Source organism: Chlamydotis macqueenii, chromosome 8, assembly GCF_036417535.1.
Source record: "Chlamydotis macqueenii isolate bChlMac1 chromosome 8, bChlMac1.mat, whole genome shotgun sequence".
NCBI lineage: Eukaryota > Metazoa > Chordata > Aves > Otidiformes > Otididae > Chlamydotis > Chlamydotis macqueenii.
In genome coordinates this window covers 5,708,158-5,995,826 of record NC_141563.1, presented here as the reverse complement: position 1 = coordinate 5,995,826, position 287,669 = coordinate 5,708,158, and the positions used below count along the sequence as shown (strand labels likewise).

Genomic DNA, 287,669 nt, shown 5'->3' with positions numbered 1-287,669 from the left:
CAAGAAGCTATGCAGAGAAAGACTGAGGAAACTCAACTTCTACATTTGAAAACCCACAAATTTACTACAAATGTATTAAATCTGAAGGCAATAAAAAGCAGAGTTTAAGGTAAATACCAAAAAAAAACTTCAGAGATTCTTCTAGACATCAAAAGTGTCAAATAACAACCTAACTAATCATGCTTCTATTGCTATTAATAACTAATGTCCAATTATTAAATGTTTGGGGTTTTTTTTGTTCTGCTAAGCACCGTAACATTTACTAAATAGTTAGGCTTTAATTTGCCCGATGCAAATCTCCACCTTCTCTACAGAAATCAAAACCTTGAGAGTCATAACGAGAAAAATTTCAAACCAAATATTTTGATTGCACAAAGTATTTTAAGAGCTCCAATTTGAGACTGTGTTGCTTCTATGTTATGTTAACTCAGTCTGTGTTAATTTGGGCTATATCTACCTGTTTCAAAGACCTTTTTTTTCCTTCCGCTTCAGAAAAATGCTAAAAGGAACTACCAAATTAAAAAGAAAAATCTGTGTGATGACTGAAAGGTCTAGAACATTGGATCCGCGAATTAACACTAAATACACTTTGCATATTCAGAAACCCTTTGTGAAATATTAGTTATTCCTTTAGACATTTTCCCTGCACTGAAGAAATTGTCAAAAATAGCTTTGGTACAAACGACCTGCACTTAGCAACCCTGAGAGCTGTGAACGCATCCTGCAATGCAACCTGGTTTTAACTCTTATTTCACGGTTTACCTGAAACAGCCATAAAAGGATGAGGTGCTTCTGAAAAAGCTTCCATCTAAAAACATGGAAACCTGCCCTGTGTTTCAATTACACCTATTTTTATTAGAATCAATGAAATATAAAAATCTTAAATAAAGTGCAAACCAGCATTGCTTTTCCACTATAAAGAGAACATTTTTAAGGTTGGAAGGAAATGGGAGATGCTGGCACCATCAGAACTTCACCAGTTAGTAAGCAGAATACGTGCACATCACTTACCCTCAACTGCAGCTACCACCTTGTGCTGACACATGGAGCTTCACATGTTCTATGCCCAACAATTCCATGTGTTTGACTCCCTTGGGCATTCCTGGAAAGCCAGCAGGGAACTTCTTATTTATGCAAATCCTTTTAATGTAGCTAAGTCTTCATGAGTAGCTTGGAAAGTCTGCCCTATAATACACTGACATCAACGAGCACAGTAATAGTTGATTCACAGGCAGCTTGAAGGAAATGAGAAAGAGAAAATATATAAACGATACTTTGCCAATTGTGGAGTAATAATAGTAATTAATAATAGTAAACATAGGTTTATTTCTCGGGAAAACTCATTTTCCATCCATTCTCTTCAGTTTTAAGATGTTTACTTTTAAAAGCTCAGGACTAAATGAGTCTATGATTTATTTTTAACACTCTCACACAATATTTCCAGTAGATGAGTTCTTGGTATATGATGATGATCAAGTGCTTCATTTCAGATGCTTTGTGTCAGACACTTTTTCCATTTCCTTTAAAAAGTAAGCATGATGGTGTTTGATAAACATTCAAGCTGTTGCTTGAATTCAAACCAACAGAATTCATTTCCAGCAAAAGGTTGCCCAGGTTGCCATGGTGGATGCCCCATCCCTGGAAACATTCCAGGCCAGGTTGGATGGGGCTCTGAGTTACCGGATCTGGTTGGAGATCCTCGCAGGGGGGGGTTGGACTGGATGGGCTTTAAAGGTCCCTTCCCACCCAAACTGTTCTGTGATCCTATGAAATGCCACCTACCCTTCACAAGGCTGTTGTTTGGGATGAGGAAATCAGAAAAATAGGAAGAGGCTTTTCTAAACACAGCCCATCTCTTCCAGAGATGCAGGAGTACTCTTGCAAAAGGGAGGAATGGCACGAAGCAGGCAGAGACCTTGTCTTACGCAGCTGCTAAAAGTGAGCAGCCAAAAGAATAGTAGAACAATTGCATATACTTTCTCCTGTTTTCTGCAAACGTGCTTCCTCTGTCTGTCAGATGTTCAAGGCCACTTCACATTTAGAGAAAAAAATTGATGCATGATCCAGGGCCAGCGGCTCTTCTGCAATGGGACTGCTACTGCCCAGGGGGACTTGGGAATATCGTTGGGACACAGGACCGGCAACGCAGATCGAAAGCTCTCAGGAACACATCTCGGAGGTGGCACATCATCAGAAGAAATGGCTGTAGCTTTAGCTCCTGCTAAGCGTACCTGACTGTAGTTAATTCCATTACATTCCTGGTGGCAATAAAGCTACTGAACTTTATCCAGCGTTGCCGGTCAACAAAATTCTAGAGATTTATCTGTTAAGACCAAAAAATAATTCCATGACTTTGTTTCTTGTAAGTAAATTGCTAGGCTGCCCTCCAACAGCAAAATTAAGATAAAACCACCATCTTGTTTCCATTAAGCAACATTAAACCCTCCTACTTCCTCCCCTTTTAGCAAAACCAGAATGCCTCATGCTGATAGATCTCATGGCTGAAAATGAGAGCAGAGCAGCTGGGCAAAAGAATGAGGTGAGAAACGGATTCCCTTCTCCCAGGTCCCTTGCACAAGCCCATACACGGCCGTGATCCCAGCCCCTCCCAGTTTCTATAAATAAGAAAGAAGAATATATGTCTGTTAATGCCTCGTATAAAGCAAATGTCATCCAATCAATCGATGCTTTTATCAATGGACAATCCCACCAGCTACAGAAATGTCAACATTTCTACATGGTACGACTGTTTTACTTACAAACTCTTTCTTATACTAACTACCAAATCTACTTTGCTCAAAATAGTTAAGACCTTGGGTCAAGGAGACAGTGGCATTAGCACTCCACAGAAAATGTGCTTCTCTACACTAAAATAGCCACTTAAGCAAGAATGTGGAAATGATTTATCTCACAATGTTTGAAGTTGGATCTTCACCTCAGCTATGTCATGACTGCACAATCAGTCAGAGGGAGACCGTTACACTCTCATACAAAGAAAAGGAGATTCAACTCTTCACTAGGAGTATCTAACAAGTAATATTACCTTTCAGAAAATAAGAGAAAGCATAAATATTCTAGCAGAAACATTCACATTTATAACAATGGAGTTAGAGACCTTCAGTGTTCCACTCCCCAAATATAAATCTGTGCTTAAGAATAGAAAGGTAATGCAATTTCACTGGAAGCTTTCATTTAAATAAAGCTGTATTTGTAACCCTAAATATTGCAGTGTCATATATTAGCGTAAGATAATCAGAAAAATAGCAAACTGAAAACTTAAATTGAAGCTTATCTATAGAGTCTTGTAAACGAAATTGCGTCTAAATAAAACTCAACCATTTGTACTCTTCAAGAATTAGAAAGTTCACGTTTCTCAGGCTTATACACATTGTCTCGGCAAGAACACCAGAACTGGACGGATTAATTGAGGAATTAGGGACTTTTAGCCAAAAAGTCTGTTAATTTTCCTTCTCTTGACCTGTCCTGAGCACGTGCTTAAAAACAGTGAAACTCAAGTGGTCTTGAGTTGTCCAGTATTTCAAGGTTTCCTTCATTATTCAGAAAAGTAGCAGCACAGTAATTAAGATCGCACGACCATAGCCATATTCCTAACCTGTACGTACAAAAGCCTGGGTACCACACATTCTGCACTTGAACGGCAGTATTTTTGAGAACTCACAGTATTCTTTATTTTAAGAATATAAATATTTAAATAGAGGTCTATACATTATAAATGAGGGTGGCACAGGATTTCTTCTTGTCAGAAGTGAAAAATCTCTGCATACATCAAGCAGCGATACTCAACTTTCAAAAGGTCAACTGCAAATGAAAAACCGAAAAAACATGTTGATGATCAATAAAAGTCAAGTTTGTCACAGGAAAACACTAGCCCTGTCCTATTAGCGCTGCCACGCGCACCTGTGCTAGGTTAAGCAGTTGGTAAGCCACAACGAGTGGGATAAAGAATGTGATTTGCAGGAAAAATGAGCCTTCTTTTTCCTCTAGTGACAGATTGAAAAGTCCATACGTGATTGTACGTGAAGCACTGCTTTAGCTCACGATAAAATTTTAAATCAAACTAAAATATAGCATCCTTCCTGTGCTCAATCTGCAATATGAGAAGGTTATTAAACAGGTAACTCCTCAACTTTTGGCTTAACTCGAAATAACAGTTTGTGGACGTTTAATTAAAATGGTTTTACAAACACATTTTAAACACAATTGACATCATCATCATCTTTATTCAGTGAGAAAAGACTGAGCAAGCATTTAATTCATTATCTGGGCAGATGCAGCTACACTTCTCAAAATTAGTGTTCCCTGCAGTCTGAGAGTGGTTCATCTACGCAATACTACCAGTTTAACACGCAAATCTAAAGCAGTTGCTGGCTGCAGGTACTACTAGAAGGGGAAGAAAAAAGAAAAATATTTTGGTGGAGCAACAGAACCAGCAGGTCACGTCCTTCTGGGATTTCCATACACGTAACCACACAACTTGCTTATACTGCAGCTCATTCGATTAAACAGCCTTCAAAAGCAGTAGACGTCTGATGGATTACTGCTTTATAACTGGATAATTTGCAGCACTAGCTCGTCTATAGAAACATGGAACTTGCAACATCAGATAAACAAGCTATTGTATCAGGCCACAAAACTTGCCCGAGGCTATGCAATTCCTGATGCTTCAATGGGAGTTGTAAAAAGTCCAGTCCATCTTCATTGCCTTTAATATTATTTCAACTGATACACTCCACATAATGAACAGCGTATGGTTTGCCTTCTAAAACGTCACCCTAACGCCTTTCAAGATCTCGTTGTCAGTAGCTTGTGATCGCAAAGCTGATCGCTCAGGCTGACGTCTTCATCAACCACATCTGACACCGTCAGGTGCTTTCTGTGCACGCATGAGCATGAAAATAAACACATACAGTGTTTATTCAGAAAGCCCTGCTTTCTGAGAAGACCGCTTAATGAAAAATACATTGCCTTAATCATGGGGAAAAAAAAAAAAAAAAAAAAAGAAAAAATATAAGCTTTTCTTTTGGAAATCTCTGGTACACCCAAAGACAACTGAGTTTCAATAGGAATGCATGCTTTGTGTCAGAAGTACACTGCTGCTTATTTTCAAGAAAATCTATCCAAATTCATCCACGTAATATAAATTTCTGAAAAGCTGTCGTTGGCCCTATTGTGCTAGAATACGTGCCTCCCGCCCTGCCAAGAGGGGTAAACACGAACGATCCACGTGAAGGCCAGTTACAACAGCTCTGTATTACGGCAGCAGTTAAGATATCCAGCAACTATGAATCCTCTGCATCTCATGCAGAAGAAATAAAGTATATACACAGAAAAAAAGGAAATAGCACGTAGGGACACGGAGTCTGGTGAAACTGGAACAGGAGAGAACAGAACATGGAGCTGGATGCAGAAACCGATCAGGCACGGAAGGCAGAAACAGAAATAGTAAGATTAGGACAGAAGAAGAGTGCACATAAAAGATGATGGAATTAGCAAAGCAAGAGCCAAGAGAGAAGGGAGGCAAAGACTTGTAGAGCAGGGAGATCCAAAGGAGACAACTGTGGTATTTGCTTTCTGAGTTAAGAGCCGCACTGAGAGAAGCAGGACTGGAACAAGGCAGAAGGAACAAGGGTCAAGTCTGAGATAACGAGTCTGTCTGCTGTTACTGCTTCCTGGTCCACAATAAGGAGCAAAATCACCAAGCACATCACTCTTAAGATATCAGCATCCAGCCCTGAAAACAACTAGCAAACATGTCTTCTCCACTGGTCCTGCTACACAGAGGGTGACAACCAGCTACTACCAGCACGTACTCCACTAGCTCAAATGACGATTGTCCTTGTCTCCCCCGGCCTTCAGACCTGCTGCTGGACTCGAAGAACATCAGTAGAAAGTCCACCTTGTGACATTCTGCCTGCTTTCTCAGTTTGCTATCTTCAAAACAAAACCAAGACACACCTTTGTCCTCAGGCTAGTTGTTAAATATTTTCTGACAAACTCCCTAAATTCAGTAATTATGGACTGGCATACATGAATAAAGGGCTGGCTTTCCATGTTATTAGAGCAAAAAGTTTGATAAAAATCAACAATCAGGGCGTTCAGCAATAATATGGCTTTGCATCTCAAAGAGGATCGTATGCTCCAACACTTCAGTGGAACTTTAGTCCAGCGCCTGCCCTTTTACAAAAATACTACATTCTTCTATTGCAACACTGAAATTTTTATTGCATTTATATTACGTATACTTGACAAACTAAGTACACAGAAAGTATGCACTGGATTGGGTTTAAAAGCATGAAAAATATATCTGTAAGCATAAACCAGCAAAGACTTACTGTTTATAGAAGCCAGAAAAATTGAAGATGGAAATACTGAGTTAGTCCAAACAACACCCACTGATAAAACCCAAGGCCTGTGATGAAATCAAGTCTAACAATCAAAAGCAGCGTAGAAATTAAAGGCCTATTGCTTGTATGCCAGAAAAATGCTGACCTACGTTAGAAGCCATTACTTTAAACTAGTCCTACAATAGGTGTCCGAAAAGCGTGAAACTTCCCATTATCATTGATAACTCTGAACACTGCATGGAAACCCAGGATTTAGCGTTACTGCCCTGATCCCGAGAAACAGCCAGACCAGACCCACTGAAGAAGACCCAAATTACATCGCTATAATATCCTGCTTTCATTAAGCCTTGAAAAACATCTGGAATACAAAATTTATGTTCCTGCTGTCATCCATTCACTACACATACACTTTAATCCCCATCCTTTTTAATCTTTTTTTTTTTTTGCTTTCTGTTTAAAAAAAAAATAAATAAAAATCTGGCTCAACCACTCAACCAGTCAAGACAATCTTTTGCAAGACCCGAGCCCGTGACCAGAACAACAGCTAACAGCAATGCCTGAAACAGCCTAACGCTGTTACAACTTATCACCGGACTGATAAGATAATGCTCCGTGCCTGCCTTTCTCCGGCAGAAAGATTTCCAGTTAAAGTCGGAACCAAAACCAGAAGCTGCATTCTCCCCCGCTTTGCTTTTTTCTTTCCTCTGGCATGAGCTCTGAAGAAGTGCAGCTCCAAGCCAAGCCACTTAAGCTAATTTTGGGGGAGAAGAGGAAAAAAGCAATTACCATCTCCCAAATCATATAAATGAGTGTCAGTTAGGTGTTTCCTTACGGTAACATTCTACAGTTAACAACGAAGGAAAGAAGGAAAGTTAGGAAAATATAAAGAAGCAAACAGGATTTTATTTCAAAATGCTTTCACTATCCTTTCTCCCTAATGTTTCATAAAAGACTAAGGAAGACTTGTCATGGAAAATGCCTGCAAGTTAAAGCAGGCTCAGGTGTCCAAGGTAGACATCTGAAACAACATTTAACTGCTTAACAGTGCGTAGCGACAGAATTCCCAACAACATCTTGAATTCTCTCTCCCGTTTGTTCCATTAAACACCGCACTCCCAGACACCCCCGTCGTACCACCTCCTACAGACAAATACCATCTCCTCAGCGTAAAATCGCTTTGGCACAGACCGACGACCAAACAAAACTATGGAGAATCACAGAACCGGTGATGTCGGAAAGGACCTCCTGAGGTCATCTTGTCCGAATCACTTGCCCAAGTCAGGTCAGCTAGAGCAGGCTGTCCAGGACCACGTCTGCCTGGGCTTCAAACATCTCCACAGACAGAGACTCCACAACCTCTCTGGCAACTTATTCCTGCATTTGACAACCCTCTCAGTAAAAAAAAGTGTTTTCTTGCACTCAGATGGAATTTCACGTTTTAATTGGTTTTAATTGCTGCCCATTGCCTCTTGTCCTCTCAGCAGGCACCACCACAAAGGGTCTCGCTCCCTCATCTTCATTCTTTCCCATGAGGTATTTGTACACAGCCCGCTTCTTCCGCCTGCCAAACGCTAGGCATGGCAGCTTGCAGGTTTGGTTTCATATCAGCGCGTTAAGGTAAAAACAGTAGAAATCACTAGTTTACCATAACTTTCCCAGCACGTGCAGGAACTGCACAGCACTTGATCTTCACCAAGAATGTATCTCACTCCTTGGCACACTTTTTCCCTTGGAAAAAATTGTTTCCACTTTCCATCTCCCAGAGAATTTGACATGAAATTGCAAGAATAAAAGGCTCTGGTATCAAATTAGTCAGGTCCTAGTTTATAAAGTAAGCTTTATGGGTAAGTTTTCCTGTTTGTGAAGAAAAAAAAAAAAAACTAAGTCTTTCTAACCAACTACTAATGTACAGTTCCACATATCTTTTGATCTTCACGTATTAAAGCCACTTCTCATTGTCCACTAGATCTGTTCATACAGTATTAGCATATTGTTTCCCTGGAATATATTTTAAAGACTTGTAATATTATCTGGTCATTGCTGTTTCACTCTTTTATCTTACATAGCGCTGAAATAACATGCACATACTCTAAACTTAGCTTTTTTTTTTTTTTTTTTTTGTTTTTTTTTTTTTAAAGAGCCACCCTTTTGATGAAGCATGTTCTCACAGAAGCACACTCCCAATCGAGGTACCTGATTCAGGTGCTCAGGCTGTGGCCTTATGGGAGTAGCATCCACCACCATCGAGGAAAAAACCTGCTCTTCAAAAGAACATGTAGTCAGGTCCTTGGCTAAAAAAAAAAAAAATAAAAGAAAACAAGGTCCAATAACCTATTTTTACTCCTTACAGGATAAAAACAATCTATCACTATCTGATCATAGAGACCCAGTTCTAGAGATATGACTTCTTACAGAAAAAGACGTATCTCCATTCATTACCTTCACTGCACACTTTAGAGTTTGCTCTGCCACGCAGGTCTCTCTACAAGAGACAGCACAATTCAGACCGACATTGCCGCAACCTTGAGAAAGTCCTAAACTAGCAGGTAGTGCCATTATTTAGGAATGACAGATGATTCTCTATGGTTAAATAAAATTGCTGAGCACTGCAGTTCAAAACCCTCTGCTGAAGTTGGATGGAGCAACAGGGTCTCCCCGTTAGGAAACAGCCACAACATTTACCTGCTTTCTGCAAAGCGCTTTGCTTTTTTAGTACAGGCCACCAAGAAATTTGAGCCTTCCCGTATTTCAACACAGTGTGGTACAAGCCTACACATATACATAAAAGTAAGTGAAAAATTAATTACATGAAGATTTGTGATTTTTCCAGACTCAAAATTATAAGGAGCAACTGATAATTCTGAATGTCTCCCTGCTGTGTATCCAAAAACCAAACCAGACTATTACAGAGTATCTTAAGAAGGCAGAAGGCCTTTTACCAGTCATATGGCCCCCCACTTTCCTTCTTTTCCCACCCCCTTGCCACACATCATTCCTGTAACAATATCCATATTGAGAAAGAGCTCCATGTTATTTCTAGATTTCGCAAACTGACCATTTACAATACGTTTTCTAATCTTTTGATTTTGTTCACTGGTGGGAGAAGAGGGATCCTCTCTTTCATTTGTGTCCTTTCTGGCGGAGGAATAATAATATAAAAAAAAAGAACAGCTCTTTGAGACGCTTGTGTCAGCTTCATTGTCAAGACAAAGGTCACTGCATTCCTATTCATGATGACCTACAACTGTACCCATTTAAAGACTTCATTAAGCTATATAAGAGGGACCTCTTTCTCAGAGGTTTTAATTTAGCTTCATTGTGAGAAGAACAAAACATGCAAGCATCAGAATACAGTGTTAAAAATAGTAAAAACTGATGATTTTAGCTAGCCGCAGTCTTAGTCCATTCGCCATCCGCTCTTAAGATGACGTGTGAAGCATGATTTCCAGAAACCACGCAAAACAAAATATGAAACTAATTTTACTCTCAAATGCCTCTCTAAACTCCAAAATAAATAAGGAATGAAATTTAGTGTACCTACACAAAAATGATTGCAATGTCTCAAAAAATCCAAGTTCCATGATGAGTAACCAGTTTAACCCTCATCTCCCCGGACTAATATTAAATGACTATTATAGAAGTAAACCTGGAAAGAAGTTCTAATTAAGTATGCTCAGGAAATAAATCTTTTAAATCACCTACACATTTCAAACAGCCTTATCTCAACACCAAGATCACTAAGTGTACATCTTTAGGCTGCACTGTGTGACACCTCCGAATTGCTGACCAGAGCCCAGCTGCAAAGGGAAGGCCACATTCTCTCAACCGAGACTGAGTGATTGCCTACTGACCCTTAAGACGTGATGGGGCCGTGAGCTTCTACGAGTAAATGCGTTATCACCAACCTGACCAAATTCCAAGCAGATAGCTAACACAATATAAATGCCTTCTTCAGCTGCATAAGCTAGTCCTTATTAGTCTCATTCTCCAGTATTATCAAGCAATTTCTAAGATATTTTTCATTCTAGAAATCCATTTTAACAGATAAGAAGATCCATAGGCATATTTTACCCACTGTAATTTAAAGCACCTCAGAAAAAAAATGCAAGATGTTTTATTACACATCTATATAGTCCCCATTACAGGAAAGCAAATTAAAGTGATTCTAAACCTCGTCACTCATGGAGTTGCATATGGATTGCTTTGTAAATTCTACTCTTCAAAATAGGTCTCCGTCTGGTTTTATTCCCACTCATCTCAGAATGTAAAAAAATTCCCACATGCGAGACTTTTTTCCCCTCTGGAAAAAAAAGATCCCGAATCTTTGAGCAGACTGAACCATCCTTACCATCATCAACACAACTTCTAGCCGTATGCCAGCTCCCGCACACATCACGTCCCAGCCAAGACTCTGACCTCTTATCCTTAACCTTCAGGAGAAAGCAAACTGAAATCTCTTTTGCCAACGGCACAGAGTAAGAGTTGCTCCTGAACAAGAACACAGGAATATTCTGAACAGCAATGACCTAGCTCTAGATAAAGCGGGTTTTAGCATCGAAGGTGACGCGTGTGCTACTGCGGAATATCCGATGCTTGCTGCAGATCCTGCGTAATAACCATTACACGCCTCGTTAGTTCACAGAATGTCTTGGTATTGGTAGCACTAAACAAAAGACTATTTAAAACACATTTTAGGGTAAGATAGAGTATATTAAAACAATAAAAGAAATATATAAAGCCTATACCCCTCCATGTTGACGCTCCAGTCGTATGTGTCATCCCACCACCTCTCCGTGATGCCAACGAGGTCGTAGCCCTGCTCATGTGCACGCATCTCCAGCTGCATCCAGTTGGCATCACGGAGACGTGGTGGGAGGACACATACGACTGGAGCGTCAACATGGAGGGGTATAGGCTTTTTAGGAAGGACAGGAAGGGGAGACGAGGAGGGGGTGTCGCTCTCTACATCAGCAACCGGCTGGAGTGTGTGGAGCTCTGCCTGGGGATGGAGGAGGAGCTGACAGAGAACTCATGGGTCAAGATTAAAGGACAGGGAACATTACGGTGGGCGTCTGTTACAGGCCGCCTGGCCAGGAAGACAGAGCAGACGAAGCGCTCTATAGGCAGATAGGAGCAGCCTCACGGTCACAGGCCCTGGTCCTCATGGGGGACTTCAACCACCCTGACATCTGTTGGACAGACAACATGGCACAGGCAGTCCAGGAGGTTCCTGGAATGCGTGGACGACAACTTCCTCCTGCAGGCGCTAGAGGAGCCGACAAAGAGGGGTGCCGTGCTCGACCTTGTGCTCACCAACAGGGAGGGGCTGGTGGGGGATGTGAAACTGAAGGACAGCCTTGGCTGCAGCGACCATGGCATGGTGGAGTTCAAGATCCATGGGGCAGCAAGGAAACTACATGGCAAGCTCTCTGCCCTAGACTTCAGCAAGGCGGACTTCGACCTCTTCAGGGACCTGATGGGCCAAGTGCCATGGGAGGCAGCACTGGAGGGAAGAGGGGCCCAGGAAAGTTGGTCTATATTCAAGGAGCACCTCCTCCAAGCTCAGCAGAGGTGCATCCCGATGAAAAACAAGTCGGGCAAAAAGGCCAGGAGGCCAGCGTGGATGAGCAAGGAGCTCCTGGACCAACTGAAAGTGAAAAAGGAAGCCTACAGAGGATGGAAACGGAGACAGGTAGCCTGGGAGGTCTACAAAGAGGCTGTGCGAGTGGCCAGGGATAAGGTAAGGAAGGCCAAAGCCCTGGCAGAACTGAATCTGGCCAGGGATATAAAATGCAACAAGAAGAGCTTCTATAGGTACGTAGGGGACAAAAGAAAGTCCAGGGAAAATGTGGTCCCCTCCGGAAGGGAACTGGTGTCCTGGTTACCCAGGACATGGAGAAGGCTGAGGTACTCAATGACTTTTTTGCCTCAGTCTTCGCTGACAAGAGCTCTTGTCCCACCACCCAAGCTGTAGAAGGTGCAAGCAGGGACTGCAAGGATGGAGAACCGCCCCATTGTACTCGAAGAGCAGGTTTGGGATCATCTGAGGAACTTTAAGGTGCACAAGTCCATGGGACCTGATGAGATCCATCCGCGGGTCCTGAGGGAACTGGCGGATGAAGTTGCCAAGCCACTGGCTATCGTATTTGAGAAGTTGTGGCGGTCTGGTGAGGTCCCCAATGACTGGAAGAGAGGGAACATAACCCCAATTTTTAAAAAGGGGAATAAGGAGGACCCAGGTAACTACAGGCCGGTCAGCCTCACCTCTGTGCCTGGCAAGGTCATGGAGCAGATTCTCCTGGAAACCATGCTAAGGCACATGGAGAGCAAGGAGGTGGTTGGTGACAGCCAGCATGGCTTCACCAAGGGCAGATCGTGCCTGACCAATTTGGTGGCCTTCTATGACGGGGTGACGGCATCGGTGGACAAGGGTCGAGCAACTGATATCATCTACCTGGACTTGTGCAAAGCTTTTGACACTGTCCCGCATGATATCCTTCTCTCTAAACTAGAGACATGGGTTTGATGGATGGACCACTCGGTGGATAAGGAGTTGGCTGGATGGCCGCACTCAGAGAGTGGTGGTCAACGGCTCAATGTCCATGTGGAGACCGGTCACGAGTGGTGCCCCTCAGGGGTCCGTGCTGGGCCCGGCCCTGTTCAACATCTTTGTCGGCAACATGGACAGTGGGACAGAGTGCACCCTCAGCAAGTTCACCGATGACACCAAGTTGTGTGGTGCCGTTGACACGCTGGAAGGGAGGGATGCCATCCAGAGGGACCTTGACAGGCTGGAGAGGTGGGCCCGTGCCAACCTCATGAAGTTCAACCAGGCCAAGTCCTGCACCTGGGTCACGGGAATCCCAGGCACAAATCCAGGCTGGGCGGGGAATGGATGGAGAGCAGCCCTGAGGAGAAGGACTTGGGAGTGCTCGTGGACGAGAAGCTCAACATGAGCAGGCAATGCGCCCTTGCGGCCCAGAAGGCCAACCGCATCCTGGGCTGCATCAAGAGCAGCGTGGCCAGCAAGTCAAGGGAGGGGATTCTCCCCCTCTGCTCTGCCCTGGTGAGACCCCACCTGGAGTACTGTGTCCAGTTCTGGAGCCCCCAACACAAGAAGGACATGGACCAGTTGGAGAAGGTCCAGAGGAGGCCACAAAGATGATCAGAGGGCTGGAGCACCTCTCCTATGAGGCCAGGCTGAGAGAGCTGGGGCTGTTCAGCCTGCAGAAGAGGAGGCTCCGGGGAGACCTGATAGCGGTCTTCCAGTACCTCAAGGGGGCCTACAAGAAAGATGGGGAAAGGCTGTTTAGTAGGGCCTGTTGCGATAGGATGAGGGGTAATGGTTTTAAAATAGAGGGGGGTAGATTTAGATTAGAAATTAGGAAAAAATTTTTTACGATGTGAGTTATAGAACACTGGAACAGGTTGCCCAGAATGGTGGTGGAAGCCCCATCCCTGGAAACGTTCCAGGCCAGGCTGGATGAGGCTCTGAGCAACCTGATCTGGTTGGGGATGTCCCTGCTCCTTGCAGGGGGGTTGGACTAGATGACCTTTGAAGGTCCCTTCCAACCCTAACCATTCTATGATTCTATGATTCTATGCCCTTAATTAGTTCTTATTTCTTTCTTAATTTGGAGTCTGGAGAGATAATATTTTATCAAATTTCGGACCAAGTCTCCAAGTACACAGCATCATACCGTTACTTAGGACAGCCTTGGGTTTAAAATTACCAAATCCACTGGGAAACTTAATAAAAATGAAATACTGAAAAGTATCAATATGAAAATATAGTAATATGCTATGTACAAAAATTGGTTGCAGATACCAGATTTACAGTCAAGACAAGAAAAGGGAAAAGACAACCTAGTGACTGAGGCTCCCGAATGCCACCCCAGAGAACTAAATTGCCCCGTGACTCAGCCCCACAGCTTCTACTTGATTCTGTTCCACATTTACTGAGCTGGTAACTATTCCTCCATCTCTCTCCACACAGTCAGTTTGAAACAGCAGGGCTCTGATACCAAAGAACTCAACTTCAATCATTGTCAACGAGATGAAATTCCAGTATCTATCTCTCCAGGCCACAGGTATCAAAATGAAACTGGGCATCCAAAAGTAAATTTTTTTAAATTTTTTTAGCATCAGTATCTATAAAACGCCTAAGACTAGAATATCAGTATAAGGCTATGAAAAAATAAATTTATTTTCTTTTGTAATGTAGCCAGACATTACTGTCTGTGAGAAAGGAAACAATGCCGAAATAAATCTGGGTTTTAACTGCAAGTGAAAAAGGGAACACAAGAAACACGTTTTGAACAACACGGACAAGCAAGTGTTATCATAGCTGTTCATTTGATAAAGAGGGTATAGACATGCTGTGTTCCAAATGCTGCGCAAAATATCATACCTTATTCTCTTAAGCGTTTGTACAAAAAAAAATTGCACAAAAATCACCTTAGAAGAATATTAAAAGTGAAGACTCTACAGTTTATATAAGAAGCCAGAAAACAAATTCCAGTCTGAAAATATGCAACATATGCCCCCGTACAGGACGCATTAGAAGAAATTGCCACTTGGACCAACATCCCAAACAATTGTCACGGTCCGATCCGTTATCCTGGAAGGGTCAGCCTTAGAGATACAGCCACCAGCCTTGCAAATCTCTGAATGCAAAGGCACTTTCAAAACTCTTGATTATTACCAGGGTTGCAAGAACAGTGATTCCACGAGGGACACCCATCAACCTAGTCTAGCTTGGGGGGGATGATTCTGATTTGTTTTGAAAGAAACATGAGATGAAAAGGCCACTGGAACAAGAAAGTTTTCTTCCTTAATCTTATTTTAGGAAATACGGGAGCAATTTTTGCAGAAGTTTCCCAGAGAAAGATAGCGTGTGGAGAGTGAGACAGACAAAGCCTGGAAAATTCCAGCCCAAATGGTTAAAGCTGGTAGTCAGGAGGGGCTGAAGAGCGACTCTTCCATTTTAAAGTGACCCGACTCCCTTCGACACATACAGTAAAAAACAGTGAGGTAGGAAGTGACGCATTCTCACACATACCTTCTCAGGTATAACAAACATTTCCACATCACAACTGCAATTTCACATGGACAACTCTGATTTCTAGTCGGTGAGGAAAAAAAAAAAATCAGAAGCATCATTCAGACAAATATACCGCTATTATGCGTATAACATTGGGGGACAGGGAGGAGACCAAACAACTGAAACAACAGAAAACCACTAATGGAATACACTGAATTATTTCAATATCTTCTCAAGGTCTCCATGAGGCAACAGGCAGCTTTTCTTCATCAGTAGTCCATAAACCTGAAATTGTCATCTCCCTTCACACCATCGTATTTTCACATTTTTTGAATCCCCCTTTCATTTCTTACTCTAAAATTTCACCCACTACCCACAAGTCTGCATCCAATTTAAATAATTCAGGAAGTACTACAAATTTTAGCTAGCTCTTCTACATCACCTGCAGGCAGGTCAGACACACGCTCTTAGTGGTCTGGGGCACACAGACGCGTTCACAGTTCAGGGCACCGTAACGCACTTGTTCCAAAACAAAACCACGTTACGTGAGCTGCTGTAAGAAGAAGCAGAACAGTTTATGTACAATTCTCTACCGTCAAGTATATCAATTCTTCTTTACACTCCTGATAGTGGTAGGAAACTGGTTATCATTTCCTTCCCTTTAAAAACAACAGCAACAAAAAACTAAACAAGGAACTAAAATGGAAAAAAAAAAAAAAAAAGTCACAATTTCATCTTGCTTTCCTTTTTCCCGCTCCCACTGCCACATCCCTAAATAAAGCTGTAGTCTATGGGGGTTACTACTACTTACTATGTAGTTCTTTAATTTCTAGTAGGCAAAGCCATACCCCAATTTCTACACATTTTACCATACCTGTAACCTTCATTATTTAAAGAAAAATAAATTTTAATTCCACGTTCAATTAGGAAAAGATCTAGTTTTGTTCTATTTAGAAACATTTTTGAATGACTAAGCTGTGGAAAGAGGGTACAAAATTCCAGTAATTTCCTCCTTAGGTCTTCTGAACTTATTCCTAGCAACGTTCTGAATATCAAACCTTGTGCATATTTCATATTTCCTTTGGAAAGCTTTCATCCTTATTTGCTTCTCGGCACGCCAACGATTTTTCTCTTGTCCACATCATTAATTCCATTCCCTTGATTCAAATTGCAGTCTTCTGCTCTTGAACACTCTACTTTTCAACCATTTTGCGACTCCCAGCACTGATACTCATATTCACATGCAAAGCTGAAGAAAAATATAGATTAAGGAAGCTCACAAACTATCTTCAGATTACCCAAAACGCTTTTAAGTATTTTGCTACAATACTATTTTTACCAGGCTTTCCTTATAAAGTAGAAGTTAGAGCGGGGTTGGGGAAGGGGGAACAAAACCAAACCCAGATAGAGGACTTTCTAAAATCTTTACTTTGAACAAAATTGTATCATATATGTGTCATTCTGGATTTCCAGCAATTACAAAATGTCTTTGAAGTTAACAATATGCAATTCATATTTTTAACCAAAATCATATATAAAAAGACAGATTTAAAAACAGGAGGTTGTACAAACATTTTAACTTAAGGAAATTTGTTAATTTTTTGACTTGGAATCTAAAGCAGAGCCCTGATTTCTAAAATAGTGCATTCAGATTCTGAACCAAAAAGGAACTGAAGGAAAAAAAAAACAGGCTGAAAACGTGCCAGTAAGTTATATTATTCCTTCTCAAAATTTAATCTCATAACATTTCCTGAATAGGTTCTTAAAAATACGACTGGATAATAGAAGTAATATCTTTCTGATTTTGTGAATAATGGGTTTTATTAGCATTAAGTTAAAGCAAACAGCCAGAACAATACATATGCAACCTCTACTACACACAATATAAAGAATGTAAATTATAACCTCTGTAAAACAAAAGAAAAGGTACTGAAAAAGCCAACCTAGTGGTTACGTTAAGAAAATCAGCTCCAGACCAGGTGAAACCAGGACAGGACTATTCCATCCCTGATAACAGGCCGGGTTCTGTGTTTAGAGAACAGTTGTTGTTTGCTTATCTGAACTGAAACAGGGAGAAACACATAATCAAGTATAAAGAAAAAGTTAATGGAGTTACATGGGTTCTATGAGAACAAACTCTAGATTAGTAAGGGGAAAAAAAAAAAAAAGTTCACCTAGTAAGAGAGATTACAAGCGGGCTCAGGTTTCCATTTTTAGTGGTGAGGGAAAACGGGAGAAATTACCCAGGATTTCTGTAACAAGTCATTTAATAATACACCACTTTCATAACAGAAGTGTTTTACACTTGCACAATGTTAATAACTTTATTATACATGGAAGCCTGTAATAGGCTGATTACACAATAAGACTGCAAACAACCACTGGTACTTTCCCCGACACCAGAAAAGTACGTTAAGACTGAAACATCACCAAGAGTACATAAAAAACCATCAGCATAAACATCACCAAAAATTACATTAAAAAACTAATCCAAAAATACATTTGCAAAAAGTGGTTTAGAGCAGTGCCACTGCCTTTCAGCAGCTTTGAATGGCCACCAGTATTTCTAGCAGGTTTCCGTGGCTCCACAGGCATTAATCAGGGTTCACATATAATAAATAATGTACCACAAAATATACATAAAGTAAGGCAATAATTCCAAAGAAAAGTTCTGTTGATATTAACAAGCCACTCAAGTTCTACTTTTGTAGTTGATGTCATCACCAGAAGCCTTTGATGGAATTGCAGCCTTCGGCCCTAAGAGCCTGCAGCGACGACCTGCTGCAAACCCCTGTACGGGTAAAGGGCTCCAGTGACACCACTGGTACGCCGCTGGGGACAGGGGTCCGCGTTAGCCAATCCTGATGCAGGACAGGGGCCTTCGTATGTACAATTGGGAGTATATTATTTCTCATCGTACATGGAAACCTTGACGCGGTTCTAAAAAGTGGGGGTGTTCATCGTTCATCGCCTGATGTCATAAGACATCAGAAAGTACATAACAAGATACGCACTTTCTGGAATGTAAATCTCTTAAAATGCTAGCTATTCAGCTGGGGCGAGAGAGTGAGTAGGGAAGAAGAGGAAGAAAAGGAGTAAATTAAGGGGGAGGGGAAGAAAAAAAAAACCAGGATCAGGCCGGGAGGAACTGGGAGCACAAGAAAAGAGAGGGAACCTTCTACACTAAATGCATGTGGAAAAGGGGAAGAGCAAGAGACCAACTTTTTTTTGAACCATGTATAATAAATAATGTATCCCAAAAGCCTATCTGGATTACGACTGTAGTTTCAAGTCAGGATTCTAAGGACATGAACCAGACGTGCGCGTTTTGTTCTCATGGTTTGTGTCAACAGAATCTCTTTACGGAATTACAGTCTTACAGAGGAGTTCCGGGGACATCATGGTTTATATTAAAGCTACCATTCCGGGCTCTTCCTACAGACCCAAGAACATTTGCTCCACCTGCCTGGAATGAACATCACCTGGAAGAACGGGAGTACTTTAAAAACAACAAGTTTTAGGTAGCAAAATTCTTTCAGATCAGCCCAGACGTAAGAGAGAGCAATGTGAAATGTCACAGATCCCTTCCTCAAAAAGCAGAGATATATTTGTCACTATCTGTAAATTGGAAGTTCCAACACACTAGCGGTGCATAGAATTTCCATGCTTTGTTACACTTTCCTGAGAGTAAAGTAATTAGAATAAACCTTAGTCCTAGGAACAAAGTTAATTTTTTTGCATTTTAAACGTTTGGGCTATTCCCTGACAATCTATATCATGTAAATTTGATTGCTAAACATCGTCACTTGAACAAAACCACTATTTTAAACTATTGACTTCTGATTAAAAACCATAATAAGCAGATCTAAAAAAAACCAACCAAAATCACTCTAACAAAATAAACTAAATATGAAAAGTTGCATTGAAAGGGCATGTTACATTATTCTTAAAAGGACCGTGTAGAAACATTCCAATGGCAGTGTTGTCAAAGTAAAACAAAATGAGATTAAGAAGACCCCATAGCCCAGTCACAGTTGGGACCTTACCTGTAACTCTGGCTGGTTGGGGTTTTTACTCGTGTACTACATGGCTCACTTACATCAGACATCATATTTGTATACCCTGAGAAATCTGACACCGAAGTCCTTACTCTATGGTCCACTTCTCCATTAGAGTTACTGATAAAAGTCATTGGCACCCTGCTGCCCGACTTAAACTGAGAACCAAACGCTTGTGCAAAGTTCTCGATCTGGTAGGTTGCTCTAGGCTCTATGTCCTTCTGAGGATCTATCTGGCTAGTTAACTCCTGAGATGGGATCTGAAAGCTCGTTGAGGATTCTAAGTTTTTCTGTTCCTTCTGGCCAGTCAGTTTCTGAGATGTCGACTGGTAGTTAGACGAAGTCTCTAAGTTTTTCTGCGGATCAATGAGATCATCCAGCTCTTGAGAGGGAGTCAACTGTTGATGCGTAGCCTCCAAAGCAGACAAATAAAAGCCTGGCTGAGATCCAAGCAACATCCCAAACGGAGGTTTTGGCAACGCAGTTGGCAATACTGAGGTAACGGATTGGCTGAAGCCACACTCGAGTGGAGACGTAGTGTATATCTGTTTGTCTTGAAACAGAGTGTGGTTATGGAGAGTTGAAGATAAGCTAACAAACTGGAAACTGGGTCCAAAAGCAAAACCAGTGCTATTGGTTGTTCTTTCAAAGGCTTGTTGGAGGTATTTGGAGTATTCTTGCAACATGCTTGCCTTATCATTTGAAACTGTCTGAGAGTTAGGGCTCAAGTTTTCTTCCTGCACCATCTCCGAATGCTCTCCTGAGGTGTGCAAGTCCACGCGCTGCTCAGTTATACTGAAAGGATCCTCCTTCTGGCCTTCTGATTTGTGAGAGTACTGGTCCAAAAGGCTCTGTAGAACTTCATCAGGAATACCAGACTTGTCGTGGCAAGACTTTATTTCACTATTTAAAGATGCTGAATCGATAAGAGATAATGGAGCTTCGTTATCCATAACGTTAACACCTGCAGACTGGATGACGGACTGCTGGGAAGTCATGTGTCCGACATTAATTGAAAAGGCACTGTTACTGCTTGCAGTTTGTAGGTATCTTCTTTTCTTTGAAAACTGCATGGCATCATCGTAATTGCTACTTATTTGACCTGGTTTACCACCCGTACTTTGGAGAAGGCCAATGGTTTCTACACCAGTATTGGCTACTAGGCCTAGAGAGCCACTCTGTTTCCCAGACAGTGGTTTTTGCCCCAGAATATCTGGCAGCGGCGATACAAAATTAAGGTAGTTTTTGTCTGCCTGTTTCCTGCTTGCTTTTTTCAAGATCAATTTTGGCACCTTCTTCTGAAGTTCGTCTACGCCCGTGCCAACTAGACCACCACTGGAAGACACAATAGGAATATCAACTGCATAATTTGGCATGGCCACATTACTCGCAACTTGAGAGTCAGTTACTTTGCCGCTACACTTACTTCCTTTGTTTTCAGTGGGTATACTTTTTGTTTTACTTTTTCTCCTTGAGGAACTTGTATTTCCCTGAGACAACGCAGCCAAGCTACCCATGGGATTTGAAGATCCGGGCTCCATTCCACCCCCTGCTTTACCTATGGCTTCACCACACGTTCTTCTGTGCTTCAACAGTCTATCAGTCCTTGAAAAATACTGCTGACAAGTGTCACATTTGTATGGCTTTTCTCCGCTATGTGTCCTCTTGTGTCTCTCCATGTGGTACTTCTGGATGAACTTCATGCTACACTGGTCGCAACCAAAAGGCTTCTCCCTGCTGTGGATCTTCTCATGTCTCTGCAGCAAGTACTTCTGGATAAAGCCCATGCTGCACTGGCTGCACTGGAAAGGCCTCTCCCCGGTGTGAATGAGCACATGCCTGCGCAAGTGGTAGGAGCTCCTGAAGGCAGCGCTGCAGTGTTCGCAGACGTGAGGTTTCTGACTGGGGGACGCAATGGCACCTTCCGCGTCTCCCACCAGGGGGGGTTTGGATGAAGCGCTCGGCTTCCGCTTGGCTTTGATTCCCTGAGTTTCTGGCTTTGGCCTCTTTGCCTTCTTGACCTGGGCATCGTGCTTTGGCTCACCCGAGCTCCCAGGGGCGCCCTCGCCTCTGCCACTCAGTAACAGGTCTCGGTGGGGGTGCTGGTGCAGGTGGTGAAGAAGGCTGAGGTCCTGAATCACGCTCTGGCCGGGTCCTTCCCCGCTGCCGCTCCCCAGGCCGGGGGGCCTCTCCTCCCCGGCTCCCCCGAAGAGCCCCCCGTAGTGGTGATGGTGCTGCGGCTGCCGCTCCTCCTCCTCCTGCTCGCTGGGCTTCTCCTGCTTGATGCTCACCAGGGACTGCAGAAAGCCCCAGGGGCTCCTCTGCGAGGAGGAGGAGGCAGCGGAGGGGAAAGCCCCCGCCGGCTCCTTCTTGAAAGTCATGTCCTGAGGGGGAGGAGGCGCCGGGGGCTCGGCCGCCGCCGTGGAGGAAGCGGCGGCGGCCGGAGGTAACACGCAGGGCGGGGGGTGCTGGGGCGGCGGGGGGGGCGCGGCCGCCCGGGTGAAGCTGGTGACCGGGGGCAGGCGGTGGTTGAACATGACCATGCCGGGGGGGAAGGTGGGCTCCATGGCCGCCGCCCTCTTGTTGCTACCGCCGCCGCCGAGGAAGCCGCTGCCGAGTTTCATCCCCCGGGGAAGGCGGCGCGGGCCGGAGAGGAGGCGCGGCCCAGAGGGGGGCTGCGGGACCCGCCGCCCGCCCGGACACCGCTGGCTGCCTCGCTGGCGGGGCGCCCGCTTCAGCGCCCGGCTCCCGCGGTGACCCGGCAGCCACCGCCCGGGCGCATCGCTGCTGCTGCCGCTGCTGCCGCCGCCGCTGCCGCCGCCGCCACCCCCACCCGCGCCGACGGGCGGCCCCCGGCCCGGGCTGCACTTACGGCTCCCGCCGCCGCCGCCAGTTAAAAATAACGCCGCGTCCGCTCCACAATGGAATTAGCAGCCCCTGCGCCCCCGACACTGCACATGCGCGCCGCGCGGCACGCTGGGTACGGCCCGGACGGACGGACGGGCAGCCGGCGCCGGGGCAGCGCGCAGGCGCGACGGGGCCTGCTTCCCCCCCCCGCCCGGGTCCGCCGCGCTCGCGGGGGGGTCGGGGGGGCCATCTTGGGCCGCCGGGACCGGGAGCCTGCGGCCGCGCTCCCGGCGGGAGGAGAGAGCGGGCCTCGCCGCCGCCTTCCTGAGCACGCAGAGGAAGCCACCTGCTTCCCCTGCCGTCGGAGAGCGTGGCGGTTTCCACGCGTGGCGCTGACCCCGCCCGCTAACGGGACCGGCGGGCGCCGCCCGCTCCCCGCTGCGGGGAGGCCGTGGTTCGCAGCCCGCCGTGGGCCGGCGTGGCTGCCCCACCGCCCTGGGCTCCGGCCACCTAAACCTGGCCCTGTCCCGCTTGGCAGCAGTGTTACCACTCTTACTGAAACACGCGGTTTCGCTGCTGAAATTTAACGTTTTTAACAAAGTCGGGTCGTGGTGTACCTGTTGCTGCTTTTAGCTCAAAACAGCGACATTAGTTGCATGTAACACCGCTGAGGTAATTAAGCTACTCTGAGAAGTGGGATTCCGCCCATTAAAAAAAAAAAAAGAATATTTAAGAATATTTTAATGTGACCTACCAAGGGTGCGTATTTCACACGTAGCGCCGGCGCGCGTCTCCTCAGATAGCCTCACCGCGGCCAAGCTGGGGAGTCCGTTGGCATGACTCGGCCTCTTCCCAGCCGAAAACACAGGACCGGCACCTCAGCTGGCGTGCCTGGCCCCCAGCGTGGCGTCCTCCGCCTGCGGCTGTGAGCCCCAGGTACAGCACTCTTTGGCCCACTGTTAGAACAAAACGCACGCTGCCAACGATGCTCGTTGGTTTAGTTGCGCTTCCAGAAATAATTCGTCCTTCTAAGGGAAACGAGATTTAAGTTTCAGTATTTTGGAATAGCTTTTTTTTTGGCGAAAGCGATCGGCAGGCCCGTTTCGCTGTTTTTCTAATAGGCTATGCCCACTTGGATGCTGATAAGAATAGAATTCTGGTTCATTTCTAACTCTTGACCTTGAAAGCCTTTTGTCTTTCTATAGGGTTTTACTACTGAATTCCAAATTCTTCCAAAATGTAAACTGCAGAGGTACCTTAGCTTAAAAACCTGAAATCGAAGGTATTAACGCTAATTCTGATCATTAACATAACTGAAAAAATGGAAGAAGGTGGATAATTATTATTTTTATGCTTTATCTGTCAGAAATATTGACAGTTCAACCTGTAAAGATCAAGTACTTGCCATAGGCCTAACTGGTATGAAGCCTTGGGACAGATTTTAAAATCTTAAAAATGTCTTATTGATGTCAAAAATGGAATTTGATGCAATTTCTATACCCGAGAAAATTCTGAAGTCAAGTAAGTAGAACTTGCTCCTTTTACAATTTAAATCCTTTCCTTTAAATAGCGTGTAAACTGACAGTTCATTTAAAAATGTAAATTAAATTATGAAAGTTGAGGACTGTCGGGTTTAGCTAAGCGTTAAAAGAAAGACCAGGAATTCAAAAAAACTTAAAAGCAGCAGTAAAATATTAGTCAATGCCTATGAGAAATGAGTCTGTCCCTTCATTCAGGGCGTCTGTGTTTAATGGTAAGCTGGGATGCATATAAGCTAGTCCAAGCATGAAGGGCAGTAGGACACTCGTATGGAAAGCCAACTTTGTCCCTCAGTTATCAAGATAAGAAACCTGTCATTTCTCTCATTCACTCTGTCAGCCTTGAGATACTCCAAGCAGACTTACCTCTGTGTTGTACACCCCATATATCAGGAAGATGAAGAGACCCTGTAAAATAAAATGGAGGGAAAAAGCTGTTAACTCTAATCATTTCAGCACTAGAAATACCTGAAATAAACTTTCCTGGGAACAGACAAAAGAAGACACACTTCATCAAGGTCAATTTATTTTTCTATTTTTCAACATTATGAGCTGTACCTTGAGCGTTTATTTGATAACGTGAGAGTGAATCCCTACAATTTTTGTGGTATTCAACTGTTTGGCAATGAAAAGCTTAGCACCAAAGGATCCAAAACATTAATTAGAAAAATTAATTTTCTATTTGAATGGCCTTCTGAACAATACTGCAAAATATTTTTTTTTAAAAAAAAGTGAAAACAAAAAGATGTTAAAAACAACTGAGAAGGAGCAAACATCTCTGCTTCTGATTTTTTTTCTTTAACTGAAAGTAGGGAAACATATATTCCTAAATTGTACACTAAAAATATATTCCTGCATATATATCAACAAATGTATACACTTAATTATATTAGAAATTTAAACTGGAAGAAAGCAAGAGATGTATGAGGACAGAAAAAAGAAATAATGCCAATAAGCAATTAGTATACGTGATTTATCGAAGTTCTTTCAACAGCCTGCTTCAGATTGGATTGTTATTAAACAGAACAAGCTAAAAACAAACAAAACGCTCACTTCAGTGAGCTTCTCCCAACATTTTTCACCCTATTGAAGGATGTGTTTCCAGGATCTGAGTTAATGGTGCAACATGTTACTGATCCTTGCAATCTGCAGGCAGAATCCTGAAAAATACGGGCAAATTACTGGGAAGAAGAACAGAATAGCAAATGGAGATAAAATGTAAAAGATAACGTTTCCTAAAAAAATGGTTCTGTAACTCAGATTCACTACATGCTTATAACCAATTTTTAAATTTATTTGTCAAGCGACCTTATGCTGTAATATTAATATTTAAACCAGTCACTTGAATATATCAAGAAAAAAAAATTCACCTTGGGACAGAAAATATTTTCTGAAAAGAAATTACATTTGTGTAACAAAGAAATTACAACTTTTTGATCCAACATGCAAATGACATGGAGAGAGCTGGATTCATTCTGGATTTGCTCAACAGCAAAATCGCTGTGTTGCTCTGCAGGGAGCAGTAAGAGATACATTCACGTGTAATATTTTCATGGATTACCCAATGCCAGTGCAAAACCCTTGGGAGGGAGAGTGAGTTTGCTTCGTTTCTTTTGCTTAGTTTAAAAAAAAAAACAACAAATCCAATAGTTCCTTTCAGTTATTTACAGATTACATCAGTGACCTCAACAATAATTAACAAGATTCAAATAATTGCTACATTTTTGAGTGTGCCTTTGTATGAAATATACCAAATTATATCATGCTGCTTGTTTGTAAGCAGAACAACCAGAATCCAGAAGCTTAGCAACTCAGATAAGTGAATTACTCACGTGCAAAATTATTTGTAGAATAAAATCCCAGTTATCTCTTTAAATATAGTTAGTGGACCATCCTGAGTCCTTTCACAGCATCATCTGAAATCTGCATTTAGACTGTGAAAAAAAAAAAAAAAAAGGGAAAAAAAAAGATCAGAAACTTCACTGAAATAAAATTAGTTTTATCTGAAATAAAAGTAAATCTGGAAGTTACAGGAAGTAAGATGAGCACATCGTAATTGCATTGGACATAGGCAACTGGCAGCTGATTAGTCTAATTATTCAACATAGAGCAATATAAGCGGCATCACAGGTAGTTTGTAACTGGGTGTTCTGCAAAAAATCGTTGTGAGCAGAGTCCCTCAGCACAAAGCTTTTAAAGAATCGTTAAATTTTTGATAGTACTGAAAGCTGTCAGTGACAGCTTTTAATGTTAATGTTAACAATAAAAAAGTAAATAGCGTAAAAATACATGAATAATTTAAGTATTTTTATTTATGAATCTGATCAGGGCCTGCTTTATACATATACATATATAAAAAAAAAACAAACGAGGGGGTGTAAAGCAAATCCTTTTATTTCTTCCTGTCTTCGTTTCAGGTTCCCAGGATTTTAGGAATTTCCCTCCCAGGCAAGAGGCTGGAATGGGTAGATGCCGTAGTAAGAAGCAGAGAATAATCAGCTGTTTTTAACACCAAAGGAGAAGAAAAATTCCTTTCTCAGGCTGCTCCCAGAAAAGTGAGTAAAATCACACACGGCTTGTTATTCAGGGACAGTCCAAACAATAGCGTTTGCTACGATATTAAGACAAAAACAATATACATTTAAAGTCTTCCAACACACTAGAATGCTTTCTTTTTAACCTAGAAATGCACAAAGAATGTTTTTAATTGTTTCTCAGTCTGTTATGAAATCTATGACTCTCATACAATCACAGGCAGACAAGCTAGTAAGCTACTTAGGTTTGGATATACAGTAATCTTGCAGAAAATTCAGAAACAAAGATTCCAGATCTTAAATTGGCATGCCGAGTTTTTGCTTTTCTGGAGCTTGATATCAGATCATTTAAATATGGAACTGTTAGAGATACGAAGTGCTGTGGACATTCTTTTCTTAATTCTTCTTGTAGACTTCTGGGAGTTTTTTTGTCTTGTTTTGTTTTGTCATTGTGGTGGTGGGGTTTTTCCTGTAACATCAATCAATTGTGCTAATAGAATCAACCCAACAAGGATTTTACTTGCACCTATGAACACCCAGAGGAACTGTAACGACGTTTTGCTAAGTAGCATAATAAACACAGAATAGAGCCATCTCTGCCCTGAAAAGATTCAAGGTTTCTGGACACATGTAGAGAAAAGAGAACATAGAACCACACTTGTCATTTCTCAAGCCGCGTGGAAAAGTAGGACGTGTTCTCAGTAGGCGTCAACTGGAAGTTAAAAGCCTTCGGCTGAGCTGGAATCCTGCCTTTTGGAGACCAGAACTGCTGCGTGCTTACAGTTCTATTTGTCACTCTGTGCTGGGGAGTAAATGGATTGCTCAGCTTTTGAATTCGGCAAGTCTTAACAGTCCGTGCTATCTTGAATAAATCAGTCTATGGACAGTTCTAATCTTCAGCAAGTTTGTCAGGGTCTCTTCCAGTTTGGGTGGTACCGCTGAAAGCTGACTCTCTTATCAGAAGTTCATTCTGCTTTAGGGCAACAAAAACCTGCAGGCAGTTCTTTTATCAGAAGTTTCTTTCCCTGATGTTAACATTTGTCTCTCAATCTGTTACTAGTTGACGTTTCCTAAAAGCTTCCTTTTATAGACAGCGTATTTCATTCCAGATTAAACAATAACCTGCAGTAATGTTTTGGTGTGGTGGAGAATGTCACACTGATACTTTTAATATTTCAGATTTCATCACTTTTTCAACATACGCATTTTCAAGTACGTGGAATTACTTCATCCTTCTCCTGTTAATTTTTAAGCCTTTAGTCTTCATTTGTTTGATGTAGCTAAGAAGGATTTTTAAGAACTCTCAACTACTAAAATCCATACTGGAGTACTTCAAGAGGTCAATTAAATAAAATCATATTAGCAAAATATGCATGTAAACACTATACAGAAGAATTGTAGAAGAATTAAAATCAATGAAATAGAGTCTTAGTAAACTAATACCTAATAGAACAGTTCAGTAGTTTAAAGAATGCCTCCAGTGTGAACTTTAAAATTTCCATCATTGAAAAGTGTGTTGCACGAAATTTTCTGCTGTGTGGGAGAGAGAAGGATAGTAGATGAAATGCAGCAATACTGAACTAATTCCGCGTATTTTTTCGTAAATTAAAAAATAACTGTATTGCAGCAATGGAAACTACAAATTGCAAATAGAAGTCATTTTACTCACACAAGCAATCTTCAAGACCAGGAATTTCTTCCTAAATTTCTAAAAGAATTTTAAATTGTCTTGGCAAGGATAGATTAAGGGCTTACTGCTTGTTTTAAATGCAGACCAAGTGCTAAAATCTGTAAACCTCAGGAAGCTTTTGTCATACAACATCAGGGTTAATGCAAAGGATACCAAATTCCAAAAATACAGGATTTTTTTTTTTTTTTTTAGGAAAAGAGGAGAAATGTTTACTTCAACGGTATAACAAGTTTGACAGTACTGTTGTGAAATTTCAAAGTCACTGTCCCACAAGCAACTACTTCAGCTCTTGCAGTTATCACTTCAATCAGTACTGGCAGATTTGGCAAACAGGAGGAGACAACATGACTTTGATTCAGATTTTCTGCCTAAAAAAAACCTGGAAGTTAAAAAAAAAAAAAGAAAAAAAAAAAGAAAAGAACAAGCAGAAATTCTGTAATGCTACCAAATTAGGAGATCCTCCTAAATCCCCACTGCATGATTCCACCACTGTAAAAAAAAAAAAAGGTCTTTCTGTACAACATTGTACTTGGAATACTTGCTGCAGGGAAAGAAGTGCAAACTTCATTCTACCCACTTATTTTTACCAGCTTGTAACTTCTTCCAACTGCCCTCTATTCCTTGTGCTTGTCCTCAGTGCAGGGATGGCTTTCTCTGTTATTAAACCATGCTTTCTCATTTTGTAAAGATTTCTCCAAGTAATTTTACTGAGCAAGGCAACATACAGGGAAATGGATTATATTTCACCCAAAGAATCCATCCATGCTCTTTAACACAGTCACATCTCTTTAAAACCTTTTGTATTGAAAAAATTCTGCATTACATTCTCATTCTGCTCCATCCAAAACAAGTTAACACACATACAAATAAGCACAAAATCTGTTTGTAACATGTTATGTGGTGCAAAAAAAATGTTGATTCACGCCACATTGAGCTAAATTTTGTATTCCTTACATTTAGTAGCCTCTCACAACATAGTTAGCCAAGTAGGTCTAGACCATTCACAGGCATTATAATACTGTTAAATGTGAGTAGAGGGGAGAAAAATCTGTCTCAAGAAATGAAACGTTTAGAATTACAGTGGTGATTCTACTCCAAGAATCATTGCGAGATCGCTATAAGAAAGCTAGAATACAGTCGAAGTGTAATCCTGGTATTATTGCCAGGTACGAGTTTACATTTGCAAGTGTTCCTCCTCCTTGTATACACAAACAGGTATGGCAAAACATCCCAAGGCTGTAACACATGGTGGAAGCTGCTGTGTGTTGCCCTCATTTTTGCTATATAGTAATTTAAAGCCTAAGGTTACAGCTTCTCTGACTCTGACCCCAGAAAAACTTCAGTGAACTATACTGAATGCAGTATACGCTTCTCTAAATTTCTTTTCTTGGGTGCCTTAGAAATGATAGGCAGAGTCCTGTAAACCTACAGCCAACAGCTAAAAAACAGCTCGGTGTTGCCCACTCAGTCCAACAGGATCTTTTCCACGGGTTTGAAAGCATTTAGAGCAGCCGCTGAGACTCTGTCATAAGCATTCTTATTTTATGATAACAAAAACCGTACAATAATAATGACTCTTGATTAATGATGAAGTGTGTTGGATTTTTTTTTAAAGCTGTATCTCTAGGCAGAATCTGTATAGCTTAAAATATTCCTTTAAGATCTCAAGATACACGTATACGTTCACACATTCTAGATGGAGTTTTATTCATCCTAGATTTCATTACTAGCTTAAAAAAAAAACCTCATAAAAACTTTCTGTCTGAATTCTCTCCAGTCAGATGAATTCATGATAGACACTGTTTCACATAGAGCCTTATGATGTGACTCAACAGTTTTGCCACATCCTCTCCCTCATTTTTTCAGGTCAGATCAATTCTTTTTGGATTAGATGTGGAGATCCACTGTAGAAGAAACACGGTATTTGAAGCCTCATCCCAAATACATCTTTTCCTGTTGCTTTAGGTTCCTGATGCTGCCCTCCTCTATTTGCAGAAGCCTTTTGGGGCTTTCAGATGGGAGTTTCGCCTGAGTACAGAGAAGGCTCTTAGAATCACAGAACTGTTCGGGTTGGAAGGGACCGTTAAAGGCCACCCAGTCCAACCCCCCTGCCAGGAGCAGGGACATCTCCAACCAGATCAGGTTGCTCACAGCCCCGGCCAACCTGGCCTGGAATGTTTCCAGGGATGGGGCATCCACCGCCTCTCTGGGCAACCTGGGACACTGCACCACCACCCTCAGTGTAAAAAATATTTTCTTAATACCTAATCTAAATCTCCCTCACTCTATTTTAAAACTGTTACCCCTCGTCCTGTCACACCAGGCCCTGCTGAAGAGTCTCTCTCCGTCTTTCCTGTAGCCCCCTTTAGGTACCTTTAGGTAGTTGGCACTCAACAGGACAGTTATTGGTACAAACTCCTTCTTGAATTATTGGAAAATGGGATAAAAACAAGACAGCCCAAAGCGTTGTCTGTAGTTCCTCCAGTGCTAGGTCAGTGAATCCTCTCTTGAATAATACTCACCTTTTCACATTAGAGAGAGATCCCTGTATCTGTGGCCTTTCAGATATTACTGTCGCCCTGTTGTTGATGCAAGAATGCCTTAAAAACAAATATAAAACATGTTCGTAAAAAATCCCCTTATCAGAAATTACTTGAATGCTACCTCTTAGCAGATACCACACATTTCTGTTGGTTCGGAATTCTGATGAGAGGTAATAATCACTCAGGTCTAGATTTGCAGAGATCTTCAGACATCTCAGTTGTACGGATTTCAAAATACGCCTCAAAATGAGTTAGATACTCTATTATAGTCAAAACCATGTATTAACTTCCAGATACTGTGGTTGGGAGCTACTACCCAGAGTGAGCTGCTACCCAGAAATAGGGTTGTGGATTTTGGTTTCCCCTGCCTGTTTTTCTGTCTTTTAATCCTTGCTTGCAAAGTGGAGTCTGGTTTTCATAAAAATATGAAAAAAAAAAGTTACAAATATTAGTTTTGTAACTTCCAATTTCTGTTTTCAAAAGGATAATAATTCATATTAAAAAAGGAAAAAGACAGATGTTTCCAAACCAAAGATCCAGGTATCAAATATACACTACATTGTTCTGAGAGGGAAACTTAGAAATTTATTTTAGGCCTAAAAATGTTCGTGTGAATCAAATTCTCTTGATTCTTCCGTAGCAAATGTGTTCAGTTTACAATTTGAGTTCTTTTATGAGCCAGCCCTGCCACACGATTGTAAAAGCCACGATAGGTTCCAATTGCTTGTGCATAATCAACCTATATCTCAACTGTTTAGATTTGTACTGTATCCTGGGTTCCAAATAGGCCTTTAAAATTTTGCTTTCAATCGTGTGTTGTTGCACTTAGAGTAAAAACTGCTGTGTTTACGTGCTTTGAAGGACTCTTTGTAGTTTTCCTGCATACTACACAATGAAGCCTTAAACTGCTCTGTGGATGATGGCAGTTGACCTTTACAAAAACTTTGAGAAACACTAACTGTAAAACAGTATCTCAGGTATAATTAATAAAAAGAACTTTCAGCACTTTACCTTAAAAAAAAAAAAACTGTAGGGCTATATAAATAATTTATTTTTCAATCACTGTCTGAAAATAGGCACTGAAATTAATTGCTACTTCAGGATTGACTGAAAATGCATATATTCTCAGCTTTCACAGCAAGAGAAATGAAAATATTTAATTGGAGGGGTAAGAAACATTTAAATTTCATTTGGCTTCTTTTTGGAGTTTTAAAAGACTTCACAACAGTATATTTTAACGTGGTGGATTTTAAAAGGATAAGCACATTAAAACAAGTTATTTGCACCTAAAAACAACCCACAGTTTCAGGATTCTTTCTGAGAAAACCAGTCTGAAAATTTGCTGCAAGTTCAAGCATAATTTCTGTTGAACTGTGTTTTCAGTTCCGCCCGGCACTAAATAATTCATAATCCAGTTAAGCAAATTTAAGATGGCAAGGGGAAAAAAAAAGAGTAAGGTCTGTTTCCACATTAGTTTGCAAATGAGACAAAGTGCTCTTAGCAATATATTTTATGAAAAGCAGTTGTTTAAGTTTTATTTTCCAAAGAATCATCTCCCTTTCCTTTGCATCACCTCTCTCAGTTCTTACTGACCATCTATAACTATCATGGGGTGCTTCATGCCAGCCTTGCCACTCTTCTCGTAGCGTCGTCCTCCTGAACATGACACACCAGCAGAAGAGCTGAAGAGTGTGAAGTAGGAGACCATATCAGGCTGCTCAGACAGGTGTGATAAAAATAGATTAGAACAGATGGGCTAAATGCCAGAAAGTTAGTCCCAAGCCTGGCCAGCAGAATAATTCTTAAAAGATCACTGTGAAAACAAACAGTGATTCTACAGCTTTCGAGATTCAATGTAGGCTACAAATAGGATATCTGCACAAGGAAGGTATTAATTGAATGCATGTGGTATTAAATCCTCCTGTCAAAACAGAGGGCAGTGTCTGCAGTTCAGTCCGTTGTTAATCTAACCAGAAAACACCCTGAAAAGGTACAACAACACTTAGAATATCACCTCTAAAAACTAATTTGGCTCCGTGCTGTGCGATTTAAATCAGATCTTTGCTGACCACTCAAGGAAGCGCTGAAAGTGGCTGTAGTCAGGGAGCCGTTGAAAAGCAAAAAGGAAGATAGAGACAGAAATTAATATGGTTTTCTAATAGTGTCTTCCTTTTCCAATATGCTTTTTTTTATGTTTTACCAATAATTCTATGTTTAAAGATTCAGTAGCCATTTTCATTTGGCTGTGCGTGGCACTGCTGTCGATTTACTTGAGCCAACTGCAAGGGCAGACCATAGTCATTCGGGTTCCTTCTGAAAAACCGTTACATCAGAGGGTCAAGAAATATGTAAGTAAACTCAAGAGTTTACTGTGACCTGAAAGATTTGTACAAAAATTTTTGGGGAAAACAATGGTCATGGGGTCTTCTAATACCTTTTACATCATATTTAGTACTTGGAAGTGCCCGGTTAGTCTGGAGAACCCGCAGACATAAACAATGCAGTTCTGAATGGAAGAGGACATTTCATATTCTAATCTATCTAATAGCAAAGCAGGTTTTTTCATATAACTCCTCCAAATATTTTATAGTTTTCTTCTAGGAAGTATTTTTCACTATGAAAGGGCAGATTGTGTGGAATTTTAATTAAAGCAGACATAGCGTAAGAGCAATAAGCCATGCCAGGCGTGCATTGCTAAACTTACTGGCAAGCCTTTTGAGGGATCGAAGGCGCTTGGTCTTCAGCCTGTTTCTTTGCAGGACATGCACCAATAGCCTACAAGCATGCATCCTGTGGCAGTCTAATGTTGGTTACTAGTCATTCCCCTACCACTAGAGATTACTGAAAAACAAACAAAGGCTTTGTTTGCAATTAAAAGACCACAGTGTCTTTAGGGTCTTGGGAGAACCACAGTTTTCAGTCCAAAGAGGCAATGCTTTCGGAGCTCCAATCGGCACTTCATTTTGCGAACACAAGCAACTTCAGGTGCGGTACTGTGATTCTGTGCTAAAAGCTGTTCCTAAACACAGAGCTGGGAGAAGTCGATCCTACAGCACATCTGAAAAAGGACAATAAAGAAAAATGTATAGAAATCATTCTTACCCCCAAAAATATGGTGAGATTTCAGTGCCTCGAGAGCACCGGATGGACTCTGCTACATTTACCAGTTACATTTACTTTCTCCGTTTACAAAGCGGAGTAATCCTAACAAAAAGGTGGCTGAAATTAAGAGGGCGTAATTCTGAGTCTGGATAAACTCACTCATCACGATGTGCAAATTCCTATACGCAGCGTGTTTTGCCCGAATCTTCTTTGCATTTTTGAAAACGTTCTCCAACGTTGCTTGCAATGGATTGGCGCGTTACCGCGCACACGTATGCACAATCTGGAACGCTAATTGTATTCATGACATGCAACATTTTCGTTGGCTGATGGACCGAAACCAAGAACCCTGCCTTACATGATTACTCCATTAAAAAATAATTTGATGTTTCGCTCATTACAGAACACGTGTAAGAGCTGCAGCGCATCCGTTCTGGAACCTCAGGGTTCCTGTAGAATCCGGCGTGATTTCTTTATGATTTGGTGATGATTGACTGTCAGTTACTAATAAATGGTAAATAAAAAAGTAACCGGTGATATTAAAGTACTACATTAGCTACATTGCGATTAAATTACAGTAACACCGCCAGCTATAAACCTTTATAGAATCTCCTCAGCCATGCAGTAATTCTCCTAACTATACTATTATGTAGAGCACAAATATTTCTTTGTAAGTCCGAAGCAATACATCAGGGAAGCATTTACTGCTAAAGCTAGATTGAGAGTAAATGCATCTTGGCTTGCTATGAATAAAGCTCTAGCTTCTCATTACTTTATGACAAGACACAGAAATTCACTTTACTTTTCATTTAAGCTTTTCTGCTCCAGTTTATAGATGTATGCCTTCACGCTTTTATTCCCTTCTCGCTTCAGCCGTACGTAATAAATGATTATAAATTTTCACATTTGACCACCTCTCTGCTAGTCTCATGCTTAATGCACAAAGTTAGGAAGCTGCAGGTAAAAATTTCACAAACACTTTTATTTATGATGTTGTCCTTGGTAACGGAAATTTCAATGTACTGAAATGAAAAGTATGATTAAAGGGATACGACGTCCTGACAAGGATAGTAGAGGGCAGCCTTCTATTTCCCACTGAAAATATATAATACTTTTTTGACATCAATTTCATAGAGAATAGACATGGGCTAGTCATGAAAAAAAAGACACAAACATGTTTCTAACTTCAGTGGTGTTGTGCTGTCTTAAATGAAACTTACTCCAGAAATATTTTGTCCAAGTTACGTGGCTTTCACGTTAAAGTCAGGCACATAGCTAATTTTGTAGAAACAAGGTATTGTGCAGTTAAAAAAAAAAACCGACAAAACACCTTAGTGAGGATTTTCTGCAAAATTTTTAAAAATAAACCACACTTCTCCTCCTGTTGAGAGAGAGATATTATTTTCTTGTTTCCTCTTGTCATTTTCCCTATCATTTTACCACTACAGCAGGATTTGTTGCTTGGAGCTCTTGTCTGGTTTTGATTCTAAACTCATTTTAGCTAACTCCTATTGCCTGTGCATCTGAAAAGTTGTGACATGCTTGAAACATTTTAGAAGTAGTACCCCTAGAATGACTGGTTTATTTTAATTACCCTCATTTTGTCTTTTCTTAAAAAAAAATTGAAATAAATGTTTAAAAATTCCATACAGCATTAAGAGTTTTGAGACGGTTTATGGGTAAATGGAGGAACTGAAATAACATTAAGGTTACCTTACTGAAATTTAAATGTTTAGATTATATGAAAAAATGAATTCATCTGAAATCTCAAAAGTGAATTCCATCTTCTTGAGCAATTTTTTAAATAAATCACTTCAGTTTAGTATCTCACTCTCAGAAGTGACACATATCTTTGACAGGTGATATTACCAATTAAAATAACTTTATAACTTTAAAATAATTTCTAAAAAGGAAAAAAAAACCCACCAAACATCTGCTACTTTACCATCCAGACAAATATTCTATCCAGGTTCCAATAGCACAGATACAAATATGGAATATCCCTTTGAAATGTCATGTTTATGAGAATAATAATTGAAGTACCACATTCCAGCGAATTAAATTAAATTATGTTTAAATCTATTAAAAAGATTCAAGAAAATAAAGCTTCTACATTTAGGCTTTTAAGTAAAAACACACAACATGTAGAGGAATTGGGTGATGACCGAACTGTTCTTCTAATCCCGTGAATTTCAGAGGCAACTGCTTCAGCAGGGCAACTACCAAGTTACACCTTTTCTTAACAGTACTAACGCTTGAAAGAAAAAAATCCAGAATATCATATTGATATTTAAAAGTTATGCTTATTAAATTCTTGAGGCATTGTTTCCCAAACAAGGGCTGAGGATTTATTATTAGTTATTTTTACAAGTGGAGAAACAGTTTGTCCTGTGGCAGATGCCCAGTCGTTACGCGGTGAAGCCCAAAACCTCGTGGACGTACGCTGGGAACGTTTTTCCATCTGGACTCGTAACAGCATCATACCTTTCTCACTACAAGGAGCTGCAAATGTTTCGTGACAGATTCCATTTGTTGGCTAGCTATCACAGAACCCTGAAAAATACATCACATCTTCTGTCAGTTATTAAAAAACCACACAAATTATAATGAAAACAAAATTACCGGCAATTATCATTTGCATGTCTGTCTTAATCCATTTCAGATTTACTGTTACTCTGGGGTTTTACACGTTGGTTTGGGGTTTTTTTTGTCCTACCTTAGCCCACAATTACAAGCTACCTTGGTCATTTAAATTATTCCTTTTGAAATCATTGCCATTATAGTACCAGCAATCTACATTGCTGAGCATTCTGCGTAGTGTTCCTAGCGAAGCGCACCCTATTCTAAACATATTTTAATATTTGCAGTTTGAAATCTGACAAAAACCCCCTTAGAGCAGACATGTGGGATCAATTATGAGAAATAAAGCGTACAGGTTAGAAGCACCGCAGCAGAGCTCACACTTTCTTTTTAACTTGCTAATGTCTCTGACCCCTCTGTGCAAAAGCACTTTAATCAACATTTATATATTACTCTTTTTTTTGCCCTTAGCATTTAACAGGCTGTAAAAAATGTTTAGCAATCAATTATACGCATCAAGTTGATACGCTGCAGGACTGCGGGTCGTTTAAGCTCGCAGCTACGTCTGAAAGTTTGGAAAAGCCACATAGGGAGCAAACTGGCTTTTCTCTTTCCAGCTTGCAAGCAAAAGGACAGCTTAATGAAACCCAGCAGAGAGCAGCTCCTCAGCTCTCTGAGGCTCGTGGTAAAAGCACTGACAACTGTTCTTTTGGGGCTCAAGAGCATTTGCTTCACGTCCTCAAGCTTCGGCTGTGCGCGCATACAGCGCCAATAAGGAACATCACAATCAGGTGATCCTATTAGATAAATGTGATTGCGGTGGCAGGGCCTAATCCAGTGCTGGAACAATAACCGAAACCCGGACCCGGCTCTGATGGCTGGTATGAGATATGGGTCAGTGAGCATAAGTGCTCTCTTTGTAATCATAAAAAGAGAGATAATGCATAGGATGCTAAACTATTGCTGTGCCTCCCCTTCATCGTACGGGGAAATTGATGGTCCGTATTCTGCAGAAGGATAGGGAGAGGATGGGGCTGATTAGGAGTCGGGGGTTTACTCTGACTGTGCGTCTTCTAAAGAAATGTCTCTCCTCTCTTACCACTATTTTCAGAAGAATCAGAGCAATAAATGTAGATTCCCCACTCTTCAACCAAGGTATTGCTTTTAGGGGAGGGAGGTCTGCTTCGTGACTTTATGAACCAAAACCACCGCCCAGCCCGTTCGGAGGCCTTAGGCAGCCCAGCGTGGTTCCTCAGACAGCTCTGCCTGCTCCTGGGCTTCATACCCAGGCCAGTGTTTTGGCTTTTGGAGAATCTCCAGGATGTCACGTTCCTTGCAGACACTCTTTGGTAGTCGCTTGCTAAGCTAATGGGAAGAATTGGAGCTTTCTCTGCCACTGTTTCTGACAGAGAGCAGAAAACCTTATTTTACAAGGGTTTTACTTTTACTAATATTAATCTCACAGCATCTAAGCCAGTCACACCCTCTGTTCCGCACCTTTTCAGTTGCTCGTTGTGCTCAAATAAAAAACACAAACAGACAAACAAACGACCATTTCACCGACGAGTTTCTTTTTTCACCAACATCCTTATTTTTAGGTAAGTGCTTACTCGTAGGACAAGTCAACAGTTAAATGGGAAATGTCATTTAGAGTCTTCAAGAACAGGATAACCAGAATTCTTCCAGAACCGTCTATAAAGTGAGGTGTATAGCACATGTACAGGACACGATATACACCTTAAGTACATCCCACGTATTCGCAAATGTTCAGACACCTCCGATTCCACCTAACAGACATTTTGGAATTGAAAAGATCCAAGGAAATCTAGACAGGTGGTAGCTCTGTCCAAAAGTCTTTCACTAAGTAAGGAACTTGTGTAGTTGTACGAGTTAAATGCTAAAATATATTTTAGTTTGGAAGAAAGACTCCAAGAGTGTTGTTTCTTGCCATGGTTTTTGGTGGTTCTTCACCTGAATTGGGCATTTCTCTGAATTATTACAGATGCGCTGATCTGACTTCAACCTGAAGTTACGGAGGTTTTATAAGACTGCAATAAAGCTCTCTTTGCATTAACCAGCCAAGCACATAAACATTTTAATGAAGTGTTTTTACATGGTTCGTTGGGTAGCTCCTCATCTCCTACAACACAAATCACTTCTCCGCCACGCTCAGCCCTCTCACACAGGCCTTTCTTCTCAGTGCACAAAATGCAAATTGAATTCAGCGAATACTCCGTTCTAGTCCGTCCGCCTCCCGGTAGTGAAAACGTTTCAGCTGCTGTGTCCCATACAGAAACTCTCCAGCAATGGCAAGGAATGACATAGAAGGTGTAGAAAAGCACCCGTCACCGTTCTCACCACACCAACTGTTAGGGAGCGCTATGAAATAAACCTCTCGGAGCTACCGCATTGCACCGAACTGCGTCAGACAATGAACGACAGTGTTGCCATGAAGTGCCGGGGGAGCTAAATTGTCATTAATCATAGAACAGAGCACTTCCCAAACAGGTATTTATTTTATATTGACCTAAAGGTGGAAATAAATTATTGAAGTCCACGTCGGTGTAGACCAGATCTCTGTGGAATAATTAAATGACATTAATGACAAGCGTTTGGGTGTATTCTAGTCAACCTTTACAAAGCAACGTGAAAAGCATAAAATATTTATTGTTATGTTTTCAGATAGACTTTACGACGCATTGTGTATTTTTGAGATTAAAGATGAGTTCTAACACATGATTTAATAATGAATGCAAATTATAAATGAATATTTAACAAACCATCTCACGTTTTATGTCTTAACATATCCTTTGCCATTACCATGGCTGAATGAGAAATGGCTCTGTGATGTATTGTCCCGCTGCCCAGGGCCCTGGTGCTTTCACCTTGGTGCGGCCTTTAAAATAAATTAATTTGTTCACGTTTAAGAGCTCTGTGTAAGAGTTGACATCAAACGTTTATAAGTCTGTTTATGATTGAACGAGCCGTGCGCTAATCAGATAACATTTATTTTTAAAATAATTTATTTAGCCAATTGTTCCATGAAAAAAAAAAAGATTTGGGAATGTTTATTTCCAATTTGAGTTTAGGATTAAGTGGTACTAATGGTACCATAAAGATGTTATATAGTGTTAATATAACCTGAGTATTAAAAACATAATGAATTTGCTATTTATGAACCATTAAGTTTTACCTCAACCCTAGAACAAACTTCCTGTCGTTACAGACCTATTAATAACTTTTCTGTCTTTTTTTTTTCTTCTCTTTATCCTTATTATCTTGTTTGCCTTCCTCTGCGTGGTCACAGAGTGATATTTTTGTATTTGTAGGATGAATTAGAGTATGTTTGTAAAAGCAACATTTTCTTTCATTCTGGACAATATTGTTTAGTATTTTGTTTGCTGAAGTGACAGTACAGACTATTACCGCAGAAAGACAAAGAATATTTTGGTTTACTTTCCATTATTGGTTTTGAATGGTGTATCCATCCCTATTAAATTTATTTTGATGTTGCGGGTAAAAAAAAATTCAAAGAAATACGGGCTTCTCAGCTTCATAGTTTTGTTCATTTTAAGGGCCTAATTCAGATTTCCTGTTAAGAGAATGCACTACACACAGCTTAAACCAGACCACAGCCATTACACTGGGTGGGACTTTCACTGAATTGTCTGCAAAAGTTTTAGTGACTGAAATCGTAAATCTAATGTCTGCAGATCACTGTCGCAATTTAATCGGCTAGGAATCAGACGTACTGACAGCAAGTTCTAACAAGGATTCAGCTCTTAGTGTTCTATATTTACGTAAGATTCTAAATATTTGAAAATTAATAAAAAAGGAGAAAAAAAAATTCTGATGAGAATTTTCCACTACTAGCCTTTTTCATTTCTACATTGCTGATGACCCAAATAAGGTGTTTAACATCAGATATTTGAGGACAAATAGCACAAAAAAAATCAGGAATGGGAAGAGGAGGACAGGCCAGGCAGGATGAGATTCAAAAGAACACTATGGCTTAAAGGACAGTGAGAAACAATGACATTATTACCCTTAGGCGAGGAAGAAATTGAAAATAATGAATTTGTTACCTGGCAAGAGAATTCTTGCCATAGCGATCCGTGCTCTGGTCTCCTGGTGTCTGCCTTGTCTCTCCGGAGCGCACTGTCGCATAGAGGTTTGGGGTGTGCTTGGTTTCCGATTGTTTATATCTTTTCTCACATTTCCGAAGCATCCCTACCTCTTCCCGTCATCATCTTGCAGTCATCTCCCCCTACTCGTTTTTGCCATTATTTTCTTCACATTTCAATCTCCAGTGCTGTCTTTCTAATTGCTGTTCTCGTGCGTTCACTTCAAACTACGTCTGGCATAAGCTGTGCTACCTCGCAGGACTGATCTCATGATCAGGTTGGGGATCACTCCTGTTTAGGTTCCATCTCAATTCAGAAACGTTTGGCATCTGCTGCTTCCTGTACCACGGGGAAAGCTGCTGCCGTCACCAATTCTCCTTCACTTCACGCCTCGTGAAAGAGATCTAAGAGCATCCAGTACTTCGCCATGGACTGAAAATACAGTTGCTGTTGAATAGATTTGGAGAAATTTGATTTGATTTTATTTTAAATCATGAAAATTGTTCCAGAGTGCCTAATAAGTCAGTTCAGACTTCACGATTATTGGCATGAGGAAGCAGAAGCACGCGGATCCTGCTAGGATCGAGTTCTGGCTGGCCACTGAGCTGCTGTATTTCCACGTCCTTGCTCATACCAAATTTTGGGATTATGTGCTGGCTGGTCCTGGCCTAACCATAACTTCAGTAAAGACAAAAATAAAAGGTGAGAAAGGCAGTTGTGTGAGGGTTATTCGGTGTTCACCCTTGTTTTCAATTAAAAAAGCGACCGTTCTCACACATGGCTGGCTGACAGACTAGTTTCCCTCAGTAAAACAACGTTTCAGTTTCCACGGTATGATTCGTGACCCAGGATGCTTTAGTTCCTAAACCCAGAAGATAGCAATCCTATTTCCCTTTCCCACGTTGTTTTCCTCCCATGCTGAAGCCCAGACTCCCCTCAAACACGCTACACCAGTAACCCCACTTTCCATTTATTGACTGGACGGTTAATACAGCTAAAGCAAAGCATCGTACTTCAGAAAGGAAGAATTTAAAACGCCAAGCAGCACAGCAGACTACAATGTGAGAATTAAAGAAGTTAGGTTTAACTGTCCATCTTCTCCAAGTATTAGTGTGTTATATCAAGCCTGATGATTAAATTTTTTTTTTTTTTTGGTCATCTTAGCTTTACTCTGAGGACAACAATCTCCTTAATTTCACAGAAAGATTTCCAGAGGAGACGCAAGGATTTGCCTGCACTGCCACTGTCTTGTCTCAAAATTCTCAGAAAGAAACCACCCCCCGCTGAATATCCTCATGTTCGTTCTGGGCCTTCTTCAGTGCCCGCTAAAGCCAACCAAAGCGATCTCATAGACTTTGATCACTTTTTACTTGAGCCTCAAAGGCGGCCAACAGCCACAAATCTGAGAAGCAGTTTGGTAGATTCTTCTCTCTCGCTCAACTTGCTTGAGCTCTCTCGAAAAGCGCATGGTAGGTACAGCCAAATCTGCTGGACAAGAAGTGTTAAAATGTTACGCTGAAGCCAAGATCATGAACATTGCTTCGCCTGCGACAACGTAAGATTTGAGTCCAGGTTCACACAAACTGGCAGTATTAATATTACATTCGTGTTACGTCCATTCTGCCACATGTGTCTGGTTATAATCTCTGCTTTGGAAAATCAGCAGTTACATTATGGCCAGAGAGCAGGAAAGAAGGAAAATTCAGTAAGAAAGTATTATTTAAACTAATAAGTAATCAAAGAGCTGTTTCAGAAAGCAGCAATGCTTTCAGCATCGCCACCTGAAAACTTCGGAATGAAGAAAACAAAACCAATTCCCGGCTGAAGAACAGACAAAGGAGATCACCCTCCCGCAGGAGCGCGGCATGATAAGTAGCCGCAGGGAGAATCGCTGCGATCAGTCAGGAAGGCAGGAGAGTTATTAGCTTAGCCCTGAACCTCCTACTTAATGTGGGGCCAGTGGTGATAGTTAACAGAGCCTGGCTGAGGTGACAAGCTTTGGACCTGCTTGAGGAAATCCAATTGAGAAGCAGCCATGAGGAACAAGCAGCTCGAAACAGATGTTCCAGCGACCAGGATGTGCACACATTTAACCTGAATATGTAGGAAAAATATTATTTTCTATAGAAAGTGATTTCATCTCCTTCTGCAGCTCCGGTACTGTCAGATCTCATTATCCACAGCTAAAGTGCTTCCTTCACGTTTTGGAATAGATCTTAAACCCAAGCAGAAGTGTTCGAGCAATGGCTACCGAATGAAGAGTTCAAGGCACTAGATCGATAGTCTGGAGATAATTTTGGTATTCCAGCAAAACAAGGCTAAATTCGTGCGAATACAAGAAGTTAAATTTCAACAGAGTTAAAATAATTACTAAAACCCATTTAACCCAGCACGAACCGTCAGGAAAGCTAGCTTGCTTTCAGTTGTTGATTCATATTTACCAACTAATGTTCATTACATGTACTTCTGTCAATAAATACCTGGGCCACTGCCAAAATGGGACAGGAGGGGGTTTGTCAAAAGGAGCTCATTACACTCACAGGCCGTTGTGCCAAATACAAGCAGCAAAATGTCGACGTTTTAAGCCAGTGGTTTGTGCATCTCTGGGCTCCATAGCACAGGGAGGAGAGCACCAGTGTGCTACGGGACGCTACTGTCACCTGTACAATGTATACCCTGGTGTGCATTTTCCTTTGCAGTTCTGGAAATCTCGTTGACATTCATGAAAACTGCGTATGCACCTCAGGAGAAGAAAACGCCCCGCTATGTTGATTTTTACAAGAAATTTGCTGTTCTCAAGACAACATCTGCCTGTTCCAGATTTCAAACACATCCCATTTTAGGGTCGTACAACATCCCTAAATAGTTACTGCTACATTTGTTTATGGTTCTACATTAAAAAGTAAAAGAAATAAAATATGTATCAGAGAAATGAATTGCATCGACTCCCATTGCAAAAGCCTGTCTCAGGGCACACGAGGATCGGCGAAATATCTTCACAACCAACATTTTCTTCTGGGCCTTTCTGAACTTCAAAGCCTGTATAGCTTCAGGGGGTAGGAGTAAATTAAACTCCTCTTTCAACCACCTGATTTCATGTATTGAAAACAAGTTAAAGTGATGTGAGTGTCTATTCTTTTTTGCTGCCATTTCCAAAGCAAATAATCTCAGTAATTTCCAAGATAATAATAAAATAATAATAAAATAAGAAGTCCCTGGCTAAATATTTTTTTTCTTCACTTCTGATTAATAAATTACTCAGATATTTAACTCAAAAACAAAAACCAAGGATGTTTTCAGGTGCCTTTCTCCATTTACATAATACTATAGGAGCAAAAAAAGGAGATTAGTACATAAAATTTAAGACTTTACTACCTAACCAAAAAGGTGTCAACTTAGAACGATATATAAACTCCATGGGGAGGTACGAAATCTTTCTTCATCCTTAATTCTTCTGAGCTCTAAATTCTCAAAAATCAGATGTTAACCACAGTGGTTTTTCCGGATTGTAAGCACTTTGGGTTGACAGGAGGACACAGAAATTTTTGTTAAATACAGCTTCGTAGTACGGTGTTATGAACTCTAAGCAAAGTTTTTTCAAAATATACCTTCAACTTGTTTTCAGTAACAATAATTTTGGGAACATCTACAGAAAAATTTTCTTCATAACGTAGCTTCTACTTGAGAGGAACTCAGTGGTCAAAAGGCCACTCTCCTTGTTTATACTGAAATATTTCATTTCAGCCTCTTGAAGAAGCTACAAGCTTCTCCCAGCTGAACAATAGTACAACTTCCTTCAAATAAAAAAATATTTTTTTTTAAAATTACATATTAAAACCTGTACTGAATATCTGCTCCACTTGCATGTAGTATGCAGTTCAGCTTATGCTCTTCTCTTGTTCCTGCCATCGTTCCCTGGAAAATGTTATCCCTGTGAGCAAGGGTTTGGTTCATCGGTCCGTTTTAGACATGTAAATGCCTAGGTCCCAAATGTCAAGAAAAAAACCATCACGTTTTAAAGCAAAGTGTAAAAAAAAAAAAAAAAAAAAAAAAAAATCAGACAGTCAAAATAAAATCCAATCTGTAAAAATGCATGTGCCACTCTTCAAAGCCAGGTATCGTTTTCCTTACCCCTATTGTAATGTTTCCTCACAGTTCAAGTAACAGGAAGCATTGCATGGTAGATCGACCAAAATAAAGCCAGGATCTGACAGCAAAGATGTCCAATACTGAGTTTCTTGGAAAGTCCAACTGTTAAAATAACAATCCAGAAGATTCAAGGACAATGAAGAACAGCATGCCTGCAGGAAATCTCGACAGACGTTGGGGTTTCACACAGAAGCAGACTGTTGTACACTATGACTTGCAGGGTTCACTCCTACTTTTCTTTATTGAATGCTAAACAAATGCTCTGAAATATTTAAAATAAAGCGTTCAACAGAACATAAAAGCATGTGTATCACCATCCTCAACAAGGATGTGCTGCGAGGACCTCCAAGAGCAACTGGTTAGGAAAAAGCACCAGAAATTAATGTTTTCTAATTGAAATCAAGTTTTCTTTTAGCAGGATAATCTGTGAAAACTTAATAACTTTCATATGGTACTTCGTGTAAAATTCTTTACACTGGTGAAAACGGGAGGATGTCATTATTCATATTCTATACTTGAAGCTGAAAGACAATGCATTCAGGTAAGACATGTTGAGATGTCTACCCTGGATTTTGCTGGCACAGGGGATCGGGGTGCGGATAAATAAAATCAAGCTATACAAGCATCATCATGCAAGGGAGTGATGTGGTTAGCACGCCATCGTTTTAAGCTGCCGTGTCACCTCAAACGTCTGTCTGTAGTTAGGTCTGCAGGAGGCACTTCTGGGCACCCCACGGACAAGGCTACAGTTCACACACATCGGATCGCACCGACATGCTTCAGTTGTTCTGCAGCCTCCTTCTCCTGAACTGCAGTGATATGTCTCACATCACAGATCAGCGCGTGTGTTACTGGCATTAGTAACACAACCAGCTCTTCTCAACTGGCTCTCAGCTCCAGCCTGTACAACAGTTCAATTCCCTGTTTTGAACAAAGGTCCCATGTGAACTCCTCCCATCAGCCTGGAATCCATACCAGTACATTATGTCAAAACTGGAGTAAAAAAAAAAACGAGCCCATTCTTGATGCCTGCCTTCATAGATCCGGAATTGAGATAAAGCAGGTGGTTAATGGCGTGTAGTACACAAAACAAGACATGGCCGGAATATCCAGGGACTCTTCGGAACAAAGATCCACTTTCTGGTTTTGTGGACAACTCATGACTGGACATCTTAATTACTGCTTCAACCGCAATCAGAACCAGTGAGTCTGACATTATCACCCCACACCTCTAAGGATCTTTTTGCCTACGAAGGTAACTTGTTTCAGGAGTTGTTTTTTTGCAGGCCTGGCACGCTAGAGAGAAGGGACAAAGTTCAACATGTAGCTCAAATTTATACATAAAACAGTGTCTGGATATAACCTCCAGGTGCCCAAGTATTGTCCCCATTAACAGGTGGAGAAGCAAAGAGAATCACCAAACACCGTTCCTCCACAAAAGGACCCCGACTTGCCTGGGACCACTCAGGTACTTATGAATGCGTAGAGCTGGTTTTCCTGTGTCCTGGTGGTTTTCCTGTGTCCCAGCAACTGGTTTTACACAGCTGTCAGATAACTTGCAAGTTACTTCCACAAAGTTTCTTCTGTAACTGAAGAGGCTGGGAATAGAACAGACATGTCGGTATCTGTCAGACTGTGCTCCCTATGGCATCTCCGTGGTTTTGTGGTTCTGTATGAGGCACTAGACTTGGACCGCAAATATACTTTTTCCTCACAGTTCCCTGAAAAGTTATTTCATAGCCCTCCATCATTTCTTCTTTGGATGTAGCTTATCTGCCTTCTAAATTTCAGACAGCCTTTCTCAAATTTCTATCTCAGCACTTCTAGCAGAAGCGTCACTAAGAAACAGATGATTAGGGTCTGCCAAGTAATCAACACCCGTATGAAATCCTAGGTGCCTCCAGCAGGATCTGAACAATGCGCTGTCACGACAGACGCCGAAGGGTGTCACGCAGTGCTTTGGTTGTTGGTAAGGCCGATACGCAGCTTGTGCAGGATACCAGCATCATCGTCAAGGCAGCAGGCAAAGTTCTGAAAGAATCTGTTCTGGGGAAGGTGAAAGGTAAAAAACTTCTTTTTTTTTAATTTACTTCTTTGGTGGTCGTAGAGGGGGATATTTAAAAATAAAATAAAATAAAAAAACCTCACAGAACAACCACTTTCATTATAAGGGTGTAGGCTAACACACCCTCAGAGACTGAGGCCGTTCCACCTCACCATGATGGACTTCACACAAGCTAATCTTACTTGGCGCTGAGAAATGTCACAGCGTAGGGTGAAAAACCGCACAAAACCCCCACTACACCAGTGCCATCGTCTCGGCTGCCCCTAACACAGATAACTGGAGTCAGTGTACAAGGAGAAAACAAACGTCAGCTCTAAACGTCCCTGCCGGTGTGTGCTTCCGGCAGACTTCTACTGGCGTTTGTTGTGCAGTCAGGCTAAGATGCCTCTGTTTTCAGCTCCACTCAAAATATAATCTCCTGATCTAATCTTGTTTATTACCAGTGTGAACATTTTTGGCCCTAAAAGGTATCCTAGCAACATTACTGACCCAAACACTAATTCTGAAAAAGGTGCTCTGTGTCACTTCACCGATGCAGATTCCTTTTTACCCCGAGTGCTCACACTGAAAATCCTCCTGAAAGCTCAGGGAGGGTCCCACGCGCAGAACCTCCTTCCCTCAAATGAGAAAGGCACGGTCCGAGGTCCAAGATCAAGGCAGCAGAGTAGCAAAAAAAACCAAACACACCCAAAAAAAACCCTAAACAAGTAAAGCCTTTCTTAACTTGGTGATCTGTCGCTGTGACATCGTTTGCCAACACCTGTTCCGAGGAGCATTGCATTAGCTAGAAACAGCAGAGATTTCAAAACCAAAATATTTTCTATCTGCAGTTGAGATGCAGATGCATGTCTCTCGCACATGACTGGTGTGTTTAAAGTACCGAGTTGATTGGCACATGCTTTTGCTTAATGACGGTAATTACAAAGAATAACAGCTCCAGCCCACATCTGTTCAGCGTCACCATCGCGCTGCGCTGTGCCGATCGCACGGAGGGCTGTCAGGAACGCCAGCTTCGCCCCGAATCACACATAAGCACATCTGTGAGACAAGAAACAGGTTAATAAGCATCAACATTTTTCTGTAAACGCTTGTTGAGGAGAACAAAACTGCTAGCGCTGGAGGAAACGATACAGCAGCGGATGGTGTCTCTGTCGAGCTTCAAATAAGGAATCCTGGGAAGGACAAGCGTGGGGTCTGGATCCCCAAAGAACAAGTTCCCCTCTAGCAGATCAAGATGTGGAAAACTCAACCACCACGCTTCACGTGAACAATATTTCACCTCATTTGCTCTTCCCTTTCGATCGGTTCTGACTTACCATCTTCGTTTTACGTAGCACTAGCTAGCATGCAAAGAGACGTTTTAAATTGTATTCAAATATCTAAATACTGCACAAGAAAGCAAGCCTAATTCGAAGTTGAGTAAGCACAGGTACGACTTTCTAGGTGTTATTTGTCCCCTGTTTTAATAGTGCTTTCAGTATGGCTAATATTTTTCTTAAATTACATAACATTCAAATGAAAATTGAAGCTAAAACCACTAAACGAAGAAAACTGAAAATACATGTGTTATAAACGCGATGAACTTTTTACCACGGCGTAATTGTAGGTGCCTTTATTCAAAGCTGGTTAAGATTCAGGGTCATGTTTGTTCTGTAGCAAGGGAGCAGGGAATTGCAGGCAGGCAGAGAAGTCGTTAATGTAACATGACTTTGTTTGCCTTCGTGTGACAGGAGACATTACAAGATGTAGCTGACATGCTATATAATTGTAGAATAAATAAACAGCACGATTTGAAAACAAAAAGGGTTCTTAGATGTGTTCCTCTCAGTAATATATAATTAAAAGTTGAAAAAGATTATTTTTTTTTTAATCTTTTTAAGAAGTACTTTTCCACTAATATGACTTAGTTGGCTCTCGATAATCAACGCAGGAACTGTACGTGCACATATAAAATAAACTTAAGAAATTTTCCTTTTAGTTGTATTGATTTCCCAAAATTGTCTAAACCTAAACTTGTTCAGACTGCCACAGCAGGTCAGCTGTGCGCTCTCTTAGTGGGTGGGTTAGACAGCCTGCAGATCTAGCCAGAGCTGAGACCTGTGCGCGTCATTTGCTTTTCAGTTTAGCCTGGGTTCGCTCTAATTTTTATTTTAATATTTATTGATAATGCTGGTAGAGCTGCCTCGGGCATTTAAAGCACACAGGCAAGCCAGCAGTGATTTACATCGCAACCCCAAGATTTCACCAAAGGACTATTATAGAGGCTTTTCACTACAGAAGTATTCTGTAGTAGATATATGTAACTATATAAATATTATAGTCTACAAAATGTCCAGAAATAGTAGTACGGTTATTTTCATGCTCTAGCCTCATTCAGTTTCCAATAAAAGGAACAAAATCTTTTTGCAACACACAGGAGAGAGCTTACAGAACATTCTCACATCCTGCAGACTGCTGCATTACCAGGCAATCCTCCTCACATCCGTGAGGTCGCGTACAAAGTTGGGATGCAGCCCCTGTTTTGTATAAAATCCATGTCTGTGTTTTTCTGTTAAAAAAAAAAAAAAAACAAAAAAAACAAACCACGATTCCTGCCAAGCTACCTAGCAACATCCGTGATCAAGCCAAAGATCACAATTCCTAATAAAGAAACCAGGGAAATATTTTCAAAACATATTGAGAACTTGTAAAATTCGCGTTTATAAATGTCTGTAAAAACTCTATGAACATCACAGCAAAAACAGCAGCCACCAGGATTTGAAACGCATCGCGAGCCAGGGCGGAAAGTTCTCGAGCAGGGCGTGCACCTGCCCATCAGAAGCCTTGTTGAACCCTCTCTTTGGCGCAGAGCCCCGCGTGCTTCCTGCAGCAGGAGGAGAGGATTCTCCAACCTAACCTTCTTCATCCCAGCAAACAAATTTTCTCAGGAACAGCTGCTTCTGCGGGATCTTGGCATAGGAGTGAAAGCTCTGCAGAAATTCTGCGGGGAAGGAGGCACTTCACAGGCTGCCGGGGAAGGCGACAGGGCTGGAAGAAGAGTGAAGAGGCCCAGCTGTGACAGCTGGAAGCGGGATGAGCTGCCACTGATCTGTTTCTATGCTTATCACAACACCCATTAATCAATTCCAATCACAGCAGGCCCACCAACGAAACTCTACTCCACCTCTCTTAAACGACTGCTCAGCCTTGTAATCCTCCTGAAAAATTGTTCGTCTGAAAAAATGTCAGAGGGACTGTGTTATTTACCTTTTTAAAGTCTATTACATTTGCATTTTTTTAAAAATCAAGCAACAGCTAAAATATCCATGGGCCTTTCTTCCCAAAAGTGTTCAAAATTTCACATACTTGATTTTTTTTGTGTGTGATTTTAAATGAAAAGAAAGCATTTCCCTTCTGCTTTCGCTCGGTTGTGCCATAATTGCTAATTTTAGTGAAGTTAAGGTCAACAGTAGACTGACAGGTCTGTATCTTCAAGGGCCGAAGGGACACCACTGCCCACTGTTTGTATCCCTCACCAGCTCACCAGGATGGGCAAATTCTGCGGGTTTTGTAGGAGCAGTCTGATTTGTTCAGCACATAATTTGCAGTAATATTAGTTCACTAGAAAAGTGAGGCAGTTCCGTAATTTGTTTGCTTGTTCAGTAATTTTTCTAGTCATTAACACGTTTTACAGTTCCTGCTTTTGTTGACCCCGGGTCTGTCCGCGCCAAAACTGTCGTAGTTGCAGCGTCAGAGAATATAACATCAAGTAATGAAAAGCAGAACAAAGAAAAATATTTCTGCCTATCGCAAGTTCCACAAGACAACGAAGGATAACATAGGAACACCTTTCCATAGGTTTTAGAAGGCAAATCTGAGTGGGAGCTGGGAACAAGGGGTGGAGATACCCAAATTCCCAGCCCCCAGCATGCTCTGGTCCGTGGAATTCATTCTGGTGTTGACAGCCCAGCAGCTTTCAGCTCAACGAAGTATCAAAGGGAGCACTTCAGCAGAAGCCTGGCTGCTGAAAGCTGCCACTTGGAAGGATGAAGCGCACTTTGGCGATCTCTTTGCGATGTGTGTTTAAAGCTTGGAAGGAGGTTTTTGGAATTACCAAAGAGATTCTGAGGCTGGAGCCCCTTTGCTGTCTGGTGGTACCCTGGCAGGTTTTGGCAAGCCTCTCGGTGTAGTTCAGCACTTTAACACCTTCCTTCTGCAGCTGTCATGTCGTTGAGGAACTGCATTCAGCCTTTTTACAAGAAGCGCTGTGTTCAGTCGCGGTACGGGTTTACAGGAGCCAGATGCCTGTTGTGACATCGGCGACATTTCACTGATTACCAGAGAATGGCACAGGTATTTTCCAAAGACCATATTGGAAACGCTTGCAGTTTCTAGGGCTTCAGAACATGCATGTTTGCCGAGAGCTGCTATTATTTACACAGCATCAACAGTTTTCTGGTTGATATACAGGCAAAAGGGAGAGCCTTGCATAATTACTGTACTACAGCACAGAACATCGGACAGCAAAATTTATACTCGCCATTCAAGGAGGCGGTGGCCCACAGTTACCACCAGCAAGTAATGGGCTCAACTTTTGAATTCTTCCTTCATTTAATATGATGGTGTCAACCAGCAAAGCGTCAAGAGAGGTCTTTCAACGCTAAATGCTGTATGCTGTTCATGTAATACGTATTATCATGTAATATCACTTGTAATGTCATAAAATACGCTTTTATGTGTGTTATTAAATGTATTTTGACAAATAGATGACTATGCTGATAGCGTTGCAGAAGGGACACAATAAACAGGCCGGGAAAATTCTGAATTTAGAACCAAATAATGTAAGTGATGTGGTATTTGTAACTACTTTTCTAAGCCCATGAAAAACTCGGTAAGCACGACACAACTGCAGTTCGTTTTAATGCACATTACATTCCTACCTTTTGTCACCTTCATCATACTGGAGATTTAAGGATTTTTTTTTCTTTCTTTCTTCCTTAACCTCCCATCGAGACAGATACAACTCACTCTTCTTCTAGGTGGCATTTCTAGGAACAATAGCAGAATGCAGAAGTGTTACCTGTATAATATAAGGGAATTTTGGTTCTCAGGCCCTGCCATAATTCCCACATTAATTTTTTCCCCGCTTGTTTTCAGCTCTGAACTCTTTGGGACAGATGTCATTTGAAAAATGCCTACCAGTAGTGAGCAGTTATACAATTTAAGTAATAACAAATATATTTACCTCAGAAAATTCCTTGTGCAGCCTCTGCAGCAGCAAACTAAAAAAGCTTCACCCTCTTCAAACGACTTTTACAATCTGATTTTGCATTTACGCTAAAATAGAAGTGTCTGTGTATTTCTCATGTCAAAATAAAGGGGAAAAAATTGCTTCCAGCAGACAAAGCACAGGCTAGGAAACTACAGGCAGTGTCAGCCTCGAGGGCTGCATCTCGTGAAGATGGAACGTACCACCGTGCTCTGAATCCTGACAGTTGGATGTACGGAAGTCGTAGAAAACGGGTCAGAGCTGCACACGCGTAAGAATGTGCTTACTCTGTATTTATAAAGAAAACATACTAGCACGGAAACCCATTGCAGACCAGGTTTGGAAGAATCTAACAGGAGTGTAACAGCTCAGTCACAAGCTGCTATTCGACAAGAATATGCCTTTTGCTGACCCCTTTTGATCCCAAAACGAGGACCGATAAGCTGTTAGAAGAAACGCACGCAGCTCCCGATTTACGCAAACAAATACTCAAGTGTTACAGCCAGAAAAAGTCACTGCAAAAATAATCACATCCAACACAAAAGCCGACTTGGGGCATCCAGAATTCTGTTTTAATTCGATAGCAAGGGAAGGTTTGCACTTACATCCTTTTGTGACTGCACAGCCCAGGCAGAAAGGGGAGAAGGAGCCGGTGCGCCGCGCTGCCTACCGAGCTGTGAAGTTGCTGCTGCAGACACCCGGCAGCTCACCCCTGCCTCACAGAAGACCCAGGAAATGAAGACGTTTCGTGACGGGGGGTCTGCTAAGCGGTAGCCACCCTAACGCTGCGTAACTGTCAAAACCATCAGCATCCTGCTAAAGGTATGGCTGCCACCTTCTAACAGCGAGGCAAGGCAGAGATGTTTCAGTCACGTTGTGCCTTTAGCCTCAAAGAAACTGCCCAGTTTAAGTTAACGTAAACGTACCAGCCACAAGAACCTATTCTGAGGTTTAACTTCTTGTATGCAGTGTTCAGTATTTCCAAAATCATAGAATCACGGAATGGTTTGGGTTGGAAGGGCCCTCCAGAGGTCATCCAGTCCAACCCCCCTGCCAGGAGCAGGGACATCTTTGACTAGGTTTCAATACTGTGTACAAAACAGGTTTTTAGATACTAGGAACAACAAATTATTTTAAGGATTCCATGTTTAGAATTTTGTGTTTCTCCAAAAACTCCAGGTACCTGAGAGATGAGGAGAAAAGCCAGCTAGGCTGTTTTGCACCTCTGTGCATTTCTGAGGAACAGGTCAGCGACGTCTTTACGTCTCCGTGCGGAGAAGGCTGGTGAATGCCCTCTGACGGCACAGCGTCGCTTGGTTAAAGCGCGTAGCACGGGACAATCCTTGTTCTCTGGAGATCACAGCCAACGCGGCGATGCCAGGGCAACGTTACAGCTGTACCCATGCAAAGTGTGCGCTAAGTTAAGAGGTAGACTTTTCTAACAGCTTACATAGGCTGTTCCATACAGGTTAAAAAAAAACGAGAAATGGTTTCTGACCTTTGCAAAGCACTAGATGAGAAACACTCTAGATTTTCATGCGGTTCCAGCCCCAGCAGATCGTTTTATGATGACTCAATAGCGTCAGAAGTTGGAGAGGTCGAGCCGCAGCTGTTAGGATCCAAGTATGTTGGTACTCTGCGAAGATAAACCCTCTCTTTGAATTGTGTCTAATCGAGAACTGTACCTACTTCTGGCTTTGCAAAAACAGAACAAGAAAAAAAAACAAACAAAAAAGCAACCCTCAACTTTGAGTGCAAGATTTGATATAAACATCAGGAGATACAACCAACACTGATCTTACTCATCTGTCTGCAAAACGTGTAAGATTTCATATTGCTCATCAGGTGAAAAGGGGATTTTTAAAAAACTTTAAATTTTTTTTTAGCATTGCTTTCATTTCACATCTGCTCATAAGTTTTGTTAACCTCTTTCTTCCATTGCAATGCCACTAAAACACAGACAAAACCATCCTGGAGGAACCCCATGCTCCCAAGACACAGTTAATAAAATATTTTTAATAGTTCTTAAACCTGCGGTCTGAGTGTTTGCAAGCACAATAATTGACAGGTTGGATTGCTTCACGCCCAGTTTTATGCTTTTATTGGAGGGGTGTGATTGTGAGTAAATGCAGATTGCTTATTAAACAAGGAATCTCTCACAATTTTTTTTCCTTTCCCTCCCTCACTACCTGATTTACAACCTCACTTTCACAAGAAACGTAGCCAAGGCTGGAGAGCGACAAGTATAGTTTATCTCCGATCTTCGTAGAGGTTTGGACATAGCTTGAAATTATGATGGAAGGCACACTGACAAACACTGGGGGTTATTTTAAACGGGGAACAAAAAAAAAGTTATTACTAAATAAATAATTCTTCAGTATTGAGCATCTCTAAAGACGTTAAGAGGTTTTCCTAATAACACCTCTGTCATATCCACTGCAGATACAAACCGTAATAAACCCCAGCTCCGCCATCAGAACACGTTTACAACAGCTTCAGGGTTGTTACAGGGTTAACCTGTTAAACCCCAAAAGATCGTACGCCATTTCTTACCTACCGCTTACAACAGGAAATGTCAGAATTCAGAATTTTGTCCTCAACCCACTGCGCGACCTGCGGGAGGGACAAGGAGCAACGAGGAGCCATCCAGCAAAACACGGGTTTATTGGTCAGCTTTTTGGTGATGAGAAGTGGCTGAAGAATGAAGTTAACCTGGCACAAGATTCCCTTCACTGGGCCATCACCTCTCCTAGCTTTGCGCTTTCGAATATTAAATCTGAGCTAATAAAATTATGGTTTTCTGTGTTATCAAGGTGAACATCACAGGAAAAGTTACTCCGTGCAAGCGATTATATAGTTAGGCCCGGTATTTTAGAAACAGAGTTGTGATATTGATAAAAACTGTTATGGAACTATGTTTTGCACAGGCAAAATTACATTTTTTTAATAGTAACTTTAACACACTGAAAATGCTAAACTAATAATGGGGAAAATAAGTCTGGGATCGTACCTATTTTTGTATGTAATAACAGCTATCGTAATCGTTACAGCTATGCTGCAGCTGTCATATAATTACCCAAGGGTATAACAAAAGAGTTATCCTGTGAACTACACAAACCTGCAAACACCAAATTTTCCTGTGGAAACCAGGGTTTTCCACCACCAGGCACGAGCGTTGAGTTTGGGGTGCTGGGGGCGCGCTGAGGGGATGCTGCCATCTCGTGGGTGCAGCGTGGAATAAAATCGCCACATCAAATATCCATCTTCTTGACACTCTTTTCAGGAAACACGTGGTATAGCCAGTAGAACTTTTCAAAAAGAAAAGAAAAAAAAATAATCTAAAACTACAAAAGTCTACAGATCTTTGTTACCATCCATCCTTTTCCGAGAGTGCTGTTCAGGGACTGCGCCGGCAAGCGTCGGAATTAAAACAGCCGGGAGAATGGGGAAAGAAGTGTTAACATGTGACACATTGTTTTGGATAGAGAATCGTGGAATCGGCCCTGGCAGTGGGAGATTTTATTTAATTTTGCAACAGAACTGAGCAGGAAAGCATCCCGGCATCTCCTGAAACTCGTGCTGGGGTGTGGCAGCACACCAACACGGGAGGACCTGGCAAGGGCTGTTGGTGCCGGAGCATTTTAGGGGTCCACGGTCAAACAGAAGCCATGTGGAGAGCCACACACAGAAGCAGAAACAGAACTGAAAGAATTTCTTAATAAGGGGAGAGGGGAGAGACAAAATAGAAGAGCAACAAACTGAGTCCTGTTGATCAACTTTGCTCCCTACTGTTGAGGATGAGGCTCAGGAGCTCACAAACATCGTTTTGTTCCACGCTTACCCTTGTGACTTCGTCAGGTCCCCTGTGGTCAAGCACCTGTTCAAAAAGCGTTTAGGACACCTACTTTCAGCATACTCTAGAATTAAACTACAGGACAATTTACTTTTGAAGCAAAGTATCTGACATTAAATACCATTTAATTTAGACATTTCAACTTCACGTTTTATCATTTCACCTTAGTTTGCTTGTCTCCCTGTATACATGACCGTAACTGGATAGTAAATGGTACAAACTACCAGGAGAGAATTTCAGATGCAACTGGGTGCTTAGAACGTTGATTTACATGTTGTTTACCTCTCCTGTGCATGTTGGTCATCATCTTCGATAGCTGATGCTTCGTGCAAACCATACTTCGTTGCCATTATGCATTCAATTTTTAAGCAGTAAGATTTTCATTTTACACTTACAGAAAATGCAATAGTGCGTTTTAAAGTTCCCAGAACCAGGGATGAGGGGGAAACGGACAATCAAGTGAAAATCGAAAGCAGTAGACTTTAATAGAAAACTGGGAAAGCGTTCCTGTGAATGAACACACACGTTCAAAGTGGAAAGTCAAAAGATTCTCTAAAAACTCAGTATCGAGGACTGAGAAATCCTTAGGCGGCAGCCAAACTCCCTGACACAACTGGCTGATACAACGGCGTAACAACGCCATCGCCACAGCGGAGGTGTACGGAACATCAGCTATCCTGCTTCCTTTTCAGGAGCTCAGAGTAGACAAAATTACTCTTCGGCTTTTGGGAGATAAGTTTTACTTCATATCTATGGCTGATTCTTGCACCATTACTATTTTGGAAACAGGCCTTCTGTGCTTATACGTCGATACGCGTATCGAGCTAGCTACACGTGTACCTTCGCGGTCGAGCGCAAGGTTTTGAAGAACCGTCGGTGTGTAACAGCGCTGCTCATTTTTCCATGTCTCTCTCTATCAATACCATCGCTTGCACATTAGGGGGAGAGGCAGAAATGGGTTACTGCAATGTAATTTTCTACCATAAATAATTAACACACATATCTTAACATAATTCAGTGAAAGAGGGGTTTATACTAACATACAGTGCAAATAGTTCGGCAGGCTGTGAGAGCAAAACCAGCACTGTACCAGTTAAAATGAACTCAAACTTGTAGTTTGACATTTATTTAAATCACTACAAACAACACTTGAATAAATCCAGACTTTGAAACATTTTAAGTAATTTAAAGCAAAGTAGTCATGGTTAATTTATTTGAAGATTTTTTGCCTCTGTGCTATACATGCCCTTCTGAGGAAAACATGAACTATTCAGACAGTGACATATACCGGGGTCAGTGAAGTAGTTGTTACACAACAGCCAGTTGTGTAACGATTAATCAAGTAATGCTTGCAATGGGCTTAAGGAATCTGCATGAAAGACATTGAGTAGAGTTTAACTCCATATGAATATGGGGGTGCTGTTTTGGTTTGGTTTTTTTTTTTTTAATTACAGATGACTACCATGAGTTTTTTCTGACACTTTCCTTCTTTTCCCTTAACTGTTCACACATCCTCCCAATTACAATTTACTTGGACTTACTTGAGTTAACGGAGATGTTCAAAATTAACTCAGATTGAAAGGCACTTGAAATAACATTTTTTGTGTTGTCTGTGGTGCTCGCCAATGACAAAATGGTAGCTCAGGAAACCTCTTTTTCAGTTTTGTCCTGTTTTCACTGCAACAATTAAATTACACGAGTGTTGATTAGATTATATACGCCATCTCCTGTTCTAGAAACCAATACTATCATGAACACAAACATGATGACAACAAGAATAAACCAAAAAAACAGGGCAGGAAAAAAATTCAAGAGTAATCAAATCTTGTCACATATACTGATTTCAAGTCCTAAAATGAATAGAAAACAAAGAAAATATGGCAATTTAAAAAAAAATATATAAACATAAAATATCAGGACTTCAAAAAAAGCAAACAGCCCTTCCTTTGGAAAATGCATAAACAATCTCAGATCCTACTGAAAGCTAGGGGAGAGAATTAAAATGCTGTCCTAAAATGATAAAAAACAAAACCAAAAATCCTACTTTAGCATGAAACCAGAAAAGTTGCAAAAAATACAAAAGCAACAGGACTCCCCTAATCACAGTATGTTAGAGCATACAAAGGTTGAGAAGAAATTTCCCGTCCAAAATTGAGAGCCTGTATCTGCAGAGGTGAATGGGGTGTAATCTCCTCTCCTGCCTGCAGGTGCCATTGCTGGATCAAATTAAATCTCAACTGCAGCCTCTTGGTTTTCTTCATCTAGCGTATTCTCAGGAGCCAGCCAGTGCTAAAAGTTTACTTATCCTGAGCTTCTAATCCTGGTGCGCGTTCTTTAAAAAGCAAAGCTGGAATGCGCTTTTTCTACCAGTGCATTCACCTAGAACATGTCCCGGTAACGATGGGCTAACCTTGTTTGACGGCTTCTCAAGGCGGCCAGTGTTGGTATTCTCAAGATACACTTCTTCCCAGGACTGATCTCTTTACCTGAAATAAAGATGTTTCTTTCTCCTGGTTAGGGATAAAAACGAACAGTTTGGTGCCTAATCACAGTTGACTCCCATGGCTTTACCAATTTCCACAACAAAGAGCAATTAACTTTTTTTTTACCCCCCCAGTAGTTTACCTCATGTGTTAATGCTGGATGATGTTAAAATGTGTAATTTTATTTTTCTACTATTAAACAAATAAAACTAGGGGCTGAGTTGTAAAAAGCAGTAAAGCAGCTGATCAATACTCTCAGAATTATCATGGTTTTTTATTAATGTAGTACTATTTTTCAAATAAAGTATTGAACTGAAGAAATATCTATTTCTCATTAACTTCTTTAAGGGACCTCCAGAAGACGTCAGCCAGAGAGGCAGCGTGGGTGCTGGGGGGATAGCGCAGCAGCCTCACAGGCAAGCTGACACAAGCCCCTGCTTCGGAGGCAGCAGCTCATGGTTGTTGCTCCAGCCTTGAGTGATTTCTATGTGTGGGGGCAAGAGAAGTGTGAAGGAATAAGTGAATGTACGGTGTGAACAGTTATCTGCTGGAAGCAAACATCTTGGTTCCATTAACAGCAGTTAATTAATAAAAGGTGTTTTAATAAATACCAGTTGTGATTCCACTCCCATCTCAATTCCCCCACCAGAAAACTGACACCACCAGTATTTATTTCTGCGCAAGGAATTAACTGTGTGACATACTATACTTAATTGCACTGGTTTGGTGTCTGCTGCAGTTGTGGTTTAGAAGAAGCTCCAAAGGAAGTATCACCACTCTGCCAGAAGCTATCCAGGCTGGGACTTCACAGAAGTAGGTTTTACGAACATCTTACTCTAAAATGTGAATATAATATTAACAGTATGAATAAGAGAGACTGATTAGACATGGCTAGTTAGTGAGGGGGAGGCAAGGGGGAGAAACAACTAAACAAAAAACAACCACCGAGGAGCAGGAAGCTATTGGCAACATTTTCACTCATCCTGCCAAAGCTAAATTTGGTATGGTTAAGGATGCCCACCTGAGACCTCAGGTGAAACTCCATCAGAAACCCAGTTGTTTGCATGGTCTCTTTCTCCTGAGTTTCAGAAAAGCTAAAAATGGAAAGTCAGTTTGAGCTCCAAGTTTGTGAAGAACTTGTCTTTCAGTTTTAGAAAGGGAAAAAAAAAAAAACAAAACAAAAAGACAAAAAACCAAAAGCAAACATGATTAATCATCTGGGCAGGTGAGAGACCAGCAACACACTTGAATAACTTTGCAATAGGAACTTGACATCACACCGTGGCATTTATTGGGAGAAATTGGAAGGGATGGAGTAGTGTGACATTAATGGGTGTAGATGGGTTCATGAGCATTCAGCCTCTAAGTGTGTGCTAAGTGTCTCGCTAGAAGAAAGAAACTTCGGTAAAGAAGTCTTTTTGTTCTGTTTCTGTAAGCTACAGAAAACACTTCTTACTAATATTTCCAATTTTGACACTGCAATAGTTACAGCAAGGAAGAAGTACTCTCCGTGACAAAGGAAGGCCTCAAAAACAACTCTGTACAGAAGAAAACTGACAAGGAATTTACTCTGAAAAGCTGTAAAAATTGGTGATCGGTTACATGATAGAGTTTCACTCTTTACAATGCTCACGCTTAGATACATGATCCAGAAGAAACAGTTATATTTTTAAAACTTTCAGCCAAAAACAAATAATACATTTACAGAAGCAGAAATATAGCAGTTTTCTCTTCACTTTTAAAGCATTAAAATCGGAACAACTGAATATACTGTGTTAACCCTTGCGCAGACTGTAAACACCTTTGCGGTGGGAAAGCGATTAAGCACCATCACACCTCATGTGAGAAGGAAATTATTAGCTGCAGTAAAAACCGTTGGACATTTTTGATGGCAGGGCTGCACTGCAAGACATTTTTTGACAAAGTATTAAGGGATACTAGTCTTAAGAAATATATGCCGGTTACTGGTTCAGCATAATTACCTTTCCCCGTTTCCTCCAAATCGGAAAAGCAGCACCAATTGTAACTATAGTGTGAAAGTTTTCAAAGGAGAAGGATGATTGTCTCTCTTTACTGTAGTCTTCTCACAGAAAACAGTTCTAAGAGCCTGACATGTTCTTAAAGATCTTCCCTTGAGCACCTTGCCTCAAGATGGTAGCTCTGAATATCTGGCTTGGAAGCTGTGATATATAGGAAGAAACTTTGGGGTTAGCTTATGAATTTCTCAGCGCTGTTGTGAGCAAAATGTGCTAGGTTCAGGCCTCCTGGAACCCAGCATTAAAGAACAAAACTTCAAAATTCATTTTCATCCTTGCTGCTGATTATCACCTTCAGCCAGCAGACTAAAGGTAAGAGGGTAAAGGATGACTACAGTAAAAAGCACAAGAAGTAGCTGATTGGGAAAGTTCTCTACAACCTCATGGAATGACTGACATACTATTTCGGAAGAGGTACGCGTCTAATCTGTAGTACTGAGTAGTACTGGAAGTGATTTGAGCAAGGAAAGGATAATTCACTAGCAACACCACTCAACTTGAACTTCCTTCAGATCGAGATGAAGAGCACCATCACTCATACTTTAAGCCCAGATTTTTCAATGGACTACAAAACCGCTAAAAAAGCATTCACCAAATAAGGTTGTCTAGTGCTTTTACCATCTCTCATAGTTCTCCCCTACAGAAATATATACAAAGTTTTTCCTTTATTAAAAAAAAAATGTTGACATTTAAAAAAAAATGAAAGCCATAAATACACATAAATACACTACTAGATCACAATGCAGCAGAGGTGAAGCAACAATGTTAACAAAAAAATTGGTACCGCCACCATCTACCTTTAAGGGCCTAAGATAGGAATGTCATCTGTCTTAACTGTGTGCAAAGTAAACGTACGTTACAAGTGCCCTTCAAAGGAATTTCCTTCCACTCACACAAGAGTCCTAAGTAAAAGGTGTAAGATGAAGAGATGTGAATGTCCTCCCAAGCGTTTCCTGTGTTTCCTAATTATTCCCCAACAGTTTTCAGCTTCTCTGTTCATATTATCTCCAATAGATTTTATTTTTTTTTAACTTACTGCATTAAATTATTTATTATAGGCTTAGGTAAAAAGAAACTTTTATTAAAACAAAAAGGAGTATATTGTAAAGGCTAACAACAGCCCCTTAAGGAATTCCATTTTTTCTTGTGAAATGTAGGGTACTTATCCTCATACAATCATGTCATTTACTTTCATACCACTTACTGATAATATTAGCAATAATTTTTAGCTTTTTGCGATACGTTGGCATTCCCTCCATGTGAAGGGAAAGAGTCTCCCTGAATTTCTTGATGGCAGCATTTTATACCCACTCTATCCTACCAGGCGAAAGCTCTGCAGGAAATGGAGGGGAAGGCTGGAGTTTGTGTGTGTGTTTTGGAATCCCCTTCTGTTTCCAAGCAAGTTCACCTTCACCTGTTTCAGCCTGTGCTCCTGGAGCCTCAGCAGTTTCATTACAAAGAGTCTGAGATTCCGATGGTGGCTGTCCTTCTTGAAGTTCTAAATTCATAACAAGGGAATCCACCAGCGAGTCCAATTCATCCAAGTTCATGAAAGGCACGGGTATTTTCTGGGTAGGGTTGATCGCCGAAGTAGAAGACAAGGCAAATAAACTGAAATAGTTGTTTAAATATCCAGCTATGACACAAATCTTCTCCGCAGAGCTCCTGAGAGGGCTTGTGTTTCTATAGGACCCTATGAAAAACAAAAGCAAGAAGAGTCAAATGCAGCATTTCGCAAAGAGTTACCAAGTAGCCCTCCCTCCCTCTTGCTTTACAGGTCTCCTGTAGTCCACAGGTTGCTGTCAAGACCAGCAATAACCCAGCTAAATACCTTCTAATGTAGAAGAAACTACTTGACAGACTTCAGCTAAGCACTGCTCCAATTCCAAATATTTTGCAGCGATGTTACTGCTTCTCTTTATTTCCTTATATAGAGATTCTTCTTCTGGTAATTGAGATTCTACTTCTCTCTGTATTAATAAAGAGCAATTTAAAAAGAACCAAACATGTGACAGTATATTAGCTGTTAAACATGCCTATTACAGATTCAGCCAGATCCAGAAAAGGTTTGCCTCTTAGAAAATAGATTAAATCATCTATCCTGGCTTTTAATTCCAAATACCAACAACTGTGGCCATAAACTACTGCTGTAGTTATAACACAATTACGCTAGCGTTACTGAACTAGAGGCTTTCAACTTAGAAAACAGAACAGGTGGTTAGGCTGTTCATCATCAGCACAAAAAGAAGGCAGATAAGATACACAGAATATCTTGATACAAAGAGGTACCTCCAGAAATAATTCAAGTAAAATTAAAATCAAGGAGTTTCAAGTGGAAGCGTAGTAGCCAGAAAAGTTAGCGTTCCAATGACAAGCATGCCACCGCGACGGGAAGCGTTATCGTGCAATTGTAAATATACAGGAGGCAGTTCCAATTCCTCCTCTTTGCTAAATGCATCCTTTAAATTTAAACCCCAGGCTCAAAGCACGCATTTTGTTAAACATTTCTCTTACCTTTCTGCAGTAAGAGACGTTATTTTCAAGGAATCTGGCTAATGCCACCACATTATCCTTTATTTGCTTTTGGATCTACAAAGAAACATTTAACGATATTGTACAGCCAGGTGTGTTAATATTTTAGAGGGATAACAATGTACACCTGCATACTAATGTGAAAAAGACTCAAAAACAGAAGTAATGTTTTCTGCAACATAACATGCAATTTCCAAATAAAATGTTAACTGGTAGAAAACATCATTAACTGTATCTGCAAGGTTTTAAATAGCCTCTTGTTAAGAAAGGATCAAATGAGCAAATTTAAGTATTCACTAAAGAAAGGCTGTCTTGTAATTTTTGTATCGCTCTCATGCTAAGTGACGGGTAAGTTTTTTATTGACCACAGTTCTGCAAATTTCTCAACTCTGAAGAAAAAGAGCAACAATAAAAAACACGAGGCAAAAGACAGGATTGCTCAGACACAGGTAAACCATCGCCTTTGGCCTTCCATGCTGTCTGTACAAAACATATTTATCCAGAGGAGAAGTGGCAGAACAAGCCTATACATCCCAACACTGAAAGGAATCACACACGCTCACCTCACCTCATTTTGTGGATGTTGTTTCACAAGTTCTTTCTGCACCACTCTTGCTTTTTCCTGTACGGTATCAATGAGAAACTCCAGCCCTGAGTTGACTCCATCATAAACAGCAAGTACAAGGTCCTTTTAAAATAAAGGTTCAAACGATTAAAGGAATTGATACGGCCTTGAATTAAAACAGATTTTCCGTAGTGGGCTAGGAATGTAGTTTTGTTTTGAGCAGATTGTTCAGTGCTGGTCTATTCAGTCACGTTATTCTTGGGCTCAGCACTTTAACCTCCTCTTCCTAACTTTCCTTAGATTTCTAGAAATTCTGTGTGGTATTTAATGACAGATTACTGAAATAAGTGTTGAATTTCAGTGAAATAGGTAGACTTGTACAATCTCTGTAGAGATACAATTCTAAAGACACAGTATTTCTTTCTCTTTATAGGTGAAAGTTATACAGATTTGAAGTATGGGGATTTTTTTAAGGAAAAAAAAAACATTCAAGGGTATTAACACATATACATTTCCATCACAGAAGTGAAAAATTAGATAAATTCTGAAAATACTTAATTCAGTTGATCAAATTGTTATATCTAACACTTTGCTTCTGAGCACAATTACTGAAAAACAGATGTGATGTCAACATTAAAATTACTATTTCTAATAAACGTTTTTTCACCTGTAGACTAGTTGCAGGAATGTTGTTCTCTTCAGAAAAGGAAATATCAGCTCTTGTGACTACTGCCAAGTGTCCTACGTATTTCAATGTTTGTTTTACTGTTTGGTTTATTTTGCTCCATGCTTCTGTTACCATCGAGGAGATATCTGAAGAACAGCCCTGAGAAATAAAGGCATATCATTCACTGAAGCTAGAAAGCATCCTGGTCAAAGAGCACAGGCTTTCTGTAACCCAAGAGTTTGTAGCACACAATAGCTCGAGGCATTTTCAGCTTTACATCTGCCTACTTCCAATGCCCTATCTACCACAGGTAAAAGCCCACACCTTGCAACCACAGAGACAAATCGTATTGTTATAGTAACACAGTTTAAAAAATAAAAAAATAAAAAAATAAAAATTACTTGTTTTTATGCTACAGCCTTGTAAAGAGTAATATTTACTCTGAACTAGCACATGGAAGCGCCAGTTTAGCCAGCAGAAACACACCCTTTGCTGTCCATCTTCCTTCAGTCTGTCCATTTGTCATTCCATATGTTGGACATTGAGTGTTTTTAACAAGTCTGTAGTAAATATTGCATTAACATGTAGAACTTCTCTATACAGAGATTAATTATTTAATATACTTTACCTGCAATAGCAACTGTAAATAACCTCCCAAGTTCTTTACTTCCTGTTTTATTTCTTCATCAACTTTTATAGATCCAGGGCATTTTTGGACATTGTTAAGCCAGAGCTTGGTTAGAACCACAAGCTGGTCAAAAGCGGAGATCATTCTGATGCTGTAGGACTGAGCTGCATGATCAAGAGAGAAAACTACAAGAGAAAGAGATCTATCAGAAGCTCTCCTTTGCATATCAAAGTAGGAATGTTAATTCTTCTGCTAGGCAAACATATGAACGTTTGTGCGTCTGAAAGACAAGACACTAGTAATGTTTAAACTGATATGAAAATAAGACTTACAGTTTTCTTGACATTCTTCGTCTTGCTGTTCATAGGCTTTTGAAATGGCAGAAACTCCAGAGAAAATTATAAACAAATTAGTCAGGAGGCTATCTGCTATGCTCTTTCCTCCTTCGTGATTCCGTTCCAGTAAATCTAAAGCTGAACTTATAGATTCTTTGCAAATTCCAGGAAGAAATGATTCAGGAAAGCTTGGGCGTACGCTGGACTTGTTCTGTGAACCTGTATGATGTAAAATGAAAACATCTACGCAAGAAACTCTTTGTAATGACTATTTTATATTCCTTCTTCAGCAATCTTCAACTACTCAATATAGCAAGTCAGAAAAAATGTGTATACAATGCTGTACATAGTTTCTAGATTCAGTTAGTATAAAGTCAAATTCCATAGTGAAATTATTTAACATAAATCCATCTTTTTAAACAATTGAACCTACAGAGAGACTCAAAATAACGAAATCCAGCCTATCTAAAATAATTGACTGCATAAAAGTATTTGGAAGACTGAAGCATTTAGTATTCAGGAAAAAAAACAATTTATAAAACCTGACAAAAAGCTTGGGGGAACCTCAGTAGTTTAATGAACAGCAAAAGTCTCCAAATTATTATATCAGGATTCAGCCTCTGGCAGTTTGTCACATTTACTGTCATCTTTTTCCAGTTTACCCAAATAGTTAATGTTTAGGTAAATTTCTTAAATAAGGGTCATAAGTGCTGGTCAGGAAGCTTTTGCCCTGAAGAGGTATAATCAAAAATACAAAAAAATCCCTACTGTTAACAGTTTGACATTATAAGCTTGAAGATATTATAAACAGGCTATTTTTCATTTTGTTTTCCAACCCACACTTTGTTTTTAATGAAAATTAGAAGTGCATATGTTTTATACATGCAGTAGTTTCAGGTTCTCAGTATGAAACGAAAGGTCTTCTGCCATGTAAGAAGTACCTGGCATATAGGAAGTCTGTATATTCTGAATTGGTTCCAATTTTATCTCAGACAAACATCCAGAAATTCTCTTGTTCTTCATGAAACTTCTACTTCTAGGAGAGGATGACAGGGTGAAAACATGAGAAAACTTTAAAAGAACCACATCATCAAGTAGTGCATGGAATTAAATTTCTTTCACCAGTATGTGGCTGCCGTCAGTTAACTACTGCCAATGCAGCATTCTAGCATTATTCTATCAATAAAACAGTATTTAGACTAAAAATAAAGGAACTGTTTATCCACATTGCATTATCTTGAGATAACTTTTGTTTACTTGGAACGGTCAGGAATGCTTTCCAAAATGTACAGTCGGATAAACAGATCTGCTTTACAGCAGAATAACAGCAGTCGTACGGGCTGCCGCCACTAGCAAAGCTGTAATTAAGGGTCTGGTGGCACTTCCATTATAAGCTACAACTTGCAGAAGTTTGCAGTTCAGTAACAGATATTGTTATGAGGCTAAAACTTCACACACAAGGTCTCAGAGCAGCTGCAATTTACTCCTTAAAAACAATGCTTTCGTGTTACAGAAGTGTGAAGAACACATTTTAAACTACATTTCACTCTGCGCTGATGGTATCTAGATACACAGCTTACAAAGCCTTACACGTGTTTTGACAAAATACACTTCTGGGTTTGGAGGAACTTTTGTTCCTATTTCTTGTCATGAGGAAAAGCTAAGAGAAGGAATGGACAGAAGAAAAGAACTCATCAGCTGGCACAGTGTGTGCGGTAAGGAAGGACGAGAGCCGATGTCCAAGTGCCTATGTAAAATCGTTTGTGTTACTAATTAAATACACGGGTATCTATAACCTTAACCTGCGGGTCCTCTGCCGGTTAATTAGAAGTCCTGTGCTAGAGATAAATGGATCAATTTCTGAGATAGCTTTCTGAAATAATTGGAAGCAGCCTTTAATTACCTCCAGCTAGTTGTCAAAACCCTGCTGGCACTGATCAGACAGGCATAGCACACACGCTACGCCTGACCTCAAACACGGCTGTTTCACCTGCCAAACTGCTGCAGTGAATTTCTGTCAGCAACTTGTTGCCTACCAACACACATTTCAGAAGTGAAGCCAATAAAGCACAGTAAGGTAACGTATTTAATTTAAACTTCACCCCTTCTCACAAATGTATACATAACTCTGTGTTTAATTTCTAAGTGTGATATTATAGTAAGGTCAAAGAAGAATGAATAAATGAAAGACTGCGTCAGTGGCACAGAAGCATGTTCAGGTAATTACACAAATTATTTTTTGCTTTGTTTTAAGCATAGATGAAGGAACTACAAATCAGTGCCCACCTTCTTCTGGAAAGGCAGGAAACTGAGGCATCTGAAAGGTCAGGTTCCCACTCGTCAGCAGGGTCGTAAAATACATCAGCAGCTTTATTGCTGTCGTTACTCTGAGAAAATTAAGAAAACACAGGGGAGGAGGAAGGTTAAACAGAAATAGAGTGACAGTAAAGCATACAACAGGAAGACAACATCATGTTTTTTCTTTTCTTAGGAAATGTATAATCTAGAAGACCACCAACTGCCAGTCAACTTGAGGTGTCAGTGTTTGGAAACAAACTAAACGAGCTGAACATTTCCTGAAGACACCTAGCTACCCAGCGTCTGAAATACAGGAACACCAGTACAAAACTTTGTCCCAGCTCTCCCCACATGCCAGATTTATTAAAAATATAAGCATATAATTTACAGGGTTTTTTTTTATTTTTATATCTGGATTGTGTAACAGTTTTAGCAATAGTTTTCTGTAGGAAATAGAATCCAGTCTCTGATACTGACAAGATCCAGACAGTTTTTAGTAAAAACTATGGCAATATTCTTCTGTCACTGGAAATACTTGCATGTTTCGGAGTAATATCATAAGGAGTGTTTCCTCAGGTTTTTATAGCTTTTCTTTGATGGCTTTTCTTTTCCTTTTTGAATAAAATATTTAAAGATTTTTTCTTTCAGTTATATTTTACAATTTTTTACACTGAGGGTTGTAGAACACTGGCCCAGGTTGCCCAGAGAGGCGATGGATGCACCATCCCTGGAAACATTCCCGGCCACGTTGGCCGGGGCCCCTTGCAAGGGAGATGTCCCTGCTCCTTGCGGGGGGGTTGGACTAGATGACCTTTGAAGGTCCCTTCCAACCCTAACCATTCTATGATTCTGTGATTCTATATACTCATATATGAATAAGTTATTCTTTCAAATAAAACGTAATTTTTAATGAGATGCAATTATTTTGTAAGGTAGGAAAAAATAGCACTCTGAAGTATATATATATTTTGACATATATATATATACACACACACATATATAGACATTGGAATAAACAGATTTTATATGGTCAGGAGAATCACAAGTTCAAGCACAGAACAAATTTAGAAAAGCTATTTTCTTAATCTAAAAGCTGGTCTTAAATATATATTTTTCTTCTGTGTATTAACCAAAAAAAAAACCCAAACTAGTACAGCATAAAATACAACGTCATTACAGTTCTCCTGGATTGGTTTGGGTCCCTCCTACATGTTAATCAGCCCTTCCTCATCTCCAAGAACTTTCCTTCCTGTACCCTTCATTATTTCACTGCAGTCTAAACCAACTCTCAATTCATATGGCATAAACCAAAGAAATAAAAGGCAACGGTCAGCCCTGGAAACTGGAAAATCCCAGAATACTCTATCACCACTAAAAAAAGGCCACCAGATCTGACAGAATTTTAAATATATATATATGTTTAAATATATATATATGTTTTTGGTTGGGTTTTTTTTTTTTTTTTTAGTAGCTCTTAGGCCTCTCGAGTCTTCAGCTTTAAAACAGAATAAAACTGCAATAAAGTGCAATAAAAAACACTGGCTGTTCACAGAGTCAATAAAGATAAACTTATTTCTTACTACATTTCTCTCTTTAGGAGATTAAAAAAAAACCAGCACTCCCAGCAAATAAAAGCTGATACTGTAATCTTATCTGGAACCATTGTCTACCTTTATTTAATTACAAAGATTTTAGCTGATAGTTATAGGTTTTGTGGATACAGAATCAATTGTAGGGCACTGTTCCCACCTCTCCCTTTCTTCTATTTTACATCCTCCTCTTCGATACAAAAGACATTATGATGTGCTCCAAAACAAAAGCACTGCACATCTAGAGAGGTGCAGTACAAAAATACCCAGTTTGCCTGATTAAAAGCAATAGAATTAGAAAAAGGGATTTGTGTGCATCTTAATAGTCTGTTTATTAAAAAAAAAAAGATGAAAAATGCCTTTCAAAAACTCCCACTGAAGAACCTAAAGCACATACAGACAAAAGCCACCAGCTGCAAATTAACTGACCAGAATCAAATAAAAATAGATAGAATGTAATAATGAAAATTCAAGCAATACCTTTAAAAAGGTCGAGATTTCCTCTGGAACGGATAAAACAATTTAAAGGCCAGAAGAACCACAAAGAGGTCTTTGTTTTACTGCTTCACACTCTGCACACAAAGTGACCTGAATAAAGTCATCGACCTCTACTGTCCTCCCTCTGTTATGGACAAATGTGTGTACACGTGTTTCATAAAAAATAATCATGTGTCTTGGTGTTTAAGATCACAAACAAAAAAATCCCAACATTTTCCTCCTGTATGATTATAAAAATCTTGTCTTGGACAAAAATATTACTCTTAGTAGTAGTTTTTCTTCAGTTGTTACTGACCTTATGGAGTTCTTTCATTGCTGCTAGCTTGCATTCAAATTTCTCCAGGCTCCAGAAAGTTGCTATTCCCAGTTTGGTGTTACGAACCTGCACCTGAACAGAAGACACTGTTCCTGTTCTATCATCAATTTTTTCGTGCCTATGAATTTGAGACAGTTTAAAAAGAAAAAGAAAGACACAACTCATTATTTATATTTCAAAAATAAACAAGGTCCTTGTAGATAGGATTCTACAGAGAATAAAAATCTGATCACAACCACAGAAATTGCTTGAGACATGTATCTCAAAATACACATTAGTGTAGCCATTAGAATTATCTTTATGCAAAGGAAAAAAGGAATCCTTGCATTCAAAGACAGAAGTAGATACTAGCATACAACTTCCTGGCTCTGAAGAAACTTGCGACCAAATATATGCTGCAGAATTCTACTGGCAGAGTTCTTGTCAAAGGATGTGAAAAGACAACATCTGAAAAACACAGCGATACTTACACCTACTAGAAAGTCCTAGCTTTCCTACATTTACCGTATAATTTTTCTGAAATGCTAGAGTTTCCTCTGCGCTAATGTATCTCAGCTCTCACTAAGAACGCCTGACCAGTACAGAGGTCCACCTCTAGGACACTCTTCATCTACAACTCACAAGTTAGTTTGGAAAAATTATTCATTGTGTTCAATTTAACAAAACCATGAACAGAAAAACAAACAGTGCAATGCATATCCAGGATCCTCCTCCCAATTTATATATATATATTATATGTACCCCCCTTACAATTAACTCGCTCAGATACTCACCTGTGGAAAACGGTGTTTTTCCCTAATTCATTACTGATGGTGTTGGCCTCTTTGATCATCACAGATAGCTTCAGAGAATTCCAGTTAAGTGGAACTAATAAAGAACATAGCACATAATGATTATAAGTGGATCGAACAATGTGATGCAACAATTTCAGGGTTTAAAAAGGAAAAAAAGAAACCCCAACTAAAAAAAAAACCTGAATAGAATTTACCCAACAACATTTTTGTGAATTCCCAATACATTGGGAAAAAATGATCCTCCCAGCCAAGATAATCCTTCACAAAAGCTCAGGTAAAGGGTATTTCAGAAATAGAGGCCTAACACCAGACACTACATAGACTAATTGAGATAGGAAACTAAACAGAAACCATTATCTTACTCCAGTTTTCCCAATGAGTTAACACCTAACCAGTTCAGCCAAACAGGGAAAGAACTTAGAATCATTGAATAGTTTGGGTTGAGGACCTTAAAGATCATCTGTTCCAACATCCCTGCCCTGGGCAAGGACATCTCCAACCAGATCAGGTTGCTCAGAGCCCCGGCCAACCTGGCCTGGAATGTTTCCAGGGATGGGCCATCCATAGCTTCTCTGGGCAACCTGGGCCAGTGCCTCACCACTCTCACAGTGAAGAATTTCTTCCTTATATAAAGTCTAAATCTACCTCCTTCTATTTTAAAACCATGTCCCCTTGTCCTGTCACACCAGGCCCTGCTGAAGAGTCTCTCCCCACCTTTCCTGCAGCCCCCTTTAGGCACTGGGAGGCCGCTCTAAGGTCTCCCTGGAGCCTCCTCTTCTCCAGGCTGAACAGCCCCAGCTCTCTCAGCCTGGCCTCACAGGAGAGGTGCTCCAGCCCTCTCATCATCCTCGTGGCCTCCTCTGGACTCGCTCCAATAAGTCCACGTCCTTCTTGTGCTGGGGGCTCCAGAGCTGAATGCAGTACTCCAGGTGGGGTCCCACCAGAGCAGAACATGAGAGAGGTCCACACCGCTTTGGCTGGATAAATGGCAAATTCCACTCCTTTTAGCATTCTGGATTGGCTAAACAAAGTACCTTTCCCTCCAAACCATTCTTTGGCATCTCCTAAAAACTCACAGCAGTGGGCACCCACAGCTGCCACGTCACAAATCTTCTCGGCTCAGTTTTATGTCTTGTTTGGCATAGAAACGCTCTGTATTAATGAACAGTTGGCATCCTCATGTTCAGAGTGCACGGGGACGCACCAGAGCGCTTAGGCAGTTGGAAACTGTAGTGCTGGCAAGATAATAGCACTTAACGTCAGTAAATACAGACTACATGTATACCCAGCTAACCACCATGAGCATGATTAAACAAGCTCTTCTTGCTCAGGATCATTAGAGAAGTGCTAGAGGAAGAGAAAAAGCTTCTCCATCCACACCCACTAAATCCAAGACCACCGAGCAAAAGAGAAGTCAGCGTTGCCCTTGCAACATCATATATGTACGTACTCATCGTAGTTTTATTCCCACTTCCACGATTCTTCTGAAGCATGTGTATTTCTTCAGCAATCTTCTGCTTCTCAGCCTCCAGAGCTTCAAGTATCTTTGCATGACGAATAGTGTGATCTTCTAGAGCCTGAGGGAAAGAAAAAAAAAAAAACAAACTCAAATGCTCTTTATTTAAGCAAAATTTTTGGTTGCTCTCATTTTATGGACTCTCAGTTGTATTGGGCATCTGTCATATCGATACGAAACCCTTAATCTTCAAAGTCTGACAGTTTTCTGGTTTTGCTTAGATATTGACATGCTAAGGAAAAAAAAATGGAATTAAAAAAAAAAAAAACCAACTTCCAAAAAAATTAAGTCCAATTTCTTGCAGCAGTCAGCTATATACGAGCACCAGCCAAAAACCAGTAATTGCTTACATTAATGCTTGGAGTAATAAATTTTGGCACAGGCAATAGTCACTAAAGTTTGGTACATGAACAAAATAGTCCACATTATATAAGAAATAAAGTCAGCATTAGTTTACCCCCAAATTTAATACCGTATCATATTCAGAGTGCAAACAAAACGTGTTCTTTTCCGTAAGATCATAAAGAAGAAATAAAACTTCAAAAACATTTAACTTACAATGATTTATTTAAAAAAAAAATTTAAAAAGGCAGCAGAAAAACCAAAACCAGCCACAGTTTATCACCTTTTTTTTTTTTTTTTTTAAGTTACCTGCTTGGTAGCTAAGGTCTCCATTTCCAAGCGTTTCTTATTGAAGTGTAGTTCTAGCTCAAGACTTTGCTTTGCCTTCTCTAGCTCCTGTATTTTAGTTGCAGCTTTTTGGTTATTCAGCTCTTGGATTTGGTTCTTACGAGACTCTTCTCTCTAACACAAAAAAGATGAGAGGAGGCATATCACATCTACAGCATTTCTGACCCATCCCTTAGGCAGATATTAAGATCTATTTTCACTTCAATACCTTTAAAACATGCAGCCCCTGTGGGATAATCAGCCCAGTGTCAGCAATGGAAGGTTATATCTCAGTTCACAAACCTTACATTATCCCTTGTATAGCACATTTAAGAAATAAGATACTCCATTATTATTGTTGTTTTGATGTACTATTTTATGTAGTCTTAAATATACTGTAAAAGTATTTAAAAGACTAACAACAAAGCAGCATGTAAGCTTGGAAGAAAAAAAAAGCAGCCATATTAACTAAAATACTGTGCTAATTTAAAAGTCTCACAGAATAAGTCAGATTTTGTGGGGTCTTTTCTTAACGTACAAGTTACAACCTCATCAAATTCACACTGGATTAGCATTTTAGTTCCTGGCTTATTCTGTAAACTAAAATCCGCAGAGTAGTTCTGAAGGAGATACTAACACAAGAAGTTATAAAGTAGGTAAGGCTGATTTTTTTAAAAAAAAAAAGAAGAAAAATGAAGCTTAGTCCTTAAGACACTGTTACAATATAAAAGACAAAATAAACCAAAACCAAACCACTGAAAACCAAAACAACAAACAAACAAATAGAAAACCCATACTACAGCTTCCACTTTATTTTATTGGTATGTTTTATGTAATGATGCAATAGCAACTTACCACCTCTGCTTCCAGTGATTTTATTTTGCTTTCATAAGCTTCTTTTTGTGAGGTCAGTTCTTGCTGAACCATCTCTTTCGCAATTTGGACACTCTGCATCATTTCTTCCTTCGCTTTGAGTCGCGCCTCTTCAATTTCCGATTCAAGCCTGCAAGTGGAAGTATTTTATTAAGCACCTTTCCCAAAATTAAGAACTGTAATAGAAACTCACTAAATCACATTAAGATGCAGAAAAGTAAAATTTAAGTCAATGAGTCTTGCGGTTTAATAACTCCCAGCAGCAAAGCAAGTACAAATAACACTTTACTGTCTCTCAAATTCTTTAGCATCACAGAAGACCAAGGGTTGACCAACTTTGGGTTCTTCTCATTTTACTACGGCATTTGCGTTTCAGGCTTTAAATCTCTCCAACACATAAAAAAAAAAAAAAATCAATTTCAGACTCATTATGTGCTTGGAGAGAAATGTAGTGGATGAGATACACTAACTTCGAGACCTCTGGAGCTCAGGGTTTCTTTACTAGTGGGCTACATTCTTGACAACTGGACTAGATTGTGGTGATCACCTCTTACAGGTATACACTCATTTCAGCTAAGTCTGGGACTTCCATTTCCATACCTTCTCGTACCGTGAAACAATTAATAATTTTAAGTTTCTTATTTCTTAAACTCATTGCATGGTTGCATTACCAGCTGAATTTATTTTTAGAACAAGAAGATAACAATACTTACTGTGTTCTCTGTGCAATAAGCAGCTCATTCTTTGCAAACTCAAAATCTTTTGGACCATCATGCAAAAACGTAGTCCCACAAGATGGCCTTTTAACTTTCTGAACTTCTACCGGATGATTAAATCTGAAATAATGGTCTCCCCCAAGGATCACTCGATCACCCTATTGGGAAAGGGGGGGGGAAGTTTGTTCTTTAACTTTTAGATTTATAAGCAAATTTACAGTGCTTAAAACATAACAGATGGGGCTAGAAATCAAAGAGGAAGAGACAAATATTTATGGTTTCAGAGGCTTCTAAGAAAACCTGTAGTCTGAAGCTGTAATATTAACAAAGCTAAGAAATCCACACATGCACATACTACTCTTACCAAATCATTTACTTACATGATGCAGAACTGTTGGGTCTAAAATGCATTTCCCATTTACATATGTCTTTGCTTCTCTCAGTGGAATAATACTCACTTTGCCAACAGAATTTTTTATAATACTGAAAAAAAGAAACATTTGCGATATCAGGAGCTCATGTTAATTGCAAATGAGGTTTCCTTATAGACTAAAATTCATGCTTTAGATAGTTATTGTTTTTCCAGATGTGGATTAATAATTAATAATAATTAATGAGTGACAACCTATATTTTGGAAGAGAATTGATATTTAAATCTAAGAAGAATCCACTGCCAAAAAAATTACTACGATCGTCTGAGCATTTCTTTGATAACGCTTAATTTCCCAACATACCCACATCTTTCACGTTTGTAGTAATTGATTAGTTAAAGTTTCTTCCAGCATTTTGTCTAGGATCAATTGCATGGAATGTACTTTAAACAGTATTTCTGCAATATGCTCAAGTTGCTCTCTATTTTTAGTTTTAAGAACTTTCACCTTTCCATTGAACTTAATTATCACACACAATTTTGCTACATGAATGAAATAAACCACGAAATTACACTACCTTTGTTAACAGATTTCTAGAGGGAACAGAAGGAAGTTACCTTAGCCATTGAACAGTACAAAAGTTACCCCTAAATACTATTTTCCTGGTTAGAAAACCATATTTTGTCACCGCCGGAAGGAAGAGTGACTCCTAAAGAAAAGGAAGGGTGAAAAGAAGGATTTCCTGCTCTCACTTGAGGTGTAAAAGAACACTACTTACCAATGGTCATCAGCGATCAGCACTCCGGAAAGCTGGATATCATGTTTCGAATTTAGTGTATACCTTCCAACCGTCGTTTCTCCTTCTTTGATCATATACAGCAGCACCTCAGAAAGCTGAGGGTCTTCATTGAGATTGACAAGGTTTGGTAAATTATTGTCCATTTTGAATGCAATTCCTGCTTTCTAGATAAAGGAGAGCTCTGCATAAAAACCAATTTACTTCGTGCATTCAAATAGCTGTATTTTTTTTTTTTTTTTTAAGAAGTCACAGTATTCTGTTAAAAGATTAGCATTTAGGAAACCAAATCTTACAACTACTCTAATTCTTCTGCAAGGCTTGCTAATGTTATATTTTCTGTACTATCTCCCATAGAAAGTGAAGAAAATTTACCTGCAATTCTTTTATATCTTCTAATTTCCTTTTTTCTGCTTGTTCCAATTTTTCTTTCCAGGCCCTTAATACATTAAGGGGAAAACAACATATTAGGAGAAAAATTACAGCACATAAGTTTTACCATTTCTGTTTTAAAGAAAGACATTAACAACCGCCTGACCTTTGCATTTCTGCCATGTCCCTCTCCTGTTGGTGCAATTTTACCCTCAGAGATGTTATTTCCTGCAAATAACGTCTGTATTTTTCAGGATCAGTGTTCAGAGCGCTTTTCTGAGCTGCCTTCAGTTTTTCAATTTCAGCTTTCAATTCTGCATTAGACAAACCAGACACACGGTACACATAAAAATTAAATTAAGACAAAATAAGGTGTAGAGAGTGGAGTTATTTAAAAATGAAACACATATGAAAATGAAAAACCGTCAAAGACTGCAGATGTCGACCTCACCTCTGATGAGCTTGGCATTCACATCTTCGTTTACTTTAGCAATGTTGATAATTGAACAAGCTTGTTTTGCATAGCGGAGAGTGCTGAGGGTTTCTTCTGTGCTGCTGGCAGCTGGGCTCACTGTGGCAATCATAGCCGTTTGTGAATTTCCACCAAGACTTTCCTTTAACAACCTTCATTCGACAGGAGAGTAGAAATCAATCCCTGGCCCCCACATTGAAAGAAAAATTAAACTTCTCCATCTGAACATATTAAATACAAAATACCTAGGGTCTTGTTCCTTATTTGAGACTGATTGTTAGCTACTTAAAGTACAAACCAAGGTTTGTCCTGTCTGTTCTTTACGTGGTGCAACAGGCTTATTTCTTCCCTCCATCGGTCATTTGAGAGAGAGGGAGGGAAGGAGGGGAAATGATGCCTCCTGAATAGAAGAGGAATCCACAATCTGATAAAGTCTTTACTTCTATATAAAAAAATTCTGAAGCGTACGTACCAAGTAAGGACAGATTCCCGGTAAGGAATGAAAGTTTTCTTTCCATTTCGAGATTGTTTAGAGAGTGCAGAAATAACCTTTCCAAGGGTTAACAGTGATTTATTGATACTCACACCCTCCTACACAAAGCAAAAATAAAAATAATTATAATACAGTTGTATTTTCTTATGTGATGTTATTGATTGTACTGTTGATTTAATTGTCCTTATTCAACGCGTGGTACAGCTGTACCATATTAAACATCACCACCGATTAAAAACCAACAATAAGATGCAAGAGTATCCTAGAAGATAGGTGAGGATGCTCTGGAGTTTAGGGATACTCTTTGGAGTCAATCCTTTTCCACAGATTTCCAGTCTTGGTTTACCTTCAGCCTTTCCCCAGTGGTCTGAGCGGTTGAGCAGCATTCACTACCAGCTAGATCAATTAGATTTATGTAACTGGTAAGCCTGCGATCACATTGCTCTTCATCCACAAATTCTACCTGGAAAAGAGGGAGATGTTTGCATTTGAACCAAAACAAAAAGCCTGAGGACAAAGAGAAATCTAACTAGCTGTTCACTTGAAATACATAAAAAATTGACACTTCCATTTACTTTTTTGATGAGGTACCTTCATGTACATCCCTTGAAGGAGTCTAAGTTCAGACTTTTAACCATAGTATCAATTTTTTGCGATTCAATAACTGCATAAGCATAAACTGCAAACCCATCAGATTAGGAAACTGTGGGTTTGGGTCTGAAGTGTGACTATTGCAGCTATCCAATAACCACGGAAATCAGTAAGCTGTTACTGACTTAGACCCGTGAAGATCTGCTAAGTAGTCAGTGGAAAACTCTCAGGACTAGTTCCAATAGAGAAAATAAATGGTGAGAATGGTGAGGGGAAGAAGGAAGACGACGATTAGGAAATCGGGTCAAAAAATTAAACCAATCAAGAAAACAAAAAGAATCAAACCAAGAGGTTATTTGTGAATGGAGAAAATTAACAGTCTATAGACCTCTGAGGAGCTCTACCTATTTCACTTCTGTTTTCAGGCTCATCTCACTAAGCCAGCTTTTGTCTCTTACACATCTGTAACTCAGATGAGGAGTTTTTGTCCTTACAGCCTGGAGATGCACGAGTGAGAGGCATCCTGAAGCAAGGAGACATTTACACAGTGAACTGTGTTGAAACTGAGCAGAAACTGCATCTGCTACCATTATCCCAGCTCATCACCTGCAAGAAGTCAGCACAGCTATCCACCTTGCATAGTCTAACCTTCTTCAAAGCCAAGATGTGTCGGCAGCAGTCTGAAATTGAGTCTGGCCTCAAGTTTCAATTCTAGTTACATCTCAAAAAACTCACACTCAAAAGCTTGGAACTACTCCTAGATCTGCTGGTCTAGACATATTTATATTGCTGCTATAAATACATGTAGCACAAAGACAGAAGAATCTACTCAAAGCATGTAAAATAAAACAAGTTTTGCTGTTTAGAAATCCATGTTAAAACGCCCAGTGCTTTGCACGCTCTTCAAGGGTATTCTCACAACAATTTTCTAGGCAGCACACAAGCCAACTTTTCACTACCTGATTTGAACTGACATAAACCACCCAGCAATACCTCAGTTTGCATCATGACGAGGGTGACGACAGAATGAGATCTAGAGCTCTTGTCATTCATTACTGTGGCAGCTGTTGCTCTCTGCTTATTTCCTAGTTCAAGCCAGCTCTGTAAGAGATAAAAGTCCAGATGTGAAACCAAAACCTACTTTAGGTAGTTAACTGAAGATTAAAATGTTTGCAAATAAAGTTATTAACACATATATAACCACGTGAAAAGAGTGATGCTTGCCTGTATGCATCTACTCAGCTCCACTACATAGGACTAGTCTTCATTTTCCTCTTACAAAATCAGCTGAGGTATCACAGACTGCTGGGCAGTCTGTACGGCATTTTCTTCCCACCCACGGAATTTAGTTTTCAGCAGTGACAGACGGAGCAAGTAGAAATATTTGTATTCCCTTTTAGTAACCAAATAACTCTTACCTGGATATCAGAGTAAGAACTGACAACATTCCTAAGGTGGAAGAAAAAGAAAAGTTTGCGTTCAGACTGTTTTCTTGTTAAAGTTTTCCCTGCTGCCTGCATTCTAAATCATTTCGCCAGCTACAAAATACAAATATTGCATGAAAGCTCCAGTTGTCTGGAGACACACTTATTTCACTAGAGCAACACACTAAAGGAAATACATCAAGGCGAGCTAGACACGGGTACGCATTTTTTTTAAAGTATGAGATACTAAGGTCTTGCTTAATTTAATGGTGAGTACACAAGCTTGCACAGAGCCTCAAGATAATAATTAGCACACTCTTCCGGGATTATGCCACACACCTATTGAAATGAGAACAGTTGAGACTTACACTGTCAGGCCTTCCACATATGGTCCCAGCACTGGATGTTCTCTTACACGAAGCTAGTGAGAATAATTTTGAAAGAAAAATTATTAGGACTGCATTATTTAGACCTAGCACTCAGGAATATCTTAAAATTAACAGTAAGTCTATCTACATCCCTAGTATGACATTTATCACCAACAAAACCTAGCATGATTTGTCTAAAACAATATTTTCAGGAAAATATCTACAACTGAATTTTTCCAGCTGCCCAAGAAATCACAACAGACTGCATCATGGCATTGCTCACAGAGCTAAATGCAAGAATAAGTATCTTATATAAGAACATATGTACATTAAAAAAAAAAAAAAAAAAAATCTTTTCTCCAACATAAATCTATTATGTTTCCAAAGTAAATAGCTTAGCTTAAAATCACTGACAAAACTCAGATGAAAGCGCTCCTAATATAAACAAGTCAGTAGAGTCTTTATTTGGCTAACTAGTCCAGATAAGTCCCAAGTTTAGGATAAAGGACTTATACTACATTCAGCTGCTGTTGGAATATCTTCTTTATCATAAATTAATACTCATAGTTCACACACAAGTGGCCAGCGTAGCGTTCAATACGTCAAAGTATAGAAAGCATTTTTTTAAATAAATCAAACAGGATAAATTCCTTCCCTACATCCTCTACTTAACACATATGTTTGTAATTTATGGTTTTACGTGTTCTGACACACAAGCATTAAAAACAAGCTAAACTAGTTTAACTACTGATTCTTAACCAGTTAATCAGATCATAGGGTTTTTTTTTCCCCTCCCTCTTCCAACTTCTTGGGAAACAACTAAATAAAAACAAAACAAAACAAAACAAAAATCAAAAAAGGAGAGATTCTACCAAATCGTTTTGTTTCTATTTCAGCAAGATTTTTTTTTTGCTTAGCATTTCTGAAGTGCCAAGCATTTTGCTTGAAGTCATACAGTGAGGTTTTTTAACTCGAATCTCATTATTCACAACAATCTAAGGTACTTGTAAAACAAAACAATGATCACTTGTCATTTCTGCATTTTTGTTTACAGGATAGATGCCACTACTTTGAGATAATGCATATATTTGTTTCTGTGAACAACTTACTGGTTGTTTCTTCTGTCCGCTTTCAGCTTTAAAGACAAGCAAATCATGAATTTTCTCATTGTATACTTCAAAAAAGCTCATTTCAAGATGATACAAAACCTAATAAAATTAATAATAACAGAGTTATTAATATAGTCCACAAAACATTTTCATCAACTTTTGTTTCAAAAATGAACCTAGATTACCAGATCCTGCTACTCAATGTTAGAAGCACTTGTATTGAAGGGACTTTATAAGACAAATGTTCCTAAACTAGGGATCTGCTACTGCTAAGAATCCAATTTATTGGAATTCCATCCACAGCCATTCCTAGCTGATTGCTATGAAGCTTATAAATAAATAAATAAATAAATAAATGAATATAAAAAAGAAGTAGTCTATACATCTGTCTCAGAAGTTTCAGTTTTGGGTTTTCAGTGCTGAAAGCAGTTTTGTTTGCACCTGCAGTAGTCTCATTCCTTAGGTTAGGAACTGGGCTTCTACAGCAGAACACATACAGCAGAGAAGGAATAACAAACATATCTAGCAGCTCTGCATTTTTTAGAAGTTATGCTCTCTGTCCAAACTCAGTAATAAATGACCTTCTTAGATTTCTCAGTGTGTATCAAATCTACCGTAGGAACAGAATATTATGTGTTCGCTGGTATCAGGATTCAAAGTCAAGAATTCAAGTATAAAGCAACATAGAAATTTGGAATAGTTAAAAATAGAAAAGTTTGCCTGCATAAGCTTAACAGAATGTTAAGGTCTACTGACCTGCGAGTCAGTCCTTACAGATACGGACAAACACAGAGAGAAAAAGAACAGATAGAACAGCCTTTGTCACCAGCATGCTTTGCATCAGATAGCCCTTCTCCAAGAAAGAGTGCAAATATACATTTCTAATCCTTTTCACAATTTTAAGAGACATTCAGCGTTTCTAACCACAATAATCACAAATTATGATTTGTTATTACTCTTTTTTAAAAAAAATGTTATTGTGTCTCCAGTTATGATTCTCTAAATTTATCATTACTACACCAACTAATTGTGGCAGAAACAGAATGTAAGCCTGCATTAAAACACTCTGAAAAGGATTACTGCTTTGTTGTTTTTAAATCCACATACCATAGGTGTAGGACAGGAATTCAAACCAAAATTCAGATCAGATGTGATCAGATGAAACACTGCCACTCCTTCTCAGAAGAGCCATCCCCCCCTTTCATATAGAGTAATGTATGAATAAAGATTCTCAAAACAGAGAATAATGCAAACCATTATTTACAATTAAAAGTTTGAAGTTTTAAAAAAAAAAAAAAAATCCAGGTGGGGGCAGTTGATTTTTTTTTTTTTAATTTCAGCAAAAATACTGAGCTAGAATACTAGAAGTACAGCACTACTAAAGTGTATTTTGCTTTTGTATTTTAAAGATAATTTTTCTTTTTTTAGTTCTATTTTATATGCCTCTACTGGAAGTATGGAACTCACCCGGATTTCTTTTTAGCTTTCCTTACATAAATGTGGTCTTGTCAGACATGCTATATAGAGGAAAGAATCCTAGTCTATTAACATATCAAAAATATCATATCCGTACTTCTTTTTTTGCTTTATTCAGGAAGCAAAACAATGCTTATTTTTACTATTTAGGGAATCCTGTTAATCAGAGCTACTAGCAGAAATAAGATTTGAATCAGCAAAAGAATACAGACATTAATAAACGGATCAGCACCAAGGCATATAATGAAAGAAGTGAACAGGTATCAAAATATGGAAATGCTTCAGTTTCCTGGTAATTCAGTGTAAAGTCAATAGCATAAGCATACTACCTGTTGCTTGTCCGTTTGTGCTATTCGGCTGAAAAGATCTTCACAAAGTCTTGGAATGATTCCTCGGTCTTCGTCAAATCCCATCATTCTGTAGTTACAAAAAAAAAGGCTAGTTCAGTTTTGTGGCTCAGTAGCTAATTTTGATATTATTTGTATAGCCCTAAAGTTGAAATGCCAACTGCTTCTACGTTACAGAAGTACTAAGCGACAGAAATAAACCTGATCTAATTCGGTGCTTGTTTGAGCAGGGAGTTGGACAGGATGATGTCCAGAGGTCTTTTCCAATTCATCCATCGAGAAATTGGTTGAAAACTTAAGTCAAAAGAAAACCCTACAGCAACTGAAGAGTAAGTTGTACTACAAACAGTGAACCTATAGAAGTTTGGTATAAGCTCCTCTCCACTTCTTGCACAGTTTTTCTCATGTCGTTCTGCCACGACACCAGCACACTGGGCTAATTCACCTACAGTCTGGAGCACAACACAGCTGCCAGAAGTTTGTGGTGTAGATTTGACCTGAGACAACAGTTATTACTGATATTAATTTCAGCCTTGCTGAAAATAAAAAGGGGTGAAGGTAAGCAATTGTTTACCTGAAGGTGGAGGAAAAGAAGAAAAATTACAACAAACCTACAAATAGGATAACAATTACAATATGGACAAACATATTGTAATATGTGCCACCAACATCTGGATTTATTTGTGTATTTATTTTAAGTTCTGACACAGTCAGGACCATAGTTAGAAAGGTCTCTTAAAGGTCTTGTCTGAAAAACATAATATACTTTAGAACATGTCACTTCACACAGTAATAGTAGTGAACAACAGCAGTGGGAGTCTGAGAAGCTCCCAGAACTAATAAAGATTTTTCTTAACCAAAATCTCTGGAAAGAGCTGTTATATTCTTCACAAGATGTAGAAAGAGGTCAGTGTCAGATACATAAAAATGTTCTACAGCTAACTTAGTCTCAATTATTATAAATATTGGGTTTTTTTTTTAATTTTCTTTTAAAATATGCAAACATATTTTAACACAAATCAGTAACTATGACATCTATTTCATATAATTTCTTTTTGGGACTTTACATTGCAAAACAATTGGCTCCTACAGAATTGGAACAGTTATTGTTAAGAACTTACGTGTATGATTTTCCAGAACCGGTCTGCCCATAAGCAAAAAGACAAGTGTTATATCCCTCAAAAGCTCTGTCCAGGAGCGGCACTGCCAAAGTTTTATAAATCATTGCTTGGCTTGCAAAATTAGGATGCTGCTTGTCAAAAGACCAGAAAGAGAAGTCGTAACTGAAGCTGTAAACTTGGTTTGTGGCTGGATTTCGTACAGCTGTCTCTGAACCACTCATGGAGATTACAGGGACTGAGTTTTCATTTTTCTCTCTGAATGGAAGAGGGGGAAAAAAAAATTAAAAAAGCATAGGCTGCATGCTTTAAGTTAGTCATTTCAATCAACTGCCTTATGGAAAACAAACAGTTCAGCAATCATTGTTAAAAAAAAAACATTTGATGAAGACACAAAGTATTCAAGCTCAAAATACTTAAGCTAAAAAGTATGTAAGAAATAGCCCCAAATGCCTATAAAGTGAATTCAACCTTGTAATAAAATCTTCATCTTGATGTTGCATGAAATATCAGCTAATTTCAAAGCATGTATTATATCCTTACTGGGTCAAGGATTAAACAATTAAAAAAAAATACAAAGCAGGAATCAACATAGGCTATCAAAGCTACTCTTAGCATCAGAAATCAGTCTGGGGTACAAACCTGTTACTGAAAGGCCGGACACGCACAGCTACAATCACTTTGCTGTTTTCCACTTCAAAAACCTCTTTCTCAGCGCCATCGCTCTCATCTCGCATTTCTGTGTTCTCTCTGGGTTTTGAGCTTCTCCTCACAGACGGAGAGCTGGAGACGCTGCTTTTCTTCTTGGCTAGAATCTGGAGGCGAGGTGTGCGTTTATTTGAAGTGGACAGAGGTGGCTGATGCTGAGAAGCGCTGCTCTTTGGTGTAAGCTTAAACCCTTCTGTTGAACCTTTTGTTGGTGTCCTTTGTCTTTCCAAACAGTTATGTTTTATAATCAAATGTTGCAACCCTTGCTTTCCAGCTGGCTTGCTCATATCGCCTTTTTCGTTCAGCTGTTCTCCTGATATCCTGCTAATACATTTTGAGGTAACTAACTGTTCTGATTTAGGAACGTCATTTTGAAATTTTGTGTCAGCAGCGCTTGTCCCATATTTTAAACGCGCACAGCTATCATTTTCACACAGACCATCAACAAAGCCAAAGGAATCCTTGCTGTTCAGGTTGCACTGCCACTTCGTACTTGACTGGCCCCCAGCTAACTTTAAGCTTGGTTTGACATCATTGGTATCGTTATTATCAATATTTGGTGGAAGTAAAATCTTGTCACCCTGTGCAGCAGGGTCATTATTTTTTATTCCAGGCACAGTATTCTGATTAATTTTACTCTTCTCTATGGACCCAGTCCTCAGACGCCTCTGCAGAGCAAGTTTTTTCTCCATTTGCGCGTTTTCTGTACCCAGCGTTGTGTTTGTGCGCAACTGCTCACTACTGGACACTGATATTTTGCTCGCTGCAGTTCTCCTCTGAAGCGTTAATCTGCCTTCAGGTTTAAATGCAGTTGCTGTGTCACTCACTTTTTTACAGGCTGAAATCACGTAGGTCCTATTTACTTCCTCAGTCGTACTCTGAGGACATGGAAGTAGACTATCCTTCTCTTCTCCTGACACCTGCGATGCCAGTTGCTGCCCAGACGCTTTGCTGCTGGGGAAGGTTTTCTGTGAAGAAGCCTTCTGCAACGTGGTAGGGCACTGTGCCTCAGAGGGACCTCTCGCAGGGACTCTGTAAATAGGCATTTTGTCCTCCAGCAAGTTAACATTAGGTTTTCAGTAAGTACAACACCTTGACTAAAAGATGATTTCTAGTTGCTTCTTCTTATGGGATCTGGGGAGATAAACCAAAAATTATGATGATGCTCATGTCCACTGAGAGTTATATTTCGGCACATGGGGAGCTGTTCACATCTCCTGCAGTAAATATATGCCCCCAAATATTAATAAAAATTAGTATCCTGTTTCACCTGCAGCACTTAAAAGTCTGTATTTGAATAAGCACTTCTGCCGATAGTAGGCTATTTTATTCCATTTATTGAGCTCTATGATTTATTTCAGAAGGTAAACCAAACGTCATGAAGAAGCACCAGTTGGTACAAGGAATGATCTAACTAGCAACAAAGATCACCCTGACCATTTCTTCCCAATGATCCACCCCGATCCCCAAAGAAAGGGAATTCAAGACCACGCCTCCGTTCACTCAGTGCTCTTAGTGTTTCACAACTAACAGACTCCAATGGAACAACAACATTATTAACATTGAATAGGAAATCTGTGCATATAGAAAGTAGTTTGGTTTTTTGTTTTGGGGTTTTTTTTTAGCATTTTGATATATAAATATATCTCAGGATATGACAGTTCATAAAAATGACTCTGACATTTGGACATTGTTTTAGTTCACTATGTGTAGCAAAACGAAAAGATACCCACCCTAGGGGACAGAAGAAAAACAGTAAAATGCATTCCACATCCTTTCTACATGCGAGTATTTAGAAAGCTGTATATATCCATTCCGTATAGAAAAGTATGCTTTCAGTTTTGTGTATACATCACAGGTATCAGGTTTGACATCACTGCCCACCACAGACTTGCCAGCTGCAATTAATTTGCTATTAAAAGTCAACAAGAAGTTACTTGCCTCAGATCCTTCATTCATCATTAACAAAAGAAGCAGACAGGGGAAAAAAAGGAAAGCAAGACGAGAGCAAGCGATGCAGAAAATTGCTCCAACAGAAGTTTCGTTTAACGCTACGCTTCTGAGTTACAGCTTTTGCAGTACTCCAGAATTTATGCGATTACATCCACTTCTACATCTGTCAGGACTGCACAAAGCTTCCATAACTCAAAAGCTGCGAGGAAATTCCAAACCAGAGCGCATTTACTGCTCAACGCATTTTGATCCAGGGAGCGGCTGACGTTACACGCGCTGTAAAACGCGTTTTGTGTGAAACGCACTCCTAGCAGACTGCCACGCTGCAGACACGCGGCTGCAAGGCGCGAACTGCTTTAGCGTTTTGGGGAAAGCCCATCCCGCACTCACCCCCGCACCCAGACACCCCCAGAGCCAGAGCCCGGGCCCCGGCCCCGGCTCGCCTCCTCACCCGCCGCTCCGCGCGCCGCTCCCGCCCTCTCCCGGCCTCGTTTGAATGCGCCGGGCCCTGCGGGGATTGGCTGTCGCCAGGGCACGCGTCAGAGCGGGGCGGGCCGCCGGCCCCGCCTGCGTAGGGAAGGGCGGGCCCCGGCGCGCGGCCCTGCCTCTCGGGAGCGTTTCCCGCCCTGCAGGGAGGCCCCGCGGCCGGCGGGCCCGCAAGGCCCCGCAAACGGCCCGCACGTCCCCGCGCGGGCCGTTACCGGACCCCCCCCCCCCCCCCCGCCCCAGAAAGGGAGCCGCTCAGCAGGTCAGGGCACGGGCTCCCAGCTCACCGTCAGAGCAAACGGGGTCACGGGAAAGCGGGATGAGAAACCAAAGCGAAGAGCAGGTCGCGGAACCTCCACAAGAAACAAAAATGGTGCCTCGGGGAAGAATGTGTGCGTTTTATAAAAGATCTGGCATTTATAAATGCTGTGCAACCGAGTTAGTATGAAAAAGCTTAAAAAAAAATGCAGAGGGAGACAAAAGACAAAGCATGGGGTAGAGAACAAGTGAAAAACTTGAGGTTTTCCCTGAATCAGATTATGTTAATGTAGCAACAGTACACAGAAAATAGTAGAAATCATAATAAACGCTGTATTTCAGATTATCAGAGTTCATAGTAGGAGTCTGTCATTAACAACTAAACAAATCTGTTATTGTTAAAGAACCCCTGACACCAGTGCTTGCAGCAGAAAAGACCTCTTCTTTCTGTTTCTTGTTGGGGAAAAAAAAAGTAACAATCAGCTACTAAGCTTTTAAAAATCAGTTTGCTACCAAACGAAGTCAATCACATTGCTGTCCTTTGGCCAAAGAGAAGACATATAATACACAGGGCTAACATCTAACTACCTGAGACATCTCGGTCTGCCAAAAAGGGATGATGCAGCACAGCAGCACCAAAGGACTGATGAAACTAATTTCCCAAGCCTCAGCCTAAGAGAAAAAAAAAAAAAAGAAAAAAGGGAAGTTTTGATTATGACCCATCTCAACCTTTGGATGGTAAGTCGTACACTACCTTAACACAGTTTTGGTCTCATTTACTGAAAAAAAAAACGAAACAGCATCTAGTCTCAGAGCATGGCAAGTTATGCTTAAATGAGTAGTAAATAAATAAATATGATCAGTTATACATTAACTACAATGTTTCATTAAATAAGAACACAATTTCTTCTTTAATTTAAGTGGTTATACAGCAAAGTTATACTAATAACCAACTATTTCAGCTATTGCAAAGTGCTTGAGCAGGACTTTTAACTGGTCTGCAGGCAGTAAAGCAGAAACTAAACTTTCAGTACTGCTGACAAACAAAACTTGCATTTACGCTCACAGGAAACCCCCTGAGAGCATACTGAGGATTCGGAGAAACGGTCCCATGGAAGCTTTTGTGTAAACCAGAGGTTTGTTTTCAGAGACTAATCTGTCACTAATTTTTTTTTTTTTTGGGGGGGGGGGGGGGTGCGTAAGGAGAGTGTCCTTTGCAAAGATCTTACCTCAATATAATGACAAAAAAATTACCAGAAGAGTGTTTCACAAGAAGTCCGAAATGATTATGCAGAAATATTAAAACAAAATAAAGAGTATGTTGCAAGCAAACACTACCGGTTTTGAACAGTGGTTACACAGAGTGTTCCTCCTAACCACTACTGTAATTCCAACACACAATAGTCTGTATTTCAAAATAAAGATGAGACTCCTTGAAAAACTGAACATAAAAACTTCTTTTAAAAAGGCAACATATAAGGCATCATAAATCTCTTTATTTTAATCACACTTTAATTATAATTACATAACTACAAATACATCTTTATTACCTCTGAGAATTATTTTTGTCATGTTTTCTAATAATGTCCATGATATTATCTCCTGTTACAAGGCTATTCTGTAATTGTTTCAGTCTCTGTTGTTCCCTTCTCTTCTGGTCATGAAGATAGGGGGAATTAAGCAGCTGCGGGGGAAGAATGGTGCCCGTTGGCTTCACTCTCTTCACGACATCCCAAAAGAGCTTCTTGCTGTTGTTATTGATAAAAGTAATTGCAGTTCCACTGTGACCCAGCCTCCCTGCTCTTCCCACCTGAAAATGCAAAAAACTCATTTTAAGTTATCAATATTAAATGGAAGTCCTCTATATATCCTTAAGGCTTATTTTCCATTAAAAAAAAAAAATCAACTAACCTAAGTGACAAGGCCAAATCTCTCATCCTCTAAGCGCAAAGTTCTAATAAGCTTCCTGAGTTCAGGATATGCGGATCTGAAGCTTTAGCTTAAATGCATGTAAAAATTACCAGAGGTCTGCTACTGATGCCTAGATGTATGACACATGCACAATCCACACGCTATCTTTTTTAAAGCAAGAAATTATCAGCAAAAAAAAAAAAATCAGAGGAGATACTGGAGCAGGAAGAGAGAACGAAAAGAAAGTTCACAAGTGGTTCCCTGACTGTATTACATGGATATCCCACACTGCGGATGAGCTGCAGCAGGAAGAGGGGTATTTGGCCTTTCTTCACCCAGACAGTAAAAACAGGGTAGACTTTGCTTTCTATAGACACAAAATGATACAACAGAGTACAAAACGGGAAGTATAATACTGCAAACATAACTGATAGAAAAATACTCTTCTAGGCTTCAGTAACTTATATAGAAAATACAAGAACAGTGCTCCAGATTTTAGTAATCTGCGTAAGAGACTTATGGAAGAGATATTCAGCACTTTCTTTCTTTCCTATAAAAGCAATATTCTGAAGAGGAAAATAATCTTTACGTTTACATTTAAATTTAAATTTCCATAGGTGGATGTCATATTGGAGTACTCTTTTCAAAGAATGCTTTAACAATTTATTTGTTTACCTGATGTACATATTCATCCATACTTGAAGGCATATCAAAATTTACTACCAGTTTGACATTGACAAGGTCAAGCCCTCGTCCAAGGACGCCAGTACTTACTATAACTTCAAACTTCTCTTGAAGTAATCCCTGCCAAAGGAGGAACAAACAAAAATTAATTTATTTTTTCCTTATTTATATTTTGAACCTCTCCAAGCATTGGCTGGGGTTATACAGTGTAAGAACACACCCAGTGGGATTATTCTGTTGCAGAAGAGAGAATGGCTCCCCTGTATTCTTGATTTAAATACAAATATAATTCACAGAGCTAATTAAAGAGAGATCAAACCCACAATTTTAATTAAAAAGTAATAAATTAAAGTTAAATAGATATTTAAATTCCCATTTCAAAGCAAATAACCTAGGAAATAGTCTCCAGTATATTTATCTGCGTTTAAAATAGCATTATTATCTACAGTTGTGCTTGGTCCCATCTGTCTCTCCTCTCCCCCAGCAATGCTCCAGGTTTTATTTCAGAAAAGCAGTGAATGATGACTTAACTCATTCAAATAAAGCCAGCTTAAAAAAACCACTGGCCATTAAATCTATCAAAACCTCCATAAATTTCAGAGGCACAAACCTGTAATATGTCTGTTCTTTCCACCTGAGACTTTTCAGAATGCATAGCTGCACATTGCAATCCTGTAATCTTATGAACAGCATCGCTCAACAGATCTGCTCCTAGTTTGCAGTCCACAAATACCAACACCGGGGGCTTGAAGAGTTTCTTATCCTGTAAAATTAAACCGTTTATGTAAGAAGGTATTAACAACAGTTTGCTGCTCATCATCAGCGACTTGAGTTCAGTTTCTTCTGCTCATTATCTCTAATATTAACACCACTTTCAGATGAATAAATATTCTTAGACTCCAGATAGGAAAGGAACAAGATACCAGCCATGAAACTATACCAATCTGTACATCATAGACATAACGATTTGTAGACTCAGAACCTGTGTTTATATCAATGCATGCATTTTTCAGAAGTCAGAAGCTTTGTTTTATGTTTTATTAACTGTTACATAATAATTCTGAATGTCTTTAAGTTCTCAGGTTCAGTTAAAGATTCTTTTTTACTTCCTGGATAACCTCAACCCAGGCTCTAAAATCTCCCTCCCCCCCAGGTATTCATTATATATATATATATATAAATAAAGAAAATTCAAGAAAGAACTAAATTAGCTTTCTCACTGGTTTCTTTAATGACTTCTAAAATGAAAAACCACTCCCAGGCCATAAAGCAGGTATGACAGTTTAAGAAAAGTCCTGTTCCTCTACCATTCACAGATAACCAGGACAAATCCTTGGGATACTATACTGGAAATCACAAGAAAATTATCAAAATTACCATTTTTAACCTGGATTGCAGCAAAGGAATCTATTTTGCTGCTGCACAGAATGAGGTGTGAGCGATGGGGGTGGATTAATCCCTGAAATTGCCATTAAAGCTCCTGCATTGCAGAACTACTGAACTAGGCAGTGCAGTCACATGCTTAACCTCACCCTACCTCTTCACTGCATCAGGACCTACAGATTAGAATTAAACAGGAGAACCTGACACAGATGTGTAAAGACATAAATAATTTTACAAGTTGTTCTTCTGAGAAAAATATTACACTTACATTTAGTATTTCAAACAGCTTTTTCTTTTTAGAGGGCTCTTCTACCCACAAGATAATCTGGCGAACATTGGAACATGGCAGATTCTTTTCTCCAATTGTTATTCTTACAAAATCGTGCAGAAGCTGATTTGCTAAGTGTTCAATGCCCACTGGAATCGTGGCTGACACCAATATGGTTTGATGATCGTGAGAGATGTCTTCCAAAATATCCAACACTTGCTGCTGGAAACCCATTTTTAACATGGTATCCACCTAAGTGAAAAATATTAGAGTTGTACCAGGTTCTTCCGTAAACAGCAGAATCCTGAACTTGAACTGACAGAACGTGTACGATTGGCATGTATTAATCCAAATGCAATGATATTTTCAGTCAGAAGAAAAGCTAAGTGAGGAAATTAAAAACAAATGGTTCACACTGGTCTAGCGGTATTACACTGTCAGCTAAGTCTTTTATAGCCAATAGAACATGCATTGTTGAAATATATTGTGTTAAAAAATTAAGTTTTCTCTAAGAAATATATTTTATCTTTATAACGAACACTCAGTATGTTTAATCAGTTAGACTGGCCACTCACACTGGCTCTTCAAAGACCTGTGTATAGGCAATACAGCCCTGGCAACTGAAAACTTACTTCATCCACCACTACAATTTTTATGCTGTGCAGTTGAACAGAACTTTGCTTTAAAATTTCAAGAAGTCTTCCAGGTGTCGCTATTATAACCTAAAAAAAACCAACCAAACAAACAAACAAACCAGGAGTTAGAAATTCCATGAAAGGACAGATGACTGTCCTAGAAAAACTATAAAGTTACAGCACAGAGGTGATTTCACTAATGAGTGAAATTACTTGCGTTCAAATAAGTCTTAAAACTTTTATAGATAATTAATTATGAAGCCCCCAAAGGAAATGGACCTTTTAGAACTCTAATGTAAGTGTCTAAATACATGCAATGTATTAAAAACAAACTAATTTTGCTGTAAAATAGAATTCCTTGTCTAATAAAATGGCGTATTTCAGTCCTTGAAAGCAGAAATATCATGCACAAAACTTTTTAAAAACCAAAAAAGCTATTATATGTTTAATCGTAGGTCAAAGTGTTAAAAAAGAAATAATAATTGTATTACTGTAAAATTTTACAGACGGTGGTGTCACATTGGCCCAGATTGCCCAGAGAGGCGGTGGATGCCCCATCCCTGGAAACATTCCAGGCCAGGTTGGCCGGGGCTCTGAGCAACCTGATCTGGTTGGAGATGTCCCTGCTCCTGGCAGGGGGGTTGGGCTGGGTGGCCTGGAAAGGACCCTTCCCACCCAAGCCATCCTGTGATTGTATAATTATTTTAGTAGTTTAGACTTAGGAAAAACACGTTTTTGTGTGTCCACACATGTCAACAGTAACATTTTTCTTTTCTGTGAATGTCATGAAAACATGACTCCACAGGACCTTTCCATGCTTTAGTCCTTACCTTAACACTTTGCTTGAGCCGGTGAAGCTGTGGTGGCAGTGGTAAACCACCCACCAGAAGAACTGTTCTCATGTTTGGTAAACCAGCCATCAGTTCTTTCGCTTGTCTCTCTATCTGAATTGCTAACTCCCTTGTTGGAGCCAAAATAAGGGCAGATGGAGTGTCTGTCTAGAAAGAGGGGGAGAAATCTGTTGAACACAGAATTGCTTTATTATTTAGATAAAAAGCTTTCAAGATTAAGTCTCCCAATACAAAAATACAGTATATAGCGCAGCAACTGTGGATACAATTAGACTGCTAGTACTCTTTCTATTTGAAGACAGAAGTTAGAAAGATATTGTACCTTTAACAGTGCAGGCCAAGGAAGTCTATCCCTCAATTACTCAACTTTTGAAAACAAAAAAATTAACGCGTGTGGCTGTATGCTGTTAGAATAGCTTCCTGACAATTAAAAAAAGACACAGAAAGCTAGTAGTCATTTATAAAGACTGGGTTTTTTTCTATTGTAGTTATTGCACTGAATCTGCAACAGAAATTCAGAGTAAATTCCACATGAACTCAAAACACGGGATGCTAGTTGAATCTAGAGATCATGAAAAAAAGGTTTCAGAAGTCTTGATGTTACAGGAACAGACTATTTCCCTCTACTGTCTTGCACACCACTAAGTAAAAATAGTAAGTATTAGCCAGAGAAGATGAGCAGTGATAGGAACTTTATACAGCAAAAACTTATGTCTCTGGAATTGAAAAACAAAATTAATAGCCCCTCTGACCCACTATTAGTCAGCCAGGCAGAGATCAATCATTAAAGTGGCACAGTCTTAAACTTATTTTTGTTCTTTATACAAGGATCTTCAACTAAATCATCACCTCACTGATACTTCTGCAACCCAGAAAACAGAAGATTACAGGGTATTAACTCCTCTCAGATTAATATAGATTCCTAACTCCAGTTAACTCATACTACAAAGTAAAATGAATAGAAGGTAAAACAAGGGGGGATTCTTTCAGTAATACTGATCACCTCTTCAGCAAATAGACAAAGCGCTCTCATACACTGGTACTACAATCACTAATTCATTGCACAGTTTTCTGGATGGTATCGGTTTCTGGTCTCCAAATGGACTATTTCCAAGTGCCAAGAGTAGGAGGTCGTTCCTTTCCCGCTGCATCATCAAAGGAACTACATAGTTAAATACTTGTATCAAGAAGGGCTTGTTGAGTTGTTTTCAAGTGGGCAACAGTGTTTAACTTAACACTACAAAATGGTTATTGTAACCATATACCTGTCTTGCAGACCGTAATGATAATCAGACAGAGGAGGTACAGGGGTGTAATACTCTTGTTCTTAAATGCTTCTATGTAATGCTACCATTCTTAAAAATAACGCTATAGTACTTTAAAGATGAAGGGAGTTACTCTTCGAATTATTCATTTGAAAAAAGTTATACACACGCATACATTTGTGTGTATATATATATATATATGTATAAGGCATCTAAACAGTCCAAAACATCAACTAATCAGGTCCAGAATTTTCAAATATATTCTTACGCATCTCTTGTTGAATAAAACCACTAAAGCAAAAAGCAATACTGAACCACACACAAGGTATAGAACACTATTTGCCATTACTTCTCATCATATATTCATGTCCTTATGACGCACAAGTCATCTTAATTGCTTTTTCCCACAGTGTCAGAGGGGAGACTGTGTAACTAGAGATTTCAGAAATTATACTACCCCAAATTCCTGTAGTTATTTGATTTTCAGCTGACCATATTCCCACAGAAATTACTCGGAAATTATGCAAATGCCAAAAAATCTTTTAGCCATCTGATATATGATGATACGGTAACAACTTACTGCAGATGGCCTGGAATTACTTTCACTTTCTATTTTAAGTCACTTAGTAAGTATACCACAGAACGTAGTTACTTATCTTAACAAAGAGAAACTGTATACTAGGTAATACTGACAGATTTGTTTTGTCTCCTGACCAAAGTGAAAAAACATTTAAAGTCATTAAAAACCATCAGCACCTCTCCCCCTCCAAGAACCGATGCTCCATCAATCAAAAGTAAAATAAATCCTTGAATGTCAATAAAAACCACTGCAATTACATTCTCAGTCGGAGTGGGAATCCAAGAGACAAAGTTGCAAACCACTTTCTCCAAACACACAAAGTTTCATTACCTCTTTCAAAACCTTCATAATAACAGGGAGCAGGAAAGCTGCTGTTTTCCCAGAGCCCGTGTCTGCGCTAGCCACAATATCCCTCCCTAAGAGTCCAACAGGAATCATTTGCATTTGGATGGGAGTTGGAACTTCATAGCCACAGTTCTTTAAATTGTGGTTCAAAGTTTCAGGAAAACAACAGTGTTCAAACTCTACAATAGGTCTTGGAACTTGGTGGCCTTGGACCACAATACCTAGCTGCAGCTTAAGGTTCTCAATCTGCTCATCTCGCAAACCTAAAATAAAGGAATGATCTTTGTAAAAATACGGTGCATTAAGCAGGTGAGTTTCTGCTTGAGAGTCTGCTTTTGTGAGTTGATCAGATTTTAGCTTTTTTTCCTTTTCTTGAGACTGTAGAAGGTGTTTGGCTTTACATTCCAAGCTACAAACATCTTCATCTGTTTTATCGCAGATATACTCTCCATAGCGACCACACACGACACACACAGGTTCTCCAGGTTCTGCCCAACGCTGGGATTTGCTGAAGGATTTTATGGGTTCTTCCAAAGAGTGATCATCATCAGTATTTTGGTTGTCCTTTCCCAAAGTTGTATTAGCAACACCAGGATCTCCAGCTACAGGTTCTTTGCATTCTTGTACAACTTCATTCAAACTGCATCTTGAAGCAGAAGTTTCTGTTCCGACTGACTTACAGTCTTCGAACTTGATGGTCTCCTCTAGCAAAGATCCTCCAGAAGACAATTTATTTTTCTTAGCTGTGCAACTTTTGTCCTCATCAGCACTCCTCTTGACTTTAACAGATCTTGGTAAAAACATGCTTCAGTACACTAGAAAGAAAATTATTACAGCTGTTAGAAACTACTACCATTGAGAAAGGTGTATTTTACTATTACTACCAAAAAAAATTAAAGTCTAGGAAATAAATTTACAAATGTAGAAACCAACTCTCAATCCCTGAAAATATGTAGCAACTGCCTTGTTTAAAAATGATCTTGGTCTTAACAATGTCGATGCAATGTAAAGCAATACTTTTAACAGTGGAAGCATGGAACAATACAGATAGATCCACCTACAGTTAATTTTCAATATTAGACATTTGCAGTTGAATAAAAATGTTGATTTTCACTGTCTGGAATTGTATCCCTGAGAGTCAGTCATATTTAAATCCTTGGAGAATTCAGTTGTTTCTAAGATGAGATATAGAAGCAAAACATGCATTCCTCTAAGCTACGAAAAAAAACCCCAAACACGCAACATCATCAATTTTGAAAAGGATGCGAAATTTAGTACCGGACCCACCCAAGACCACTCCTTTTGTTGTCCTTTTCAAAGTCCATCCAAATTTTAAAAGGCTGTAAACTGTGAGATGTTTAGAGTCCAGCTCCGTTCAGGGTGTCAAAGAAAGACCGAAAACCCAGGCGATTAATTTGCCAGGTGTCTCCTGTAACACAAGGAAGCCGAAATAAGTGTCCTTCAATAACCGTAACTTTTATATTCCAAAAATTGCAGCCATTGACTCTGAAAGCGTCAGAGGTTCTCACCAGCCCTTTGGTGTGGTACAATCGGTAACACCGTACACGAAATACCGTAATTTTATTCTGAATTAATCGTGCTGCGTACAGCAGTCTGTCAACTTCATCTTCCTAAAAGTACGCAAAGCCGTCTCTGTGTTTACAGTCAGCTTTCCTTTTCCTGCGGAACTCAAAGCAATCCAGACCAGCGCGACGAAGCATCGGCAGGAAGCCCCCCGGTCAGACGAGCCCTGCTGACCGAAACCCGCCGGCAGACCCCAGCCGCCTGGGCGGGGGTCGCTCCCCCCTCGCTGTTTTTTTACCAGAAGCCAGACCTCACCACTTACAGTTTTCGCACCGAACGAGAACTTCCTACAACAAACCTCTCGACAAAGTCAGTAGGCTTTGAGGGGAGGGGAGCACGCCGTGCTCACGAAGAGCGCCAGGCCGATGAAAAAGGCTGCAGTCCCCCCGGGCTCCTCGGGAGGGCCCCGTCCTGCCGCCACCGCTGACCGCGCTGGGAAGCGGCCCTCTCAGCCCCCGCGGGACTCCCGAACACCACCGCAACCTCTCCCGCCGCCTGCACACGCCGCAGCAGAACAAAAGGGCGCGGGGGTTCCATCCGCCGGCCTCCCCGTGCCCCCGCCCCACGGCTGCGAGGCGGAACCCGGCTCCCACCTTCTCCTCCTCCTCCCTGGCGCAGCGCCCTGGGCCGCGCCGCCTCCCCTCACCTCACAAAATGGCGGCGGCAGAGACAGGGAGCCGGGGGGCGGGGGCCGCCGGCCGCACGGGAAGGCGGAGCCGAGGGCGGGAAGCGAAACCCCCGCAGGCGCCCGCAGCCTTGCGCGGGGAGAGCGGCTCGCCGCTCCCAGGCGTGGCCGGCCCTGCGGGGGAGAGCGCGGCACTGTTCGTATACCGCAAATTGAGTAAGTCAGAATCACAGAAGGGTTTGGGTGGGAAGGGACCGGTAAAGCCCACCCAGTCCAACCCCCCTGCCAGGAGCAGGGACATCTCCAACCGGATCAGGTTGCTCACAGCCCCGGCCAACCTGGCCTGGAATGTTTCCAGGGATGGGGCATCCACCGCCTCTCTGGGCAACCTGGGACACTGCTCCACCACCCTCAGTGTAAAAAAAAAATTTTCCTTATATCCAGTCTGAATCTGCTAGTTAATCTGAAGTTAATTTTATTATTTTCAATAAATTCATCCTACGCCACAATGAGAACACCAAACTTTATCACATTTCACTGGAGGGCAGAAGAGACTTTCGAGCTTAACGCCAGCCTAGGTGTGACCACTGCCCCGGGCAAACCCAGTTCATGGAGAAGAGCCCTAAGGCTTGGATGCATGTCCCCTGAGGCGGCCGATGGTTTTAGCTGCTTGGCCACTGTGCAGGGTGGGCACTGCTACACACTTTCTTGCCAAGGACTCATGTCACCAGAAGGAGGTGAGTCAACCTGTCCCAGACACTGCCTTGCACAACCAGGACCCTGTGGTGCTGTCTCTGTCTCTACATCATTTGCAGAAGGTCCTGGTTTTCAGCACAAGCAGGAAGACCAGAACATGCCCAAAGTAAAAGTATGACCGTATGACCAGTAATGATTTGGCACACGGGAAAGATCTCTTGTTGGGAAGCTATCTGGGTTGATGTATTCCCACACACTCCAGATACTCCAAACCAGATTGTACTTTACCTCCCTCCTCCTCCAACATTAGGCTGAAAGCATCCACATTGATGAGGAATTCAATTTTCTTTCTGGCTCATTGCTTTTGTTGGTGACCACCACCACTTCCTGCTAAAAGAGAGAATCCAAAAATGCCAGCAGCCCCTTTGGAAATGCAGTGTAATGGCAGCGCAGAGGAACAGTCAGAGGAGCCAGTGAGAATGGGGTTAAAACACAAAGCTGGGGGCTTCTGAGCAGCTGGCTGTAGCACTCTGCAACGTTCAAGTCCAGTCACACTCAGAACATGGTCTGTCTTAAGGCATGCTGGATTTCTCTGTTAGTAGATTACCACAGGAGCAAGACAGAGGTGGTGCAGACAGCGATTTTGGGTCTGTGTGGGATTTTTAATTAACTGGTACGACTGGAAGATACTATTGAGCTTCTGGAAAGATTAAGTGGGTGTTTCTGGACCTGAAAAACTGTCAGGCACCTCTCACCCACACTCCATACATTCCTCACTCCATGTGAAAATCCCCACCTTTCTCTGATTCAGCCTCTGTCATTCCCCTTTGTTTGCACTGACTTTCTTCATTTTCCCTCCTGGAGAGTTTCTAACATAGGCTAATTTCCTTTTCTTACTTCCATTTTTACAAGGTCATTTCCTGGAATTCAAAACATCGTTTGCTCATTAAGGAGCAGCATTTCAACAGTAGTCAAAATGCTATGAGATGCTTCATACTTTATAAAGTCCACAGACCAAAATGCAAACATCCTGTATGTATCAGCTATTTCTAGTTTCTTGCTGACAGTAGATTTCTGTGACAGAAATCTTAATCTAATGGAAACAACTGAATTTAAAGAAAATTAAAGTACCATTTCATTATTCTAAGAACATTCTTTTGTCTTCTTAAAAGCTACCATTCTGCCCTCATCTGCCGTGAGAGAAGATTTGGCACACTTTGATTACACAGACACATTCAACCTTTTAAGATTTAATAATACTGTCCATACTGTAATACAGCTTTGTAGGATTTTTGTTCATAGTACACATTCCTGCTGTTCTGAGCTGCAAAATGCAGAAGTCCAGCATACGCATTTCTGTGGAAGGAATAATGTAGCCAGTGGGTGTATTCCATGATTCACTTATGGATGCATGACTTTCATTTCTTGCTCTACCCTGTATTTGTTTCACGAGAGCACTATTTTGTTAGCAATTAACCCTTTCCAATTAGGTACTGGGTTTTTTTTATAGTCACTTTGAATATACACATATCGTGTTGCATTTTAAAAGATCATTATTATGTAACAAATTATTATAAATGCAACACAAATTTACATTCTCCAAACAGAAAACCTGCCTCTACTGTTGTTTATAATACACACTAATAGCTTTCCTTTCTTTAGCGTGTAACGGTCTCTCAGATGAACTGAGACTTCATCACAGCAGTAAAGGTAAAAGGAGGTCACAGAGATTATTCAAGCTGGTTAAAGACTTAAAGAAACCAAGTATTGATCAGTCTGCAGGATTACGTTATTAATAAAAAGCAGCAGCCTCCCTCTCTCTCATTACAGCATCAGTTATCTAGGAAACCTTAAAGAGTTGTTCAATAAGGACAACTGTTCAAACCTAGTAAAAACCTTCTGTATCACCAGAAAAGGCTGACACCCCTGTGATTATAGGAAACGTCACTGATACAAAATACTCAACTTTCCCAGAGTTGTTAAGAGGTTCCTCACCAAAAGTTTTAAGGACACTAAAAAAAAAATGCAGGGTAAGAGGAAATGGTGTTGTATGGAGATATCATTGATTAGAACAGAGGAAAGAAAGATCAGAAGTTGACTAATAAGGGGTTCCATGGTGGAGGGAGGGAAGTCACCAGGGAATTCTGCAAACCTGGGTACTGTTCTCCAGATTGATATGGCAGCCTGAAGACCAGGAAAGCAAGGAAGTTTGCTGGCAATGATATCTCAGACACTTAACACAAGGGCCACCAGAAGAGCTTTACAAGAGCCTTAGAAGACTTGGTTATGATGACTGGCAAAATTCAGACAGACAAATGCAAAGCTAGGTACACAGACAGATAGATATCTTGACACTGAGTACAGAATTACAGGCTTTGAACTGGCCACTACTATTCAGAAGCAAGATCTGAATATTAAGAGGAATAACTTTGTTCAAGCATCAGTTCAGTGTGCAGCAGCAGTCAGAAAAACAAAGTTACGCGGTAGAAAATACTAGGAAAGATATAGAGAACATTACGGTATAAACTGACAGTTCCCCTATAGGAATGCTCCTTGTAATTGAGGTTTCCCCATTACTCACTCCCCTTGCCTGAGAAAGACTACAGGAGATCTCAAAATTAAGTTTTAGAAAAGGATTCTGTGGGTATTATTCAGAGTCGTGAAAGGGCTTACGTGCAAGCCACAATGATGTAAACTTGTCAGGCTGAAAAAGAGATGACTGAGGAACAGAGACAGTGTATCTACTGCAGCTTGAGCGGTTCATAAAGGCTGGACAGCTATTGATAGCTCACTTTTTGGTCTATTTTAAACTGTATCAAGAAGATTTTTCCGTATTCGCTCATGGTTTCTCTATCAAATATACACAAAGCAAGCATGGTGTCTTGGATTCCTGCTCTCAATTTAAAAACAGGCACTTTATAGAATCATAGAATGGTTTGGGTGGGAAGGGACCTTCAAAGTCCACCCAGTCCAACCCCCCTGTCAGGAGCAGGGACATCTCCAACCAGATCAGGTTGCTCAGAGCCCCGGCCAACCTGGCCTGGAATGTTTCCAGGGATGGGGCATCCACCGCCTCTCTGGGGAACCTGGGACAGTGTTCTACAACCCTCATTGTAAAAAAAAAAAATTCCTAATATCTAATCTAAATCTACCTCCCTCTATTTTAAAACCATTACCCCTCGTCCTGTAACATCTCACCATCAGAAGCGTGAACCAACCTTTCCCATCTCTTGCAAATAATAAATAATTCAGTAAAATCAGATTAGATTAAAGTAGGAGACAGAAATCCCTCTACTCACAGGCACACTAAATCCATAAGAAACGGCTTTCTGCACACGAATTCAGAGACAGCATCACAAGCGTTCCGAAGAGCTGCTTGACCGTAGCACACGCCTGGGCTCTCCGCAGCGATACTCGTCAGTGACCTCTGTTAATTAAAACCCACCCAAGAACACAACCTGTAGGCCACGAATCTGGCAAGCGAGGCCTTCTCCAGTTCCACACAGCGATGTGATTAACAGATAAATACATCCCAAAGGGTAAGTGACTAAAACATTTTAATACAGTGCGTTTTAATTTTTGTAGCCAAAATATCCTCACGTGATGTCTGAATTTTCCACTTGGAGTGAGTCCCAGTGTGTGCCAAACTACTGAGAACGGACTCAAAATTAGAGCCCAAACAGCACCTAATGCATCGCTCCCTCAAGTGGCGAGTGTCAGTACTGACAAATCTGAAAATTAAAACTCACCTCAAAAGAACGTCTCATCAAGAGGAATAGTTTTGGTTTTTCTCTATGCTATTAATTATTTTAAATATCTCAGTATGTATCCTATGTATTCTAAACTAAGGAATCCCAGTGCCTTCATGCTGGTTTCTAATGTCAGAATGGATGAAGAGCATAAAAATTACTCCCTGCATTTTTTTGGGGTTTGGTTTTTTTTTGTTTTTTTTTTTTTTTTAATGTGCCACAATGTGCATAATTGGAGCTACCAAAACATCACTGCTTGGGTGGAAGGGAGAGGGAATGTCTTTCCATTAAGAAGACCTGGAAGTCAAAGCATGTTTCCTGGGGGATTGGCACCTGTGTCTGCGCCACCTGATGCTATAAAAAAATATTTTTTTTTGTTTCTTTCATGTTTGGGATTTTGAAGCCACTCAGTGGATTTGTAGGCAGGTAGTCAACAGCAGCTGTAACCCAAAGCAGACTGAATGAATAGTTCTTGGACTGAGGGAACCGGTGAGTCGATAGCTCCACTGGTTTCTGAACCCAGCTTTAAAGGAACCACACAGGAAAAATTCACATAATCTAAAAACAAATATTGGTGGCTAACCATTAACTAGTCAATTCTGCTGATACTCATACAAAATGTCCTGACTTCGTACAGATACTGCACACAGTATACTTATTCTGAGGCCTAGTTTTCCTAATTTTGCTTAATCCAAACAGGCAACTCCTAAGCTTTTTGAAAGCAAATAATCAGTGAAAGAAGTCTTGGATTAAGATTTTCAGGGTTTCTGAGCCTTGTCTTTGTTTGAAGAGCCACATTCTAAGGAAATACTGATCAATATTAGTCTCTGCAGAAACCTGTAGTAAAATTGGAATTTAAAAATAACCTAATTAAATCTGAAATCCTAAAGCATATTACTGAGGTGTTTTTTTTTTTTAAAAAAAAAAAAAAAGCAAAGAAAGCAAACAGCAGTCCTGCCCTGAAGCTCCAGCATTAAATGCCGCTAGTCCATAGGGAAATAACTGTACAGGACAAATCATGCAAAAATTATGAGCATAATTAATGTATGTGATTATATGCTCAAATACTGTGTACAATATTTACTTTGAGCATCAATAGACTCTCAGATTTAATATCACCATAGCCTTAGCACAACTGTAAAAACTACAGTGAATACAATTACCACCTTCTTTGTACAAGATACAGAGTAGCTTTTTCCAATTAAAAGGAATTATTTTAGGATATGAGAATCATTTAAACCAACTTACAAATCTCAGATTCTTAAAGAATTCCATTGGAAATAAACAGGATTAAATAAATCTTGAAATGTAACTTAAAGGTGCAGAATTAAGAATTGAAAATTCTCTCCTTTCATATTAATCTGTTTTTCTTTCTGCGAGGATATAAAACATTCTATTTGAAAGCTGCTTACCAGTTTGCCATTTAGATTTGTGTTCCAATTAATAAGGCTGTCTGGAGGCATATGAGATTGGCACTTATTCTAAAAACAAGATGATGCTCCCACAACGTGCACTTACTGAAATTAAACCCTGTTTTCCCTGTCTGGGGTCCCAGACAAAAGGACGGGAGAAGACGAAAATAAAATCCACAAGAGAGAAGAGGGATCATTAAGTTCCAGCCTGCCAGATGTGTATTGCCACCTGCCCCCTCAATAAACTCTCTCTCCCATCCTATCACTTCTTAAGAGATTAAGATCTTCCTAATTAATCAGCAAGTAACAGTTTCTGCTCCCTTGCATTTGTATTACAGGGAGACAGGTGGAAGAAGCGCAGAGACAACCCATTAGTGTGACAGACCGAAGGAAAAATGTACATCATGAGCCTTTTGAGGAAATGGATAATGCATTTCCTTTTCCACCTCTGAAGCTCCTACCAGCACAGCGACATTTTAGAGCAGAAAGCACTGCGCTAAGAACGGTCTGGGAAACATGCAACAGAGCTGCTAGAAACTGGACTGGTTACCAGTCATCTTGTTAAAATTTGTGCCAATACTGGGTTTAGCCTTCACTGGGTTTAACCTTCATACTTCCCTGCGTTACATTTGGTCCCTCTTCAGACTCTGCATGAAGTCTTCAACTGGCCTAGTTGCACCCCTCACACAAAAATTTAATTAAAGGCCATGGAAAGGCTGTAACTGCACCTACAGAAAGCCATCTCACTGCTGCCAGAAGAGAAACCAAATTCAGGATGTCCCCGCTACCGCGGCTGCCAGCTGTGACTGTCGCCTTGGGGAGCCAGCGGCAGCCGTTACAAACCAGGGGATCGGGATCCTCGCAGCCTCCGTACGTTCTGCTAGCAGCAGGCCGGGTGGCCACGCAGCTCCGGGATCCAGGTCTCACAAGCTTCCTCTACGTCAGCCTTCACCACCGCTCCAAGTGACGGTTACTGCTGGGCTCCAGCCGACAGATTTTTCAATTTCAATTTCTCAAATCGCTTTTTGTGCACGGAGTATTCAATGTAGTCTTAATAGTCTAATTTTAAAGAAATACAGCCCGTGGATATTTTTTTCCACTGACTCATGCTGCAGGTCTCCAATATTAATTTTGCAGACCTGTGGCATACTTGGCATTAACTTCACTAACACAGATCTCTGTCAACGCTAAAAAAAGCCATTGTATATGACAGAAGTGATTCACTGTGTCATTTAACCACGATTCCAAGTACTGTTCTACCCTTTTAATTCTTTTGAAAATCATTTTCTAAACATTTATATGTACAAATGAACTAAAGTAGCCTCCTAAGTGGTAGAACTTTTTTCTAAAAGTGTATTTCAATATAGCTAAACATGCCATGATCAAGTCATTACCGAACCAAGGCACTGCTCAAATTTTAAGGAGTTAAAACACCTCGGTAATCGGCAAGTGAAAACATACCTTTAAATTCCAGAAATTCAATTTGCTTATTTACCTTTCTTGCTTCATCAATGAAAAGAATTTGCATTAATCTGATCATATATTTAAACTAAATCCATCCTCGCACTTCTCTCATGGCAAAGACGAGCCGCCCTCCTGTAGTCCCAAATCTGGGCTCGTTTACCCGGTGTGCAGTATGCCAATCTTACACACCGAGCAGAGGTATTTATTTACGCCATTTCTGCACAAAGATGGGTGCCAGGGGTAAATCCACACAGCTAGCACACCTGGTCATCATTGCATTACATATTTGTACAACTCAGAATAACAGTTCTGCCTTTTGGTCACCCCTACTTAACTGCAATTGGTTAGTTCTTTGTTTACATTTAAATATACAATACTTCTTAAATTTACCACATATGCTCAGTGAGTAGGGGGCGATTTTAGCACTAGAGGTGTGGTTTTCAGATTATAATGAGAGAGTTCACTTTGAGGACGCTAATTAGTGCAATTTTGTTGACCACTCTCAACCTTTATCAATGCTATGCACCTGCAAGGATATACATCTCCTCAGTTTAATAAATGTTTTCATGCTCCAGATCCCTCCTTATCTATTTGAGCTTCTTCAGCAGGTCTGCTGTCCTGGAGCCTATCCTGGAGTTTCTTTGTTCCGGCAGATTTACAGCATCATCCTGCTCCTTCAGGGCCACGTCTGCCATGTCACTCTTTGCTTATCTTGGTTCTCCCTTTCCCATGCAGATCCTTGCTGACTACATGCTCCTTTGACAACCACGCAGCTTTCCGCACCTTCTGGGGCAAGATGTTTCTTTTTTATCAGTCTCTCGGTTTCTCTTCAAGGGTACAGTCGTTAGCAGGCTCTGCATTGTTTACAAAAAGCAACTTGGCCTGCTCAAGTAAGATTCTTTTTCACAAAATATTCATTGTCCTTGCCTAAAGAAAAATGTCATAAAAACTCATTCATGTGAATTTCATAAAAATTTCATTCACGGATATCACTCCCAGGCAAACACTACTGTATACAGAAATGTGTCACACTCATCCTGCTGAGACAAGAAAGCACAGATTGAGGAATGACAAAGGAACAGGACTGCACAGCAGGTCTCAGCGTTACTTGTATCTGTCTTCTGGCAGAGTCCCTAGCCTGTGAGGGAGTCCAAGGCCTAGGCTATATTCCAGTCTGGGAATACCAAATTCCCATGGATCAGTCCAAAGACAGATGAGGTAAACAAGGAGCAGACCAAGGCTGTGTAAATCCAAAACTGACCTTACCCTAAGCCTTAACAATCCATCTCTGAATACTTACCATGTCAAAGCTTGGCTCTACTTACAGGTTTCTCGGGGAGCTCTCATATTTATATTATTCTGAGAAACCTAGTTCAGACAAAATGACTGAGCTCCTAGCTCAATTCCAGTGAAATCAGCCCTTGCTGCTACCAGCATGTCAAGTAAAAATATCCCCCCAAATCCAAACCTAAGAACCAGCAACGACTGGTCTGAAAACAGCTTCCGCTCCATCCCCCATATAAATTCAGCCAAACTCCCGCCCACCTAAAAAGAGATTAAGACATTCTCCTGGCTCCTCCGATCAGAGAATGGCACTGTACCAAACACTGGATATTGTACGGCTTTTTCTCATAAATGTTGTTCTTATAAAGCTCTGTAAGGAATTATGCTATTAAACATTGCCCAAGTCACAGAAGGCAAACGCAGGGACTGGGAGAACGAGGAACTGGCCACTGTAGCAGAAAAGCAGATTTGGGACCATCTAAGGAACCTAAAGGTGCACAAGTGCATGGGACCTGATGAGATGCATCCACGGGTCCTGAGGGAACAGGCGGATGAAGGTGCCAAGCCGTTGGCCATTGTATTTGAGAAGTCGTGGCGGTCTGGTGAGGTTCCCAATGACCTTAGAGCGGCTCCCAGTGCCTAAAGGGGGCTACAGGAAAGATGGGGAAAGGCTGTTCAGCAGGGCCTGGTGTGACAGGATGAGGGGTCATGGTTTTAAAATAGAAGGAGACTTTTTATTTATCTATTTTTAAAATAGATTCAGACTTGATATAAGGAAAAAAATTTTTACGCTGAGGGTGGTGGAGCACTGTCCCAGGTTGCCCAGAGAGGTGGTGGATGCCCCATCCCTGGAAACATTCCAGGCCAGGTTGGCCGGGGCTCTGAGCAACCTGATCTGGTTGGAGATGTCCCTGCTCCTGGCAGGGGGTTGGACTGGGTGGGCTTCGAAGGCCCCTTCCCACCCAAACCCTTCTGTGATTCTATATGAAAATCAGAAGTGAAGTACTTCTTTCTTAAGGGATACATCTAAAACTCAGTATGCAAAATTAAGTTTTATTGCATAAAAGAGAATGTTTTGTTTTCTCCCTTAAGCTAGACATGCCAGCAAATACAGTCAAGGTGTGATAAAACTCAGGACTTGAAAGCAATGAATAAATGAAAATACTAATAAATTATATGAGACTAAGTTATTCAAGATAACCAAAAGAGGTGAGAATACATCATAATGTTCAAAAACCATAAATGCTTAAACTCTCTCTTGATCTTCTGTTTGTGTGAATCACTTGCAGTATTTATCAACTAGCTGTTGCAGATACTAAGCAGACAAACCTCCAGTTCTCGTGACATGGTGGCACTAAGTTGTCCATCTGTGGTTCAATTCCACCCTTCAGGACCACAGACTGCTGAAGTTAAACCAACAGATTTGTCCTTCTGAAATTTGGTTAGTTCCCTAACCTTTGTTCGCTGCGAGAACATGCGACAATGTATTAGCTCAGCTTGATAACGCACAACAGCTATTAAAAAAGAAAGCAAGCCTCAAAAATGCAACCACCCCTGAATGACTGCTCCCTACGCTTTTTACTAGAAAGAGTCAAGGATGCCAGTAACCTTACAGCTGGTGACTCTAATAACAGAGGGTAACAGGACAGAAATCATGAATGCCTCCTTGTTACAAAGTTTTGTTTGTGCTGTTCCAAGAGAGAGCTGCCAAGAACTTTCCATACAAACCGTGTTTTTTCTGGGATTTGCAACTTAGCTGCAAAAAAATCCAGCACGATAATGCACAGTTCAAAAGAATTCAGATTACAAGTTTTAAAATAGATTTTCCAGTTTTGGAATCAATTAAATTTGTACTAAATAAGGTATACAATTTAGCACTTCATATATTTTTTTAGTTGCTTTACTGAAAAAACCCACTGGCTAGCCAGTTTGCACGTCAGATCACTACATGTTTTCTAATCCTTTGGCATGAAATAAGTCTGAAGTATTGCAGTGTGAAAGGAGACTCTTGTGCTGCGTGGTCAAGGCTCCACTGACGTCTGTTTCCTCTTTACGGAAGACTGTATGAAACGCATATGAAGCACCCAAGGAATCCCTCAGTGCTAATATGCTAACCAATTCAGTGGATTAAATCTGTGCTATGTCTTAACAGAACTCAGCTGACTTGGGTATAAGGCCAGGTTGTGAAAAAAATGGCTAAGTTTAACACACCATTCTTATAAAACGTAAGCGTAGAATTTCCATGTTAAATTCCGCAGGGTTGGTTTGGTTTTGTTTGGAACCAAACGATTCAAAGCTTTCAGCCGTGCAAAAGTCCAATTTCAGTGTTCACATTTTCTGTTTTGGCACATGACCCTTTAGGACAAGGTCATTTTGTAACAGCTCCGTGCCAAAGCAGTATAGTTTCCTGCGGCAAGCAGCAAGACAGACAGAAATTAGATTTCAGGCACAGCACAGATTTCAGCCCAAGCTAAGGAAGCTCTCTTCCAGGCAGCAGACAGGTGTCAAGAAGCAAGCAGGCCATGACAGTCGCCTGAGCTGTGAAAAATTGGTGGCTTAGGCTCATGCCTAAGAGGAAGACACCTCCTAGCAATTCAAAACGTACCAATAAACTATAAAACTATTCTGAATATATCTGGCGAGATCATTTCAAAGGAAACACAGGAAGGAAAAGGGCCAGAAAATACCATGAGGCACCGCAGCTTAGTTTTCCCTCAGGAAAATTTGCCTAGAGCACATTATTCCCCAGAATATCTCTACTGACCTTAGAGTTCAACACAAATTAAAACTAAGTAATCTGATGAAACAACAGTTCCTCTGAGATTATTTGCAATTCAGCCACACACGCTGGGTATGTAAGACCTTTACCATTCTTGAGGGGTTTGTGTGAACTGGAGTAAGTCATCGTACTCGGAATTTTCCTCTCCTCAGCTCCAGAATAAACTAAAGCTGCGGGGGAACAGCTCCCCTTGACATTACCAATGTAAATACTTGAAAATAGAGCATCACTGCACTGTACAACCTGAACAAGGAAAAAACACGGCTAGCCAGACCGGAGACGAGTAAGAACAAAGAGCTCCTACCAGATCAGTGGAAGTTGGAGCAAAAAGGCAAGGCTGTGAAAAAGGTTCTGCATTACTGCCACTGTCTGCTCTGCAAGAAGCCACAAAGGGACTCGTGGTTACAAGAGGGTGTTGGCCCTGGGAAGCATGACATGTCTTCCTTTAATGATTAAAGAGCCAGCAGAAGCACAGACACAGAGCATCTCCATGCAGATGGCTCTCAATCTTCTGTTAATACACAGGAAACCGGCTCTCTAAGCAGCAGCGAGGATATTTCTGTGGGACTGGGCTCTCTTAAATAATGAAATCAGAGCAACGTAATAATATCAAAGCCTTTTTTTTTGTTACTGCTTGCCTAGTCTTACAGTATCTACAACTTCATCATTCTGACTCTGAGCTAAAATGGCTCATCGCTTTGTTCTGCATTTCCACCGCGATATCCCAGCCTCTGACTACAACTTCTGTAACCTACTACAATATAAATAGCATTTATAATTCATATTTTTTCATCTGTTTCTGCTGAAGTGTCTCACCTCCAATTCATCTCTCTACTCAAAGAAGATAAATAGTACTCCTCATTATACCAGTACAATACCACTGAAGATCTTGGTGCTAGAAGAGAAGAAAACATGGCAGTGTGCCCTCTACCTTGGATACACTTTCTTACTGAGCCAGTTACAGCTTTCTTCCAGTGACCGTGACTTTCTGCTTTTCCCACTTCTGAAAGAACATACTACAGCTGGGGCAGAGACCCTAAAGCACCCATTTCAACAGTTACGCTATGCATAGCAAAACACCCGCTCAGCTGAACAAGCTGGACCTGTATCAACACTGGGATTCATTGCAATGAAATCTGTTGTGCTACCCTACATTCTGCCATCCGGCAATTCCTTCCTTTCTGTTAAGATCAAACAGAAAAGGAGGAAAGAGCTTGAGACAAACAGAGAAGACTTGTCAGACCAAAGGGAAACAGATAGGTTTATAGGCCAGCAAGTCCCTCTTCTTACACAAAGTCTCCAGGGATTACCTTTGTTGTTGTTTAATGATCCCCTTGATTCAGCGCGGTGCCTACTAGCATACTCTTCCCCAAGCTGATTCTTCCTCATTTAGTAAATTATCATCCGTACTGACTGTACTGTGGCTGCTAAAACAACCCCTTGGTGATGGGGGATTACAAAGCACTGGGCAGAAGTGGGAGTCCCAGGTGTACGTTGTCCGTCTCTGACTGCTTCCAGGGCAGTGACCGTCACAACTCAGGCTCAGACATTCCCTGAACAGCAAGTTTCAGCCTGCTTTGCCCCCTTTCTTCATCTCTGTTCAACTACACTGGCATTAGCGAGAGAGAATGCTCTCTTTCTGACACCCGTGTTGACGGTGGATATTTCTGCTCTTCGTGCCAACGAGTGGAACCATGACTCTTCCCTGCCCAGGTGGGACAGCCGAGAGAACACCTGAGGCTTTAACAGAGCCGTGTATAGCAAGAATACCACATGAGGACAGAATAACCAGAGAGATGTATCAACTTTTTGTAGCTAATTTCTCTTTTGAGAGTTTCTAGAAGAAAGAAATCATCCAGGTTTTTTTCTTCAAACACAAATATTCTGCATGACTCCCTTAATGCAGACACACAATTATATACACACTTAAATTTAGCCATAGCTGTAGCACCAGTGATTTCAAATGGGAGCTGCGCATACGTTTAACCTAAAGCTTAAAAAAAAATCTTGTTGGAGCCAATTTTTTATTGATATATATATACACAGTTAGTTTAAAGCAACTATTAAAATAATTGTTGCTCTTTCCATATTTCTAATATATATTGAAATAGGGGAGTATTAAAGTCACATTGTTCTACATGAGGCTTAAACATCCTATACATTTTCATATATTGAAAATGTCTTCAAATGTCCCGTAAGCCATATCTCTTGTAAAGCTACTCAGAAAGTATTATAAACAAATTAAGTTACGCCAAAAGGAATTAAATGTAATAAAGTTCTATGCACTCAGGTTGTGATGATCTTATAATGCATGTATAACCAAAATCTTAAAACTGTCAATGGCTGCAATAAAAATATCTGATATTAATTTTCCATGGCCCCTTCTTAATAGCGTACCAGCTATTTACACCTGCTCCCTAAAGCAATCATAAAAAAATCCCTGAATAACATGCAATTTCTCACTAAGTTAAGGGCAACAGAGAAACTGCCTAAAAAATTTAGTGAAAAATTGAATGATGATGTTTCGAAGATACACAGAAAAAACCCTTCATCGGGTAGTCTCTTATGCTATTCCCTTGCTTTCCTCTCATCCATCTTCACAACCATTTATTCCAAAAAAATAATTCTGCTCCAATTAAATGACACCAGAATGTTACTGTTCTAACAGAGCATTCTCTCCTATTTACTGCTGGCCTAATTCAGACACACATGGGCTTCAGGGGAAGCTGAAAGCAGGGCCAAAAGATGAGAAACTGAAGTCAACTCATGCTCTGCTAATAAATCATGTGTATGCTCAAAACAAGTGAGCTTTCATGAACATTCAGATCTTTCTTCACACATAAAGCAGAATGGAAAAAAAAAAATCAGCCAGTCGGTTCAATAGAGTATAGTTCAAGAGGAAAAAGTGCACAATTTAGTATTCACTCTCGTTCAGACTTAGTGACAAGTCTTGCTAACTGATTCAAACTTCTTATACCTGAACGCACAATTGGAAAACTACAGTCGTGCCCATGTTCCTCTGAACTGGAGTGCAAATAAAGGCTTATCTAACAGGTACCATAATGGTAATTTTATTTTTGTACAAAGTGAGTTTTGGAACACAGGTTTCCCACCCTACACGTATTTTACAGAGCTGCTAAGCCAGCTCTAGCATTTAAAGGTTACATTCATAAAACACGCTTAGGATTTTCCTTAGAGAACACACAGGTGGCCATCAAAGAAGCAGTACATAGATTTCACTTACGGAAAGAGGGGAGGATCTATTCCGTATGTTTTAAAGCTTACCATAAAAATATCAGCTACAGCAGGGTATTCACTCTCTTCAGAGGCAACCTGACAACAGTGGAATGCCAAGAAGGAGAAAGCACTGGCATTGAGGAGTATCACACAGCACACCAGGGAAGAAAAGTCATCTAAAACGCCCTAGCAATTCCAGGAGATGGGCAGAAAACAAAAGCAGACAGTGTGAAAACCAGATGAAAAAATTTAAAAAATAAACTAAAAGAAAGAAATCCTCAGAAAAGAAGACACCAAAGTAACCAGAGAAAAAAGACAAACAAACCAACTAGCCATGCGTGCTGAGGGAGCTGAGAGGTTCTGCCTCTCACAGAAAGGGAGAGCTCTGTTCCCTGGTTGGTGTCTCGGTGGAATTGGAGGGGCGGGGGAAGACGTAAATTTTTTTTCCCCTTGATGGAACTACATTAAGCCAAAGCCAAGTTCAGGAATGAAACCAGTAGCATCCAAGTATTAAGAGAAGTGACTGTTAGCTACTACATTTGATTCTCATTGGGCAGCTTTTTGGCTGTGCAGATTTCAACAGTAAATGAGCTAAAGTAGCTATTACTCCACCTTTTTCCTTTTTTAATTTTTAATCGTATAAAAAAAAATCACAGACAATCCAAGTAACATGCCATACAAAGCTTTATTTTTCTTTTCACTCATGACTCTACTAGAATCTGCAAATTTGGTAAACTGTTTTCTTCCCTTTTAAATGCCTCAGCACTTTCTGATTACAAATTCATAGAAGAATTTGAAAAACAATAATTATGTAACTGTTCTTGTACTTTGGTATCATCCCGAAACAGGAAGAACATACTCCCTTCCAAAATCATGCTCTGAGAGAGCTCCTACCTTGCAGAAACTACACACGTGCATTTCAGTAATAATGCCAAAGAAGTTTAGTAATTCAGACAATCTCTCACGTGATAAATATATAATTTCTTAACTTCTACAGTTCTACTGTGTTTACCATTCCTTATAAAGAAGTATACTGAATAAAAATACCTAAGTTTAAGAGGCTGGAGTATCAGTAATTCCATTTCACAAATCACCCTCAGGCTGTAATAACCTTACAGAATTATTTATACATTACCTGTTCAGCCTCACCTACCCAATACAAAACCTGCCGAAGTCAACAAGTCAAAACCAGAGGTATAAAATTGTTAGTCAAGGCTCATTCCACTGTCTCCCAAGGTTAAGACTGTTAGCAACCACTGCCACCCACACCATTATTCACAGCTCCATGGTGATATTCGTTCCTGTTGCCTGACACTGACAACAGGCTTGGTACACTCACCACATAAACGGCTAGACACATGACAGTGAAGAATCGGGCCTATGATGTAATTACGGGACAAAACCAGTCAAATGGGTTCCTAATTTGGGGTGGAGGGAGGGAGGGGAAAGGAAGGGAGAAAGATGGTTAAAAAAAAAATAATAATCTGTGAGCTGCTTGTTTTAATCCTTAATACTTTGTCTTCCCGCTTGGAACGAACTTTAAAGTACAAAATACTTTGCAGCAGAAAGATTGTGCACAGAAGAGATTATCACTATTTAAAATATTTTAAGATGGATAAACAGGAGCAGAGCAGAAGGGGATGACCCCTCACTCAGCTGTTCTGTTTATCTACTCTGAACAATTAGAGCAAATTTTAATCACTTTCCATGTCAACTGTTGATCTCTTTGACAGTGCAGTAAGCAAGACGACATTTTGGCATGTCTGCAAAAGCAGAAGAACTGGCACAAAGACTCCAGCAACTGGTGGTGATGTCTTCTTTTCCACTTACACATATTAGATTTTGCATTCCTGCATTCACTGCTAAGAGCACTGAGCAAATTAGAAACCATTTTGATTGCAGTTACCACAACACAGCTTTTTTAGATTTTGTTCTGTGACTCTGAACAGGTTTCATCAGGACAAAGGCTGCACCCACAGCAGTATGTTAAATATAACTGACGACTGCTCGTTTGGATTATGCCACATTTCTGTAAGAAAGCTGTTTCTGAAAGTTTCGTATTGTTTCACAGGGACCAGTTGGTAATCTTTTGACCTCTCGAAGTGGATGCTAGATCCATCATACCTAAATAATGGCCTTATAGTTTTCCTAAACGTGTTTCCTGTAGGTTGATCTCATTTCTTAGGTACTTTCTTAGTCATACAAGAAATAAATGAGTTGGGATCTGGGACACATATTTTTTTTTCCCCTAGCTCTAATCATTTGAGGTTTTAAAGCTTATGAATTCCAGGTGTTTGTTGTTAAACATACAGGAAGAATTAAACTAGTTTTCTAGTGGCAGTGTAAAAACAAATAGTTAAAATAACGTTACGTGTCTAATAGAACTTATTTCCAGGGTATAGATTAAAAAGTAACTCAGGAAAATGTACAAATACAGGTTTTACTTTAGTCGTCAAAAACTAAGCACATACTCTTCCTGAATAGAGAGCATTTTCCCACGTCACACTTGTGTATTAATTTGGTATTATTATTCCTATTTCTGCTGTAGAGGGCCTGGGAACTTCAGTCCTAAGTGTGCTAAAGCAAGGATTTCTAAACTTTCCTCCTCCCCTCCCTTCTGCTGAATGCTGCCAATAGCAGCTCCAAGTTTTGTAGCTCGCTGTGTACCACTTACGAGTGGCACGCGCGACAGTTTGGGAATCCGGTCCCAGAGAGCGTGTGAGGAGAGAGCCAGCAATACTCTCTCCAAACACTGACCTGCAGAGCCCTTTCATTTACTCCTTCCTAGTAAATACAGGTTCACGTCAGTAAAATCATGTAGTACGCTATGGCCTCCTAATCACGGTATTTGTATCACCGTGCACATGCCGTGCTGGAAGCATGCACAGCCATGTAACAACGGAAAATCTCCGTCCAGATCAATTCACAGGCCACTTTAAACACAAAGAAATAACAGTCTGAATAAAATATTATTTAAACCTTACGGCGTCATGCTAAGACTGTGTCTAAATATTCTTTTCGGGACTCAGTAGGGCTAAAAAAAACCAACCCTCAAACCAACCCACCTCCGACCACCATCCTCCACTGCAACAGTTTGGGACGGCACTCACCAAATTACCACAAAGACGGGGCACAGGGCAGGTTAGCTAATAATCACTGCAAGTCGGGAGTGGTCCTTTAGCGACCCGAGAAAGCTCAGCGAGATAAAATTCCACGCGGGAATTGCCCGTCGCTACGCGGACAGGCCCTGAACCATTTTAAGCCCGCCCGCCCGGCCTCCCCACGCGAGGCAGGCTGCGGCCCCAACGCTGGGGGCTGACCCGGGCCTGCCCCCGCAAAAAGCCGACGGCCCCGCTCCGGAAAGCGGCGGCGGCGGCGGCGAGGCCGGGCCCACGCAATCGAGGGGCACCGCCAAGCACCCCCTTACCGGCGGGAACAGCAGCCGCTCAGCGACGGCCGGGCCAGGCCGGGCCAGGCCGACCGCCCCCCCGCCCCGGACCGACCCCGCCTGGGGCGGGGGCCCGCTGCCAAGCCCCACCCACCCAGCCCCCGCCCCGTTCTGGGCCACGTGACCGCCCGGCGGCAGAGCCCGCCCCGCCCCGCCCCGCCCCGCCCTCTTGCGCTCCCGGGCCCGCCCGAGCGGCGAGGCGGTGGCGGACGGCGGCTGTGGTGTTGGCGCATGCGCAGCCGCCTTTCGCCCATCCAGTGCGGCAGCCGCGGGTGGAAAACCCGCAGCGGCGGCGGCGGCGGCTGCCGGAGGGGGCGGCGGGAGGGGGGGGAGGGCGGGCAGCGGGGCGCGCACCCCGCCGTGCTGAGGGGCGGCGCGCGGGGCAGCTGGCACCGGTCCCGGTGCGGCGGCGAGCTGCGCAGCGGCGTTTTGGGGCCGGACCCCCGGCTTTTTGACATCTGGGCCGCCTCTCCGCTGTCCCGGCCCGCTGTGGGGTGGGGTGGAGCGGAGGGGGGGGGGGTGCCTCTCGCCAACGGCTCCCGCCCCGGGCCCGGGGGGGGGGGGGGGCTGGCGGCCGCGGCGGCCTGGAGCGCCCAGCCCTGGCCGGAGGGTCTCCCCGGGGAAAGGGGGGCCGGGGCTGTTTTTTGGGGAGTGGAGAGCGGCGACGTGAGTGAATTGAGACAAAGAGCGAGGAAGAGGAGGAGGAAGAGGACACTCGGGCTCGGCCGCATTCCTGTGCGGAGGAAGGCGGGAGGCGGCGTTCGCCCTTCGCGGACAGCTGGGCTCAGCGCTGCCCTCAGCTGCTGCCCGCGGATTTACAGGCGGCTCTCCCGGCGGGAGGAGGAGGAGGAGGAGGAAGAACAACCATGTAAGTTGCCAGGGGTCCTGTGAGAAGATGGGGGATGCCGCGGACGCCAAGGAGATGAGGAAGACTTTCATTGTTCCTGCCATCAAACCCTTCGACCATTATGATTTCTCCCGAGCGAAAATCGCCTGTAATCTCGCCTGGCTCGTGGCCAAAGCCTTTGGGACAGGTAGGTGGCGTCGTCTTCCTCCCTCCTTCCCTTTGATGCCGGTTCCTGCTCGGTTGCTTCGCTCCCGAGGACGTGCGAGCCCTTCCCTGAGGAGCTGGGAAAGGTGGGGGGGCGGTGGGGGGTGCGTAGGAAATGGGGTTGGTCTGCTCCCTCGTCTTGGGGTTCCCTTACACCTTGTGGAGTTTGGTTTTTTTTTTTTTTTTTAAATTACCTGCAATCCTTTTGGAGAAGCCAGTGTTTCCATTAGTGAGTAATTTTTTGTGTGTTGAAGCCAATTCTGTTTTATTTGAGGAATCAAACCCTGTAAATTGCGTTTTATTTATTCACCGGGTCGCACTTCTAGAATGCAAAAAAAAAAAACCCCACAGCGGCAATCCGTGTTTGTCTGAAAATTTTCCTACCGCTGTTAGAGAGCTGAATTGGGGGCGAGCAATGGAAATGGAGGTGCGCTGTTGGCTTTGACATGTGTGACAGTAGCCTGCAGCCGTTTGAGTGGTTAAGCCATACGCAGGGTTTCAGGAAAAAAAAAATAGCCTCTAATGGCAGGTTTTTGGCCTGCACAATACAGAAGGCTCTCCTTGTCTGTAAGCGTAAATGGAATTGATTGTAAAGCCTCTGAAAGGCATTACTGCTCTGTCTTTGAAAACCTGGGCCTTGAGGAATACCAGACCTGTTATTCTGTGCCTGAAATATTGTTAGGCCTTGAGGAATACCAGACTTACAGAGGTCTTCTGAGGGAAGCATTCTGAAAATTTACCAAGCTGGGTTTTTTAAAACGTAGCTGTAGTATATTAATCACTTAATTTTCTGTGGATTAAGAGTAGGAGTTTTCATTGAAAGGTGAGGTAGATATTAAGTCAATATTTTTACCCCTGTTCTTTGTAGAATGACAGGAGAAGGTTCCTCCTGGATTTCTGCACCTTTTGCACTTAAGGCCAGAGCATTGTTACGTATTTGAACAGGGTTAAAAGCGTACCTTTGTGGTGCCCCTGGGAACTGATGATGTTTGACGTGGTGCTTCAAAAAGCTACTTTCAAAGTGGTTGGACCTAGTGAAATTTCAGTAAGGTCAGTAGCCATGGAAATAAACTGCATGTTTATCACTTTAGAAAGAGAAAAGATCAAAATACTGTTTCCATATAAAGATTTGTCAGTAAACTCTGTTTACCTTCCTTTGTGAAATGTGGGCAAGTGTGTAATATTTTTATGTATGGCTTTATTAGCTGTGCACACGTGACAGGTAAAACAGTAGTAGTGAAAATTCTTGGAAGTACTTGATTCAACATTTTCAGAGACTGTTATCTTTTTAGGTGGCTTGGTTCTATACGCTCTGCTTGTGGGTTTCTGGGTGTACAGTGCTTGTGCGGTTATATAACCCAGCATTCTAACGTGAAAACCTTTTTTCTCCTGGAGTTTGGCAGATTCGCAGCCTGTGGTTGAAGTGTCTTGGCTTATATTGGTTGGGTTCCTATTGGATATGTGAAGCAACTTGCAGGATACGTTTCTGCCGCTTCTCTATGGAAGTATGATCCAAATCAAATTCCTTTACTCTTTCTCTTCGTTACTGTGGCGGTGCTGCAATGCACAAATGAAACATGACTAGAGGAGATAATAGCTCCATCTGCCCAGTAAATACTGCCATAATGTAATAGTAGGAAGAGAGGTAAACATACAAAATTGCAGTGTTTCTGGTCTCACAGTTCTTCCACTGGTTTAATATCACTAGTAGCCTCCGAGAAGAGTTTGTGACTGGAGTAGGGAAAAGTCGTATACAGGGCTTGCATGTCTGCAATAGAAACTCTTCCTTTATACTTGGAGCGAAACAGAAGAACTGACCTTCACCTTTTCCAAGAAGGAAGGAAGTTTGGGTTTGTTAAATTATTTGCTTTAGTTCTTTAGAGTAGATCACAACCTCAGTCATGTCTCCTACCTATTGCTACGTGCATTTGTACAAAGGAATTACAAAGGATGATTGGTGTGTTTATGGATGATGCATTTTATTTCTTTTTTTTTTTTTTTTAATCTGTGAAGTGTTGGAATTCCTTAAGTGGGCAGAGGAAGTGAAGGATTATTCCCCACCCTCTCTGAAATAAATGAACGCCATTTGTTTTGGTTAATGCAGTCATGCATCCACTGAAGAAATCTATGTTTTTATATATCAAATAGGCTTTCAGTTGACATATTTCACATTCTTAAAAGCATATTTTAATACAGTCAAACTTGTGGATACGGCTTGGCTAGGTGTTGTGAAGAGAATTCTCTCTTGAAAAAAGACTTTGAGATAGGTACTCTTCATGAACATTTAGGAGTGGCTTTTGGTGTTTAGTGATTGCTACCTGCATCCAAAAACTGAGAGATAATTGTGTGTTGCTGTTGTCTCAGTGAAGCTGCAAGAACAGAGTGGTGCACAACACAGGCAAGTCAAAGGAAGTTGACTTAAGAGTAAGGTGTCTTACGAGATTAAAAGTATACTAACAGTCATGTTGAAGGCATCTTGTATGAGGAATTGAAGAACTATTAATTGAAGATAGCATTCATATTTGAGTGTTGAGGGAGCGTAGCGTTTTGTGCCTTGATGTTTTGCTGCAAGGGACGTGTCAGTGTTAGGACAGGTCAGGTTAAATGTTTTGTAGTAACCAAATTATTTAAGTGACACAACTTACAGTAACTGAAAGGCAGAAAAAGTTAACAAGAAGTGTAAAGTGTGAAACTGGGAATGTTTGACCTTAGAAATGAAGTCTGCAAGCACTATATTTCAGCATTAACTCCCAATGCTCGGAGTTAACCATTTCAGTATAGAAAAACCCCTTTCCAAAGAAGTGGTTGAGCTGTATTGATATTTCATGCTTTGACTTAAAAGTATAACGGGCCCTACTTCATAGGAATAATTTTAAAAAAGGTCTTGATGTTGAGTTGCTCTGTGTCCTTTTAATTTCTTAAGCAACAGAAGTGGATTTCGTTATTTGGAAGTGTGAAGTTCTTGTCTTCTCACTACTATAGTGATAGAAAATGTGGCTGGAAAATTTCGCTGTCCTAAAGACAGGCCCAGCTAAGTATACGTGGTTTGTTTAGCCTGTTTTTTGAAAATCTGTAATTAGATATTCCATGGTTTGTTTCCTAGTCAATTTGAATCCTCGTTTATCTCTAGATGTTAGAACAACATAACAATCTTGATGTCTTTTGCTACGCTGTAAACCCATGACTTGTCCTATTCCCGGTGAATGTGAGAATGTTTGGCACCTTACCTCTTTATAACACCTTCCACATAATAAAAACAATGCCTCCTCTCTGTTCTGCTGTTTAGAAAAACAGGCTTTTTTTCAGCTTCATTTTTGAAAGTCAGGCTTTTTCAAACTCTGTGTTTTGGGTTTTTTTTTTTCCCCCCTGTATTTTTTCAGTGGTCAGTTTTGCCTGAATCCTGAACTTAAATCTAGATCTAAAGGTCCAGTTAAACCCATACCAGTACTGGGTAGATTTGAAAAATTACTTGATCTTTCCAACCTGTAATGCTCTCATTTGTTCACTAGAATAAGGTGTTTGTCATTTTTGCATCAGCCTAGAATTGTTGACTCATTCACTCTGTGATTCACTGTAGCTCCATCCATCTTTCTCTGCAGAGCTGCTGCCTACTCAGTTGTTCCCATCTTGTAATTGTACAGTTGTAGGTTCCTGCTTTGCAGCTACACTTATATAACTGCATCCTATTTTCAAACCACTTCTTCCACTTATCAAAATAATCTTGGATTATGATTCTGCCCTCCAAAATGCTTTCAGTCCCTTCGTAGCTTGGAATAGCTCCTCTAGAACCTCAGCTAGTAGAAGGAAAATACTCATTCTTGAGCTTTGAAGGACATGTTCTTCCCATTTACCAGGGGACCTCTGAGAACTCTTGGAAGACTGTTTTTCAAACAGCTTTGCATCCAATTTTTAGTTACTAAGTTAAGACTCTCTCTGATGTGTATGATTCCCAGAAAATTATGGGAACAATTTTAAAGTCAAGTTAAATCTGTTGCTGTTCAACTAGCCATAAAACATGTTATCCTACTACCAGAATAAATTTAACTGGCTTAGCATGAGAGGGTGGTTATTTTTATGGACATAAACTAAAAGCTAAACAAAAGCTGCACAAGTCTGAGTGCTTGTACTAAACACTGTTGTGTTTTCTGCAGTCAAAATAAAACAGTCCGTCCACCTTTTAACTTTAAATTTATCCTTTATAGGTGTCTGAAGCAATAGATTACAAATTGCATCATCTGAAACTAAACATTGCCCAAGAAACTTAAAAATAGCTTTCTCCTGATGATTAATATTTTCAGAATTCATAGCAGCTACTTAGTGCTGTTTGCAGATGTTGCCAGAAGAACCATGAAGGGAGCAAATTAACATTTTATATCTGTCAGAAACAAGTTTTAACTAATATTCTCATCTGTTGTGTTGGGTGTTGCAAGCTGGAACATAGAATCGTAGAATGGTTTGTATTGGAAGGGCCCTTTAAAGCCCACCCAGCCCAACCCCCCTGCCAGGAGCAGGGACATCTCCAACCAGATCAGGTTGCTCACAGCCCCGGCCAACCTGGCCTGGAATGTTTCCAGGGATGGGGCATCCACCGCCTCTCTGGGCAACCTGGGCCAGGGCTCCACCACCCTCAGCATAAAAAAAAAATTTCCTAATATCTAATCTAAATCTGTCTCCCTCTGTTTTAAAACCATCACCCCTCGTCCTGTCACAGCAGGCCCTGCTGAAGAGTCTCTCCCCACCTTTCCTGCAGCCCCCTTTAGGCACTAGGAGCCGCTCTCAGGTCTCCCCGGAGCCTCCTCTTCTCCAGGCTGAACAGCCCCAGCTCTCTCAGCCTGGCCTCACAGTAGAGGTGCTCCAGCCCTCTGAGCATCTTTTAATTTTTTCCTAGCAGACCACATTTCTTTACTTCTGTTCAGTAGGGCAGCTAGCAAAAACTTGCACAAGAGTTCAGAGTGTAAAAGGAAATGTTTGAGATTCTTGTGAGGAATTTTTTTTAATAGTTTTCTTTCCACCGCCTCCCTAAAATAGTTGCTGACAAATTGATACTTTGGTCTATCCTACTAAAATCAGTTGATTGGCCTAATCATCACATGAGATGGTCTACTTAACAGTTGATGGTATCACTTCTTTCTGTAGGACACATTTAAAACATGGTTTAACTGTAGATCACTTTTTAAAGTAAGTAAATAAAATTGTATGAGATTCTGAATCTCTAACCTTCTGTTAGGTTTGGCAGAGTCATGTGAGGTTGTAGACTGTGCACATACAGAAGTACGGGAAGATGAATTAAGTTGACAGTTGCCAGAGTTCTTTCAACATGATAGACTTCAGGTGGGGTTGTTTGTCATCTGTGCTTTCCGTGGCTTCGTGTCATTGAGCCCGTTCTGAGCCTGTTTGTCTTTACAGCTGAAGTGTCTGTCTGCAGAATGTAACAGATCTGACAAAGCGACTGCAGCCAAATGCTCACCTATGGCAGGTGATGAGATGAAATATATTTCTTCTACCCCTACCTAGTTTCTCTTTTATATTCTTGACCGTCATTGCAGTTGCTGTTGAGATATATTTAACTTCTTCCCCCTCCCTCCATGATTTAGGGTAATCTGTGGGGTTACTTCAGTGACTCCATGTTTAAAGGTGGCTCTTATTCAAACTTGGAGAGCATTTACATGCTATTAACCAGGAACTTATCACCTTTCCGATGTGAGATGTTATGTATTTTCATTTCTACAGCTAGCTGGTGGATTTTAGTGAGCAAAACTGTATGCAATTCCACTCCTGAAATTAGTAAATTTTAACTACTTGCTTTGGTAAAGCTGGGTATCTGAGTGACTGTTTTTGCTGATCTTGCTGGAAAATGGAGCTGGGGGTGAAAAACTTTCAAGCCTTGGCAAGAAAAGTAGAGTGAGTTCTTCCCCCATACACTTTTTTCCCCCCCTCCCCTTATAACGCAGTATTTCTGGCTCAGGTGGTAGTAATAAATGTTTTCATTATGGAATTGAAATGCAGTGTTGGAAATCGGTTTGTGTAGTGTAAGAGTTGTATAGCTCTAGCTGTTTCCTATTTGGTTTCTTTTTTCAATTAGAAGCAGTCTTAAGCTAAGAGCACCTGTAAGCCAGACAGCAAAGCAGATGTGTCAACTCTATCTAGTTATGGCTGGCAAAAAGTTTTCTTTGGTGTAATAGAGTCCTATAATAGCTCAAGAAAGCAGTCTTTAACTCTAAATTTCCAAAACAATCTTTTGCCCTATTCCATAGGCTATTTAAGTCATATCTTGAGTGTAACAGTCATCAGGGTGCTAGCTGAGGGAGATGAGATTATAACTCTTTATGTTTCTTATATGTTACCTTTCCCAAAAATAAGTTCTGAAGGCATTTATGCTCGTAAGAATGGATCTCTTTATTGCCAGGCTTAATTCTAAGTCATTCTTTTGTTTATCAAAACCTAAATCAATATAAAGGGTTTAGTAAAATAGATGTTAAACTTCCCAATTTTAGTAGGAAATGCCCCTACCAGACAAATTCTTTATGCTCTGTGAGTAGCGCTTCCTGTTGTGCTACTGAAGACAAAATATTGGGCAGGATAGACAATTAGTGTGACCCAGTAGAGCATTTCTTATGTGATTCTCATGGCTCAAAAAATAACTGAAGTCTGGGTGCGCTATGAAGGGAGAGCCTTTGCATGTTTTTTCCTTGGATGCTTTTGGATTTTGTTGTTGTTGTTGTTTTGTTTTTAAATTGGGAATCTCTTAAGTGCAGAACTACTGTCAAAGCAGTGGATAGTGGTCTATTTTGGACCACAAGACAGGAACTGACAGGGCAAAGTCCCTCCCACTATAAGAGAAGATCGAGTTCATGACTACCTGAGGAACCTGAATATACACAAGTCTATGGGACCTGACAAGTAAGCATCCTGTTCAGCCTGGAGAAGAGGAGGCTCCGGGGAGACCTTAGAGCAGCCTCCCAGTGCCTAAACAAAACCACAATAGTGGGCTTTAACGGTCCCTTCCCACCCAAACCATCCGTGATTCTATTTTTTTGTGGCATCTAGAGGTAGAAGGATAGAGTTGTAGTACTTCTGTGATGGTAAATCCAAGGATCTGTCAAGTTCATTTTAATTACAAAGACAAAGTTAAGAACTGTGATTCTGAAATTGTCTGCTATAAATTTATAGAGGTTGACCTTTTAGATACTTGCCCTCAGGCAGAAGTATGCCTACTGCCTGCTAGCCAGAAACAATGTAAGTAACAGCCTGATTCAATAAACCAAAAAGGAAAATTTTTTTCTAATATAAACTATCTCATTTCATTTTCCGCTTCCTGAATAAAAGTCTTGTTTAATGATTTTTCTTTTTGTCAGTAGCATCAGTCTGATCCATGGGATTACTAACCTCGTGTAAATCTTAGAACTGGAGTACTCATCAGAGCGCTTGAAGGTGTCTCCAAGCTAAAATAACAAATTGAAATGTCTCTTTCTTCTTCTGAGGCAACTACAAAAATTCGTCAAAAGAAAAATAATGTAAATCGCACTTCTCTGACCTGTTCTCAGTCCTCAGACTCTTGACCCTCGTGCAAGCTCTGGTCTCCTGTGCCCGGAAGGCAATTGTGGCACCAGACTCCTTGTTGGCAAGAGGGCTCTGAATGAAGTAACTTAGCACGGTTAGCTTACGGCAGAAGCATACCTTTGCTGCCACGCAGAATGCTGACAAGTAACTGAGTACATTAAGATTTGGCATAAATTCACCTACTGGTTTGCACTAGGAAGCAGTTAAAGGTGTTAGTCAGACTTTTCATGAAATAATTCTGTGTTAAATCTCAAAGTCGTCTACAAATACTTTTTCTTTTTTTTTCATCATGTCTTTGTTGATTGATGTCAGTAACCTATAGAGATGGAAGTTTTCTAGGCTGAGGCTTAATGTGGCCTTGTAGCTCCCAAGAATGGTGTATATTGTAATTGGAAAGCCCATGGTGAAATATTTTAACTTGTTTATACTATCCTCAGGAATTAAAAAAAAAAACCCAACCTTTTTGACAAAGGTCTAAGCTTTTGGGCTTCTGTAATGCAAACATTCATAAATCTGGAATTGTTCACTCTTATAAACTTTGGAAAACTCAGTAGTCACTCAAAGGATTGTATTCATCTGTTTCCTAGTCTGGGACTTTTACAAAAAAAAAAAAAAAAAACCCAGTTTGGTTTTAAAGAAAGTGTAGACTTTCCACATTAATACAAGTCATTTTTTCCAAAGGAAGAATTCATACTATTCTCCAAGGAGTAATTCACACTTACTGAGCTGAGTGTTCTGTTTATAAAACAGCTTTCAAAGGTAAATTCAGGGGTGGTAGCCATGAAATATTTTTAGATTATTCCTTCCCTTTAAAATGGTCTGTTTCAATGGAAAGTTAAGTTACAATTCCATCTCCTGGGAGGGGGGCGGGGGGGGAATAATAATCCCTTGCTGCTTTAGAACTTGGAATAAGTTCTTTCTTTTTTTTTTCTTTTTTTTTTTTTTTTCTTCTCATCTCTAAAGAGAGCATCTGCAGGACTTTTGAGTCTGTTACAATTTATGGAAAAATTACCTGAAGATAATGTTGAATAATGTTTTAAAGTTAGCCTGATTCTTAAATGTATTTTGGGCTAATACGATATTTCCTTGTTGTTCTTTTCACTGTGTGTTGAACTGTATATCACCTTCATTTATTCTCTTCACAGTTCAATATTTACAAAATTTAAAATGTCTTTTTTTTTTTTTTAAAAAAAAAAAAATAGCAAGAAAAGATTTCCAGAATTGAAACCTGTGATCCTGTTGACAATTTTAGGAAAAAAAATAGGGTGAAAGCAGTCTCTGGAGATCTAGTTTAACCTCCTGCTCCGAGAACAGCCGGCTTCCAAGTTAGAAGAGGCGTCTCGGGGCCTTCTCCGCTGGAGATTTGAAAGTCCCCACGGATGGTAGTTTCGCAGCCGGGTCCCCAGGCAACCCGTGCCCGTGCTCTGCTGCGAAGAATTTTTTTACAGATGTGCAGTTGGAATTTCCCTTGTGGCAGCTCGTGACCACTGCCTTTTACCACCTCGCTGCGCAGTCCAGGTTTCTGGAACCTGCCCGCTGGGTGCCGGAGGAGCGTGGCTAGATCTTCCTACCACCTCCCACGGAAATACACCCAGTTCCCGTGGCCGCGTCCGTGTTTCGTGTGCTCGACTCCCCCAGCTCAGTGTCCCCGATACGTCTCTCTAACATGGTCTTTGCCACAGATTTCAAGGTCAAATGGAGCTTTATGGCAGTACTTGCAACAAGGTATTTGTTTTAAAACTCATTTTCTTCAGAGTTGGATCTCGAAAGACTGTTGTCCGCTGGGCAAAGGAAAGGGACTGGTAAAATGCACGTACTGGGAATGAGTGTTAAGATTCTTCTCTGCCTAACAGAGCTGTGTAACATTCTCCAGTCCTGCCAGAATTGTCAAGAACGGCTTCTGACCCTGCTCGTGATTGTGGGGATCAGCTGAGAACTGGATGCAGCCCGTTGAAGGGCTGTGCCTTTGACATCAGTAACAGGAAGAGTTTCCTCTATGTCTAGCTGCTGCACTTTTTTTTTTTTTTTACTATAACAAAAATGAGAACACAGTTTTGAATCTTCTGTCAAGATCTGTTCTGATATCAAACAGTTTGCTGCACATTATAAACGGGGAAAAGTGCATGTGTTTCTATCTGTGCGAAGGGAACTCTGACGGGAATTTTTGTGAAGATTTCTGATTTTGTTGCAGCAGGGATTCCTGATTTTTTTCACATGTTTTGTTTTTATACATCTAGAATATGTCTGTACTCACAATTTCTGTTCCTAGCCCTTCCTTGTTTCTATATTCAATTTTTCTAATAAATTTATTTTCCAGGTTTATTTTTATCAACGCCAATAAGTTTTTATTCCAAATTTATTTTTGTGAACACCAGTGAAGAAATGGCATACATCTCATTTTGTCTTTTGCTGTATTTTTCAGAAGCAGAAATATCCTTTATAAATAATTCTGTTTGCCTTTGATAGTTATCATCTTGATTTTTTTAGCATATTGAGGTAGTAGTGGATATCATTCTTTCATAATAAACGCATTTATTGCATCCTATCTTGTCACTTTAGGGTTTGTTTCGGTGATACAGGAGATCAGGAATTACTCGTTAACAGGCAATGGATTTGTTATTTCCTGTCTTTGGATTTCTCTTCTGGCTGAAATTTTCAGACTTGAAATCTGTCACTGTCTTCAAGTGAATCTGAAACACGGAGTATGTGACTTCTGTTTGTGCGTGGCTAACTGCCCCTGCCTCAAGAGGTGTTTTTTCCTAGGGGAATGAGGCTTTTTTAGGTCTTCTAAGAAATTACAAATGGCTTTATCTCTCCCTGTTGCCCCCTGCTCCATCTGACTTCCCATGAGATTCAGAAAAGGTGTGCGGGGGGTTTTTGTGATTTGGTTTTGGTTTGTTTCCAAAAAAAAGCAAAATCTACTGCCTGTACATTGCGAGATATTTACAGAAAATGTTTTCTAATGCTCTCTAGCATGAGGAAATAGCATGAAGATGCTTTAGAAGCTGGCATTTGGAATTACAGAGGATAAAGTCATGATGGGGACTGAGCTCCTTCCTGACACCAAGGTAGAGATGGATCAGGAGGAGCTTCAGAACTAATGAGCTTAATATTTAAATAGACACCATATGCGCAAACAGGAAAAGGACAGACAGGTAAAATTGAGACAGGTGGAAATAATATCTAGGGAAGCAGGTACCTGGCAGCTCAGAGAGTTCCTTCGTTATCAGTGCTTCTTATAGCATTGGATGGCTGTAGGTCCTATAGAGTCAGTAAGGGAGGCTGGGAAGTGGCAAGAGAAAATGGCAATATCGTTGCCCGACACTGGTAGATTTTTTTTTTTAGTACTAGTTTTATTATTTTCTTGTTAAAAAGTAATGTTTTTAGGCATTGGGCTTGTATTTTAAAGGGCAGATCAGTTTTGCTGACAGTATATTTTGATCTGTATTCTAAAACAGAGCTGTCAGCTTTCTCGACGAATGTAGGCTCCTGGTTTAAGCAAATTGTAAACTGTACCTCTCTTCCCCTTGATATTCTGAATTGGCAAATAAGAAGCGATATCTTAGCCTTTTTTACCGTCCTTACGACATATGCACTAATATTTTTTTCCCTTTTTGCACCCTGTAATGCGTATCTCCTCCTTTCAGAAGGAGAAGGCAGCTAGCTCTTCTTCCAAAGCCTGTAATGGAAGCACGTGGACTGCCACAGAATATGGCTGAGGAAGAAGATAACCTGTCATTATCTTGTGATGGCATGTTCTGTTCTTCCTCGCTCCTGCTCCACCCTCTGCTGCAGACCTGGTCTGTTTGGCCACTTACCCAGCTGAAGGCAAACGGGATGGGAACCTGGTGTTGCATCACCGTTTTGCTACGCACTTTTTTTCCCCTTGTAGCAATTAAATAGGCTTTTCCATTTGGGCTCAGGAAAAGAATCACATGCTCTTTATCCCATAAAAGCTGTTGGCTTAACTGATTTGACAACAATGGAGACTTAAATTCTTACTTGGGGAAAATGGAGCATCTTGCAATGCATATGTCTAGAAATGAAAAGTCTGAAACCGTGCCCAAGTTATTTTCCACTTCACTGGTGATTTGATTTCATTAGATCTAGTACCATATTTAATCAATTTATAACTATTACTTTTGTGGTAGACAACTATAAATATAGTCTGCCTGTATTGTGTTGTGTAAAGTGTTTGGAAAAACTCTCAGATTGTCTTGGAATGCTAATTTTGGGGTTAAAATTTAGCATAAACTTGACCAAATCTTGCACAGCTTTCTGTGGGTGCTAAGCCAGCTCACTGAAAAAGGAGGAAAGCCACAATTTTAAGGGAAGTGAGTAACACAAATAGGCAAATAAGAATTCAGTATTTTATCTGATAATATTAAGGAAACTCATAATATTTTTTTCCTCTCTTTCCATTCTTTTAATTCCAGTAAAACAGCCATGTATTTATGCTTAGCTGCTGGACTGTCATCATTCTGCCTTTGAAATAGGTAGTATAATAATAACATTTTTCTTGCATATGAGACCTAGAAGGCTGCTGAGTGGAAGTTTCTCTTTTCCTCACAGATTCTTCTGTGCTAAAATATAGTTCCATTTCAGTTTTGTTATTGCAATAGAGACAAGGGTTTGTGTTTCCATGGGTGGTGTTCTGCCTCTATGTGTCTGACCTATATAATGTTATGCCAAAGGGAATGAGAATGTTTGGGCACGTATTTGGAAGAGCCAAGAAACTTTAAAGTAATGATGCTGTAAACCACAGGATAGGCCTTCTGGTGTGGCCTTTGCAGTGTGGAACTGTTTTGGAATTTTTCTTAAGTTTCTATTAATAGTTCAAATGTTACATTTGTATGCAGCTTTCCCCAGGGTTTTATATCACAATGAGTGGCAAAGACCCTGGCTTTCCCTTGACTATACTTTCTTTAACATCATTTTGAGTTCATACATATCAAAAAATGTGCTAAAACAATGTCTATCCTTCCTGACAGAGACTAAAGGTTTTTTTGTTGGTTTTTTTTTTGTTTTGTTGTTTTTTTTTTTTTAAATCTTTGTAGAAAATGTTCCAGAAGAACTACGGGAACCGTTTTACACAGACCAGTACGACCAGGAGCACATTAAACCACCTGTTGTTAACTTGCTGCTGTCTGCAGAGCTCTACTGTCGCGCTGGGAGCCTTATTCTCAAGAGTGATGCTGCAAAACCACTTCTAGGTCACGATGCTGTTATACAAGCCCTGGCACAAAAAGGCCTTTATGTCACTGACCAAGAAAAGTTGGTGACTGAACGAGATCTTCACAAAAAACCAATTCAGATGGTAAGTGTTCAGAGCTTGTGTGTCATGTTTCTTCTGTGCTTCTGTGTACTCCAAATGACTACATGTCTCTCCTTTAACATGTATGGTGATGTTGAGGTCTTTTTCTCAAGAGTTAAATGTCATTTATTACTGGGAGGCTTAGGATTGTTTTGGTTTGGTTTTTTTTCTGTCTCCTCATAGCTGTCGGTGCAGGTGTATTTCCTCTGTACTAATGCTTGGAAACACCTATCATGCTACTTGGTTCAAGGGTCAAGTGTTGCATTTTTAAATATAGCAGTGACAATATTATCACTTTAATTTCAGTTTTACAGCAGTGACTGTCAGTGGATATTTCTGTGTTGGAAAAGTGGTTTGAAAATAGTTTTGGTTTGGTTGGTTTTTTTTCCACTCCTTATAGAAATTTTTGGTTAAACGCTTAAAAAACATTTAGTGACGCAGGCAATTCAACCTAATGACATTCAGTAGTTACCAGTTACATATTAAGTCAATGTAAAGCACGCAACAATGGCATATTATTTCATGTAGACTTTTAATAATATATCTTTGCTTTATACAACTGCTAATTAAAACATTACTTCAGCAGAGGAATGATTCTATTACTAAGCTCCTAAGTTGTGGATTTCTTCCTTGATTGGAGCTGAGTTTAAAAAAAAATGTCTGTAAAAAGGATGGCTACATATGGCCGATCCTTTCTTCAGAGTTCTTTATAAAATGACAGTATGATACAATAAGATTTTACTATATTTAAGTATTTAAAATTATTGACGCTTTTTTATTGTTTGATATTTTATGTATAAAATAAATTAAGTAAACAAGTATGAGATTACAAAGGTTGAGTTGACAACTTCTGTTCTAATACAGAACTTAAGCTTGCTCATCGGAAATCACCAGCAGATTTTATTGTGATATCAATGGAACTGATGTTCCTGCTATATTTGGGAGTATTTATGGCACAGTCTGGTCTTTTCAGATTAGAATATATTGGATACAGCGAATAAAATGTCTAATAAAGAAAGGACTTCTATAAATTTTCTGTCATCCATTAGCTGAATCTAGACTTTGCAGTCTGGTTTTCCCAGGGCCTTTTTTGTTTGAACCTACCCTCTGGAGTTGGCTGACTGCTCTGTTTTAACTCCTTTGATACTTTTATAATCGGCGACACATGTGGAGGTGTGTGAAAATTAATACAGCTTTGTGCTTGGTGTCAGCTTATAAGCAACTTGTGTTTACTAACGCGTACGAAGACTAACAAGTATTTGGCAGAATGTGACTAGAGAGTCCCTGTTATTTGATCAGTTGGTATCAACTGATAAGTTGCAGAGGGCTTTACAGGTGCAACATCAAAGCTGCTAATCAGTAATTAATGATTTATTCCATACAGTATTGCCAAGAAGTATTAGGCCTCTTAGTTTGCACAAATGGTTTTTCAGAAGTGGCAGTAGCCAGTTACTGTCATATGAAGACTGCATTCTTTACATCCGCTTTGCTTGTATTCGAGAATTCTTTCCTTCTCATAGAATGCTGAAGATCTGAAGGTACAAATATTTCAACAGCAGTAATAAAGCTAGTCAAGGCCCTTTTTCCTTATGATTAAGCTGTGATCAGTGAGTGCAGATAACCTGAAACTTTGCCAGTCTCCTTTTCTGATCTTGATACTCTTTTTCAAACAGAGAGCTCAGCAGAGAACAGGTGGCATTTTAGTAAAAGAAGCTGTGAATAGCAAGTGAAAGACATACTGAAGGGATACAAAATTTGCAGGGCACTCGCAACAGTCGTGGGTGTTTTAGGAGCAAGCATTTATAGTGTTCATAGAAGTCAAAGCATTGAAGAGGTTAAGAAACTTCCTGACTGTTGATGTTTTTACAGAACTTAATTCCATTTTTGTCTCTGAAGGAAAAGGTTGCTGACTTCCATTTATGAGCCTGCAGTTTTTCCCATTGGATTTTTTTTTTCATTTGATCCTTTTCTAGAGTAGCTGTAACAGGCATCTCTTTTCAGAGTGTTCAGTTGAGAAAATGTGTCGGTATTCTCTAGTTTGGTTTGATGGTCTTTAATTCAGTAATTAATGTTGCTTAAAATGCATTTCAGTAGCAATTTTTTATTTCCTCTGTGCTTGAGTGGGTGTTTGTGTCTGTCTTTCCTGTCTGTTTAGATGTAGTCCAGCAAGCAGTTATTCCAGCATCCCTAGATTCCTACTCGGCCCGGGTCACTTGTCCCCACTCCAGTGCTAGCAGCAGCGGAGTGTGCTGACGCTGTTGAGTTAGTCTCAGTCCTAATATTCTGAGGCCAAGAGTTTTAATTTGTCATGCAATGCTCACGTCCCTCTGCGAGTTCCTAGCAGCAATGCCATATTTTAATTGGGAAGTCACAACCTTTTTCCTTATTGCACAATTAGCAAAGTTGGCAGAGAATTTAAAATCTGGCTGTTGCGGTATTGACAGAGGCTTAAAATTATCCTCTTGATGTCTTCCAGTGCCTTCTCCTAGTGTTCCGTATGTCACAGTTTCTGCAAGTCTTGCAAATTAAGATGTATATCCTGGTTTAGAGCATGGAATGATTTTTCATTTTCAATAACGTAGAACAGAAAGTTAGCACATGTAATTAATTCGTATGTTCCTCTGGTACACCAGACTGTGTTAAACCTATGTTCAGTGTAATTTTGACTAATTTAATAGAAAATAATGTGGTAGTTTCTCTTTGCTAGCCTGTCTTCCCCGTGAACAGGGGAAAGATGCTGCTGTTTGTTAGAGGACACTTATTGTTGTCTGCTCGGATGTACTGTGTTTCTGTAGCTGGAAAGGGGTAAGTCATAATAAAATGAAACTGTGGAAAGAGATTACGGAATGTTTTAGTTTTACTTATAAACACATGTAGCTGCAGTGAAGAGACTCGGAATTCCATGTACTCTATGACTGTGGTCATTAGCTGTTACTTTGCGTGTGACTGCTTACAAAAGCAGGCATGTCAAATTTTGGCCTTCTCTGTTTCTTCGAATAGCCATAACTGAACCTTTTTCTAGGAAGCACCTTATATATTGAAGTCTTTGAAAAGTCTAGGAAATGGGTGTGTTTATGCGCTGGAGTCGGGATAGATGGTCGTTTCCTTGTTAGTCGTGACTGACTTGGCCACATTAGTATCCCATTTGAGAAGCTACAGATTTTTGTGTTTGTAAGTATATATCTGTATATGCATACACGTATATATCTGTATGTATATATAAAAATTAGATTCCTCCAGTGGAATAGGATTAGGAAATGAACACGCAGTAAGAGGAGCAAAGGCTTCAGTTAATCTTCCCTGTGTAGGGGTAGGGGATTCCACGTGGAGCCTGGTTTGTTTTAGTCTTTCGAATGTTTGGTTTGTTCACATCTTCTGTTTGTTTTTTTCTGGTAAAATTGAAAGTTAGGTTATTCTTAGGCTTGTTCTGATTTAAAAACTTGTGATTGAAACTGTTCCTGAGAGATTACATCTTGTGGTAACAGTACGGAACTATTCAGTGGTACCTCTGTTTCTGTTCTCCACGTGTTGCAAGCTATTAAATCCTAATTCTGTGTTTGTTTTTTGTTAAACCTTCTTATTTGATAGGATCATCCCATTGCCTTTATTTTGGTAGGGGGCAAAAGAACTAAATACCAGGTTATTACCCTCCAGGGCTGAAATTCATATGATCTTGGCTCTGCAACGCTAGACTTCAAACAGCGCAGAAATAGTGTAGAGCTTGGAAATGAAACAGCGTTGAACCAAGAACCAGTGTATTTTTCTCCTGAAGGTTATACTTCAGGTTAGGTGTACAAAAGGAATTGTCTGATGTTTTAAAAGTTTATGGAAGCTAAGTTGCGAAAATATGAGCGAAGCTACTTATTTCAGTTGGCAAGTTCCAATTGCATTTTAAAAAAAAAAAAAGTCTCTTAAGGAGGCACTTCCATATGAATATCATACATGAGATTTTGACAGGCTATAGAAATCAGAAATAGCTTAAGAATTCAGCATAGTTCTGATAGTTATGCAATAATTTTGTTTTAATGCTTCCAGATATAATATGCATAATATTCTATATATATAATATGCATATAGTACGCACTGTTCAAGTAAAGATGAACTTTTGTATATGCCTGTTGATTTATCTTTTCTTAAAATTTCTTCTTTATTTCATGGGCCAAACTGGCTTAAACCTTCCACGTCAGGTACACAAAGGGAAGGCAATTTTGTTTTTTTATTTTTTCTCATATACATATTTGATCTCCTACTCCTCGCAGGGGAGTTGGACTAGGTGACCTTTAAAGGTCCTTTCCGACCCAAACCATTCTGTGATGATTCTGTGATGTTTTTATATTTTGAAAAATATGTATCTTTTCTTACCAGAAGAAACTTTTACAGAAGTTTCTGCATTATGCCAGTAGTTTTATATCAACTGAATAATGTATTTGACAGGTCCAACCCTTTAATGAGAATTCTGGTATTTAATTAGGCTGTCTGTTTTCTATTCATATGCTGGTGATATTCTTCAATTTGCCTCGAGTAGAGAGAAGAATAAACAGATTCAGTGAGGAATTAAGAAATGCTTTCCCTCCCCCAAGCCCCTGCAATGCACTTGTGCCATTTGGGGAAAAGAATGAAGAATCAGCAGCTTAGTTCTCTGCTGCCTGATACTCTGCAGGGAAACTGAAGTTGCGTAATTACCCAAGCTGTGGACTTTGGTACTGCTCAGTCCCGGTCCCCGGTGTGGCAGAGTCAAGGCCAACTAAATTTCAAGCTTGAGGGGTAATAATGTCAAATCATAAATACCAGTTTAAAACCAGTGTGTGTTGGGAGTGTACAGATACAGTAATGTTACAGAATATTACCGGATTTCTGCAAAAAAAAAAATATTTTCCAGCTGTTATTGTTGTATATTGATAGAGCATTTTCATCTGACTTACAAAAAAGTTACTATCCTGCTAGATTTCTGGGGGAAAAAAAAAGGCAGTTTTAGATATTCAGTTCTTAAGTAAAATTTAGCTACTAGAAAAAGGTTAGTGAATACCCTGTATATAAATACTGTCTCCAGGAAACTATGCCATCTTTCAAATATTTCTTTGTATCATTTTCTCAATATGGGGAAAATATAAAACCTGTACTAAGCATAACGCAATCAAAAAGTGTAACCTTTGTGTAACTTTGAACTCTAATTTGGAAGAATACTGTTGCAGGAAAAGGTCAACCTTAGCCTTACACCCACATGTAGTTATTTTTTTAAAGTACTGTCGTTAACTGAGGGACCACTGAAATCCTCCACATGTTTCCACAGTTGCCAGCCAAGGTGCAAAAGGAATGAGAGGCTCTAGCAAAATCCCAGCAATGAGTCCATGGTAGCTGGTAGGATTGAAAATGCTTCCCTTCCTGATTCCAAGACATAATTCACGTGTATGGGTTTTTAATATAAAAAGTAGTGTGCTATCATCCAGATTGCTTGTCCATTTAGCTGCAAATTACCTTCCTCCTCAGAGAGATCTGCTGTGAGGAAGTCTGGCAATAGTTGTCTGTAGCAGTCTGTGGATCTGGACTGTGACTGAGGTGTGATTAGGTGTGTACCCCCAGCCAGCATCCGCGTCGCTTTCTGGGTAAGACAGCAGGCGGTAAGTGGTTAACTCATCCTGCAATCCACATTTTTGGTCTCTGACAGACTGCGTTCATTCGAAATGACAGTCCTTCTCATCAGCAGAGTGTTTATCCTTGACGAAGGACTCCAGCAGAAATGACAGTCCCTCTCATCAGCAGAGTGTTTATCCTTGACGAAGGACTCCGGCAGCTCCCCCAGTTAGCTTGCAGCTACACGCCGCAGCCTCTGTGTTTTCATGTTGTAGAATTCCTTCAACTCTGTAAGGCAACAAAAAGTGTACTAAACACTTCACAGAACAAAGAAATAAGATGTGGCTTCTGCCCTGAAGGATTTTTTTTTTCTGGTTTTAGGCATGATGTAACAAGTTTCCATTCCTGTGCTATTGTGAATTACTTGTTAGATGAGGACACATAAAAAGAATTTGCAGCTACTTGACTTTTGGCCCATAGATACCATAATTTGTTAGTTAAAACACGAGATTCTAATATTAACTGACTTGTGATATTTAAGCATCATGCACAGTAATAAGTTTCACAGAAGATTAAAATAATAGGCAAGTATAGTGGTGAAGCAGATCCTGAGTTTAATCTAATGAGTCTCATGTGCTGCACAGAACCAGTCAGTCATGGTTTTCAGCTGGGATAATGTAATCTGTACACGTTCCATATTTTTTGCTTGATTTCTGCTGTAGACACTGGGTTTTAGACTCATTTCTTCACACACATTCCTTGTAAGGTTCTCACCTGCTTGCAAATGGTGATCCAGTATTTTTGCCTGGTGTCAGATGCACCTCCTCGCGTTAGTCAGCATGGCATGAACATGCGTTTGCCGTGTGGCTACCAAGCTCCCACAAGCACAAGGTGCCAGTTCACGCTTCCATCGTGGTAACTGCCACAACTCTACAAAAAGTTTCTTCTGCTCTTACCATTTTAACTTACCAACTCAGTATCCCGTTAGCTTTTTTCGTGCAGCTAATATTGACTCATAGCCTGGGGATTTTGTGCTGCCTGCTTCTTGGTTTTAATGATGTTTGTCTTGTATGTAGAAGATCTTTTCTTCTGTGTCGTGTAAACAGCAGCGGTGACTTGGCTTGTGTTCTGCTGCGTGTTTGTCTGGAATTTAGCATGTGCAAAACAAATACAGGTTATCTGTGAGTCACACTAGAGTTTGCTTTATTTCTGTAATTTTCTGGGACTGAAGAATGTGTTTGATGTAGGCCTGCTCCTTTTCTGAAACTGAGCTCTATGACTGATTGTTTGCTGCTAACGCCATTCTTTTGCGCTGTTGGTGATTAGCTTGGCTGCAGTCAAATCGAGTCACTTCTGTATTTCTCTGAGGCAGTTGAAAGAAACTGTAGATTAAATAAAATTACGTAATTAGCTTGTTCTATGCTTACTTTTATTCATATGTATCTGAGCCTGCGAATAGCTGAGAAGTTGCAGTAAAGGACTGTTATTTAAGATCTCTTGTGGGAGAAAACAGACACTTTATTCTTAGAGCATCACTTTTGAAATCTGTTTAATAAGGACTGCCTGCAAATAAAGGTAGGAATTAAATCCGAAAGGTAATGTAGATATCTGTATCGGGAATTTTTGGAAGACTGAGGTAACCACAGAGTACGCGGCAACATCCTTTTTGTTTTCATGGAATATCTGCTCAGTTTGTGCACCAAGTGCAGCAACTAATGCAGAAGGTAGCAGAGCTACTGGCACCAAAGTTATGTTTATAAAGAATACAAAGTAAGAATTTGTTGCTGGTCCTTTCCAGCAACTCCAGTGCTAAAAAACTGATCCCGTCCACCTGCTTTCACGTTTGCCATTTTCCCCACAAAAGAAAACTGAAAGCCTTCCATATTTCTCTAGCTTTAATTTTAATTTCGGTGATTTTTTTTTTTTTTTTTTCTTCCTGCATCTGTGATTTCAGTAGCACGAGAAAAAAAAAAGTAGGGTTTTGGTCTTATTTAGGGTTCCAGCAATGTAGCTGGCATTTCAGATTTGTGTCACTAAGAACCCTTGCGTGGAAAATAATGAAATCCTACAGCTCTTGTAGGATTCATTTCAGTTGTGCAGAGCTATTGAATGGACTGTGCTGCTTGTGTGGCATTGCCAGTGTATTCTCAGAACCGCCGTGAGATCCCTGATGTTTACAGAACGGCCTTTCCATGTGCCTTTGCCAGGTGAATGCAGTAGGCAATCTTCAGAAATAGCAGCGCATTATCTCCTGTTTATTTTCATGGAAAATGGCAATCGCATTTAATCTTTTACTGAAATGAGGAGAGAATATTGCAGCACATCTTCCAATCGAGATACATAGTATACTGAATAAGCCAAACTGCTGCTGTTGCAATGATGATGGGAAATAAAACGAATGTGTACCTTGGGAGAAGATAGTACCTCCCAAAGTCAAGGCTCATGCCTTTCATGGGAAAATAAACCCGTGCATCGTTATTGACTGTTGTCTGTCTTGTTCACTTCCTTGCTAATTAGGTGCTCCGAGGGCTGAAAAAAAATAGCTAGTGCTCTTCTGCCTTGAGCAAACTAAAATTTTGAACCAAAGAGCTTCTGAGTGTATTCTTAGGTAGTGTTCCCTCTGCTGCTGTTAACTTGGGGGGACAGGGGTGGGGAAGTGGAGTGGGGGTTTAATTTAAAATAAATAAATAAATAAATAAAAGAACTGAAAAACAGACCTAAAAAAAAAACCTCACTCCTGAAGTCCAAGGAAAAACTGTTAAAAGGAGGTATAAATTATGAGTTAAAGATGATATGAATTAAAGTCTGCGAAGAATGCCAGATACCACATAGAAAATCCTTTCTAAACAGATCAAGAAGGATTTTCATTAACCTTGAAATAAGTGCTATTTTGTTATACGCGGTTTAAGAACACTTTCTTCCTGTTTCAACAGCGCTATTCAGTAGTGTGGTTCGGCTTTTGGCTGGTGGTTTGCTGCTGTGAACTTTCTTTGTATCTCCTTAAAGATGTGAAGAGGTTATCTAAATAACTGTTTAGGAGTGGTCTGTCTTCTGCTAGGTTAAGTGTGTTCTGGCGTACGGTAACTAAGATGTTTAGAAAAAGAAGAATCTATAAATTATTTTACACATTACCTAGGAGATAGTTCTTCATCACTCAGTTTATTTAAATTACGCCAAGATAGTACCCTTGTGCTGGCTAGGGGAACTCTGAAAATCTCGCAGGGTTGCAGCAGACAGTTACTTGGTTAAGAGCGCCGCTTTCTTCCAATTATGGAAAATAGTGCGCCGCTTTTAGCGGGAGGTGCGGGTCCGTCACGTAAACATACGGAGAGCTTCGCTACCAGCTCTGCCTCGTACGCACGCAGCAGCACGGGGACAAGGCGGCGCTGGCTGTCGGAGGAGCGTGGTCTGTACGCCCCGTCCCGCAGCGGCTGCTCCGGTGTGGCACAAAACACTGCTAAACTGCGTTCGTTAATCCACACGCGTGAGCCTGGCAATCCGCCCGCGCTTGTCAGCAAAGAGCACGCTGTCATCACAGCAGATGTATTGTAACATGACATTCTTGGATCTTACCAACTCTTTAGAATTTAACAACATTTACACAATTTTTTATTTTTTTTTTTTTTTTTTCCCCTGAAGGTGAATGAACAGAATGTTGCAAGGTCTCTGTAGTATGTCTCACCTTTTTGTTTGACCCTTGGGGAAATGCAGTAAATAGCAGCGTGCTTCAGTCGTTTATCTGAACTGGTAGGTTTTCTATTAGCTATTAGGTTTGTACGAACTAGTAGGAAATTTTATTACCTTACAGAAATATATCTGCAAAGTACCCGAAGTAAAATCTAATGGACTTGGCCCTATGTAAGTAAAAAAAAAAATTAAGACTTGTATTAAAACTTTATCTGGTAACTTGTTAAACTATTTAAGTTATAATAGTGCTCTTTCACCAAGTGACTGTCTGCTCTAAATGTGGAAGATGTCCAATTCTCCCCCATCCATCAGAAGGTCACGAGGGAGGATATCTCCCAGTATGATGTATTTCTTTTGCCTTCCCAAACCGTAATCTAAGGCTGGTGCAAAGTCTGTCAGAAAGAAGTTCTACAACTTGACAGTTTTTAGAAGACTGGAAAAAGCTGTCTCTAGCTATTGCTGGATGCTTATACAAATTGTGATAGAGATCCAAATGAGTCAGTTGTCAAGACTGATGACATCTCTAAAAAAACTGAAATGCCAAGAGCTCTTTATAAGCTTAAAGTTGGGTGTTTGGAAGACAATTTAGAACACCTAGCAGTCAGTATCTGTGGAATAATATACAATGTGAAGTGTGCGTTGAAATTTTTTAACTGTTTGTTTTGATAAAGAAGTGGCAGGTTAAAAATTATGATGAGCTTCAAAAGAAGAAAAATTACAAGAAAAGCAGAATGAATATGTAGATATTGGGTAAGCATGTAATGGTGGATCAAGTGAATTTTACGTGACTTAATTATCACATGTATATAGTATGTAATATGAAATCTCATTATATAGGGACACCTATATTTCTTAAATATGCTTTGGTGGAAAACACGTGATTGATTTCTCTTCTTAAGGGCACACTGTGAGGGAATAAACATTGGTAAAAGCTTCTGGTCCGTTACATAGAAATAATTCTGTAAATCTGGGTGGTGTGTTTCTATGGTATTGCTCTGTGAAGGCAGCCAGCTTCTGCAAGGAGCTCAGTTCACTGAAGTGTTATGTTACAGTAACACCTTTGATGCTCTGTAAAAAAAAAAATAATAAAAGTGGAAGAAAGTACTGTATGGGGTTACATCTTAATACATAAAAGGGAAACAATGAATTGGACAAAATGTTGAGGGAAAAGAAGTTCAGTTCACAATTTTGAACAGGTTTTGTTTTGTTTTCTTTCCCTTACCCCTCTTAACTCCCCCACTACCAAAAGCAAAACCAAACCTGTCTGACGATATTTAGAAGTTCCCTGTAAAGACATGTTTGTGTATGTGAGATTAAAAAAAAAACAATGGTGTGACTGCCTGTAGAAAGGCTGTAAGTTAGAGTAATTCAGTACTCATTTTGTCAAGGAAGCCTCATAACTTCTCTGTTGCTGAATTCTTTATGGAAAAATGTTCCTAACAGGTACCTGCAAAGAATGAGAGTGTTCGAACTCTTCCTTTTAGTTTTTCTTCAGCAACAGGAAGAAATGCAGAGAAAACTTAACTTACGTGGTTGGGAAGTAAAATGGTATAGTAATGAGTTGATGAAGACATACGTGTAGACGCTGGCAAAGAACTGCTAGAGAGAAGGAAATCTTGATGCTAAACGTCCTGCTCAATTCGCTTTCTCTCCACTACTTTTTTTTTCTGTATCGTTAGCATCATGAACTGTGTTTTCTCTAAGTCAGCACACGCACATGCTTGAAAATTCTTTCTTTTCCAGGTCAGAGCTTTGGGGAAGAAAACAATCCTACTAAAGTACTGTGTACTTTCAACAACAACAACAAAAATTCAAATAATACCCATGTGCCTCTAGGCATTGGGGGATAATTTGTCTGGTTCTCCCAGAACATAGGGAAGCTGAGAACTTATGTAACAGGCTACATGTGGCTTGGTATTACTGGCTTGTGCTGATTAGGGGGTAGGGAGAAGGGTAATACAGCCTTGCTTGTTCTAACAAGATCTGCTGTCTTAATGACTTAAACACAATTATGCTCTTATCCTACATATGGCTGTAGTGTCAGTTATTTTAGGTTCCTTTTCTCAAACAGCTTTGAACCATTACTAGAGAAGGTAGAAACTTTCTCTTTACTGTAACTTGCATTTTTTTTTTTCAGCTAGGGTGGGATGTCCCATTTCAGTGTGGCTTCTTTGAATACCTTCCCACCATCCCAAATGCAGAGGGAGAGCTGATGGCTGTGCTCCTCTGCTTCAGCTTCTTCCTTAGCTGCCTTTCCCACGGATTTTGCATTCTCTTCAAACCTGATGGGTGACGAGTTTTTCTTCCAGGCCGTTGGTACGAACAGCAAGAGCTGGCAAGCTGGTAACTCAGCCTGCGATGTTTCTTGGAAAATGCACCCGTTCATTGCGGATTCTGTGCTCAGAGTTGCAGTTTCAGCTCAGTTGATCGGATTATGAATCAATTTAATGTATCGAGCCTTAAAAATTCTGTTTAATCAGAATGTATTAGTATCAAGTTAGGTGCCTTGCACTCATAATGACAGTCGTACACTTTTCAGTTACATTTATAATGGAATTTTTACAAGTGGCTTATGTTCTATAATTTCATGTTTTAATTAGCATTATCTTTCTATTATATTTTTTTATAACTCAAGCTGCTTGCTGACTCTGAAATTATTTTGCAAGAGATCAGGAGGAGGATGTGGGGCCTTGACATTATTTGTATTGTCTGTTGACTCTCCAAAAACAAAAATTCCATTGTTTTTCTTCTATTCTTTTGGAATCTCCCCAGTGTTCTTAGCGTTACGGAAAGAATAGCTCAGTATTTTTTTCTTTCCTTATTTGCTGTAGACTCTGAGTTGAAGATGTAGGTTATGCATGAAGTTGGCAGACTTGCAGATAATCTGAAGGCTATCAGTAATTAATATACTTTTTAGAAGACGGAATTAGAGTTCTCTTGAAAAAAGTGGGAGATGGTATCAACTTGCAGGTCACTATGTGTACTCGTAAAAGAACTGAGATGTTTCTCTGTAGGCCATTATTTTTGCTCCTTAAATACAGTGTGTGCTCACTAATCAGAGAAATTGGTTACTAGCCATCTTTTTAAAGCTGAGACCTTGGACAGCAGCACGGAAGTCTACCAGCACGTTCTGTCGTTTCAGAGGGTACCGCGCTCCCTGGGCTGGGAACGGCGTGTCTCTCCTGCCCGTTACAGCACCAGCTCTTGGCTCATAGGTATTTTTAGATAATATCCATTTTAGCTACCATCTTGATGAATAAATTACAGTTAAAATATGTAAGACTATTTTCATAGTATTTAAAAAGATATTATTTTTAACTATATCATCCCTTTTGTTGTCTTATCCAAACTGTAGTCTTCTAGACTTTTTTTTTTGTTCTACTAATCTATTTTATCTGGAAAAATACCATTCTTCCAGTATAATCACTGACTAAATTTGCCTTTAAGTTTTCCTGAAGGCATACACTGCTGATTTCTTGTTCTTTGCATTGCTTCTGTACCTTTCCCCACCCATCTTTGAAAAGAATTTAAAACATGATCTGAATTTGCAAGTTTAATCCTAGTCAAATGATTATTTTTTTTTTTGTCTTTTGTTCCACTTATGGATGGCCTATATCCATCTTCTGGTTATTTATTTTACAAATTCTTTCTTGTACGAGTTCTTACAAGCATGTTGGAGATAGCTGCTGGACTAGAGGAGAGCAGCCAAACTGAATCCTTCGCCAAAGGAAAGGCTGAAGTGCAGACCAAATAGCTGTGCGCTCTGATGAGCTTCCCTCCTGAAAGTGCTGCATTTATATTAGCCCAAGGGCATCATCAATCTGTGACAACCCCAACAAAGCAGAGACCTCCAGCTCTGTCTGTAGGCGTGGTGTGATGAAGCTTATTGCCAGGAATATCTTTTTCCAGAAGGATGATAATTTTTTTTTTTTGTCCCACAGCCTAACTCCCACCTCTCCTCCTCTGCTTCTTGCAGTGGCATCAGTGTATGTGGTACTGTAGAGATTAAAATAATACGCGGCTGATCTGTTGGCAGCTAGACGTGCCCTTGTCTCTTACCTTATTGTCATCATTTGGGGGGGGGGGGGGGGGGATAATAATGGCTTGGATTAAAACAGGAAAATACTGCACTAAAGAAAATTGTGGATTATCATAATTGAACTTTTAAAATGTTATTACTTAATGTTAGGCTAGATATACATTAAACTGATACCAGTTACCTGTGTTACACTAAGTTCAGATGGAATTAGGTGATAAAACGTTGAAGCGAAGGTTAGCTCTGAGCAGTAACAAGGCGCAAATGCGGTTCTGTGGTGCACGGCTCAGGGCAACGCCTGCCTTTGAGAGGCGCTGGCTTGCTCAGCACTATATAAGTGCGAGAAAACCTCTTCTTCATTGTTATTTTTTCAATCAGCAAAGTACAGGCGCTACAGAACAAGGGAACTGCTTGTCTTTACAAATTTGGCAGTAGAGTGTCGTCAGGACTGTCTTTCCCTGCCCGGCCAGCAGCGTTGTAACTAAACCAGTAACAGACGAGGGAGACGGTTTGCTCTTCTCTCAGCCCTTTGCGTTCGGATAGCAGGTCCGCGTGCAGGAGAGGTTGACTGGAAGTCTTCTCTGTACAGAATACCTGACCCTTCCAAATGGGAATATTTGAGAGTGTCAGAGCCTTTTGGAGAACTTAATCTTAAAGTATTGCTTGAGTATGAGGGAGAAAAAAAAAAAACCTTCAAGTCAGGAGGGTTTTTTTTCACTGATGTTGTCTAAAGCCTGCAAATGTAATAAATGTTGTCTCAGAGTGTACATTTTCCCCAAGAAAAAATGTTATGTAAATCTATATTAAGATATTTGAATTACTGTTAATTACTGTGACTGCTAATCACTGTTTTCTACAGTATTTTTAGCAGAAGAAATTTCAAAGAGCTCCATCTACAATTCTTAGATGCTGAGGCTATGCTTCCTTTATAACATCTACCCCACAATTTCACTTGTTTTCTGTTCATCCCAAACTGTGGCATTTTTCTTTGAAAGAACTATTTCACCCTTAGGTGATTTTTAGATTATTTCTTTATCTAAAATCCATTTAAATTTAATACAATATATGGTTAATACAGAAAAATACTGTCTAGCCAGCTTACTCTGCTGCTTTGTGTGGGTCCTAGGGTGTGACTCAGGCTGGGTTTCTTTGCAGTGTCATCAGAATGCTGAGCATGTGCTAGATGCTACTAGGTATTAATCAGTGATTTGCCAGATATTTTAAGTGGGTTTCTCTTAGTTTTAGAATTTTTCAGAAGGTTAGTTTGTCATTCCAACAACATTGGAATGGCTGTTCTCTAATGTAATGGGAGGGAAAGGGGAAGAAGTGACTTCGGCTTTTCTCTGGCACTGGTGGCACAAACTAATTTTACAAACAAGTTTTTTAATATATTTTTTTATATTTTTATGTATTTTTATTTTATATTTTCTGTATTATTTTTATATAGTTGTACAAACAAGCCTGATACCCTTCTGTCTCACATCTAAAAATCTCACATTTTTTCTATACATTGGAAGTAATCTAACTCATTGAAGCCATCAAGATATATGCATTTTGAGTGGAAAATTATTTTATTTTATTCCTGTAATTTTAAATATTAGTTTTGGTTATTAATTGTTTAACTTCTTTAAATCCAGTATTTGTTCTCAAAGGTTAACATTCTTCCTGCTGTGAAAAAACATGTCACAGTGGACTCTGTTCTATATCTACAGAAACTGTTTTTACAATCTTTTACATATTTCAGACACCTTTTTAGAGGATGCAATTAGCTGCCTTTGCATAAGCAGTTTGACCCTGATTACATATTGAAAGTTAAATGCTACTTTGAGGTGAAATTTGAAGGCTTGGTAGGTCGCTTGTTCTTCCCTGGATGAGATTGTTGTAAATTTAAAAATGTAGTAGTTAGTGCTTCATGTAGGGCTGCTTACAATTTCAGTGGAATGTGTATTAAGTTAGTAAAATACAGAATAAAATCTGGAGACTAAGATTACTAAAATTGGGCCTATATGTATTTATTATTATGTATTTATTTTTGTGAAAGCACTGTTTATCTTTATCTCATCAAGCTGTAATTATATAGCAGTATATTTGCAAATATGAATACATTCACCGCAGTGTCTTGGCAGTAGACTCATTATCAGTAATCAGGAGAGAGTTTACATTGTTTAATCCGGCGTTGAAATACCAGGGTGTAATGGTGAGTTTTCATGCCGGATCAGCGTGACATCAGAATGAAAACGTCCCGAATTTATCAACAGCTGAACAAGACTTGTTAGGCATGTCTGGAACAATAAACAACTTGTGTTTGTAATGCTTTATTACTCTATAAAAGTAATCTGTTTAAAAACAAACAGTTTTTAAATATAGACACCGGTATCCATAAAAGCTAAATTGAGAATATTATTTCTGTCTTACTGTGCACAAAAAAAAAAGGTAAAAATTAGTGGCAATGCCAAATACTAGAAAGCTGGGAAAAACCAGAGTGACACTATCATCTGTAGCCTCAGGACTCTGGCAAAAGTGTGGTGTTCGTCTCCAAATATCTGTTCCCCGCCTGTCTCATTCACACGCAAAGGGAGAGCGCTATGTGAATGACCGATTCGGTCTCGTTGTCCCAGGCCTGTTGTAACGTTATTTGCTATGCACATTCAAAGCTACTCTGCTACATTATTCCTCTAGATGTATCTCTGTGTGTAAATGGGTATATAGAAACAAATGTGAAAGGGCATTATTGGGCCGAATCTGCAAGTACGGAATCAAGACATCAGGAATGTAAAAAGTCTAAAGTTTTAGTTCATTTAGCATTAGGTAGCACTTTTAATACATTGAACTGGCTTCTACTGACTTTTTACTATGACTGAAATTAGATGTCACTAATTCTGTGACAAACATCACTGTCTGAAGACAAACATCCAGAAGCTAGAAGTCACCAAATTACTGAACATAGGAGTGAAGCTGTGAGCATTCAGCTGGCTACCAGGGGACTTCTGAGAAAGTAATGAATTTTTTTTTTTACCCCTCTCTCTCCTTTGCCCTCCCATCATAATCTTACAACAGCAATAAAACCAAGATTTGAAATCGCGTTGCGTGGAATTAGACGAGCGTGCAGTTCAGCCATCGTCAGAACGCAGTGTGAATCTCTACCATTTGACGTAATGGAGTAGCTGATGGGGTAGTAGGCTGTTGTATGCTCTGTACGTCATTTAACAGACAGGAAACATTTCCGGATTGCTGCTTTGCATACCCTGAGTGGTGAGACTTAAATTCAGAGTAGTATGTTTGAGTGATTACACGCTTGCTTTGCTAGGCCCAAAACCTGTTTTTTCCAGTTCATGTCCCCATCCTGCACTATAACATTCTTTTTCACTTTTGTTCAAACCCAAAGAGTTAAGATAAAGGTAGCATTCAAAAATAACTCTTATAGTCCGTCATTGATGTACCTAGGATTGCCAGAAGAATGTATAGCTTACGTAAAGAGAATCCCAGTGTAGTCAGCTAGGGATTAATTCAAATGCTACTGTAAAGGTCATTTTAAAGAACCATAGAAGTATTTTAAATAGTTCCCAAGTAAAAAGTTTGAACAGTCACTATTATCATGCCTTTTCTTTGTCTTGAAGCATTTCATAGATATAGTCCAAGCTGCCTGGGACACCAGTGTGGCCCAGTTGGCTGCCAGCCGGCCTGCAGCCTTTTCTGCAGTGGATGTGGGAAGTGTTCCTCTTCTCCGTAGTGGCTGCTCTGGTTGAACCTCTCTCTGCTTGTTCATTGGAAGCACAAAATTGATTTTCTTTCGTGTATTTTTTTCAGTATGAGTAACTTGCATCGAACAGCTACTTCGTTGTCTGCAAAAGGCTCAATCAAAATAGTGATTTGGATTTGATACTTCATTTTGAAGTACCTGAGCGATATAGAAGTGTTACACTATATGCATTTCGATAGGTAGTATTTATTTTGCACCCAACTGCAAAGAGGCTGAATGGGAAGAGTGCCGGACACAGTAGAAAGCGTGTGTACTAATATGAAAGTTCCTGTCAGTTTATCTTAATTTTTTTTATCTTTTTGCCATTTTTCTTTGCAGCAATATGAAAATTTGTAATTGTCTTTGTGAAATGAAACCTACTTTATTTAAAGTGATGATTACAGGGGCATCTGTGATTGATGAATAGCTATAAGCGAGCGAAATAGTTCTTTGGTCATCTGAGTTCCCTCACTTCTGTACCTGTACCTTTCATCATTGTGGGATAATAAAATGTTTTAAATTACTACATCCACTGTAGCTGCATTTCATACACTAGGTACCCATTACTTAGAGGAAGCTAAAATATCAGAGAGCCTTCTGTTCAGGGACAACCCATGTGTGCGTTCTCTTGTATCCAACATACACCTTGGAAAAGATTTTTTTTTTTTAAATTATTAAGTAGTATGTCTCAAAATAGCAACTGTTCGGTGTTTGAGGATGGATACAGTGAGCTGTACGTCCACAGTACAAATGATTTGAAAAATAATCACAAATGATGTGTTTAGTCTTCATGCGAGTTAAATTTATCAAAATCTGCTGCTTTAATGTTTTGCCAGGTTTTGATTGTGCCTGGGTGTAAATAGTGGAAAGATGATAACAGAAGTTCTTTTGGAAATGCATTCTTAACAGTAGGTACTGCTAGGAACAGTAGCGAAAAGTCCTGTGCCAAAGAGGTAGCGATACATGATAGGTCACTTTGTAGTCACATTTCCCAACAACATATGACTGATAATATTGTAAAATATTATAATCCAAGTGGAAATTACCAGAGAAAATGGTGGTAAAGAGGCAGTTACAATGAGTAACCTTATAATCTGGAGCAGCAAAGAGATGAGGCGAAAAAATTAAATTAAAAGTATTCTGGAGAGTAACATTATCTGTTTTCTTGTTCTGCTTGGAACGAATATTTAATAGCAACTTTTTAAAAAGTCCAGGTAATTTTAACGCTTTGTTGTGACTTTCCTGTAATCTTGATTCCCATGGAAATGCTGCAAATGACACGCACTAAAGGACTGATTTAGCATCAAATCTGTATCGCCTGGCATGCGAGTGTATGGTACTGGGGGGCGGGTTTGTGTTACGGAACGGCTACCGGACTAATCAGTTCTGCCAGCTATGGAAAGGCGCAGGAAAGAAGCAAATAACAATCATCACTGTTGTTTATAACAGAGTAAAATATCAATGAGAAACCAACTGAGCAACAACAGTCCAGCTTGTACCTCCTGTATGGCACAGTAATTAGCATTGTTGAGCAAACGCCAAATTATCTAAACTACATTTTAAAGTGCATTTTAAAATATTGACAAGTATTTGGTTTTAATAAAAACAAAGTTCTTCTAGCCAGTCTTTCATATCTATAACGTGTGCTTTAAGACTTTTCTGTGGCAGAATTGCTTGCTGATTTGGATTTAGCAGTGTTTGGATGATCAGGCGGACGCTGATGTATACTGCCTGTTACCTGTGAGCAGTAAATGTGCTGTGAGATTTCTTCTTGAGTGAGAGTCATGTACCAGCTTTTCTCATAGTGTCCATTCCATCTTGAACTCTCACAATATTGATTTTTATTTTTTGAAATACTGCAAATTGACTTGCCCATGCAGACAGCTGGTTTTTTTAGGTTTGATAAAATTTGCCTTTGGGTATTTAGGTAACATAAGTTACAGGTACTGCCTTCAATGCTGATACCACATACTTGAAGCCAGCCATTTTAAATTGATTGCTCAAATCTCCAGTAATGTGTCTCAGGTGTAGTTCAGACAAGTTTCTCTATAATCGTCCTTTCCCATTTAAGAATTATGGGATTACAGAGGCTGGGTACTTGTAAGGCAAGAACAGATGTCAGTCAGTTTATAATTTTGATGATAAGGAGGTGTGGAAAAAACACAAACTGCAAACAGACTTAAAACACAGAGCAAAATAAGGCAGTCAGAAATTAAGAAAAAAAAAAATCAGGAAACAACGATTTCTACTTTTCTTTGCTTTATTTAGTCCAGTCAAACCAAAACCATCAATGAAGTTCTTGCGGCAGTACCTCTCTGGAGATTCTGGCCTGGCTTGGCGTCATCCCTCTGCAGTCCTTGCCGTTCACACCACCTTACTCTCCAGCTCTTCCAGGCAAAACTGTCTTCAGTTCTTCCAAATGTTCAGCACCCAACCTACCCTCACCTTCCCAGTTAACAGATGATTTAACAGTTGAGGTTCATGTGTGGGGATCGCTCCTGTTGCCGAAGCAAAGATTTAACTGTTACGCAAAGGGCTTGTGTGGTTTCTGGACAACATGCGCTGACGTAGCTTGTGCTTGTAGCAGAGGTTTCTAGTAACGCTACTGGTATTTACTGCTCTTCTTGGGAGCACAGCAAATACTTCCTTATGTTCTAGTGATCGCCACGTTAAGTCATTGAAATGTGTTATTTTGAAAATGAAGGGACGGGAGTCACCATTTTTCCTGTTTCTGTGCTGTGTTTTTCTGTCCAGCTGTTTTCTCCGTTTTGTTTCATTTGTCACCCTGCCCTCTTCCCCTGCTTGCCTCAGCTGAGGAGAACAGGAGGGGCGACGTTTTGCCAAAGAGAATAGTTATTTACTATGACGTGAAGAGGTTATTGCTGCAACTGCCTGCGCTGTTTGGGGAGCTACTCATCACGCAACACCTCCTGGAGTAACATTATGAACCAAAAAGGCATGAGGAATGAGAACATGATGGTGTGGTTTATTGTTTTAATCTTTAAACAGACTTACGCACTGGCAGTTGTTCCATTACTGAAGGGAGGTGGAGGAGAAAGACTTCTCCAATTCGTTGCTGTGCCATAAAAGGGCTCAGTTTACGAAACGGTACCTGTGAAGGATGAGAACAGGCATCGTTTTACCCTGGTTGCTGGTTAACTGAGAAGTAGTATCTCGTTCACGACGGTCTCCTGCTCTATCTTAGTTCTTTGGAAAAGAACATTCTGGTCTTTTGTATCTGTAGGTCACAAGCTAATTACCTTTTTGTTTTTAAAAAGAAAGTTTTCTTGGAAAGAAAAAGTACTTACTGAAGATGGTATCGTATCTACAACTACTATTCACGCCTTTACCAAAGTAACTTTTAAGAAAAGCTGTAGTTACTATTTCATTGCCCTTCCCATTTTCCTGAAAAGCTGGTGAAAGACAACCTATTGCCTTACAAGTACGCTGCTTGAATTCCAGATTGTTTTCACAGTGGAGTGATGGTTGATGACAGAGCTCTGTATCGTAGGTATCTCGTCCTCAGCACAACCCTTTTCTGTCTGCCAGTCCGCTCCCGTTGATCTGCCGCGGTTCCCCACGCAGACAGGGATCCTGCACAGCCCTGCGCTTAGCAGAAGCAGATAGCAGTGGGGACTATCGCCAGATGTCCCGCAGAAACCTGCGGCAGTGGGTAAAGTGGACGTCCCTGGGTCCAAGTAATCTGCTAAAAAGGATTATTGGTACAGCAGGATCTCTGAAGGCACCGAGATTGCTCTTTCTGAAGCATGAATTACATACCTGAGTACAGGGTTAGCTGGGAAGATGGAAAACCAGATTGTGACATTTTCAGTAAAATAATTGTTCTGTATCTGTGCGTGTGCATATATGAGTCTTCCTCTGAAGAAACCTTACTTTACGTTAGAGATTCTAGATCTGTCTTAAAGCTTGCTGTTTAGTCCAGATTAACAAAACAAGTGGAAAAGCCTTTGAAGATACTTGTCAAAGCATCTGTAATGCGCCTTTTCCACTTGTGCTGTAACATCGCTGTGGCCCGTGCCGTTGTTAGCAGCCGCTGTGGTGGCTGGCCTGTCGCAATCCTTTCGTAAGTAGATGAAAAAGGTGGGCCAGCTGTCTGCTTCAGTAACGCTGTTAGCCAGCAGCTTGTCACTCACCAGGTTTTACTACAGCAGCAGCCGTAGGGAAACAGGTTTGTTGTGATCGCTATAATTTTCTGTGTCAGCTCTGATTTCTTTAACGCTGCTGATAGAATTAATTTAAGGAGGAGACTGGGAAATTTCTTTTGACCTTGGCTGTTATTTTAGAAGGAAATGTTTCACAAGGTCAGTGTCCCTCTCATGTCTTGCTGTGCTGTGGTCTATAAATGCGATTTCTCTATAAACCTTTGAGGAAAAGGACAAATAACTCCTTAATGTAATTGCCATTACAATAATGAGTGTGATGACCTAATTTCTCTGCCCTTTTTATGGTTAATAAAGAAACAGCAAGGAAATTACCAAGAGCCTGTTCATATGCAAATACAGGAAGATTTCAAGTTATGTTTTCATAAAAAAAAAATTAAAGCTATTTTCCTCTTTTTTAAGATAGCATGTTGGAATGACCAGACATAATATTTTGATGTCTTTAGCGAGTATTTTCCTAGATCAACAAAGAAAGCTAAGCTTAAGAAAGATTCTCATGCTTCTGTCCTAAAAATAGATTTTTGTACATTAGCAGTTTAAGAAAAATCACTGAAACAGTTCATAGGTTCTTGAACACAACTTTATAAAAATATACTGATATTTGACATGTGACAGAATGAAGTTGTCCCTGGGTCTTGGATGCTTACGCATCAAAGGCATTGGTTTCAACTTTGTGGTTTTTTTAATCAAAGATGCTAAAAGTTACATGTCTCCCCAACGTACAAGAAAAATACAAATTTGAACCAAGAAGGGTGGTCACCTTCAAAAACGAAGATGAGTTTTGCAACAAAAAAGCCAAATCTCTTGTTTATAATTAAAAGTTGTTCTTCAAATGCCTTCCCTGAGTAATTTCAGTCTTCATTTCAAGTGCTGTATTTTCGCAGGAGTCTCACACGAGTTCCAGCTGGGAGGCACGTCTCCCGAGGAAACAGAGTGGAGTGTAGGAGCTAAGGGCTTACCCTGGGACGCCAATCCCAGAACTGGGGAGTGCAGCCACCCCGCCATGATGTTAGTAAATGAAACCTTAAAAAATTACTTGTAAGGGTGTGCATAGAGAAGCGGAAGGAAAATTATAAGGAACCTGTTCAGGTGAAAATGTAGGAACGTTTTATGGTGACTCTTCATGCAAAAATTCACTGTTTCCCCCTTTTGAAAGATGGGATCTTCTTTGTTTTCGGCTTCTCACACCATCTTGTAACAACTTAGATATTACGTGGTAGGCTGAATTATGCTGGATTAAATTCTACATCTTTTTACACTTTCTTTAAAGATACTCCAGATTTATATTGTAGCAGAGCAGCGCAGCAACTTGCAGCGTCCAGCTGGGCTTTGGGAGAGTTGCAGGTTTTCTACCAACAACCCTGGAGTTGAGTTGAAGGTTTCCATTGATGATTTAGCTCTACTTTGATTCTCTTTTGGTTTGAGAAATGAGAGCACCATAGCTAACTTCATCTTTCTCCTCTTGTAGGAAAGCAGTGTTCTGTGTTTACCTTGATTTTAAAGGTAATCAAACAAACCACTATCTTGTACTATTCATCACTGTAATTAAAGCACCATCTTTCACTCTCATTAGTGCTATGTGCAGAAGAGTTCATTATTAGAACTTGGTTCATCAGAACCCAGAGCCACTGGCCGGTAGAAAGAGACGTGTTAAGTGTTGAGAATTATGTAGAATTTCATCCTCTGTGCTACTTTAGGCAGAATCTTGATAAATTATTGTAGTAATACCAAGTTGATGGTGTGTCTTCTACCAGCTGGTCTTTTACATTCATTTGATGCTTTAAACCTCACAGGGATTGTGAGATAAAGTGTGAGAGTAGCTAATTGGTGTCATACTAAGAAAAAGGCAAGACAGAAAGCATGTTCTGTCAGTTACCCGAGGAACAGAAGCTACCATTCAAAAATGGCTGTCACCATTTAACCGGGAAATGGGTTAACTAGGAGCCTCTGTTGCCAAGTTTCGAACCGAGCCTGCTCTGATAAGGTACTGAGAGTGGCTCTGGGTGGCTCTGTCAGCGGGACTCGTGTTCCTCCAGCAGATGTTCCGAGATGAACGGGCTTGGATGCTTCCCGGTGCTACCTGCCTCTGGAGGGGTTTGAGCTGAGCTGCCAGAGAAGTTCAGCCGCTGCTTTTAACGTCATTGCTATGCAGGTACGCGTGAGTCAGGAAGAGGGAACTACTTTTTATTTATATATGGGTAGAGTTGATTTAGAACTGAAGCCTTGTTTCTCTTTTTCCCACTCCTGTGTTCTTCAGAGATTGGTGGAGATGGTTGTGACAGCAGAAATTCAGATGGTATTTTATAAAATGACTGCTGCTTCTTAGTTTAAATGTCCAGGGCATAAGGGCAAGGAGACAGTACATATATGTAACAGAATATAAATTTTTGTAAGGGATTTTTGTTTTCTGGTTTATCTAGACAGGATTTGACAGTGTGATCTAGGAAAATCCTTAATTAACTGCAAAAAAACCAAAATATTCTGGGAAGTTTGAGGCTGGAGCTATATATGATTCTAAATGTTTATAACTATCCTGTTATCGGTCATCCTACATTAATTTCTTAGTTTAACCTATCCAGCTACAAATGTTTTATTTTTGAAATATGAAGTTCTTGGCATAAAGGCACTCAAGTGCCTTTGTGGGTTTTACCGTTGGGTATTTGATTCTTCCGGTACGTGGGAGACAGGCGACTTCTGGAGTAATTGTTAAATATATTTTAAAAAACCAAACCTCAAAGTAGGTAGTGTGAAGCTATGAAATCTGACAAAATAAAAATAATCTGAAGAACACCATTTGCTGGTTCTTGATTCCAGTGCGTGTTGTGCAGGTGTTCTGGTTTCACTGTGACCTGGAGTGCAGCAAGCTCTCCCTTGGTTATGTGAATCAGAAAGAATTCAGGAATTCTCTGTTAAGTATTTAATTAGGATTGTGTTAATAGATCAAATTACTAAATTCCCTAACAAGCATAATGAAGAAACCTTAGGTAGAAGAACTTAGAAGTGCTATCAAAATGCGTAACTCAGCAAGTATCTGTACTTAAATCCTTTTTTTAGAAGCAAATTACATTTGCCATGTCAGATGTGTATAGTCAGTCAAATAATGATGTTTTATATATATATATTCATGTAAGTGATTACTAAATTCAAAAAGTTAACGAAATACAGGAGGTTATAATAAGTATGGAAAGTCAAACCCATTCCCTTTACCTTGCAGAACCTGCTAGGATGTGACTCAGTAATGCCCCTTCTCGCTGAACAAGCATCTGATCAGAGCCAAGCGCTTGTTCTTCATGAGAATGCAGTGAGAGGTAACTCGACATGATCGCTCCGTTGCTGGGCAGGAACAACTCGAGAGCTGGGGCTATTTTAGAACAGAAGCTAGAAAAGAGTTAGGTCCAAAAATCACCAAACGGGGTAGAACTGACTGCTTCAGACTGGTTCACTTTGTTGATAGAAATCTTTTAAAACTGTTATTTCTATTGTATTGTTAGATTTGTCTCCATTTCTGTATATGAATATTGGCGAAGTGAAGCAATAGAGGAGCGGGGTTGTCACTGGCGGGCTCTGCTCATGAATTCCTTCCTCACCTCCTGCAGTATCAGCCTTGGCCTGTGCTTTCCCTGAGCTGGATTTCTGCAATTCTCTTTCTGGCTGTGTTTCTTTCTAGTTGTCTTTGCTTTGTCTTGATAGCAGTCTGTGGTAACAATCACAAAAGGAAATGTGACATTAATTTAAGAACTGGTACATACTGGCAGGTCATTAATGGGAATTTCAGTTTTACTTTGAGACGTGTTACTGACAGTTAGCATTAACAGACCAATTATCTTTAGGAATACACTGAACATTCAATTTATTTTTGTGCTTTCTTGTATGTGATACCTTCAGTGTGAGTTTCATCAAGCCCATGGAATATACTCTGTACTCTACTGTTAGCTCAAGTAACTGGCTCAGATTACTGATTTTTACCGTATGGTGAGAACTATCTGGGTCTGAAACCCTTGTTTTCAGTTGGTTACACGCACAGCTATTGATACAAGGCGATATAAATATTCTCCCAGCTCACTGTGAAGAGCTGACCTCTCCTGTTCTCTGCTCCAGCACCTGATCCGGTGTAGGCAAAATCTTTAGGGAATTAGGTAGAAATATGTATGTTTATTGTGCAGGTGAGAACTACAGTGTGAAGACTACTTTTTTGTTAAATATGACCAAGTTCCTTCACAAGATTCTTGCCAAAAAATGCTTGAAGCATGACCAGCTTCCATAAGAACAGAAATACATATTCCTGTTTACAAAAGCCACATCCTGTCAAAGATCAAATCTCTTCTCCAAAGCATAGCGAGATTAGGGGACTTGTTCCGTCAATAAAAGACTTAAGGAAAAAGTCCTTTATTTATTTTAGCACAAGGATAACAATTGCATCCTCTGTTTTCTCTCTGACAGTTTCTTCAGTGGGAAATGGTTTTGTCTGTGGTTTTCCTAAAGGAGCAGGCCAAAAGAGAATGGCGTATGAGAAATACCCTTAGCAGCTGGTGATGATGTAAGAGCTGTCTGTAAGACGCGGTATTTCTCCAGAAGTGTCTGTGCGTGCGGTACCACACGCACCTTTTACGCGGTACACTTTTCACTGAAGTGGTTTGCAGTTCCAGGGAGGGGAGCGAGCTCCCTCAGCAGAGATTAGGCAGAGAAAGCATTAGCAGCCATGCTCAGAATAATTTTTCTTCTGCATTCAGTAAGCTGCTTACTGAACTATTCAGCGGTAGAAAATAAAGCTCTGGAACCGACATTACGGGGCAGAAACTACCTAGTAATTACATGAGATTGGAAAGATTACTGAGTTAAAACTCTTGTGTTCTGTGCAGGGTCTAGCTGAGGAGGACAAAGCCGTGCTTGTGTCTGAGAAAATAAAATACCTCGAAGAATCCAGCATTTCGTGGGGTTTTTTAAATATTTTATAGTCTGCATTGTAAGACTTCAGTACTTTGCACCGTTGTAGTGAAATGATCAAAGAAAGGAAAGATTTTTTTGAATTGGCTTAAACCAAATCTCTGCCTAACAAAGTTTTGTGATAAAACAGTGTATTACTTCCTCTGTTGTTCACTAATTGCTCTTGATATTTTATTGTTTTTAAGATATTTCTCTAATAGTTTTGTACTCTGTGTAATTTAATATGTTACTGATTTTTTTAATGGTTTCTCTAAAAAAATACTTTTTCAAAATCACGCGGCCTTATTTAAATATGCCGTGCTGCGCTTCTGGATTTGGGAGGTACGTGACAGCATGACATCCTGCCCAGGTATTTATTATGCTGCATGTCAGAATGCTGACATCTTGGAAAGAGCAGCGTGTGGAGTACCATCCTGGTACCGGTCATGGGCAGCTCCTGAGGAGTCCTTCAGGCATTCTGTCAGGGGCTTGTCCAGAGACAGAAGGTGGTGCTGAGCAGCCTATCCTGGTTTCTGCCCGGCTCGGAATCTGTGTTTCCCCCTCAGGTACGAAAGGTTGCTTCGTTGGGTTGTCATTCTGTCGTAATTGTGGATCTGACTGGTAAAAATGACCTCTCCCTCTTGCTTTTTAGCTGTGTCTAAAATGTGGTGTTCAGTGGGAGTTGTACAAAAAATGGAACTTTATTTACTACCAGCAGAACTTTTAAATTTTTTTTTTGAGAACTTCAGCAGTGATGCTGATAAACCCTGTATTTGGAACAGTAGGTAGAAACCAGCAGTTTTTATTTCAGTCTTTCTTGTTGAGCATAGTGAATTAAAAGATGTAAAATAATGCAGCTTGTCTGACCCCTGCCAGAATAAGTGGAAGAAAACCAGTAGAATGTATGGGGAATTAAATAGTTTTCTCTTTTTCTGTACCTCTTTTTACAAACAAACAACTGTTTTAGGTGTAAGCTATCTTATGTGCTTGCCTGGTTGCTTGCAATTTTCTGGGGGAAAAATCCATAGATGTTAATAGTTTTAAATAATTTTATTAATAAAGAAATTATTTATAAAGTAACATTTGTATTTTGCTAACTGGGAAAAATAGCAGTTTTGTAGTTTGTTTTTCAGGATAATTGATGCAAGTTGATCCAAATTATTCTTCTTATTATTTACTGTTTTTAAAAAATCTCCCTCTGAGCGTCCTGCCTGGATTATAAAGAGTGTAATTTGGAGTCACTTTTGGGACGCGACCCTGAAGATGCTTGTGTTTGATAGCTCATATGAAATCGAGTTGTGTCGTGGATCCAGTCAGTGTGGGTAGAAGTTTATTACACTTGGTTTTGATAGTATAGGTCATGCCTTTCGTTGTTCCCTCTGGATGCTGAAGTAGCTTGCCGTTCGTTAATAATTTGCTAGAAACATTGAGAATGTGACTCATCTGGCCAGTTGTAAATAATTTAATTTTCTTAATGTATTTGTAATGTATTGAGTGTATTGGCAGTTCTAGCAACACTTGAATGGCCTTCTCTCTCCACTGGCAACCCACTTGTTAGATACGATCAAGTCTCACGGAGAAACTGCTGATCCAGCGTGGGAGGTGGTGGCTGCTAAATTCCCTCTGGCAGAGTTGCCAGCGGTTGTGTTTCTTGCAGAGCACAGGCCCAGCAGCCAGTGAACTAGCCGTGGATCGCCAGTTGGGGAAGATGACTCTGCTTCCAAACCTGCTTGGAGCTCCCTTGCTGGAAGGCTGTGTCCAGCATGCGGGCAGGGGCTGGAAACCATCATCTTGTGCAGCAGCCAGCGCGAGCGGTCTGGGTTGGGACGGATGGCTTTCAGCACACCTCTAGCAGTAGCTCTCCCATGTCCGGCTGGGAAATGCGTTTTGTGCACTACCTGTTCCTAAAAAGCAAATCAAGCATTTTCTTGGTACTTTAATGTCTCGGATTTAACCCTGGTACCATTCAGATTAGACAACAAAGGTGTAGCAAGGGAAGACCATCAGAGCGATGACCCCTGGATGTCAGCGGTGACCCAGTCTTCCCTTCTCCCCTCCTGTTTTGGGCAGTACGCTCTGTCCTTTCCTTCTTAAGTACCTTGGGTGGCGAGAGTTCAGCTCCCCAGCTCTGTCCTTCATTCATATCTAGGAGCTTGTGTCAGTGGTCGGCCACTAAAGATCTGTAAATAAATTCCTGAGGCAGATGGATATGGTGAAAAAAGCTTATTTTGAATCAGCCGGTCGATGGCGAAGAGATGCTGGTTCCTAGCCTAGCGCACCGCTTCAGCTGGGAGCACGGATGGAGCACGGCAGGCAGAGGGCTCCCAGGTCTCATGCAGTGTCCGAAGAGATGCGGCTCGTCCCAGGAGGCCTGGCTGGCAGGAGCACTTCTGTGAATGTCTTTAGTTAGTAGATAAAGTATTGTTTGCCTTTTTTGTCAAAGAGAGCAACTTAACTCCATTTAAAAAACAGATGTGTGCTGCTGCCTGCTTTTGAGGCCAGCGTCATCATTTTCACTGGTGATACAGTAAGGGCAGCACAAAGTCTGGATCTCTTCATCTTATTCCTACTGGGAATTCTGGAATAAATGATGTGCGTGGCTATAACGATGAGATAGTGTATTGCTGTGTGACTCGCGTTGTTCATTCCTGTTGCCGTGGCTGTTGTAGCTGCCTTGTGAGGTGTTTATCTGAGTATTTTCAGTAGAATTGACAGGAAGGTGTTAACAAGTGTTTGGGATCTTTGTTTGCATCGTGAGCTGTGTTTAAAGGCAATGTTTTAAAAAATACTGTCTTTGGAAATTGTTCTGGTTCATGGGAAATGTTGCTTGATACTTAGAAAGCTGTTGCGTTTCTTCTAAACATGAAGCAGACACAAATCAGTTCAGCTGTAGGCACTGCCTCTACAAACCGCCATGGTTTGCTTATTCGGTCACAAGAATCTAATGTAGAGCCTGGCTGACATCCTCTTCTTTTTATTTGCTTGTTTTGGCGGGGTTGGTTTGTTTGTTTTGGTTATTACAAACTGTCAAATAGCCCTTGTTTTTCAATACGTAACACCAAGAGAAACACACCTCCACTTTTAACAGAAGCTATATTTTGTTTATCAGTATGTGCTTATTTTAAACCTAGTTATGCATCTGTAGCTTCATCTGCATAAGATAATTCGTTTACTAGAAGAAAAATAAGTATTTTCTATCATGTTTTTTACTTAAGGTTAGTATAACTGTGTCTTCTTCCTGGATTATGAGTTTAAAAACAGATAAACTTCCACTTAATCCAGCATTTTTGTGATGATGAAGGTTGTTTACCAGGCAGTCTCAGCTTTTATTTCCAGTACTAATAACATCGATCAGAGTTTCTTATTTTTCCTAGGGTGAGGAATTTCAAACATCTCTTTAGCTTTTTTAAGTGATGTAATGTTTGAATCATTAAACTTGTTTATTCTTTCCATTTCCAGTTCTTTATTTTTTATATTAGTTTTGTTACACAAGTTATTTTAATTTGCAGTAAGCATTTTTTAAATGAATGTCCCTGTGCTTTGTATTGTGTTCTCAAATGTGTTAGACGTGCTTGCCTTCATTTGTCTTTCATTCAAAAACTGACAACCAGACAGAAAACTTGCAGCATTTACCGTTTTGGTGTCTGTGCGTGTGTGGCCGTGTTCAGAAACGGTACGTAAGAAAGTGATTTTTTAATTTGATTTGCAAACTAATCAGGCATTGCTGCCTCTCTTTGTAGAGTGCTCACCTGGCCATGATCGATACTCTTATGATGGCGTACACTGTAGAGATGGTCAGCGTTGAGAAAGTGATTGCCTGCACGCAGCAGTACTCATCCTTCTTCCAAGCCACAGATGTTCCTTATGATATTGAGGATGCTGTCATGTACTGGATAAACAAGGTATGCGCACTGGAAAAGTAAGCTGGGATTTGCTTTGTAGACTCTATGATTCGATGAGAGGTGAGTGGGTAGGGTATGTATGTAGGTATATCAGGGCTGTGTCTGATACAGACTGTTCCCTCATCTGCTGTGTGTGGATAATAAAAAGCAAAGTTTACAGAAATAAGGTAAATGTGTCATGTGAACCAAATAAATGGGAAGTCTAAATAAAATCCTGTAATACACATTGCGCATGGTATCTGAGCAGTCACTGTTATGTAGAGATGTCATGACGGCTGCTCGAGGGTCTCTTTGGCTCTTTTTGCGTGATTTATCATGATTTAAAACCAAGATATTCTGCTTGTATTTGGACACGTTGTGCTTGAAGTGATGGACCGTCACTGCATAACAAACCAAGTACCAAGGATACACCGCTGATCAGATGTGATCAAGCATAATGAGGGGCAAGGTAGTTTGTACGGTGTAAAGCTAACAGCTAGTGACCCCAGACTGCGTCTGAAATGGACCTTTGCTGATTGTGCTTCAGGGCTGCAGGCTGAAATATTCAGGATATATAGTCTGAATATAGTCAAATCTTTTCAGTTAAGTCGGTTCTAGTGATTTATAGACCTTTTGAAAAGTTGTGATTTCTGTGACTGACCTCTTAGAACAGACCACTGGATAAACTACTTTGTCTCTAGGTAAATGAGCATTTGAAAGACATCATGGAACAGGAACAAAAACTAAAAGAGCATCACAGTGCAGAATCCGCAGGAGGTCAAAAGGTACGTGTAGGAGTTAAAATATTTTAATCAAGAATAAGCATTTATCTGAAAAAAAAAAAAAACAAACAGCCTACTTGCATATAGAATGTATAGAGAAATGTACACTTGCAGACATTGAACTTCTAACTGCTTGTTAAAGAAAGAAAGCTTGTAGTATTCAGTCATTTTGTTATTAGCTTTATTGTTTCCATGGAAATATGCATTTAAGTGTAACACTAGTAGAGTTGCACTTTTTATTCCCAGTTATCCTTTTTAACAAACAGATAAATCCTTGATAGCAGGAAAACATCTGTTATGTAAGTCCAAGGGAATTTATTAGGATTAAGGAATACTTTAGAGTGAATTAAAGCTGTAGTCAGATCTGATGTGAAAAAGACCACCGCGGTTTTTTTTAATCATTTTTCATGATTTTTTTTCCTTGTGAGTTGCATGCATCTCAAAAGAGAAATCTGTATGTGGCATTGTGGGAAGCATTGTTTTGGCTATGATCCAAAATACTGGTTGATTGCAGGTTTTATTATGTATACAATAAAAACAGATTGTGTTTGATTCCCTTTCCTAACAGGATTTTTTTCCTTTTGTTTGCGGAGCTTGGTTAATTAAATAACACTATACCCATCAAAATACAGAAGGGTAGCATACAGTTCCAGAGTGTGTAAAATTGCTTGCTTTAGAACGAGCTAATTTATCCTGTTGTGATACAGTTATTACTGGGGAATTGGGAATAACTTTGAACACCCTTTGGTGTTATCCCTGCGCTTGAATGCAGAACAGATTTCCTAGCTAGGAATCCCGGATCCCCTCCTTCTCAGTGCTCCCCTGAAGGAGCTGCAGGTTATCTGGCTAAATTAGAAGTCCAGCTTCAAAAAACAGGAGTGCCATGAATGTCACTGCACTTGTGGTTTCTTTTTAAATATAAGGAGTGATGAAGGCTAAGTAATACGTGACTCAGCAAAATAATTATTTTTTTTTTCCCCAATAGTGGTGTGACCCTGCTGCATATATTCTGATACAGAAAAATTAATCTGTATTCAGTAGTGATAATGGCATAGAAATCTGGGGAATAAGATGTCCTTGACAAGTTCGTTTCTCAAATTCAGATAAAACAAAGTAAACGGACCGTGGGGAGATAACCTATGATCCTCTGTCCTCTAGTGATTTTTCTTTTTCCTGACAATAATAGTAGGAAGTTTTGTGAGGGTTTTAGGTCACTTTGAAAAATGAGAATAACTTTTAAAATCCAAAGTGCATGAGTCTTAATGTGGTAAACAAGGATATATGAAAGAGAACATTATTATCAGAGCAATGCCATAAAATCATCTGTATTTGTAAAAATTCAGTAACGTCTATTTTCAGTTAGAGTTTGCATTCTAGATTAGGAATAGCAAGATAAAAATTTGGGTTTGTAATTTATCTTTAATGTCAGCGTTCTTGAATCAACCATTGAAAGACTTGTACAGTCTGTAACTCTGCTCCCATGACTGGACCCAGTGGAATAAAACATTTACCGAAAAGTGACGTGTGCGTCTGTGTGGTTTCCATATGAGTGGGGAAGCTGTAACGCAATTAGAGCCCTGTTCTGTTGGCCAATGTACAGATGCATTTGCAAAACAGCCAAATCATGCTGCCGTTGCCATATCATGGGAAAATTTGTAATGAAGGCCTTCTCTTCCATACAGTAAAATTTAGATACTGTTTTCCCAGGTACATGTTATGTTATTTGCCTCGGTACGGGATTGAGCGGCATAGATTACATTGCCGAGTAAGGTACTGCATGCTAGGGGGTTGTATTAGCGTGGCCTTATTAGCTGAAGTCTCAGCAGGGGCACTACCTCAGGCTCCAGCTGACCCCCAGAAGTCTCTTTTGTTGTGTAAATTTATTGTGGATTATGGTTTAAAAAAAGGAAAAAAGGCTATTAGAAAGTTAGCCATCCTTCACATTTGAGTACATGAGAAAAAATGAGGATAAAATTACTTGGCTGATGACTCAAAATATCATTTGTACATTAAAGTTTCAATTAATACACGATATAATGCAGTCTGCTTCTAGAAACTAGGTCTAGAATAGGAAATATTCTGTCAGCTCTACTTGGATGTATTTGAGGAATTTGAACTACTGAACTTTTTATTTTGCGTGCAGGAAGACAGCAACGTATTTTCAGCTCCTTCAGATCATTTAACTGCAGGTTTTCTTTGAGAAACACTGGCCCCTTCCAGTGATGGCTAATTTACTACTCGAATCTCTGTCATACTTCTCTGGTTGCCACCATCCTTTTCAGGCTGGGGCTGTCTTCTGTGATTTAGATTCTCTGTATTACCAACACAGCAGTTCAAAGGTGATGATTCCATTCTAAAATTCAAGAAACTTTGCAATCTGCCTTCTACTCTAGCCAAACACCTTTGGATATTTATGTTTCAGAGTTTCTAAGGTGTGGTCAGGTTTTGAATCTGAGCTAAATTTAAATTCAGAGTGCCTCTTCTGCTGATTTAGAGAGGTGGCCAGACAAACACGGGAAGAATAGATCCTTGTAGCCATTAGGGAAAGCTTTTCTTTAATTTATATTTCTGGCCAAGAAGCAGCACAGTTATGTACCTAAAAGGTGAAACAAAATTACTGAGTAGACTTTTGAATTGTTTCCTCATGTCCTACTGTGATAAACTCATACATTTTGTCAGTTGTGAAAAATAATTTCAGCATAATCCTCAAGCCTGCCAAATTAATGCCTTGCTGTCTTGTTACAAATCTGCAGTGACCCTTTTTGCAATAAATAGTAAATCTGTACATGTCTAAAAATTATAAGTGTCATATACACAGATTAAGAAATTATACAAGTGATAAGGAATATCTATTTTCTCAAATTATGAGATTGCTTTTGTTTTCCTTCACTTTCTCCTGCTGCAAGCTTCCTGCAGAAGATAAGAAGGAGTATGTGTGATTTTTAGTTCCAGGTGGTCCTCTGTGGATCTTGAGCCGGTGATTTGTGGTGATCTCATCTTTTTCTGGTAGAGTCTCTGCATCTTTTTTCAGAACTAGGATTTCAAGTTTTGTAGTGAATAGCTTTGGTTTTCAGGCTTCCGTTGAATAATGCGTAGTGAATGCACAGTTGCGCTGGTTAAACTCAATGTAGTTTCTCAGATTCTGATTTCTGATTTCTTCAGATTTTCAGTGGAGTTGAAGTTTTCTAAAAACTTATTACTTTTCCATCTGCTTTTGTGATTTAGACTGAATCAGTCTTAACGGTTGTAAGCCAAATCAGCGCAAATTCTATCAGAGAAACCAATGTTACCAAAGACCTGAATTCTTTAAATGTTTTTTAAAATTAGTTTAAACAGTGCAACTTTTTGTGTGAAGATAAAACACTAATGCCATAGTTCCACTTTGTTTAACGTGTCGTAAATCCACACAGCTAGCAAAAGCTAACCTGTCAAGAAGAAAAGTTTGCAGCAGGATCGGCTTCTTGATCCAATTAATGCAATTAATGCACAGCTGCATGGACACAAACGATGGTGCAAGGAAGACAGCAGAAACAAGTACTCAGTGAAGGGCATGGCTACCATGTTTTGGTAGTCCCATTCACCACAGGATGAGCTTACAGTGAGTTAAATTTGTCATAATCGTGTTTGAAACTTTTTCTTAGGGGAGATGAAACAATCTTCTTGTAAAATTGTAAGCCCTCAACCTCAGGGACTGTTTTGTTCTTTTATTTTGTTTTGTGGTTGGTTTGGTGTTGGTTTTGTGTTTGTTTTTGTTCTTTTAACATTGGGAGAAGTCAGTCAGGATTCTCTGCTCAATTTGTTTTACAGTGGCAGATTTTTAATAAGTTCCAGGGGAAAAAAGTTTATTCCTGTTGATATAAAGCTCCCGTTCAACAGCCATTGAATTCCCATTATGTTGTCCAAGAGATTTTGGTTTTTCTTTATATCTTTTCTTTAAGTGCCTTTACAAAGTGTATATTTATAGATCTTACAGCCTGTTTGAATTTAAACTTGATTATCTTCAGTCTTTCAGCCTCTTGAAGCATATTTGGAGTCATCTCAACCCTAGTTTCAGCCGAGTGGAGAAATAAAAATATATATTGGATTGCCAGTTCCGAGTTCAGTTTGTGCTGTTACAGAGAGCTAGTCTTGGGGATTGAAACAAACGTGTGCTTTTTCCCAGAAGAGTTCTTCAGCCTAGCATTGAACAGATATTGATGGACCTTTGTGCCAGTGTCTGAAATTTGTTTCACCTTGATAAATCAAAGAATGTTCCTGTCAGTGTTAAGGAGGAGGATAGGCAGCCAGGGTCTGATCTCAGTCCGCTTACCTACAGCCTTGCTTTATGATATGGTTTAACATTCCTGATTGCAGTTGAAGATTAAGATAATTGTTTTTAAATCCCTGTACTTTTCTTTACATTGACTATATGTCAGTAAGGTGAAGAGAAGGTGAACCCTATGGGAAGTGCTTCAGTTGAGTGTGATGGAAATGTCTGGAGCCACACATGAACCTGCATCTCGTAGTTAAATTCTTCTAAGTGGCTTTGGGGTTCTCCACTGTAACAATCCAGTTAAACCAAGGAGGAGAATGTTGAGAATAGTTATGTTACTAACACACACCCTTTTGTGTACAACACCTTTTTTACATAACCTTAGTAATGAAGCAGAGCTTTTATTTTAAGGGTTTTATAGAAGCACAGTGTTTTAACAACTACATAAAATAATAATCTGGTGAGACCCCACCTGCAGCACTGCGTCCAGCTGTGTAGCTCCCAACATTAGAATGACGTGGAGCTGTTGGAGCAAGTCCAGAGGAGGCCACGAAGATGGTGAGAGGGCTGGAGCAGCTCTGCTGTGAGGCCAGGCTGAGAGAGCTGGGGCTGTTCAGCCTGGAGAAGAGGAGGCTCCGGGGAGACCTGAGAGCGGCCTCCCAGTGCCTAAAGGGGGCTGCAGGAAAGGTGGGGAGAGACTCTTCAGCAGGGCCTGGTGTGACAGGACAAGGGGTCATGGTTTTAAACTAAAAAGGGAGATTCAGACTGGATATAAGGAGGAAATTGTCTGTGGTGAGGGTGGTGGAGCCCTGGCCCAGGTTGCCCAGAGAGGCGGTGGATGCCCCACTCCTGGAAACATTCCAGGCCAGGTTGGCCGGGGCTCTGAGCAACCTGATGTGGTTGGAGATGTCCCTGCTCCTGGCAGGGGGGTTGGACTGGGTGGCCTGGAAAGGGCCCTTCCAATACAAACCATTCTATGATTCTGTATGCTTCCATAGGAGTTTTTTCCACAGTAGCTTTAAAACTACTTTTTCATTATTTCCAGAAAATATTTCTCTTCATTTACAAAAAAAAAAAAAAAATCTTTCCTGCACTTTACTAATTGATTTGAATTTTTTAAAAGTTTCTACAATGAAATCAATAGAGTGAAGAAGATTTCTGTGTATATTTATAACACCAATACATAATGATTTTTTTTTTTCTTAATAGTAGAAGTGTTATGCCAGACCAGCGTAGAGAGTTACAGAAAAACTCACTGACTTCATAAAAACTCACTGACTTCATTGTGCTTAGGGTTAAGCTTTTAGGTCAAATTTTATATTTGTAACACTTTTTATTTGTAATCTGGTGTGGTATTTTTTGATCAAGTGTGAGTTTAGAATGGTGTGTATTGATTCTGATCATTTTTCTGCCAGAAGCCAAAACTCCATCTCCGTTTCGGGTCATTGCACATCATGCAGCTGATGCTAATGCAATTTGTCACTGCGAAAATATAACTGCCTGCACCTCTGATTGTTCTGAAAACTGTCCTACTACTGTTTACAAATGTTGTTCAATGTTATAAATGTCACGGTTTGGCTTGAAGTACCCCGTGCACATTCCACTGCAGCGAGTGGCAGCGTTACTACAGTGTGTTTGTACCTTTTGTCATTGCTTTCGCTGCCCCGCCTCCCCGTGTGTGCTGCTGGAGTTCATTTTGATACTTGGGATGTCGCGGCTTCAAGTCTCAAATGAATCCTTCCGTCGGATTGCATACGTGGGGTACAATTAGATGTGCGACAGCGTTAAATAGATCCGCACTGATCTGACAGTCTTATCCGCTCATGTGGGTAATTTAAACTGTTGATTTACAAGGACTGCAGACGTATTTCTCCGATGTTATTTCTGCTAATTAGTTCAATACGCAGAAGTTAGCGCACTAATGCTTACCATTAAATTACGATTCACTGTTATACAAAACTGAGAATGTTGAAGAAAATTGCCTTGTAAAAGTGATTATGAAATCTGATGAATTGTTCCTTTTTTTTCTTTGCTTTTTGCTTTTATTCTTTTCTCCTACTGCTTCCTCTGAAGTCTCCTACCAAATGGTTTTGGAAACTGGTTCCAGTAAGTTTGCCCAACTGCTTCACTTTGATCAAACAGCTTATTTTGGGAATGGCTTTATCCATGTCATGCCGGTCTAATCATTCATTTAATTTATCTCTACGAGATGATTTTGTAAGAGATTGCTCTGCAAAGGTGCACCTAATACAGAAGCTTATTTTGCAAGGTAATCTGTGCAAAATAAAAGTAAGATACGATGCTGGATAAGGAATTACTGTTCAAGCTGTCGAGTTCTCTATGGGTTTGTATAAGGCAGTGCTACCTGTGAGTAACTGATGTTGTACGATCAGGTTTTTTGCAAACTGCTCTTTTATAAGCTTTCAGTAAACATACACTGTTTGATACTGACTCTCTTTTAAAAAGAGACGTGCAGAAATAGTTTTTGGTTGTTGATGCTACATGGAATCTGAAATGTTCTGATTTATTTTAACAATATGCTGTCATTACAACCATTTGTCTAGAATTCACTAATTTTTCAGCTGATTTCAGACTGGTGTTAATCTTTCCTCACACAAAGTAACCCAAAGCAGTCTACTTTGAGTGAGACTGTAATCTCATTAAAAGCAATAAAAAGTAACTGTTCAGGTCTGCAGTAGTAATTTTTATTTTTTCTGTGCTGTGTCACCTTGGGGTTATCATTACTTTCCTCTATTGTATCATTCACCCCTGAAATGCATTCAGATTGTTTATTCTACAACAAGTTTGGGAACAAAATAGTCGACTGTTTAGGTATATGCAGAATTGCATACTGCTGGTCTGAATTCCAAATAACTCGTTCTGATCTATCTTTGATCTAAGGATTAATCACGAACTGATTTGGCAGTCCCTCAGATACATATTTGTTGCTGTAACTGGTAAAAGATTGATCATGCATTGCAAAGAGAATTAAAAATAACGAGGCAGTTGCATGTAGGCAACAACAGATGTTGGTTGGTGTCTGGAAACCGGTTTAAAAGTACTGTCCTCAGCAGACTGATCAGTTTTCACATACATAACAGTTTAGGCTACACAGGCAATTTATCTATCACAGTTGTGAGACATGAATACACTGCTCTTCACAGTATAGTCCTTCAATTTTGTTCTGGAATTTAAGATGGCATAATTAAATTGAGGGAATAATGCAGAAGAAGGAACTGTGATCAAAAATGTAAACATATTTAAATATTTTTGTCTCATTTCTACAGAATAAGGTGGCTACTGCAAAGCACTTTCAGAGTACATTTTGTTCTATTTTTGCCCAAGGTGTTGGTTTAACTAGTGATCCTTCCATTGCATAAAACACTGAAATACAAAATACTCAACCTATTGAAAAGCTAACTCCGATTGGCCTGCCGGTTGTCCGTGAACACCTCGAACCGGTGGTGTTTATGTTGCTTGGAGCTTGTGAGTGTAGCAGAGACGCAGCTGAGACTCAGGTGGTAGCCCAGGAGGAAGGCAGGGGCTGGGGATGCTCTAACAGCCCAACCAGGCTTCTGGTCTCTTCCCTCTGCGTAGAGCAAGGGTTTCACAGCCAGACAGGCATTCCCGAGCATACAAGCAGCTGGAAACGTACCCGAGAAGTTGATTTGTAGCATGTTATCAAGTATTGCATCCGTATGTAGGATCAAACATTGCAATTGATGGGAAGAGTTTCTTCAAATGGAAGTTTATTAAAAATGCAGCGCAATTACCAGTGTCTTTCATTTTTCAGTATAATTTCCTTTATCTTTTCAACCAAACTGAAACACGATGCCTGTTATACTCTGATGAACCTAGCATATAAGGTTATATGAGTTTATTTTTCCTAAAGTAATGTGCCTGGCATACTCTCTCCAATGAATTAAGTCCTCTTTCTAGGTCCACTTCAGTGCTACGACACAGTTTCCAGCATCTGCGGGCGCTGTTCATGAGGCCAGTGAAGGCATCGTTAGATGTAGACTTTTCCACAGAATTTACTGTGCAAGGCCACTGTATTTTCCATTTCATATATTTTTGAACACTCCATTTAAAAGCTGGTATTTAGGAGAATACGTAAAGTACACAGGGCCAGTTGGACCATGATGTGAGAGTCCATCTGTATCCTCTGTCTCTTATCATTATTTCATAATTAAATTGTAGTATTTCGTGGCTTAATTTCAGTCATTTTGAGGAGGAAACACATGGATATGTTACCATGGTGTTGAAACAGAATTTTCATCGTAGTGGGTCATGGGGTCGCCATAGAGTGGGAAAGAACAAACCCACTGCAAGCATAGTTGACGTATTTCATTAGAAATAGTAGGGAATATTACTAACATGGGGAAAAGAATATTAATAATACATGAAACACTAACAATTTCATTTGGTGGTAGTGAGTATTTCCCATAGCATGCAAAAATGGCATTTTCATTTTTATACAGCATACTTGACACGCAAGTACCAGTACATTTAAAGTAAGAGATAAAGACTAAGATTTTTTAAAATATTAACTGGTTAAAGTATAATTTCTCTGGGCCCAGTATAAGCCCTTTATTTTTCTAGAACTGATGTGTCTGCTGTTGCAGATTAGAGTGCAAGATTGCAAGATTAGTCTGCTGTTGCAGATTAGACTTTTGGGGCCAGTTAGAGGACACTGCCGTTCACTAAAAATAATCCCGTGTGATCCTGGACAGAAACCCAGTGGCAGTAAGTACAGCCTTCGGGGTTGGTCTGTGGTTCCACAGACTCTGCCAGCAAAGCCAGCCTGAGCAATTCCCGCCCCACCCAGGAAACCTCCAGCCCTGCCTGCTCCTTCCCTGGGGAGAGAGGTCGTAGCTGGAGCCGTGGTCTCGCCGGGAAGCCCCGTCAGCAGTTGCTCCAGCACAGCCCAAAGGTGGAGAGCCGGAGAGCTTTGCTGGGACGAGTAACATCCGCAAAGACTTCTCCGAGTCCCTACAGGGAGACTTTCCGTTTAGTGTGGATAGATGAATGAAAAAAAAACCCATAAAATTAACCTGGAAACACTCCTGGCATCATAAGTGGTTCTGTGGTATGGATAGAAAAGTAATCCTTCAGTACTGCTTTAAAAATAAGTCCTAGGAAATAATATTAACAAATTAAAATCTGTATCACCTTCTTCCACGTCCATTTGCTTTCCCAGGAGGAAGTGAAAAGAAACTAAAAATGATGAACACCATTTTTTAAAGTAAGCCCTGCTCTCCTCTCACAAAAAGAGAAAAAAGAAACCCATAAAAAATAAATTTAGTGCAGATAAATGCTACCTTGGTATTCTGAACTAATGAGCTCTTCATACACTTAGTTGTTTTTCAGAATATTTCCTTTTATAACTGGGCCACTGCATGGTCATATGCACTTGAGCATCAACAGCTTCTCTGTTTATGACTGCTTAGAGCGACACATGCTAGTAATAAAAATGGAGCTGATCAAATGCAGATTTCCCTGCTTCTGAATTTGTCGTTAAGTCAGCTAGATAAATGAGATTTGGGGCGAGATTCTTAGCTGTGCTAACTTCACTGAGTCGTTTGGCTGGCCGGTCAACTGAAGTTACGCCAGCTAAGGATTTGCCTCACTGTGTTTACACACAGATCGCTTCTGACAAGGAGTGTTGGATCTTAATTCAGGTATATGATGTTATCTAGTTCAGCGTGCTATCCAGAGATCATAAAAATTTGGTAGTTTTGAAGGAAAGGCTCGATACTAGCATTTTAGGTTCCTTTCCTCTCAGATATTATTTATGCCATTCAAAATGGGGCGTAACATGAGTAGTTTTAAGAAATTTAATGCTGAGAATATTCAGCTATTTATTGAATACTACTTTTTTTGCTAAGAGTGTAAAACCTACAGTATGAACCTGTTTCTTCATACATTTCAGAGCCTTTGTCTCTCTGAATTTCTTTGTTCTCTGTTGTAGGCTCGTTACAGGAAGGAGCAAACGTTGCTTAAACAGCTGCCCTGCATTCCGTTGGTGGAGAACCTGCTGAAAGACGGGACAGATGGTTGTGCTTTAGCCGCCCTGATCCACTTCTACTGCCCAGACATCATTAAACTGGAGGGTATGTCCAACATCTCTCTCAGCTTGTAGACACAGGTCCATAAAAGTTTAAATGTCTGTGTTTGGTAACTGTGTGAAGGGAGGTGCTTCAATATGATATGCAGGAGGCATAATTTGAGTGAGGGGGGGGGATTTAGTATTTACGTTGTACCTATTTATTTCTACATTTAAATAAAGGGAGCCAAGGTGTCCTTCTATGTTGTGCTTACTTTTACGTTATCACCCTAATATGAACAAACTAAAAGATATTATTACAGCTCTGACTGAATGGAGCTTGAAACCACCTGGAACACTCTTGTTCTGGAAGCTGCACAAGTGCTTTCTTGTGAATCTGAGCGGTTAGAGATGTAAAACGTGGAAGAGGTTAGAGGTAGTCAAGCTCTGCATGTCTGCACTGCATGGCAAGTAGTTGCTCTGTGCTCTGGGCTTTTAGTTCACCTGATAGCTGCCTATATCATTTATAGAGGAAACAAAAACGCGTGGTGTAGAACGTACTGCTGTCATGCTGCTCTACAGTAGCAGTTGTCTGATGATGAACGGCTTCACCTCGTTCCTTTGCTCAGGGGCCCTGTTAAAGTCATATCTTCCTCTTGGCAACTAAGAGCCTCATGTAAACTGTCTTGGCAGCTAACACCCATCATTTTCTGCCTGTGTTCTGTCCATGATACCTTTGATGTCGTGGGAACGCTCGTGCAGATGCACCCTGAGAAATCCAGGAATATGAACGAGGGTGTAAAGCTTGCTGAGGACTGAAATCCGGAATTCACATGTACAACCACTTTACAGAAAGCTTCCAGCACAGTAGGCATTGAAGATGAAAGACACTAAGATGCACGCATTCACTGTTCTTCTTGGGCTTGTGAATTTTGAAAAATACAACTTTCAATTTACGTAAATGTTGCAGCCAAATATATACTCTTGTATGCTGTTAAGGAAGAGTTAAAACCTGGGCAGTGTTGAATGGGCAAAACGCCTCGTTCCTTCTTACTGTTCCAGCACGGCTGAAAATAGGACAATCCAAAAGATCTTGCGTGACCACATATACACTTACCAGTAGACTCCTCCAGCGTCTGACTTCAGACAAGAGAGGGCACATGTCATCTTTGGAACTTTAGTTTTAATCTTCTTGTTAGGTGTCCTGACATCATCTTCCCTAAAGATCCATAAATGTGCGTGTCATTGTCTCAGAGGTAAATTCAAAGGTGCTCTGAAGCAACCAGAAGCACTTTAAAAAGTCTTTGCCCATATTCTCTCGACTTAAATAATACATTTTTTGATGCATGTTAAATTTCACTGAGATTTGGTTCTGTATTGGAACTGAGGAAGGCAGGTAGCAAAAATGCAAATGCAAAAATGCTTAAAAATGCATTAACAAAAAAGAAAAAATATTAATCTAGAGTGCTCTGTAGTCTGAAATAGATTGTTTCTTCTCATTAAGACTTTATTTAACTTTCAAATCTAGGCTTCCTTCAAGGAATACAGAACTAGAAAGGACTCCCTATGTTAGCGAGTCAAGAAATTGGCTGTTGTACAAAATTTATATTATCTCTTTCATGAATTTATCATATTCTATCTTAAAACTGCCTAGCTCTTTAAAATCTGTGCTGCTTTTACCCACTATTGCAGAGCTCCATTTTTAACATGATTTTAAATATTATTCTTGGTTTTTATCTAAATGTGCTTGTAGCCTGTCTACGCACCTTTGTTGTTGTTCCAGCTTTGGCTTGAATAACTTCTCCTAAGCTGGTGTCTACCTTTTTGATATCTTTTCTTTCTCTTGCTTTGCCCAGGCTACTTGAACCAAGCCTCTTCAGTCTTCCCTTCTGAAGTGGATTTCCATTCTCATTATTATCCTCAGTAGTCTTCCTCTGCAAGCAGTCTGGTTTCGGTTCATGTTTCTTGAACACGGATGGTTGGAACTGGACACAGAGGTCCAGACTGGCATCTTGTTACTCCTTTGTACAGTGCTTCTCTGTCACTACGGGAAATAATTTTCTGACACATTTTAGCATCATGTTTTTCATAGCTGCATGATGCTGAAAGCTCATAAACATCTGTACATTGGCTAATACCCAATACCTTCCTACTGCTATCGCTTTCAATCAGTAAATCACGTTAGAATTAGATCCAGATGCATGACTTCACATTTTGTCTTATTAAATTTAATTGCATTTCAATCAGTTTAGTCAAACATTTTTTCCCATTGATCATCATCTGTGAGGCTGAGATGATGGAATATTTCCGATTCCCTCAGGAATATCTCTAGTATCAGCATCGAAGTAGGTACCTTACCTGAAGAAACCTTTTATCCTAGACAGTCTAAAACTATGTGGAGCTCTGTCATACATTGTTGCTTTGGGAATAAAATCTGTTGCATGATCTGGAAGTATATTTAGTTTTCTTTTATTCGGTCCTTCTTTTTACAAGGGCTGTGTTTTGTATAGAAAGTTATTGCTGGTAATTAATTTTCCAAGAAGCAGTCATAAAAAGAATTCAGAGAATACTGAATAACTGCACTACTCTGTTTGCTGCTACCACTTCTGTGTCTTTAAACAGTACTTCCAGAGAGTGAGAATTCGTATATCACACACACCAAAAAAAAAAAAACAAAACCATAAAACTAAACTGATGTGGTTTTTGGGAAGATTCAAGGTTAACAGCATTAAAATGTACTCTCAGGTCCCCATGCATGTATGGAAAACTTTGTGAAAAAGCATACGTTTCCTATTGACATTGCTGCGTAGAAAATCTAATTGGAAAAAATGTATATTAATAATTAAATATGGATTTTCATTGTATGTAAATAACAAGAATTAGAGCATAACTTCAATTTTCACAAAAGAGAAAGGAGAAAAAAAAATTGTCAATACTGAAAAAACACAATTAAGGTTTAGAAAAATATCTAAATTATAAAACTGCAAAGATAAAATGTAGTGCTGTCATTTCTGAAGTTTCTGAAATAGAAAAGTAAAAGCCTCCTGGGGAAAAAAAAAAAATTTTTAGAGTCTGAATTTATCAAGAAAATGCTCCAGAATCCAGCAAAGCAGAAAGCACCTTTTTTTGCAAATCTGTGACTATATCTAATCTTTGCTTCTTTTCTTCCTTTTCAGATATTTGTCTGAAAGAGACAATGTCTTTGGCTGACAGCCTTTATAATCTACAATTGATTCAAGAATTTTGTCAGGAATACCTTAACCAGTGCTGTCATTTCAGTCTTGAGGATATGCTCTACGCAGCTTCTTCAATAAAGGTAAAAATAAATTAGTAAATAAAAGTGCAAGTGGCGTCCGCAGGACTGTTTTGCTCTTCTAATTTCAAAGTATTTTCTAAAAAAGCACTTGTGAAAGTATTTACAAAAGCTTTGATTTTGTGCAAAAATATTTCACACTTTATCTTCTTTCTTGTTAATCATTAGTTAAAGCCTGTATCTGTGCTATTTCTGTTAAAATGTCATAGTCATCTGCATTAGTTTTAATTTATTAAGGCTTGTGCAAAAGGACAAAATACTGAAGAGTTGTTTATGGAGTCATTACTCACCCTTCTTACTCATTTCTGTGTACACAGTGATTTTATGGTTTTCGACCTTAAAGCTTTTTCGCTTTTGTAGAAGTATAAACTTCTGAGTTAATTTCCTTGAAAAATCTACTGGTTTATGCCTGGAACACAATTCCAACAAATACAACTGTTGGCATAAGCAATGAAGTGTTTTCAGTCATTCTAAGATTTTGCTCTTTTAGAAGGAGGAAAATAAAGTTTTGCTTATTCTGTCATTCTTTAAGCCTGTGTAGAAAGACAAAGAGTAATAGAGTTATTTCTTGCCTAATTGTAACTTTACTTTTTTGTTCTTTTATTTCTCTAAGACTTTCTTGTATATAAAACTTTGTTTGCTTAAGATTCTTGTTGGCCTGCCTTTAGGGAAAGAAACACTATTTTTCTGGAGTCAGCATATCCATTGCAGATGGGATGTAACTGCTTTCTAACTATCTGGGTCGTTTCACTGCTTTTATGGTCTTCGCAGCAATCTGACAAGCTGAGTCGCAGCGGCCAGAGCCCGAGCACCGCTTTGTTGTCCCCCGTAGGGTTGAACCCAATCCTTTGCACATGAGTAGTGAGCTGCCGGGGTGCGCGAGGGCAGCGGGACCCGGCCCCGTAAGCCCAGGCTGCTAGGCTGGTGCTGGTTTATTTTGTGTGTGCCAAGTTGCGTAGTGACTGCTTTCAAACAGCTTTGGGTGTTTTAAAGTTTCAGATACGGCAATCTACCCACCGACTTGTAAAAAGTCTGCTGTGTTGCAGTCTCTCACGCCCGTAGTTTCCCAACGCACGATCTACAACCGTGTTCAGTGCTCCTGAGTAGGGCTCCCTCACTGCGTTTTGATTTTCTCTCTGCTTACAGATCCATGGAAAACATGGAATTCATTATTCTTCAGTGTCATTCGTGGCAATAACACCATTTTTATAGTACTGGTTTGAGTTATTTCTCAAGGCAGTATGCACTATGAAACTTTGATTTTTAAAAGTAACTGTATTCCACATTTTGTCAATACCCCAAGGCATCAGACTTTCCACTTCTAAAATGCTACAGACTCAGTACTTTTGCTCTTTCTGAACAGTTTTTAGAGAGGATTTACATGTCTTTCAAGGATTTAGAGTATTTCTAGAACTGAGAAGGCCCTTTTGTGATCATGTTTTCACAAGCTGCTGTGGTGTGGATACTTATTTAGATGTAAATACTCCACAGAAAGGCTGCCAAGTTTTTTCTTCTAAAACTTGGCACAGAAACTTTGGCTAGTGCTATAAACTCTGTTTTTCCAGTGTTAAGAATTAATTTGCTTTCAAAATAAATTCCCAGTTAAAGGAGCTCTTTCTTAGTTTTCCAGCGCATCTGATTAGAGTAAGTTTTAATAAATGTACGTATTCACCAAAGAATTTTATTGTCGCTTTGAAAAAACTTGTAAATGGCTATGTTAAATACTACACGTTGAGTTAAACTGGTTGGTAGAAGTCACTTTTAGCTCAGTCCACAAAATCTGTAGTATCAAGTTTTAGGATTTACAGAAGCATGTGTCTGTTTCAGGCGGCTGTGTTCATCACCAAAAATTTGGGGTTGATTTCCGAGTGACTCGTACTCACAGCAGGTGGCACTGTGCTTTTGGTTAAAACTCTGTTGCAGTCCTGGGGTGACGGAAAGAAAAAAAAAGAACCAAGCTGCTGATACTTTAGTGGAAAAAGCCTCAAGAAAATAATGACAGCTGTGTTTTGGAATGACAGTGCCATGCCTGGTGTGGTCCTAGAAATTACACGAGGTGCACTGACTTCATGCTGGTCCTTGAGAAGGAAGGGAGCGGGGCCTCTTTCTTTTCAAGTGCATGCCGTACGTTCTTTACTGGGCCCTGTTACGTTAAGTCAAGGTAGGTCGAAGATAGCATACGATACAGAAATTCAGCGCAGGACTTGACTGGGGTGATTGTGCCCACTTCTGGCTTTCCCATCAAGATGCACAGCAACAAAGTCAGACTAATTTAAAACGTCACTTAACAAGCATCCAGAGTATTTGACAAAGACTCTCAGATTTTGCAGCAGATGAAACCCCTGGCTGAGTTCTGTTTTAGCACAAGGAGAAATAAGCTTTGTCTGGATTTCTAGACAGCTGTAATGCGTCGCAGTCAAATCAAGCAGAAAGTAAGCTTTGTTGTTTGTCACTTGCCCATTACATTTGTGAAGTTCTTCATAAGGTGTTTACTAAGGCAGGGCTACTGATATTAAAGAAAAAAGTATTTGAATACATTCCATGGATGCTTGAGGCGCCACCAAGGGACCATACTGGTTCCTGGTTGTGTTCCTTTGAGACAGGCAAACATGAGTAGAGAGAGATTACATAAAAATAATCACAATATTTTTTGAATCTTCCCTGAATATTTAACAAGAGGAAAGAGTAGAAAATCTTGGATCTCTCTTTAGCTGTGCAGATTGCTTTTTTGCCCTGATCCTCCCTCTTCCCTTCTTCTGTAAGCAGTTTTATCCTGAGACAGGATTTTTTTTAAGTATCTTGTTCTTCATCTGTGTCTGGGAAATTACATAGAACTGAAAGAAATGTTTTATTGTGTCTTAGAATCATAGAATCACAGAATGGTTTGGGTGGGAAGGGCCCTTTCCAGGCCACGCAGCCCAACCCCCCTGCCAGGAGCAGGGACATCTCCAACCACATCAGGTTGCTCAGAGCTCCGGCCAGCCTGGCCTGGAATGTTTCCAGGGATGGGGCACCCACCGCCTCTCTGGGCACCCTGGGACAGTGCTCCACCACCTGCAGCGTAAAAAATTTTTTCCTAATATCTGATCTGAATCTCCCTTTTTAGTTTAAAACCATGACCCCTCGCCCTGTCACACCAGGCCCTGCTGAAGAGTCTCTCCCCATCTTTCCTGCAGCCCCCTTTAGGCACTGGGAGGCCGCTCTCAGGTCTCTCCGGAGCCTCCTCTTCTCCAGGCTGAACAGCCCCAGCCCTCTCAGCCTGGCCGCACAGGAGAGGTGCTCCAGCCCTCTGAGCATCTGCGTGGCCTCCTCTGGACCCTCTCCAACTGGTCCATGTCCTTCTGATGTTGGGGGCTCCAGAGCTGGACACAGTGCTGCAGGTGGGGTCTCACCAGAGCGGAGCAGAGTGTGTCTTGACACGCACATGTTCTGCTTATCCAAAGAACAAGTTTGTAGAAATAGAAGAACTTGCATCAAGTGCCATCACAGGAAGAATGACCTGCCCTGCGGAACATTAAAGACTTTATTGCTTTGGCCCAGCAGTTGGTTAGCGCTGCAGTGTAATAGTCAGCATGTAGCATTTGTAGCTTGAGCAAAGGTCTTACAAAATGTGTAATTCCTGAAAAGATGTTTTAAGGGACATGTATAGTCCCTAAATAGAAAGAAAAAAAAATGCATCTGGCATATCCAATTTGTCACGTGAGAGATATATTGAAAGTATTTCTAAAAGAGGAAAAACACATCTTCGGTTGTGTTTTGTTATATTCTTGATACTTTTAGATCATTCTCCGCCAGTTTATCCTAATGGACTATAGGATTTGGACAAGAATAAGTTATTTATGAGGTTAGCTGTCAAAGAGGAGACTGACATCAAATCATTTGATGTTTACTGTGATTTGAGAGCTCACATAGGAACTTGGCATTGAATCAGCTGACACACAGTTACTTGCTGTCTTTTCTAATCTGAATTTTCAAAAATGTGTAGGTTGTTTGGGTTGTTTTTTTTTTTAAATAGTTGTCCTGAACTTTTGCTACTCCTTTAATTGACACGTATATGAGTGCATTCTCTTTTCATTGATAGAGGATTGAGTCAGGGTGAAGCATGGATCGCAACCAATATTAGAACACCTTTATTAATTCAGCTGCTGTTATTAATAGAATCAATCCATTATATAAAAAGATAGCTATTCATGCAGTGCGTTCATTTGCTCACGCAGTTCACAGGCACGCACAGGCTCACTTGGGCATTTTTACTGTGTTGGAGGCCAACCCAGTGGCCTCCCAGAAGCAGGCGATCATACTGGCCCACAGTTGACTTTTGGGAGGGTGTCCAGGTCTCTCCAGGGGTTCTTTGTCTCCTGAGGTGCGTGTGTACGTATAACCCTGTTCTTTGTCTGCTCGTGACAGCTCCTGCCCTCCTGGCCGGAGTTGGGGCTGCGCAGCGTGATGGTGACACTAGCACGGACGCTTCCTCCCTTCGGCTGCTGTTTTCTGGTAGCTGCGGAGTCTGTTCACCCACACTCGTGGCCTAAATGTGAGCCAAACTCTAAACTGTCCTGAATCACACCGCAGCACATGGAGTAGGGATTTCTGCACTTATCTGCTAACCAGGGCCAGCAGAACAAACATTTGTGCTGTGAAAGGCTCAGTAGGCCACATGGAGAGGCTGGTTCCAGAACTTCCTTTTTTTCTGTTTGTTTGGTTGGGGTTTTTTTAACTACTGAATTGAACAGGAGAATATAATATCTAAAGGGATGTTTTATACTAAAAATATTTATTGCATTTGAACATTTTGAATACTTGCGCTTTCTGACGTAAATGTCAATGGTGACTTTGCAAACAACGTATGCAGAAGCCATGTCCTCTGAGATGTGAAAAATAGCGTTTGAATATGCCACATAGATAAATCCTAGAAATTAAGGGCTATGCGGTGTCCAGAAGTGTTGTACAGCTTTCCCTCCAATCTCAGTGAAAAAAAAAAAACAACACTATTGGTCAGCCCGGGTCTGAACTCGAGCTGCAGGCCGTGTGAGAATGAGGGTGGAGCTTGGAGAGCAGCCGCAGTTTTGGGTGAGGCGGTTAGGTGCCTGCGATGGGATTTGGTACCCATCGGCTGGTTTAAAAGGGTTTGGGAGCAGGAACGAGACGGAAGATTCAACCAGGGAACAGTTCTTCAACAGAAGATTTCTCTCCTGAGAGGGACCAAGTGTTCCTGGCTCATTGTTTAAAGGGAAGCAGCGTGGTTTGCTCTCACTGATGTTAATCAGCCAGTTTTCCCCTTTTTTTTTTTCTGGCCTGAAATAAGACATACTGGAGTTTTCAACTTGAATTGCTGTGGCAGGAGATCTGTTTGGATGGATCGCACACAGCAGCGTAATTTGGCCTTCTCCAGAGTTTGAAACTCTCCAGTTTCCTTCAGTCTTGATGCATTTGTGTCGGCACTTTTATGAGATATAAACTATGGATTTGCATTTGAGGTAACTGACTTTCCTGGCCTACTGAACAGAGATTTTAATGTGTGCCGTGATATAAACGTTACGGTCTATTTTTATGTTCATTTTGAGAAGATTCCTAAAAGCGTCTGTGGCTGCTTTTCCATTCAATTTTAGTGGATTCAAGCCTAATTACAAATTACTTGTATCATTTGTGCATATATATAACCTTGTAGTTATTATTCTATAAATATTAAGATCTAAAAGTCTATACATATTACAAGGATATACTTTATTTTAAGTTGCAAGATTGGATGTGCTGTTTCTGTAGCTAATTTGATTTTTAAATTAATCATGATTTTAAAATTGTGGAGGGAGAATAGAGATAGTAAGGAAAATAATGTATCTTTTTTGTATAAAAATCTATAAAACAAGCTAGCTTATATCTCCCTTTGCTACAGAGCAAGTATATATATACTTTATACTTAGAATATAGGAAATTTTTTTTCTTACAAAAGGTGGTCTTCCAAAATCTGCTGAACAGAAGGATTTTTATTGTACAGGACCAGAGGATGCGATAGATAAAATGTAACCAGTAGTGCAGCTGACTACATGCAGCTAATGAACAGTCTGCAAATACCAAATTGAAAAAATTAAATCTGAATAAAAGCATCTGTGAAGGTGCACGTCTGCCATCTGCCGTTCAGCGGGTTTTCGCTCAGCTATTTTTTTGTACCGTTGAAATGCTATTATGCCTCTGAACATGTGATAATCATGTGACAAGCTATTAGGACTTTCTTTTTTGCACAATGAAGGCAAAATCTGTGAAAATAATATCTACATTCTTTCTAGCGCTGGGTAGCGGGATTACTCCAAACCCACAGTTTGTTTTTTCCAAAAAATTAAGTTACTGATCGTCACTCTTCCCCTTTGATCGTTATTATTACCAACCCTTTCTGACTAAAGGAACGTGTGAGAAAATGATGTTTCACCATCAGACATCTAAAGCAGCCTCAGTTCTAGGTGGGCTGTGCAGCCAACAGTTTCGTTTTTACTTCAGTAAATGCTGCTTTTATGATTTTTGGAAAAACAAAGCTGTCTTGCAGTAGCTCAGGACTGCGTAGAAGATACTGAGAAAATATCTGAGTTCTTCGTAAAATAGTCACAGTATTAAATAAAGCATTTCAGCATAAACGTAAGAAATTGGAGTATTTAAATACAATATTTCAGATGGGGACAAAGCTATGATTGGAATATTTTGTATTTCATTTTTTGTAGTAAAAAAACACAAGTAAAAAATGTAGAAGCTTGCAAGGAGGTAAGGGGAGGGGGAAATATTAAGAGAAAAATTGTAGAATTGTAATATTTAGAAATTGTGGTACTAAAAATTATATTTTGTCTGAGAAGTACATCTAATTTTTTTCTTTATGTATATTGCTTCCTGATGAAACCAGCGTGTGGTACCAAAATGCTGTGCTTAACATTTTCTTTGAATGGAAAAGATTTTGCTATGAATTTTTCTTTATTCAGTGCTGCTGTGCTGAGTAAGCAGAGACGGGGTTTTTCCTGGTTTATTTATAGCTTTTGTGTAACGGCTATGACAACATCCGGCGCATCCCTTCACCAGACACTGATGTGTGAGCAGCTTTCAGTGTAAGAGTAAAGTGCTGGAGTAAAGGCTGGCTGTATTAGAAATATTCTGGGAAAATAAAGCTGAATCAAAAATGTCAAGTAGATATTTAAAATTGTGTTTTAAAATTTATTGATACAGAATTGAGGTTGTCCCATTTATTATTAAATATTTTGTTGTTAATTTTTGTTTATTTTAGAAATATGTTTTTCCCTTTCATGCCTGTAGCTTGTTTCTGAAATAAAATGACATTTGGTTTAGAATTTTTGTCAAACGTTTGCTCACAGTCCAAGATTTGAGGTACGCATTTTTAAGGCAACAGAAGTAATGCAACAGTGGAATTTGACATTTGAGGGGCAGAAAACATAGGGAAACTGGCAAAAGAAGTCTTAAATTGAAGTCTTGCCTGTTTATATTGGTAGGCAGTGGAAAGTGAACCGGTCCGTCACAGAACACAGAGCAGTTCTCTGTCCTGCTGGCTCTCAGAAAGCTTCGTCCTTCTGCTTAGATTGTCCTCTTCTAGCTGATGAACTGACAACCAACTTACAAATTTCACGGCCGTATATATGCCTGAATCAACCAGAGTTATTTTTTCTATTGGACAAAGAAAAAGTTAAAGTAGAAACTGTGTACCACTGGTTTCACTTTCTCAGGATGTATCTTGTTTTTGTAAAAGAACTGTCAGCTGTATAATTCGCTATACTCTTAGAACTCTCCAGTTTGTTAACTCTTATTTAATACCCCTCGTTCTTCTGAACTCCTTCAGAAAATAAATAAACGTGTCTGTTGATATGTAGGTCTCTTTCCTACAGATTTCTGTGAAATTGAATGAGTAAATTATTTGTAAGTTTAAACTATTTTTTAAAGACTCTATGCATTTATTTCAGGGAGCCCAAATGTGATTCTTAATCTGCAGCAAGATTTTCTTGGAGTCAAAGGAAGGCCTTATTGCGAACAAAGGGCTGGAAATTAGAAAAAAGGCCCGTGCTCTGCTAATGAGAATGTTTCATGTCTGTAAAGATTGCTCTATTAACATCTGTAATAGAACCTAATATTAAGAAAGCTTTATTTTTAAAAAAGGTCACATGGAAATATATTTCTGTATTTCAACATTATTTTGTAAGTTGGAAGCGCTCTTGATGTTGTTCTTGGTTAGACTAGATGATCTTATAGGTCCCATCCAACCATGTGATTCTATGATTCTATGATTCTTAGTCTGCAAAAATTAAACCGATAAGTTTGTTAATTTATATTTTCCTATTTAAACTATGTGAAACGTTAAATGTAAATAGTATAAAGTGGAGAAAATAAACCAGATATTTGAAATTATTCAGTGTTAATAACATGAAAAAGTGACTAAGGACACATGCTTTTGTAAGCATTGTTAGCTAGACGTTACTGGGTTTTATTGCAGAAAGACTTTTTTTAAACAAACTGTTTTGAAAAGTTGTTTAATTATGGTTTCGCGGTTTAATGCGCAAGTAGATGTTTGTATTGCTCGTGTTTTCAGACTTGGTAAGACCTGTGACACAAGTCTGTCCCTGCTTGGGTCAGCTCAGGCCCGGGTGCCCGTTGATCTCAGACAGTCGGTGTTTCTGGACACAAAGTTGCGCTGAGCCAGAGGGACACAGCAGCTTAGGGCCGCGGCGAACCCCTCTAAAAATTGTATTGCCTAGCCTTGCAAAACCATGGGCTTTTCACTGCTGGTTTGGGTGGAAATGGCTGATCTGTTTGACAGGCGTCCCATTCCACCCATCCCGTACCTCTCGGCCCTGGCTGCAAGGCATCAGGCCTGAGCATATGCTCGTTATGAAACATTTCAGCCCGAACGGCTACAATCTGATCAAATTTCTATGTCAGTTATGTACTTGGTGCTACGGATCACTCTTAGTAATCTCATTTTCTAAGAAATCAGTAGAGAAGGGGATGAAACTGGATAAAATGCAAAGGCATATCCCAAATACTGCTTTATCTATTTATTTGCAGGCTTGTTTTTTAACATCAATCTTTTTTTTTTTGGTAGAGCAACTACATGGTGTTCATGGCGGAATTGTTTTGGTGGTTTGAAGTGGTGAAGCCATCGTTTGTACAGCCTCGTGTTGTTGTGCATCCCCAAGGTAACTGTTAAGGATCAGGTTTAATACGCATGATTTTAGTATGTGTGTGTACAGACAGATCGCCGTTGTGTTCACAAACACGGTGAACATTTTAGTTAACGGGATTTGGCAGTGTACAACCCCCTTAAAGAAGGAGTTAAGTACTCTTCCCTCATGTTAACCTTCATCTCATCTCATAAATCATAGTGAGAATTTTTTTTTGTCTATTACAAAAAACTCATTTAAATTGTTGTGGTATAATGACTTGCAAATTTTCCTGAGCTAAACAAGCCTAGAATCCATTTATGCCCATGCAGGGATTGCAGACGTAATAAGGAGCCAAGAACAGAATTTAGCCTGAAGAGCTTGTCTTGCTGGGAAGATACCAAGAGAAAGGAACATAGATCTGGGGAAAGTGGACAGATAGCGAATTGTAAAATTGCATTTTGTACCTGGGTGCAAAGGCACGGTCTTCCATCAGTGAATTCTGAAATTTAAAAATCCACCACCTACATAGATCTGGAGATCTGTTAATGAGCGTAACTTAAACGTTCATACATAGTGCTGTGATGGTCTTTCCAAGAACTAGGAAGAGATTTTCATTGTGTGGATTTTATACCTTTTTTTTCATTGATGTACTTTACAGCACATACAGATCTGATTTAAACCTTTTAAATTTTGCTAGGATATGACCAAAATACTATTTTTCTAGCTGAAAAGTCAGTCTAAGGGTTTGGGGAAAAAAATTTAATCAGAAAAAATTATTCTAGAAGAATAATATTTAGTTTTGCTAAACAGATTGCTTGCTTTTAATGTCGTGTCTCTTTTTCATTTTTTTTTTCCTGCATTATTTCTTCCCTTGCCTTTTATAGTTATTTTTGTCATTCTCTATTCCCTTAATTAGTGCCAATATGGGAACTTTGGAGGAGGTAAAGCTGAAAGGAAGTGACTGGATTTTAATTTAAATAATGGAACCAATGAAAAATCTTTAAATCTTTGGAAATCATTACTTCAGATTATTTCAGACAGCTTATCTACTGTGGCTTTTAATTGAATGCTAAACTAGAATGACTTGAGCTTTGTTCTTCCTGGCAGCTGAACCTGCGAAAGATGCAGCTTCTGCTCACAGCTTGAATGCTAACAGAAGAAATTACGTGGATGGTCCATCTGGTTCTGACTTCGTAGCCAGGTAATGTCAGAGAATCACCAGTGCTGTTTCACAGTCTTCTCCTTTCTTTTCAAAATCAAACACAGTTTTTTATTTAGTTTTGTTACCTTTTTGCAATGCTCACGGACTGAGTTACCAAATATAATCTGTAGGATTTTGTGGAAGATCCCATAGCTCAGCTGTTTCTCCGAGCACCCCGTGGCGTGGCAGGCGACATGTTTGTGTTTGTACAGTTCACATTTGCCACTTGGACAGCGTGCTGTTGTCTTCCCAGCTTCCAAAACAACATTCAGCAGAGAAGTATCGTGCGGCCTCCTTGTCCTCTTCGGTTTCATGTGGGGCTGTGACCAAGTCAGGCTGTTTTTCCAGAATTCACAGCAAATGTTCTAAAAATGGTAGAGAAAGTAAGTTAAGGTAACAGCAAGAAAACCACTGAGTGATGGTTTTAGTTGGGTCTGATTATTTTACTTAAGTACCATGAAGGTCAAATAGGTAAAATTAAATAATTATGCTATGATGAATTTCCCAGCTCTTGTGAGCATCAAGAATGGAAAGCTAACTGCTTTATTAAATATGTTTTGCATTGTTTCTATTTTTCCCTAGATATTTGTGAAACATTATTTTTAGTATTAGTATTACAGATTTGGAAGCAATATAAAAAAAACTTGTTTGCCCTGTGTTCTGTAGCTAATCATACATTTGATAAGAGGCAGAAATTGCACCTTAGGCCTTCTTTTTAATCTTCCTTTTGACAGGGTAAAGAAAAAGCTTTCCAGCAATCTGATCTGAACACAGTGGATGAGGGGTTGCCCCAAATTTATAATCTGGGGGCAAAGGTGTATTGATTGTGTCTGAACTGACACAAAGAAGGAGGATAAAATTAGCATTTTAATTGGATATTCAGCAAATTGTTGTTTGCCAACCCAGCTAATCCCGTTCACCATTTGCTGTTGGGTTTGGATGGGTTTTTGGTAGCAGTAGTAGTTTTGAACGTTGTCTTTCGGAACAGGGGTTCCCAGGGCTGTTTGCACCTTGCAAACACGCTGCAAGCAGTCCAGCAAAGGGCTTGTAGCTATGACTGTCCTACAGAACAAACAAAGTGATTTACTTTTCATAAGTTCTATAAAGGTGGTAAATAATGTGTCATTTCAAATCAAATTAAACCCAAGAAACACAGAGTTCTGTGCCATACTTATTCTTGTGCTGTAGTGATCGCTGTGGAGAAGATTTTCTTTAAATGTAAAGCAAGTTAGTAGGTGAATACTGGATAACAACACAAGAGAAGTCTATCGGTAGCATTGACTCTGAAAAATAAAAAAAATGCCCACAGCTGAAGCCATCAACCATGCAGATATCACTGCTCTGACAGATTCTGTCAGTAACATACTATCTTGTTCATCCAAATAAATCTACCTTTTTTTCTATTATGTGTGCGTTCTGTCTGTGCAGACGATTTTGGCCTCTAAACCGAAGAGGACTGATTGAAAGTCTTACAATAAGCATCTGAATTCAATCAATAAGCACTCAGAACAGCCTCTCTGTTTCTTAGTGCCATTGCCATTCTAAATTGAACAATCAGGTCTGTAAGTTGCCACCAAGTTGTAATATTTCTCGTGTTTCCTGAGGCATGTTCCGAGATGGAGTAAAAACCATTGTGGCCCCCTTACGGGTGGTGGATCACGTGTTGTACTAGCTCATCCCGATGCTGTTGTAGTGACTCTACGAGCGATGGATGCAGTTTTGCGTTGGAGTATTATGAGAGCAATACATGAGTGATAGAGCTGTATCTTTCCTCATAAACCAGTGAACTTCATCCAACCTGATGATACTTAACTGCGCTGTAGGACAAAGGATGGCCTTAAGAAGTTACCTCAGATGGTAGGAGGCTACACACAGGCTGCAGGATGTCATGGTCCTGCCTTTCCTTCTTGTCCCCACTGCACATCCCTCCCCACTTCAGTGTCTGACATAGGTTTTTTCTGTCTTTGTGCACTGAAATAACAAATCCAGTTGGAAAAAGTGAATGTTTGCCTGCTGGCTTCGCTTGTTGAAATGACTCAGAGGATGGAATGGAGAGCCAGATCCAGCACAGAGGAGGGAGTGGGACACTGGCAGCGAGCAGTTACGGTGGCTGAGGTTGCTATGGAACCACAGTCATGGTGCCAAAATCAGTCTTTTCTTGAGGGAAAATGAAGTATATGGATTTTCTTTGTGGTAGCAAATTTTCAGAGGCTGCTGGATGAAATTGTGAATGCATGCTTTTCTTTTAAGATAACGTATAGACATTCTGATTTTAAAATTTTCACCAAAATCTCAAATGCCATTTAAAACAGATCTGTCATGTAGCTAGTGTGTAGTGTTACTAACACAAAAAATCAGGGATTTGAGAACCTATTTTCAGTAATTTAATACACCTTTATGAAAGATGCTTTTGTAGATTGCAAAACAACAGTATTTTTCTTAAATTGACGTGCATATCCTTCCCACAAATGTTATTTAGAAAGATTTCTAGAGCATACTCTCTGTAAACTATAAAAGCACTAAACAAATGTTTTGAAAATTACTGACTGAAAAAAAGGGGAGAGTTGTTTTTGAGGTTTGGGAGTGTGTTCTTCAACTCAGTGAACAAAATTCAAAAGATGAGAGGATTTAATCCAGCGTGTTTTTGAAGTCTGGCTTCCGTAGACGTGTTTTACATCCAAATGCACCTGGCTTTGTTCTGGTTCTGAAGAAGCACCTTGATCAAAACATTGAATTATGTTAATCCTATTCTGGATTAACACAGCTAGTCTATACTGACCTTCTCTATGAACCAAAAAAAAGTACCTGTTGTAAGCAGAACCAGAGGAAGCTTTGCAACGACTGGTTTAGTAGTGGATATATTTTTTGTATTTATCAAGTCACAAAATACCCTTTATCCACTTCCGGTGCATATTGCAGTCCAGACACAAAGTAGAAGTTTCAGCCTCAGGATCTGAAAGGAGAGAGGCATGCAAAGGATGTTCTGTGGGCTGCAGTCCCTCAGTTCTGAGGCCAGTAGGAACCGTCTTATTCTCGTCATGTTTGGGGGTTTTGCTAAAGCCAAACCTAAAAATGAGAACCTTCTAATAATGACATTTACGGAAATAAATCGAGAGACCACTATGTTAACAAAACTGACACTGCTCTGTGGCCGTTTTTGTAGGAGAAATTCCTTTGTGACTTTCTGTCTCTCTGCATTAGGTCCACTTAAAGGTAATAACATTCTGGTTTTAGTGAATAAATTAGTATTTCAAGAAGAGAATTGCACCTCACTTTCCTCCCTGTCACAAAAAATAAATCTGTTCTTGTGTTGCCCTTTTGTAGTCTGGTTTTTGATGTATTAATGTTAATGTCTCTTGCTTTATAGGTTGGACAGCCCAACTTACACACCATCTCACCAACTGCATACGCCCCAGCAGCCTTACTCATCTGTTCCAGGTAACAATTTACAACTGGGTGGAAGAGGCAATGAGAAAAGGTCATCTTCTGAGTAAATTGCTATCTTGCTTATGTTTATTCAAACATTATTTATGCAGAAATTAGTAGGAGAGCTTTACATGAAAGGCTAATGAACGAGTTCTGTAATATATAAAATGCACAAATAGGATGTTTGTGTTTGTGCCTCTTACATTGCGTATACTTCTGTTTTGATTATGTGGAATATGGCTTACAACAAGAATCTGTAGTATATTTCAGCAGCATTTGTAGTAGTTTTGCTCCGTAGTAAGTTCTTTGAGGGATGAGGGGTATCATATATATTCAGGATTAAATTGACTCAGTTGCTCTACTTGGATTCTCAATATAAAACCACTTTTTTTTTTTGCCATTGCAGTGTTCTAAGTAGTGAAGCAAACTAATTTGTTAAAGCAACAGAAGGTGATGTTAAAATCATTTTTCAGAGCAGTTACCGTGGGTTCTATTTTAATTTCACTTAGGAGTCATCAGAAGGTCCACATCAATGTCTTACGTAGATGGGTATGTAGGGACATGGCCCAAAGAAAAAAGGTAAGTAGTCTTACCGTACGAGTTGGTTAAAAAATGATTATGTGTTGGTCATAAATACTAGTAAGTGCTCCACTGTAGTTTGGATTTTCAGAATCCTCTAATAAGAGTTCTTGTAAGCGGCTTGCAAAAGTAGAAAGAGAAAACTGTATCGTGGAATAAGAATTCAGTAATAGGAAAGAACTTCAGAAATGAATCATCTCTTTTGTGCATTGAAATGAGGTATATCTGAGCAATTTGATATGTTCACATTTGCTCACTGCAATCAACAAAAAGTGGTAAGAGTCATGGCTAGCGAGCTGAGTGGTATTTGAACTTCCTTTGAGGACAGTAAGAGCAATCAGGCTGAATGTTTGGGTTTTCAGTTAGAGTGGTCAGAAACTCTTAATCTTTAGGCTGCACACTAAAGTTCAAATGGTAAGAGTTAGAGTGGGGGGTTACTCAGTAAGTGTAAATTGTGTGTCCTTTCACACCTTCCTTCTGATCTACTGTGGTTATTCCTGTATTCCCAAAGTGCCCAGAATTTATTCCAAAGTAATAAAAAGCATTGTAAAGAAAATGTCGTTATAGTCTATTTTATTGTGCATTTTTAATTTATTATGTTTGTATATGAAGCTAGACAAAATACAGTACACCTACCAGTGCCTAAGATACGAAAAGCTTAAAATAATTTAAAAACTGAACGTGACTATTTCATTATCATTAATCATGAGTTGCTGGGTTGTTTCCTTTATTCTACTCCCTGTTAGGTCATCATTACATGGAGTTTCATTTGACATTTCTTTTGACAAAGAAAGAAGCATTCCAGTACCTGCTCCAGACAGAGGAATCACTAGATCTGTGAGCAACGAAGGCCTTACGCTAAACATCAACCGCGTGCCGAAGCATATTAGAAAAAATCTGTCCTTCAAACCAGTGAATGGAGAAGAGGAAAATCAAGATATTGAAGAGGAAAAGGACGTGATAGCTTATAAAGACACAAAGGCCAGTCCGTCCCTTAACACAAATAAAAAAAATGCCAACGAGAGCTGCCACTACAGGTTTCCAAACGGAGCTCTGCAGAACAGGGCTGTGCTGGATGATTTTGGCAATCAGATTGAGACACCGAGCATCGAAGAGGCTTTGCAGATAATTCATGACACTGAAAAATCTCCCAGAGTTATCCAGCCAGACCAAATTACAAATGGGTTCTTTCTTCACAATCAGGAAATGAGCATCCTGAATTCAAACATTAAACCAAATCAGTCTACCCCAGATATAATTACAGACACCAAAGGTGCTCTGAGTCCTGTGACTGACAATACAGAAGTTGATACTGGAATACACGTCCCTTCAGAAGATATTCCAGAGACAATGGATGAGGATTCTTCTTTGAGAGATTACACTGTAAGCATGGACTCTGACATGGAGGAACCTTCTAAATTTCTCCAGGATTACGACTTGCGAGCTAGCAATCACAGGGATCAATTAAGTCCCTGCCCCAGCTCAGTAAGTACTAAATCACAGGCAGGCAGCAGTGCTTCTTCAAGTTCGGGGGTTAAAATGACTAGCTTTGCAGAGCAGAAGTTCAGGAAGTTGAATCACACCGACAGTAGAAGCAGTGGAAGCAGTTCTCAGAAAACCACACCAGAAGGTTCTGAGCTGAATATCCCTCATGTGGTTGCTTGGACTCATATTCCCGAGGAGGCATCTGTTCCTCAAGGAAGAGACACTACACAGTTACTGGCTTCTGAAATGGTACATCTTAGGATGAAGCTGGAGGAAAAGAGGCGAGCCATTGAAGCACAGAAGAAGAAAGTTGAAGCTGCGTTCACGAAACAGCGGCAGAAAATGGGAAGGACAGCATTTCTTAATGTTGTGAAAAAGAAAGGTGATGGAGTATCACCTCTCCGAGAGGAAGCAGCAGGAGCTGAAGATGAGAAGGTGTTCACTGACAGTAATCGGTTGAAAGAAAAGGAAACTCAAAAATCAGATGAACAAACTGGTAGGATTTCAGAGTTAATAAAAGAAAACCCTGAGAACTCTCATAGCAAATGGTTAAAATCTCCTGCTACTCCTATGGATGCTGAAAAGCAATGGAATTTAGCAAGCCCCTCAGAAGAAAACTTTAATGAAGGAGATATCTTAGAATATACAAAATCTATTGAAAAACTAAACTCTTCCCTACACTTTCTACAACAAGAAATGCAGCGTCTGTCCCTTCAACAGGAGATGTTGATGCAGATGAGAGAGCAACAGGCTTGGGTTATTTCTCCTCCTCAGCCTTCTCCTCAGAAGCAGATTCGAGACTTCAAGTCTTCGTCGAGGCAAATGGGAACTCCATCTCCCATTGCACCTTTCTCACAGGAATCTCCTCGCTCTACACATCAATCTCCACAGTCTTCCAACAGGAAGAACGCCTCTTTTCACATTAAAATGCAAAGGACTCCTAGGCCAAATGAACTGAAAATAACACCTCTAAATCGTACCTTGACTGCCCCGCGGTCTGTGGATAGTCTTCCCCGTTTGAGGAGATTTTCTCCAAGTCAGGTTCCCATTCAGACTAGGTCATTTGTTTGCTTTGGAGACGATGGTGAACATACAGGTGAACCTCAGTTAAAGGGAAATCTTTTGAAGGAAGTCAAGTCAACAGAAGAGGCGGCGAAAGAAGAAGGACCAAAATCGCTGAAACAGTGTGAACAGAAGGTGGAGGAAAAGGAGATTAAGCCTATTGAATCTAATGTTTCTGAAGTGTTATCGCAGCCTATCACAGAAACTGTCTGCCTCACCCCAAACGAAGATCAGCTAAGCCAGCCAATTTTACCAGCACCAGCTCCCAAAACAGCTAACTTAATTGAGGTTTCCCTGTCAGATTTGAAGCCACTAGAAAAAACTGAAGTGTCTGTTGAGAAATACGAAGGTGAGAGTGACAGAGAACAATTTGAGGATGACCAGAAAGTGTGTTGTGGATTCTTCTTTAAGGTAAGAGAACTAGTGGATGTGTTTGCCTGCTACAAAGCTTCCTTTGAAAGGGAACTCCTTAATTTAGATATGGATTTCAGTGATGACTTCCCATTGAAGTCAAAGCAGTTGGTTCTGCAACTCTAAATCTACAAGCGCACCTTTTGTGCTTGATGATTAATTTAGCAACATAAGAGTGGTTTAACTTAAAGCTTTTGAAGTTCATAAAAGCCTGCGGTTTTTTTTAATGTTGAATGTTTCTGAGTTGCACCTGGGAGAGCCTTTTTCCCTCTCCTGGCTGGCTAAGGAAGAATAGTCTTCCGAGAGTCCCTTTTGAAGTTGGTATTTCGGAACACTCCCCCTTCTCTTAAAGAGTTACATTCAGACAGGCTTTGAACTATAATGCATGTTGTAAGAGAGTGGTCTAGACATTGAAAGCCGTCAAGATTTTGAATTTTCATCTTTCAAAGTCTTGTATCACATATCTGAGATGCACCTTGCTTGTCTCAGTTCTAACAAAACACTTGGCTTGACCAGCAGAAGTTACTGTGTAATTACTGCTTTTTGTGATAAATTACCTTCATCTCCATACACGGAGAGTTTTCTGAAGCTGAACAGAGGAGTTTATGCAGTGTGGGATCTGACTCTACACTAAAATACTTCATTTAAGTTTTCTCATATCAGTGTTGAATTTTATATTTGACTTAAGAAGGAAAAATTCCTTTATGAAAAGCTTTTAGTAGTCTTATAAAAATCTTTTAAAATAAACTTACTTCTATAATGCAAAAGTGTGTTAGGATATTGCAACGCAGTGTACAGAATACAGTGTCTAATGACTTGGCAAAATCAATTGCTGAATTCAGAGATCTTAATATTTTTGGGTCCTTTTCCTTAAATACTGTTGCTGCTAGGATGATCAAAAGGCAGAAAATGATATGGCAATGAAACGAGCAGCATTATTGGAGAAGCGTTTGAGAAGGGAAAGAGAGACTCTGCTTCGAAAGCAGCAGCTGGAAGCAGAACTAGAACATAAGAAGGAAGAGACAAGGTAAAACTACATGGTCCTGATCCAAATGCTTAGTAACAGTGAGTGTAAAAATGTCTGGGTTAGTTAAAAGTGTAACTGCCATGTCAAAAATGGCACCTTAATACCCAAGATATTTAATCCTGGAGCCGGGTGTGCTGAGGAGCCCAGCTGAAGACGCGTGCCAGCTGGTCCTGCAAAATCTGCAGGTGGCATCAGTCTGCGGCTCGCTCTCACACATGAGCCTTGCTGGCCACAGCGAAGCTGCGCAGGGCACTGCCCTGCCCTGCCCTGCCCTTTGTATTCTGGGGGAGAGCTTATCACTCCGGGCTGCTTTCTGCACGAACACACAGTGCTCACTCAGTTACAGCAGTAAGCTAAGAAACATGGGTTTGATTTTACTAGTAACTATCCCAAGAAGTTTGAACTGTCTGAAAATTGTAAAAAAAACAAGTTCCTCTTACTGATATCTGAGAACTTTAGCATTCCAAAAATCTGATGCCCGTGTTGTCCTCACTGTGCTAGCTAAAACTGTTATTTTAGAAAGCTTCTACTGCTAAATTTATTTGATATTTTTTTAGACGCAAAACAGAAGAAGAACGTCAGAAGAAGGAGGATGAACGAGCACGGCGAGAGTTTATTAAGCAGGAGTATATGAGAAGAAAACAACTAAAGCTGATGGAAGAAATGGATACTGTCATAAAGCCACGTTCCCTCTCAATCAAACAAAAAAAGCCACGTCCAAAATCTATTCACAGGGATCATATTGAATCACCTAAGACGCCAATCAAAGGTCCACCAGGTAACAAATGTTCATGTGGAAAAAGAGTCTGTTCATGCTAAAACACCAGCTTGGTTTTTGGTACTAACGAGCACGTGCATTTATTAGTGTCTTGGGCTAAATTGAAGCTGCACGTGACCAAACTGGAAAGCAAAATTTGCCGATGGAAATGACAAGATGAATGTCACTTACCTGCTATGCATGCATGCATATAGCAACAAATTTTGAAAGCCCGGTGGCAGCACCAACGTGTGTTGCAAGTTTCATACCCACCAATGTGTTCTTGACTAATCTTCTCTTGCACCTGTAGAGCTAAAAGGAATAAAATCTGGGAGATAAGAGATCAATAAATAAAACAGTGATTTATTAAGAGTATTTAAACTCCTGCTTAATACAGACAAAACTGAAATTAAAAAATTGCTTTTGTATTTCATGTTTTTTTCTATTTTACTCACCTACTGCATGTATAGTTATGAACATAGCAACACTAATCATGTGGAGCAGTTTAGCGTTCTTTTAAATAGCACGTAACGGCAGTAAAGATGGAAAGAAGTATTGCCAATTTACAATGAGAAAAAAGTAACCAAGCTACTCATTGATCCTTTTTGTTACAGCATCCTGTAGCCTTGTTATTCTGCCTCATTTTCTCCAGCTGCTTCCCTCCATCTTCCAGTGTACTTTAAAGTATTTTAACACCTTCCAAGAATCCATCCCAAGCTTTGCTTTAAGTCTCTTAAGCTTCTTTTTTTATGAGGACTTACTTTGATTCCTTCTTGGATTTGCGTAGCACCAATATTCCCGTGTCCGTGCTTCACATTAATGTGACCATTAATGTCATCCAACCCATGAATGGTTGGAGACCATCCCAGTGGCTGCCCATGGCTGCGTGTCGGCAGGCGTTGATGTGAAGCACACCCCATATGCATGCAGGTATATCATGTATGGGTGTAAGAGCCTCGTCCGTAAAAGCTCTTACTGACTTTCTGATGCTGGTGTTGGGTCTAATGAACAGACTCTGCTCCTTGCATAGGTTTATAAGCCTTAACTTTGTTTTTATCCAGGTTCACAGCTTTATCGTGTTTTTTCAGTATCTAGTCTTTCATTGGCATCGCTGAATACAGGGGACAATGAGAGTGTGCAGTCAGGCAAGAGAACACCAAGGTAAAGCTAAAATAACCGTTTCATTTAATAAAATTTGATAATCAGCTATGTAAAACTGGCATGAATTTTAAAGAGGTTGTGTATATATTGTCTACGGCAAGAACAGGTATGTTTTCCTGATTTGAGACATTGATTGTTTCCGCTGTCGGGTGTTAGGGAACCAAGCCAGGATCATTTGTTTCACAAATTTTACCAGGTAAACCAGTTGGGCAGCTGTAAATGAGGTCAAAACAACAGGCTGTTCACACAGCCTCTTTAATTCACCTGCTTGGATTTAAGTCTCAACTTGTGGATATTTGATTAAACCTGTATGCTACGTGCAGCTACATAGCTTCTGTTCTTTTTTTAACAGAGAAGCTTCTTTTCTGCTGTTTTCCCTTTAGCAGTCATACAGGGAAGTATTAAATGTTCAGTATGACTTCAGCCTTACCAAACACCTGCGTTTATTTTGCTTTTAAAATCTCCGGAAAATGAACTAAAAAGAGGTAAAAATAACAGAAAATTCTTAATTTTACATCCAAAATCTGTATTATAATTTAGAGGAAAATTATTTCTGTCTACCTTATTATATTCAGAGAAATACTTTTTTTTTGCATAGAAAAGAAACAGGGAGGAAAGGCAAACTAGGCAAAGGGCTATAAGGAGTACTGCATGTTATGGTATCACACGCCACGTTTTCATGGCCACTGTGCATCACTCATCAACTCTGACATGCCTGCAGCTGGTTTCAGTTGACTTTTCTCCAGACATCAAGGAAATGGAACTGACTTTCTGCTTGTTACATAAGAAGCCTTAATGAAATGATCCAAGTATCCCAACATCTCTTGTCATCTCTGAAAAACGATGGCTTTTAATTAAGAGGGGGATTTCTTCCAGCTGTATTAGCCTTAGCTTGATGCAGCTTATCTACACAGGCTTACAGGAGATGGCCTCTGTCGGTGTAGTTTTAGTTGCACAGTGCTGTACTATGCTTGTGTCGTAGTTCAGCCCCGATCGGGACCAGACTGCGCAGTCTCTCTCTCGCTCCCCCCACCCTCCGAGAGAACAGGGGGAGATAATATAAGAAAAACGGCTCGAGGTTTGAGATAAGGACAGGGAGAGATCCTTAAAAGTTATTGTTATGGGCAAAACAGACTCGACTTGGGGAAAAGTATTCATTTATTTCTAAAACTAGCAAGAGAATGAGACAGGGAACAAGATAACCTCCCCCCACCCCTCCCTCTTCCCGGGCTTAACATTATCTCTACCACCTTCCCCTCCCGAGCGGCACAGGGGGGAAGAGGGAATGGGGGTTGCGGTCAGTTCATCACACGTTGTTTTACGCTGCTGCTTCATGGTCAGGGGAAGAACTCCTCGCATTCCTCCCCTGCTTCAGCGTGGGGTCCCTCCCACGGGTACAGTCCTTTGTGAAACTTCTCCGGCGTGGGTCATCTCTTCCACGGGGTGCAGTCCCTCCAGAATGGCTGCCCCAGCGGGGCCTCCAGAGGCCACAGCCTCCTTCAGGCATCCACCTGCCCCGGCGTGGGGTCCTCCCTGGGCTGCAGGGGGATCTCTGCCCCGGCGTGGGCCTCCCCGGGCTGCAGGGGGACAACCTGCTCCACCATGGCCGTCACCACAGGCTGCAGGGGAATTCTGGCCAGGAGCCGCATTACTGCTCCCCTCCTTCTGCACTGCCCTTGGCATCTGCAGCCATTCCTCTCAGAAAAAAAATTATTCACAACAGGCAGGCAGACGCATCTCAGGGTCTCTTCACATCTCATCTCCTCTCCACTTCTTGCAGCCGGGCCGGGCCGAGTCGGGCCCAGTCACTGCCCGGCGGGAGGCCAGAGGGTGAGGGGTGCCAGGCCCACAAGGCTTGCGCCCTCAGCTCCTTCACATCTTCTCTACTTTGTTTTGCTGTTTTCCCCTTCTTAAATACGTTATCGCAGAGGCGTTATCACGGGACATTCTGCTACCAATCGGCTCGGCCTTGGCCAGCAGTGGGTCCGCCCTAGGCCCGGCCGAGTCCACTGAACAAAGGGGAGCGACTTCTAGCAGTTTCCTACAGAAGCTGCCACCTTAGGCCCCCCCTCACTAACAAAACCAGAACAGCTTATAGAGAACAGTACATCTTTCCAGACCCATACTTTCACCTTTTCCTCGCATCAGAGTTGTCTTTTGATGAGCACACTGAGTGAATTTCAGTGATACCTTTGAGGTCTCCTTCATGGAGGTGTTAATCACAAAAGACGTAGGTTATATTATAAATTGAATTTTCATCTGTTGCTGATTTTAGTTTGCATGCAGATAAATGTTTCCTGTAATACCACTTTTTCCTTATTCTTTGCCAGTAGTGCCTTTCTTCTCACTTGGAAAAGCTTTCGTTCCAAGCTGAAAATTTGACTGGCTTTTGCTGTAGCCACAATCAAAAGAACTTTAAATATCTTGTAGTAATTTAAGAAAACATGACAATTTTGCTTAGACCTTTAAATGCAAAACTACTCATGTTTGAGTGCATACACAGCCTGAAGAATCACAGCACCAGAAGTTACTGCTCATGAAAACAGAAATTAGGAAATTGTTTTGCTGTCTTAAATACAGCAGCTCTCACTGCCTATTGTTGTAACGCTAAGTATAAATGAACTACATTTTTATTTCACTTTCACTATTCTATCAAGAACTGGTTTGTTTGCTACGTGAGATAACTTTGTTTTGCCAATACTAATGTAAATGTAACCCAAAATCCCACTTAGTAATAATATTTCACAGCCTAGAATATCTGTCAGGTTTCTGTCCCTCAGACAGAGCCCAAAATCTTACTGACATCCACCTCACCTAAATACCAGCTTCTTGCACCACTCCATATGATTTATACAGAACATGAAACCAGTTATCTGTTAATTTCTTCTGTAAATGTTGCACATGTAGGTTTATAGTCTACAAATCAAATCACTGTGTTCTACCTTAATACAGTTTACCTTCCTTTTGTGTTAGAGGGCTTCTCTGCTGAACGTTGTACTTTTTTTAAATAGATTTTAAAATTAATGTTTAGGTCTGAGTCTGTGGAAGGATTCTTATCTCCGAGTCGCTGTGGTAGTCGTAATGGAGAAAAAGATTGGGAAAACGCATCTACAACTTCTTCAGTGGCCTCTGCTACAGAATACACAGGTCAGTGACAGCAGTGTTCCAAAAAGTACCTGGCCTTTAGTGATGCTGTGCGTGACAAGTTTGCAATTACCTTTATTCAGTTTCCTAAAACTTGATTGAGGACGGTGTCATAGAAATATTACTTTCATCTCCTTGAAAATAGGTTGTAATAATCTAGGGTTAAAATTTTAAATCCAAAATAAAAGTCCTAACTCAGTAGCATTTGTGATCACAGGAATAAACTGCAGTTAGGCTCAGAGGTGTGAGCAAACGGGCTCACAGGTCACCCTGCACTTCAGTAGTCTCTCTAGCAAGGCAAGAAGAGTTGAAATTTAAGCTCAGTTTAGAACAGAGTGACAAAAAGCAAAAATTAAATTGCAACAGGAAAAAAAACTCTACTTAGTAATGTGAATTTAAATATTCTGCACCCTTTGTTTCCAAACAGATCCTTTGTGTTTATTAAAAACTTTACAGTCTGACTTCTAATTCTTTATTACATTAGGAATCTACTAATGATGGTGTCTTCATCCCTTTTCTCCAAATATACAGCAAAGACCTTGCATCATCAAGATTATAAAAGCTCAATTTTTGCCCACCTAATAACACTTTGTTTGGTAAAGAGTAAAATGACGCTAGGTATTTTTGGATAAACTTGTAGGGAGATCAGGTTTGACTGAGGGGCCTGCATGGCTCTGTCTGTGCTGGCAGAAAATAATCTACCTCAGTTCTGCTGAAATTACTGCAGTCTGACCAGGCAAAGTGCTCATTCTGAAAACCAGAAAGTCCTTACCTGCTTTTAAACCACGAGACTTCCGTCAGGTTGTGTTGGGTTGTGGAACGTGCAAGTCAAATCAAATCACAGGAGGGACAGCGAGACCGTCTGGGTGCTCTTGCAGAGTTTTCTCATGGAGACCAACAGTGCTGAAGATCATCTTTTAATGACAATTATGTAGAGCTTTTTTTTAAATGAGGGAATATACTGTTCCTAGGAATTGAATTTGTTTTGTGTGTTTTAATATCTTCATGCTGTCAGTCAGATTTCATACAGCTTTTTTGTCTTGTTTCCAGGCTTTTTTCCCCAAGGTACAGACAAACTGAGATTTAATCTAAATTTAATTGGTAATTGTTTGTATATTCTGTTCCTTTCTAAGGCTCAGAATTAGTACTTACATGTTGGGCTTCTTTTCAAATGGGCTTGATACAAGTATGCATATATTTCAGAAATTAAACGAGATATTTTTCCTTCAACCAGATGAACCAAGTCTTTTTACAGACAGAATAACCTGATAAGTGTCAGGCCAGACTTTTTATCCCTGGTTTTGGGTAAAACATTTCCAGCATTCCAAAGCGGATGGGCTGCAGTTACCCTAAGCGCTGCATCAGCTTTGTGGTTATGCCTTGAAATCACTGGTGTAGATGAAGAAAAATAAGGAATTTGCTCCCTCTTGAATGGCTGAAATTTTAATCAGAAAATGCGAAATGTTTTGTTTTTCATAGAAAAGGTCCTCTGAGAGAAAATATATTTACCGAGACTGCCAATAATAATGATTTAATAATGAAAGACGCGTTTGTAAGCAAGCTCAGTAACAGCTGAAAGAACGACATTTTACTTGTTTGTGACATTTGTGATCTCTAGTCTAATTCTATTTTATTCCTGGATTTATTGAGTTTTTTTACATGCCAAAGATCCATACCAGAAGTCCTGCACAGCATCTCAAGTAACTCTTTGCTGGCTTATTGATTAACTTAGCTGATTTGTCATTCCTCCTCCCTAGGACCAAAGCTCTTCAAAGAACCCAGCGCTAAATCCAATAAGTATATCATCCAGAATGCGCTGGCACATTGCTGCTTGGCTGGGAAAGTAAATGAAGGTCAAAAGAAAAAGATACTGGAGGTAAGGGTATTTTTCTCCTAAAAGCATAAACACCTAAGTCAAACCACAGCAGGTGGTAGGAAGACACTGAAGTGTAAATGGAAATATTGAGAGGAATCTTCTCAAGTTATGCCAGCTCTTACTGAAGGGCTTGAGTCACTTCTGTGGCTTGCGGTGTAGACAGAAAGGTTCTCTAGCACTGTAGAGACAGTAGCTGCTGCATTCTAAGCGCAGGACAGGAAGCTGAATTAATTGACATGTTAATTAATCGTTACTGCCTGTTTAATGTGGGAATGTCAATATGTAGACTTCTACAATTTGCTCACAAACTTGTTTGCCGTAACATGAAAAATATCCCTCTTTGGACTGGGAGCTTTAGAGCTAAAGCCCAGCTCTCTCATGAACAGAGAGAACTGATGTACATCCCTCCTAGGCTCCTCTCTGGATTCCAAGCGGTAGGGCAAATCCAGGACTTCCTACTACAGAAAGGTGCCTGCCAGCCTTTTCTCTTATGCCGATTTTAACCTCTCTGAAGCTGCACAAATCTAAGGGTGAGAACTGGGCGACCAGTGTGTTTCCATGCAAAAGGAATAACACGGAGTCTGAGGCTTGAGAGTAATGGGACTGTTCCTTTTACCACCGGTGACAAATTTGACAGATTAAATAGATCAAAGAACAGGGGTGCTTGGAATCTGGATTTAATTGCTTTTTCAGAATAAATTTCATGATGGTATTTCCATCCCTTTCTTCTCTTTGTACTACTTCTTCATTCATGTTTGGATGCTGTCTTCTCTGTCTTTCCAGCGACTTTTTGGGAATAACAAATGAGAAATCAAGACAGCCTCTTCCAGTTCAAGTAACTGGGAGTGTAATAACCCCCAGAAATCCCAAGAAAGAACAGCTGAAAAAGGGTCATGCTTAACTAGGGTGTAGCATACGTCACTTGGTAGAAGCTGTACATGTTCAGGGCACATGTCCCGTGGAAGCTGTGTTGGTGGGACAGGAATCTGAAGATTTCAGCTAATAAAGAACCTCAGCTGACTTTATGGTTTGACTAAACTTGAATGGATTGAGGGATGACTGAAACCCCATTTTAGCACTGGAGGATCTTTCAGGCATACCTAGACACACCTAAATGTCCTGTTCCCAAACTTGGCAACTGTCAGATCTCCTTGATGAAATGGATTTTTATTTGGTCTACAAAGCATTTGTTAGGATGTCTGTCCTTGAGGTGCAAGTAAACAAGTGCAGCTGAAATTGTCTAAATAAGTAAGGTTTTGCTTGAGAAAGAAACAAACCTTATCAGAATTCAGATAGGTGAAGCCTAGCAAGTTCTAGTGATTGTCTTCTAGTGGACAGAGTTACACATAAGTTTCAGCTCTGGTAGAAAACACTTGGAAAATGACAAGTCAATGATTTTGAATGTTTTCTAACTACAATGCAAAATTCATATTGTGAATCTTTTTTTCTCTTTCTTTTAAAGGAAATGGAAAAATCCGATGCCAATAATTTCTTAATCTTGTTCCGGGATTCAGGCTGCCAGTTCAGATCTCTGTACACATACTGCCCTGATACTGAAGAAATCAATAAATTAACAGGAATCGGTCCCAAATCTATCACAAAGAAAATGATAGAGGGCCTGTATAAATACAACTCTGACAGGAAGCAATTTAGCCACATACCTGCTAAAACTTTGTCTGCCAGTGTTGATGCAATCACCATTCACAGCCATTTGTGGCAAACCAAGAGACCGGTAACTCCTAAGAAACTTTTACCCACCAAGGCATAGTAGATGGGAAAACATTTGCTTCAGACAATGACGATAAACTTGCACTTCATCTTTACTGCCTATAGGAAATAGATTTCTAGTTGCCAACGAGACTCTTAGAACTTAAAACTGGACACCAGGTTCTATTATCATGTCCAACTGGAATGTAACACAGTGTTTAGGAGTGCAGAAGATTATCGCTTAGGTGAATAATTATGCGTGGTTACAGAAATGTTTGACTTGTGTGGAGATTTGTGTGTGCTAATACAACATATGGAGTATACCTGCTCTGTATTTTGGTTAGATACACTGAAGCACTGAATGTTCCTCTTTAGTGACTCAAACTACATTTTTTTTTACATCTGTTGCCTTATATGTTTGTATTTGTGCTTGTCTTGAAATATTTTTTCCTTCACTAAAGAAATACTTCTTAATATTCTCAATGCCATTGAACTTCCAGTAAAGACTAAATGATCAGTTGTATGTCACTGAAGAGTAGCTGAATGGGTCTGTTCCGCGAGATCCTTGCTGTGTGCTGTAACAAAGTCAAGATTCATTCCCCCGAGTATTTATAATTCCTTTTCAATTAAATAATACTGATTTGCTTATAGACTGAACAGTAAAGCAGAAACCTTTGAACTGCTTCAAGTTTCCTTCAAATGAATTATTTAAGAGTTCAGGGTATGGTTAGGTGATGCAATTATTCCTGATTCATTAAGTCACTACCGGAGATGTAACGACTGACCGTGTGCACGTTCATCATGCCGTTAAATGCAAAGTCAAAACACTCGGTAGACCTCTAAAACAGTTTAAGCAAAATGGGCGTTATTTTGCCTTGTTCCAGATGAAGAGCAAGCACACGGTCAGGGACGGCTTCTCAAGGAAGGAACAGGAACTAGTGAAACACTCAGAACTAGATCCCTGGTGTTTGCCTGACAGAACACTAAAAAATATTCAGAGGAATCACAGAGTTCACCAAGTCACAGACCTTTCACCAGTCGTGTATCTAATTCCCATTGATTTTGAGATCCAGGCCACTGTCTGTTCTTCCTGCCTTCGGATCCGCCAGCTCAGACTTAAATCAATTTTCTAGGGAATAGACATCTGATAGGAATATTCGGTGTGTCTTCAAGTAAACTGTTTCCTCAGCATGGTCTAACAGATGGTGTCTCGTGACACATAGCGAATTTAAGTACGTATGGCCAAGAAGCCTAAAGGACATTTCAATAAATTTGAAATTTGACCATGCACAAAAACAAACTCTAGGCATGTTTCAGTATTATTTACAAAGGGCTGCATTTTATTTCAAAACAGTGTTTGATTACTCTGTAGATTACTATTCCCTCTCAGTGTTTGTTTCTCTTACAATTTGCTTTTACCATAGCACTGTTCTGAAAAAAAAAAAAAAAAAAACTAAACTACAAACTTGAAGCCTCCTCTCAATCTGTGGCTATTTTGATGATGTTCACCAGAGGGTTTGTTGGGGGAAAAAAAAAATCTCATTCTCAGGAAAAGACTTGAATGATTTGTGATTCTGTTCTGTTTCAGTGTTGTGACAACTGCATTCACATAGACAGTATTGTGCTGTAAGTCCGTAGTCCATTCTGTTTCGCGGGCAGACTAAAACTATGTTCGCATTTCTCTCGTTAAACCGCTTTGAGAGAAGCTACGCCTCACTACTACGATGTGCTCATTTACTTCCGTAGAGGATGCACAGGAATGAGATGTCATTAAGCAGTTTAGAACAGTACTTTTTTTTAAATTATTATAAGGCCTTAGGTATCAATGCATCTGGACTATAAACATTTTCTCAAAAATGCTGACAGTTTTACTGTAATTTATGTTCTTATATTTATGTATATTTGTTAAAACTGTAAAAAAAAAAAGAAAAAACACTTTAAAATACATGTTTAATATGTATGTGGCTCAAAACGATTTGTGGTTAGCCGATTCCTGCTGTTTGCATGTGTATCACCAGGACATGTAACTCTTCTCTCAAGTGTATACATACTGTGTATATAGGATATAAATAATATTAAAAAAGGGGAAAGAGGGTTTGCACATTCTCCCTGTTAGACAGTTCCTGCGAACACCGTTGTAGGAACATCTTGAATAACAATATGAAACTGTGTATGATCTAGAGTGATTCGAGAATCCAGGAGGTGGAATTAGCTGATACACACATGGTGAAGAACTTCAAAAGTTGTTTTATCACGGGAGGCTTTTTATTTCAAAAATCTGTACGATGATTTCACTGAAGATTTGCAACGCCATAAAGACACACGCATCAATCTAATCAAAGTGAGCTTAAATACAGACAGGAATTCTTTGAGTTGTTTCAAATATATATGAATGTATTAAGAAATTTACATTTGTCAACAGGTTAAAGATTTGTGCAATGTCTAAAAGTAGAATGTGAATAATGCAGCTGAAAAATTCATTGCTCGCAGTATAAAGTTTTACTTAATACAGGGAAAGTCAAGCTAGATACGCTTTTCCTTTTTAAGCCTGCAAATTTTCTAATTACAGTGGATCTTTGTTTGGGATCATGTTTAAAAAAAGGAAAAAAAAAAAAAAGAAAAAAAAAAGAAAAAAAAAAAAAGGAAGCTTTCCATAGAGGCCAGTATTTATCACTGACCTTTTCAGAACACACTGGTGCTTTCATCAGGGGTATTATTATTGTTGCTACGACTGAATTGCCAAACTCTCGTCTTAGGTTTTGGAGCAAAATTTCGTATTCTAACAGTCATAATAGCTACTGAAATCTTTTTTTTTTTTTTTTAAAACGTTAGTATGACTGTTAGTTTTTATTATTTGGCTGTTTAAAGCCAAATTCAGCTATTTAATTATGACTTAATGGGCACTGTTGAAAAATGTACAGTGTATTGTGTGCTTACTTGTCCACTTCCATGGAGCATAGCTTCCATATTTTTTCAAATGCTGTGCTGTAAAATATTGTCATTGCTACTTACGTGGTACAGTGTAGTTTTTTCCTTTCATTTAAATAAAAGCATGGCACCACAAGTACAGTTTTTGTTTCCTTGCTTAAATCTAAATATAACCTGAAACTATAAAAAGTCCCCATTAATGTTTAAATCTTGTTTCTTCTCATTTCAGCAACATAGAAATTGTAGGAAATTTTTATTTCTCCTTTTGTTCCCCGTTGCTTGTCTTACTTTCACATATAATTTAGCTTTCTGCTGTTACCAGAGGGAGGCTACTGGAGTATTAGGCTTCTCATTTCATTCCTGAGGACAACACGGCGTTACCCTGTTCAACTTCACGACTGCAAGTCAACTGACGAACTCCTGTACGCTGGTTAGCTTCCCTTGTTCCGAAACCACAGAAACCTTCTGGTCAGCGTAACAGCATTGCTTCAGATGGGAAGGTTTTCAAGATGAACTGACGTCTTGTCTTCATCCAGACAGCTAATAAAGAATATGACTTTTAGTGAAATAACTTGTACTTGTTAGTGGTGCAAACTTGAACAGAAATAGTATCCAGAAAATAAGGTCCTTCTTCCAAAATTGCAAATCAGCAATTTTTTCCACTCCAAATCACTCCTCGTTTGGGGTTTTGTGTTGTCCTGCTGGGTTGCAGGGCAAGAGCAAGGACCTGCTGAAAGGGGACACGACATCACTGCGCTGTCAACAGGCAGACTGAATTGTTGGGCTAACTCACGCAGATAAAAAGTATCTACATTTCAGAGCTGTTGGGAGGGCAGCTCCCAGAACACAGGAAATCTGACAGCAGGGCTTTCAGTACTGAGCTGAAAACTCACGTGGATGAAAATGAACAAACAGCCTTTCCGCCTCCCTGCAAAACTGGTGATTTTTCAGCCAGCTCAGTCGGTTCCCTGTGCGGCACCACAAACAGGCTGGCACAGGCAAGGAATTCTGTTGGAACACAAACACCCAGTTGCACCCGGTAAAGCTATTTTTCAGTGGCAAGCCCGGTTCAAGATTTTCACCTGAAAGCAGCCTTTGTACAGACAGGCTTTAGGACAAGACCGCATTTTCTCTGTCCTTTGGCAAGTCACGCCCTGCTTGAGAAACTTCGGATCGCACCCTGGTTAATCTGACAGAAAATGACTGTAGCGTGTGTCTGAATTTGGACAGAACTTGTGAATCAAAATCGGTGCTGCTGTGGGATCCAGTGCAGAGATCCGGTATCGCCAGCTGCGGAACGATCATCTCCGTTACCCTCGCAACCTGAGCTCCTGGATCAATCACCACAGAAAGGTGATGTAAAAAATAGCTTTGCTTCTCCAATCCAGCTGTACGTGTCAGATGTCTTTTTGCCAACAACTGAATAAATGAATAAAGACCTAGCTTTGTAAGGGCTAAATCTTTAGCTGCTTACATCTTCTCAAATAGCAAATTAGCATTTCTTTGCTGCCTTGGTACTAATTTAATGAGCTGAACAAGCAGTTTGAAGAATTGTGGCTATAAAGTTCTATCTTGACAGCCACAGCCCTTTACATTTGCTTTTACATTTTCTAATTAATTCAAAAAATTAAAACCACCAACAAGAAGAATCAAAAAAAAAACCCACACAAATTGTCTTATTCCAGGTCTAGATGGCAGGGGGGAAAAAAAAAAGTCAGTATTTTTAACATGCACAGCATCTTTGTTCATTTATAAGCAATTTGCTTTTAAAAGCAAACTATTCCACTTAAGAAAAGAGATGTGAAGTGTGTTTGTGTATGCAGGTATCTAAGTGCATATAGACTTTCAGACTTGCTTGCTTGCACACAGGTGTGAAAAGAAACACACCTTATTTAGACAACCACAGCAAAGAGCGAAATGTGGCAGTGAAGTTACTCCAGCTTATTCCCTTCTAGCAAGAAAGAAAACCAGCTCCCGTGTCCGTTTTACACTCAAAACCACTGGTCTTCGGAGGAGGCAGGGAAGCAGGATGCAACCTGTACGCTGAAGGGTTCGGTACAGACTCTGGGAGGTGGAGTTCTTAACGGCAGGCTTCTTACCAAATTTCTGAATTCAAGGGTAACGCTGATGGACGCTAAACAGAACTGCCTCTGAGCAGAGAAGCTAATAACAACTAGGATTTCAAGAAAGAAGAGAAAGCAGAAGAAAAGAGTTAAGCATTCCACTGAAAAATGTTATTTATACCTTTTTTTTTTATGCAACATCACGCACAACGGATGTATAAAATACTTCAGATTAAATAACTATCCATTGACAAATTTGTTAAGCAAGATACTGGAAGAATTTTTTTCACGTAAGACGTGGTTTAAGTTTTCAGTTAGTGGTGAACTTTATGGAGGCATACAAAGCAGTATCTGTAGGCATTTGTATGGCACTGTTAATCTGTTAATTGAGCTTTGCAGAAAGACTTAGAGGCTGATATGAAGCTTTCCATCAAAGCAGCTCTGTCTTATCCTTTCTGCATCACCACTGATCTAAATGTCTGCGTTACGAGACCTGGCAAGGCCCCACAAGCCTGCAATTATTTAAATTACGCGAAGCCAGATGATACTTTGGCTCGGTATTTTTCTTGTTTAAGCTACCTGAAACTGGAGCTGTGATGCTGACGTAAACAATTCTCCTACAGATTATGCAAGAATTTTGCTGAATTGTCACCCCAAAGTTCTGGAAATCCTTTCTTCAAATGAGTGAAAACTGTTTGCAGAAGTAAAGTTTTAAACAGATTGATTTTTTTTTTTTTGCAACTTTTTACAAGATCATGTAAACATAACAGGAAAGAGATGATTGGCTCTGTTATAATCACTAAAAATCAGAAGACTGGCCCATTTTTGTGAGGACAACACAACGATGCTTTGTTCGAACTGCTGGACTCCACTGGGCAGCTCTTTGCAAGCCTGGCGCTGGGGAATAAACCTCAGAAGGTACCCAGCCCCGCTGACGTTGCCTGCGGCCACCTGCAACATCTGTACAGCAGTTGCCCAATTCCTGTTTTATTCCTGAAGCGTTCCAAGCACAGACTGCAGTGCTGTCTTGTCACCAGGCGATGCAGAACTCCTCCTCTACTAATCCTGATTTTCAGGCTCTCTGAAACCCACACCCAGCAGCTTTGCTGTTCATGGGAGTTACCCTCTTTGCAGTAATGACTAGGGAGTTCAAAGCACGCCGAGACCATCCCAAAGACATCTTTCTGTGCCCAAGTAAAAAGCCAGGAACAGCCAGAGAACAGGGTCTTCCACCCGCCCTTTTCCGACAGGACACTGTTATGCATCCTCTCCAAATATTTAAGAGGAGTACGACTGCCCTCCAGATTCAGAATTTACTCTTCCTTTTGGGTCTGTAACTGGAGAGAAGCTCTACTTTTCTCTCATCCCGAAACTCGTGCCCTCCAGAGGTCCAGTCTCACAGATTTGATCTCAAGACCTCCACTGAAAACAAAGCTACTGCACAAAGGAGAGGTAACCACCGTAACAGCCCTGGGAAATCAAGATTAAATTCAAAAGCATGTGTGTGCTTACCTAGCGTTTTGTAGATGAAATAAAGTTTAAAATGAACTTTTCCAAGTGTTATGTCCAGCAAAGTTACGCATACAGCTTTGTTTAGACAATTAAAGTCATCTTGTTTCTCCACACTCGATTTTCCAATTTATCATCTGTATTCTACCATAAGTATGGGGAAACAGTTTCATTTCTATAATTACATTTCTATTGATCAGTGCCTCCAAAGGCAACTGAGCAACAAGTGACAGCTTTATAAACAAATGGAAGGATGTGGTGTTTTACTGGCGAATCGAGCTTCCTGGGACGTGCGCGGTTGCAGAAGTTCCACGTGCCTCGCGCGTCCCTGGCAGAGGCAGCGCTGTGCAGGCAGGTGGCACGCCTCGCTGGACGGCCTTCCGGACGCTTCTCTGTGTTCCTTTTCAGAAAGAAGAGAGAGAGAGACAATAACATGGTTCCCCTCGGCCCTTCTGATCCTCAGCCAGTTTACAAGCAGACTGTAGCTCACTGTGGTTCTGGACATTTTCAAGCACCCGTGTGACACAGAATCCACTTCAGCTTCAGCTGAATCCCTGACAGCCTTCCTGGACCGCTGATGCATGTCACACGTGCATAATTAAAAAGAAAAAAAAAAAAGGGGGGGGGGGTGTCTAGTACGTCCTTTGTCAGAAAATTGTCACCATCTCCATTTTGACAAGGCCTGCACGGGGGGAGGTTTGGTCCAAGGGCCTCCCCGGCATTTTCACAGGACCGTCTGTCTCTCATCTCACAGCGACACCCAAACACAGAGAAAGCTGTGTTCCCCCGTTCACCCCGACAACTCCTCCATGCCGCGAGCTTCGGCAAGCGCAGAAATGCGTTACCGGTACCCCAATGTCGAACTGCAGGTCTTCATATACATCACATATATCCTCATATACATATCTCACATATCTGTGCGTGTATGTATCTATATGAAGACATATATCTTCATATATATATGTATCTATATGAAGACATATATCTTCATATATATCTGCAGATAAAATACCTTCATAATATGCATAACACAGAGCGTGGGCCCTCCCCGAGGGGCCGGGGCCGGGGCCGGGGCCGGGCGGGGGAGCCCGGGGCCGGGCTGCGGGGACACCGACTCACCCGTCACTTGTTCCCGCAGCGCCCCTCCCCGGCAGAACACCCGCCCACCGCCCCGCAGCGGCCGCCACCGGCCCCGCTCCCCCGGGACAGGCCCGCAGCCCCCGCCGAGTGTGGCGGCGGGAGGGCGCTGAGCCGGGGGACGCGGGGGGGGAGGCCGCGGGTACCTCAGCCTCAGGGCGCGGCTGGTCGCCGCCGGCACTGCCGGTCCCGGCGGGCGGGGAGCCGGCCCCGCCGCTAACAAAGCGAGCCCCGCCCCAGCGCGGCGACCGCCACCATCTGTCCCTTCCGCCCCCGCGGCGCGGGTGACGCCCAGCCGGGCCGGCCCCGCCCCGTCCCCGTTCGCTTTCCACTCAGGCAGCGGCGTGGGCACCCCGCCCCGGCGCGCCGGGCACTCCGCGGAATAGAGGGATCCGGGCGGCGGCAGCCGCAGCGCGGAGCGCAGCGCAGCGAGACCCCGACCGCGGGCCCGCCCCGCAGCGAGCCCCGCCGCCATTTTCCCCGCACGCCCCGCTGCTGACGGCGCGAACCGGGCCGCCGGGCCCCCTCAGGTGAGCGGCGGGGGCAGGGGCTGCGGGCGCCGCGCCCCGAGGTGGGCGCTGCCCGCCGGCCTCGCCCCGTCCCTTTGCCGTGCGGGGCCCGCCGGCGCGGGGAGCGGCGCGGCGCCCGACCGCCGCCCTCCCTTTGTTGTGGCGTCCGCGGGTGGGCCGGGCCGCGGTGCGGGGCCGGGGGAGGCGCGGGGCGGGCCCGGCCGTGTCTGCGGGGCCGCTTCGGAGGAGGCTGGGCCCCGCTGCGGCCCGGTGCGCGGGGGCTGAGCCGGCCTTCCCGAAACGCTCCTCCGGCCTGGGCGCTGCGTGGTTAAACGGTGCGGTTGCTCTGAACCCTTCCAGCAGCAGAAGTGGATTTCGTGTGGAACCAAAGAGAAAAATTGGGGGCAACTGGGTTTTTGGTTTTGTTTTTTTTTTATTCTTAGTCACCTGCATTCATTTCCAGTCTCGTTTGGGCTTCTCGTTTTCCTGCGTTCCCTTTTCACTCCGATCTGGAGGTGCTGCACAATTTAGTGTCACCTTTTTGGCACTGGTGCTGCAGAAGGCCCTGCGTGCTGCGAGAGGGACCGATGAGCGCGGTGAGGATTACAGCAACAGCTGATCTGAGCAGGCTGAAAAAATGGATTACTGGAGGGCAAGCCAGCGAAAAAATCTGCGTGAGGAAGAGCAGGATAGTATGCGAGAGGACGCTTACGTGCTGGAGTAGAAAAAGGTTTCCGCCACAGAGTTCAGCTGTGCAAAGTTCAGTGAAGGCTTTCTGTTAAGGCCTTGATATACCCAGTATAGTTTGAAATAATAAATCCTGCGATCCCAGAGGGTCAAATGGGTGTCACTGAGTTGCACTAGCAGCTCTGGGAATCAATTGTAGTAAAAAAAAATTGGTCTATAGACTTTTTTATTATTATTATTTTGCTACAGAATAACTGGCAGGTGATTGAGGGCACGTCAGAAGCGGAGCCGCCAGGTGCCGACCGGCCCCCGAGTCCCCCGCGGGGTCTGCGTAGGCAGAACCCTGGAGTGGCCTCTGGGCAGGCCCGAGAGTCGTGTGTAAGTGGCCGTGGGGAGGGTTAAAAGGTGAAATAACTTCATGCGAAACAGCCAGCTTTGGTTTTTTTTTAAAAATTACTTCTCTTTAAATTACATTCATTTTTTCTGTGACATAGCTCCCCGGGATGCTGAGGCGATGGATATATATATATATATTATTTATTTATTTATTTATAATAATTGATTTCTATGCTTATAACATCATGAGAAGCTTATTTGTGTTGGCATGTTCTTAGAACATGGGTAAGTACAGAACAAGAGTGAAACTTCTCTCTGGAAAATTTAGGAGTAGGTAGTCTATGTTCCAAAGAGCCTGTTTAAAGGACATCTTGTCTGTGGAAGCTACAGAGAAAAAATACGCCAGGTTTGTGGCAAGAAGTCGGGTTTTTTTGCTTGGTGTAGATTTATTAGGTGGAAAACAAATTTAAACAGAACTAGAGGAAGATGATAAGAGGGAGCAGAGAGGAGAAGGAAGGAGGGTATGTGTGGAAAGGCGCTGTTCTGGAAAGACTGGGTAAGGTGAAAAGGGTGTAGCAACAACCTGGTTGTAGAAAGCACCTGGGCTGTTAAGCTGTCATACTCGTTTGCTTTCATTTCTACCTCAGGCTAATGCTGTGCTTCAGTCGTTCTTGAGTATTAGTGTGTGAGCTGATCAGATTGTGACGTTACGTGCCATACGTGCTGGCAGAAAGCAATACAGTGGGACAGACCAAAGGTGCAGCTCAAGCTCTAATCTTGAGTTTCCCAGCTGTTCTTTGCTTTTTAATTATTATTATTATTTTTATTTATATGCGTACACGCATACTGCTGAATGTCAGAAAAACTGATTGATTTCATAGGCTTACACATCACTCCCTGTGAGTATTTGTAATTTCATTATAGTGTGACAGAGCTGCTTGTTATTTTGACAGCATAATGCTTATAAGAAGCCTGAGCTCATCAGCCAAAAAAATCCATCAATTGAGTGAAAATCTTCTGTAGTAGGTTTGCTGTTCTTTTCTAGCTGTTTCCCCAATGGGAGTGTTGCTCTGACAGCAAATGCACACTAAATATTTTCATAATATTGTTAGTGTATGAGCTTATTGGTGTAGGTCAAATCTTCTTCAGAAGCTCAGTATCCAAACTGTGTTTGGATATTATGTTAGTTTTTCTTAACAGGACCCCAAAAGTGCTGTTACAGTCCCATATCAAACGTGGAGGGTGCCCATCATTCCTTATCCTACTTTATACGGGCAATATAAATGAAGTAAATGAAGTGGTAGACTTGGCAAAGGCCTTTTTTTTTTTTTCTTTTTTTTTTTTTTCAGGAAAAACCTGTTCTTTTAAAACTACAATGGCAAATGAAAAACAACTTCTTGCAGACGCTAGATGTTGCTTAATGTAGTTGTACTCTTAAGCAAAGTACTGAGTATTATGCTCATTTTCCCACCAATAGAATGTAAAAATAATGAAGACAGTCTTGACGCTGTGTAGGGTGGCTTCCTCTTTAGACTTGAGACCAGTAGGTCCAGTTGAAAAGAAAGCTGGGCTTGGTGTCCCCTTCTTCAAAGGGAGTCTTAGTCTGAATTTTTCTACTAGTTTTCTGATGAGGAGTCTCAATAGAGCTTAGCTTGAGTCTTTCTTTCTTTTGGCAAGGAAGTTAATTTAATTTATATGAAAACCACCAGGCCATAAAGCATAATAAAAGAGAAATGCAAATACGTTAGATGAGTTGGGAATTAAGGTGTTAATACCAAACTGCTGGTTAAATTTGTGTGGTTTGTTTGTTTGTTTTTTCCCTTCAGAGTAGGGTTACATTTTTCTCTGGGATCAAAAATCCATATCCAGTTGTCAAAAGGAGAAGCTGTAACAGGGCAGAAACATACGGAAAAGGCATCTTTCTACAAGCTCTGGCTTTGGATTTGTGTCTGTCTGCTTGCTTTCCTGCAACAAAGCTTGCTGCAAGCCAGACTTTAGTTTTTCCCTTTGACTTTACAAGTGGAGAGTGGGTGTGTGGTCTTTGAGACCCGTCAAAACACTTGATGATTGGAATCTTCTGTGACTGAAACAAGAACTAAATCCAGCCAGTTTTGAAAAGAAGTTAGGCCATTTCATCTGGCACAATTAGGTCTCTGTGGTTCCAAAATAAGCTATGCTGCTTTCCTAGTCAAATGTTCTGGAAAAAACTTAGTTGGAAAAAAGTTGGCATACAACTGTCAGGAAGACGGAAAACTTGGGGGGATTTAGATGATGTAGTACAAAAAATCCTCTTATTAGTGCCTGACTTTTTTGTATCCCTTCAAGTTCATTAGCATTGGTTTATGATGATGAGTGAGAAGTTTCACTGGAGTATTTGTTTCTTCCCCTCTTCTCCGTTAACTAATTAATTTCTTGTTAATATTTTGAGTGTTATTCAAGCTTATATCTGTTCTTTGATTTCTTATTACCAGTTTCTGTGCATTTTTCCTGGTATGAGATAGTTACCGAGCTTACGGACTCCAGTTCTCCGAGGCTGAGGTATCTGGAGGCTGCATCGTCGCTACCCACAGTTGGTTGTCTTTCAGCATCATAGTTGCTAGATTTCTGCATGAGTAAATGGTTGCCTGAGGGAATTTAAGAAGTATTTTTATTTCCCCTTTTGAATTAAAAGGGGGAGCAGCTGAGGTAACTGTAACTTATTGCAATGGACATCTTGCTCTGCGTGGTCGTCTCCCTTTATTCATCTTCCTGATCGCTGTTATTCCGCTGTCTCTCCTTGTTCCTGGGGATATCGTCTCCTGCTGATGGTTCATTGGTGATACTGGTTGCTTCTCTGTTTCTTGGTGCCCTCTCATAATCAATTTAAGTGGGGTTAAGACTTTGCTACTGCCAGAAGGCAGAGCTCTGTCAGTTCCTTGTGTCAGCATCGGTGCCCTTGCGTCCACGGGGTGAATAAATGTTGAACTTGCGCCTGGGTCAGAGGAGCGGTCTGGCTGCGGGTGCGGTGAAGTGGCTGGGGATGTGTGGCCAAGTGCCGAGGTGAGAAGAGAGAACCACCTCTTTCTGCAGTAACATCACCTTAAATTGAATTTATGTAGTGGGAGACTGCACCCTTGTAGCCACTAGCTGTTTTTTGAAGAGCTTCTGATGAGGCAATGCTGTGTGGCTTGGCTGTGTTAGAGGGTTTCTCCCCACATCTCCAGGTAGTTTTCAGCAGATCAACTTGGGGGCTACAGCTGTAAAGTCTCTTTAAAGTTAAGGGAAAAAAAAAAAAAAAAGTAGAACAGCTTCTACTTTAAGTCAGACTTGAGGAACCATGCAAGACTTATCCAGAAGCAGCATTTATTTGAGGTTTCCTAAGAGAAGGACATGCTACAACTTTGATATCCTTGAAGGAATTGTCTTGCCAAGGAGCTTGGACCTACCTTGTATCTGTAGGAGCTGTAAACAAGCGGACTGCTGGCAGCCAGGGCCTTGGCCTGTCACTGCTCCGGCTGCGTCTTCCCACTTTTCCTGTCTGCTGGCTGGAGAGCTCGTTAGACCGTGAGCCACTTCAGCACGTGAGCTGGTGGGAAAGCTAACCCAGCGACAAAGGTGAGGAGAGCTAAGGAAGGGCCAGGCACGCATAGCTGCAGGCAGGTGAGCGCGTGGGACTCTGGCAGTCAGTGGTCAGACTGGCTTAGGCCACCTGGGGCTTGCAGCTTTAGATTCCTCATAACGCATATAGACAGAAATAGGTGTCCTTGTGATGGCACAGTGAAAAGTCTTGGCTTAATTGCCATAAATGGGGGGTAGAGGACTGCATTTTTAGTGTGCTGGGCTTTTCCTATGTGTTAGGAACTCGTTTAGCCCCACTCAGCAGCTAAAATACCACACGGGCGCTCGCTCACTCCCTGCCTGACTGCTCCCTGCAGTGGGATGGGGAGGAGAACGGAGAAAGGAAGGAAGGCAAAACTCGTGGGTTGAGATAAAGACAGTTTAAGAGAACAACAGAGGAAAAGAAAACAGAGATGGAAAACAAAAAACAACAACAACAGAAAATACTGGGGCATGTAATTTCCAGCCCAGTGCCTCACAGGGGATCCTGGTGCCCGGCTCCCTCCCCAGCAGCAGCAGCTGCCCCTCAGCACCCTCCCCAGTTCACACACCAGTGTGATGGCCCCTGCGGTGGCACAGCCCTTGGGCCAGTTTGGGTGAACTGTCCCAGCTGTTGGGTAACTGGTAACCTGTCCCAGCTGTGTCCCCAGCCACAGGGGCCACCAGCTCCTGTGAAAATTAACTCTGTCCTAGGCAGAACCAGGACAAAAACAATGAAGTTTATATGTATACATGTAAGATCTCTAGCTAATGATATAGTAACCAGCTTGGTTTTGTGCTCTTTGAATTTCACTGTTTGCATTTCAGACAGGAAGATTTTCAGTATTGCAGACTTGGTAACCACAGTATTTTTGCACTGCAGGATTGATTTCCTGGCAGTTTTGTTTTTCTGGGCCCCTATATATGCATAGGACAGAAATAAAAAAGATGCAGATGCATTGTTAGGTCCTAATTATGGCTTCATAATCAGTCTCTTAAAGTCAGTTTCCTAATCTTGTCTGTGTAGTTTTTGTAATGCTACAATATTCTGTCCTGTAAAACTATTTATTTTTTTTTTTTTTAAGTCGCCGACATTTGTTACCCAAGCATGAAATAAGATATTGATCATAGCTAAAATTCTGTCTTCTCTTCCCTTTTAGGCTGCCATCATGACAGCTGAAGAAACAGTGAACGTTAAAGAGGCTGAAATAATTAAACTAATACTAGATTTTCTGAACTCAAGGAAACTTCATATCAGTATGCTGGCGTTGGAAAAAGAAAGTGGGGTCATTAATGGCCTGTTTTCAGATGACATGCTTTTCCTCAGGTAGGACTTCTCTCCGTGACACTGAAATACCACCTACATGAGAGCATAACAGTTGGACTGTGATTAAGTGAGCAGCCCCATGACAGTATTCTAGTGCGAAGGATGAGTGGCTTCCAAAATGTTATCTGCATTTCAAAATAATACCTAGATTTATCCTAAATCTAACAATATGAGAGGGATCTCTGCTGTCATCGAGGCATGAGAGTTAATGTCATTTACCATTCAGGATATTGCCCGCAAAATTATTAAAAGGAGTTACACACTAGTTTTTTAGCATTGCTCTTTTCTATTTCATGCCAAAGGTACTTGGCTTTGTAGAAACATGAGGAAAATAATTTATCCAGCTGCTATTAAAGCATTCAAAAATATATTTTATTACTGAACAAGACTTCTCACCTGGCCTCCCTTTTGATTAAAATGACGGATATTGGAATAAAATGAAAGGAAAGAAGAATTAGAGAAAGATTAAAGTTATTAATGCTATTTGTTTGTCTCTTTAGCTTAGTTGGAGTGTACATCTCATAAGAAACTCACCTCTTCCTTGGAGATCTGGGCCTTTTATAGAGAACTGTGTGTGACATGAGAGCGTGCGGAAATTGAACTAATCTGCGTGTGCAGCACAGCCCGCTGGTCTCGGAGCGGGAGCTTTGTGCTGGCATACTTCCTGCCAAGCTGTTCCTCCTCGCTCTTAGTACAGGAGCTGTGTATTCTCTCTCTCCCTGCCTAAAATAGACCCAGCACTATTTATACAATCAAAATTAACTCATTTTCAAGTTTGCTTTCATTCTTCAGAATGCGTTCATTGAGTCAATATACTTGTTCCTGCTCTTCAAGTAAGAATTTTTTTAAAAATACGAATTGCAGGTAAAGCAGGAGACACGGGACCATGTTGTCCTTGTTGATACATCTTTAGAAGTAATTAGTATTTGTCCTTCTTCTATGTGGTTATTTTTACAGAATATTGAGAAAGGAGTTGGATTTTGCTCTTACTGCTCGTCATGTCAGACAGTCAGCTTGGCATCTGTGCAAAGCGTTAACTTCTCAAAGCAGGCTGAGCCCCTGTTGTGTATTTAAATGACTGTTGTGTGTTTAATTGAGCTGCTTGCTTAGAAGGAAGAAGGATGTTCTTGTCCGGTGAAATTAAAGGAGTGACTCTTTCTTTTACTAGGCAGTTGATTCTTGATGGTCAGTGGGATGAGGTTCTTCAGTTTATTCAGCCTCTGGAGTGTATGGAAAAATTCGACAAGAAAAGGTAAAACAGAATGTATGTTAGAGTTCAATTTTTTGAGTTCTGGGAAATACATGAGTTTCTAAGGATTGCGTATGAAAGCAGTAGTTCTAATTTTTTTCACCTTAGTTTTTGGTTTTTCTAGCCTATAGAGTTCCTCAAGCATGTGTATGTGTTTTTTAACTTAAACGATGAAAAATATGTGCACAGAATCTGTAATGAGTTTTCATTTGCCACAGGCTGTAGGAATGTGTTGCATGTTGTACTGTCTTTCTATTTAAGATGTGAGTACGATTGATATATTTTTTGTTTTCCTTTTAACCTTATAATATTTTAACGTAGTATCCCTGAAAGCAACAATTAAAAAGGACATTTCCTGTTTGAAAAATAATGTGGTTACCAGTTTATTAAAATTTGAAATTGCATTCCCTTGTCATTGTAATATCTATTCCTAACTCAAAAATTAGCTGTAAAATACCCTGCTTTTCTCTAAAGAATGTTTAGCTGCTGGATCGAGATGTATGGTATTTCACTTCTCGCCTGCAGATTTCGTTACATTATAATGAAGCAGAAGTTCTTGGAAGCCTTATGCGTAAACAATGCGATGTCAGCGGAAGACGAGCCTCAGCATGTAAGAATTGTCCCTGTTTTGGGTTTGCCTGTTTTTGTCAAGAAGTCTCTTGAGATGTTCAGATTAAAGGCAAAGCAGAAGCTCCCAGCACCGAATACACACATTCTGGCTGTTACCAAATGGTTTCATAAACAATGGGAAAAATAATTGGCATCCTTTGGAAATGAATGTGGCTCCCAGGTTTCCAGCAGAATTGTATACGCAAGGGTTGCTTGAAACTTAGCAGCGTAGATCAGTGACCATGTGCCATGTTTGTGGTCCTAATCCTGAGGTTTACTTTACACCATTATGTACAGGGCTATCTCCCCCCCCCCCCCCCACCCCCCCCTTCTCTTTTCCCAAAATGCTGTAAAGCAGGCCTCAGAATCACAGAAATTTATTGTCATAATCGGGACACCACGTGAAAAGTTACAGATTGAATTAATCTCAATTTCTGTTGCTTTTAGAGAGAAAGGACACAGTTGTTTCTTTGGAGGGAATAGATGTGTACACAAAGGACCGATTCAGTTAAATGTGCAAACAGCAGGAGTTGTGAACTTAGATTTTTCGATATGGAAAGAGACATTAACTCAAATTGACAAAGGAGGTGTGCAGGTCATGAACTTAATTACAGTTTTTCATTTATATTGATAATACAGGAATACCAAATTTCTAACACAAAAATGTTATGAAGTTAAAAATTAAGGATGCCAGTAGTTTTAAGGCAACTCGTTTCGTTTTCCAAACTGATCTGATTTTAATTCTCTGTCTCATTACGCGTACATTGTACTGCAGGGTCTTCTCTTAACAGCGTAGAGAAAGCTAATATAAGTCTGTCTTTGTAGTTGTAAAGGGAAGATGTACTATTCTGCTAATCACTCGATCTGTATACAGTAGCAGTAGAGGAAAAAAAGTCAGATTTATGTCCTTTAGTTTTGAACGTTACCAAATGTGTTAGCATGTTGTGGAGGAAAGGCTACTTTATTGAGCAGATGCTGAGTAAGTGGGACTTTTTATTATTTTTTTAAAGCTTTGAAACTAAAAATACGAAGTTACGTGTATTTAACGTGGTTCTTGCCTTTTAGCTGTCTACAAGCTTTGTACGAAAGCCTTCTATTCACTTGGAGGCCTTATCTTCTGAGAACTTTTTAAACTTTTTGAACATTTTTGACTGAAGAACATCTCAATAGAAAAGCCAACTCAAAGTTGCTGGTCACTGGAAACCTGGGAAATCTAGAAGCCTTTTGTAACTTAAGCCAACCGCTTTTCATAGGCATAAAAAAGGGGAAAAAAAATCAGTTGGCTTTGAGAGTAGAAGTAACTTTTTCTGCTACAATAGAATTGAAGGTGTTTATCTACAGATTTTAACTGTAAAGTCTATCAGACAAGTTCTACAGATCTGTAGAAAATGGGAGAGGAGGGGAGTTCAGGAAGTCAAAGCATCCAGGAAAGGGGCTCTGTTGTAACGACGTCTGCTTCAGCTTTTTCAGACTCTATATTGTATGCCATTTTAATTAATATAAACAGGAATAGTAATAAGGGAGTGACAGCAGAGAAATTCTGCTACTGCTTGTTTTTCTTCAGCTGGCTTTTATTGTAGAAGCACACCTACTACAAACTATTCTGTTAACATTGATATTTCTGTAGCTGGAGTTCACCATGCGAGAGGCCGTACAGTGCCTGCACGCGCTGGAAGAATATTGTCCCTCTAAGGAAGACTACAGTAAACTCTGCTTGCTGCTGACGCTGCCTCGCTTGACCAACCACGCGGAATTCAAGGACTGGAATCCCAGCACTGCGCGGGTTCACTGCTTTGAAGAAGCCTGCGTCATGGTGGCAGAGTTTATTCCTGCTGATAGGAAACTGAGCGAGGCTGGCTTCAAAGCAAGTAGCAATCGTTTATTTCAGCTTGTAATGAAGGGATTGCTTTATGAGTGTTGTGTGGAATTCTGTCAGAGTAAAGCAACAGGAGAAGAAATCACGGAAAGTGAAGTGTTGCTGGGCATTGATCTCTTGTGCGGTAACGGCTGTGATGACTTGGACCTTAGCTTATTATCATGGCTGCAGAATCTGCCAGCTACTGTTTTTTCTTGTGCTTTTGAACAAAAGATGCTTAATATTCATGTTGATAAACTCCTCAAGCCTACAAAAGCTGCGTATGCTGACCTTTTGACACCTCTCATCAGCAAGCTTTCTCCTTACCCATCATCCCCGATGAGGCGGCCGCAGTCAGCAGATGCGTACATGACTCGCTCCTTAAACCCTGCCCTAGACGGGCTGTCCTGTGGATTGACGAATCACGATAAGAGAGTGACAGACCTTGGGACCAAGACTTCCCCAATGTCGCACTCCTTTGCTAATTTCCATTACCCAGGAGTACAGAATCTCAGCCGGAGTCTCATGCTTGAGAATACGGAATGTCACAGCATTTTTGAAGAGTCACCTGAGCGGTAAGTGAAACTGTAGCTTTATTTTTACCTTGGCGTGTGTTGCACTTCATGTTACTGGGTTCTTCCCTGCCTTGTTACTTTGAACATAATTGTAACATCGAAACGTAATTTGATTGTTTAAATTCTGTTGTAATTAAAACTCTGTATACAAGGTGTATTTCCCCTTACACTTTTATGATCAAAGATTTTCGTGTTTGCTCTTCAGCCTTATGGATTCAATCTAGGCTTTCCTGAAGTTGAAATCCTGGCACAGAGCACAAATATGCTCTGATTATGTAATAGAGTCTGGCTGAGATTTGTGTTTGGTATTACAGAATTCTTTCATTCCAGATAAATAGATGGAGACAGTGGAATAGCTGTAACTCCGTCCTCTTTCCCCATCCCATTCAGTCCTCAAGTGTCTGTAAACTTTGGTCCTGACACTGCAAATGATGAAGTATACTTCAAAAATTTACAAATAGAAATAGGCCCAGTGAGGTCAGGGGAAGTGACTATATGCTGGTTTTGTAGCATTCCTCGGTCACTTACATATTTACTTACCATTTTCCAAACCAAATCTGAATAAGGTGGCTGAATGTATCATGGGCTTTGTGTTGGACTTGGAGATAGCTGGGTTATGATAGCGGTGAATTCTTTTAATGCAATGTAGACCACAAATCTGACTTCTCTCCTTCCTGAAGAACTAAAGCCTGTACCAAAACTTTGCACTTTTTACCTTCTGAGAGAAAAGTTCTGGTAACTAGGAGAAATGGAACGTGTCAATCGTGATTTTGCTTGGCCTTTATTTTGACCGGCAGTACTGCGCCTTTCTAAATGTTTATCCTTGCCAGCTTTTTTGACTCTTGGAGAACCAGGTGGGTAACTAGCACAGCTCTTGTCCTCAGTGGTTGCTGGCCAGTGCACCCACTTTTAGAGCTGTGGTGTTCAATCCTGGCCACGGTCGGTGACATTGTCTGTTAGTTTTGCCTCACAGCAATATCTTTATCTTGTGTTACGATCAAAGACCAGCTGGAACTAAATTCAATGAAAAGGAAACAAACATCATCATACTGATGTCAGTAATCTACTAATGAATTGTGAATTCTCTAATTTCGCTCATATTTATACACAAACCTTAATATTTGTGCATGTAGCCTAGGGACCAATGTTAAAATTGATTCTCAAGATTTTTTTTTATTCTGTTTTCAATTTTAGTGTACTGGAATAATTCTACTATTGCGGACTAAATAAAGTGGTGAATTCCTGCAGTTTTTCTTTGTGTAGGTGTTTGTATGGGATGTTAAGAGAAGTTCATAATTTTAACTTTTTTTTTTTTTTTTTTTTTTTTTTTAGTTAATACATCTCTTGAAGGTTGGAATTAGGTTAAGAGGCCAGACTCATAGTTTTCAAGGAGGTATTATATTTTTCAGAAAAAAAAATGCAACTGAGATTAAGTGTCCAACTTAAATGGAAATTTTTGCAAGGATGGAAGCTGAGCTTTATGTAAATCTGGGCCTTGCTTCCTCTTGCATATGACGGAAATTCGGTATGTCTTTTATAAATTGTATTCGGCAAGCAATTATTTATCTTTTAGTCAGCTAAGTTACTTCTGTTGTTATACCCAAAAAGTTCAAAACAACTTCTTAAAGAGCTGTGCCCTCTGTGTAAGGAGGGCTTTGTAAGTTGACAAAACTGCAGATGGCAATCCAAGGCTTTTAATGTGTTCTGCACCCTTACCGATCGCTGAAGCATTTTGGAAAGAGTTCCATGCACAAATACTTAACTAATACAGGAATAGCAAAACCGATCTATAAACGTTTTCCTGTGTAGCACTTTCAGGAATGTTCGAGCTGATGAATGCTAAGTGTAGTTTAAATTTAGATCAGTAGCTGTAATGAAACTAATGGCATACAGAAGACATTACTCACATAGTGTATCCGACAGATTCCATGCACATCATTGCTTTGAAAACTGGAGATCATTAATAACTTGTTACTTAAAGGGTATATAATTCAAGTGTAGGGATAGAAGTCGTGGAATTCGGATATCCCGTGGAGGTAAGGCTTTCTGGAAAACATGGGGACAAAGCACACTGACTGACTGTGCTTTTTCATTTTTAGTTTTGCTTTGTTTAGTGTAACCCATTGCAAGTGGCATTTTTTCTTTCCTAAGCAGTATCTTCAGTTTTATGTGACTTAAGTAGCTGGCAGACTTTCGTTATCAGATTTTGCTCTAGAATGTTATCTTTCTCTACTTACTAGGGGATTTTCTAGTCTTAATTTCTCTCAGTTAAGCTTCTCTTCTTTTCCATGTTGCTGCAAGAAGTGATACTCCCGTGGAGCCACAGCATCCCATCAGCAGTGAGACTTCGTGCCAGAGTTCACTTCCAGAAAATGAACCAGTAAATGGAGCACAGAGTCAGGGATCAGCCAAACAAGAGAAAAATGAGGTAGTGCTTGTTTGTTTAAAATCAAAGAGGCCCTTTCAGCTGTGTTCTCATCGCTTCATAATGATTTGCCTTTGTGTTGAGAACTTCATGCATGACAGTGGGTTGGTTTGAATATTGTTTTTACTACAGAAAAATACTGTATTACATCTTGTGGAAGAAACTACTCCTTTTTTTTTTTTTTTTTTTTTTTTTAATTGTATAAAGTTCTGCTGCCATTTGAGTCCATAATGCAACTGATGGGTATGCTTTCTCACATCAGCAGTGTTGCTAAACTGTTGTGTGTATCTTTTTTAAAAATAATAGTAAAAAAAAAAGCTTTGCAGTACTCAAAGCCAGCAGTGTTAGATTAGACAATGCTTAAGAATCCTCTTAGTGTTTTAGCAAGGTATCTGCCACATAGCCTGCAATTTTTGGTGATAACACCAAGTTTCATAGTTCACCGGCCTGCAACACAGAGAAATTGAAATTGGATAACTCCCTAGTAAATGTATCTTTGCTATTCAGAATCCAATAGCATAACTTTTTTTTGGATGCATCTTTGAAGGCTTGTGCCTTGAATATCCCTTTTTTTTTTTTTTTTCTTTCTTTCTTCTCTTTAACAGCAATATGTGGAAAGTGAAATAATAGTTCAGTAGGAAACAATGAAAACAGTTACGTATTCTACTCCTTTTCCACAGTTTAAAATATCTGTCTCGTTATTCAGTAATGATGAATAACAGTGAGTTCGTGGTCTGTTTTGTTTGCAGACTCCAGCTTGATTTTCTTAAGTAAACTTTGTCTTGGCTTGTGACACCTATATGGTACTGAAAACCAGTCTAGTCTTGGCAGGGCAATGTTCTTGCAGAGTCTGGATGCTTGAGTGAGGCAGTGGGGCCTACTGGAGGATTAACAAAGTCCTCCAAACTTGAGGACTTCACTCCCCTCCAGGACTTTGAGTCGCTTCTCTGCTGCAACAGAGTGTGTGTGCACATCAGGAATAAGGGAAGGGAGGAAAGAGCTTCGCTAGACATGCAACAGGGCAGGCTTCCAAAGCCAGAAAACTGATACAGAATTCAGAGGAGAGAATGAAGACAGATGATGCTGCGCTGCAAGTGAAGATGTTGGCCAGGCTATTATACACAAGTAGAAAAGAATGGAGTACCCAGTCCAATTTCACCTTCTTTCTTTTCCACATCATCATGGTATACGTGTATAGCTGTGTAAGTAAGAAATTCATTTAAGTTTCTTTCCATAGCTTTATTTTTTGCATTTTTCCTGGAGGGATTGAGTTAGAAGCCAGAGTTTATAGAATAGAGCATCTGCGCAACATACTTTAGGTTTAGGTGTTAGTTCGGGTAATAATGACACAGAATCCAAAGGATTGAATCCAGTTGCAACAAACAAGTATCAACCACGGAAAGAAGTATAGACAAGAATATACCTGTCGCTTAGCAGGATTATAACCAGTGACTGGGAATAGTTCACGTGTTCTGATGTACAGAGAATGAATGCTGTCTAGTCTTCTGAAGATAACTTTAGACTTTCTAAATTGCAAGCACTTATCTCAGGAAACCTAAGGTGGTAAACTCTTTACAAGTAAAACAGCACCGGGAAATCCATTATAAACCAAAAAATTCTTGTGTCAGAGAACGCAAAACCATAATGGAAGTACTTTTGTTTAGAATAAAGGCAAAGGCTCATAGTTACAAAGAAAGATCCTCTGCATGAATTGTCTGAACTAATGTGCAGTTATCAGGATGTCCTTATACAACTTGGAACCACTAGATGACAAAGATGTCATTTTTGAAAACAAACAGAAAAAAACACCAAGGTTTCTTTTCTTTTACTACTTTTTTTCCTACTAGTTGATTAATATGCAGTTAAGGGTTTGTTGTGGTGTTTTGGTTTTTTTTGTTGTTGTTGTTTTGGGGTTGTTTTTTTTTTTTCTTTAGAAAATGCATGGTGCTTTAGTATTAATATTTTGGCCCTGGACTAAACTGCTTTTGGTTTTCTGTAGGGTATTTTTGTTTGTTCATTTTTAACTTGTTCTCAACTGTTTTATGATGCTAGCATTTGGAACTAGTGGCACAGAGAGAAAATGAGGATTGGGGAATGCAGAAGTCCTGGGAAGCTGGCAGTGTGAGAAGCTAAAGGTAGTATGTAAAAGGGAAAGAGACTGAGAAAGGAAGCTCAAGTATTTGTGTTTGGTCCAGAAAGTAAGGAATTTTAAAGTTAGAAGGCGGCACCAGTTTCAAAAGTAAGACATAATGCTTGGATAGAGCACTTCAGGGTTGCCTGCTGGGAAGGGTAAATGGGCTCTGCAGAGTCATGGCAGGGAGGTGTCAACATGGCAGAAAGTACTAAATTTGCAGTGAAAATGTGACTTGGAATTTGGAACCTAACTGACATTGTTTTCTAACTTCTTTTTTTTTCAGTTTCCAACCACCTTTTTGTTTTGATCTTAAGTAATACTTTGGAAGTTTTGTAGGAAAGAGGAATCTCCTGAATTATGGCAGAACTGCTTCAACAGTGAATGGGACAGGCTGGCAGTGATTTCCTTTTTTAATATGTAAATTGCATCTGGATTTAGGGAAGAAGGAAAGCATTGCTCCTCAGAGGAGAATCTGCTGGCTTTTTGATGCCTGTGTTGAAATAGTGAACCATAAAGTGAACATTTAGGTTAAATACCACAATTAACTATTTAATTTTCATCAGTAATCCTCATTTCTTTTTAGCTTCGTGATTCAACAGAGCAGTTTCAGGAATATTACAGACAAAGACTACGTTACCAGCAGCACCTAGAACAGAAGGAGCAACAACGACAGTTGTACCAGCAAATGTTGTTGGAAGGAGGTGTAAATCAGGAAGATGGAGCTGACCAGCAACAGAATCTCACTGAACAGTTTCTTAACAGGTTGGGGGGTTTTGTTGCTTCTCCACCCACTTCTCCTTCCACCCTCTTCTGTCTCTCCTTAAGTTCTCATAATAACCTGTTTTGGTCATTTTTTTCTTTGTGTCATTTGTTATTAGATCTATCCAGAAGCTAGGAGAATTAAATATAGGTATGGACAGTCTTGGAAATGACGTACAGACACTAAGCCAGCAATGTAACGGGAGCAAAGGGAGTGCATCCACCAATCCAGCAAGTAACTTCTCATCACTACCTTCAGATCCTAGTCAGAGGATAGCAGCTGATAGCCAGAGCGTTAACACGAGCACTCCTCGGAAGCGTGGATCAGCTAATCAGATACCCTTTCCTGAAGCGTCACCTGTACAGGGGAATCAAGGGTAAGTTACGCAAGACTGCTCAGGACTAGAAATGCCCTTCTGCTAGCACTGTGGGAAGAGCTTTGGTTTTAGCTATGAAGTGAATTTGCCTTTGGATAGGGTTATTCAGCTCATTATCAATGCCTTCTATTTTAATAGGTTGTTGGTTTTTTTTTTTTGTGATAGCACAGATGAGAAGTAGAGGGTTTTGTTATTATTTACCTTTTTATGCTTCTTTTTCATTTCAGACTTTTAATTCCATCTTACATGCATAGTTCTTGTTTATTCTGTGTTGTACTAACTTTCTGAAAGCGCTTTTTCTGAAATACAAACTAGATGGAGAGGGAGGCAGGGCAGGGTGGGAACTGGATAGCTGGATTTCTTGTTAGCTAAAGGTAGTGCTGACCTGAAAGGAACAGTCTTTTTTTTTTCTTCTTTCTTCTTCTTTTTTTTTCTTCTTTTTTTTTCTTCTTGCTGCAAAAACAGCAAACTCTTGTAAAAATAACAGTTTAATGATAAAGAATCAGACGTGCGTAACACTTGTCCACACAAATTAGTCAGTTCTGAGACTGAATGAAACTGTGACTTCAGTCCAGAAAATACTTATAAACAAATCTGTCCCTGCTCTTATTTTTTCTGTCTTGTGAATTTCAACTCTTCACGAAATCAAAACAGCGTATCGGAACATGCTGTCACTCAGCAACAGCTGGAAGACTCTCCAGGGAATTTTACTAGGACAAGAAGCGATGAGGTGAGTTTTCTTACTGTCCTTTACAATTTGTGTTTTCACAGGATTTAATATTTAATCCTGAGTATGGGACATGCTCTTGCTGTTAATAAATATTTAGAATGAATTTTGGTTGAAGCACTAACTATAGAATCGCAGTGCCTATAGAATCACAGAGACTGGAAGGGACATCTAGAGACTCGAGTCCAAACCCGTTGCTCAAAGAAGGGTCAAGACAGCAGGTTGCTTGGCGCTGGGTGAAGTTGGGTTTTGAGTATCTCCAAGAATGGAGACTCCACAACCTCTGTGGACAGCCTGCGTCTGACCACCTTCATAGTGTTTTTAAAACAACAACGAAGTTTAAATGGAATTTTCTATATTTCAGTCTGTGTCCATTGCCTCTGGTTCTTTCACTGGAGGAAGCGTTTCGCTCAGTCTTCTTTACTCCTCCTGTCCTGTATCTGTATACGCTGATGAGATGTGTCCGCACACACCCCCTGAAAAGCCCTTCTGATCTCAAGGCCAAACAGTCCCAGCTCTCTCAGCTTCTCCTCCTGCAACAGAGACTGATGAGATGTCTTTTACAGCCATCGCTTTGTGTTTTCCAGATTGAAGCTTTGATTGTTGAACTCCAGTCAGTATGGTCTGACTTTAGGGAAATAACTTTGCAATAACTACATTCCAACGTTTCTGCCTCAGATAAATAAAAATCAGAATTTTAGAAAGGTGGCGATGAAGTAATCTGGAGGATGATGTAATAAAGCTTAGCATAATTTAATTATAACGTTGTGTTATCTACAGGGTGAAAAGCTGGTTCTTATGTGTAGTAGTATATTTGTTTTATAAACTGTGTTTATGAGTTGGACTGTTTTCAGAAAAAAATGCAGCTTTGTTCCCCTTGCAATTTTCACACAGATCAAATGTGTTTACACAGAAATAAACTGTAATATCATGCTTTTGACATGGGCTGTTTAGAAGAACAAAAGCTGTTGGAAGCCTGGAGAGAGATGAGACGTTAATCTAATGTTAGCTGTATGAGTGAGTTGAAAAAAACAACTTTTTGAAGTATGCTGTTCCTTGACCTGGAGTAGACATTGTTTTACAGATCTGTAATTTGAATAGTTTAGCTGGTGCTGCTACTTGTATTAATACTTTAGTACAGTAGTTTTACATTATTCAGCAGAACAGTCACATCCGCTTTTAAATGTCCAGTTTTATGCTGAAGAACCTAATTTGACTGTTACCCTTCTATGCAGGATGACAAAGCAAAAAAGCAGTTCGTTTGTATTAATACTCTAGAAGACACACAAGCTGTCAGAGCTGTGGCCTTCCATCCCAGTGGCAGTTTATACGCTGTTGGCTCCAACTCTAAAACTTTGAGAGTTTGTGCCTATCCAGAAGTAATTGACCCAAGGTAAGAAAGCTTGTATAATCACTTCTTTTTCTGTACCATAGCACTTCTTTCTCCTGCAGCTACTGATAACTCTTTATGCCTTTATTTTGTTGTCGTAAATAGTGCAGTGGTCTCCTTAGAAACTTGAACTGCCAAACAAAACTAAGATCTGCTGAAGAATTTATATGTTTGTGGGCTATTTTTTTTTCTCTCTTCTCTTACTGGCAAGATGCATTGTCACAATACCACACCTTTCCTTATAGAAGTGTTATTTTTGTCTCAGGAGGTGGGGCTTTTCTGCGTTTACCGTGATGGCTTCTGGTTTTGATATTCAAGCTGTAAAAATGGGAGAAGCATGTGTCAGTTCCCAAGCCAGCACAGCTTGGGCTTCATGAAATGCAGCTTCTGGCAGGAGGACGGACCTGACAGTAGAGAAAGCACTTGTCGTCTTCAGCTTTTACAGCAAAATTTGCCAGAGCATGCCCATGGGCTCATTGTTACGCTATTTTCCTGATGGTTTGGTTCCTTGACAGGAAAAGTGCTGTTTGTGGTTTACTGTGCACCTAGTCTTTTCTGTTTCCTTTTCACCTGTTTTTTTTTTTAATATGGGAAGCGGGGGGAATTTTTTTTTCACCTGGAAATAAATACTGCCATCTCAATAACTATCTCCTTGTCTCTGCTCCAGTTACATGATTTTCTTGGAATAGGGGGGAAGTGCAGGCATCTAAAACTTCACAATTTCAGAAGGAGCTACAAGTATGCACAGTGTCTTCATTTGAGACGCCTTCCCAATTCAGGACTGATATTCAGGCTTCCAAAGTGTTAAAAAGTAATCTGATTTTCTTTTCCTCCTTCAAGATCATCACTAAGGTAGCCTTTGAAGTTTAATTCCAAAATACATATTGGCAGTCTATGAAACAAAACAAACAAACAAACAAATATATATATATTTGATTTCTTTGATACCCAGTGTAAGCTGACTTGCTGGGCTTGAAGCCCAGACACCTCCTTTTGATTGGCAAACAGTGCAAGGCGCTTTCAGTGGAATGGATGCTTCCGTATTGACTGACTGGTCTGCTCTCACACACCTTGTTCTTCTAACAAATGTGTTGTTGGGAAAGTTTAGATTGACTCTGCAGCCTCGGTCTCTAGTTACAGTGCACGATCTGATGTGAGAAGGGACACAGTGCATGTGGAGATGAGAGGAATACTGAGATTTCCTGAATCCTGAACTTGGACTTCTTCCTCTTACTGTTTTTTTTCACTATGCATACCGTCTGCCAAAAACATTTCGTTGTGGGATTTACAAGTCAGTAGAGAGATTATGTTATCTTAAAGATTCTCTAATGTTTCTAACAGCCTGAGTTTAGACGCATACTCAAAATACTTAGTGTTTTTCACAAAGCTGTGGTTGTGTAGAATATCTGGTAAATAGCAGTTGTTTACTTGTACATCAAAGCTTTGTTGGGATTTTTAAAAGTTTTTCAAATTGTCCTTCAAACTGATGTATGATTCAGGATAAGTTGGTTTTTGGTTTTTCCTTTCTCTGAAGGTGTAATAGTAGTGTGCTTTTTTCACGTTTGAGATTAAACAGATAGGTACAGTTCTGCAGATGTTCAGATAATCGGTGCTTCCACGCACTTGACTGGCAGCGCACGCGCTGTGCTGGGCAGGTGCTCCGTGACCTGACAGAGTCGGTGTTTCCCAGCTGCTGCCTCCAGCTCTTAACAGATGGTGTGAATCCAGACTCCGAGGGAGATACGAGGCATTAGGCCGTTTAGGAAGCTCCGCAGTGTGTGTGGAATGGTGATCCTGATTTAGACTAATCCATCATGGATTTCCTTTCTGGCCACAAATTAAAATCAGCTTCCGTGGAGATTTATTTTAGTATTCTTTATTAAAGCCATGTTTATCTCAAAATTTTTTAAACAGACTTAGATGTTTGTCTTCTGTTTTCTCTCTCTGCCTCTTTTTCTCAAGTATTTACAGTACTGTTTCCGTCTCTTTCAGTAGCAATTTAATTTGTTGAATGTCTGTTGTGTGAGTGTTGATGGAGCTGGATACAGCAATACTTTATCGTAAGCACTTGGCTACTTCCTGCTATGGGAACAGAGAAACAACATTGTAGGAAATAAATCAATTGAAATAGAGGGAATGTACATCAAAGGGGCTGTTCCTTTTATTTCAGCCATGTGTAAAGCTGATCTGGTTTCAGAAATAAGAATGTGTGGTATGTTTAGATGCTGTGAAGATCCTACGTTAATGTATAATGGTGAATTGTCGCTGTCTTGCACACGCTGCTGTATTAAATTTTCTAGCAGATGAGTGAATCTTTGAGAGTCACCTTATTCAACAAATAAAATCCAATGTACAGCTCGTAACAATGAACATGTATGAGGGTTTTTTTTATTGTTATATGGGGTTTTTTTATTTATTTTTTTTTCTTCAATGGCCAAAGAGAAGGCAGTACTTGACTTAGGGCAGCATTTTTCTGTATCTTCCCAGGTAGGGTTAACACAGAAGCATTTTTCTTGATCTTTTAACCACTTTAAGTGCTTGATGAGTCCCGCTCATTCAGACAGCAAGGATGGCACAAACAACAACTTCTTGGATAAAACAGCAGACCTTAGTTTTTATTGTCGCGGTACTACTAGGCACAGCGATAGCCCCAGACACAAGTATATGGAGCCCTGTCGTACCAAACAAAATCCCCAGTTAGGGCTTAACATCTGGTAGGTGGGAAACTGAAAGAGAAGCACCTTCCTGCAGACATACAGAGGTTACACAGGCTTCTGCTTGCTTGTTTTGGGAATCTGGATTTTGCAGTCTGCAGCCTGATAGTTCAGTCCCAGGCCCAGCCTTTAGCCGTGCCAGCTGCACTGGTGCTACCACAGATCACGTATGCCTTGCGAGCTTTCTTGACCTGCTGTTGCTTAATCGAACTCCAGCACATGCAGAAGTGACCAGAGGATCAAGATGTTGAAGTATGAAGGAAGCAGAGAAAAATCCCGCCAATCTAGGAGTCTAGGGATAAGGTTTCATTGTACGTAGCTAGAAATTACTGTATTTTAACTGTATCAACCCTGTATAGATGAAGGGACTGTGTAAGTTCTTTTGCGTGCCCAATCATAAATGCAATGGGAAGATGAGGAAAAACTGAGAAAATGGGATGGAGAAGATCCTTTTGTTTTGTCTTGGATCACATGTATATATATTTCAATGCAAACAGTCATATGTATTTCATGCGACCCAAAATAATAGAAAAACGGGATGTTCATTTTAGAAAACAATTGTTTTCTTAACAAATAAAAGGAATTGGGATGTTTTTCTTATCTTTTTTTTTTTTTTTTTTTTTTTTTTAACAGTGCTTATAATACTCCTAAACAACCTGTAGTTCGCTTCAAAAGGAACAAGCATCATAAAGGATCGATCTACTGCGTAGCCTGGAGTCCCTGTGGACAGCTGTTAGCTACTGGTTCTAACGATAAATATGTGAAAGTACTGCCTTTTAACGCAGAAACATGCAATGCAACAGGTAGTGTGTGTCTGTTTTGTTTAAAGAATTTATTTTCAATTATTTGTCCAATATTTGGCAAAACCATTCAAATTACATTGATTATGTAGTTAATAGGTGTTGTTATTTTTATTCTAATACTTTGATTGACTTAGTCCCTTCTCCCTTTCACCATCACTGTAGTTTCTGTCCAGCAAAGAGCCACTGAGGGATTGGGGATTCATCTTCAGTTTTTCATTTGGGTTTTTTTGTTTGTTTGCATTTTGGTTTGGTTTTGCAAGGCTCTCTGGTATCATACTGTCTTCTGGTAGATTTTCTTTTCAGATATGGTAAAGCAACCAGATGTTCTTACCCAACTCTAGTTCTTGTCTGTCAGTAGGAATTTATTTCCACTTCCAGTTCCCCTTTTTCTTGCCTAGTTCTGTCATCTCCCCTATCTTAAAAGCCTAAGGCTTCTCTCCTGGCAAATACTGCTTTCCATGTCCACCCCTAGAAGATTCTGCTCTAGCTGCTTTAAAGATTGCAGCACTAACAGTGAGAATCAAAGTATGCCTCACCTTGTTCCTCGATTTTTAAACTATTTTAGGACCAGATTTGGAGTTCAGCATGCACGACGGGACAATCAGAGACCTTGCTTTTATGGAAGGCCCAGAAAGTGGTGGTGCTATTTTAATAAGTGCTGGAGCAGGGGACTGTAATATTTACACAACAGACTGTCAGCGAGGACAAGGCCTGCATGCTCTGAGTGGTCACACTGGTATGTATGTTGTTGCTTCTCTCACACTTTTAAGTTTGTATTCTATTCCAATACAGTTGTTGGTTTTTAATTGTATTTTCCTTTCTAGCAAGGCTTTTTTTTTTTCTTCTCTCCAGATTGGGGCGAAGAAGGGCAGTGTTTACTTTTAAATATATTGGCTGTTAATATGATGGATTAATGATCTTTTATCAAATAAAGACGTTGTCTTGTTCACAGGTCATATTTTAGCACTTTATACATGGACTGGCTGGATGATTGCATCTGGATCCCAAGACAAGACTGTGAGATTCTGGGATCTGAGAGTGCCAAGCTGTGTTCGTGTTGTGGGAACAACATTTCATGGAACAGGTAGGACTTGCTATCGTGCTTCTGATCATTCTTGCATTAAAATGTATTTTAAAGATGCATAAGTAGTGTAGAGTGAATGCAGGAGGTTTTTGGTCACAGAATGGAGGCTTGGCTTTAAAAGAAAGAAGTTGTGAGGATGTTTTTACCTGTGTGTTGTGTTTTGTGGTGGTTTGGGGGTTTTTTTAAAGTAACATTTCCTCTCAAAAGCTGGCTATTTTTTTTTTGCTGTGTGACTTTCAAACAGAGACTTCCAAGTACATTAAAATAAAACAAGACACAAGATAACTGTTTCAGAGTCAAAGGAAGGGGTAGGAAGGAGCGAGCAGCAATTTTTGCAAGTCATCAACATCCTCTATAGAAATCTGCAAAAGAATTCTTAATAATCACTTGGGTTCAGATTTGTTTCTTGAAACCTTTGGGAGTGGGCATAAATTAGAATTGGGGAGAGGATTCCTTGCATTATTCTGCATGACTTCATAAAGAGTAACTTTTCTTTGCTATGATGAAACAGATTATTTTTTCTCAGGAAGCTTTAAATAGTGGCTTTGCTATCATTCCAGTGTGACCAGAGTTTGAAGTGCTAGAATGTAAAAATTCTATTTTAAGATAACAGTAGCTAGGTATGTTCACCTTAAATTTAAGGCCAGCATTGGGTATTTTTATACAATGTATATTCTTGTTTTTAAAAAAAAAGTCGTCTCTTTACAGAAATGTACACAAGTATAATGTGTGTTTGGGGTTTTTTTCTGCTGTAGGAAGTGCTGTAGCCTCAGTAGCTGTTGATCCTAGTGGCCGTCTCCTGGCTACAGGACAAGAGGACTCCAGCTGTATGCTGTACGATATCCGAGGAGGACGAATGGTGCAGAGCTATCATCCTCATTCCAGTGACGTTCGTTCTGTTCGCTTCTCTCCGGGGGCACACTACCTGCTCACGGGATCCTATGATATGAAAATAAAGGTGACAGACTTGCAAGGTAACATACTGCAAAGGATATTGGGTTAATTTTCAGTGTGGTGCTTTTAGTATTGAAGTTGTGAGATAACTTGGTTCCAAGATCAGATTTTAGTTTAAAAGGGGGGAAAAATAGAGCTGGTTTGAGATGTGTATAAATGGGATTGTGCCTGTTCACAATCGGTCAGTTGTGTTGCTGAGAACGCAGGCTATAAACTAAATGTTGTTGGGAGCGTGGGGGTCTGCTTATAAAAGAACTAACACTGTTGCCTGATGAGATGGCCATTGCCTTCAGGCAGCGTTCATAAAATTGACCCTTTTTAAAAAAACTATAGTAATAATAATAATGCTGCTTTTTATTGGGGAGAGTTACCTTCTCGGTAACAAGTATATCTAATAGACTTTACCTTCTTGGACTGTTAAAATTTAATGACATTATCTAAAAACTGTGAATACCTGATTTTTAAAGTTGTACTGTGTCCAGTAACGCCTGAAAACCAAAACACTGGGGCTCTCTCAATGTGTGTGTAAGAGAGAGAGAGAAGAGGCGTCAAGTATGCTTCCTAAGGTGAAATACGTATGTAAGCTTTACTCAACAAAGAGAAAAAGCAAAACCATGAAAAAACCAAAAGGCTGGGCTATAAATTGATGAAATGACTGAAGATTTCTGTTTCTCTGCCACAGGGGACCTGACGAAGCAGCTTCCTCTTATGGTGGTAGGAGAGCACAAGGACAAAGTTATTCAGTGCAGATGGCATACACAGGATCTTTCCTTCTTGTCCTCTTCTGCAGACAGAACTGTAACCCTTTGGACCTACAACGGCTAGAGTGCAAACAGAGGCAACCTATGCAGCTAAAGCACAGCGACCTGAGACTACAGAACTGTACAAACAGAGTAATAATAATTAGGCTTTGAGAGAGCAGCAGTTGAGCCAGGAGAGTGTCTTGTCAAGAGGAGGGGCGCTTGTCACAGGTTTTTCTGGTTTCTAGGAGGTCTTGGTGTTTTCAGTATATTCTTTTGCAGTGCTTTCAGTCTTCCATGTGAACTCATGCTGCTGTGACCTATTGTAGTCTTGTTGCCAAAGTTTATGAGAAGAACTCTTACGTTGTCGATGTGCACTCGGAGTAACATGAATGACGTGTTTACAGTTTGGTATTAATTGCATTCCTTGGTCTTTGCCTCAATGAGAATTTTATATAAAAAAATTAAGTTGAACAACACTTTAATCATGTCTGTATGTAACTAGTTCCACGCGCACACGTGAAAGATGAACTATTTCCACTGTTTTTTCAGATTTATTATACCCATCACTTCTCACCAAGAGGTCAAGCTTTGTAACATCTCCACAACTTCAACTTTTTTAGTAATAAATTCTGAACTTTAAAGGTGACTAGGCAGTAACCTATGAGTATGGTCCATTATATAGCGTGGGTTTGTTTCTTTCTTTTCATCTAAACTGGGGAAATGTTGCTGTTTTTACTACATGATGTTGTTTTGAAGAAGCTAACATGTTGGAGGGGGAAAAAGTAAAATTTTTATTTTTTTTTTTGTCCTGTAGAAACATAATAATATTTTACTTTTTGAATGCAACAGAATACCTCTGTGTATAATGTACTGTAGAAAAGAGTGGATTGGCAGCAGTTGTCACAGTGAGTTTAATGGCTCTCAGTTTTTCAAGTAAAAGGGATACCATTAATGCTGTAATAGAAACCAGCATGGCTTCAAATGCTATGTCTGCATGATAATTTAAGAATTAAATTGTTTGAATTCCCAGTTCAGAAGCTTATCTGAATTTTATTTCTTGCACTGTTTATGTATGGGAAATTGCAGTTTTATTTCTACAAAACTTTAGATTCTAATGTTTATGTATTGTTATATTTTCATATTGTACAGTTCCTTTTACTTTTTAAAATATAAACCTTAGGTTATTTATTTATTTGAACTGCGGTTAAGTTTTGGATTCTCTTGGTTACTAAATTATATGTGCACTGTAGCAAGCATTTTTAACTATCGTATAAAAGTGGAAAGGTAACTATAGAAGTGTATCTGTGCTATAATCTCAATAAAGACCTCCAACACCTGCAGCCGTCTCCTCTCTTAATTTGGGTTCTCGGTTTGTAATTCCTCAGTGCAACCCTGATCCTTAAACCCTACATCGAAACCTGCGCTGTAGAAAGCTTTGGATCTTTGATACCTCAGTGTGGAGTCAGGTACTTGGAAAAGAGGTAAGTGAAAAAGAGCTGAAAATTTGTGGTTTTTTCTGTATTGGACACATAGGTTAAGGTCCTAATGCTGCTTTGGAGGAGAATAGGACTTCTACCTCTTCTGTTCCTCTAGTTATCTAAAAATAGACTGCCAGCTTTGACCACAAATCATTAGCACTATGAATATTTAAATACTGCTTTTTTGAAATGAGTTTCATTACAGCTTGTGTCTTTACGGAGAGGATCTACTGTTACACGGGTCGGTTTATCTCCCAGCCTCCTCCTGTGGTTCTGAGCTGTTCCCAGCCCTGCTTGTGTTTGCTGAAGGGAACTCTTTGCCTGGAACTGTAGACGAAAAATAACACACAAAAAAAAAAATCTAGGTATGGAGCCAGGAAAGGGGAGGGGACTGAGCTGAGGAGGGCCGCCGTTTCTGCAGGTGTGCGCGGCCAGGCCCCTCACGGGGCGGGGGCCGTGGGCGGTGCTGTGTCCGCCATTCCTGCGGCTTCCCCCCGCCCCGGCCGCGGTGTTTTCCCGCTGCGCCCAGCCGCGGGGCGGGGCGAGGCCGCGCCCGCCCTTCCCGCTGCCTGAGGGGCCGGAGCTGGGCCGCGGCGGCCGCTTTTCCAGTGCTGCGCGGCCCCTGCAGGGCGGGAGCGGCCTCGGCCGGGCCTCGGGGCGGCGCCGGGCGCGGGGAGGCAGACGGAGGTAGTGCGGGAGCCCTCCCCGGCTGCGAGGGGCCTGGCGATGTGGGCCGGCTGAACGCGCCGGGGCCGTCTGCGGCCCCTCAGGTACCGGAGAGGGGGCGACGGGGAGGGCGGGCCGGAGCCCGGTCGTTGTCCGGGCCGGGCCCTGGCCTGGGCCGGGGAGGCAGGGCCTGCTCGGGGCGGGCAGCGCCGGGGGCCGGGCGGCGGCCTTGGGCCTGCGGTGGCAGCGCCGAGCCCGGCCTGGCTGTCGCAGGGCCGCGGCAGGACGTGCCCGGGGAATATCAGTCTGGGGAACCCCTTCTCTGGAAGCCCGGAGGAGTTCCGCGCTGTCTGAGCGCATTTAGCAGCGCTAAACTCTGCCCAGCACCTGCTGGTAGCTGCAGCCAGCTGTACTGGTCCGGTCACATCCCACACTCAGCTGTTGCGTACTCTTACCTGTGTTCTCTTTGGGGGAAATAAATATGTAAGTTAAGTTTAACCTGCTTAGCAGAAAACTGTGTTTTTAAACACCAGAAAACAGTTGTTTCACGTTGCAATACTGCTTCAGCTTTTTCATACAGCATGTTGCATCCCAAGCTAATAATCTGAATTTCCTGTCATGTTTAGCGATACAGGATGCTGTTTCCTTTGGTGTTGTGTGCAGCTGTGCTAGTGGGGAATGGTAAAGCTCACGATGACGAATGGATCGACCCCACGGATATGCTCAATTACGACGCGGCGTCGGGAAAGATGAGAAGGCCTTACAAGGTAGGAGAAGAAAGGGGGCATGCATACGTGCCTCTCCCAAACGGCCCTTCAGCCACCTGCTGTTGAAAGATTGTTCTTAAATGGTGAAATTAGCAAATGATAGAATTGTGGTCCCTTTAAGATCTTACAGGGTTATATCCGAATCTATACGCAGAAAAGCGTTGTGTGCTCATTGTTAAAATACCTAGAAAATTAACTTCCTAGCCGCTAAAAGTTGGGGGAGTTAAGCTTAATGATTGTTTTACTTGAATTATGCAGTTCCCCAGTAACATGGGAATAAACCCCGTTTATTGTGTGAGAGTATTACAAAAGTCGGTGGTGTTTTGTCGTGCTGGGCACCAGAGTTTTCAGAAGGAAGATCGGAACGGAGGCGAGTGCTGTACTGTTAATGATTTGTGACCGTTGAGGAGATGAAATCTGAAAAGCTACTTTTAACAAGGTGAATCGTGCTCCCTTCTCTTGCACGAAGGGTGGACTCTACACATGCAATGAGATACGTAGTGTTTGTCCAGTACACGTGTGCACGTATGACTCTGGGAAACGGCGGTTGGTCGTACGGGCACCCTTGATTTTTGTCATTCTTCAGCTTTCAAGTTTGGTTTTGCAGTCTGGAATAATTTCAAGGCTGTGTTTCATTTTAATGCTTCAGGACGTAATTTTCTGAAGCTTAAAAATGCAAACGGCATTATTTTTCTCCGCAGGGTTCCTTCTCAGCCTCCACCTGCCCCAAGCCCACCTGGTAGTCATTAGTGTCCCTCAAACTCGGCAGCAAGCTGTGGAGTCTTTAAACTTGATGCCCAACTGCTTCAGCTTTTGTAAAAAAAATATTGGGAGTGTTACTGTTGTCTCCCATGAAAGTAAAACTGCATCTTAAAGGAGAATGATGACTGCTTTGGATTAATCAGTCCTTTCAGGATTTCTTCTCTGCTCTGCAGCGAGAGGTTTTAGGTAGGCAGGCTGTGTGGGCCGGCCGAGCCCTCAACACGTCCCGTCAGCGTGAGTTCACTGATTTGTGTGATGTTGTGCTTCGTTTTGGAGATTTTCCTCCATGTGCCTACCTGCTTGTGTAGGAGCAGCGGTGCGAAAACCAAGTCTGAGCCACTAACAGGAAAAAAAATGGGCTGCTGTTTCAGAGCGAACGTGAGAGGAAAGGCATGCAGCCCAGAGTGGGGTTTTGTGTTTGCTTTCAGTCTGGCCGGCTGCCCGGCCGGCCGGAGTGGGAATGTGGCTGGCTGAAAGCTGCCCCCGTGCTTGCTGAGTCGCTTTTCAGGCCGCGCGATTATCTAATCTGATGCACCGCGTGGCTCACCGACACTCCGAGGAGGGGAAAGGGCAGGTGGGGGAGGAAGGCAGCGTGCATTTAGAGAAACTTGGTGATTTGGAGACTAAAATAACAGCAGAGAGGGAACTGGAGTATCGCTGGGAGAGTGCTAGCAGCAAAGACCAACACTCGAGTTTTGAGCTCCTGTGCTCCTTTTAAAGTGATCTGACCACAAAAGTGTAACAGGGCGTATTGATCCGATTCTTTGAGTCTGAAAATGTCTTTTTCTCATGTAATTTTAGGCAAACTATCATGACTCTGAGGATAAGACTGTGGACGCAGCCAGGCCTGAAGTCTTACAGAGTTGTTCCAGGGAAGTAGATTCCTTGCAACAGAAGGTTTGTTACAGAACTTCAGAATATTTTCCAGCATTTTCTAGTTTGTGTTTTTTGGTGATGCTTTTCTGGACAGTACAGAACAGATGGATTGCTGGGATAATTTGTGAGAGACCGTGGATTATGTCGAGGGAACCTCTTTATTCGGAGGAGAGGTGGGATGTGGTCTGAACTCAATTCCCCATTGCTGCTCTGCCTGCCAGGGTCTGTTTTCTGAAATGTTTTGTAGTGTGACAGAAGTTGATAGGAGCTACGTGCTTTTTCCAGTGTCAGCAGTTTAAACGCGTGGTGTTGAAGTTACACCGTGCTGCCGGAAGCTAAGAAACCCGACCTTTCCGGTGGGTGAATCCTGCTGGGTTACGTAGAGTACTTCTTTGGCTGGCCGTAACGTCCAGTGCCACAGCTCTTGGGAGTCGCTGTGAAGACCCCCAGACGGCTTCTTCCTCTGCGATCAGGAGGATGTGGTGATGCTTGCGTAGCTGCCGGGGCTCTCGCTTCCCTCAGCCTGACGTAAACTTAAAATGTAAGGAGGTCCAGATCTTTAGGTTTACTGAAGTTAGCATTCAAACCATATTATTAGCAGTTCTGAAATCTCAGTACTGGCCAGTCCCATGAAAGCGGTACCTTCAGAAGCTGCGTGTGCTTTTTTATCTGGCGTGCTAATCACGGAAATATTGCTGAACTAAAGAAATATGCCTGACTTAATCCTGAGTTTAATGTGTTGGTAGGTTGGTTTTTTTCCTCCTGCGAAAGCTGGTTTGAGCAAGAAGTGAGTAAAATGTCTTTGCGTTGCAGATTGCAGAATGTGAGGCGAGGAATGCCAAATCACGTGAAAGCCGTAGCTTTTATATTTTTAAGCGGTACTTGAATAAGATTTTAAATGAAGCTGGAAAACTTGGCCTTGTAAGTATTTAAACATCCGTTAAAAATAATTTTTATATATGTATGTAAAATTTCTTTATTTCAGTATTTAATAGCTTCTATCTGTATTACCCAGCCATGATCAGGGCACACATAGCACATTCACAATTATTACTTTTTAATGAGAAGTGCTTGTAAAATTTTAATAACAGGTGAGATAACTCGCTTCATTTTTTAGGTTTTTGCTGCAGAATTGAAAAAGTACAAACCAGCTGAATTTGTGTTTTATATAGTTTAGAAGAATTAACACAAAGGTTATAGAATCATGGTGTGCTCCCTGTCCCACGTCTTCGTCCTGCAGCCTGCTTCAAAAAGGTGCTGGTACCTAATGAGGGCTTATAATCAAGTTTTCGCCTAGGGATACTGTTCTTCGTATGCACTTTCCAAAAAAAGCAGCTTTTAACCATTGTTTTTGCTTTGCTTTTAATTCAGCCTGAGAAAAACGTCGGCAGTGTCCATTACGATGCCGAGATCATCCTTACAAAGCAGACGTACTTGGAGATCCTCCGGTTCCTCACAGAGGAAACGTGGCAGTCGGGTGCTGTGGATGATGCGCTCAGTGATATTTTGGTCAATTTTAAGCGCCATGATTATGAAGCTTGGCACTGGCGATTTGAAGACACTTTTGGAATTGATCTATATAACATGTTTCTGGTGAGAGAAGAAGTTGCTGTTGGGTTTGTTTTTTTTAATTGCTGTTTTCTCCAGTTGATTTGTGCGAGTCTAGTCAGTGAATATTACCACCTTAGCTCCACACGTAAAGCCATTCGGTCCATCGTTCTTAGGGAGTCACTCTGTGTTTCACGGTCACGGGAGATGATGTATTCACTTGCAGTAAGAATTCCTCGAGCTGAGGATCTCCAGTGATCTGGAGCTCTCTAAGTACATCTTTACAAGTCAGAATACGCTGACCTTTTATGCCGACATGATCTTGAAAGTAGCCTTTCTGGTTTTGAGGGGGTCCGTCCAAACGAGAAAAGCAAGCTGTCAGTAGCGTAACCTTGCAGTTACGGTCCTGGGATGGAAAGAGACTGCGCAGTGCTGCTCTGAGGTCCTGCCGCTACCCAAATGTAACTCTGTCCCTTAACCAAACTGCAGGAGTTGGCAGCAGTGGTTCTGTGGTTCCTACCAGGCACGTACTACTCAAGCACTGAATTACACCAGTTTTATAACTTTAAAGTGTGGTAAGTAAGGTGATAAATATCCTAAGGAAGAAATAACCAAGTATCACAGAAAGAAATTAGCAACTGCAACGTGAGGGTGAGATAGGAATGGCTGCTAGTGATACGGTACTGCTTCTCTGCCTTGTACTGAATTCTCTCAACTCTTCTGTGTAAATGACACCAGTGAAGACAAAAGTTGGGAGTCCCTCATGCGTACTGGCAGTAAGCTTGGAAAGTTCAAATTTTGGATCATAATCTTTTCCTGTTTTCTTTTTCAGATACTCTTGTGCTTGGTGTGCACTGTAATTGTAATAGCTACAGAGCTCTGGACACACATTCACTGGTTCGTTCAGCTGAAACGTGTTTTATTAATAAGTTTTCTCATCAGTTTTGCATGGAATTGGCTTTACTTGTATAAGGTAAGTTGTTCTGAAATCTCCATGGCCTTTAGGGTTAGCATTTTACAGTTACAAGGAAGTTACGGTGATTTGGTTCCTTTAGTTACTTTCTGACTGCAAAATAAATAAAGGGCTGAACGTTTCATTTCGCATGTTGGCAGGTGCGCCAGGCTTAAAGAACAAAAGAAGCCCTGCCAGCTTCCCTCTTGCTGCAGAAGTGCACTTAATTCATGAGGCAGTAGAACTGTGACTTCACTGTGTGGGCGGGGGAGACGAGAACTCTGTCTAAAGGAGAATGATGGAAAAAAGTCCTATGAAAAGACTTAATCGTGGGGAGTTTTTTCTTTCTAAAGATTCCCTGGCTGAAACTGTATTTAACGTGTGATAGACAGAGAGGAACGCTGCATTAATGGCCATAAAGTAGCTGCCTGTACAAGGGTGTTGGTTTTAACGAGGAGGAATTTATGCTACTGGGTCACAGCCCAGCCGCAAAATCTCAGTCCTCGCAGTTTGTTGTCAGAATTCGGCTGCAGCTTGTCAGACCCCAGAGTGCCAGCGAGCAGGACGGCTCCTGAACGTGAGCGGACTGTCGTGCGGAGGGAGGACTTCAGCTGAGGCAGCGGAGAATGTCCGAGTTTTTCAACAGATGATTGAGAATCATAGAATAGATCAGACTTAATTTTTTCCTGTTTGATTAGCAGTTGCAAACTGTAAGGCAAAGTTATAATGAATGCAGGTGTTTGTTAATGGGGATCACTTAAAAAAAATAAAAGAGAATTTCCTGATGTTTTAATTAGTAATTGCATGGCAGCTGTCTCTGGTTTTAGTCCAGAAACCTTTTAAGGAAACAAGATGCCATCGGATTACTTCTGCCCTGAATTTGTATCTTTGGAGTTTGCTCTTTTGGAAATTCGGACTCCATTTGGAGAATAACTCTGAGGCGGCCATCACGGCAGTTTTTATCCATTCCCAGGAAGTACTTAGAATTTAACTCCATTAAATTGTTTAGGTAGGGAACTTTTCTTAGTCCAGATGTACCCAGGTAGTTATCCCAAGCCTGCTAAGAGCAAACACGGTTAGCTCAGGAGCAGCGCTGCCTGGACGCAGGTGTTCCGCGCCCAGCACCGCCTTGTTTGATGTGTTACAAGTCATTCCTGTTCTGCAGCTGGCCTTCGCGCAGCACCAGGCGGAAATTGCGAAGATGGGGCAGTTTGATAACGTCTGTGCCGAGAAGCTGGACTGGAGGGGAAGTCTTGTCGGTAAATAGTTGCGTTGTTATTTTGTGATAGTATTTAAGATCACTAAATACTCGGTATCCAAGAATACTCTTCATTTCTTCATGTCCGGTACACTGAATTTTCTTCAGCAATACATGACTGTGTGGTTTCACCACTTTTCCATTCCACAAGATGATTTTCCAGGCTTTTGGAGGAGAGCTGATCGCAAAACTGTGCTCAGAGCATCTCGTGGTCTTACCCCGCCGTGTTTCGCCAGCTCCCCTCCCCGAGTACCATTCAGTGCCATTCACTGAGGACGGGGGGCAGAATCCAAGGAAAAGATTGTTTGGGTTTTTTTTTTTTGGTTTTTTTTTTTTTTTAAATCTGCCAGGCATGCGACTATGTCAGACTTCAGACATTAGATCTGTAACTACTTACTCTAGTGTTATTATTTTGCAGAGAAAGCTGAAATTTTTATTAGCTGTTAATTGTTATCCAGTGCTACAGCAGGTGGATTAATGATGGCAGCTCTTAATGAGTGCTTGTGGTGATCTTCCCTTTAGAATTAATTGCCTGTGATTGCTCTGTTTATGTCAGATTTCGATGGTTTATGTTCTGACTGCACTCAAATCAGACTGCAGAAGCACTGATGTCATCAATTACTGGTGTATAAGTCCCCTTAAGGAGTAAGACTTTCTGCTTAGAACTAAAATAGTCCCTTGAAAGGCAGCAAGCAAAATACACAGCTGTAATCTACGTGCAGCCTGGCAGATGAGTAATAACACTCGGAATTACTTCTGTGTCAGTAGCTGTGGACAAAGTGTGCTAGGTAATAGTTCCCACAGACGAGACTTATTTTTCTTCTGAGGCTTCTAGGGACTAAGTTCATCTAATAAAGAGAACTTTCTTGACTAAACATGGGAAAACCTCGGTTTCTTCCCTTTCTTTGCAGCCTTCCCTCCCCTTCCTGCATCCCCGTGACTGGATAAACTGTGCTGCCAAGCTAATCTCGGATTTTTAAAAACAAATCTGAGCTTTGAACCATATCTAGGAGAGTTCTGTTCCAGCTGTAATTGAAATGTTACTTTCTGTATTCCTGCTGTGTCGTATTTCTTAAAAGCAGCAAAAATCTCTCTGCCTTGATTGCAGAATGGCTCAGAAGTAGATGGACGTTTCAGGACGACCCCTGCCAGAAGTACTACGAAACTCTACTCGTGAACCCTGTCCTGCTGGTTCCACCCACAAAGGTATCCGCCAGGCCTACGGGGGACGGTCACGTTTGCGTTTGTAACCAGGGGGAACACCTTTTCTGTCTGGATTTTTCTAGGCATTGGCGATTACTTTCACCACCTTTGTGACCGAGCCTTTGAAGCACGTAGGACAAGGCATTGGTGAATTCATCAAGGCGCTGATGAAGGAGATCCCCTTTATTCTGCAGGTTCCAGTGCTGGTTATGATGGCTCTGGCCATCGTGGTGTGTATCCGTTTATCCTACATTGACAAGCTTTGGTGTTTGGTTTTTTCCTATATTTTACACTTATTATATTTAAGTAAAGTAGTGTTATGTATTATATTGGTACTACTGAACGGATTGCTTAGCACAGATGAAATTATTTCTAGAAGGGAATTTTTTCTTGACAAAATCTTTATAGTACAGTTGCTTTAGCAATTAAAATAGGCAAGTTAGTATTAAACCACATCTCTCCTACTCCCCACGTGGGCTAAAAGCATTGCCTGCTTAAAATCTTAGACTCTGTGACGGTTTATTGCAGCCTAGTTCCCGTTTCGCCTTTGTGTCATTACGCAGCGATGTGTATAATTGGCATTTTGAACAGAAAAGCAGCGAGTTGGAGCCTTCAGCGTCTTCGCTGTAGCACCAAAAACGCACTACAGCCAGTCTGGCCGTTCCTGCAGAAAAGCTTGGATTGTACTGTGGCCGTTGTCATCACCTGAGCTTTTCTTTCAGTGTTTATCAGATATGTGACTTCAAATTCTGTGTGAAAACCACAGCCTGCAAATTTTTTATTTTCTTTTTTTTCTTTCTTCCCCTCTCTCCCAGGCTTTCTGCTATGGTGCAGGATCGTCAGTGTCAGTGTTAAGACACCTAACATCTTTTCAGAAGAAAAGTCTTCCTCCACCTGACAGTCAACAGGAGAAAATAGATTTTGGGCAGCACGACAGGAGTAAATCGGATGGCTATTATTTGCAGAAGCTTCCTCATGTTTATAGAGGACCTTGTGACAGAGGAGACGCTCCTGTGAGAGCAGGAAATGGCAGCAGAAGTTCTGCCATCGTCCATACAAGCGCTGAGCCAGAAACGCAAGTAGAAGAGTCTCACAAACCAGAACCCGGTGTATGTTAGTCCTGGTGCTTTTTGAGCTGGGATTAAATTTAATGGATTTCAATGTCATCAGCTAGAACATCATACTTAACCCAAATCCTGGGGAGAAAGGAGTTAAGGAAGTACCTGGTCTCCAAAACAGTTCGGTAGAGGTGTTTTGGGCACATTTTGTTCTGGAGAAACACTGCAATGGCTAACTGTAGCAGGAAACTAAAGAATTAAAAAAAAAAAAAAAAGCTTAAAGAATTTCTGTTTGGAGAGATCAGTACTTACGTCAGCTTGGGCAGTAATGATTACCCACAAAAGAAAGGCGGGGGGGAAAAAGCAGTGCCAACTTTTCTGTAAACTTTAGAAAATTAAAAAAAAAAAAACTTACGCGCTAGATTCTGCTTATTTACCTGTAGCGTTTCCCCAGAAATAAGATACCTGCCAGGCTCTGGGGGAGACCTGCCCCTCGAGCTGAGCTGCACCTGAAGCAATAGATGCCATCACTTTGGATTGCTTGATTAATAGCTTATTATTAATTTTTACAGAATAGATTGCACACTGAGGCTGAAGGTTGTAGACTAGAAACTATCACAGCTGAACACCTTACTGAAGAACATGCACTTGAGCAGCAGAAACAGGAGACGGGCAAAGCAGAGCGCGAGCCTGGAGAAACTTGTGATCCCAATAAAAACCTAGAAGGGCAAAGTTCTGCAGCGCAACCATGTGAAGAGAAGAGGAGCGGTTTACGTGATGACGTACCGGAAGGAGACGAAGGAAGGCTTGAAGCTCTGCTATAAGGTTTGTCTCATCTTTAGCTGTCACATACTTGCTAGTTCTGCTCTGGTTCTTAAACGTGGAACGGTGGCCAGGGCTGAGCTGATGGAAGCCCATCTTTGATCGGAGCATTCGTACGCACGGCTGTAAGGGGAGGGGGCCTGGAATCTGAGCCTGAGTACGCGTGCTATTTCTGGAATTTGCAGTAAATGTGTTAAGTAAGATAATACAAGTTTAACTGGACAGAAAAACAGGCTGGCGGGTGTTGCTGCTTGTTTGAAATCAAGTTTGTGTAATAAGTTTTGAATACAACTAGCTATTCTGTGGTGGGAAGGCCCTGGTACTTTGTGATCTAGCAACCCAGGTAAGAGCCTGGAGACGGCTGCTGATACATAAGTAAGTCATGTAAGATTAACTGCAGCTCAGTGAGAAGTCTCAGGACTGTCTTTGCTTTATATTCTTTAAAAATCAGTCTTTAGTGCTGCTTGCCAGCTCAGTTCTAGAACTGAGTGCTGGTTTGTTTCTGTTGTGGTTTTTGGGGGGGGGGGGTGATTCTTCAGCAGGGCCTGGTGTGACAAGACAAGGGGTGATGGGTTAAAAATAGAAAGAGAGATTCAGATTAGATATTAGGAAAAATTTTTTTACACTGGGTGTGGTGGAGCAGTGTCGCAGGTTGCCCAGAGAGGTGGTGGATGCCCCATCCCTGGAAACATTCCAGGCCAGGTTGGCCGGGGCTCTGAGCAACCTGATCTGGTTGGAGATGTCCCTGCTCCTGGCAGGGGGGTTGGGCTGGGTGGACTTTACCGGTCCCTTCGCACCCAAACCATCCTGTGATTCTACAATTCAAAGCTGAATAGGGAATAAGAAGCACTAAGTAAAAGCACTGAGCATTATTGTGATAAAGTGATGGCAACACAGAGTTGTCATTTCTCCTTTGAAGCAGAAAGAGGATGGTTTCCATTTCGGTAGCTGCAAGAGAATGTCTGTAAAACTTCCGCTAACTGTAAAAGACTTTGAATGACATGGAGCCTACGTCTGTTCAACTGTTTCTATAAATCTTTTTTACTCTGAAGCTAAAATGAACTGTGGAGTCTTTTCCAGGGGTACAATACTTCAATTAAAAATTGACATCACTTCATTTGGAAATAGCTGACGTGAGCAGCACGGATTGGTGGTGGACATGAACCACGCAAGCTACAGAACAGCACTGGCAGCTGTTACTTAAAAACAAGTCTGTCTTTCTTCAGTCCTTCTGATTGGAAAACTGCGCTGAGGAAACAACTACCTATTGCCAAAAAACCCAGCGTGTTTGAAAAGACCGTTTTTGTATTAAACAGAATTAAAACTAGGGTGGGTTTTTTGGGTTTTTGTTTTGTTTTTTAAATAAAAATGATTGTAGAAACACAGTAGTAGTTTGGAAGAAACAAAGACAGACCAAGTACTGAAGCTATTTCTGTCTTTTTTTTAATTATTATTATTTTTAAAAAAAGTATAAAAGAAAACAAGACCTTTTTCCAGGGAGGTACAAATCAGAAAAAAAAAAATCAAGTTTTCTTTAAAAAGAACATACAAATTTAGGTCTTGCACTGGATGGAGACCATGGTAGAATCCGCACATCAGCACTGAGAATACCTCACAGGGAAAGAAACTCCGTTGAGGGAGATACAGCAATGGGTGTCTCGGACACTGCCAAACTGCAAAGAGCAGCGGCTCTACTGGTCACGGGTGCAAGGCTGCTGCTGTTTATACAAAAAATTAATAGAAAGGGGCGGGGGGCGAACTACTAATTACAGTCGTCTTTAAAAAGGCATGGATGTTCTTCCAGCAAACAAAAATGATACCTAAGATGTTGCTGTACAGTACGTGCTTGTTTCTTCAGCCAGGATTTGGTCCCTTTATCGCTGAGGGTAAATGGACTCTCTGTTCATCCATTCTCTTCGCTTGCGATCGTAAAATGAGGCTGAAAAAGTCCTCGTCTGGTACAGTTGGTCCTTTGGCCGATGCTGGAGGAGCACATCTTTGATCGTCCAGTCTGGAACCCTGCAGGCAGAGCAAGCAATAAGGCTGCACATTTACAGGAACATGTACAATAAAATTCATGAACAACAGAAGTGAAAAATTACTAAAAGCTTCTGTTTTCAGATATAAAGCTATTACAAGGATGTAACTTGTAAGCTTTGTTTCAAGTTAAGCTTCTCAAATTAAATCAGTAAGGCAGGAGTGCAAATGTGGCAAGCGTGGTTCCCCCAAACTGCCTGTCCTCACCTATCTGAAAATTAAACCCCCAGTTTAGTTCTTGTTTGTTTTGCAGAATGAGATTTAAGTGCCCTTTGCCCAGAAGAAGAATCTTAGCATTAGCACATGGTATTTCTGGTCTCACACAACAGAAAATGTGTATTCTGAGATGCTTACCGACCCGTCAGGTAGAACACCAAGGCTTTTACATGAAATTCTCTCTGCTGTAATTCATGTGTAGACCGTGCTCTGACTGACAGACACTCTGCCTGCGCCGTGCCATGAACTATTATTTCACCTTAATGTAACTGGAGTGATGATCGCTGTCACCACACACACTTTGATACTGAGTTCTTCCGCTTGGTAACTCAGGATTCCGGGTGTATCAGGTGCCCTCCCAGCAAGCCAGATCTGCACACTTTCTTAAAAATCATTTTACATGCTCCTCCTAGTAGTCCCACGTCTTCCTTCACCTTTTCAGCATTTCTTACTTGAAATGGTTATATACCAAAATTACACTAACTAGACATCAGATAATTTGGGGGGAGAAAAAAAATGTTAAAAAAAAAAAACCCTTAAAAAAAAAAATCCTTTTTGTTCTTTTTTATCCACCAAACCACTTTGTTTGTATCTCAAAACACACCATAAACACGGTGGCTTACTTGAAGAAACTAAATAGAAAGATGCACAAATCAAATGCCCAAAGAGTCAGACTCTGAAGAATTTTTGTAAAAAAAAACTTACCTGGCATTTTATCAATATATCAAAGAAGTCATCATCCAGTTCCCTGTTGTTACTCGCCATGAGGTGACCCAGGACCGACTGACTGTTGTGCTGATTGAGACGAAGCCCGGGGAGATTGCTGAAGCTGGCGCGTTGGTCGTCCAGCCGGCGGCTCTGTGAGCTGGCAAGTAGGTCCAGAAATTCATCTGTGTGGGGTGAGACTACAGAGGTCGAAAAGGCTGGGGGGGAAGAGAAAGACAAGTTAGCCTAGAAGTTCCTTTACAGAGTACAGCTTGCGTCTTTAAAATAGTATTTGTCAGGAACTAGTGTCAGATACAGATTTTACTTATAAAGAAATTACATTTTCTCATCGTTTTAGGTGGAGTAGAGGATGTTGCCACTGAAGCAGCCGACAGTCTGCTCTTCTCCTGGAAGCAGCATCTCTGATCATCCATCCTGTTACTCTGGAAGCGACTCAGCAGATCAAAGAACCCTTCATCCGCCATCGTCTCACGACTGTTTTTCTGAAGTGGAGAGAAGAGTTAGGGGTATTTCGAACTGAAGAGTACCTAAAACTAGGACAACGGCATCACAGTTTCAGTCCAGTAGTACGTTTGATATTTGTGTATCTGAAATACATTAAATAATTTTTTTTTTCGTCATCCATGTCTATAGGCAGAGATTTATCGTAAGAGGAAATGCTAATAATAGAGCAAGCATTTTTGGAAGGCAAAATACATTAGAAACGTTTCAGAAACGGTAGTACTCTGGTTAGTACAACTGGAGTTACTCCTCCTCACCCAGTAATCCACAAAACCCCAAATGGCCGTGAAAGCAAAACCCAAGAACAGCAGTGAGCAGTTTCCCTTGTCTCCTCAGGTCTCTGGTCAAAAGCACTCATCTCTCATCTAGATCAAATGACTCAGTTCTTTTATTTTTAACTAACCTCTGTCAACAGTGCAGTAACCTAGAAAAACGTGTTAAAAACGTGTACAAAAACTAGATTTTGTTAAGTTTGGAGAAGCAGGGTCCAGAAAGAGACTAGAAACAAGATACATATGCTGTAACTTGAGAAAATCCACCAGGAAAAAGCCACATTTCAGTAGTAGGAAAAGCGGAAAGCTGGCACCACCCAAGAGACAGCAGCAGAAGGGCAGGTTCTGCGCCATTTTACAGAGCCACAGCGTTTAAGTCAAGTCAAACTGACGTGGCCAGCTGCAGGAACGTGTTTTCCGTAATTCCGGTCAAAGATGAGTAAAGGCTACGCTCTCCACAGCTCGCCAGACCTACCCTCTGAGAGTTTGGCAGTCGATGGTCAATAGAATTACTGGCATCCTGCAAAACTTTGGAAGTGGTGCCGTTTTTGTACTTTTTGCCTTTTAGTCGATTTACAAAATGCAGTTTTGCTGAAGTTTTGGCAACCAGTGGTTTCTGTTTAGCAAGAATCTCACTGTTCCAGTTCTGAACCTAAGAAAACAAGAGTCATGAAATTAAGCCTTCTGTTTTTAATTACCTACACCGTTACCTCTTAGTTTATCCGACCACTAGGATGTGAAAACTCTACTTGGCCTGTGATGGTTGAGCTCTTGCTACCCGAAGCAGGTTAGTGCTGTTACGGTCAGTCGTACACCTGAACTGCAGTGTGACACCCATCAGTACAGCCAGTCAAACACGGTGACGTTTTCCCTGCTGACGGCAGGGCAGGAGTTAATGATGTGAATGCTAAAAGGCAGACACAGCTGGCGTTTCCCACCCGACACGCTTACAATTGGAAAAGGAAAAAAAAAATAATCCATAGTTTTGCAAAGTGTTAGAGCGAAACAGACCCTTGTACAAACCCAGATACTTCAACCAGCCTTCCGTGCAGTCCTTGATAGATACAGAATTCCCAGGAAAGATTGAAAAGGAAGAGGGAGAAGAATGGCAGCACAAGAGCAAACAGGAATAACCATCTCATTTCACTGAAGAACAGAACGGATAGCTTTATGAACTCAACAGATTTTCCCTAGATTCTCTTCTAAAATAAACAATTATCCACAAAATCGACAGCTCTATCTGCAGCTGACAAGCTCTTACAATAGCTGAATAAACTCCCGTTATTTTCTTGATGCAGCATAGTCAGAAATCCTTCAGCAGCGCTGCCTACCCAAAGGGAGTGCCTTTTAAAGGCTTATTTAAGAGCAGCACACAGAGTCCAGCTCCAGGAAGACACCATCCTGTACAATCCAACCATAATCAAAAAGACATTTGTGGAATGAATTTTGAGAATCCACTCAACAAGTCTCTTGAAAAAAGCCCTGTATAAGAGCTAAGCTGCGATACTAGGTTAATACTTCATTACCAAAATCCCCATGAAACATTTTAGTCTATCTAGGGCACAGGCTGTCACAGGCCATGTATTTTACAAGAGACCACAGACAAAACAGATTCAGAAGTAAGAAAATACAGCTGGTACTGGGCACAAGCTTAGAGGTTCCCTGCAGAGAAATCACCCTGGCCTAAGGCACAATCTTTTTAGATCAGTGCTGACTTCAGCTGCACTAACTGTCCAGATGTAAGCTTCGAGATTTAATTTCCTGTCTGATAAACACCATGGCAGGCTGGGAATCAGGTACCCCAGTATGGAGGGCAAACCAGCAATTTCAGTCTGCCACTGGAGTCATTTATCACTGCCAGCCCAGTGTTGAAAGGCAGAGAGAACTGGGAGAAAATCTCTCTAAGACAGACTGACACAAGGGTTTCAATCCGGAGCTCCCAGCTCCAGGAGATTTCTCTGAGCTTGGGGAGAAGTTACTTTACCTAACTAACTGACTCAGCTTCAGCATTTCTGAAATCGCATCCTTACTCAAGACAGCTGGATGTTAAAACTCCTGATGGCTTGCAAATTGGTTGAAATCCCAAAGTGAACAACAGAACGTGTATTTTAAGGGTTTATAAAATGACTGTACCCAAATTAAAAAAAGTTCAGCTGAGCTAAAGCTTAGGCATTTTACTCTGAATCACGTTCATGCTGCAACCTCAAAGCACTTTTAAAGAGGAGATGAAAGGAATTCCTTTGATGCACACTACAGGACCTCATTCTTTCTTCCTCGTGAGGGGGACAAAGCAAGCTTCCCACAAGCCATTACACATGCACTATGCTGTTACCTACACGACAAAAGTACTGTTTGTTAGAATTGTTAGACCTCCTCTTAACCAACTCTTACGATCAACTAAATTAAAAAGGGAATGCAAATGACACATCAGCATTCTGCTGAGTTCTTTCACAGTTAAGTATAAAACTTCTGACTGTCATAACTGCTGAAGTTAAACCCTTAGAAACGTGTCTGTGCAATCGCACCGGCAGAACAGAAAGAAGGGAAGTGCCAACCTTTTCTGGTGTTAATTTCATAAGTTCCATGTTCTCCATACTGTAGCGGCGTCCCACCCTCGGTCTGGTACCTTCAAGACAGAAGCAAGTTCATTGTTTTATTGTTAAGATTCGTGGTGTCCCCTTCAAAGCTGTGGCTGTACTCATCTAAGGTCCAAGTTACAGCCATTCCGAGTTCCGAAATAGTGCAGTTAAATTTAAAAAGCCACTAGTAACAGCAGCCTTCAAAACCACACCCATCTAAGCCGTGTAAGTTGCTCTCATGGGACACAGCAGAAGGAGCATGGCTCTTCGAACAGAGGAACATTAAATGAACTGGGTTGTACTGAACCCCCAGTGTTGCTAAAATGGTGGGAAGAAAAAAGGGAAAGACATAATCTGGCAGCAAATAGATACATCTCCCATGTTAATAAGGAAAAAAAGACAAAAAAAAAAGGAATAAGCAGTACCTTTACTCAACCATCGGTAATCAGAAAAAACAGATTATTTTTCAAGTTCACTGCTAGAAAGCATTGCAGAAACAGGCACGTACCAGTGAAACTGTTCTCCACCACATGGCTTTCTGACATCATGGAGTTGTTGGTGCTGTAGCTTAATCCAAGAACCATTTGAAGATCGGAGAGATTAAGCCTCGCAGTGAGTTCCCCACCTCTGTCTCCTACCTGCAAGCACATAAAATAAGCAGTTCTGTCACTGTAACAATGTATACACATAGGTAAATTTAAAACAAAATTTGTCCCCTGGATTTCTGAGAGAAAAACTTTTCCTGGTTGAAAACTGAGGGAACTGTCTTTTTAATGAAGTACGTTAACAACCAAAAGGTACAAAGCAAAGCCTGAAATAACCTCTGCTGGGCTACTAACTGGGATTCCATGCTGCCATCATCAGAGGTGGCACAAGAACAAAGGAGCTAGCTGCAGTGAGACATGGCTGGCAGAATTTGGAATCAGCTATCTCGGAACTAATTCAAAATCCATGCCGTTATTCAAAATCGTATGCGTGCACACACCTCCATAAAATCACTGTGTTATGAGAGCAAAAACCAACAGCCGACATACACAGAGGGTGACAAGGTGAAAATCATACCTCTCTCGAAATCTCCAAGTGCCTTTCTGCAAAATGCATAGCTTGGTCGTGATTTCCCAGAGCAGTGTGTGCGTTCCCTAAACTCCAGCATGCTCTTCCTTCGCCAATTCTGCAAAAAATAGAACACATTTTCAGTTACACCTTGATGGCTGAACGCTAGGGGTCGGGTTTTCATAATACTGCCACAGGAAGACATGAAGGCTATCACCAAACCATTCCAACCCTCACACGTTCAGTATTGTGTTTAACGGAGGGTAAGCTCGGTATACCCTTAAATATGAGCAAATCTAATAATTTAATTTTTTTTAGCTCATAGCAAATATAAGTCACTCAGTTTTGCAAGGATGAAACGTTTTATATCCTACTTTGCTTTTCCTCAGATTGCATACCTTACTATTCTTCATGTATTCTGCTTCTTGAGTTAGAAGACGTGCATTTAACAGTTGTAAAATATTTCAGTTGTACCCAGTGTTATAAAAAAGGCCTTAGAAATCATGATTATAAAGTAAGAATTACCTGCCACTGTATTAATTCTCCTTTCCCCATCCCTCCCCTGCTGCTTAATTTGTGGAAAAGGAGGAGACATATTCTTGTGAAGGTATGCAAAATAATTATAAGGAAGTCATGAAAAAGAGAGATCTGCTTTTCTATTCCTTGCTTTATAAAGATGATGCTGACAGAAGATGTAGGACAGTCACTCAGCGGTTCCTCTTTCATCTCAGACTCATTAGCTGCAATACCTTCATGAGTAATTTATTTTTTCCCACATGAAAGCTGGAGCCCAGCATTGTGGGGAACTCCCATTAATTCAGCTGTCATACAGAACAGCCACAGCGCGTTAGCGGTAACAGCATTTGGGACCAGCGTCATACATACGTTAAACAATCTCGTGGGGCTTACTTGTCATTTAACTCCTGAGCAATCACAAGGTGTTTCAAATGGTAATCGATCGCTTTTTCGTAGTCTTGAAGCAAAGTGTACGTATTGCCAAGGCTGTAGCAGGCCTGGGCTTCCACCGCTCGGTCCTTAAGCTGCCGAGCCAGCTGTAACGTCCTCCTGAAAGAAAGGGTTAGTCACCTCAAAAATCTCCAAGGAAAGGTTTTAAAAACTGTACCTGCACAACTAATAACCACTTATACAAATTAAACAAATTGGGACACCGGGCTGGCACGCTGGCTACTAATAAATTACTACCTTGTAAACTCTGAAAAGATTTTAGGTGTCTGTCTTCTGCTCTCCCCCAACTGCAACCTATTTCCATTTAGATCAGAGTAGACTGATCCCTCAAACAGCATCTCCTAATTTTAATTTATCGCTTCAGCAATAATTCGTAGCAGTTTTCCTGACAGTGTGCACTTGAAACAGTCTAGTACCAGCATGTCAATAAACACTTGTGTATTCCGCACCAGCCTGAGCGAGACGGAGCTGTAACCACCCAGCCCGCCTGCCCCTCCTGGGTAAGAAGAATCTGAGTGCTCCGAGGCATCTGCTCAGCATTGAGGCTTTTTTTGTCTTTTCAAAAAGAACCGGTAAGCTCTGAAATCGACCTAAGATGTTTGTAACACCTATACTGTATCTTTGCCGAGCTTGTCTTTTTCCAAGTTGTTTAAACAACTAGAGAAAGATGTTATTTTTGCTACAAAAATGCAGCTCCTTTTTAAGTACATGCTGAAGAGATGGCTGTTCTACAGTGAGCTAAAGTACCGGGCGCAACAGAAGTAAACTGCACAAGCAGAGGTATAAGTTATATTTATAAGCAGTCAACTAACTTGTAGTATTCGGAAGCGGTTTCAAATTCACCCAGAAATATGTAGGCGTTTCCAAGATTGCTGTATGCTCTTCTTTCCGCTGATCTATCACCAAATTCTTTTGCAATTAGGAGACGCTTAAAAATGGGAAATAATCGCATTGGTTACTCAGTTTTGTGCTTTGTAACATACATTTGCATACCAAAATGCATGCTCATAGGTTTTCCACCTTGCGTCCGTAGCTGTTCTTTAGGCCAACAATGCTTGGTAAGACCAGCCAGACTGGAGGCTGTGCCATTAAGATTTAAAACTTGCACTACAAAGCTTGCCACAAGATCCAACACCATACACGTAACTTAAGATCAGGAGCCACCGGTGATATTTGGCTAGACCAGAACTCCCTACTAGCACGCTGCTGTACCTGCTCGTGGGCTAGAACCGCACTCCTGAAGTTGCCCAGAAGATAGTGCGTGTTTCCCAGATTTCCAAAGGCACGTCCTTGTGCTGCTCTGTCCCCCAGCTCTGTTACTATTGTCAGGTTTTCCCTGTTCGGGGGAAGTGAGAAGGGGAAGAATAGTGACTTGTAAGAGATCTTTTCATCAGAGAGTCATTTAAATAATTTTTTATTACATTTCCATTTATATAAAGGAAAAGGGAGAGATTTTCTACTTTGGCCTTAATTTAATGGTCGTTATGCCAGCATACATCTTTCACCGAGCAGGAAACGTTTCCTGTGAGATACCACACTTAACTGCATTCTCACTCAAGCTGGTGTGCTCACTTCTAGTTAGAGAGCCACAGTACAGACACGCACACCGAGGTCCTTCGTTGTCTTGGTCTGGCGTGAAGAGTAATACTGGATTCTAACACAAGGGAAGGACTTGCTAGGTAATGAGAGGTACACTAAAAACAAGGGCGTAACAAAAAAAAACCAGAGCACTCTCCAGTTTAAAAGGGAAAGAAATCACAGGTACCACTGTTCCGAAGAGAAGCGTGCCACGGGTTAGCTCATGACACCACAGGTCTCCCAATGTTCTAATGAACTCAGTGGTCATATCCTATCAATCCCCAATATTTAAAGCTACTACTTACTCATAATAATCTGCAGCTTTTCGTAAAGCATTTCTTACATCATCTGGAAGCTCCCCTGGATCGTGAGTCCCAGCACTAGCGACATTTTTCCCTTTAGAGTGGTAGACATTTCCCAGATTATACAGCGCTCTTGCTTCTCCAACCTAAACCAAAAGTAAAATAAGGCATTAAAATTGTATGCTTCAATGTCTTGTGTCACAACTATTAGTGCAATTCACAGCTGAGAAAAAAATTTATTAACTACTTGGCAACACCTGCTCTGCCCATTCTGAACATCTTCTCATCACCCACCTTACTCCCACCCAGTCATATCCCTCAATCAAATTGTTTTGCATACTACTGCCTTTTGAGGTGACAGACACATAATAATTATTGAGGCCAATTATCATTAAAAATTAAAATTTAAAAAAAAAAAAAAAAAATACCCCACACCACAAACCAGGATAATATTTACTGATCTGGATCTATAGCCTTCCAGGTACAAACAACTATCGTACAACTAACGGATTCTTCTTGTGCAGAAGAAATGATCGACAATTCAGGATTTGCTTTTCTCTGAAAGGTGGCACGCTCATCACCAGTACAACAGGGTTCAGCAATACGTACTAGCAGTTTCCTTCCAGCTTCCCAAGCAATTCTTACCTTATCGTTAAGCTCTCTGGAAATATCCAGATGTCTTTGACAACAAACAATAGCCTCTTCAAAATTCCCAAGTACTTTTAAGGTGTTGCCCAGGTTCCCGCTAGCTTTAGCTTCTCCCAGTAGATCTCCAATTGTCCTAAAAACGCAGAGGTAGAGCACCCAGTAACCAGTGCATCATTTGAAACCAAGGAGACGCTCAATGTACGGTAGACAGTTAGAAAAAACGTACGAAAAGAGATTACAACCATGTAAGTGGTATGTTTTCCGTTCATTTTTTATCTAAAATGCACCCACACAAACATCGTTCAAGCTGGGTTACAGACATTTCATTTTGTTGGTGGTGTTTGTGCAGCTGCTAGTATTCATGGCACTGATCATCTACTTAACATTAAAAAAAAAAATAATCACTTATTTTAGAAAGAGAAAATTCTCAATGATTATGTAGAAAGACAGTCCCAACATTAGAGAGAGAGGTTTAACTGTTTCTGCATTTTACTTGACTGTGTATAATCTACAAGACGTTCTGCTCTCCCAGAAAGCTCAGAGGTAATACTGCATTTCTGGCTTCTAAATGAGGCTGAGGCCAGAGACTGCCACCGAACCACCCAGGCTGCGATACTGGGGAGCAGCACAACCCAACCAGTTCCCACAAGGTTGCAGCACTGGAGCAGGTTCAGGCAGGGAGAAGAATAGATTTGTGCTTAAATTGAGGTTAAGCACATACGGTGCCTGCGTCTTTTATTGGATCTACACCAAACCATTCAAAGTCAAGTGCATGAACAGCGTACGAAATGCAGAGGGTTTTTAGATGTCACAAGTTCTACACAGGGAAAACGTGAATGAGTTCTCTGTAGTGAACAAGACAGCCGGCTTAATATTCTGGAGAACCAGAAAGACAGAGTTTTAGAAACAGGAAAGGATAAAGAAAGGGTGGATTTAAAGAAGCCACTTAATTATCCACAAACGCGGTGAGGCCTCGGGCAGTACCAGGATTATGGTGCAGACGGAGTATTAGCTCCCAGGTGAAAGGGCAATCGCGTTACCTGCCAGACCCCGGCCCTCTGCCATCACCACGCTCGCTCACTAGCCGCTGTTAACAGCAGGGTTTGGCAGGAAAATGAACGGTCAACTGCTCATCTCTACATGAAGGGGATGAAATGGAGAACGCGGTGAAAGAAAGACACAAGATTACCTTGCAAGAGTTAAATCATGGTGATGGTATTCCAAGGCCTTTGCGTACTCATGCAAGTAGAAATAGGCGTTGCCTAACTGGCTGTAAATAGCACTGAGTGTTTTTAAGTCTTCAGTTCCAACCTGAACAGCTGCTTCAAAGAACGAGACACCAGCTCGGCAATCTCCTGCTTTACACAGGCGCTCACCTTCCAGAGCCAGCTCTAGGCAGGAAGCCTCCATCCTGCGCAGTTTAAGAAAAAGAGAAACGGTCACTCTAAATGTAGCACTTCGTCCAAGAACCTGAGGTCTGGAGAGGACTCAGAGGGTCTCTGTTTGGTTAGGACAGGGAGTCAGCACAATACAAGCCATGAGCTTGGGACTGTAACATTACAGGGACTAACACTGAAATGGAAATGTAACTTCAATAGCGATGAGCAAACACATCATCAAAACAAATAGCTTCAGGGTTTGGTTTTTTTTTTTTTTTTTTCTTTTTAAGTCTCAGGGAGGAAATCCAAACGCTGTTTTTTCCATATATAGCACCTGCAGGATTGAAAACTGCAGATTTTTCACTAACTAGATAATTTCAGTACAGTGACCGAAAAATCAAGCTATTCTTGGCAAGTAACTGATTTTGAAAAACACTTTTATTTTTAGGCTGATGCCATAGTTACCTGCAAAATGTCATATGGAAAAAAAAAAAACAAAAAATAAAATTCAAGTATTCCTGTGTATCAAAGACCATGACTATTTCTCCCCAAAGTTGTTTCTTTTGTAATTCAATACTTGGCACTCCATCATTTCCTGTAGTGGCACTGCTATCAAATTTCTCAGAGTCTAAAGAAAAATGGTCTAGATTGAATCAATGACAAAACGTCAGTTGAAATTACTTAACTGAGATGCCATCATTCCAGAAGCCACTGGGATATTTTTTATTATTATTAGCAAATAACTGTGTAATTATACAGGAAAAAAATACCGCCAGAAGCAAAGAAGATACTGATGAATTAGTTTATAGCAGAATTTGCAGAAGATTTCATTTTGAACCCTGAACAAAGCTCTTAGAGAACTGCAGCTGCCAAAGCCCATTCAATATGCATTTTTGCTCCTGTGAATTCAGGTGTACAAAACGTAACATCTCAGTGTTACCAACTACGTACAAACATCTCCTGCTTTCCAGTTCCGAGACGTGAGGGAGGTAGGGGAGCGGAGGAGGAGAAGGAAGACGAATTCAGGGTGTTGATCTTGAAGCACTACGGTTCTCTAGCTTTTTCAAGATACATGCATTTTAAAAAGCTCGCAAAAATACCATCATTCTACTTTTTAAAGATTTTTGAAAAAGAAAACTCAGTAAGAGACATGCTGTAAATGTTTACAAAGTGTTAATATTGCCAAAAAGTGGACATCAATTTTGTAAATTTGTATATTGTTTTGAATTTTTCTTCAAGATGAATTAAACAGTAAGGGCTTGTTCGCCAAACCAGAACATTTTATGTAATTAAAGATATCCTTGTTAGGTCATCATTTGCCATTTACCTGGTTGTAAGAATAAACTATTTAGAATTTTAATCCTGAAACCGTTTCCCTTCACAAGCACAGAACCGTAATAGCAACAGTCAGATGTTTGCTGTTCCAAAAGTTATTTTAATGGCAACATCAGAAGAGAGCTGTTTTGACAAGACACAGTGTTGAAGTATTTAACACACCTGTAATATTTACCTTTCTTAATTTTTCTAAATTGGAAAAAGAGACGTTACACAACATTCTAGTCAAATCTGAAAAAAGGCCACATTTCTGAAAAACCCACTGACTTTGAAAAGAACGAGAAGAATTTGGATGCTAAGTAAAGCAAGCTACCAACACAAAACAGTACCGTACCTGCTGGTCTTCGACATTCCACAACTTAAGCACAAGGAGATGACCGACATATTTAACTTTTGCAATTAAAAATACGGTATGCTTGGTAGTTGGTAAAGGTGCAGACAGCAAATGACAACTCTGCAACGAAGTTCTTCCCAGGCCCAACTCCTCAGGTTGGATATCCATAACACACGCGGTATTTTTAGGTTTGGAAACGCTTCTCAGAGAAGTTAAAGCATTCCTATTTGCTAGAACACACAACTCGGTTTTTGTTACATTGTGCATGTGTTGAATGAAGACAGAAAAAGGCAGAAATGATTAAGCACAGTTAAGTACACGGCAGAAATGATTACACCAGCAGCAACTGAAGGTTTAAGACTTAAAACACTTCATTAGGTAATCTTAATCCTATCCAAGAGGTTCTCTCCGGGCACCTCATGCTAACTGACATGTCCAATTACAGTGACGGCTAGAAAATATGGTGCTCCTCAGTGCGAAGGCTTAGCCCATTACACAAATCACACTCCTTTCTTTAGAAGTTTCGCTTGAACGGCTGAAAGAGGTAGAATTTTCAGCAAAATCTGTATGTGACATAGTAATGGTCAAAATGCTATACTCCCTTCTGTAAGCGAACTTGTCCTGTGTAAAATTCATGTTTCGATTTGCAACTGTGATGCATCAGCCACCTACCCGAGGAAGGAAAGGCACAGCATTAAAAGGTACAAAGATGACACCAGCGAATGCTATGCACCAGTAATTTTTCAGATACGTTGCATTCAGTTAATTTCCCACTGTGCCAAAGACTGCCAAATGCCAAGGCAGCGACACCATTTCATCAAGGAGCTTGAAATAGAATCTTTTGACTTTGCAACGCAAACTTAATATGACCTATAAAAATGAAAGACTTGGGGTTTTTCATACAGAACATGAAGAACTATGAAGCTAAAGCTTTCATCAGCTGGTGAAAATCCCCTGTTATTACAGAGTGTTTCAATTCCACCAGAATTACAGGAAGTAAACGAGAATGGGAATTAGTAATTGTCTGAGTAAAGAAGAAACTAAGATTGAATACTACTCCTGAGTGCATCTCTAGAAAAGTTGGGTTAACAGGTTGCTACAATCTGTACAGCAAATTAAAGCTGCAGATCCATTTGGAGCCATTCTTACTGACCTTCTACAATTTCAAAGTCTAAATAAGATATAAAAAAAAAACCAGAGAAAATGAACTATTTATTTCCACAGCTGCCTGTACCCAATATTAATACTTTATTCATGTTACATAAGAGCTAAGAAATAATTCAGTTATTTTGAAAGTTTGCTAGCTTATCCACCAAGTACCAAAGCTGGACTCACAACAGGTTTGGTTTTGGTTTGGTTTCTTTCCTCCATTACTTAAATGACACTTATGAAAATTAACACATTGAAAAAAATATATTTACATAGGTGTTCTCCAGTCAAAGAGCCATCACCTCTTAGGAGCGCTCTCCGAGGCTGCTCTAACTGTCACTACTGATGGTTACAGAGCTTGTCGGCAGACTAGACAGGACTGGGTTATCAATGTTTTAGGAAGCCATTAAATAGTTATGAGGAGAATATGAAATTACTTTCCCTGTTCCCAGGGCAGAATTGAATTACTTATTTATTCGGCACCCACTGGCTGAACAAAAGGCACATTGAAGCTGCAGAGACGAGACGAGAACAAGGCCCATTCATCTGCATACTTCCAACAAAATTCTGTTCCTGCTAAACAGGACAATGTTCCTCCAGATATTGCTGGGGAAATACTCACGCAGGGCTTCGCTCTCTCATTCTGCATACAGCTGCCTGGACCTCTTCTCTGAAAGGCTGGCATCTCCTGAATAATTTCTCATTTGTAAAACTACCTCATCCTTATCTGTCCCTCTAAGCTTTTAATCTTGCCTAGCTGCCTTCTCTTTGTTTTGTTTTTTTCTTTTCTTTTCTTCTTTTTCTCCCCTCCTTGTTCTTCTCTCTTCCTCACATTCTCTTTCAAGTCTTTATACTTCTAAGAATATAAACTCCACCCTAGCGTCTCTGTTATTTTCTCCCATTTTGGAGTCTCCCTTCCTTCAGCTGTTATCATTTTACAATAAAGAACAGAAACCTGGTAAAAAACAAGGCAACAGAAGGCGGCAAGAAAACCCATTGATTACTACAATCTCAAAACATAATTAATTTAGCTTTACTCCATTCCGTTCCCATGAAGAGGATGTTTTGCTGTTGAGGGGGAACGGGGCTGCCACGCAATTTGCCATAAAACATGCAGATACACATCACATACCTAGACACAAAACAAAAAAAACCCTGTCATACAGCTCTTTAATTCAGATACATAAAAGGACTGATGCCACAGCATCCTGTAAGAAAGATCCCATACTGGGATCTTTATAGCTATTAAATTAAATCACCATGAAATTCCAGTTCAATATACTGAATTAGTTTGCAGCTTCTCTAAGTTTTAGAAAAGTTCAGTATTTTCTTAGAATTAAAAGGATTATGCCTTAATAGTTTTTAAATGTTCATCAGATTACAGTTCTTACAGAAAGGTTTAGTAATGCCATTAATATTTTTATTGTTAATTGGTGTCATTCAAGCCTGTACTGAAAGAGAGCCCAAAGTGGTAAGGCATTTTGCCCTGCCTGTGCTTGTCAATTTTTTTCAAGTTATTTTTGGCTTGTCAATTCAAACCGGACAATTGGCTGTGCCACCTTCTTCACCCATTTCCTCCTATAATGCTACCCTGACTGGCTCCTGCTTTTATTCAGGAGCGAGCAAGGATCTTCTGCAATTGTCTGGGAAGGACCAAGAGCATCAGCATCAGCGTGGCTAAACACGTTACAGAAATGAGAGAGCTTCAAGAAACACTTAGCACAGAAGAAATACCGTGCTCACGCACTAAGGGATTCCTGCTGTCAAAGCCACCATGTAAAGATTTTCGCAAAATAAAGAGAGCAGACAGTAAATTACCGTTTATTTGCTAAAATTCTCCTTACTGACCATGAAAAAGCTCCTCCCACTGAGTGCGCTGCTAACCAGAGCTAACACTGTACTCTGGTGAAATGGAAGCGGAGCAATCTAACAGCAATCTAACGCTGTCAGAATGTTTTCAGAGTTAATTTCAAGCCATAGCATGTGCTGTCTTACAAACAAGGGCAGCGCTTTGTTCCTGTTAGCTAGCAAGGAAAAGGCCTCCAAAGCAAGAAAGACCAGGGTGGAGGGTTGGGGAGGCACACAGCAAGAATCACGCTTTTTATTCGTTTTTAAAACAATCATGCCAGTGTTCCAGTGTCCTATTGCATGAGCTGCGAGATATACCCTTCCAAACACCAGCCATCCAAATACCGTGCACTGCACAACGCTTTCGTTGTTCGGGTTCGTTAGAGGGACTCTGGAATGCTAACAGGTTGACCCAGGTCTGTAATGGAGATTCCAGAATAAAAATGATAAAACCTCTCATAAGGGAAATCACATATCCTCTTGACTTGCAATAATAGTATGGTTTTAGTCGAAGGTATCAAAGCAATTTCTATCTATCAATCAAAACTATTTATTTTAAGTGAGGGAAATACTGCTCTAGGTGACCGCACACCTAAAAATGCATCATTCATAGAAACAATAATGGGACAAGTACAAAGAACCTCAGCAGACAGAACTCAACAGCTTGCGTATGCAGCCCAAAAGCTAAAAGGAGAGACAGCAGGTATTACCATGCAGGGATCATGCTTCATAATAATATGGATCTATCAGAAACACAAAGAAATACAGACAATCACGTACTATTCTGCAACCGCGCACAGTCCCAATACTATACAACCATGTAACTATACGAATATAATCTACTAGGCAACAAAAGTGAATTTTCATCCTTCAAAAATCAAGAAAAGCAAGAAAAAAAAAAAAGTTAGTTATTTGAGTGTTCAGTTTCAATAACACCAGCAACACAGATGCCAAACGATTTGCTGCAACCCGTTTAGTTTTCTATTATTACCAGCACTCACTCACCCACACTAAAATTAACACACTCTTACCTGTATCGCACATGAAAGGAGCGATCTTCCCGCATGCTTATCAGAGCATTACTTTCCTCCATTGAGTTGCATTCTCAGTAGAGAAAAACAAGACAGTTCTGTAGTAGGGTGAGTACTTTACTACGGAGAATTGTTGTCAGAACACCGTTCCAGTTAGTATATTAATAAGTTGGAGTAAAGATATCCTAAGCTCCTGTTGAAAAACTCTTCTGTATTACTAAGGTAAGGAGGTCACTGCCAGACACATCTGAAACCTTCAGAAACGCGTTCACGTTTTCATCTCTGGCCCTCTGAGCTCCATTCAGCTGCGTTTCTGCAAAGGGAACACAAGATGCTTGGCGTGAAGTCTCAGGGTGAGTTAAGAGCTCAGAACCATTTGCAGCTGATGCGAAAGCAGAACACTACCCCTACCAAGCAGGAAGCGTCAATCAAGAACCGAAAGCCAAAGCCTTCTACGTACGCACGGCGATTCCTGTAGGCAAGCGAGAAAGCAGAGAAGGTTTAGCAAAAACCAACACGCTCTTTTCCGTTGGAAACGTCAAGTAATTTACCCTTGTTGGTACTCTTTGGCCTCACAAAATTCCAAGCGAAAAGCTTAAAGGGTGAAAGCTACAGGATGAAAGGTGTGCTAGAAACCAGACCACACACTGCTGTACAGGTGAGCAGCACTGCCGAAACCCCGACAGTTTGCTGGAGTCCCGCAGCAGCCAGAACCGGCTCACACAACCCCATCTGGAGACCTTCCCACCCGGAACAGCAGGAGCACAGAAGCCAGCTCCCTCCCCGCTCCCAAAGGAAAAGCGGGGAAGGTATGGCAGGTTTTGGTTTTGTTTTTTTTTGTTTTGTTTTGTTTTTACACTGACTTCACATTCCAAAACACTGCAGCATTGTCACATGAGCTCCAAGCTCTGCTTCAAAGGGACTGCAGCAGCCAGCACTTAGACATTAGACATGTTTAGGCTGGCAGGGAAAAGATTTAACAGAAAAGAAACTCTGTATTCAAACGCTTACCCACTTACAAGCGTATTTTTAGTAGAGGAGCTGACATATTTATTGCTCAGGACTAATATTACCTTCCTTTGCAAGTAAACATGTAATTGTGTAATTCACAAATGCATATTTCATCAAGAGACTGCGGAGATGTCAAAAGCCAAGAGCAGAGCTCAGATTTACAGCTGTCACCAGAAGAAAATGCAGCCCGGTCTATTTTTAATCATCTCTGTAGGCCGTGCTCATTATTTTTATCGAGTGCCAGCTGTGGAGATTCATGCTTCCTATCACACTCCACCTTGACAGCACCCCTCAAACAGACCGTCCCCATTCTTCCAGCCAAACAACTACTTTGGTCTTCCACGCTCACCCCTGGAATTATGTGGCACCAACAAGTGGGCGTGGGTCTATTTTTGCAATTACAAAGTGTGACGCACACAGTTTACAGTCCCACTGCAGCCCACACGCTGGCATGACCGCGTTACAGGTATTCACCCTCCGGAAGTTTGTCTGAACCTCAAACCGGGTAACTCACGCAAGAGGATAGGTGTAAGGCACGCCGTCGGTGGCAATCCTTCATGAACATCCCTGCTGCTCAGCAAAGGGAAGGGAATGGAAAGTTCTCTTCCACAGATGGAGACACTCATACAAATCACTACACACCACACCAAGAAGCGCGTACTTTGGTAACTGCCACGGTTCACGAAATGACGACTGCAGTAATTTGTTTGCGTATTTATACTGCAGTTGCGATTAACTGAATAATTTGTTTTAAGAAGCCTTATTAAATATAAAAAGCCAAATTTAATTAAAAAACCAGTTATATTTAAAAGGACATCGGAATAACTGCATTTATTTAAATACCATTTATTTTTAGTAGTACATTTCACATCAGCTGTTTCTAACTTCGCGTTATCCGAGCTACACTTCTGCCCTCATACTTAACCTCATCCTCTGCCCAGTGCCACCACCTCCCACCAGCTGGCACCACTGCTCCGGCTTTCTTCCCTCCCTCCTGGCCAGGCAGCAGAGCTCTGCTTTTGGGAGGGTGATACGGACACACCCGAGTTGGCCAACACATCACGATCACAAATCCAATGAAAATTACTGGGTCTGGTCTCCATACCTCGCTCCCTTCACCGGTAACTCATGAGGATGTCAAGTGACACCTTCAGCCACACCGACGTGTCACCAGTAAGCAAACCTAAAGCATGTTAATTAGAGTGGTGAATTCAAAATCAGGGGGTGGGAATCAATGAACCCTCCCACAGAGAGTATGACTCGGGCGTCAACTGGCCTTGGGAGGATGAGGCTGGACCAAACTGAGCCTTGCTCTTTCAGCTGATGCACCTTCACTGTTCGGAATCTCTCTGTGTAACCAAGCCTCTCCTGAGCTGGTCATCAACTTGAAATTGGCCCAGAGGACAGGGACCTCAGCAGAAAAGTCTAGTGAATTAACAGAAATCAGAAGTTCTGCTTTATGGGTGTATCTAACAATGAAATGGGCTTTCTCCTCAACTTGCATTTTTCGTTAAAACTTTATGTAGCATGACAAAAGCACTTTGTGCTTACTAAGAAAAAAAAATCTGTACTAAAGCGAAATAGCTGCTGTAAATTCATTCTCTCCACATCTTTAAACAATGCAAAAATCTATATCCATGTTAAAGAAAACAATGCAAAAATCTATATCCATGTTAGAGAGCTGCCCTTCAGGAAAGTATAAACAGAAAATTGAAGTTGTTTGCACAACTTTAAAATGCACAATTTTACTATTCCAGCTATCAAATGCAGGAAGTCCTAGCTTTTTGTAATTTCAAAGTCGTGGAAAAAAGCACTCAGAAAAAAAAGAATGGGCCTTCCTTCAGAAGTAGAAAATTAACTAAATGGGTGTTACTAATTACACAGGGGTACAATACCAAAACCAACACCACCTCCCCCAAAACCAAATACAGCAAGGCAGAGGTTAGGGAATCGAACGTGGCAGCCAGTTTATAGCCCGCAGCAGACAAAACAGGCACTTTATCAACTTTATTAGAAGTGGTGAGCCATAGGGCTCATCCGCCCTCCCACAGACAGCTAAAGGATCTTCAACTAAACCGTCAGTCAAAAGCCAACTTTGCCCCGATTCAATGCTTTAGCTAAAACATGTACTGCTCACTGTCAAAAAGTCACTTTTCATTCTTTTCTGTTAAATCACAGATTTATACAGAAGCTTTAGGTTTGCATGCTGTGATAAGTTTAAGGCGGAATTCCTTACTAATTTCTACAAAACTGCTTTCAACTCAATTCTCTGAAATTGCACAAAATCTTTGAAGTTCACTTCTACAAATTTTACACTGAAATAAAAAAAAAAAAAGATGGTAAAATACTAATGTTACACACTGAAAGGAATCCCACACAACAATGCTTTGAGAAGCGAAACCCCATCACGCTTGCACTTACTCGGTATTTTTCATAAAATTATTCCCAGTGTTCTCAGAAAGGGAGCCAAGGCCTGATGGCTGACATTCAAAGTACAGCTCAGATTTTTAACATCACCGACCTGAGTCAGTGATACGTATGCTAAGACTTGAATGAGGCTCACTCTCCAGAAAAATTACAGAAGAACCCAAGATTCCCTCATCTTCAATTCTGATCGCTGTATTTCAAGTCCCTAACAGCAACAAAACAATAGCTGTCATTTCTTGCTCAAAAGCCTGTTATGCAAGCTAACTGTCCTAGTTATTACAACTTCCAGGCCAGCGTTTCATGTTTTACGGCATTTTCCATTTCAGAAAAGATTTGACTGCACGCTGTGAATTTTATCACAGCAGTAGACAATCACTTTAATCAGTCTGCAGGTGGATGCTATGCTGAACATCTATGACAGACCTCTTCATTTTAACTGTTGATAGAATACCGTATTCCCACACAAGTGAAAATGAATCAGCAACCAACAGAAAACTACTTACTAGCAGTAGGTGGAACCAACGATATATAACAATATAGTTGGAGAGGGAGATTGGTTTCTTCTCTGTCTCTGCTTAGAACAGTAAATCTCTGCAGCTTCATTGGCGCTTCCCCTCAACCCGTACCTTCCCCTTTGGCGTCTGTCAGAGGATCAGAAGTCTTGCTTTGCTTCTCTGCGGTTACAGGGCTGACTGGTCACTTGGTGGCTGATGAACAGAACATCTCGCAGCTCAATTCCTTCTGCCTTTCCCTGAAGCAGACAATCAAGCAATGCCTTTTCTACTTACACAGTTTTTCACAAAGCAATAGGAAAGGCACATCTGCCAAATGAAGTCATCACTGACTGAGCGATTCAAAAGCTACTAGAGGAAAGTACAGATAGAGGTAGACCAATTGCACAAATTGTATTTCCTTAGAAAAATTAGCAACAGAGATTTGTTGTTTCAACCTTAAGGCAAATTTCCCAGCAGTGAACGAAGTTTGAACTTCCTTTCAGGAAGAGGCTATAGCATGGGTGGGAAAAAAAAAAAGGAAAAGAAGCTCTATTATCTAACAAAATGCAGAGCTTTGCATACCCTATGGAGAAAGAGACAGACTAAACAACAAAAATACACTGACAATTCTGTTACTGAGATGTAAAGATCAGTTTGGCTCCAGACCTTCAAAACACAAAACAGCATATAAACACAAACAGTACAACAAGGAACGCTCAGAACTAGCCAAACCATAATTTTAGTCATTGATGCTGTCCAAGGATATCTTTAAAATTCACCTGAAGTAAGCCTAAAATAAGCCAAAAAAAACCCTTAGAATTCTGTATCAGTTTAATATTGTATTTAAATAGTAAACAGCACCATCATTAGCATTTCTGTACTAATAAATATTCCCCTGTGAACAAACCTTAAAATAATTGTCTGCCATGCTGGGAAAAAGCTATTTTTACCAAACCTTCCGCACAGTCCAAGTGACTAGCCACGAGAGCAGATCATGCAGATACAAGAAGCACTGTACTGAGACCAGCGTGGGTACTCTTGGAAGCTTCATTTTAAATTCCTCTCTGCACCACTTTTGACAGAAGTTCAACAGCTGATTAGCTAATGAACAACTACCTCAGACACTAGTCCTAGGCTCGAGTCTGATAAAGCATATTCTGCGGGGCTTGTAATCAAAGAAGCTGCAAATAAATTGATACCACTATGTAATGCTCTTGATTCAGATGCTCCCTCCGCCACCCTAATTATATTTACCATGCTGACTTATAAATACGGCCTCATATGAAACTGAGACACATTAGTCAATACTGCAGACAATCCTAAAATGGGTGGAAGGGGTGGGTATTGCATCAGCTTTGGGCCACACCTGATGTTCTTTCAACAAAACAGGAATCCTACCAACCCACTGCTCCACAAGCCTGGGATTCACTTACAGGACACTCAAAGAAGAAGGAATAAGAAGTTTTTTCTGCTTTCCCGAAGCCATGGGGACAGAGCTATCTTTTACCTACGAAACCATCAGCTCCTTGCTGGAAAGAGAATTAAAAAATTGCAACTGACAGCATAAGGCTAGACAGGCATTTCATTACCAGAACTGGTCGACACACAGCTAACTACCTTTTATGAATAAAAAAAAAAAAACCCACAAAAAACAAAAAACCAGAATTACTATGGTGAGATATGGAAACTTGACTCCTTCATCTCTGAAATTATTTAATCTCCCTTCTTAGCCAGTTAATGCCCAAGACTTAATTACTTGAGTATAACCAGCCGTCTTTTTAGAGAGCCAACAGAAGCACAGAGGTTATAAAAGAGTAAAAAAAATACTAATAATAGGAGCTATGACACTCACGACACCCCCCCAAAAAATTTAAAATAATTGCTAAATGAAAAATTACACAAATACTATCACTATCTGTCACAAAGTCCTCAGTGATCCAACGGATTCCATTCTTCACTTCCCTCCCCCATTGTTTCTAGCACTGTATTTACCCAAGTGGAGGAAAAAGCTTTCTGTTCAAGTACTTTAATTTATGCATCGATTTACTTGAGTCATCAATACGACTGCAGGAAGAGAAACCCCCTCCAACATTTATTACCTAGCTGCTAATACACTCCTGCATTAGGACAGACACGCTTACAGTGGAGATATTTAATTTACCACTATATTTCTAAAAATGTTGCTTGTGGTTTCCTTTATTTCTTTGGTTACCTGAACCCAACTGACCTCGCTGCCTGGTGGGTTCTGCAAGAGAAGGTTCATTTCCTCTGTGCCTGTTCACACAGACAAACTCCTCCGGATTCTCCCTCCACTCACACCTCTCTGGCACAGCAGCCTAGATGCCCTAGCTTATACAACGTTCTGTTAAAGGCAAACAAAAGTCTAGGAGCATTTCTACATGCCCTCTAGCATGACCTTCCACTTATTCTGTAGCTCAGGAATTTCTCCTTTCTGTCTGCGGAGTAGAGTTCAACAGAGCGTTTGGGGCTTTCTACTGAAAGCTGAAGGTCTGCCACACAGCAAGCCTTTTAAATTCTGTATATTCTTTTTGTTCAGTTTCCCTTCTGTTGTTAAACGCCTCCTTTAACAAGTAGCATTGCCTATTTTCAATATTACTAACAACTACCAACTTTAAAACACAATCAGTCTTAATGACACAAGTTATTTCTGCCAGATCATAAAAAACCTATTCCAAAAAACCATGATAACTGAATCCAGACACATCTTCCTTCTCTGAATCAGAGAGAAGCTCGTCTGCATTCTTAAGGGTTATTGTCTTTTCCTTTCATACATAACATCCAAGCAGTAGAATAAAACTGCATATACGCTATGCAATAAGAGAAACTTATATCATACCAGAAACTAAATGAAAATGTAAAACTTTCAGTTAGGGCATGTTCACATTTCTGGCCAGAATCTGGTATCTCTGCTCACGTTAAACACTCTCTTTTCACCCAGCAGACTGAAATGTAAATACATTCCTGAAAATGGAATCATTAAGAGCAGAAAGAGAGGCCAGAAACTTAGAATGATGCCACATGTGAGGTGACAAAACCCATATATTCTCATTGCTAGGATCATCAGTGCACCGTCGCAGTTCCAGGCCAACTCTGTTAACCTTGGTAAATGCGGAGGTGCCCCGTTAGGCATAGTTAAGGTATAGCATAGGTTTGTAAATAGAAATATTTAAGGCATCTGGCGATGATGCAGTCCATATCATGGACCTCTTAGTGCCTCTATCCAGAGGATCTTTCCAGAACAGAACATCTTTTTTTTTTTCTAAGAGAATCAGTATTTAGCTGGAAATCAGCTGGCTACTTAATGTACGTAATTACAGTCTAGCGCGCAAGTTGAAGAACTGGATGTAGCTAGCACAAGTAACCACAAGCATTTTTATTATAAGGGTATTCCTGCAGATCGTTTATGTAAGCCATCTATTTAAATCCTTACATAAGGCAATCCCACACTATGACCAAATAAGAAAAGAAGAGAACATGAAGTGCCAGCTACTGTCCTCACAATAAAACTAATCGGGCAACTGAAAATAATTCTAAATGCAACAAGATTAAGATTTCAGATACAAGACGACAGTAGAATAACATCCTCTCAGAACAGCTGATAATTTTTCACGTATTTGATACATCAAGGTATCAGGATTCCTTCATTTTTATGAGTTTACCAGAATGTGTTCTAAGTTTTTACGTATTGGTAATTATGGACTGCAAACAAATACTGTGCTGCCTTCTTTCCAAGCATCCCACAACCCCAGATGAGAACTGCAACAACAGACTTCAAGGACAGTCCACAGCAAAGTCACCACTCCTGATCCTTTTATACTTGGCCTAAGTTTAAATCATATTACCACGAAATCAGTAAGAGTTTTGTTACCAAGTTCTGGACACAAATTTGAGCATTGCTCCTTCTGCTTATTAGGGACAATCTCATCATGCAAATTAAGGTCTCTGGCCTCTCCCAGCCAATAAGGCATTTCCTCAAGTACCTTCAGTTTGGGAAATGGAGCATGTTATATGACATGAAAGAACACCAGATGGGAAGAGTTCAGCACAAAACGTTGGCTCTTCGTACTTTAGCTGATAGAGCAAGTTGATCACAAATCTCTCCAGTAAAACGTTCCACTTTTCTCAGCTCCGTCCTGGCCTATAACATCTCTTAAAAAGAGATCCCAGAAAGCAAAAAGAAAGGAGACAGATTACAGTGAGAGGGGAAAATTAATCTCAAGATTTCATAAATTAAAAAAAAAAAATTTAAAATCCTTAGAATCACAGGCAGTAAAACACAACAGCAATTTAAATGAAGCAATATGGCTGCTTATCAAATTTCCTGTTTCACACTGTGATGCTCATTCAGAGATGAAGCAGGCATTCAGCATAAAGAACTCCTTACCACCCCTGCAAGGAGCAGATGTAGCTCTCTCAGAACCCGTACTGCACAACCAAAGTCATCTGTGATACTGCCAGCAGCGTTCCTTGGTGCACCACCTGTACCACCCAGTTATCAAATATTAGCAAGTGTTAATTGTCTTCTCAATTACGAGTCTCCAGCTGAACAACACGCAGCTATAACCTGTAAAAGCGCAGGACAAACACTTGCTAGAGTGAGAAGAACATGTGCTGTTTTTTTCTTATTGTTTGCTTTCTACAGACACAGGTACAGTTTATTTACGGCACATCACCTACATAGATTTAAGGGAAAAAAAAATATTTGTTGAGGTGCCAAGTCGTAAACTGCTCTGCACATTTATTCTAACACTTGGGATGCAGGTGCAGATCTATTCAGAAGCTAGTCAACACGTTTTTCCTTAGTCTGTGTGACAAATACTGAACTGGGCTCATTTTGCCCCCACTGCCCACGATTCATCCACTATATACACACATTATCACACAAATACAATGGGTCACAACAGCACATCCTCTCCTCTAACAGACAAATGATGGCTAGGTAAGACACAGGCTACACAGCGTTGCATGCAAGGAACAAAATTCCTAACAGAATAGCAGCATGATGATGGTAGAAAAAAAAAATGTCGTAAACTGCAATACTGAAGAAATAAAAAAGATTTAGAGAAGCTTCTTGGCAGATTATGTATGGTTTATTTTCCCTGTAACTCAGCAGCATGCAAGTTTTTCCTTCGTATTAGTAAAAGGTTTATAATACACAAAAGTTTTATTATATGAACAAGAACCATATTCTTCAAACCCTACCAAATTTGAGTCCCAAGAGGCAGCTTGACATTAATCATCTGTTCAATGCCACATATGTTTCAGACCATCTCTTACTGGTTTTTCCATTTCTATTTTTCCTGTATTTTACATTCCTAATGGTGTGGTCTTCCACAAAACAGTACTTCATTTTTCTGATACAATCATTTGTACAGCTGACTTGCTATTAAATACCTAAATGCAAGTTAAGGGGTTTTTCCTTCACCTGGTATCCCTCTATTCTTCCATTCACAGGAACAGCAATAGCAACAACAGGTTCACCTTTCAGAAAGTCCTAAGATCAACACTTACTTCTTAAATATAAACAATTTCATTAAGAGGTTAACCTTAAAGACTACTAAAACCAAGACCACAGTTACCAGATCTGGGCAGGAATGACTAAGTTGGGGAAAATGAAACTAACCGCACAACTGCTACAAAAAAACTGAATGACAAAAAAAAAAAAGTACAAATACCTATTACATTTTTAAAAGCAGAAAACTAGGAGAAACTAAAAATGATCCTGTTTTAAGCAAAACAGAAGAATCTCGATAAACTGTGTAAAACAAGAAAAACTCCCCGCGCATTCAGCGGTTAAAAATACAGACAGATAGCATTTATTTTTAGAAAAAACATCCATTTCTTAATAAAACTTTTCCTTCCTAAGTAATGGAGAGCCAAGCTGCTCTCCAACTCATATTGCACACAGAGACCTGAAGAACTCCGGTTTAGAAAACTGGTCTGCTGTCTTTTTTTACCAGAAAAGGCTGAGAATTGACATTAGAAACACTTCTAGCAAAATAAGAATAAATTCCCACCTGATGAGGTGTAAGAGGTAAGACTCATTTTCAAAATTGTGTTGTCCTCCTCTGCAACATGCCAAAAGAAACAGGTTTCCTATCTTTTTGCAATACTTTCACTCAACATTAACACCAGAAGAGACTGGCTTGCTGACTACCAAAAGAATGTCTAAGAGGAGAAGGAATTGTTGCCTCTACGTCAGAAAAAAAAAGAAAAAAAGAAAAGAAAAAAGAACAATTTAAGCCAAGTGTCAATGAGAGCACAAGAATAAAACAGTAAAATGCCTATCAATACCTTTTCAAAAATTACTTTAACCTAATCATCAAGTTCTGAAGTAATCTCCAGCAAAAGTAGCAGGAATGTACAATCCTAACCTAAGTACTTTTAAGCTGCTTGAAAGAGTTACAACAGCATTTTAAATAAAGCAACAGACAAAACGCACATAGGTTCCTTCTAGTCCAATAGTGCTGTCTTAAGTTTCAGATAAGCTTTGTCTCAGCTTTATACAGAAGTAATTGAAAGTATAAAGTCCTTCCCGCCGAAGAGGGACGCATAATCACAGTGCAGAAGTCCAGGTAACCATTAATGGAACCAGTAAGAAGAAACACCAGTAGAGGCCCACAAAAGAGTTTAAACACACAATAAAAATATATAAGTGAAGAATTTACAAGGACTGCATTGTGAGGATGACCATTTTCAGCTCTAATACAGTTATCACTTGAACAAAAGGTATAAAGTTTTCAGACAAAATTTAAGGAGGGACTGGACTCTCTTAACTGGTCTTTTTGAGATGCCAGACCCAGCACTTCCTTCCAAATTCTGAGATGGTCGGGCAGCTCTCCATGGCAACCCGGGATGCATGCGGCCTGCCGGCAAGGACCGACCAGGAACAGCGTGTCAGGCTGAGAAAGCTTCTAAAGCAGAAGAAAGGCCACAGCTTCAAGGTGAGGTACAATCTGTCTTTGCAAACGGGTCAAAAAAGGGATAGAGAAGAATTCCTGATTAATGATGCTCCTCCATTCAAAATCTGCATAAGCAAATGAGGGAGGAACCAGACTAGCAAAGGCGACAGTCCAGTGGATAAACAGGACGAGGTGTACTACAATTTGAGTTCAGATGTGCCACAACATAGCGTCTAACTCAAATTCTTCAGGAGTTCAGAGCTTCCTCCCTGGACACCTCACTCTTCACGGCACGCCCGCAGGTCCTTCGGTTCCTGATATATTAACAGCCTGTTTCATCCCTCCCTTTAAAATTTTATTTGCTATTCATCACCCTTATCCGTCTCGTTCAGCACAGCACAGCCGATGCGAGGTACCGGGGTAACGCCTTTTTGCTCCTAACGCTCTTTAAAGCGGCAGGGCTGATCTCTGAGGACAGGCAACGGAGGAAGGCCGGCCGGACAGGTGCGTCCGGCTTTGCTTTCCCAAGCAGGGAGGCGGGCGGCGGCCAGAAGCGCCGCTGGAGGTCGGGAACCCGGATTTCAGGCACGAGCAGCAGCCTCCCGCAGCCCACCGCCCGCTCAGCTCACCCGCCAACACCGCAGGCCGCTCGGGAGCGGCCCGGCGGCGAAGGCCGCTGCAGCCGGCACCGGAGGAGCCGCTCCCCCTCCCCTTTTCCTGGGAAGCAGCGCTCACCGCCGCGACCCCCGCCCCAACGGCCCCGTCCCCGTCCCGTCCCCCCCCCAACCCCCGGCGGCGGCCCCTTTCCCGCCTCACCTGGGTGCCGCGCGCGCGGCGGGCTGAGGGGCCGGGCGCGCCCCCGCTGCCGGAGCCGCTCCCGACAGCCAGCACCGCCCCCCCCCCCTCCACCCACGCGCAGCCGCTCTTCGAACCCGCCAATCCCCGCGCATCCGCCCCGCCGGAAAGCCGCATCATTCATACGGACCAATGGGAAGGCGAGGACGGGCGGTGGTGGGCGGGGCGAAGCGGGGGAGGCGGGAGCAGCGCAGCCCGGCCCGCGGAGGAGAGGGGAGCGGCGCTGTCCGCCCCGCTGCCCCGCTCCGGTTACCGGTCTGTAACCGGACACCACGGCCCTGCCCAGCGCCAACCAACCGGTCTAATAAAAGTTTAATGAGAGCTGAAATAAAAGTTTAATAAGAGCCTTAACAAAAGCAGCGCCCCGCAGCAGGGCTCCGTTCCCAAGAGAAGGAAAAAGCGGGGACCGGGGGGCGGCAGCGGCTGCAGCCGCGGGGAAGCGCGCCGAGAGGGCTGCGCGCCACCGCACCTGGCCAAACCGGGCGAGGAGTACACTGAAAGAAGTTTGGTGATGTCTCTCTGCTGCAGAAGCCGAAGCAAGGCTGGGTGGTGGGGAGGTAAAGTGTGAGCAGTTGTATCTTATTACCTTTTTTTTTTTTTTTAAACTGTAGCCCAGCGGGATTAGCGCGCCAGGAGAGGAACCTGGCGCTCAGCTCCCATTCTCCTGTTCCCCACCGCTTCTGTCATTTGTGCCTTTATTTCCTCCGGTAGCTAACCCGGACTGACACCTGTGCACATCCACGTCAGGGGGATGGTTCTAAAAAAATAACAGAAGTAAATTCTCAAATGTATTTAAGTACAAAATAATTATTACTCGTACATTGCAGATTTTGATCCATGCAATACTAAAAGCTGCGTCTAAAATCGGAGAAGCAATGGCGTTCATACTCTACGTAAACGGGGGATGGAGACTCCAAAAAAGCACGAATTGTCAGGCTGGGTGAAAACCCAAATGAGTAGTTCATTTTCAGACGAACTGGGCTGTATTACAGGTGCAACTGAGGAGGAACAAGATGACTTACCTTATGATGGAGACATAGGAACAACCTGTAAATACAACGATAGTTCAGACAATCTGAGTGACTGTACTTGTACAAAGCATATTTCTGGTATTTTACACTTATCCTGTTCTGAAGACAACCAAAACATAAAAGCAACAGCAAATTATGGAACTCCTCCACAGCCTGAGGAATTCTCCAGTCACTACAGAGGTGCCACCGGAACAACAGGAATTTCAGCTGAAATGCCTGGAAGTGAAGCTTCCTTTAAGAAGGAATCGCCTGCTGGTGCCTGTAGTAAAGCAGATCGCAAAGAACACCCAACTCACTCAAAAATGTCTGATATCCTCTGGCGTCATTTCTCTAAGGGAGAATCAATAAGCACGTGCCAGTTCATCGACTGCGAGACAATACCAGAGACCTCCTTCACAGAAAGCATCGACGACACCGTGAACAGACGTGCGCCTTCAGAACACGTCAAAGGCCCTTTGGCGCATGAACAACGGACAACTAACTTTGAAGAATATCACTTCGAAAAGCACAAGGAAGTAAACACCAGTGATAAAAGTCAAAATTTGCTAAACCAAAATAGATGTGTTTCAAAGAAACCTACTGAGAAGTGTGGGTGCAGACAAGAAAATTCACAACTGATTAATGAGAATGAAGACACACACATCTTTCAAAACATGAGAAAAGAGAGCGAGCTGTTTAAGAAAACAGTTTCACCTTACAAGCTCCACTACGGCCAGGCTGAAGCTCACTACTGCCTTCCCAACTTCTCCGAAGCTGCTTCAGAAGTTACAGTACCAAAAAGAAGTGACAATATTAACTCAGCTCCTACAACTGAAAGAACAAAATCCTCCCCTATTTTAACTAAATCAGTAATTGCGAACAACATTCCAGAAAATAAGCACTATTTCAATTCTGCTGAAGTGGAGAATCAAGAAGAAATCAGCATCCCAGAACTGTTACATCAGCTAGAGGTAATTAAGATGCTTTAAGAGATCCTTAATATGTGGTGGAGTGATGTTTTACTGTAAGAGGATACTCTGTGTCCAGTAAAATCCAACACGACTGGTTCGTGCAGGCGGTCTGTAGGTATCAGTGAGTTTGTCACGTTAGTCAACAACTGCTTTCACAAATAACATTTTGTGGGACTCAATTTCTGTGGAACCCTCATTAACAAATACTTAATGATGCTCCAGGGTATTATTTGCAATATTAAAGCATCTTATCAAATCATTAGGAAATTTGCTATATATTGTTATTTCTAGTATTATATGTAAATGTTCCAATTCACCAGAAGTACTAAACTGAAAGTTTTTCTTATAAGTGTATTTTTATACTGTGCCTGTGTTTACGTTAAAGACATCTTTGCCTTTTTCGCATCTTAACACTCTTCAGCTGTTTGTACTGGCATTTATTGGCAAGGCAATTCTTGTAAAGGAGTTGTTTGACAACAGTATTTCTCTCATTGTAGTACATTTCTTCTACAGTTTGTTAGGAATTAGATAATCACTTTTTAATTTCATGCCCTGCCATGGAGTTCACCCAGAGAGCTACACAGATGCTGAAGTCCATTCCTAGATTTCTATCTTCGTAAACTGTTTGAGATGTAACAAGTTTTAATCGTTTTCCTTATTATTTCCTGGCCACAAACAAGATGCAGACACAGCATGCTGATGCCCAGAATCATACTGACCATCTGAGATTTAATCCTAAGGTAAATCTCTCAATAGAGTTTTGGGGTTTTTTAATTAATTCTTATCTCCAGGAGTAAGAATATTCCCCCAAATTATTCTGTCACCTTCATACTGTACTTCCTACTTATCCAAATCCTCTTTACGTTTTCACAACACAAAGTTGAAGTATTATTGTATTAATACAATGAGACACTATACATATATCAAACTATAAACACAGAAAATTATATCCTATTGTTAGAATAAATATTTCATTAATAACTTCTCCTAGCATTTTGATTTATTTCTTAATTTGTTGTTTGTTTCCACAAGTGTTCTATAACCAAAGTTCTCACTTTAACAGGTACTTCCTCAGCCAGATTTTCCAAATGCCAGCATTGCCATTTCCTCAGGAGACACCGGGACATCCTCTGAACTCTTTGCAGTACACGCTCCTGTCCCTAGGCACTCTACACATGGTTTGTCTAAAGCAAGTAAATAAAATAGTCATTTGCATAGCTACTGTAATTTTATGTAATTTGATAGCATTTTGGGGCAGAAATTCTAATTGTTTGATCTTATCTTGTATCCTGTAGGATTACAGTGTGGAACAACAGCATTACCAGCAGCTGGTACACTAGAAGCACACTGTCTACGTCCTAATTTACTGCCAGAACCAACACTAGGAGAAAAGATGTCTCAAATACTAAAGGATCAGACAGATCAACTGTTAAAGAAAGTAAAGACCTCCGTTTCAATATATCCTTTGCACTGATGATAATTTCTACATTCATTTGGCATATTTGTTTTTAAAATACCAAATAAAAGTCTAATATTTTGTCTTGAAGGTGGAAGACTTCTCTAAGCACATGAGCCCAGAGACATTCCTTTTACAAGACAACTATTTGGTAAATTAATTTATGTATTTTCAGCTATCTGAAATGTACTTTAAATGGCTGCAGACTCACAATTTTCTGGCAAGATATTCCATGTTTTCCTCAAACAGAGAGTTGTGATTTTAAGAGGCAAAAATGAAGGTTTTCAGTAGATGGCTGAGTTCTTAGATCTGTTTTAAGAATTAAAAAACTCAAAACTATTAGTGAAAGGCCTTAAGTTGCCCTACATGTAGGGTACCAGTTCAGAAGTTATGGTTTAATACTTTCCTTGTACATAGTAGAGCAGCACAGAGGTACTAGGTGGACGTCATCATAATGACATTTGCTATTGAATGATTTCTTATTGGTGAAGGCGTTAAATCAATTGCGAAGATACCTGGATGCCTTGGAAGGGAATTACTTAACAGCTAGAGAACAGCACCGTAGTTTACAGCTGCAGAACAACAAGGACAAGTCTATCGATGTTGGAGAGTTTGATCCTGAAAGGTCAGAAGATAAGTAGTACATTAGTTTATTTTCCATATTTTGAGTGTTTTACAACTATTTCTTCATTTATCCACTAGAATTTTTCTGAAGTGAAAACATTATCTTAAACATCATATGTGCTAAGCTAGAAGTGATTTGGCCCAAATTCATCTTGGGCTTTAATTGATTAATTCAAGTTCTTAAAAGAGACTCTGAACTCCATTAATTTATTTATTTAAAAAAAAAAACAAAAAACCCTCGATTCATACAGGTTTCACTAACTGTGTATTGCAATTGAATTTAGAAAGGTGGAAGGGGAAATATTTAGACTTGGGATGCTGCTTGAAGACATGCAAGAACAAACTGATGACAGCAAACACAGCTTGTCTTCTTTGCTTACTTCCTACGAATCTGCCCATTCATCATGCTCAATTTGTCAGGTAACTCCACGGGATTTATTATTTGAACACTACATTATTCTGGTTTGCTGGTGAAAGTCTCAAGAACCTCAGGGTGGTTGTGCTATTCTATGTGCTCCTCTAATAAGAGCACGACACTTTTAGATAGCATGTTACTTCAAAGAAAGTGTTGCTTTTTCATGACACATTTACTCCATAATATTTCATTCATTACAACTGAAACCTAAGTATAAAAACATGGTTATGCTGAATATTCTTAAACCTGGCTTCAAAAGCATTTATTTCAGAATAACAAAATAGGAGCAGCCACTTCAACTTCTACAAAGCTGTCTTTGTTTTGGGGAACTAATCACGATCATTTTGTTGGAAGAAATACTACTTGGTTTGCCCAGGATTCTTAAGCTGCAGAATTACTAGCAGACCAAACATTGTCGTGCTATAGAAAATTGAGTTTACTGCTAAGTATGGTAGTATTTTGTCCCAGATCATAAATGCACAAAAAAAAAAAAAAAACTTCTTACAGCCTTCCACAAATCTACAGACAAGTATCACCAAATGCTTTCATAGTCAGTGTTTTAGGAAACATTTTTCTCTGAAGCCCAGGTGAGAGAGCCTCAGAAAATGCTGGCTGGTAGAAGTAATGACCACATACTACGTGTATCTGTGCTACGGTTTCTTTGTACAGAGCTCAGTAGTTTCAAGCACTGCTGATCCTCCAGAAAGAAGAGCTATCGAAACCGCATTTCTTCACAAGAAGGATGAGGGAGAGAAAAGTCAGACAACTGATGTAATCCCACAGACAATTAAATTTTCTTTAGAAGGTGACAAGTACAATCTTGGTCTTCACATGTAAGTGAAAAACTTGAAACGGCTATTGAATTTTTTGTAAAAATTTACCTAAAATTATTTGGTGACTATAGAAAATTGGGATGTCTGGAATCTCTGAAAGAACAGTATTCCCAGAATAAAACTTTTACAGAATTCTGTAACCACATAACCAAAAATTCCTTCCAGCCTGGCCTTCTTACCTTTTTTTGAGGTCTTATGGACCTTGAAATATTTCCTGAAGCCAAAACACTACCCTCAGTTTCACTAGGAGTTAAATCACACCTCTGTACAAAATTCATTGCAGCCACACAAATACAGGATGTGAATCACTAGTCAAAGCACAGCGCCAGTGAAAAAATACAGCAATATTTGTGTGGTCTTTTAAATTCAAAAAACATTGTGAAAAAATTCCAGATACCATCCTTGCCCTCCTGGGGAGTATTTCATAGGTGTTAATTATCTCAATGAGAATAGAAAAATAAAATAAATTATTTCCCCTTAACCAATTAAGGTTACAAAAGAGAGCTGAATCAACTTCCAGAAGAGCTTCTGGGGAAAGGAGGTCCGCTAGCAAACAAGCATGCTTCCAACGTAATGGTATGAGATCTATTTCCACGCTTGTGGTTTTTTAAACTTAGATTATCTTATTCAGCTTTGAAATCATGCAATATTTTTCTCTTCAGTTTTTTGCACAGCACAAAGGCTCAGCTTTTGAGATACTACAGCATATTGTACCACTGCTGAATTGGTTTCTGAAGGAGTAATTCAAGGAAAGACTCAAACATTTTTTAAATTTATGATAGTTGGCTTTTCTGAGGAAAGACTTAACTGCATTTAATAGCCTGCCTTTATTATTTGTTCAGAAAGCAAAAACCTACAGTCAATCGCTTGCCTTCAAAAATATTTAAGGCATTGAGATAAATTAATTAATATATGGTCATCCTTCTCAAAGCAAAATGAAAACCTGTCTTGAATTCCAGCTTCCCAGACAAAAAAAGTACTCCTATTTTTTCCAGTCTGCTCTACAGTTAGAATCGTAAACAGATAAATCAAATTGTAGAGTTGATGGCAACTAAAAGCAATATGGAAGTGACGTGCAAATGGTGCCACCATTCACACTATCCTGTTTGATACGTACACAGTAATATCAACAATCTTACATAAATTTATTTTGCCTTCTGGGTGCAACAGAGATTCCTTTCACCTGAGGAAAAATATGCTGCTGAAGGTCTTGCATGCCATTGTCAGGGTACATTCAGTAAAAAATTTAATGCCAATGAAGAAAAGTATGAAAGGGTGGGAGTGTTACGTGCTTTGGCTAGTCACAGATGTGGTTTTCTACAGCTCAGCGAACAGATACGGGCATGTACGCTGACATGTCTCTATACCGGACTCTGCGTGAAACACCGAATGCTACATATAAAATGAGAGGATGATCTGTTTTCAAGTTTATGACCAGTTAATCACATCAGATTTATACACATGGTCTCCCATCAATTTTATTAAAGAGAGGATTATCTCTGTATCGCAGACTAGCCTATCTCAGAGGACCAGTTTAAGGTCTATGGTGCTTAAACAGCACAGTGTATTAAGAGGCTTTGTCTTTGCTCTCCCTTCAGCGATGCACACCAGCATCCCAAACTGGGATGACTGCAAAGTGTTTGGCAATGAAAAAATATTTGAAATTATCATTGTCATGAACTCCTCCAATAGGCCCAGAAGGACAGCATATTGATACATCTGCATATACTTCAAGTGTAAGGGTCAATCTGTAAAATTTAATTTACAGAATTGTCAGTGCAATAAAGTAATTCTACGTAAGTTATTTCGGAGTTTGAAATTTTGGCAAATTAAGTCTCTATCCAAAACTAGATCTTATAATACATGCAGTGTAGAACACAATAATATTCATCTAAATATGCTCTCAGGTATTTTACAGAGTAGATATTAATATTTATCTAGTAAAAGTCACCTAGCTTCCTTTTTTTTTCCCCCTCTATGATTTAAAGGAAGTTAGCTCAATCTTCTGATCACTGTTTTCATGAATGGGAGGAAAATTTTCCAAATAAATTTGATTATACTGTATGCCCTAAATTGAAGATAAGGCAAACAAGGAACTTTGTTCTTGTTCTGTCAGAAGGTACATCTCGAATATTCCTTTAGTTATCTAACAGCAGTAAAATTAAAACCTTAATAGCTCAAAGTTACTAAGAAACCATATCATCCTTACCTTTGATAATATTTTGATGTAGCATATGCGAACATGTATATAAATACATAGGATTTCATACTAGATGTTGATTATCAAGACTTCTGCGTTTAAGCATGTTTAACAGCTCTGGTAAGTCAGGGTCGTCTTGTGAGAACGTGTCCTTTCGCTAAAGTGGTCATTATTTCGCAATTAGTTAATTTTTAATTTAAGCTTCTACTTGCCACCTTTTCAGATAATTGAAACAGGGTTTTTCTGTGAGTAAATCTAGTTTCTCTTCAGCTAAGCAGTGGTCAAACATTAATATAATACGCTCGTAAGGCTTGTCATAAAGGTACTAATATACAAGATATGATTTGTTTTCATGCTCAAAGAAATACAAACATCCAGGAAAGGAAAACTGGAACACATTCACTCTTCATTCAGAGAAAACCAACTGATTTATCAGACACCAACCTGAGTAAGTAGTAATGGCATACAAAAGTCAGAACTGTGCTTATACCTACCATTGAATCCTGTTAAGACATTCATGTCACAGATCAGCAGCGTGAAGACTGATTTATAGTTTTAACAGATGTCACTGCTTAGCACAATACAAGACACTAAGAATAAAAAGGAGACTAAAGAGGACACCAAGTGCAATTGACTTGGTAAGTCTCAGTGACAGACCAAGAGGCAACAAACCAGTGACAACAGAATTCCAGTTAGACATGAGCAAGAGTTTTAACTCTGGGTCTAGTCAAACATTGGAACGGTTTTCCCTAGAGAGGCTGCAGCATCTCCTTCCTCAGAGATGCTCAGGGTCCTAAGCAACTTCATCTACGTTGGTCCTCCTTTGAAAGGCCATCAGGCCAGAAGTCCTATCCGACCTGAATTACTCTATAATTCTAATTCACCTTTTTAACTAAGCTTCCGAAATATTACTACTACTAACATTTTTCAAAAGCCTTACAGTGGTGTACACACAATGCTTTGATTTTGCTTTTTCTCCTTATTATGTGCATTTATTTCATGTCCTAGAAGAAGATTCCAGACTTGGTGACTGAAACACTTCGTATAAGTACTTCCACTTTTAGTTTTTGGATTCAGCTTTCCTATTCTGCATGAAAACAAAGGGGAAAAAAAAAAAGTTTTCCTAAATCCTTGATCCATTCAGGATTGACACTGACTGGAAGTATTCTCCTTCCTTGGTCCAGCTGCTAATAATATAATTTCACCAAATCCAAACTAGAGCCCACACAGGCTACTGTGAGCTACTTCAAGTCAGCTGTGAAGTCACCCAATACTCCAGCTCTTGGAGGTTCCCTAAGAATCTGTCAGCATTTGTTTCTCTTAGGGCATCCCAATTTCATCTTTCCACTGCAGAATACTTTGAAGCTGTTAGTACCCAAAAACTAAAAGAGAATCACATGAGCTGTCCTAGATCCAGTTTTACATCTTATTCTTACCTTTGGTCTATCTTTGCCCTTGGATTCTCTGTGATATCCTTTCACTTTAGTATAATAGACTGGGGCCGCTATCGTTAGTACTGATTTGTGCGATAGCTAAAGCAGTGCTGTACTAGATCCTTCCAAATTTGCTTGTCACATTCCTTTTAGGCTGCATTGTTTTTGTAACACTTCAACTTGTAGGAAATCTAACCTTCAAAACAAGAACATAAAGACCATCTCCGAGGGAGATTGAGAGCTTAATTAAAAAACAAAACAAAAAAAACCAGTTTTGAAACAGGAAAACACAATTAAAAAAAAAAATAATAAAATCTACATTTGAGGCTTACAGTCAAGGCTGAAAACCAATCTTTAAAGTTGAATCCCCACCTGCAAAAATAGAGGAAAGCGGACTTCTTCAAATTGCAGTAGTATTAACGGCAGTAAAGGGCTCAGAAGTTGTTGTGCTGAAGGCCAAATAATTACCTAGGTAGACAGGCAGATATTTCTAATATTTCAGACCTTTTAAATGTATTTTTGGGATTTTAGGCAGCGATTCAGAAGACACCTCAGCCTATGATTCTTACAGTGATTCACAAAGCGAGGAACTTGGGAACTGCGAGACTGACACTTACAAAACATTCAATACAAGAACATGTGGAGAGAGAAAAGGTATAATGATTCCAAGAATATTATCTACACAAAAATATTGTTTCTAGTGTTTGTTCTTCTGAACAACATGTCTTTGTTTTCAGGACTTAGATACAGATGCCCTAGAGGAAGCGGGAATCAATTCAAACTCAGTAATCACAAAGAATCTGTTCAGCCTCGTGCCCCGCACAGAAATAAAAGTTCTGGTTCAAACTGTAAGTATGATGTGTTACTGAAATAATCACCCACCACGGGCTAGATTTTAAGGGGCTGAAAGCCACACTGCACATCTATCAGGCCAGATTTAGTTTAGTATAAGCAATCCCTAGCACTGTAGCTGAACAGTGGATGTGCACAGATCTCGTAGAGCAAGATCAGCAAATCCAACTTGAGCACGCCTAGCCAAGTTTAATCCCCATGCACAAGAGCTTTAACCTTCTCTCATTCTTTACGAGTGGAGTCCCTTCCATATTTCATTTATGACAGGAGTATCTCATTTTGCAGTGCCACATGGAAAAATATTCAAATTGGGCATTACTGTGCCAACTTTTTCAGTCCTAGCTGTTACCTCATGTAGTATAAACAAGCACTAAAGAAAATTCCAGCTCTGCGCTCAAATTGTGTGACATACAGCAATGTCAAGAAAAGCCTAAAAAAAAAAATAAAATAAAATTTAGAGTTGAACATCCTGCTTTTAAAATCACTTACTTCAAACTCCTCTCTCTATACTGTAGGAGGAAATTGCACACAGAAAAATACAAATTTTCAACAGTGGGAAGAAAGTATAAATTAGCTATTTCTCTATATAAATACTGTAAAACTACAAATCAAAGTAGTAGTCATGTAATTATTAGGATTATAAGAGTCTGATTATTCTACACTTCCCCCTGCAGTCTTTCCCTGTATGAAAGGGAATATAAATATCCATACCATTTGTCACAGAACTAAATTCAACAGCAAATCCAAAAAGATTAATCTATCCTCATTTACACAAAATCTTAAACATATTTGAGTTTTATTCAGCAGCATTGGTTACTTGATTTTATTTATCCTAAATAAAAATGTTAAATATTTAGAATTTTTTTTTTGCTTTTGTTTTAAACATGGCCTCAACAGCTCCAGCTTATTCACAGAAGAGAATCTCCACTCACAAGGCTCAAAAAAATAAACAGCCAGATGAACTTGTAAACAGACTTTCTGAAAGGTAAGCTGTAGGAATAACTATATTAAGTAAAACAGAACACGCCATTGTTGAAGATTCAGCATAGAAAAAAAAAAAAAAAAGAAAAAGAAAAATAAACAAACAAAGCAGCTTACCAGAATCCTAGGCAGGAGGAATGTTTTCTCTTGTGGTCTATGCTGTGCATTAGAATTTTTCGCACTAATTGATTTTAAATGTTTACCCTAAAAACTAGTATAAATAATTCTTAGAGTAGTTCTTCAATCTTTCTAATTTAATGAAGAGTAAACGTCTGACTTCTTTAGTGGACACATTTGGTTAAAAAAAAAAAAAAAAAAAAAAAAGAAAATCTCACTTTATTAAGAGGATGCTCCCGTTCACACATTCAAAAGCAGGTCTGTATTATCTAAGATGCAATCCTGTTTGCTACCAACCATTTCTTTTTAAGTAGAAGTCCTACTTTTAACTGTTGTTAACATTAAATTACACCAGCAGTCTGAGAAGTAAAATGGATTCTTAATTATAGCACAGACTAGACAAACTCAGACAAGTTTTGTTACTGCAGTTTTTGACGTTATTACTCAATAGCGGTAATCGCCTGGAAGTACAGCGGCTGCACTTGGGAATCAGTGGCACAAGCCACTCTGTGAGAGAAGGTTACAGCACCAAGAACGTGATGCTATTATGTGAGATTTCCTGACTCAGCATCCTGGAATGTTTTCTGTCTTACTGCAATACTGATGTAACAGGAATCATGATGGACTGTGTTTTACAATTAAATGAAAAATTGTACTCATTGTAAAATTAACTTGCAGCTGAGTATGCTATCAAGGTTTATATATTTAATTCACAGTTTAGAAATTCTTCTGCTTGCTAAAATTGTTTGTATTTTATTCAATTTATTACATCTTATCTTTAGGCAAAACTTTGAGGCTGCCAAAACCTGCTATTCAAGCACATATGATAAAATTATCCTTTCACGTCAATACTTACCCAGCAAGAAGTCTGCCCAAAGGAAATCTGCAAGCAGCATCAGAAACAGAAATGCTAGTGACTCCAATGCAAATGTAAGACGTTAGAGTGAAAATGAAAAGCCACACAACTATCTTGGGAAGAGTATATCCCCACATCATGGCACTGTTGAACATCTCCATCCTTCACAAGTTGATTATTACAGTCTAAACATGTCTAGTCTATCTGAGGGTAAGACAACAGGGAGTTAGAAACCAAAGTATTTAGTTTCTGTATTGATGTGTTAATCCGTATGGGTATATTACAGACTTTTTAGGCAACTTAGTCCCTGTATAAATGGTGAAAGGGACAGAAAAGGAGAGCTGGATCTTATTTCTGGAACTGTGCTTCATGAACTGAAACATAAGAACACCCTAGCCATAAAAACCACTATCAAAAATAAAATAAAGGTTCTCAATACAACAAACATGCGCACACGGAGTCTCCTAGTTTAGAAAGGTGTAAATACCCCTCAGTTCAAAGGATTACACAATTAAAGAGAGAAATAAATAACAGATACTTCCAGCCTGAATCCTGGAGCACTCTATCACTTCACTCAGAATTTGTACTTCTCAACACGTGAAAATGCTACACAGAACATCACTTTCTGTTCTGTACCTATGTAAACATTTGTCTTCCACATTAACAAGGCTGTGTTTTATTGTTCCAAACAGATTTTAAGTTCTACTCTGGATCACGCTATACAGACAGCAAACAGTCTGAAGAAAGCTACAGAACGAATGGTACGAGCAGTTTCAGAAGATCTCGCTAAAGTTAAAAGAAAACAGCTTTAATTATCCACTTTCAAATGCGGTATTGTTTTGCTGATTGATACTGAAGTGTCAGTACCTCTGCAAATACAAAGTGATAAATGCAGAGAAGGGAAAGGCAGCTGACTTTACCAGCTGTTCTGTAACTATCAGTGCGTAACTAAACCACAGCATATTGGCATTCCATGTGCCACTGAACACCTTTATGTTGGCTAGCCCCTGTTACGGCGCACAGCCACCTTCTTACTAAGAAGCTTAAGAAGAATTGGCTTCAACAAGCTCGGTTAACTTTTTGACTTGCGATTTTCCCCCACTCCCAGAGAGAAGAATAAATCTCAGTCATTACTACATGTATTTTCTTCCCACACCTTAACAGCGGCTGCTTAAGCACACCAACAAAAGGCAACAGCCTCTGCACCCGAGACTGCTATAAGCATCATGCTAACCTACCATCACAGTTAACATATGTAATTGTTTTGTTTGTAGAGTGCCCTACATTCAAAGTTGCTTAAGATACTTCCTCGCATCTCTCAGTAACCGAGTAATACCATTTGTTGTCTCTGTATTCCTAGCAATTAAATTGTCGGTTACTTCAGTGTGGTGTCCTTACCTTATCAGGTATATCTGGCTGTCTGATTTTAACTGATGGTAACTAGGTTGGAAAATTTTAAAATACTGTAGAAGTACAGTGGGCCAAGAAAATTCATTTATGTTTTTCCTTCTGAAATCCATTCAACTGCAGTGATTTAAAGCAAGCAGACAGTTGATAGCCTTGTATTATCTGGGATGCTGTTCACTGAAGCAATTCCAAAGTATATAGGGACTGATGGAAATGATCACTTCCAGTTAGCAGTGACAGTGCATTGCTTAAAAACGATAGTAATTTTCAGGCAAACCTGCGTGGTTTCATCAGTTGATGGAACAGATATAATCCAGACTCTGTCCGCTCAAGCAGCGATAGCTAAACGTGCTGCTGTGGTGTACCACTGATTCACTGGTCTGAGTCAACGCCTTTTTTCAGGGCTTCTCCCACACTTCACAGCCAAAAATACCATTAACCTTTTCTCCCTTAGGCTCTCGCTGTATAGCCTTATAACTCCATTGCCTCTGCTTATTATCCTTGGTTTTACTTTGTTTAGCTTAAGACAACAGCGTGGGACAGTGAAAGGCTCACTCCCCTGTGCTCGATTAATGTTTGGAAAGCCTCTGTTACCACTTTGCAACTGAACTTAATAGTTGAAATAATTGCAGTAGTCTTCCTAGATCCAATTTAAAAAGACTTCTCTCTTCCGTAGAAATTTTTTTACACCACACAAACAGCTAGACCTTTTGTTTACCCTGGGTCACTGTCTGAACCTGCTGTCCTGGGCCTGACAGCAAATGCCTAAGAAAGAAGATATTTAAGGAGACAAGCAAAGTGACAGCTCAGAGGCCTTCCAAATCAGCAGGAATATCTTTATATTTAATAGTCCTATAGAGGTTTTTCTCTCAGGGA

At 40.5% G+C, this 287,669-nt stretch overlaps 8 protein-coding genes across 22 annotated transcripts; 4 read left to right on the top strand and 4 right to left on the bottom strand.

Annotated features, from left to right (window-relative positions):
- Positions 1–16,813: 16,813 nt before the first annotated feature.
- ZNF281 (zinc finger protein 281) lies at positions 16,814–22,090 on the bottom strand. Its single transcript, XM_010126210.2, has one exon. The coding sequence runs from the start codon at positions 22,088–22,090 to the stop codon at positions 19,451–19,453; it is 2,640 nt and encodes an 879-aa protein (XP_010124512.2). The 3' UTR covers positions 16,814–19,450.
- A 37,400-nt stretch (positions 22,091–59,490) lies between these two features.
- Positions 59,491–84,945, bottom strand: KIF14 (kinesin family member 14). Of its 2 annotated transcripts, XR_015259139.1 has the most exons (30): positions 83,834–84,945; positions 83,195–83,449; positions 82,056–82,143; positions 80,251–80,349; positions 79,142–79,194; positions 78,768–78,798; positions 78,343–78,450; positions 77,105–77,221; positions 76,738–76,856; positions 76,245–76,417; positions 75,960–76,107; positions 75,797–75,860; positions 75,404–75,588; positions 74,635–74,737; positions 74,252–74,412; positions 73,521–73,668; positions 72,648–72,800; positions 71,931–72,057; positions 70,460–70,553; positions 69,666–69,804; positions 67,272–67,372; positions 65,927–66,021; positions 64,983–65,204; positions 64,651–64,835; positions 64,023–64,181; positions 63,359–63,478; positions 62,773–62,847; positions 62,090–62,228; positions 60,205–61,951; positions 59,491–59,775 (listed from the first exon to the last, which is right to left on the bottom strand). XR_015259139.1 is itself a non-coding variant. In XM_010130202.2 (29 exons), exons 1-29 carry the CDS (start codon positions 84,943–84,945, stop codon positions 61,560–61,562), a joined length of 4,965 nt encoding a protein of 1,654 aa, XP_010128504.2. In that variant the 3' UTR covers positions 59,491–61,559. The 2 variants fall into 2 exon arrangements, 1 of the variants encoding a protein (XP_010128504.2); XM_010130202.2 differs by having other exon boundaries at positions 59,491–61,951.
- Positions 84,946–84,996: 51 nt separating this feature from the next.
- DDX59 (DEAD-box helicase 59) lies at positions 84,997–96,765 on the bottom strand. 6 transcript variants are annotated; one of them, XM_086752893.1, is made up of 10 exons: positions 96,696–96,765; positions 95,806–95,947; positions 94,504–95,333; positions 92,308–92,475; positions 91,475–91,564; positions 90,843–91,094; positions 89,802–89,954; positions 89,183–89,311; positions 88,147–88,406; positions 84,997–85,033 (listed from the first exon to the last, which is right to left on the bottom strand). In XM_086752893.1, the coding sequence occupies exons 3-10, from the start codon at positions 95,320–95,322 to the stop codon at positions 84,997–84,999; spliced, it is 1,908 nt and encodes a 635-aa protein (XP_086609019.1). In that variant the 5' UTR covers positions 95,323–95,333; positions 95,806–95,947; positions 96,696–96,765. The 6 variants fall into 6 exon arrangements, with proteins under 6 accessions (XP_086609019.1, XP_086609022.1, XP_086609020.1 ...); XM_086752896.1 differs by lacking the exon at positions 96,696–96,765 and adding an exon at positions 96,401–96,681 and having other exon boundaries at positions 95,797–95,947; XM_086752894.1 differs by lacking the exon at positions 96,696–96,765 and adding an exon at positions 96,401–96,681 and having other exon boundaries at positions 95,802–95,947.
- Positions 96,766–115,320: 18,555 nt separating this feature from the next.
- CAMSAP2 (calmodulin regulated spectrin associated protein family member 2) lies at positions 115,321–203,183 on the top strand. 6 transcript variants are annotated; one of them, XM_086754096.1, is made up of 18 exons: positions 115,322–115,830; positions 128,465–128,724; positions 158,599–158,760; positions 159,441–159,524; positions 165,847–165,879; positions 169,745–169,886; positions 172,996–173,135; positions 182,218–182,311; positions 183,386–183,479; positions 186,847–186,917; positions 187,415–187,484; positions 188,231–190,442; positions 191,333–191,469; positions 192,027–192,247; positions 193,288–193,387; positions 196,419–196,534; positions 198,289–198,407; positions 199,870–203,183. In XM_086754096.1, exons 1-18 carry the CDS (start codon positions 115,692–115,694, stop codon positions 200,173–200,175), a joined length of 4,500 nt encoding a protein of 1,499 aa, XP_086610222.1. In that variant the 5' UTR covers positions 115,322–115,691; the 3' UTR covers positions 200,176–203,183. The 6 variants fall into 6 exon arrangements, with proteins under 6 accessions (XP_086610226.1, XP_086610222.1, XP_086610224.1 ...); XM_086754097.1 differs by having other exon boundaries at positions 115,324–115,830; positions 193,315–193,387; XM_086754099.1 differs by lacking the exon at positions 115,322–115,830 and adding an exon at positions 153,150–153,243 and having other exon boundaries at positions 128,591–128,724.
- Positions 203,184–208,104: 4,921 nt separating this feature from the next.
- Positions 208,105–233,924, top strand: WDR47 (WD repeat domain 47). 2 transcript variants are annotated; one of them, XM_086753886.1, is made up of 15 exons: positions 208,105–208,281; positions 214,020–214,186; positions 215,355–215,438; positions 215,961–216,045; positions 217,672–218,474; positions 220,779–220,902; positions 223,617–223,795; positions 223,912–224,169; positions 224,824–224,899; positions 226,132–226,289; positions 229,634–229,803; positions 230,369–230,539; positions 230,756–230,887; positions 231,643–231,861; positions 232,524–233,924. In XM_086753886.1, exons 2-15 carry the CDS (start codon positions 214,029–214,031, stop codon positions 232,664–232,666), a joined length of 2,760 nt encoding a protein of 919 aa, XP_086610012.1. In that variant the 5' UTR covers positions 208,105–208,281; positions 214,020–214,028; the 3' UTR covers positions 232,667–233,924. The 2 variants fall into 2 exon arrangements, with proteins under 2 accessions (XP_086610012.1, XP_086610010.1); XM_086753884.1 differs by having other exon boundaries at positions 220,776–220,902.
- Positions 233,925–234,617: 693 nt separating this feature from the next.
- On the top strand, positions 234,618–247,428 carry CLCC1 (chloride channel CLIC like 1). Its single transcript, XM_086752876.1, has 12 exons — positions 234,618–234,832; positions 235,355–235,495; positions 237,059–237,154; positions 237,947–238,054; positions 238,505–238,726; positions 239,514–239,654; positions 240,799–240,892; positions 242,000–242,097; positions 242,178–242,324; positions 242,910–243,203; positions 243,725–243,977; positions 247,291–247,428. Exons 2-11 carry the CDS (start codon positions 235,364–235,366, stop codon positions 243,974–243,976), a joined length of 1,584 nt encoding a protein of 527 aa, XP_086609002.1. The 5' UTR covers positions 234,618–234,832; positions 235,355–235,363; the 3' UTR covers position 243,977; positions 247,291–247,428.
- GPSM2 (G protein signaling modulator 2) lies at positions 245,404–273,685 on the bottom strand. Of its 3 annotated transcripts, XM_086752874.1 has the most exons (16): positions 273,600–273,685; positions 261,929–262,241; positions 261,216–261,315; positions 256,042–256,263; positions 254,850–254,985; positions 254,208–254,350; positions 253,537–253,660; positions 253,137–253,252; positions 252,268–252,423; positions 251,368–251,476; positions 250,814–250,943; positions 250,282–250,352; positions 248,202–248,378; positions 247,273–247,435; positions 246,933–247,150; positions 245,404–245,993 (listed from the first exon to the last, which is right to left on the bottom strand). In XM_086752874.1, exons 4-16 carry the CDS (start codon positions 256,260–256,262, stop codon positions 245,829–245,831), a joined length of 1,929 nt encoding a protein of 642 aa, XP_086609000.1. In that variant the 5' UTR covers position 256,263; positions 261,216–261,315; positions 261,929–262,241; positions 273,600–273,685; the 3' UTR covers positions 245,404–245,828. The 3 variants fall into 3 exon arrangements, with proteins under 3 accessions (XP_086609000.1, XP_086608999.1, XP_086609001.1); XM_086752873.1 differs by lacking the exon at positions 261,216–261,315; XM_086752875.1 differs by lacking the exons at positions 248,202–248,378; positions 261,216–261,315.
- A 1,085-nt stretch (positions 273,686–274,770) lies between these two features.
- Positions 274,771–286,300, top strand: AKNAD1 (AKNA domain containing 1). Its single transcript, XM_086753805.1, has 15 exons — positions 274,771–275,619; positions 276,300–276,359; positions 276,683–276,812; positions 276,915–277,057; positions 277,167–277,226; positions 277,567–277,700; positions 277,984–278,119; positions 280,118–280,212; positions 280,689–280,697; positions 281,510–281,595; positions 283,112–283,234; positions 283,318–283,428; positions 284,336–284,417; positions 285,313–285,460; positions 286,079–286,300. Exons 1-15 carry the CDS (start codon positions 274,882–274,884, stop codon positions 286,196–286,198), a joined length of 2,175 nt encoding a protein of 724 aa, XP_086609931.1. The 5' UTR covers positions 274,771–274,881; the 3' UTR covers positions 286,199–286,300.
- The last annotated feature ends 1,369 nt before the right edge of the window (positions 286,301–287,669 follow it).

Bases quoted from the DNA above. Each gene is read 5' to 3' on its own strand.
- ZNF281 (XM_010126210.2), bottom strand. From the start codon at position 22,090: ATGAAACTCGGCAGCGGCTTCCTCGGCGGCGGCGGTAGCAACAAGAGG.
- KIF14 (XM_010130202.2), bottom strand. From the start codon at position 84,945: ATGCCTATTTACAGAGTCCCTGCGAGAGGTCCCTCTGAGGCACAGTGC. The intron at 72,058-72,647 runs GTAACTTAAAAA...TCTTTCCCTCAG, and splicing joins AGACCTTAGCTACCAAGCAG to GCTCTAGAAGATCACACTAT. The intron at 64,836-64,982 runs GTAAGTCTTATT...TTTCTCTTGTAG, and splicing joins CGAAGAATGTCAAGAAAACT to TTTTCTCTCTTGATCATGCA.
- DDX59 (XM_086752893.1), bottom strand. From the start codon at position 95,322: ATGTTTTTACCAAGATCTGTTAAAGTCAAGAGGAGTGCTGATGAGGAC. The intron at 91,095-91,474 runs GTAAGTTTTCAG...TTTTTCACTTAG, and splicing joins AAATTGTAGTGGTGGATGAA to GTGGATACCATGTTAAAAAT. The intron at 89,312-89,801 runs GTTTGTGCCTCT...CTCCTTTGGCAG, and splicing joins AAAGAACAGACATATTACAG to GGATTACTTCAAGAGAAGTT.
- CAMSAP2 (XM_086754096.1), top strand. From the start codon at position 115,692: ATGGGGGATGCCGCGGACGCCAAGGAGATGAGGAAGACTTTCATTGTT. The intron at 187,485-188,230 runs GTAAGTAGTCTT...ACTCCCTGTTAG, and splicing joins ACATGGCCCAAAGAAAAAAG to GTCATCATTACATGGAGTTT. The intron at 193,388-196,418 runs GTAAAGCTAAAA...ATTAATGTTTAG, and splicing joins TCAGGCAAGAGAACACCAAG to GTCTGAGTCTGTGGAAGGAT.
- WDR47 (XM_086753884.1), top strand. From the start codon at position 214,029: ATGACAGCTGAAGAAACAGTGAACGTTAAAGAGGCTGAAATAATTAAA. The intron at 214,187-215,354 runs GTAGGACTTCTC...TTCTTTTACTAG, and splicing joins GATGACATGCTTTTCCTCAG to GCAGTTGATTCTTGATGGTC. The intron at 223,796-223,911 runs GTTGGGGGGTTT...ATTTGTTATTAG, and splicing joins ACTGAACAGTTTCTTAACAG to ATCTATCCAGAAGCTAGGAG.
- CLCC1 (XM_086752876.1), top strand. From the start codon at position 235,364: ATGCTGTTTCCTTTGGTGTTGTGTGCAGCTGTGCTAGTGGGGAATGGT. The intron at 238,727-239,513 runs GTGAGAGAAGAA...TTTCTTTTTCAG, and splicing joins ATCTATATAACATGTTTCTG to ATACTCTTGTGCTTGGTGTG. The intron at 243,204-243,724 runs GTATGTTAGTCC...TAATTTTTACAG, and splicing joins CTCACAAACCAGAACCCGGT to AATAGATTGCACACTGAGGC.
- GPSM2 (XM_086752873.1), bottom strand. From the start codon at position 261,990: ATGGAGGAAAGTAATGCTCTGATAAGCATGCGGGAAGATCGCTCCTTT. The intron at 254,351-254,849 runs GTAAGAATTGCT...CTTTTGGTTTAG, and splicing joins CCAGAGAGCTTAACGATAAG to GTTGGAGAAGCAAGAGCGCT. The intron at 245,994-246,932 runs GTAAGTTTTTTT...CTCTGCCTGCAG, and splicing joins ATATATTGATAAAATGCCAG to GGTTCCAGACTGGACGATCA.
- AKNAD1 (XM_086753805.1), top strand. From the start codon at position 274,882: ATGCCTGGAAGTGAAGCTTCCTTTAAGAAGGAATCGCCTGCTGGTGCC. The intron at 276,813-276,914 runs GTAAATAAAATA...TGTATCCTGTAG, and splicing joins ACATGGTTTGTCTAAAGCAA to GATTACAGTGTGGAACAACA. The intron at 285,461-286,078 runs GTAAGACGTTAG...TGTTCCAAACAG, and splicing joins CTAGTGACTCCAATGCAAAT to ATTTTAAGTTCTACTCTGGA.